This window comes from Equus caballus, chromosome X, assembly GCF_041296265.1.
Source record: "Equus caballus isolate H_3958 breed thoroughbred chromosome X, TB-T2T, whole genome shotgun sequence".
Lineage (NCBI taxonomy): Eukaryota > Metazoa > Chordata > Mammalia > Perissodactyla > Equidae > Equus > Equus caballus.
In genome coordinates, this window is record NC_091715.1 from 112,963,507 (window position 1) to 113,251,864 (window position 288,358).

The following is a 288,358-nucleotide window of genomic DNA, read 5'->3' on the forward strand; positions in this document are numbered from 1 at the left end:
TCCTGGTTCATGGAGGGCTGTCTTGCTGCAACCTCACATCGTAGAAAGGGCAAGGGAGCTCTCTGGGGTCTCTTTAATAAGGCCACAAATCCCATTCATGAGGGCTCTACCCTCATGACCTAATCACCTCCCAAAGGCCTCACCTCCAAATACCATCACATGGGAAATTAGGTTTCAACATACAAATTCTGGGGGAGACACAAACATTTGGTCTATAGTACCCATGTGATGGATTAATTTTCTCAACTTAAAAACAACTTTTATGGGACCAGACTTGTATCCAAGTGGTTAACGCACTCTGCTTTGGCAGCCTGGTTCATGGGTTCAGATCCTGGGTATGGACCTACTCCACTCATCATCCATGCTGTGGAGGGATCCCACATACAAAAAAATGGAGGAAGATTGACACAGATGTTAGCTCACGGTGAATCTTCCTCACCAAAAAGAAACACAAAACAACTTTTATGGATAAATGAAAGACAAGTCTTCTGCAACCATATCCCAGGATAACTGATAAGGACAATCACATCTTATGACCTGTCTTCCTCTTTGTATTTTCTATGAATCCCCACATTTGTTTTCTTCCAAGTACAAAGGTCCTTCTCTATAAGTAACTATGGCCCTAATGCATTGAAATGCCTTTGAAGCAATATAGAAAAGGTTTATTCCATCCTGCCTTTTCTTCAAAAAAGGAGCTGATTTCTTGGGTGGTTCACTGTACAAGGCCCGTAGTCCGTAAGAATGCACCTTTGGATAGTTAAGTGCTCAAATAAAGCAGTGAGGCTTGAACACACCGTTTCTTCCTTCCTCTAAATAATGGGCAAAATCACTAATATATTAAGAGTTCTAGCAAATCTATAAAAGACAATGTTCCATTAGAAAAATGGGCAAAGGAGATGAATATCCAATTCAAAAAAATTTAATTAACCAATGATTTATAAAGAGAGAATGCTGAATCTCAGAAGTAATGAGGGTTCTGCAATTCAACTCAACCAAGAACTGCCTTTTTCAGCAGACTTTATTTTTAGAGCCGTTTTAGGTTCACAGCAAAATTGAGTGAAAGGTACAGAGATTTCCCATATATTCCCTGCCCCCACACCTGCACAACCTCCCTCACTATCAATATCTTGCACCAGAGTGGCACACTTGTTACAATTGGTGAACCTACATTGACACATCATCATCACCCAAAGTCCATAGTTTACATTACCATTCACTCTTGGTGGTGTACATTCTATGGGTTTGGACAAATATATAACGACATGTATCCACCATTACTGTCTCATACAGAGTAGCGTCACTGCCCTAAATATCCTCTGTGCTCCACCTGTTCATCCCACCTTATCCCCTAACCCCTAGAAACCACTGATCTTTTTACTGTCTCCATAGTTTTGCCCTTTCCAGACATTATATAGTTGGAATCATACAGTATGTAGCATTTTCAGATTGGCCTCTTTCACTTAGTAACGTGCATTTAAGAGAACTGCCTTTCACTGATTAAAAAAAAAGTGATTGATAAGTTATCTGATGCTGATGAAAGTATTAGTATACAGACACTTTCTAAGACCACAGATGGAAGAGTGAACGGTTTACTGACAATTTGTTAAAGGCAATTTGGTAATTATAGTCAAACTAAAAATTGGCATATCCTTCAGCTTTGCAGCCAGCGTGTATAGCAGTGTGCCATGATACACCTTGTATTGTAATAAATGATTGGTGAAGTAAGTTGTGGTCCTTCTATACAATGGAATATTTATGTAGTTAAAAAGACAACTGTAGCTCTACGTATACAAAAAAGGAAAGACATCCTGTGTTATCCCATTTTTAAAAAATAAATGGTAGTATACACATAAATAAAAATCCAGAGGAAGCTACATAAATACATTTGTGAGGCGGAGTGGGATAACCAGGGTTTTTTACTTTTTATGTTATGTATTTCTATAATGTCAGGAAAATTTAAAAGGCAAGTTAAAATTAAAATATAATTTTAGGGGCTGGCCCCGTGGCCGAGTGGTTAAGTTCACGTGCTCTGCTGCAGGCGGCCCAGTGTTTCGTTGGTTCGAATCCTGGGCGCGGACATGGCACTGCTCATCAAACCACGCTGAGGCGGCGTCCCACATACCACAACTAGAAGGACCCACAATGAAGAATATACAACTATGTACCGGGGTGCTTTGGGGAGAAAAAAGGAAAAAAAATAAAATCTTTAAAATATAATTTTACCATAATCAGGCAAATAGAAAATTTTTTAACCCTCAGAGAAGTTAAAAGACTATTACAGTGAACATCTCTATATTCTTCACCAATTGTTAACATTGTGACATATTTGTTTTATATCAGCGTTGAACAATTTGAAAGTAAGTTGCAGACATCGTGACATTTCATTCTAAATACTTCAGCTTAAATCTCCTGAGAACAAGGACATTCTCCCACATAACTACAATAACATTGTCATACCTCCAAAATTTAACATGGACATCATATCTAATACACAATCTAAATTCAAATTATTCCAAAAGTATCGTTAAAGATTTTTTAAAATCCAAGATATAATAAAAAATTACACATCGAATTTGATTTTCAAGTCCCCATTCTCTCCTTTAACATTTAAGATACTGGAACAATCCATTCCTTTTTTCATCTTTGGTGCCATTGATATTTGTTGAGAGTTCAGACTAGTTTTGTTGCAGACTATCCCACAATCTGGATTCGTCTGATTGTAAAAAGAAAAAAAATTCTTTGCAATTTAGGCAAAATAATATTTACAAAGCCTGGTATAAATGAGTTCATGATATGAGTTTGTAGGGTTTGCTGGGCGGGTACAGTTAAAAAGGTGACATGGCTTTCTTGGGGAGGTGAGTTATTTCATATTTTTATTTCGATTACAGGTTAACAGGAGCGTCAGAAAAAATGAACAAAAGGTCCCATGCAGCCTTCATTCAGTTTTACCCAGTAATTACATCTTATATAGTTATAGTAAAATATCAAAATCCAGGTGGACAAAATGGGTGACAGGGGTCAAAAAGTCACAAACCTTTTGTTTGTGACAAAACTGGAACAAACTTCCAGTTATAAATAAGTCCATGTTGACATAACATACAGCATGGTGACTATAGTTAATAATACTGTATCGCATATTTGAAAGTTGCTAAGAGAGTAAATCTTAAAAGTTCTCATCACAGGAAAAAATATTTTGTAATTATATATGGTGACAGATATCTAGACTTATTGTGGTGATTATTTCACAATATATACAAATGTTGAATCATTATGTTGTACGCCTGAAACTAACATAATGCTGTATGTCAATTATATCTCAATTAAAAATAAACAGGAACTGGAAAAGAGTAAACAGTGAAAAAAAACCCTACCTAGTACATTGACATTGGTACAATCCACAGAGCTTATTCATATTTCAGTTTTAAATGCACTCATTTGTATGTGTGTGTGTGTGTATATATATATAGTTCTGTGCAATTGTATCATGTGTAGGTTCATAGGACAACCACCATAATCAATGCTCCCTAGTGCTACTCCTTTATGGCCACAACTACCACCCTTCACCCTTAACCCCTTGGTCTGTTTGTGGGTTCCCTATTATATTTCATTGATCTACGTGTCTATCCCTCTGCCAATACCACACTGTCTTTATTACTGTAGCTACATAATAAACCTTAACTCAGATTGAGTGATTTCTCCCACTTTATTTTTCTTTTTCAAAATTGTTTTAGCTATCCTAGGTCCTTTGCTTTTCCCTATACATTTTAGAGAAGCTTTTCTATGTCTACAGAAAAATTTTTGCTGGAATTTTGATAGGAATTATGTGAAATGTATAGATCAATTTCGGGAGAATTGACATCGTAATATGTTAATTCTTCCAATCCAAGAACATGGTATATCTCTCCATTTATTTAGGTCTTCCTTGATTTATTTAATCAACATTTTAATATTTTCAGTATCCAGAATCTGTACATTTTTTAAAAGTTTATACCTAAGTATGTCATTTTATTCGGAGTTTTTTTTTTTATGTCCCTTGGGATTTTCTACATAGACAATCATGTCATCTGCAAATAGGGAAAGTTTTATTTCTTCCCTTCCAATCTAAAACTTTGCTAAGGCTGTAGCTCTCATGTTAAATGTTCTTCTCACAATAAAATAATTTCTTTTAAGATGAGAAAAGCCATAACTGCTTATTTAATTGGAAATGGTCCTATGTCCCTTATATATCTTCCTGGGAACACTTCGTGGGAAGGTAAATTTAGAGGACAAACAAGATGGAGATGACAACCACTTACTGGGAAACAAATACTATTTGTGAAATATTTTTATATAAAACCATTAAACACCGGGTATAAGAACTTGCAGTGATTCGTGAAGGATTTATCGGATTTTGTTCACTTTGTGAAAAGTCCCTAAGTGGAGAATTTAGGACTGTAGTCTTCCTCTTTCATCATTTTTTATTAACATACTTCCTGTGGATGGAGAAGTTTTCAAAATTACATTTTCCATTCAGTCTTCTGTTAAAATTTTTTATTAAAAATTAATTAGTTAATCAATTAAACAATATTGAGTACCTGCTTTGTCCTAGGCTTTTGTCTAAGGCCTGAATAAGATGAATGAGACACATTCTTTTCCTTGAGCTCTGTAGTGTATCTGAAACATTAAACACTTACCATAAAGTGTAACAATGGAAGTTTGTACCAGGTAGAGGCACAAAGTCAGAAAGGGGGAATTTTAACAGTGGTAGACAGAATGTGTATGGGTTAGGGGTGGTGGTGGTCAGCAAAATCCCCAGCGTGAACTGATGCTTCAGGTGGTAGTTTCTTACAAGTTTGACTGGAGATAAAAGCGCCCAGATAGGTTTTTAAAAGTCCTGCAGGGGATGTGAGGGTGATATGGCTGTGACATCTGTCACTCATTGATCACCAGGGTTCATTGGGCTGATCCGGCTGGCTAGGCGGGTTTCCCCTTCCTCCCCCACTGTTCCATGTGTGTCCCTCTTGAAGCGGTGTGCTAGGTCAAAGAAGACAACCTTCCCCAACAGAGGAGGACCGTTCTTGGGTCAAGGTTATACGAGTAGCTGCGCTGCCCTGCTAGAACCTCCAAACAAGCTCTCAAGGTCCATTTGTAGGAAAACATAGGGTAGTCAAGCTTCCAAGACTCCAGGCACATCCAAATGAGGCACTGCATGTGGCAGCCTGCCTTTCTTTGGAAAAAAACAAATGGAAGAAAAAAATAAAAATTTTGCAGACTTCTTCTTGAGGTCCAAATTTGACCCATATTTACTCCCTGGTTCCAAAATCCTATTTCAAAACTGTGCTACACTCATTAGATTTCAGGGAAGCAGCTCCTTGTAAGGCTTGACAGCTTAGACTTAAAATATATGTAAGACAGATTTAAACAGCATCACCAATTTCTCCTCTCACGGTCCAATATCACTGAGGAGAAAGAGGAAAATAGCCCCTGACATACGGCAGCTGACATGGCACTCACAGCTAGGCCTTGTTGTTCTCCTGTGGTCATAAACAAATTCACAGAACGCCAACATCTGACAAGGCTCTGTGACGGTGATGAAGTGAGACACAAACAAGCCCACTGCATTATCATGCCTGAACACAGACAAAACGTGATCGTCCAAGTCTCAGAATTGACCAAACATCCCCCTCTCCTGGCTAACATGAGACACTGCTGCTGGGTTTTTTTTTTTTTTTTTTTTCCAATACAGCTTTAGCCTTGGTATAATCTAGCATGGTTTTGCAGTGTTGATTGTAAACTTTTCTTGTCTTTAGACACTTATGACATACCTTGTCTCCTCTACAAACTATTCTTGATTTTTCCTTTCCCAAATCCAGGCTCCAAATTCACAATAATAAAGTTATGAAAATATCTTTTATGCCTAAACTATCTTTGGGTTTCCCGAAACAGCCACTAGGGAATACAAAGATTTGCTCTTCAATCCTATAAAAGAGAAAAATAAGAATAAATTTTTCTAACTTCCAACTAAGTCAAAGGTTTTATGAGAGCTTTTGTCTGCCAAATGTAATAACAATAATAATTGAGGCCGACCCCGGCAGCCGAGTGGTTAAGCTCACGCGCTCGGCTTCGGCGGCCCAGGGTTTTGCTGGTTCGGATCCTGGGTGCGGACAGGGCACCACTCATCAAGCCATGCTGAGGCGGCGTCCCACATGCCACAACTAGAAGGACACACAACTAAAGATATGCAACTGTGTACCGGGGGGCTTTGGGGAGAAAAAGGAAAAACAAAATCTTTAAATAATAACAATAATAATGATGATGATAATGATAAACTTGACAGATTAAAAGAGTCGAACTTCTTATGTTAGTTAAGCATAAACAAAATATAGTAGTTACATATCTTTTAATGATTTAATACATTTAAAGTTAAAACAAACATACTCACGTTTAAACACTGTTGGTGGGAATGCAAACTGGTGCCGCCACTATGGAAAACAGTATGGAGATTCCTCAAAAAATTAAAAATAGAACTACCGTATGACCCAGCTATCCCACTACTGGGTATCTATCCAAAGAGCTTGAAGTCAGCAATTCCAAAAGACCTATGCACCCCAATGTTTATTGCAGCATTATTTACAATAGCCAAGACGTGGAAGAAACCTAAGTGCCCAGCAACAGATGAATGGATAAAGAAGATGTGGTATATATATACAATGGAATACTACTCAGCTGTAAAACAACAAAATCATTCCATTTGCAATAACATGGATGGACCTTGAGGGAATTATGTTAAGTGAAATAAGCCAGATAGAGAAGGATAATCTCTGTATGACTCCACTCATATGAGGAATTAAAAAATGTGGACAAAGAGAACAGATTAGTCGCTACCAGGGGAAAGGGGAGGTGGGGGGTGGGCACAAAGGGAGAAGTGGTGCACCTGCAACATGACTGACAGACAATAATGTACAACTGAAATTTCACAAGATTGTAACCTATCATTAACTCAGTAAAAATTAAAAACAAACAAAGAAACAAACATACTCACATTTAAGCATAAAGACTGATGCAATAATTAGCTGCCAAAAATTTTTCCAGGATTCTGGATTCACAAACGATTTTCCCTTTTTGTTCAAACTATTTGTGGATAGGCATTGGGGGTACTGACTCAGTTACTTAGGACTCTTGAGGGGCCTATTGCTTAGATCCAGTAACTAAGACATATCCACTTCGTGAGCTATAAGAGCAATAGCAAAACACGTAAAAACCTCAGTAAGCTTAGCTCTAAGGTCTTCACTGAGCGTAATGCTTCTCCATGCTGTATAAACTCTTCTACGGAACAAAAGCGCTCACCACTTTTCAGCTAGTCACCTAACTGCCTAAGAAATATTATTGCTTTCTACTTCATACAACACTATCCACTCCTGCAATACTCCAAACCCAGTCATTCTTCTTTCTTTACCTGAAACAGAGAAGCCCCATGGTCGCTTATCTCTTTCAGGGATTATCTATGCTCTAGGCAGATTTTCTAGAGATTCTCTTAAATAACTATGATTTAGTTGTATTAGTTAATGGTTCAAACATAAAAAGTACAACCAAAAATTGCTAAACAGGATACACTATCACAGACTTAAATTTCCCTGTAAGATATAAGCTTCTCAGAGCCGGCCCCGTGGCCTAGTGGTTAAGTTTGGTGACTCTGCTTCTGTGGCCCTGCTTCGGTTCCTGGGTGCAGACCTACACCTCTTGTTGGTGACCGTGCTATGGTGGCAACCCACGTACAAAGTAGAGGAAGATTGGTATAGATGATAGGTGTTAGCTCAAGGTGAATCCTCCTCAGCAAAAAAAAAAGGAAGATTGACAACAGATATTAGCTTAGGGCGAATCTTCCTCAGCCAAAACAAAAAAAGCTTCTCATAGAAATAAAGTCAGTTCAGATGGCTAAATTAATTTCCCTTGCCCAGACTTACCAGCTGACAAAATATAAAAGAGGATAGTTTACACTGATAGTAAATATGTGATTTTAGGTCAGTCCATGACATCAACATGCTCTAAAAACAAAGAGATTTCCTGACCTCTCCTGGAACCCCTATGAAATAAATGGTGAATTAAAAGACCTTGAGATGCTTTGCCATTATTTAAGAAGATAACCATAATAAAAATAGATTTTAGCAAAATGCTTCATGATATCACCCTCAGTAGCAGAAATAGTTTGGCCACAACACTGAACCAACTATAGTGGGGGAATGGGAGAATGTTACAAGGTACTGCTGAGGATGTTTCCAGTGCATGTCCGACCTGCAATTGTGCAATCCTGAAAGACAGTAAAGGTAGGACATGGACAGGAACCAAAGACTTGAGGCCCCTTTAGACATCTCCAAATGGGCTATGAGAGTGTTCTGGAAATTGCTGTCTATTCTTAGGGTGGATTGAGGCCTCTCCTTGTTGGAGAACTGAGTGAAATGATTTCCCACTCCTGATGGGGGAATCCCAAGGTGTTTCTCTAGGAACAGCGACACACATTTTGCTGGTATTGTCAGTTAAAAAGCCTTTAGGAGGACATCAGCAACATGGTGGAGTGAGCTGCTCGCTTCGTCTCTCCCCCTTTTGAACTGCAACTAAATGGACATTCACTGACCAACAGAGGGATCCCACACAGCACAACAGGACACCTGAGAGACACACGTAGGTATACATCTGAGGGTGGATGGATTGGCCCCCCAGGGAAGTGGCACAGATAGGTGAGCATGCCTTGCTCTCTCTCAGTAGCCCTAAGCATGCACAGGAACACTTGCCGACCTGGTGCAAGGGCATGGAAAGTGGGAACACGTACCACGGTGACCGTTAAGAGGAGGCGGCAGTAACCCTCAGCCGGCACTCATGGTCACTCTCCCAGTGGGCAGGGGGAACCCATCGTGCCCCTATACCAGCCAGGCAGCCATAGCTGGGTCCCAGTGAGGAAGCCCCATCCACCAAGCACAGGTGCCCCACTGACTGCAAATTGTAAACAGAGACCTCAGCAGATCTCTGTGCTGGGGCAAATGCTTCCCAGGTGTGTGGACCAGCACTCACGGTGCTGCTGAGCCCTCAAACTGGGAACAGGACCCGGGCAGCTGCGGGAATAGGTGCGGTAGCTTTGAGCCCACTGGTGATCACTTTCTGGTGGGGAGGGGGAGCTCAGAGTACCCCTGAGGTGCCAAAGAGTGGCCCTAGCCCAGCAAGGAAGCCCCTCCCAACAAGGACAGTCCACACAAGTGTCTGAACGCATCCAGGCTGGGGCAAGCACCCATAATAACCCCACAGCTTCCAGCAGATGGGGTGGGGCCCAAAACACTGCTCCTGCAACTCACTAGCAGTAAGGGGGAATCTGCATCCTAAGAATACCACAAATGCCCCAACAAAAGATTAGTTCATCAAACACCATGAGAAACTGCAGCAACAATTCAGAACAGAAGGAAAATGACAATTCTCCAGAAACCAACACAGAAGACACAGAAATACACAACCTAAATGACAGAGAATTCAAAATAGCCATCATAAGGAAACTCAACAACTTACAAGAAAACACAGAAAGACAATTCAAGGAGCTCAGCAATAAAATGAATCTCTTCACCAAAGAGATTGAAACAATAAAAAAAATCAGGCAGAAATTCTGGATGTGAAAAACACAATTAATGAAATAAAAAATAATGTAGAATCATTAAGAAATAGAGCCGATCTTATGAAGGAAAGAATTAGTCTTCTTGAGGATAAAAATGTAGAAATCCTATAGGTGGAGGAGGATACAGAACTAAGATTTTTAAAAAATGAAGGAATTCTTTGAGAAATATCTGACTCAATTAGGAAAAGCAACATAAGGATTATAGGTATTCCAGAGGGAGAAGAGAAGGAGAGAGGAGCAGAGAGCTTCTTCATAGAAATAATTGCCAAGAACTTCCCAACCCTGGGGATGGTTTCAGATTTACAGACAAATGAAGCTAATCAAACGTCCAACTTCATCAATGCTGAGACCTTCTGCAAAGCATATAATAGCCAAAATGGCAAAAGTTTGTCATTAAAGAAAAATATTAGGAGCATCAAGGCAGAAGAAAATAACATACAAAAGAAACCCTATCAGGCTTTCAATGGATTTCTCAACAGAAACTCTAAAGTCTAGGAGAGAATGAAATGATATACTCAAAACACTGAAAGACAAATCTTTCAGCCAAGAATACTCTATCCAGTGAAACTTTCCTTCAGATACGATGGAGAAATAAAAGCTTTCCCAGATAAACAAAAGCGGAGACAGTTCATCACCACTAGACCTCCTCTACAAGAAATAATGAAAGATGCCCTCACACTGGCAACAAAAAGGCAAAGGTCTACAAAGCTCAGAGCAAGGAGATAGATAAATAGACAGGCATGGTCAGAAAGCTTCAGCTCCCTACCAGAACAGAGAGGCAAAGACTCAATTACAACTTAAAAGGGAAAGGGAAAGAAAGTATCAAAAGTAATGATGAACAACTTCAACTTAGCCACAAACTCACAAAATTAAAAACAAAATAATTTGTAAGAGCAATTACTCAGAACGGGAGAGGAAAGGGAAGGAACCTGCTTAGGTTAATGGAGATAAGAGGCTATAAGAAAATGGACTATCTCATCTCCAATATCTTTCATACAATCCTCAGGGTAACCACGAAACAAAAAATCAGAGCAGAGCCACAATTCACAAAAAGAGAGAAAACTGAGAAATCCCTCTCAGAAAACCAACAAAATGAAATGGCAGTCAGAAATAGAAAGGAAGAGAAACTGGAAACATAAAACAACCAGAAAACAAGAGATAAAATGGCAGCATTAAGCCTTCATATGACAATAATCACTCTAAATGTCAACGGATTGAACTCTCGAATCAAAAGACACAGATTAGCTGGATGGATTAAAAAACAAGACCCAACAGTATGCTGCCTCCAGGAAATGTACCTCAGCTACAAAGACAAACATAGGCTTACAGTGAAGGGATGGAAGACAATACTCCAAGCTAATGGCCAACAAAAGAAAGCAGATGTTGCCATACTTTTATCAGACAAAGCAGACTTCAAGTTAAAAAAGACAATGAGAGAAAAAGAGAGGTAGTATTTAATGATAGAAAGGACATTCCACCAAGAGAACATAACACATTAATATATATGCACCTAACACAGGGACACCAAAGTACATAAAGCAATTATTAACAGACTGAAAGGGAGAAATTAACAGCAACACAATAATAGTAGGGAACCACAACACCCCACTTACTTCAATGGAAAGATCATCTGGACAAAAAGTCAACAAGGAAATAGTAGATTTAAATGAAACACTTGACCAGATGGACTTAATAGACAGCTATAGAGCATTCCTCCCAGAAACAGCAGAATACACATTTTTCTCAAGTGCCCATGGAACATTCTCAAGGGTAACAACAGAAGCCCCAATAAATTCAAGAAGATTGAAATCATCCCAATCATCTTTTCTGACCACAATGCTATGAAGCTAGAAACCAACCATAAGAACAAAACTGGGAATGTCAGAAATATGTGGAGACGAAACAACATGCTACTGAACAACCATTGGATCATTGAAGAAATCAAAGGGGAAATTAAAAAATACCTAGAGACAAATGAAAATGAAAATACAACATACAAACTCTTATAGAATGCAGCAAAAGTTGTCATAAGAGAGAAATTCAGAACAATACAGGCCCACCTCAACAAGCAAGAAAAATCTCTAATAAGTGATCTTAAAATGCACCTAATGGACCTAGAAAAAGAAGAACAGACAAAGCCCAGAGTCAGCAGAAGGAGGGAAATAATAGAAATCAGAGCAGAAATAAATGAAATAGAAACTTAAAAAAACAATAGAAAAAAATCGATGTAACTAAAAACTGGTTATTTGAGAAGATAAACAAAATTGACAAACCCTTAGCTAGACTCACTAAGAAAAAAAATACAAGATTCAAATAAATAAAATCAGAAATGAAAGAGAAGAAATTACAACAGATACTGCAGAAATACAAAGGATTATAAGAAAATACTATGAAAAACCACGTCCACAAATTCAATAACCTAGAAGAAATAGATGAATTCCTAGACTCATACAACCTCCCAAAACTGAATCAAGAAGAAATAGAGAATCTGAATAGACCAATCACAAGTACAGAGATTGAAACAGTAATCAAAAACCTCCCAAAAAACAAAAGTCCAGAATCAGATGGCTTCTCTGGAGAATTCCACCAAACATTCAAAGAAGATTTAGTACCTATCCTTCTCAAACTATTCCAGAAAATTGAAGAAGATGGAACACTTCCTAACACATTCTATGAGACCAACATCACCCTGATACCAAAATCAGACAAGGACAACACAAAGAAGGAAAACCAATATCACTGATAAACTTAGATGCAAACATCCTCAACAAAATATTGGCAAACCGAATACAGCAATATACTAAAAGAATCAAACACCACAATCAAGTGGGATTCATTACAGGGGTATGGGGATGGTTCAACATCCACAAATCAATCAACGTGATACACCACATTAACAAAATGAGGAATAAAAACCACATGATCATCTCAATAGATGCTGAGAAAGCATTTAAGACGATCCAACAGCCATTTATGATAAAAAATCTCAATAAAATGGGTATAGAAGGACAGTACCTTGACACAATAAAAGTAATATATGACAAACCCACAGCCAACATGACACGTAATGGCAAAACACTGAAAGCCATCCCTCTGAGAACAGGCACAAGACAAGGGTGCCAACTCTCACCGCTCCTATTCAACATAGTACTGGAGGTATTGGCCAGAGCAATTAGGCAAGAAAAAGAAATAAAAGGAATCCAAATTGGAAAGGAAGAAGTGAAACATTCGCCATTTGCAGATGATATGATTCTATATATAGAAAATCCTAAAGAATCCACCAGAAAAGTATTAGAAATAATCAACAAGTACAGCAAAGTTGCAGGGTACAAAATCAACATATAAAAATCAGTTGCATTCCTATACAATAACAATGAACTAGCAGAAAAAGAAATGAAGAATACAATCCCATTTATAATCGCAACAAAAAGAATAAAATACCTAGGAATAAACTTAACCAGGGCTGGCCTGGTGGTGCAGCAGTTAAGTTCACACGATCCACTTCAGCAGCCTGGGGTTGGCCGGTTCGGATCCCGGGTGCAGACATGGCACTGCTTGGCAAGCCATGCTGTGGTAGGCGTCCCACATATAAAGTAGAGGAAGATGGGCATGGATGTTAGCTCAGGGCAAGTCTTCCTCAGCAAAAAGAGGAGGATTGGCAGCAGTTAGCTCAGGGCTAATCTTCCTCAAAAAAAAAAAAAAGGTTAACCAAAGAGGTCAAAGACCTGTACAGTGAAAACTATAAGATATTGAAAGAAATTGAAGAAGACATAAAGAAATGGAAAGATATTCCATGTTCATAGGTCAGAAGAATAAACATAGTCAAAATGTCCATACTACCTAACACAATCTACCAATTCAGTGCAATCCCAATCAAAATCCCAATGACATTCTTCACAGAAATAGGAAAAAATTCCAAAAATTTATGTGAAACAAAAGACCCCGAATAGCCAAAGCAATCCTGAGAAAAAAGAACAAAGCTGGAAACATCATAATCCCTGACTTCAAAACATACTATAAAGCTATAGTAATCAAAACAGAATGGTACTGACACAAAAACAGACAAACAGATCAATGGATCAGAATTGAAAGCCCAGAAATAAAACCACACATCTATGGACAGTTAATCTTTGACAAAGGAGCCAAGAACATGCAATAGGGAAAGGAAAGTGTCCCCAATAAATGGTGCTCGGAAAACTGGACAGCCACATGCAAAAGAATGAAAGTAGACCAATATCTTGTCCCATACACAAAAATTAACTCTAAATAGATTAAAGATTTGAGTGTAAGAACTGAAACCATAAAAATCCTAGAAGAAAATATAGGCAGTACACTCTTTGACATTGGTCTTAGCCACATCAAATACCATGTCTACTCAGGTAAGGTAAACAAAAGAAAAAGCTAACAAATGGGACTACATCAGACTAAAAAGCTCCTGCAAAGCAAAGGAAACCATCAAGAAAATGGAAAGACAACCCAACAACTGGGAGAAAATATTTGCAAATCATTTATCAGACAAGGGGTTGATATCCAATTATATAAAGAACTCACACAACTCAACAAAAAACCCCCTCAAACAACCTGATCAAAAAATGGGCAGAAGATATGAACAGATTCCTTTTGCAAAGGAAGATATACAGATGGCCAACAGACACATGAAAAGATGCTCAACATCACTAATAATTAGGGAAATGCAAATCAAAAGTACAATGAGATATCACCTTACACCAGTCAGAATGGCTATCATCACCAAGACAAAAAACAACAAATGTTGGAGAGGTTGTGGAGAAAAGGGAACGCTCATACACTGTTGGTGGGAATGCAAAGTGGTACAGCCACTATGGAAAACAGTATGGAGACCCTCGAAGACTGAAAATAGAACTACCATATGACCCAGCAATCCCACTACTGGGTATCTACCCAAACAACTTGAAATCAACAATCCAAAGTAACATAGGCACCCCTATTTTCGTTGCAGCATTATTCACAACAGCCAAGTAATGGAAACAATCCAAGTGCCCATCGACTGATGATTGGATAAAGAAGATGTGGTATATATACCCAATGGAATACTACTCAGCCATAAAAAAGACAAAATCATCTCATTTGCAACAACATGGATGGACCCAGAGGGTATTATGTTAAGCAAAATAAGCCAGACAGAGAAAGACAAACACCATATGATTTCACTCATGTGGAATATAAACAAATACACAGACAAAGAGAACAGTTCAGGGGTTACCAGGGGAAGGGGGTTGGGGAGTGGGCTCACGGGGTGAAGGGAAGCACTTACGCGGTAACAGTCAAGAAATAACGTACAACTGAAATTTCACAATGATGTAAACTATTATGAATCTCTATTTTTAAAAAGTAAATAAATAATTTTTTAAAAGCCTTTATAGTATCAGCTTTCACTCAGAAATTCCTTGCTTACAATAGTCAAATTCAGAAAATATGAAGAAAATTAATAGAATTCTAAAATTATAATTATCAAAGCTCTCAAAAACCGTCAGTCTTCCCGAGCCCAAAGTACTGCCATTAGTCCTGATGAAAATAAGATCAAACCTTTCAAGGAGCCATAAGTTATCTCCTTATCAGTTAATAAAAAGCCACCTCATGCATCTGTAAATTTCACTTTCAATCCCAAATTGTACTCTATTACAGGCTAATGTGACTGAATATTCCAAGAGACTCATAAAATATCTCCAGCTTTATGACCATTGGATTCAAGGTACATTTTTTTTAAAAGATTTTATTTTTTTCCTTTTTCTCCCCAAAGCCCCCTGGTACATAGTTGTGTATTTTTAGTTGTGGGTCCTTCCAGTTGTGGCATGTGGGATGCCTCCTCAGCACGGCCTGATGAGCGGTGCCATGTCGGCGCCCAGGATTCAAACTGGCAAAACCCTGGGCCACCAAGTGGAGTGCACAAACTTAACCACACAGCCACTGGGCCGGCCCCCTCAAGGTTCATTTTTGAAATACACACCTAAACATCCTCTGCATGATCTGCCACCCGGAGATTTGGTCTTCTGAAACAGGCAACAGAAATAAAACTTAAGACTTGATAAAAAAATATCCTGTTACTTGATACTGTTAACAAATGACATAGTAAAACTCCAAAGTATTGCTACTTAGATCTTTTTTAAGTATATAAAACTTTTAACTTAAAAGATATACATTACTTCCTCCCACATTACTGGACATCCATTTCATCAGAAGACTTTAAACTGAAGATTCTTAGGAATCCTCCAAAAGCTGCTGATAGCACAAGTGGACGGCTCTCACCCAAGACAACAAAACAAGCAGCTGACTTCAGAGGTGGGTAAGTTCTGTCCAAGATGACACAACAAGATTAATTTTCTTATTTTTCAACATTCTTTTCCTGTCCCTTTGCCATTCTATTAATATTACCTATAATTAGACTTTTATACCCTCTGGAACACTAATATGATCTCCCTTATCTTCGTCCTATTATTTTTGAGCCCCTATGGTCCTCTTTTGCCACTTAAGAAAAAACAAAATTCTCCTCTATGCTTTTCCAAGGCCATAGCTACTGCTCTGAGTTTAACTGATTGCTGAATCTAACATCCTCCACCAGACCCTGCTGACAGTAATTTAATATCAATTCCTTGAAACATCTCAGAAGGCAGTTCCCCTTTATAGGCTCCTTCTGGTACTTAAACTTCCCTCATATCATTAATCCCGACCTTCAGCCTTGTAAAAATGGCCCTTGACCTCACATTATCAGAATGCTTCTCCTAAGGTTATTATAATACTGTCAGCCAGACCTTGCCAATCAGGAGTAGACAATAAAATTCAGGCTTTCCTGACCACTACAATCAGTTCCTTCTCTTCAGAAAACATGTCATCCTACTTTGCTGAACTATTTAGCTCCATTCAAAAAAAAATTTGCCTTCCTCGATGGACACCAAGCAGGCTTACTCCTATTGTGATAAGTGATGCTTATACTTCCATACAGTTTACCCCCAACTGGAGTACTACATTTTATATGGATAGACTTACACCTGTCTGCTACACACTAATTTATCCTGTGTATTCAGGATAACTGTGAAACACTTTTAAATATTTAAAAGTACCATCTCTTAAAACAGCCCACTAATTGGGAAAAAATATTTACAAGTTATTTATCAGACAAAGGGTTAATCTCCATAATATATAAAGAACTCACACAGCTCAACAACAAAAAATCAAACAACCCAATCACAAAATGAGCAGGGGACATGAATAGACATTTCTCCAAAGAAGATATACGGATGGCCAATAGACACATGAAAAGATGCTCATCATAACTAATCATCAGGGAAATGCAAGTCAAAACTAGACTAAAATATCACCTTATACCTGTTAGAATGGCAAAAATATCCAAAACCAAGAGTGACAAATGTTGGAGAGGCTGTGGAGAAAAAGGAACCCTCATACACTGTTGGTGGGAATGCAAACTGGTGCAGCCACTATGGAAAACAGTATGGAGATTTCTCAAAAAGTTAAAAATAGAAATACCCTATGACCCAGCCATCCCACTACTGGGTATCTAGCCTAAGAACCTGAAATCAGCAATTCCAAGAGTCCCATGCACCCCTATGTTCATTGCAGCATTATTCACAATAGCCAAGTCATGGAACCAACCTAAGTGCCCAGAAACTGATGATTGGATAAAGAAGATATGGTATATATATACAATGGAATACTACTCAGCCATAAAAAAGGACAAAGTCGTCCCATTCACAACAACATGGATAGACCTTGAGGGTATTATGTTGAGTGAAATAAGCCAGTCAGAGAAAGATGAACTCTGTATGACTCCACTCATAGGTGGTAGTTAACCTATAGACAAAGAGAACTGATCGGTGGTCACCAGATGAAAGGGGGGGGTGGGGGAGGGCACTAAGGGTGAAGTGGTGTACCTACAACATGACTAATAATGATGTACAACTGTAATTTCACAAGGTTTTTAACTATCATAATCTTAATTTAAAAAAAAGTACCATCCCTCCAGTGGATCGTGTTTCTCTAGAAAAAAATACGATGCAGAAGCCTCCAAAATGCAGTATATGCAAGCTTATTTTTTAAAAAATCACAAAACTCCCAGAAGGCATAACTGACTCAGTTTTCATGCATACTATGTAAGCTGCAATTCCTCCATTCGAGATACTATCACTGGCAAACATAGCCCCAAACTTGCCTTAGACCCTAACAAAAATCATAAATAACTTCAACTCAAAACTAGTCTAAACTCATTAATTAGGATTGTTATTGACAATCACATAGTCCTTGATTGCCTCTTAACTAGCCAAAGGGGAATTTATCCTATGGCAAACACTCCTTACTGTACCTATTGATAAAGTTGATTCGTATATCGGGACCCACAAAATGGAGCCTGCTCCCATGGCCCGGCCCACATCACAAATCTAAATCTAAGTCAGCCTGCACTTACTTACGGGAAACACCTGTACCTAACATACTCCAATCACAATCCTCGAATTCAGCTTTAGCTAATTACCCTAGAAAACAGGACCTGCTATCCTCATAAGAAAATCTCTGACCTCCTAACCAATCATGCCCTGTTTCCACACTGCCCCTTATAACGTTCTATGAACCTCACTCTTACCCAAAATCCCTCGGGAAGAGTGCTGCACTGTTTGTGAGGCACTGCATTCCCCCAATCCATGGATGGTTTTCCCTTGAGTAAAGGACATTGAACTCGTTACAAAATTGTTTTAGTTTTGTCATTTGACAGTTTAGGCAATGAGACGGGACCTGAAGACAGCTGCTAAAGATTCCCGAAACGACCCCTAGACGGAGGTGAAGGTACCCACAGAGCCCTTTTGTTTCGCTGCCGCTTCACTTGCTCTCCAGGATCCCTGCTGAGCTTCTCTTGGATCGAGCTCTGCTTATTTTGTGCTAGAGCTCTTTGTGTTTGTCTGTCCTGATCCTTCTGGGTGGAAAATTGGGGTGTGAGAGACTCGAGATTTTTCGTGTTGAGACTTAATGGGCCACAACATTTGGGTTTGTGGCTAAACTCATCTACAAGGTAATTGCCTTTGAGAAGTCCTGACGGGTCTCAGGGATTGTGCACAGGCAGAGAGAAACAGTAAGTTTGGTTGAATTAGGGAGGATTATTTCAACAAGGAAAAATAACGGGTACCCCCTCAACCTAACAAAGGGAGATGGCAGCCGTTAAGGGGTTCACAAAGCCTCAAGGTAAGTCCGCAGCATAAACCACTGGGGGACTTGAGGAAATAAATTAAGACAAGAAATTTGGACTGTTTTGACCAACTGCACATCAAAATCTAAGTAGGCACAAGTCGGACTATTAAATGCCATTAGGATCTCTGCCCTTATGAAGAAATCTTCTGGTGAAAAGAATAATAGATCTATTGCTAATGGGAATCTCAGAAGCCAAAGCTGAAAAATTAGTGGGCCCCAGGTTGAGCACTTAAAAGTTGCTAGAGAGCTCACCACCTAAATCTAAGACTCCCATGCTAGGATAAATTGGTGACAGAATGGGTTAGATTGATACTAGGTCACTTGCCAACCTTAGGAAAATTTCAGTGCAATGAAGTACACTCTAAAACACCGCAAAATTCCCAACCCAGCAGCACATTCTTCTTAGGTATTAATTCAGCTCTGAGAGACCTAAGGCTTAGCTAAAGAAATGGGATCCTCAAGTTTCAAGGAATTGAGTGCTCCACCTTCTGGCACAATTACTTATTTTATGTCTTAGAACTGTGGTCTCAGAAGCTGTAGGTACCTACAAAAATGGCAAAACCTTACCAAGACAATCTATAATTACAATGGCCATTATGGGGAACATTCTAATTAGACAAGATCATTCATTTAAGGAGTGCACTTGAAAGTAAGGGTTCCCATATCAAACAGAATGGGATACCTACTTTAACTGGCATACAAAAGCCTCCGAAAGGCTTCAAAATTCGAAGATAGCTTCATTGCAAAAGGCTAAAGAAAAGTTGAAGACACAAGTCTATAAGACTGATGTACCTCCTACTGCTCCCCTCCAGCCTCCTTTCCCTGAGTACTCACAGTCTACTAATCCTCTCTCTCAACCGCCTTTCCACTCTGGAGAGACCACAAGACCATAAAGAAAAGTTATCTCAAAGTCGCTGGGCATACGGATGCCCCCTTATTTCCCTTCGAAGGAGGGCCCTCAGGTGTGCCTCTCCCAGGGTTGGCAGCACTGAGGGATTCTTTGGTAAACTGCTGCAAGTTATTCCCTTAACCAGCTGAGGGGGAACGGAATATACCACCTCAAAATGTGCCACTTGGGGGGGCCGGCCCAGTGGCGCAGCGGTTAAGTTCGCACGTTCCGCTTCTCGGCGGCCCAGGGTTCGCTGGTTCGGATCCCAGGTGTGGACATGGCACTGCTTGGCAGCCATGCTGTGGTAGGCGTCCCACATATAAACTAGAGGAAGATGGGCATGGATGTTGGCTCAGAGCCAGGCTTCCTCAGCAAAAAGAGGAGGACTGGCAGTAGTTAGCTGAGGGCTAATCTTCCTCCAAAAAAAACCAAAAAAACAAAAAACAAAACCAAAAATGTGCCACTTGGGCATGTGGATTACTTTGAACTGAAAGCAATTAAGACCCAGCAGACTCAGGAAAAGCTTTTGCCTCTCCCTTCCCTGCCTAAAGAAATTTAGATAAGGGGCCTGTACCAGGAAGAGAGCTATTACCAGAGACAACGTTTTATATCAGGAAGACTAATCTGCATAGCATGGCAAACATTTGCTCTTCCCATCTTTCTGTGAATTGTCTCCCTCCTCTTTGAAGCTCTAGACCCCTACCCACTTCTCCTTAGCTCAAGATGACAAATAAGCCTCAATTGCCTGACTGCCTTTGAATCTTTCTGGGCTCCTGTATGTGTGAAATTAAATTTGTTTTTCTCTCATTAATCTGTCTTATGTCAATTTGACTATTAGCCAAGCCAACCTAGAAGGGAAAAAGGGAAAATTTTTCTTGCCCTACACTGCCAAGGAGGTGAGAAATTAAAATTAATGGAAAACCTTGTCAAAATACTGATAGATACCAGAGCTACATTCTCTAAACCCCTCTTGCTCCTGAGCCTACAGATGGGATCATGGGAAAGCTGGCAGAAACTGGTGAAGGGTGAGAATTCGTACAAGAGTCAGCTGTCCCAGACCTCTATCTGTAGTGCTCAGTTGAGAGTAAGGAATGTAAAATTTCATGTTATCATTTCCTTTCCAAATCCAGACCCATTGGTTATTGATCCTTTCTCTCCTAAGGACAGCTATTACCTTCTTGTTTGTCTTATTTTGTGTCCTAGGAACTTGGCTTGGCAGTCATCAGGTTGGGGGCCCCCAAAATATGGCCAGGCAGAAATGTGTGTTGCACTACATTTGTGAGTAGGATCCTACCATTTGCCAACTCTCAGGGGAATTGTCTAAGTTTCTTTTGGCTATCTTGGGAGTGGCTCTGGGTCTTGGGAGGGTAGTATCTTTTGTGCTCTCTTCGGGGACAACTCTTGGGTCCGTGAGATTGTTCAACAGCCAGGAATATTTACTATTTGTCCCAGCTGATACCTAACAAAATATTTTAATGGATTTTTTTAAAGTAAATCTATGGTCAGAAGTTGGCCTAATTGAAAGCTGATATTCAGAGCCTGATGGAAACATTTTTTTAGGACTTCTCCTCTAAGTTAAATGAAACTACATACCCAGAGGGAAAGAACATTCCAAAGGCAAAAAGCCCTAAATCTAGAAAATAGAAATATTTTGATTTCCTTCTTAGTTGAAGATCTTCTCCCTGATAAAAGAAGCAAGTTGAAGATGATGTAGTTGGATGGGTAGGTCAGCCCTTTCATGTCATTCAAGACATGTAAAAACGAAAGGCTATTTGAAAACTAAGCCTAAGAAAAATCTTAAAAGTCTTCTTCACAAATATCAGTAAAAAAATTTATGCCATCTGAGCAGGTAGCCTTGACTTATTCCATCTTCCAGAAACACAATTTGGATCCAACTGTTCTTTTATAAACCAGTGAGTTTTGCATTATCATATCTATCTCATGGTTAAAATGTTTAAAACAAAAGCTATAATGTCTCTGTGTGCATTTGTCTGTATGTTTGTGTATGTCTATGTATGTATGTTATAAATGTGTGATTTTTTTTCTACCTTCAGATGGTATTGCCAAAATTAATTTATATAGAGTTCTATTTGATTGGCTTAAAGAAAATTAAACAATCATATAAATAAAGTATACTCTCACAAATATAGAAGCTAACCAAATGTTTTTCAAGTTCACATGATATAGGATAATCTTCAATAAATAAAAGCTAGTTTAAGATTATTGGTTTAAATAGGCATCTCTTTAGAGTTATTAGCATTAAATACAATGTGAACATACAACTTTTATTCTACCAAGGTTTACTAAACATCCAATAAATTCACATTATCTCTGTTACAAAATTTATCAGCAAAAAAGATAACTTAAGATGATGGTTGGCTGTTTAATGTCTCAGGAAACTTTCATGAGCAATCTAAACATAATTGTCAAGAATAAGTAAATTAAAGAGATGTAAGATAAAAAGTTCATGAGTGAACTATTTATCAGTAATGATGCTTTAGGTTATGTCTACTTAAAAATAGTTTACAAAATCTTTTTGGCAACTTGAATCTTAAAATTATACTGAGATAAGTTAAATGATGGCTATTCATTGACTATCTAGATTATTTCCTAATAAGATAAAATACTGAAACATTAATTACTCAACATAGGTTTATCCACCTTTGGCTTCCTTTTAAGAGGAACTAAAGATATTTGGGCCTATTAGTAAAAACGTTTTGTGCCACATTGAAAAATTTACTATGAGGAAGAGTATACTTCCAGAAATTATGGAATGTATTTATAAATTTGCCACTCCACAGAATGCCAGTGTAACAGCCCACAATTGCTTATTTCTTAATAAAGAGATTTATTATGAAGAATTAGCTCATGTGATTATAGAGGCTGAGAAGTCCCACAATCTGCTCTTCAAGCTGGAGACCCAGGAAAGCTGGTGATGTTGTTCCAGTAGTCTGAGTCTAAAAGCTTGAGAACCAGAGCACCAGTGGTATAAGTCCCAGTCCCAGGGCAGGAGAAGACTGATACCCCAGCTCAGACTGAAAGAGAGAATTATCCCTTCCTCTGCCTTCTTGTTCTTTTCAGACATTCAACAGATTGGATAAGCCCACTCACCTTGTGGGGGTGGTAATCTGCTTTACTATGTCTATTGATTCAAATGTTAAATCTCTTCAGGAAAAACCCTCAAAGACACACCTAGAAATAATGTTTAACCAGACAGACGTCTGGGCGTCCTATGGCCCAGTCAAGTTGACACATAACATTAACCATGATAATGAGTAACTACCATGTTTTTTTTTAAACAAATTACAGCTTCAGCCTCACTCTATATTCTTGTCTCCTCCTGGATAGACTTAGTAAGATTCTCAGTCATAGGTAATGTGGGCATCATGGTGGAATAAGAGGTTCCCGTTGTATCTCCCTTCTAAGTTACAACCAAACAGATATCCATTGGCAAACAGAGGATTCCCTACACTGCACAACAGGACCTGAGAGATCCTGGAAGTTATACATCTGATGGTGAATGGACTGGACCCCTGGAAAGCAATGGAACTAGAGGAGAAGCCCTCTGTCCTACTCCCAGTGGCAGTGATCCAGGACATGGATCCTCATACAGCAGTCCATGAGACTGTCAGTGGAGGCAAGGGTGGCCCAGCCCGGTGCACTGGAAGCAGCAGTGGCCCTGCCCATGTGCAAACGCCCCTGGGGAGGCAGCCATAGCCATCAGTGGCCAGCAGCGGCCCTATGTACATGCAAATGCATGAGGAACAGCAGCAACGGCCAGCTGTGGCCCTGTGTGCATGTAAATGCCCCCAGGGAGGTGGCAGAGTCCAGCACAGCCTCGTACACACAAGTGCACATGTGAACACCCAAGGGACAGTGGTAGAAGTGCAGCAGAAGCCCTGCCCTGTGACAATTGGTGCAACAGTGGCAGAGGCAGTGTCTTGACCCACACAAATACAAGCAGACAGGGCAGAAGCACCCAGTCCCCAGTAGAGGCACCCCTGACACAAACTCCGTCAGCAAGGGAGCTCCATACAAGTCCCCAGGTCCCTGAAACCCCCTCAGTGACAGTGACACCCACAAACCCAGCACCCACAGACAACAGGGTAACAGCAACACAGGTGGTGCATGGGACAACAGGATCTAAGCCTGCAGAGTGCCAGTGGGGGAAAATGAGACACAGGTGACCAGAGCCAAAGTAACCAAAGCCATACTCAAATAAGAGAAGGTGATTACTAGCACAAATGTGCAGGCAGAGGATCAATTCATCAAATACCATGAAGAACTATAGTAACACTGCAAAACAGAAGGAAAATGACAAGTCCCCAGAAACCAAATCTGAACTCACAGAAATTTACAATCTAACTAACAGAGAATTCAAAATAGCAGTCATAATGAAACTTGATAAGTTACAAGAAAACTCAGAAAGACAGTTCAATAAGCTTAGGAATAAAATTAATGAACAGAAGGAATACTTCACAAAATAGATTGAAGCTCTAAAAAAAAGCCAAACAAAAGTTCTGGAGAGGAAGAACACAATCAATGAGATAAACACATAATGTAGAAAGCATTAAAAATAGAGGACATCAATGGAGGAGAGACATAGAGACCTAGAAGATAAAAATATAGAAATGATTAAGGTGGAGAAGGAGAAAGAAATAAGATTTTTTGTTTTTTTGCTGAGGGAGGTTTTCCCTGGGCTAATATCCACTGCCAATCTCTGTCTTTATATACATGAGCCACCACCACAGCATTGCCACTGACACACAACTGGTGTGGTCCATGCCAAGGAACTGAAGCCAGGACAATGAAGTGGAGCACACTGAACTTTAGCAATAGGCCACTGAGATTGGCCTGAGAACTAAGATTTTTAAAAAATGAAAAAATTCTGTGAAAAATGTTCAACTCAATTAGGAAAAGTAATATAAGAATTGTAGGTATCACAGAGGGAGAAGAGAGAGAAAAAGCAGTAGAGAATTTGTTCAAATAAATAATAGCTGAAAACTTCCCAAAACTGGGGAAAAAATTAGACATGCCAGTTCAAGAAGCTAATAAAACTCCTAATTACATCAATGCAAAAAAGACCTTCTCTGAGGAATATAATATTAAAACTCTCAAAAGCCAATGACAAAGAAAAAATATTAAGGACAACAGGACAAAAGAAACTAACCTACAAAGGAACCCCCATCAGGCTTTCAGCAGAATTCTTACCAAACACATTACAGACTAGGAGAGAGTGGAATGATATGTTCAAAATACTGAAAGAAAAAACAATCAGCTAAGAATACTATATCCAGTGAAATTATCCTTCAGATACAACAGATAAATAAAAGCTTTCCAAGACAAACAAAAGCTGAGGGAGTTCATTACCACTAGACCTGCCTTACAAGAAATGATGAAGGGAGCCCTCTTACCTGAAACAAAAAAGCAAAGGTTTACAAAGCTTTGAGCAAGGAGATAAATAGACAAAACCAGAAAATTTCAGCTCTCTATCAGAATAGGTTAGCAAACACTTAATTATAACATAAAGGATAAAGGGAAAGAAAGCATCAAAAATAACTACAAACACTTCAATTTACTCACAAAGTCACAACACAGAAAAGAATAATTTGTGACAACAAAAACATAGAAGGGGAAGGTGAAAGGGATGGTAGTGCTTAGGCTAATAGAGATAAGAGGCTATCAGACAATGCACTATCTCATCTGTGAGATCTTTTTACAAACCTCATGGTAACCACAATACAAAAAATCAGAGCAGAGTCACAAATCGTAAGTAATGAGAAAACAATCAGAGAAAACCACAACTGATATGGCACTCAGAAATACAAGGGAAAAGAAACAATGTAAATATAGAACAAACAGAACACAGAGATAAAATGGCAGTATTAAGCCCTGATATATCAACAATCACTTTAAATGTAAATGGATTGAATTCACCAATCAAAAGACACAGAGTGGCTGGATGGATTAAAAACCAAGACCCAACAATATGCTGCCTCCAGAAAACACATCTCAGTTCTAAAGACAAACAGGCTAAGAGTGAAGTGCTGGAAGAAGATACTCCAAGCAAATGACAAGCAAAAGACAGCAGGTGTTGCCATAGTTATATCAGAAAAAACAGACTTCAAGACAAAAGGATAAACAGACAATAATGGACATTTTATATAATGAAAAAGGGACATTTCACCAAGAAGACATAACACTTATTAATATATATGCACCAAACATAGGAGCACAAAAGTATGTAAAGCAACAACTAACAAATCTAAAGGGAGAAATTGACACCAAAACAAGAGTAGGGGGCCTGAACACCCCACTTACATCAATAGATAGATCATCCAGACAGAAAGACAGTAAGGAAATGGTAACCTAAAATGAAACACTAGACCAGATGGACTTAATAGATATATATAGAGAGAGAACAATACATCCAAAAACAGCAGAATACACATTCTTATCAAGAGCACATGGAACATTCTCAAAGATGGACCATATGTTGGGAAGTAAGGCAAGCCTCAATAAATTTAAGAATTCAATAAATCATATTAAGCATCTTTTCCAAAAACAATGGTATGAAACTAGAAATAAACTAGTTCAGTGGAGACTAAACAACCTTCAGTGAACAACCATTTGATCAATGAAGAAATCAAAAGAGAAATCAAAAAATACATGGGGACAAATGAAAAGGAAAACACAATGCACCAACCTTTATGGGATGCAGTAAAAGCAGTATTAAGAGCGAAATTTAGATCAATACAGACCTACCTCAACAAAAAAGAAAAATCTCAAATGAGTAATCTTAAACTACACCTAAAAGAACTAGATAAAGAAGAAAAAAACAAAGACCAAAGTCAGTAGAAGGAGGAAAATAATAAAAATGAGAGCAGAAATAAATGAAATAGAGATTTTAAAAATGGAAAACATTCAATGTAACTAAAATCTGGCTATTTCAGAAGATAAACAAAGTTGACAAACCCTTAGCCAGACTCACTAAGAAAAAAAAAAGAGAAGACTCAAATAAATAAAATCAGAAATGAAAGAGGATAAATTACAACACATACCATAGAAATACAAAGGATTGTAAGATAATACTATGAAAAGCTATATGCCAAACAACTGGATAACCTAGAAGAAATAGGTAAATTTTTAGAATCTTACAACTTCCCAAAACTGGATCGAGAAGAAAAAGAGAATATGAATAGACCAATCACAAATAAAGAGATTGAAACAGTAATCAAAAACTTCCCAAAAAAGACAAGTCCAGGACCAAACAGCTTCTCTGGTGAATTCAAACCAAACATTCAAAGATTTAATACCCATCCTTCTTAAATTATTCTGAAATACTGAAGAGGACAGGACACTTCCTAACTCATTCTACGAGACCAACATCACTCTGATACCAAAACCAGACAAGGACAACACAAAGATACAGGCCTATATCACTGATGAACATAGATGCAAAAATCCTCAACAAAATATTAGCAAATGTAATACAACAAAACATTAAAAAGATCATAAACCATGATGAAGTGGGATTGATTCCAAGTGTGCAGAAATGGTTCAATATCTGCAGATCAATCAATGTGCTATATCACATTAACAAAATGAGGAATGAAAATCACATGATCATGTCAATAGATGCAGAGAAAGCATTGGACAAGATCCAACAACCATTTATGATAAAAACTCTCAATAAAATGGGTATAGAAGGAAAGTACCTCAATCTTTTAAAGACCATATATGACAAAACCACAGCCAACAGCATACTATTTTTTTCAGGTGTACATCATAATACATTTCAAATTCATTGTAGATTACATCATGTTCACCACCCAAAGACTAGTTATCATCTATCACCACACGCATGTGCCTAATCATCCCTTTCACCCTTCTCCCTCTCCCCTTCCCCTGGGGTAACCACTAATCCAATCTCTGTTCCCAGAGTATTTGTTTGTCATTGTTTTTATCTTCTACTTATGAGTGAGATCATATGGTATTTGACTTTCTCCCTATGACTTATTTCACTTAGCATAATACCCTCAAGGTCCATCCATGTTGCCACAAATGGCCAGATTTCATAATTTCTTATGGCTGAGTAGTATTCCATTGAGTATATGTACCACATCTTCTTTATTCATTCGTCCCTTGATGGGCACCTAGGTTGGTTCCAAATCTTGGCTATTATGAATAAGGCTGCAATGAACATAAGGATGCATGTATGTTTATGCATTTGTGTTTTCAAGTGCTTTGGATAAATACCCAGCGGTGGAATAGCTGGATTGCATGGTAGATCTATTCTTAATTTTCTCAGGAAACTCCATACTGTTTTCCATAGTGGCTGCACCAGTTTGCACTCCCACCAGCAGTGTACAAGGGTTCCCTTCTCTCCAAATCCTTTCCAACACTTATTGTTCCTGTGTTGTTAATTACAGCCATTCTGATGGGAGTGAGGTAATATTTCATTGTAGTTTTGATTTGCATTTCCCTGATAGTTAATGATGTTGAACATCCTTTTCTGTGCCTGTTGGCCATCTGTATATCTTCTATGGAGAAATCTCTTTTCAGATCTTTTACCTATTTTTTAATTGAGTTGTTAGTTTTTTTGTTGTTGAGCTGTATGAGTTATTTATATATTTTGGATATTAACCCCTTATCTGATATATGGTTTGCAAATATCTTCTCACAATTGTTAGGTTGTCTTTTCATTTTGTTGATGGTTCCCTTTGCTGAGCAAAATATTTTTAGTTTGATGTAGTCCCATTTGTTTATTTTTTCTATTGTTTCCCTTACCGGGTCAGACATGCTGTTTTAAAAAATGCTGCTAAGACCAATGTCAAAGAGTGTGCTGCCTATGTTTTCTTCTAGAAGTTTCTTGGTTCAGGTCTTACATTCAAGTCTGTAATCCATTTTGAGTTCATTTCTGTGCATGGTGTAAGATAGTGGTCTACTTTCATTCTTTTCCTTGTGGTTGTTCAGTTTTCCCAACACCATTTATTCAAGAGACTCTCCTGTCTCCATTGTATGTTCTTGGATCCCTTGTCAAAAATTAGATGTCCGTATATGTGTGGGTTTACTTCTGGGCTGTTGATTCTGTTCCCTTGACCTGTGTGTCTCTTTTTGTGCAAGTACCATGGTGTTTTGGTTACTATAGCTTTGTAGTATATTTTAAAAATATGTAATGTGATAGCTCCAGCTTTGTTCTTTTTCCTCAGGATTCCTTTGGCTATTCAGGGTCTTTCATTGTTCCATATAAATTTTAGAATTCTTTGTTCTATTTCTGTGCAAAATGCTGTGGGAACTTTGATGGGGATTGCGTTGAGTCTGTAGAGAGCTTTGGGAAGTATGGACATTTTAACTATGTTAATTCTTCCAATCCAAGAGCATGGGATATCTTTCCATTTCTTTTGGTCTTCTTCAATTTCTTTCAACAATGTTTTATAGTTTTCACAACACAGATCACTCACCTCTTTGGTTAAGTTTATTCCTAGGGATTTCACTCATTTTTTTGCAATTATAAATGGTATTGTATTATTAATTTCTGTTTCTCCTACTTCATTGTTGGTGTTTAGACATGCAACTGATTTTTGTATGTTGATTTTGTATCCTGCAACTTGACTGTATTCATCTATTATTTCTAAAAGTTTTTTAGTGGATTCTTTAGAGTTTTCAATATATAAAATCATGTCATCTGAAAATAGTGATCATTTCATTTCTTTTCTAATTTGCATCACTTTTATTTCCTTTTCCTTGCCTGATTGCTCTGGCTAGGACTTCTAATACTATGTTAAATAACAGTGAGGAAAGTGGGCATCCTTCTCTGGTTCCTATTCTTAAAGGGAAAGCTTTCAGTTTTTCTCCATTGAGAATGATATTAGCTGTTGGTTTGTCATATATACCCTTTATTATGTTGAGGTATTTTCCTTCTATATGCATTTTATTAGAGTTTTTATCACAAATGGATGCTGTATCTTATCAAATGCATTCTCTGCATCAATTGAGATGATCATGTGAGTTTTATTCTTCATTTTGTTAATGTAGTGTATCACGTTGATTGATCTGTGGGTGTTGAACCATCCCTGCATGCCTGGAATAAATCCCACTTGATCATGGTATATGATCTTTTCAATCTATTATTGTATTCAATTTCCTAGTATTTTGTGAAGGATATTTGCATCAATGTTCATAAGTGATATTGGTCTATAATTTTCTTTTTTTGTGTTGTCCTTGTCTGGTTTTGGTATCAGGATAATGTTGGCTTCGTAGAATGAGTTAGGAAGCTTCCTCTCCTCTTCAACTTTTTGTGAGAGTTTGAGAAGGATAGGCATTAAGTCTTCTTTGAATGTTTGGTAGAATTCACCAGGGAAGCTGTCTGGTCCTGGACTTTTATTTTTTTGTGAGGTTTTTGATTACTGTTTTGATCTCCTTACTGGTGATTAGTCTATTCAAATTGTCTACTTCTTCTTGATTCAGTTTTGGAAGGTTGTATGATTCTAAGAATTTATCCATTTCTTCTATATTATCCAATTTGTTGGCATATAGCTTTTTGTAGTATTCTCTTATAATCTTTTGTGTTTCTGAGGTTTCCATTGTAATTTCTCATCTTTCATTTCTGATTTTATTTATTTGAGCCTTCTCTCTTTGTTTCTTGGGGAGACTAGCTAAGGGTTTGTCAATTTTGTTTATCTTTTCAAAGAACCAGCTCTTGGTTTCATTGATTTTTTTTCTATTGTTTTTTAAGTCGCTATTTCATTTATTTCTGCTCTGATTTTTATTATTCCTTTCCTTCTGCGGATTGGGCTTTATTTGTTCTTCTTTTTCCAGTTCCTGTAGCTGCACTGTTAGATTGTTTATTTGGAATTTTTCTTATTTGTTGAGGTAGGCCTGAATTCCTATAAACTTCCATCTTAGAACCACTTTTGCTGTATCCCATAGATTTTGGTATGTTGTATTTTCATTTTCATTTGTCCCCAGGTAATTATTGATTTCTCCTTTGATTTCATCATTGACCAAATCGTTGTTCAGTAGCATTTTGTTTAATCTCCACATTTTGCTGGCTTTTCGGATTTTCTTCCTCTAGTTGATTTCTAGTTTTGTACCTTTGTGGTCAGAAAAGATGTGTGGTATTATTTCAACCTTCTTCAATTGTTTGAGATTTGTTTTGTGGACTAATATGTGATTAATCTTGGAGAATATTCCATGTGCATTTCAAAAGAATGTGTATTCTGTGGTTTTTGTATGGAATGTTCTATATATATCTACTAAGTCCATTTGGTCTAATGTGTTGTTTAAAGCCAGTTTTCCTTATTGAGCTTCTCTTTCGATGACATATCCATTAGTGTAAGTGGAGTGTTAAAGTCCCCTACTATTATCATGTTACCGCCTATTTCTCCTTTTATGTCTGCTAATAATTGCTTTATATATTTAGGGGCTCCTGTGTTGGGTGCATAGATACTTACAAGTGTTATATCCTCTTGTTGGATTGTTCCCTTTATCATTATGTAGTGCCTTTCTTTATCTCTTGTTACAGTTTTTGTTTTAAAGTCTATTTTGTCTGATATAAGTATTGCTACCCCAGCTTCCATTTCTTTGCCATTTGCATGGAGTATCTTTTCTCATCCTTTCACTTTCACTTTCAGGTCTGAAGTGTGTATCTTGTATACAGATTATATATGGGTCTTGTTTTTTTTTAATCCAATCAGCCACCTTATGCCTTTTGATTGGAGCACTTAGTCCATTGACATTTAAACTACCTGTTGATAAATATGTATTTATTGCCATTTTGTTACTTTTTTCTGGGTGTTTTACTAGTTCTTCTCTGTTCCTTTCTTCTTCTTTTCCTCTTCCCTTGTGGTTTGATGGCTTTCTTTAGTAATATTTCTCTTACTTATTTGTGTATTTATTATAGGTTTCTGGTTTGTGATTACTGTGAGTTCATATATAATATTCTATGTATATAGCAATCTATATTGAGTTGATACTCTCTTTAGTCTGACCTCTTTCTAAAAGCTCTACTCATTTACTCCCTTCCTCCCACAATTAATGTTTTTTAAATCATATCTAACCTCTTACTTTGTATGTGTCTATCCATTACCCTTTTATCATTGAAATAAGTAATTTTAGTACTTTTGTCTTTTAACCTTCATATTATCTTCATGGGTGGGTGTTCTGATACCTTTACTGTATTTTTGCCTTTACCAGTGATTTTTATTGCCTGATTTACTTAAAAAATAATTTTCTTATTCCTGTTTGTGGTCTTCTCTTTCTCACTTCAATAAGTCCCTTCAGCATTTCTTGTAGAACTGGTTTCTTGGTGATAAACTCCTTTAGTTTTTGCTTATCTCAGAAATTATTTATCTCTCCTCCCATTCTACATGATAACCATGCTGGGTAGAGTATTCTTGGCTAGAGGTTTGCTTCCTTTCAGCACTTTAAATATGTCATGCCACTTTCTTCTAATCTTTAGGGTTTCAGCTGAGAAGTCAGCTGATAGCCTTATGGGGTTTACTTTGCATGTCATTTGTTGCCTTCCTCTTGCAGCTTTTAGGATTCTCCCTTTATCTTTAACTTTGGACATTTAATTATAATGTGTCTTGGTGTGGGCCTCTTTGGGTTTATTTTGTTTGGTGCTCTCTGTGCTTCCTATACTTGGATGTTTGTTTCCTTCCTTAGGTTAGGAAAGTTTTCAGCTATTATTTCTTCAAATAGATTCTCCGCCCCTTTGCCTCTTTCTTTTCTTTTTGGACACCTGTAATATGAATGTTAGTGCAGTTGATATTGTCCCAGAGTTCCCTTAGACTATTCTCATTCTTTTATTTTTTCTTTTATCTGTTCAGCTTGGGTGATTTCCTCTAACCTTTCATCTAGCTCGCTGATCTGTTCTTCTGTATCATCTCCTCTGCTACTGTATCATCTATTGTCTTCCCTCTAGTGAATTTTTCATTTCCAGTGTTGTATTCTTCATTTCTGATTCATTCTTTTTTCTATTTTCCAGTTCTCTGTGGACTTTCTCTCTGTGTTCATCCAGTCTTCACTCAACACCAGTGAGCATCCTTATGAGTTTCTGTTTGAATTCTTTGTCAGGTAGATTGCTTATTTCTGTTTCATTTAGTTCTTTTTCTGGGTTTTTGTCCTGTTCCCTTGCTTGGAAATTGTTTCTTTTCCTCTTAATTTTGCCTCTTCCTCTGTGCTTATATGTATGTATTAGGTAAGTCAGCTGTGTCCCCTGATCTTGGAGAAATGGCCTTACGTAAAGATGTCTTTTGAGGCCCAGCAATGTGCTTCCCTCTTGTCAAAAATCCAAATGTTCCAAGAGTGACCCTTATGTGGGCTATGTGTGTCATTCTGTTGTGGCAGGGTTGCTCTTGCTGATGGTACCCAGGGAGTCTAGGCTTCCCGCCCCCAAGCTGGCTGTTTGTCACTTGGGTTCAGGAAGGCCCAGCACAGTTGATGGCAAGCTTTAATAGCACATTCCTGTTGCAGTTTTTTGTTAAGTGAGTGGGTACCCAATGTGGCTGATTGCTAGGCTCAGGGACTTACAATTGCTGTATGCCTCAGGCCTGCAAGGCTGTTGTCAGCTCTCTCAGGATTGCAGCTGAGTGGGGCTGTCCCAAAGGACATTTCTGGCTTTGGCAGGTGGGACCAATCCCCTTTGTGGCTATTTGTGGATCACAGGTCTTCTGCCACTGATAAGCCCCACCCCCCCACACAGGTCCACACACATTGTCAACACATTTCTGGACTGTGCACATGACCCGACCCCCTGAATTTTACCCAGTCACCCTACTGCACAGGCTGCCCCACTCTCCACCAACGCCCCCCCACACTCCACCTGCTCCTCACACAGGTGCTGCCCAAAAGAGGTGGATGCACTCCCCTGTCTGCAGAGGATTGAGGCACCCAGTCTCTGCAGGCCAACAATTAGCCTGAGGGCTTTCTGTTGGGTGGGGCCCATCCCTAGGGTGGGCTTCTGCCCTGGATGAGCTGGATTAAACTGGTGCTCTAGTGAGTGTGTCAGACCCCTGGGCTTATGGGCCAGGGGAAGAACTTCAATGGTGTCAGCCAGCATCTGTGTCAGCACGCCTGTACCATATCACAACAATGTCTGCCACCAATGTCTCAGTCCCTGAAGAGGTCTCACCTCTCACCAACATGCACCCAGAGCCTACTAGGTGAGTCTCGTTTCACCAAAGGAAAGTGTACCTTTCTTTCTGGTGATTTTAGGTTGCTTTCTGAGATGGATGAATTTGTGCATGGGCCCTTTAAGAGCTAGGTCTTTCTGCTTATGTTGGTAGCTTTCCTGGTGGTATTCTCCACTGCAGTTAATAGCCAGTGAAACCAGATATTATGAGACTTGTCTCAGTTGTCCTGAATCTGAAGGAGGCTTATAGTGGTTACATGCCTCTGATAAGGTCTCCACTTCTCCAGGGAAGGCTGTGTACCTTAGAGTGGGTCCCACCCAGCTGTCTGTGAAGCTCTGCCACTCACAGAAGTGGCTTTTTTCTCTCCAGAAGAAATTTCTGCTTCTTCCGCCTCAGTCAGGACTGTCCCTTGTTGTGGGGGTTCTATTTATCTAGTTTCCAGTTCTCTCTCCAGGGTAATTTTTCCAAGAATAGTTGTAACCTGGTTGTGTTCATGGGAGGAGGTGAGTTCAGAGTCTGCCTACATCACCATCTTGACAAGATCTCATTCCAACATCATACTTAATGGTGAAATACTGAAAGCCATCCTTCTGAGAACAGAAACAAGACAAGAGTGCCTACTCTCACCACTCTTATTGAACATAGTACTGGAGGTTTTACCCAGAGAAATTTAGGCAAGAAAAAGAAATAAATGTGATCCAAATTGGAAAGGAAGAAGTAAAAGTCTCACTGTTTATGGATGACATGATTCTATATATAGAAAACCATAAAGAATCTGCCAAAAAATTATTAGAAATTATCAACTACAGCAAAGTTGCAAAATCAACATACAAAAATCAGTTGCATTTCTATACACTAATAGTAAACTAGCAGAAAGAGAAGTCAAGAATACAATTCCATTGACAATCACAACAAAAAGAATAAAATATCTAGGAATAAAGTTAGCCAAGGAAGTAAAAGACCTGTATACTGAAAACTCTAAGACATTATTGAAAGAAATCAAAGAAATAAATAAATAGAAAGATATTCTATGCTCATGGATTGGAAGAATAAACATAGTTAAAATGTCCATATTGCCTAAAGCAATCTACACATTCACCACAACCCCAATCAGAATCTCAATGACATTCTTAACGTAAGTACAACAAAGAATGCTAAAATTTATATGGAAGAACAAAAGACCCCAAATACCAACGCAATACTGAGAAAAAAAGAACAAAGCTGGTGGTATATTTTGACTTCAAAATATATTACAAAGCTATAGTAATGAAAACAGCATGGTTCTGATACAAAAACAGACACATACATCAATGGAACAGAATTGAAAGCCCAGAAATAAAACCACACATCTATGGACAGCTAATTTTTGACAAAGTAGCCAAGAACATACAATGGAGGGAGGAAAATCTCTTCAATAAGTGGTATTGGGAAAACTGGACAACCATGTGCAAAAAAATGAAAGTAGACCATTATCTTACACCATACACATAAATGAACTCAAAATGGATTAAAGACTTGAATGTAAGACTTGAAACCATAAAACTCCTAGAAGAGAACATAGGCAGTACACCCTATGACATCGGTCTTAGCAGTATCTTTTTGAATACCATGTCTACTCAGGCAAGGGAAACAAAAGAAAAAATAAACAAATGGGACTACATCAGACTAAAAACCTTCTGCAAGGCAAAGGAAACCATCAACAAAACAAAAAAAGAACCCAATAACTGGGAGAAAATATTTGCAAATCATATATCTGACAAGGGGTTAATTTCCAAAATACATAAAGAACTCATACGACTCAACAATAACAACAAAGCCCAATCAAAAAATGAGCAGAGAATATTAATAGGTAGTTTTCCAAAGATGATACACCGAGGGCCAACAGGCACATGAAACGATGTTCAACATCACTAATCATCAGTGAACTGTAAGTCAAGAGTACAATGAGATATCATCATACACCCATTAGAATGGCTATTATCAAAAAGATGAGGAAAAATAAGTGTTGGAGAGGATTTGTAGGAAAACAGAATCCTCATACACTGCTGGTGGGCATGCAAACTGGTGCAGCCACTATGGAAAACAGTTTGGAGATTTCTCAAAAAATTAAAAACAGAAATACTCTATGATCCAGCTATCTCACTACTGGGTATTTATCTGAAGAACAGGAAATCAGCAATTCAAAGAGATTTATGCATCCTTATGTTCATCACAGCCTTATTCACAATAGCCAAGATGTGGAAGCAACCCAAGTGCCCATCAACAGATGAATGGACAAAGAAGATGTGGTATATATATACAACGGAATACTACTCAGCCACAAAAAAAGACAAAATTGTGCCATTTGTGACGACATGGGTAGACCTTGAGGGTATTATTCTAAGGAAAATTAGCCAGATAGAGAAAGACAAATACCATATGATTTCACTCATATGTGGAACAAAAACAAACAAAGGGATAAGGAGAACAGACTAGTGGCTACCAGAGGGGAAGGGGGTGCAGGGAGGGCAAAAGGGGTAAAGTGGCATATATGTATGGTGATGGATAAAATCTAGACTACTGATGGTGAACAGGACGCAGTTTATACAGAAAATGATATATAGTGATGTAGACCTGAAATTTACACAATGTTATAAAGTAATATGAGCTCAATACAATATTTTTTTTAAAAAAGATTCCCAATCATAGAATTAATCCCACTTCCTGATAGCATCTTCTGTGCTATTTTCACTCACAACACTTCTGACATTTAATGTATGGGGATTTTCCATAGCAAGCAATTCTCCAATTTTCTGTGACAACCAAGTGCGTGCCCAACAATTCAACTCCCTTCTGATAGTAATTACCCAGAGTTAGCAAAGACCCCACATGTTAAGGGCTCAGACCCATAAGAATTCCCCTAATTCAGACACCAGTCACAAGTCCAAGGTAGTCACCTGTACATCTGACCACTTGGCTATAAATTGGAGGTTCTCACAACCCCCTCCTCAAGTTTGATAACTTAATATAACAGCTCGCAGAACTTGGGAAAATACTACATTTACCATTTTATTCTAAAGGATACAATTCAGGAACATCCAAATGGAAGAGATGCCTGGTGGGGAGGTGCAGAGCTTCCATGCCCTCTCCAGGGATGCCACCCTCCCAGCACCTCGATGTGTTCACCAACCCAGAAGCCCTCTGAACCCCATTGTTTAGGGGTTTTTATGAAGATTTGTTATGTAGGTATGATTGATTAAATCATAAGCCATTGGTGATTGTATTAGGGTTCTTCAGAGAAACAGAACCAATGGGATAAATATAGATATATATAAGAGAAGGTTTATCATAAGAATTGGCTCATATGGTTATGGAGACCAAGTCCACTAATTACCATCTGGAAGCTGGAGACCCAGTGGTATAATTCAGTCCAAACCAAAGTTCTAAGAACGAGGGGAGCCAATGGTGTAACTCCCACTCTTCCGAGGCCAAAGGCAGGAGAACCAGGGTAAGACTGGGGGTGGGGGGTCAGGGAACACTGGTGTAAGTCCTGGGGTCTGAAGGCCCAAGAACCAGGGGCTCTGATGTCTGAGAGCAGGATTAGATGGACGTCCCAGCTCAAGACAAGAGAGAGAGAATTTGCTATTCCTCTTCCTCTGCCTTTTTGTTATATTTGGGCCCCCAACAGATTGGATGATGCCAGCTCACGTTGGTGAGAGTGATTGAACTCAATCTCCAGTCTCTTTCCGCTTGCTGGAGGTCAGAGGTTGAGGCTGAAATTTTCAATCCTCTAATCATGCCTTGGTCTTTCTGAGACCAGCCCCCACCCCCACCTCCTGAAGCTATCTAGAGGCCCCCAGACACCAGTCATCTCATTAGCATGCGAAAAACCTCACCTGGGAGACTTCAGTGGTTTTGGGAGTGATGTACCAGCAACCAGGGACAAGGACCAAACACTTGTTTTTTATTATATTACAGTATCCCATTGAAACTGGCAAACAGCCATTGATGATTAAGTATCTAGGTACTAAAGTTTTTTCCATTTTGCAATTACTGATTATACCTTTTAGCTGTTTGACCCACCCATTGTTAACTGTGCTGCTTAGGCAATATGCTAGCTGACTCCCACTAGGTTCCTATAGGTAACATCTTCCTAGAGCCTGGATCACCATGGTAATGGGTATGTGAGCTCTTTTTCAGGAATTAGAACTCCTTGTCCACTTCAGGCTGGTTGAGACCACCAACTGGTGGGCCCACGCAGATGTCCGATAGGCAACCTTTTGACGTCAAGAGGCTAAAAACTCCACTCTCAGATCATGCTAATGCTGCCATTTTGTGAACCTGGGTCCTATGAAGAGGCGTGGAGTCTGACTGCGCTTGCGCAGATCATCAATTACCTCACCTCTCCTCATCTCCAGTCACCTTCCTCCACATTTCAGACCAGCTTGCCCCCTACCCCATAAATATCCTTGAGTCCCTATTTTGGGGGAAGCAAATTTGAGGCTCGTGCTCTCACTTCCTCATGTGGCTGCCTTGTGATTAAACTCTCTCTCTGCTGCGATGTTGTCATCTAGGTGTTTGGCTTTCTGGGTGGTGGGCAAAAACGAACCTGGTTCTGTAACACAATCCAGAGCAAAGCGCTAATTCTTTAAACCCTCTCTAAAACCATCTAATACAAACCCAAATTCTAAATTAAGTCCTTTCTAACACCCTCTTATGGAGTCAATCCATGGTTCCTTCAATAGGCAATAAATCCCACTTGTTTCACCACACGGATGGATGGTTCCTGGTGTTCTTTGACACTAGAGACAACTGCCTCCACCTCCTGGTTGTTTGTAAGAAGAGTGATGAGAAAGTGCACTCGAGTTTCACCCCCACTGGCATGCCCAGAACTGGTCTACTTGTCTCCAGTTTTCCCTCTGCCCACTCCTTCACCTCCTCTGGCTTTATCTTCTAAAAAGAGAAACACAATCTTGCAACACATCCTCTTCACTCTTGGAAAAAGTTCAAAGTACTTAGCATGAAACTAATTATTTTAAAGATCTAACTGAAGAATTGCTCCAAATGAAATTCGGATCAGTTCTTCTCTGTGTTTGAAATGACTCATTTTCAGGAAGCATGCTGAGAATTCCTAGAGACTTCCTTTGAAATACATTTATCCACAAAAGTGGAGCCTCCGTGTTTGCCTGAATTTCCATAAACAGTCTCAGATTTTCTTTCCTGATTAAAGTCGTTTTCCTTAGAAGAGTTCTTAAATGTGGAGAGAGGATGTAAAGAGGACAAACTTATCAATGTGGAAACAAACTAGATGATCAGAATTGCACTTGCTAATATCATAATCAAGATATGAATAAACTTGCGAAGAGCTCCTTTCATCAAAACTTGGTAAATTCCTCTTGCTTTGTCTGGGGCTTGCCAGAGTGACCACTTGTGGTTGTTCTGAGCCAGTTTCAAGTTATACTCACGTTGAAGGGGTCCTGCCATCTAGTGGCCAAATTGCATAGTGCTGCTTGCTTATTTAAAATTGAACTGAAGGTTTACAGAGTTCAAGGAGTCCACCACACTCCTGGTACTTGGATAATATAATACTAAAGCTTCATCTATTTTAAGATGCAAGGAGCACTTTAAATTTTGGGGAAATGGTCTGCCTTTGGTGGGAAAACACAAGTCTTCAACCTGGGAAGGATTTTGATTTGACCTTGAAGCTGAGGTTCCCTTTGACCCTAATCATATGTGATTGGGGGCGGGGGGGTCGTCTGTCCTGAAATCATGATGGAAAACATTCAGGCAGCAGGATTCTGAGAGTACGACAGATGAGCATGTGGATTTCAGGAACAGTCTTTGCCAGCCTAGGCCTCTCCTAACCCCAAGAAGGGTGCGGCCAAGCCTGAAGGGCCCAGGATTTGTGTCCTAGAAGGCCAGAGAGAATTGTGGAGTTCCAGAAGATTCAGGCACCAGAGAAGTCAGCTTGATGCACTGAGCGTTGAGCTTGAAAATCAAAATCTGTTCAGAGGCAGGAGCTGGGACCTTGAGGGGAACTAATCTTCAAGAACCTAAGCAGAGACAAAACTTGAGGGAACAGGAACAAATCAGAAACCAGGTCAGGATGGTCCTGATCTCCAGCTGAGAAAGAAGTTGGAGTATACTGAGCTCAGTTTTATTGGCACTGAAATTGGACAGGCCCAGAGAAGGGGAGTTGGAGCTGGAGCTGAGGTAGGGAGTCTAGAAGCATCAACTGTTGGGAAGTTTGCAGGTCAAGGTGGTCTCCACCCTAAGGCAAAATCAAAAAGTCCGTTTACAGTATGGAGAGAGCAAAAGATTTGCAGCATGAGACTCCCTGTGTGTGTGAATTCATCCTGTGCCACTCTAGTTCAAGATGGCAGAGCCATTAGCCTCTTTCCACTTTGGTTTCCTGACTCAATGAGTAGTTATTGAATCTGTGTCTGTTGTTAAAGAACAAAAATTCAACTGAGTAAATGTGAAAATCTGATCGGCTGTATTCAGCAATTCATGAATTGGGCAGCATCCTATCCAGCAAATAGATAGGAGCTCCAAGGAGCTGTATAAAATGGAGGGTTTTTATAGGCAGAAAGATGGTGGGGCAAAGAGGTTAAAAGAGTGGATTATTTCCGGCAAGATCACCTTCCCTTAGAGGAAGGCAGGGGCTCTTATCAGGCAGACCACTAAGATTCATGTAGGTAAATCTGTCTAATGGGGTACATACAGTTATAATCGACACAGGCTGTTCTGGCCGTAAAAGTTGAACTTTTATCTTTCCAGGCCAATTCCAGAGTAAAGGAAAGAAAAGAAGAGAGGACTTCTTGTTTAGTTAAAGCATGAAGTTTTGATCTGGCATGTTGGGGAGGAAGCCGTCTGCCTCAATGTCAGCTACTTCTCTTCCTCATTGATTTGATTTGGAGGTCTCCGGTGTCTGTACTGTACCAGATGTCAGGTGGAGCCTCCTTTAGCTGTGAGATGTATATCCAAGGTTCAAGTCCTGAATTTTGGCTGCCATCTGGGTAAGGAAGAGGACCTGGTATAGTTCCTTCCAAGGAGATTCAAGGGTGGTCTTTTGTTCACTAGTGTTGATCAGGAAATTCCAGACTAATTGCTTTAAAATTCCACTCCTGGGAAAGGCTGAAACTGCAATTAGGTTAGGTAATAAGTCTTGGTGGGGCTTAGTATAAGTGACTCCATTTTGGACCTGTTTTTAAAACTGTATAGGGAACAGGGAGTGAAAAAGGGCTTTGACTTGGATCTTCGTGTGAGGAAATGGCCACTACTCCCTAAAGTGAAGGAAAAGAAACACAGGGAGGATCCAGAGAGGCTGAGATGCAGGGCCCAGGGGGCGGTCAGGTAATTCCACCTGGGGAGGAGGTGGGCGCTCTCTCACTTTACACCCTCTCTTAAGGTGGGGAAGTTGTGGCCTAGCACGCACCCCTCCCTTCACCCCCAGCAGTTGAGGACGGCTGGGCTTTGAGAGATTTCCTGTGTGGACCTGAAATGCCATCAAGGTAATTCTGGCCCCAAGCTGACCAATTCCTTACTGCCAAAATACAACAACAACACAGCACGTCTTGCATCAAAATTGGAAGGAAAATGATTCTCAGTGGCTAAGTCATTTAAGAGCCACATGAGTAACAGGCACAGCATAGTCCCTCTCATTGCCACTTGCATCCCCAAGATCTCCACCAGGCTCCCCCCTCACTTCCTTCAGGTCTCTATGTCACTTTCTCAGTGAGGACTTGGCTGCAGAACCTTCAGGAAGGTGCAGATCCCCACACCCTCTGCACACCCCATTCCCCTTCCCTGCTTTAGGAAGCTGTGTAGCACACACCACCACCTGTCATGGTATATACGTGTCATACTGATCCGATTTTTTCATTCTCCCCCACTCAAATGTGACCCCTGTGAGCAGGGACCTTTTTGTCTCTTTCATGGCTGTATTTCAGCATGAAGAACAGTGTCTGGCACACAGCAGGTGTGCAGCCAATAATGAAAGTCACCTTTGGCCACCAGTCCCAATGTTCACGCCATTTCCCAAGGTGACTCTCTTAACTGTATAGGACGCATCTTTCAGAATTTCCTCCCACATATTTACGTTCTCATACAAGGGCCCATTAAAAACAGATACCTTCACCTCAGTTAAGTCCTTGAATATTTCTACAATACATTAAACAATAATAACCTGTCTCTAGTTTCAACCGGAGACACAACCAATTACAGCTCTGTAAATGTAACCATAATCAATTCTTTTACTTTGGTATTTTCCCCTATGTATTTCATTAACATACTAAAAATATGATTAGTTTATCAGTTTTGATTGGCATAATTCTTTCTGTGGATCTTTATGGCTCTATAAAATGAATCATTTCAAACAAAGCAAATAAACCAATATAAAAAATTCTACATAACAACCAAACACCTTGAACAATAAGTAACATTTTGCCAATTGTTTATTTATTTATTGCTGGCATATTTCCAAGTATATGCTAGATATCATATGACTTTACACAGAAATCCAAAGAGGTTATTTCCTCCACACTTTCTGCTATAAACTCTAACAATTAGGTCTTCAAGAAAAATATAACCAGTGATGTCAGCATCATGGCAGAGTGAGTTCCTCCCTTTGTCTCTCCCCTCTATGTCACAACTAAACGACATCCATTAACCAACACAGGATTCCCTACACAGCACAGTAGGACAACTGAGATATCCATGCAGCTATACATCTGGAGATGGGTGGACTGGATCCTCTGGGAAACAGTGGCTAGGAGAGTGGCCCCCTTCCCCACCCTGGTGGCAACAATCCAGGATGAGGCTCCTTACACAGCGGTCAGTGTGACTGTGAGTGCAAGCAGGGGCAGACTGGTCCATGTGAATGCTTGCAGAGTGGTGGTAGCCTGGCCCATGGAAGCACCCACTGAGCTGTGTTAGCCCCACTCACATGAACACTCGCCACTGAGCAGCTGTTGACGGGCCCATGCAAATGCACACCACTGAGCAGTGGTGGCCTGCCCGGCATGAATGCAGAACAGCCCAATCAGCACAACTACTAGCAGATGGGGCATGAACAGAAAAAAAACCCTGCCCCATGCCAGCAGTGGCAGGTGGAATGTGTGACCAGAAGCAGCAGGACCCACAGCATCACCAGTAACCCAGCCCCCAGTGGTGGCAACCCCAACACCAGCTCCACCAGCAGTGGGGGCTGCATACAAGTCCCCTGGTCTCTAGGCCACCTCCAATGACAGTGACACCCATGAACTCACCACCCCTGGTAGTGGTGTGACCAGCACCCCAAGACAACCCAGGAACAGCAGCATAGGTGGTACATGGGACAGCAGCTTCTGAGCCCACAGAGAGCTAGTCGAGGAACAGGAGACCCAGGTGACCTGAACGAAAGTAACCAAAGCTACCCAAATAAGAAAAGGTGACTACGACCACAAATGCACCAGCAGAGGATCAATTCATTAATCACCATGAAGAACTACAGTAACAAGGCAGAAAAGAAGGAAAATGACAACTCCCCAGAAACCAAACCTGAAGTCACAGATTACAATCTAACTGACAGAATGCAAAATAGCTGTCATAAAGAAACTCAATGAGTTACAAGAAAACTCAGACAGACAGTTTAATGAGCCCAGGAGTAAAATTAATGAACAGAAGGAGTACTTCATCAAAGAGATTGAAACTCTAAAAGAAACGAGCAAAAATTCTGGATATGAAGAACACAAAGAGATAAGAAATGATATAGAGAGCATAAGATAGAGTAGACTTTTGGAGCAGAGAATTAGTGACCTCAATGGCAGAAACCTTGAAAGGCTTCAGATGGAGTAAGAGAGAACTAAGACTTTAAAACAATGAAGCAATTCTTTGAGAAATATGATACTCAGTTAGGAAAGGTAACATAAGGATTATAGGTATCCCAGAGGGAGAAGAGAGAGAGAAAGGAGCACAGAGCTTGTTCAAAGAAACAATAGAACTTCCCAAATCTGGGAAAGCAACTGGACTTGCAAGTATACGAAGTCACTAGAATTCATAATTACATCAATGCAAAAAGACCTTCTCCAAGGCATATAATAGTAAAACTGGAAAAAGTCAATGAAAAAGAAAATATATTAAGGGCACCAAGGCAAAAGAAAATAACCTAGAAAGGAACCCCTATCAGGCTTTCAGCAGATTGTCAGGAGTAACCTTACAGGCTTGGAGAGAATGGCATGATATACTGAAAATACTGAAATACAAAAACTATCCACCAAGAATACTCTATCCAGTGAAATTATCCTTCAGATATGGCAGGGAAATAAAAGCTTTCCAAGATAAACAAAAGCTGAGGGAGTTCATCACCCAGACCTGCCTTACAAGAAATGATGAAGGGAGCCCTCCCATCTGAAACAAAAAGGCAAAGCTTTACAAAGTTTTGCACAAGGAGATAAATAGACAGACAAAATCATAAAATTGCAGATCTCTATCAGAATAGGTTAGCAAACACTTAATTATAACATAAAAGATAAAGGGAAAGAATGCATCAAAGATAATGTTAAACACTTCAATTTAGTCACAAACTCACAATGCAAAAGACGAACAATTTGTGACAACAAAAACATAGAAAGGGAAGATGAAAGGGATGGAACATGCTTAGGGAAATGGAGATAAGAGGCTATCATAAAATGGGCTATCTCATCTATGAGATCTTTTATACAAACCTCATGGTAACCACTAAACAAATAATCAGAGCAGAGTCACAAATCATAAAAAGAAAACTCAGAAACCTTTACAGAAAACCACCAAACTGAAATGGCAGTCAGAAAACTTCAAGGGAAATGAAAAAATGGAAATATAGAACAAAGAGAAAACAAGATAAAATGGCCATATAAAGCCCTCATGTATCAATAATCACTCTAAATGTAAATGGATTGAATTCTCCAATCAAAAGACACAGAGTGGCTGGATGGATTAAAAAACAAGACCCAACAATGCTGCCTCGAGGAAACACATCTCAGTCCTAAAGACAAACATAACTTCAGAGTGAAGGGATGGAAGGTGATACCCTGAGCAAATGACAAACAAAAGAAAGCAGGTGTTGCCATACTTATATCAGACAAAGCAGACATCAAGATAAAAAAGACAATGAGAGACAAAGAGGGGCTGTATATAATGATAAAATGGACATTTCACCAAGAAGACATAACAATTATGAATATACATACACCTAACACAGGAGCACCAAAGTATAAAAAGCAAATATTAACAGACCTAAAGGGAGAAATTGACAGCAACACAATTATACTAGGGGACCTTAACACCTCACATATGTCAATAGATATATCATTCGGACAGAAAGTCAACAAAGAAAGAATGCCTTAAATGAACCACTAGACCAGATGGACTTGACATATATAGAACATTCCATCCACAAACAGCAGAACACACATTCTTCTCAAGTGCACATGGAACATTCCAAAAGAACATTCCCAACCATATGTTGCAAAACAAGGCAAGCCTCAATAAATTTAAGAACATTGAAATCATATCAAGCATCTTTTCCATCCACAGTGCTATGAAACTAGAAATCAACTACCAGAGAAAAGCTGGGAAAGTGACACATGTGGAGACTAAACAACATGTTACTGAGCAAACATTGGATCAATGAAGAAATCAAAGGAGGAATCAAAAAGTATCTGGAGACAAGTGAAAATGAAAACACAACATACCAACCCTTATGGGATGCAGCAAAAGCAGTACTAAAAGTGAAATTTATACCAATACAGGCCTACTTCAAAAAGCAAGAAAAATCTCAAATAAACAAGCTTACCCTATGCATAAAAGAACCAGAAAAAGAAGAAAAAACACAGCCCAAAGTCAGTATAAGAAAAGAAATGATAAAAATCAGGGCAGAAACCAATGAAATACTGACTAAAAACACCGTAGAAAACACAATGAAACTAAGAGTTGGTTCTCTGAGAAGATGAACAAAATTGACAAATCCTTAGCCAGACTCACTAAGAAAAAAAGAGAGAAGATCCAAATAAACAAAATCAGAAATGCAAGAGGAGAAATGAAAATGGACACCACAGAAATACAACAGATTCTAAAAGAACACTATGAAAAGCTATATGCCAACAAACTGGATAACCTAGAAGAAATGTGCAAATTCTTAGACTCACACAACCTGCCAAAACTGAATCAAGAAGAAATAGAGACTCTGAATAGACCAATCACAAGCAAAGAGATAGAAACAGTAATCAAAAACCACCAAACAAACAAAAGCCCAGGAGCAGACGTCTTCTGTGGTGAATTCTACCAAACATTCAAAGAAGATTTAACACCTCTCCTTCTCAAACTCTTCCAAAAAACTGAAGAGGAGGAGAAGCTTCCTAACTCATTCTATGAGACCAACATCACTCTGATACCAAAACCAGACAAGGACAACACAAAAAGGAGAATTACAGGCCAATGTTGCTGATGAACATAGATGCAGACATCCTCAACAAAATATTAGCAAATCGAATACAACAATATATTAAAAGGATCATACACTATGATCAAGTGGGAATTATTCCAGGGACACAGGGATGGTTCAACATCTGTAAATCAATCAACATGATACACCATATTAACAAAGTGAAGAAGAAACCACATGCCCATCTCAATAGATGCAGAGAAAGCATTTGACAAGATCCAACATCCATTTAGGATAAAAACTCTCAATAACATGGGTATAGAAGGAAAATGCCTCAACACAATAAAAGCCATTTATGACAAACCCACAGCCAACATCATACTCAACAGAGAAAATCTGAAAGCCATTCTTCTGAGAACAGGAACAAGACAATGATGCCCACTGTCACTGCTCTTATTCAACGTAGTACTGGAAGTTTTAGCCAGAGCAATTAGGCAAGAAAAAGAAATAAAAGGGATCCAAATTGGAAAGGATGAAGTGAAATTCTGCCTGTTTGCATATGATGTGCTTCTCTATATAGAAACACATAACGAATCCACCAAAATTTACAAGAAATAATCAATATATACAGTAAAGTTACAGGATACAAAATCAACATACAAAAATCAGTTGTATTACTGTACACTAATGACGAACAGTAAGAGAAGTCAAGAATACAATGCCATTTATGATCAAAACAAAAATAATAAAATACCTAGGAATAAATATAACCACGGAGGTGGAAGACCTATACACTGTAAACTATGACGTTATTGAAAGAAATCGAAGAAGACATAAAGAAACAGAAAGATATTCCATGCTCATGGATTGAAAAAAATAAACATAGTTAAAATGTCCATATTACCTAAAGCAATCTACAGATTCAATGCAATCCCAATCAGAGTCCCAATGACATTCTTCAGGGAAATAGAACAAAGAACCCTAGTATTTATATGGAACAACAAAAGACCCCAAATAGCCAAAACAATCCCGAGAAAAAAGAACAAAGTTGGAGGTATCACAATCCCTGAATTCAGATTATGCTACAAAACTATAGTAATCTAAACAGCATGGTACTGGGACAAAAACAGACACACAGATCAATGGAACAGAACTGAAAGCCCAGAAATAAAGCCATACGTCTATGGACAGCTAATTTTTGACAAAAGAGCCAAAAACATACAATGGAGAAAGGAAAGTCTCTTCAATAAGCGATGTTGGGAAAACTGGACAGTCACATGCAAAAGAATGAAAATAGACCATTGTTTTAGACCAGACACAAAAACGAACCCAGAATGGATTAAAGACTTGCATGTAAGACCTGAACCCATGAAAGTCTTAGAAGAAAATATAAGCAGTACACTCTTTGAAATCAGGCTTAGCAGCATCTTTTCGAATACCATGTCTTCTCAGGCAAGGGAAACAAAAGAGAAAATAAACAAGTAGGACTAGATCAGATTAAAAAGCTTCTACACAGCACCGGAAACCATCAACAAAACAAAATGACAACACATCATTTGAGAGAAAATATTTGCAAATCACATATGCAGAAGGGGTTAACTTCCAAAACATATCAAGAACTCATACAACTCAACAGCAAAAAAACTGAACAACCTGATCAAAAAAATGGGCAGAATATATGAACAGATATTTTTCCAAAGAAGATATACAGATGGCCAACAGACACATGAAAAGATGTTCAACATCACTAATTATTAGGGAAATGCAAATCAAAACCACAATGAGCTATCACCTCACACCCATCAGAAGGCTATAATTAACAAGACAAAAAACAATAAATGTTGGAGAGGGTGTGGAGAAAATGGAACCCTCATACACTGCTGGTGGGAATGAAAACTGGTGCAGCCACTATGGAAAACAGTAGAGAGATTTCTCCAAAAATTAAAATTAGAAATACCGTATGATTCAGTTATCCCACTGCTTGGTATTCTTCCAAAGTATATGAAATCAACAATTCAAAGAGATTTATGCACCCCTTATGTTCATCACAGCCTTATTCACAATAGCCAAGACGTGGAAGCAACCCAAGTGCCCATCAACAGATGAGTGGATAAAGAAGATGTGGTATATTAATACAATGGAATACCACTCAGCCACAAAAAAAGACATAAAAAAATCTTTCCATCAATCTTTTACCTAAATTTTATTAAATTGATGCACTGGTTTAGATTTTTATTATTGATATGCCATTCACATACCATATAATTCACCATATTAAACTGTGCAAGTCACTATTTTTTAGTATGTTCAGAAAATTGCAGACATGTGACCACAATAAATTTTAGGACATTTTCATCACCCAAAAAGGAAAGTCCATACTTATATCAGTCATTCCCCATTCTCCTGATGGGACTGATAATCCACCTGAATGGTATAAAGATTACTTCAAAGTGAAAACATCTGAGCTACAACAGAGGCAGAAACAAGGCTTTTCTGAACTCCCCTTATCTGACTAAACCAGAGCTTTACAAAACACAGCTGCCACAACCCTCCCTCCCCCAGTTCAGGGGGTCTCTAATAATGGAGGCCTGATCTTGGCTATTAGAACATTCAAAAAGATTGTGTAAACAAGCCTCACCAGAACCTGCCAAACTTGGAAGTCCTGATCCACCTCCCCTCCTTATGAAGTTGGTGTATAAGCCCCCATCTCTAGCTGTTTAGGGAACCTCTTCATCTGACAGTTCCCACATAGTAAATAAACTTTTCTCCTGTTAATATACTGTTAATTAATTTTCAGGTCCCTAGCTACTTGAACCTAAGATGGTAGAGGAAAACTTTTCCTCCCAACATCCTTTCTTCACTAGCCCCTGGCAACCACTAATTGACTTCCTATCTCTGTAGATTTGCCTGTTCTGGACATTTCATGTGAATGACATCTTACAGTGTGTGTTCTTTGGTGTCTAGCTTTTTTCGTGTATCATAATTTCAACGTTAATCCATTTTGTATCATGTATCCATACTTCCTTTCATATTATGGCTAAATAAAAACCCAAGGTATGGATATAGCACATTTTATTTAAACATTCATCAGTTGATGGACATTTGGGTTCTTCCTTTTTGGCTGTATGAATAATTCTGCCATAAAGATTCATGTACAAGTTCTTGTTTGAATATCTGTCTTCAGTTCCCCAGGATATATGCCTAGGAGCGGAATTGCTGGTCACGTGGTCACTCCATGTTCAACTTTTGGTGGAAAGGCCAAACCGCTTTCCACAGCGTCCTTACCATTTCATATTCTCACCAGCAGTGTATGAGGGTTCCAGTTTCTTCGCATGCTTATTACCCTTGTTGTTTTCCATCTTTTTATCATGGCTGTCCTAATAGGTGTAGAGTGGTATCTCCTGTGATTTTGATTTCCCTAATGACTAATGATGTCGGGCCTTTTTTGTGTGCTTATTGGCTATTTGCAAGGAGAGAGCAATGGCTTTGCAGCATGGGAGCCCCAAGTGTGTGAGTCCGTGCTGTGCAACCCTGGTTGACAATGGCAAAGCCATTTAGACCTCGGTTTCCTGGCACAATGAATAGTTATTGAATCTGCGTCTGTCCAGGGGACGGGGACAGAAAAAAGTCTTTGACTTGGATCTCCACGTGAGGAAATGGCCACTACTCCCTAAAGTGAAGGAAAAGAAACACAGGGAGGAGCCAGAGGGGCTCAGATGCAGGGCCCAGGGAGCGGTCAGGTAATTCCACCTGGGGAGGAGGTGGACGCTCTCTCACTTTGCACCCTCTCCTAAGGTGGGGAAGTTGTGGCCCAACAGGCACCCTTCCCTTCACCCCCTAGCAGTTGAGGATGGCTGGGCTTTGAGAGATTTCCTGTGTTGACCTGAAATGCAAAAAGGCAGCTGCCTGGCCGGGACAAAGCACCTCAGGGTCCTCATTGTCCTCCTCCCTCCTGCCCTGGAAATCCCCCCACCCCTGCCCAAAGGTCAGAGAGAGAAAGGGGGTGAGAGAAAGGGGCTGTGAGTCAGAGCCCGAGCCCAAGGCTGGGAGTAGCCAGACAGCAGGTGGTCTCGGAGGGGCCTGAGCTTTCGCAGGTCCTCTGTGGGGGAGTGGAATGGTGGCGGGAAATTCTGAGGAGTTAGGGGCAGTCAGCAGTCAGCAGTCAGTTACGCTGCCCTGGGGCTGATGCAGAGCTCCTGGGTGTCTTTTAGAAGGGTTTCTTTTAAGGGTGGTTACACTGGGGAGTGGATGCGGGCAGGGGTAACTTCAGTTCTCCCTTGAAGCACTTCTGCATTCTGATGTTTTTTTCTTAAAAAATAAGCAAGTGTTACATTTGTCAAAGGAAACAATCAACAAAAATATCTTCAGAGTTAATTGTTTTACTCACCAAACAGCTTGCAGTTTACCCCTGGGCCTAGGGAACTCCTCAGACTACTGTTTTTAAAGGATCTTTATTTGCATGTCTCCCTTGCTCTCTCTTTGTCCTTAGGGAACAACCTCCTGGGATGATACACGCCCCAATGTAACACCCCTCATCTCTGCGCTGGGGGCATCACCTGTTATCTTCCTTTTCCTCTCTAGACTACACGTGTCTCCATTAGCAGAGCATTATTTTGCAAGAGAAGCGTGTTCCTTTTCTCAATAGGAAGGAAGAAATAAATGAAGGCACCAGCCAGGCCGGAGAAACTTGCAAGTCGCTGTGACTGCTTCGGATCCAGCACACCCCACCCACCTCGGGCTGTGGACGCCACCTGCAGCAGCCCGGGGAAGACGGAGGAAGAGGCGCTGGCTGCGGAGCAGGTCCTTGGCAAAGAGCGGAAGGTGACGGGGCGCAGGGAGCGCCTGCTCTTAGGATCCTGCCTCTCAGCTGAGGAGGGAGCAATTCAAGTTTTAATAATCTCAGGCATATGAATGATGCAAACTTGCAACAGCGTTTGAAAGTGCACTTATTTAAACTTCTTTTTCCTCTAAATAGCTTTGCGACTGTCGACCGGTAAATTTTCCTTTTTATTTCATCACATTCATCGTTTGCCCTCTTGCCAGCAGGGACCCCACAATGGCGACAAATGGGTTCTCCGGGGCAAATGGCAAAAGAGAGGAAGTTTCCCGTCGGACTTTCCCAAGCCCCCCTCTCCCCGCCCCTTCTTGCACCTGGACCTTCTGAGGCTGTCGCACCCCTCCCCTGGGCGGGGCCGGCACTAGGGATACTGGATTTCTCCTACTCTTCCCGCCCCTGGATTCTTTCAGCCCTCACCCCCTCCCAGGAAAGAGGAAGAGAAGCAGCGGTGACGAGGACAGGCGGTGGTTGCCTACCCAGGAATCCGAGGTGAGGCGGTGCCTGGGGTGCCCCACGGCTACATGACGTGGTGCGGGCGGGTTTTTCCCGCGGGTGCGCGGCCTCAGCCGGTAGGTGCCCCGCCTGCCTTCCCCTGACGCGGGGCGCGGGGCTGGGGGCTGGGCTGGGGTGGCCTTTCTGGCCTCTGGCCCCGGCCCTGTCCTCCACGTGTGGGCAGCCTGTGCCCCGCGTGCGACCGAGGCCAGTGGTGGCCGCGGCGGCGGCTCGGGGGGCGGGCGGGGCTGGCTGGGCGCGGGCGCGGGCTCCGTACCGCCGCCTAAGGTCTGTGCCCTGGCGCGGGATGGGCGGGCCCCCGAGGAGAGCCCCTCCGGCCTTGCCCCGTCGGTGGGCCCGGAAGCGTTTCCCTGTGGCCAGAGGGTGGCCTGGGTTCCTCCTCCGTCCTCCCAGCCCTCCCCGTGTACGTGGCCGCAGGTGGGTCAACCGGGTCGGTTTGGATGGAGGGCGCTGCCGTCAGGGCCTGGGCCCCCGGAATCTGTCCCTAGAGAAGCAACATTTAATGAATTTTTAACCTAAGAAAATTACAGCTCCATTTCTGCGTATGCGTTTAACCACATGGAAGAACAAGCCTCCAAATTTTCAGGGGCTCTCCCTAAGGGATGGAAATACTGGTGGTTTATATCTTCATCTATTTACACTTCTGTGAAATAGGAGGATCTGAAAGGAGGATGCCTCTTATTAATGAAAAAAATGGAGCTTTTTAAAGAAATGATTTTTGGGTATCAAAGATAAAAGTTATTGGTAATAATACAAAATATGAATAAGGTGAACAAATTGTATGTGGACAAAATGTCCAAAAGGAAAGAAAACCCAATTATGTTAGTTATTTTTTGATGACATTGTTAAGGGGGATGTGTGTGTGCTTGCGTGCATGCTCGTTTCTTGTTAGATAGTGAGGCAGAATATTGGTTTTATTTCCAAAATTTAAAAAACTCAACTTCTGCAAAGAAGATTTGATTGCATGAAAGGGCAATTGAGATATAAGGGGCAGGCATTTTCATATAGAAGACTATACTTGGTTTCCAGTGGGATTATAGCCGTTTCATGGGTTAAGGGAACTTGGGGCCACTTGAAACAAATCAGACTCATAAGAGGTCAGGAAATGGCAGGTAATACAGGCCCTCAGCTGGGCAGGTCTTGGTTGTGCATTCATAATATGTAAGAAATTATGCAATAGTGTAGTTTTTGTTTGTATTTCCCTTATATGAGTGGCTGGGGAATCTTTCTGTATATTTAAGAGCCTTTTGTGTTTCTTTTTCTGGGAACTGTTAATGTCTTTTTCTTTTGGGTTGCTACTCTTAAATGATATATAGAAGCCCACACTATATATATATATGTGTTGGGAAGACTAGTGATGTGAATTGAAAATACTTTTTCCCATTTATCACTGCTTTGCTAACTGTGTGGGTTTTTTGAACATGATGAATTTTATGTGTTCACATTTATCCATTTTTTTAAATGGGCTTTTGAGTCAAAGGTATGAAAGGCTTTTCCTGCTCTGAGGTTATAAAGGAATCTGCACATTATTTCTTCTAGTAGTTGTATGGTTCTGTTCATTGTACATTTAATTCTTGAATCCCTATAGAGTTTATCCTTGTTTATTGTGAGAGGTGTGAAACTAAGAGCCTATTGTAGATGGCTAGCCCTTTGTCCCAAGGCCATCCTTACTCTGCTGATGTGGAAGACTGCTTTGTTGTTTACTCAATTCTTTTTTTGTTTACTAAATTCTTTCGTGTGTGTCTGTGTGAGGAAGATTGGCCCTGAGCTAACATCTCTTGCCAGTCTTCCTCTACTTCATTAAGGATGCTGCCACAGAGTGGCTTGATGATTGGTGCTAGGTCTGTGCTTGTGATCCAAACCTGTGAACCCTGGGCCACCGAATCCTATTACAAGAACTTAACCACTACGCCAACGGGCTGGCCCCTGTTTGCTAAATTCTTGTATGTCTTCAGGTTTATTCTTGGACTTTCTGTTCTACTCTATATTTTCACATGTGTTAAGACTGGTTCTCTCACAACACTGCTGTTCATCGTCATAACTCTCTTAGGTATTCCTGGGTGTTTATTGTCCCTTATGAACAATGGAAAATAACAAAGCCTTCAAAAGCCTTTTGGATTTTCCTTGGGATTGCAATAGATTGACTAACTGATGAAGAATTGATATGTTCATGAGGTTAAGTATCTCTACTTGAGAATATAGTATATCTTTATTCTTAAGTCTGTTTTTCTGTCCTTCAGGACTTCTATAGATTCCCTCGTGTAGATTTCCTAGATTACTCCTAATCATGTAATCTTTCATTATTGATATTTTAAAATCCTGTTCATTTTATTTCTAACTGGATATTTATTCATAGAATTGGCTTGTAAAAAGTATTGGTAAACACTTTGATTGTCAAGAATCTCATTAACTTTCTCGGTATCACTGAATGGTAGATTTTCCATATTCTAAACAACTCTTCAAAAGGTCAAAAAAATTTGAAGCATACCCCTCTGCTTGTTGGATTTTTGAGCACTGAGTGGGTAAGATTGGAGGAAAAGAAGTGATAAATCAATGTCTCTGAAATTTTTTCCCTCTTACCTGCAGTGTTGCAAACAGAGATTAAATGTCACTACTTTTTTTAAACACCTCATTGGATGGGTGTGAAACCCTTGAACTTCCACACTTTTACACATTCTGAGATTCTAAGCATTGTGAAAGTTAGTAACTAGGAAAGATGCTGTCTGAGACCTTCTTATTTATTAAGTCAGCGGCTAGATCCTGATCCACACAAACTTGTGGGCCATACCCAAGGCTGTAAGCAAGGTGCTCACAGTGAGTCCTTTTGGCCAAAGCTCACACTGGACCATGATGAAAATAGACAAGCTAGACTACCTGCTTGAGGACCCAGGAGGCTTTCCAAACAAAAGGAACTTGAAATCAACTGGAAGTCAAGGAATTTAGGGGCTCAATCACTGTTTTAGACAAGAAATGTGGACAACAGACTTTGATCAGACGCCAGAAGATGATGAATATCTCAATTAATATATAATAAAAGGGTCACCCTTACTAAAACATAACAAGATGGGCTTAAGAAACTGCAGACTATGACCCAGACACTGTTAAAGAGCATCAAAAGAAAGCAAAATGTAATAGGCTTGTGTTACCCTTCATTTCCAAGGACTAGTAAGAGGGATAAACATTTCCACTGAGACGAAGGGTTACCAAATGCTGATCGTTTTCTTCTTGAAAGTCTTCCATTGATATTATTCATCCTTTGACATAACACAGACCCTTGACTGGTAAGTGAAATAAAATAATATACATAAAATATTTTTAAAGGAGAGACTAGTTCAAGCATTGCCTAGAGAATAAGGCTTTTTACACTGATTTGGAGCTATTTATATTTGATTTCTGGACTTGTGTTAAAAGTAATAAACAGTGACCCTCCTTCACTTGCTAATTCCCTTTGGTATCTCTGGTAGGGAACCCGGTTCCATTCCAACTGAGAGGTTGCACTGACCCGTGTGTAACACTCATGCTGCTCTCTGGGTGACTCCTGAGAATATGCCCCGCAGGCCCAGGCGTTAGGGCTGTGCTGGCCTACTCCGCGCAATGGTCAGGCAGATGCGCCTGGGTCCCTAGACTCCAGAGGACCATGTCCTTCTCGGGTTGCCGGTCCCGAGCGGGTACCGACACCCTCTGTGTCACAGGTCATGAGATAGGTGGTAGGGGATACTATGGGGCCTGACCCCGAGAGCCGTGTGGCGCGGGGGCCGCGACCCCAATCCCAACCCGCTGGAGATCTGGTGCGCCTGCGGCACCGTCCCTTGTCGAGGACACGCGCCGTTCTCCAGGCAGCTGACCCCTCCTCCAGGGGTCTCCCGTCGCTCCCGCTTGTACTCTGAGGGCTAGACGTGGTCCTTGGTGTTGCGGTCAGAACCGAACCCAGAGGGATGGCGGCAGACCTTGGAGAACGGAGACTCCTGGTATCGGCGGGCGGGAAGGCGCACTCTCTGTGAGCCTGCTTGCAAGTCCCGGCGGCTGAGAGTGTCCGGAATAAGCCTTTGGACCCGAGCAGGGCCAAGGCCTTCTCCGCTTCAGAAGGGAGCGCGAGGGCGGGCGCAGGCAACCCAGAAAGGGGCGGCGGACACTTGTGCCTTCATGGGGCCTGGCCCGCGCAGCTGCACCTCCCTTCCCGGAGGCGCCCGAGGCTCGCGGACTGGCGAGCCTGGACTGGGAGAATCGCACCAAGTCCCCCCTGGCCCGGGGCCGGGCTGTCTCCGGGAGGATGCGTCCCTTTGGGAACACTGGGCAGTACCCATGTGGCAGTCCCGAGACCCGGGCCCTTTTGATGCGTGTTCTTGCACCTACCCCCAGCAGTCAGGGAGCGACTGTCCCAGGTGAGCAGAGGAGAGTGTCCAGGGCGTTGTGAATTCAGCCAGAGTTCGAAGGACTGAAGAGTGGGGAGGGAACAGAAGGACCCTGCAGAGGTGGTAACCTGAGGGTGGGAAGCATTGTCTTCCCGAGGTGGGACGGGATATTCTGGATATTTGTTCCCTGCGCTAGGAGGAGCCAGGTGGTGGGGCTCTCGCGCCTGAGTCCTTGGGAGAAGCGGGTCCGCTTTGGAGGGAAAAAAGAGTAAATGTTCTCTAGGAGTTGAAGTGGGAGGATTGTAACACAATAGGAAACCAGGGAGATGGGTCCCTCTGGCTGAGGTGCACACATGTCTCTGCCCTGGGGCGCACAGACGGGGGTTCAAAAGGACGTCCACCTTCCGCCTACACAGGCTCTTGCTTGGGTTTGCTCTTCGGCGCCGACCTCCTGTGGATGAAAAGGATGACATCCAACTGTGACCTACCTTTTCCCCAGCCTGGGTGTGTCTGTACATGCATGGGGGTGCATGTGTGTATGCACGTGTCTGTGGCAAGGGTCCTGTGGGGCGAGAGTGAGCTCTCTCGAGGTTCACTTGATGCTTCTAGGCCAACACAAATGTGTTCTAGCGGCTTCCCGGGGCCTCCATGGGACTTGTGGGGCGACACGTTCACAGTTAGCCTGGCAGGGAAAAGAATGAAAAACCCAACTGACTCCATACCCCCCCCCCCCCCCCCCCCACTCACCAACAGGAAAGAAAGCACAGTTTTGCCGGTTCTCCCAAAAGGGCAGTTTTGGAGGTGGGCGTGGCACCAGTGCCCATGGAGGCAAGGGTGGCGGCCTGCCTACTCTTGTTGTCTGAATCACACCACATTAACTGGTCAGTCAGTGGGTTCTTGCCACGCATGTGGGGCTGTTGGGGCGGGGGGTGGATGCACTTCTTCTCCCTTGGAATTCGCCCTGAGCTTTGGGGGCATGTTCTCAGGGGGTCCTTGTTTTGACGGTAAGGTGCTCCTCATAGCAGGTGGGCAAGAAGACCACAGGCCCTGTGCGCTGGCCCTCCCCCGCTCTGCCACCAAGTGCACGTCTCCACCCGCAGAAGCCCACCGAGTCATTTCCCACCCTGAACCTTCCCGAGGCGGCCCAGCTGTCAGGAGATGGACCGTGGGCCGGGCGCAAGGACGCCTTGGACTCTCTGGGGCAGGCTGCCAGCTGCCCTCCCGACTGAGCCGCGAGTGCCACAGTCCATATCTAAACTCTGGGGTCCCGTGGGAGAAGAGCCAGGTCCCTCGGGGGCCGGCAGCAGATGCACCTCACTCGATGCGACCTGCCCGGGACCTGTTGGCCGCCGCCTTTTGTGTGCGGCTGCTCGAGCCCTCGAGGTAAGGCTGGCCCTGGGGGCCTCGTGAGAATGCTGTGGGGAGAGTGAGCCCCGACGGGGCAGCGGCTGGGGCTGGTGGGGACCCTGCACCTGCCCTCAGTTCATCTCTAGAGGTCTCCTGCGGGCCTGCAGGGCAAAGATGTGGCTAGGACGGAGAGGTGCGCCTCCACTGTTGGGTGCCTCGACCAGGAGCCCTTGCTTTCTGACCACAGAGGCAGGCGGAGAGGACCCACCGGGGACCAGTGCTCTGCCCTGCGAAGCGCGCGACGGGGAGGTGCTCCCGGAAAGCGGACAAGTTGGGGAGCCACCATGTTGGAGGCACAGGCCAGCTCCACATGGGTTGGCGTTTTTTCGCCAGCAAAGGGCGGAGGAAGAGGACTCCAAGTGAAGGCAGGCTGACATTTCTAGTGCAATACTGCCATCCAGAGGAAGGCGTTGGCGAATCCCGCGCGCCATGCTTGCTGGCTTCCCGCGAAGGAGCGGCTGAGGAGTAAAGGCTGGATCCAGGGCAGCTGGAGGGACAGGCCATGGCCTGGGTCTGGTCTCAGGCCCTGGCAGCTCGAGAGCCAGGCACTGGGAGGAGGCGCGCGGCTCGGGCGCCTGGTGGGACGGGTCCAGGAGGCCAAGGCTCGTGGACCTGGAGGCCGCCATGTCTGTTCTGGTCATGGCTGGCCTGGCGGAAGCTGCTCCGAAGGCGCTCAGTGTCGCGGAGTTGTGGCTTTTGGTTCGCATGATCCTTTCCCTCGGAGTAAGAGCAAGTTCCGCCTGGGGGCGCCCGGGGCCTTGAATACCCCTGGTTGGCCACAGGGCAGCCCAGCCAGACCGCAGCTGGCACTGTAGCTTGGCCGTCATTGGCGCAGGGGGGACCCGAGATGTCTCCTTGGCCGGCTCTGAGGATCGGGTGTTGTGAAGCCTGGCCGCCCAGCATCAAGGAGACTTGGAGTGGTTGCTGGGTGCGGGAGGCCGGTCTGGGGCGGCGTGGGATTGGGGGTTCCTGTGAGCAGGGTCCCAAAGGTACAGGCCCTCATGGGGTGAGCCGGTGCAGAAGCAGCAACAGGCCCCTCCTCCAAGGCCTGAGCTGAAGAAGCAGTAACTAAGAGAGACGAGGCGGCCGTGGTGCCCTAGCACGGGGTTTCGGAGACTCGGTTTCCTCAGTGCTCCCGAACTCCAGTCCAGGCGGACTGGTCCCCCACCGCGTGCTGCGCTGACAGCATTTGGCTTCCCGGGCCACCTTTTCCAAGGTCCCGTGAGAGTCTAGGGGCCACGGAAGGAATGGCCCTGGCTGCTGTGCCAGAGTCTCACGATCCCTTAAGACCTGGTCTCTCATGATCCCTTCAGACCTAGTCGTCGAGGTACCTGTGTGGAGAGAGCAACATCGAGGATCAGGCCAGTTGGACAAAGGCTGCTCGCTCCCCACGCCCCCTACCCGACCCTACACTTTCCATACATCCTCCAACCATGCAGCACTGACCCTGGGCCATGGGCTCCCAAAGAGGCTCCCATTCCTGGACTCATAGATCAGATGTGGAGACCCAGGCTGTCCCGATAGCCCCCTTGTGGAAGAAGCTCTGGGGCACATAGTGCCTTGCTCCCCACCCCCACGCACCAGCCTGCCCCAGTCCAGTGGGAGCTGCCTGGGGCAGTGCTTCCTGCTCCTGTGCTCACCTCCGCCCTGCCCCTGCGTCCTCCAATGCTGAGTCCTCATGAGGGCCCCTCAGGGATGGGCGTTCCATCCCCTTCTGTAGACCTCCTGGAAGGGTGCCAATTGCAGCCCCTGTCACTCTCCAGAGAGCCCTCCTGGGGGAAGAGGCTTTAGAAGGGGATGGAGTAGGGGAGCAGTGGGAGAAGAGGCTTTGGATGCCTGCCAGCCTCCTTTCGGATCCCCAGGGCATGGTGTCGACTCCTGGGTCTCCTGGTTCCCAGTGCCTATCCCGAGAGCCTGGCAGCCTCCCGCCTTTTGGGCCTTGGCACAAACAGCAGCCCCCACAGAAGGTGCACCCCTTAACACCTCCATAACCGTTGACCGCCCTGCTTGAAGTCCCAGGTGCCTTCCAGAAAGAGAGGACCTGGGTCACACTGCCCAGGAGGCCTGGGGTTAGGCCTGCGCTGGCCTACTCCTGGCAGGAGTCGGCGAGATGCACCTGGATCCCGTGACTCCAGAGGACCATGTCCTTCTTGGGTTGCTGGTGCCCAGCGGGGACCAACACCCTCCGTGTCATAGGTCACGAGATGGGCGGTAGGATATACCGTGGGGCCTGACCCCCGGAGCCATGTGGCGCAGGGGCCACAACCCCAAGCCCAACCCACTGTGGATCCGGTGCAACTCCTGCACCCTCCCTTGTTGCGGCCATGTATGGGCCAACGCAGGCCATTCTCTTGGGGCTAGGCTGTTCCCCAGGCGGCTCACCCCTCCTCTGGGGGTCTCCCGTCGCTCCTGCTTGTGCTCTGAGGGCTAGACGCGGGCCTTGGCGTTGCGGTCAGAACTGAACCCAGAGGGATGGTGGCAGACCTAGGAGAATGGAGACTCTGGGTTTCAGCCGGGCAGGAAGGCGCGCTGTCTGTGAGCCTGGCTTGAAGTCCCGGCGGCCGAGAGTGTCCGGAATGAGCCTTTGGACCCGAGCCGGGCCAAGGACTTCTGCGCCTCAGAAGGGACGGCGAGGGCGCAGGCAACCCAGAGAGGGGTGGCGGACACTCGTGCCTTCACGGGGCGTGATCGCTCACGGCTCCGCCTCCCTTCCCGTGGGCCCCCGAGGCACGCAGACGGCTGAGACTGCAGTGGGAAAATCAGACGAAGTTCCACGTGGCCCTGGGGTTGGGCGGTTTCTGGGAGGACGCGTCCATTTGGGAACGCTGGTAGTACCCATGTGGCAGTTCCGAGGCCAGGGCCCTTTCGGTGCGTGTTCTTGCACCTCCCCCTAGCACTCAGGGAGCAACTGTCCCAAGTGAGAAGAGGAGGGTGTCCAGGGCAGCGTGGTTCAGCCAGGGTTCGAGGACTGAAGAGTTGGAAGGGACCGGAATGACCCTGCAGAGGTGGCGACCTGAGGGTAAGACGCGTTGCTTTTCGGAGATAGGACGGGATATTCGCTCCCTGTGCTAGGAAGAACCAGGTGGTAGAACTCTCGGGCTTGAGTCCTTGGGAGAAGCGTGTCCACTTTGGAGGGAAAAATGCTGAAAGGTTCTCTAGGGATTGAAGTGGGAGTTGTGTAACACAATAGGAAACCAGGGAGGTGGGTCCCCGTAGCTGGCACACACACAGGTCTCTGCCCTGGGGCGCACAGACCGGGTTCAAAAGGGCGTCTACCTTCTGCGTACACAGGCGCTTGCTTGGGGATGTTCCTCTGCGGGGCAGACCTCCTGCGCACACAAAGGATGCCATCCAACTGTATACCTTTTCCCCAGCCTGTGTGCGTTTGTGTGTGCGCGTGCTTTCGTGTGTGTCTTTCTGTCTGTGGGAGGGGTCATGAGGTGCGGGCGGGACAGTGGGTACTCTTTCTCTCGAAGTTACCTGGACATTTCTCAGGCTACAGGAACGCGCTCTAAGCTGCCTCCCCGGTTTAGGGGCCTGATTGGTACTTGTGGCACGTTCTCGGGTAGCAGGCAGGGAAAAGAATGAACCCAACTGACTGTCACCCCCTCCCCATCAGAAGGAAAGAAAGCTGAGTTCTGCAAGTTCTCGCCAAAGGGGAGCATTTGGGGCATGGGGCTGAGCAGCGACATTGCGCACTGAGGCCAAGGTGGCGGCCTGTGTCCCCTTCTTGTCTTCAGACTACTTTACCCGGTCAACCAGTGGGTTTCTGCCACGCGTGGGGGCAGAGGTAGGTGACCTTCTCCTCCCTTGGGATTCGCCCGGAGTGGCAGAGGCGAGTTCTCAAGGGGCTGTTGATGTGACCTTGAGGTGTTCCGCGATGCACATGGGCTGATCGTGTGCAAGACCACAAGCCCTGTGCGCTCACCCTCTCTCGCTTCACCACCAAACACGCGTGTCTTCACCCGCGAAGCCCACTGCGGCTTTTCCTACCCCAAGCCTTCCCACGGTGGCTCAGCTATCAGGAGATGGACCCTGGGCCAGGCGCAAGGACTCTTTGGCATCTCTGAGGCAGGCACCCAGCTACCTTAACAGCTGAGGCATGTGTGCCAACATCCATGCCTAAACTCTGGGAGAAGAGCCAGGTCCCTTGGGGCCCGCCAGGACATGGACCTCACTCTTGACGCCCCTGCGGGGCCGTAGGCTGCCGTTCTTTGTGTGCGGAGGCTCGAGGCCTCGCGGTGTGGCTAGCCTCCAGGGCCCCCGAGAGAACACCCCGGGGAGTGTGCGCCAACGGGCACCGGCCAGGGCTGGTGGGGACCCTGCCCCCGTGCTCAGTGCGTTTCCTGAGGTCTCTTGCTGACCTGCAGGGCTAAAGATGTGGCGAGGACGGAGAGGTGCGGCTCCACTGCTGGGTGCCTTGATGAGGAGCCCTTGCTTTCTGACCGCGAAGGCAGGCCAGAAGCCCCACCGGGGACCACTGCTTTGCCCCAAGAGGCGATCAACGTGGCGGTGTTTCCCAAAGCTGGCCAAAGTTGGAGGCAGAGGGCGGCTCCACACGGCTTGGCGTTTTTTCGCGAGCAAAGGGCAGAGGGAGAGGAATCTGGGCAAGGGCAGGCTGGCATTTCTGGTGCAATACTGCCATCCAGAGGAAGGTGTTTATGGATCCCGTGCACCTTGCATGCTGGCTTCTGGGGAGGAATGGCCCAGGAGTGAAGGTAGCATCCTGTGTAAGACAAAGGACAGACCCCTGAGCCCAGGTCGGGGGTCGGATCTCGGGCCCTGGCATCTCCAGAGCCAGGCACCTGGAGGAGGGACGCGGCCCAGGCTCCTGGTGGGATGGGCCCAGGAGGCCAAGGTTCCAGGCCCCGGTGGCTGCCATGTCTGGTCTGGTCAGGGCTGGCCTGGCGGAAGGTGCTCAGGAGGAGCTTGGGGCTGGCGTTAGCCCATTGGGCCACGTGCCCCTTCCCCTCGGAGCTACAGCAGGTTCTGCTCGGGCGGCCCGGGACCTTGGACGCATCCCCTTGGCCACAGGGCAGCCCAGCGACAGATTGGCACAGGCACTTTTGAGAGTGGCCACTGTTGGCTGAGGCAGAACCCCTGATGTCCCCTTGTCCAGCTCTGGGGATCAGGTGTGGAGCCCGGCCATGCAGAGTCAGGGCAACTTGAGAGGGTTGCTGGGGGTGGGAGGCCAGTGGAGTCTAGGGTCGGGGGCAGGAATGGGGGTTTCCACGACCAGGGTCTGAAAGGGACAGGCCCTCAGTGGGTGAGCTGGTGTGGAAGCAGCGGCAGCTGGCTCCTCCGAGGCCAGGACTAAGAAGCAGTGCCTAACAGACATGTGATGGCCGCAGTGCCATCTCACAGGGTTTCGGCTCATCGATCTGTCCCGAGCGCTCCCGGACTCCATTCCAGGCAGAGCAGTCCCCTACACGTGTTGCGTTGACAGCCTGCGGCTTTCCGGGCCACCTTCTGCAAGTCCCATAAGAGTCTCAGGGACCAGGGGAAGGATAGCGCTGGCTGCTGTGCCCCAGTCTCATGCTCGCTTTACACCTGGTCCTCAAGGGATCGGTGTGGAGAGCCTGCCAAAAGGGCTCAGGTCTGTTGGACCGCGGCCGCTTGCCCCGCCCCCCCCCCCCCCCTTCCACAGATCCAAGGTCAATGGAGCCCGTTGGCCAATGCTCCAAGGAAGGCTCCCGGTCCGGGGCACAAGGATCCCATATGGAGATGCCTGCTGTCCTGATAGCCCACTTGTGGAAGCAGCTCTGGGATAAGTCGTGCCTTGCCCTACCCACCCACGCACTCAGCCCACCCCAGTCCAGTCGGAGCTGCCTGGGGCAATGCTGACTGCTTGGCTGCTCACTGCCACCCTGCCCCACGTCCTCTAACACTGAGTCCTCCTGTGTTCCATCCCCTTGTCTCGGACCTCCTGGAACGGTGCCGACTGTAGCCCGTGTCAGTTTCTGGAGAGGTCTCACGTGGGAAGAGGCATGGGATGGGGGTGGGGAGGCGAGGTGGGGGGGTTGGTGAGAGGCTTTGGTCGCCCACCTCCCTCATTGCCGAGCCCCAGGGTGCGGCATCAAACTGTAGGATCCCCTGGTTGCCCGTTCCTAGCCAGAGAGCCTGGCGGCCTCGTGGTGCCCTTTGGCCTCAGCACAAACAGGGGCCCCCACAGAAGGCACGCCCTCCCACCCTTTTCCACAAGCATAGACTACCCTGTTAGAAGTCCCAGGTGCCTTCACCAACAAGAGGACCTGGGTCACACTGCCCTGGAGGCCTAGGGGTTAGGACCGCACTTGCACATTACTCCCGCCTGTGCTCTGAATACTAGACACGGGCCTTGGCATTGTGGTCGGAACCCAACCAAGAGGGATGGTGCAGACGTGGGAGAACGGAGAGTCTGGGTTTCAGCCAGGCGGTAAGGTGTGCTCTCTGTGAACCTGCTTGGAAGTCCGGGGGGCTGAGAGTGTCTGGAATGAGCCTTTGGAGGGGAGCCGGGCCAAGGCCTTCTGCCCTTCAGAAGGGACTGTGAGGGTGCAGGCAATCCACAGATGGGTAGTGGACACTTGTTCCTTCACAAGAGGGAGTGAACGCACGCACGCAGCTCCACCTCCCTTCCCGTGGGTCCCGAAGGCACGCGGACAGGCGAGCTTGGACTGGGAGAATCAGACTAAGTCCCGCTTGGCCTGGGCCAGGCTGTCTTGGGAGGATGCATCCCTTTGGAGGATGGGGACTGCCACTGCTTGGCAGTACCCACGTGGCAGTTCCAAGGCCAGGGCTCTTTCTGTGCATTTTCTTGCACCTCCCTCCGCACTCACTGGGCGACTGTCTCAAGTGAGCTGAGCAGTGTGTCCAGGGCGATGTCCTTCAGCCAGTGTTCGAAGGCCTGAAGAGTGGAAAGGACCTGGAAGGACCCTGCAGAGCTGGCGACTGGAGAGTTGGACGCATGGGTTTTCGGAGGTGGGACGGGATATACGCTCCCTGCAATATTAAGAACGAGGTGGTGGAACTCTCAGGCCTGAGTCTTTGGGAAAAGCTGGTACACTTTGGAGGGAAAAAAGTGGAAAGGTTCTTGAAGGGTTGAAGTGGGAGGAGTGTAACACAATAGGAAACCAGGGCGATGGGTCAGCCTGGAGGACGTGCACACGTCCATGCCCTTGGGCACACCGACGGGGCTTCAAAAGGACTTCCACCTTCTGCTTACACAGGTGCTTGCTTGGGCTTGCTCCTCAGGGGCCAACCTCCTGAAGATGAACAGGATGACATCCAACTGTGACCTATCTTTTCCCCAGCGTGTGTGTTTGTGTGTGTGCGTGCACGCGAGTGCGTGCATGTGTGTGTCTGTCTGTGGCAGGGGTCGTGTGGTATGGGCGGGGCAGGGCGTGCCCTCTCTCGAAGTTCGCTTGATGCTTCTAGGCTGACAGGAACAGGTTCTAAAGTCCTTCCCAGGCCTCCCTGGTATTTGTGGAGCGATATGGTCATGGGAAGCACGGCAGGAAAAAGAATGAAAAACCCAAATGACCACCACCATCACCACCACCCCTGCAAAGAGGAAAGAAACCAGGGTTTTGCAGGTTATTGCCAAAGGGTTATATTTGGGGGTGCCACGGTGATGGTCAGCACGGAGGCCAGGGTGGTAGCCTGCAATCCCTTCTTGTTTTCAAACCACTTCACCTGGTCAGCAGCTGGGTTCCTGCTACAGGTGGGGGTGCTGAGGGAGATGGGTACGCTTCTTCTCCCTTGGGATTTGCCCTGAGCTTTGAGGGCAGGTTCTCAAGGGGCCATTGAGGTGACAGTGAGGTGTACCTCATAGCAGGTGGGCAAGAAGACGACAGACCCTGTGTGCTCACCCTCTCCCACTTACCACCAAACGCATGCATCTCCACCCGCAGAAGGTCACTGAGGCGTTTCTCACCCTGAGCCTTCCCACTGTGGCTCAGCTGTCAGGAGGTGGACCCTGGGCCAGGTGCCAGGACGCTATGACATCTCTGGGGCGGGCACCTGGCTGCCTTCCCGACTGAGGAGGGTGTGCCACTGTCCATGCCTAAACTCTGGGGGCCCTGTGGGAGAAGAGCCAGGTCTCTCAGGAGATGGACCTCACTCTTTGATGCCCCTGACTTGCCCGTGGGCCACCGACCTTTGTATGCGGCTGCTCAAGTCCTTGCGGTAAGGCTGGTCCCTGAGGCTCTGTGAGAACGCCCTAGGGAGATTGAGCCCCAATGGGCACTAGCCGGGGCTGGTGGGGACCCTGTGCCTGCGCTCAGTGCCAGTTCCCAAGCTCTCCTGCTGGCCTGCAGGGCAAAGATGCGGCTAGGACGGAGAGGTGCGGCTCCACTGCTGGGTGCCTTGATGAGGAGCCCTTGCTTTCTGATTGCAGAGGCAGGCAGAGGGGACCCACTCACCCAGGACGACTGCTCTGCCCCGCTGATACTCAACAAGAGGGTGCTCCCCAAAGCGGCCCAGACCGGAGCCGCCAGGTTGGAGACAAAGGCGGGCTCCACACTGGTTGGCGTTTTTTCGCCAGCAAAGGGCGGAGGGAGAGGACTCCTGGCAAGGGAGCTTGGCGTTCCTGGTGCAATGCTGCCATCCAGAGGATGGCGTTTGCGGATCCCGTGCGCCCTGCACGCTGGGTTCCCGTGCAGCAGCGGCCCGGGAGTGAAGGCTGGGTCCCCGGCAGGACACGGGACAGGCCACTGGACCCAGTCCGGGGGACGGGTCTCAGGCCTTGGCAGCTCCTGAGCCCGCTACCCGGAGGAAGTGGGCGGCCGGGTCTTCTGGTGGGAAGGGTCCAATAGGCCAAGGCTCAGGGCCCCAGTGGCCGCCATGTCTGATTTTGTCAGGGCTGGCCCGGTGGAAGCTGCTCAGAAGGAGCTTGGGGCCGGGGGCCGTGGACATTGGGCCGCGTGCCCCCTCCTCTCAGAGAAAGAGCCGGTTTGGCCTGGTCGGCCCAAGGCCTGGGACGTATCCCCTTGGCCACGGGGCAGCCCAGGAACAGACCTGAACAAGCACCGGAGGAGGGCTGTGGCTGGCGGAGGCAGGACCGGAGATCTCCCCTTGTCCGGTTCTGGGGATCGGGTGTTGCAGAGCTCGGCCACCCAGCATCAGGGGGGCTTGAGTGGGTTGCTGGGGCAGAAGGCCGGTGGAGTCTAGGGTGGGGGGGATTTGGGGTTTCCATGAACAGGGTCCGGAAGGGACAGGCCCTCACAGGGTGAGCTGGTGTGGAAGCAGCGGCAGCCCCCTCCTCCATGGCCCGGGACTATGAAGTAGTACATAACAGACACCTGGTGCCCGTGGTGCCATCTCACAGGGTTTCGGCTCCTCGGTCCGTCCCAAGCGCTCCCAAACTCCAGTCCAGGTAGAGCGGTCTGCCGCTGCGTGCTGCGTTAACAGCCATCGGCTTTCCGAAACACGTTCGGCAAGGTCCCATGAAAGTCTCCGGGACCAGGGGAAGGAATGGCGTGGGCTGCTGCGCCTCCGTTTTACACTTGCTTCAGACCAGGTCCTCAAGGGTCCAGTGTGGAGAGGACTCCGAAAGTGCTCAGGCCTGTTGCACATCTGCTGATCGCTCCCTAGTCCTCTCTCACCCCGCCCCCTTTCCGCAGATCCACCCACTGTGGAGCATGTTGGCCAAGGATCCAAAGGAAGCTCCCGGTCCAGGAAATACCGACCTGATGTGGTTACCCCGGCAGTCCCAACAGCCCACTTGTGGAAGAAGCTCTGGGTCAAGTCGTGCCTTCCCCTAGACGCACCCCCAACCCAGGCATCTAGCCCACCCCAGTCCAGTTCGAGCTGCCTGGGGCAGTGCTTCCTGCTGGGCTGCTCACCTCCGCCCTGCCCTGGGGCCTCTAACCCCTAGTCCTCATGAGGGCGCCTCAGGGATGTGCTTTCCATCCCCTTCTGTGGGACCTCTTGGAAGGGTGCGGATTGCAGCCAGTGTCACTTTCCGGAGAACTCTCCTGGGAGAAGAGGCTTTGGAAGGGCACGGGGTGGGGGAGAGGCTTTGGACGCCTGCCTCCCTCTTTGCTGATCCCCAGGGCACGGTCAACCTCCCGGATCCCCTGGTTCCCAGTGCCTAGCTCAAGAGCCTGGCGGCCTCCCGGCACCTTTTGGGCCTCAGCACAAACAGCGGCCCCCACAAAAGGCGTGCCCCCAACCCCCCTCTGCAACCATAGGCTGCCCTGCTTGAAGTCCCAGGTGTTTCCCAAGTGAGAGGACCTGGGTCACACTGCCCCGGGAGCCCAGGGTTTAGGGCTGCGCTGGCCTACTCCCAGCAGGAGTCCAGGAGATGCGCATGGATCCCGTGACTCAAGGACAATGTCCTTCTCGGGTTGCCTGTCCCTAGCACGTACCGACACCCTCCGTGTCACAGGTCACAGATGGGCGGTAGGGGATACCGTGGTACATGACCCTGGGAGCCTTGTGGCGGGATGCCTACGATCCCAAGCCCAACTCACTGGAGATCCGGTGCTGCTGCGTCGCCCTGACTTGTCACAGTCAGGTCCTGGCCGATGCGGGCCGTTCTCTTGGCGCTTGGCCATTTCCCAGCCGATTCACCCCTCCTCCTGGGGTCTGTAGTCACAACTGCTTGTGCTGTGAGGGTTAGACGTGGGCCTTGGCGTTGCGGTCAGAACCGAACCCAGAGGGATTTTGGCAGACGTTGGAGAACGGAGACTCTGGGTTTCAGCCAGGCGGGAAGGCGCGCTCTCTGTGAGCTTACTTGGAAGTCCAGCAGCTGAGTGTCTGGAAAGTCTTTGGGGCGGAGCCAGGCCAAGGCCTTCTGCGCATAAGAAGTGACATCGAGGGCGCAGGCAACCTAGAGAGGGGCGGTGGACACCGAGCTTGCCTGGCTTTACCTCCCTTCTCATGGGCCCCGAGGCTCGCAGACGGGTGAGCCTGGACTGGGAGAATCGCCCCAAGTCCCATTTGGTCCGAGCTGGGCTGTATCGGGGAGGACTCATCCCTTTGGAAACGCTTGGCAGCACCCATGCGGCAGTTCTGGGGCCAGGGACCTTTTTGGTGCCTGTTCTTGCGTCTCCCCCCAGCACTCGGGAGTGACCTTCCTAAGTGAACAGAGGAACCTGTCCAGGGCCGGGTCATTCAGCCAGGGTTCTAAGAACCGAAGAGTGGTAAGGGCACAGAAGGACCCTGCAGAGGTGGCGACCTGAGGGTAGGAAGCGTTTCCTTTCAGAGGTGGGGTAGGTTATATGCTCCCTTTGCTAGGAATAATGATGTGGTGGGCCTCTGGGGCCTGAGTCCTTGGGAGAAGTGGTCCGCTTTGGAGGGAAAAAGTGGAAATACTCTCGAAGGGTTGAAGTGGGAGGAGTGTAAAACAATAGGAAACCAGGGAGATGGGTCCGCCAGGATGACAGGCACACACATATGTGCCCTGGGGTGCACAGACGGGTGTTCAAAAGGACATCCACCTTCCGCCTACACAGGCTCTTGCTTGGGTTTGCTCCTCGGGGGGCCGACCTCCTGTGGAGAAAGAGGATGACATCCAATTGTGACCTACCTTTTCCCTAGCGTGTGTGTGTGTGTGTGTGTGGGTGTGTGTGTGTATCTGGCTGTCTGTGGCAAGGGTTGTGGGGGTGGCCGGGTTGTGGGGGCGCTTTCTGGAAGTTCACTTGATGCTTCTCCACTGACACAAACACGTGTTCTACCGGCCTCTCAGGGCCTTGGTGGTAGTTGTGGAGCAACACCATCATGGGTAGCCCCGGCAGAGAAAAGAATTAAAATCCCAACTGATCACCCATGCCCGAAACAGGACAGAAAGCAGGGTTTTACAGGTTCTCGCCTAAGGGGCCGCAGGGACGGTGCGTACTGAGGCCGGGTGGCAGCCGCGTCCCCTTCTTGTCTTAAAACCACTTTACATGGTCAGCCAGTGGGTTCCTGCCATGTGTGTGTGGTGGTGGTGGTAGGGTGTGGCGTGCTGGGTGGGCCCCTTGGGATTCGCCCCAAGCTGCAGAGGCAAGTTCTCACGGGGCCCTTCAAGTGTGAGTGACGTGCTCCTCATAGCAGGTGAGCCGATCCGTGCGTAAGAAGACCACAGGCGCTCTGCGCTTGCCTGCTCCGCCACCCAATGCGCGCATCTCCACCCGCAGAAGCCCACCTAGGTGTTTCCCACCCGGAGTCTTCCCGTGGCGGCGCAGCTGTCAGGTGATGGAGCCTGAGCTGGGCACGACGACGCTTTGGCGGCTCTGGGGCGGGCACCTGGCCGCCTTCCCGAGTGAGTCGCGTGTGCCACCGTCCATGCCTAAACTCTGGGTCCCCGTGGGAGTAGAGCCAGGTCCCTCGGTGCCCGTCGGGAGGCGGACCTCACTCTTGATGCCGCTGCTGGGGCCCGTGGGCCGCCGCAATTTGTATGCAGCTGCTCGAGGCCTCGCTGTCAGGCTGGCCTCCCGGGGCCCCATGACAACGCCCTGGTGAGACCGTGCCCCAACGTGCACCACCCGGGGCTGGTGGGGACCCTGCGCCCGCTGTCAGTGCGTTTTTCAAGATCTGCTACCGACCCCCACGGCTAAAGATGTGGCTAGAATGGAGAGGTGCGGCTCCACTGCTGGGTGCCTCGACGAGGACCCCTTGCTTTCTGACTGCGAAGGCAGGCCGAGAGGACCCACTGGGGACCAGTGCTCTGCCCCATGGGGCGCTCGGCGTGCCGGTGCTCCCCGAAAGCGGCCGAGTCCGGAGCCGCCATGTTGGAGGCAGAGGCCCGCTTCACATGGGTTGGCGTTTTTTCGCCAGCAAAGGGCGGAGGTAGAGGAATCTGGGCAAGGGCAGCCTGGCAATCCTGGCGCAATACTGCCATCCAGAGGAAGCCGTTTGCGGATCCCGTGCACTCTGCTCGCTGGCTTCCGGGGAGGAAGGGCCCGGGAGTGAAGGCAGGGTCCAGAGCGGCTCAAGGAACGAGGCACTGGGCCTTGGCCGTCGGTCGGTTCTCCGGCCTTGGCAGCTCCAGAGCCAGGCACCGAGAGGAGGCGTGCTACCCGGGCGCTCAACGGGACAGGCCCAGGAGGCCAAGGCTCGGGGACCCAGTAGCCGCCATGTCTGGTCTGGTCAGGGCTGGCCTGGCGGAAGCAGCTCCAAAGGAGCTCGGGGCTGGGTGCTGCGCGCATTGGGCCGTGTACCCCTTCCCCTCTTAGCAAGACCAGGCCGGGCCTGGATGGGCCTGGGGCCTTGGACGCATCTCACTGGACACGGGACAGCCCTGCCACAGACCGCCGTGGGCACAGGAGCATGTCTGGCATTGATGCAGGCGGGACCCGAGATGTCCCCGTGTCAGGTTCCGGGGATCGGGTGTTGTGAGGCCCGGCACCCAAACGTCCAAGAGGCTTGAGGCGGTCCTTGAGGACGCGAGGCGGGTGGAGTCTGGCGGGGCACTGTATCAGCAGTTCCCACCAGCGACGGGCCCTCATGGGGTCAGCTGGTATGGAAGCAGCGGCAGCCCCCTCCTCCGAAGCCTGGGTCTGAGAAGCAATGCCTAACAGAGTTGAGGTAGCTGCGGTGCCATCCCCTGGGGTTTCAGTTACTCGGTTGGTCCCGAGTGGCCTCCAGTCCCAGAGGAGCAGTCCCCCGCTGCGTGCTGCTGCGTTGATAGCCTTTGGCTTTCAGTGCCACCTTCTCCAAGGTCCCATCAGAGTCTCTGGGACCACGGGAAGGAATGGCCCTGGCTGCTGTGTCCCAGTCCCGTGCTTGCTTCAGACCAGGTTGTCAAGGGACCGGCGTGGAGAGTGCACCAAAAGGGGTCAGCCCTGTTGGACGGTGGACACTTGCTCCACACCCCCAACCCCACTCCACAGACCCAGTGCCAATTCAGTACTTTGTCCAAGGCTCCAAAGGAGCCTGGTTCCGGACACACGGACTCAACGTGGAGACCCTGGCTGTCCCCATAGCCCACTTGTGGAATAAGCTCTGGGTCGGGTCGGGTCCTCCCTTCTCCTACACACACCCTCACCCTCAGGCACCCAGCCCACCCCGCTCGGTGCTGCGTGGGGCAGTGCTCCCTGCTTGGATGTTCACCTCTGCCCTGCCCTGCCTCCTCTAACTCGAATCCTCATGATGGTGCCTCAGGGCTGAGCGTTCCATCCCCTTCTGTGGGACCTCCTGGAATGGTGCCCACTGCAGCCCGTGTCACTTTCCATAGAGCTCTCCTTGGGGAAGAGGCTTTGGACACAGGGTCTGGTGGGGGAGCCGGGGGAGGGGGGTGGCGGGAGAGGCTTTGGACGCTGCCTTAGTTGTTGCCGAGAAACAGGGCGCGCTGTCGACCTCCAGGGGTGGTCCGCAGCGCCTAGCTCAAGAGCCTGGGGGCCTCCCGGCACCCTTTGGGCCTCAGCACAAACAGTGGCCCCCAACCCCCTCCACAAGTGTAAAACGCCCTTCTTGAAGTCCCAGGTGCCTTCCCAAATGAAAGGACCTGGGTCACATTGCCCCGGGGGCCCAGGGGTTAGGGCTGCGCTGGCCTACTCCCAGCAGGAGTCGGGGAGATGCGCCTGGATTCCGTGGCTCCAGAGGACAATTCCTTTTCTGCTTGCCGGTCACGAGCGGTTACAGACACCCTCTGTGTCTACAGGTCATGAGATAGGAGGTAAGGGATACTGTGGGGCCCGACCCACAGAGCCATGTGGTGGGACTTATGCGACCCCAAGCCCAACCCGCTGGAGATCCGGTGCGCTTGCGTTGCCCTGCCTTGTCGTGGCCAGGTCCCAGCCAGCTCTAGAACATTCCTCAGGAGGCTCAGCCCTCCTCCGGGGATCTCCTGTCGCTCCCGCTTGTGCTCTGAGGACTAGATGCGGGCCTTGGCGTTTGGTCAGAACCGAACCCAGAGGGATGGTGGTAGACCTTGGAGAATGGAGACTCCTGGTATCGGCAGACGGGAAGCCGTGCTCTCTGTGAGCCTGCTTGGAAGTCCTGGTGGCTGAGAGTGTCCGGAATGAGCCTTTGGACCCGAGCTGGGCCAAGGACTTCTGCGCCTCAGAAGGGACCGCGATGGCGCAGGCAACCCAGAGAGGTGTGGTAGACACTCGTGCCTTCACGGGGGCGAGCCCGCGCAGCTGCACCTCCCTTCCCGGAGGCACCCGAGGCTCTCGGACTGGTGAGCCTGGACTGGGAGAATCGCACCCAGTCCCACTTGGTCCGGCCCGGGCTGTCTCCGGGAGGATGCGTCCCTTTGGGAACGCTGGGCAGTACCCATGTGGCAGTTCTGAGGCCCGGGCCCTTTTGGTGTCTGTTCTTGCACCTCCCCCCAGCACTCAGGGAACAACTGTCCCAAGTGAGCAGAGGAGCGTCTCCAGGATGGTGTCGTTCCCCGACGGTTCGAAGGACCAAAGGGTCATGAGGGATAAGAAGGACCCTGCAGAGGTGGTAACCTGAGGGTGGGAAGCGTTGCCTTTCGGAGGTGGGACGGGATATTCTGGATATTTGTTCCCTGCGCTAGGAGGAGCGAGGTGGTGGGCCCCTTGGGCCTGAGTCCTTGGGAGAAGCGGGTCCGCTTTGGAGGGAAAAAGGCGGAAATGTTCTCTAAGGGTTGAAGTGGGAGGAGTATAACACAATAGGAAACCAAGGAGGTGGGTCCCCCAGGCTGACGGGCACACACATCTATGCCCCCAGCACACAGACCGGAGTTCAATCCGATGTCCTTCTTTTGCCTACACAGACGGTTGCTCTAGGGAGGGCAGCCTCCTGTGGATGAAAAGGATGACATCCAACTGTGACCTACCTTTTCCTCAGCCTGTGTGTGTAGCCCCGTGTGTGGGTGTGTGTCTGTCTGAGGCAAGGGTTGTGAGATGCTGTCGGGTTGGGGGCGTGCTTTCTCGAAGTTCTCTTGATGCTTCTCAGGCATCGTGAACGTGTTCTAACAGCCTCCCGTGGCCTCGGTGGTACTTGTCGAGCGACACGGTCAGGGGTAGCCCGGCAGGAAAAAGAATTAAAAACCCAACTGACTAGGACCACCACCTCCGCAGCAAACGGGACAGAAAGCAGGGTTTTGCCAGTTCTCGCCAAAGGGGAGTATTTGGGGGGCCGTGGGGGTGGTGCGCATGGAGGCCAGGGTGGCGGCCTACGTTCCCCTCTTGTCTGTACCAGACCACTTTACCTGGTCAGCCAGTGGGTTCCTGCCACATGTGGGGGTAAGTGGGCTTCTTCTCCCTTGGGATTCTCCCTGAGCTTCAGAGCCAAGTTCTCAAGGGGTCCTTGATGTGACGGTGAGGTGTTCCTCGTAGCAGGTGGGCAAGACCACATGCCCTGTGCACTCCCCATCTCCCGCTCTGCCACCAAATGTGCATGTCTCCACCCTCAGAAGCCCACAGAGGCGTTTCCCACCCCGAGCCTTCCCACGGCGGCTCAGCTGTCAGGAGATGGACCCTGGGCCAGGCGCAAGGATGCTTTGGATTCTCTGGGGCAGGCTGCCAGCTGTCCTCCTGACTGAGCCGCGTGTGCCACCGTTCATGTGTAAACTCTGGGGCCCCGTGGGAGAAGAGCCAGGTCTCTCGGGGCCCGCCAGCAGATGGACCTCACTCTTGGCGCCCCTGCCCGGACTGTGGGCTGCCGCCCTTTGTGTGCGGCTGCTCGAGGCCTCACAGTCAGGCCGTACCCAGGGTCCCCGTGAGGACGCCCTGGGGAGAGTGTGCCCGCATGGGACCGGCCAGGGTTGGTGAGGACCCTGCGCGCGCGCTCAGTGCATTTCCCGAGGTCTGCTTCCGACATGCAGGGCAAAGATGTGACTAGGACGGAAAGGTGTGGCTCCACTGCTGGGTGCCTCGACGACGAGGAGCCCTTGCGTTCTGACTGCAGAGGCAGGCGGAGAGGACCCACTGGGGACCACTATTCTGCCCCACGTGGCACTCCACGTGAGGGTGCTCCCCAAAGCGGCCCAGACCGGGAGCCGCCATGTTGGAGGCAAAAACCCGCTCCACAGGGTTTGGCGTTTTTTCCGCAGCAAAGGGCGGAGGGAGAGGGCTCTGGGCAAGGGCAGCCTGGCATTTCTGGTGCAATGCTGCCGTCCAGAGGAAGCCGTTTGCGGATCCCGTGCACCCTGCACGCTGGCTTCCGGGGAGGAGTGGCCCTTGCGTGAAGGCAGGGTCCGGGGCAGGAGGAGGGATGGCCGCTGGGCCCAGGGCGGGGTTCGGGTCTTGGGCCCTGGTATCTCCAGAGGCAGGCACCCGGAGGAGTGGCGCGGCCCGGGCACCTGGCAGGACGGGCCCAGGAGGCCAAGGCTCGTGACCCCCGGTGGCCGCCATGTATGGTCTGGTCAGGTCAGGGATGGCCAGGCGGAAGCTGCCCGGAAGGAGCTCGAGACCTGGGAGCTGTGCGCATTTGGCTACGTGTCTCTGGAAGAAAAACAGGTTTTGCTTGCACAGGCAATTTCCCCAATAGCTTATCTATTTCATGGTGCAGAGCATCCTATGAGCGTTGCATGTAGTGCGGGTGGTTGTCTTTATTGGTAAAGGTGGAGGCGTAATGTGAGTTGTCCTTCTGTCCAGCTTAGCACATCCGACCAGGAGCCTTGGTATTTCATTTCCAAGTGGGCTTGAGGAGGAAGTTCCTATAAGTTCCACGTGACATGTGCATCATCTTGTAGAGGATCTGCGGTCTCAGTTTTTGCTTTTTATCCTTAAAATTGTTCTTTTCACAGTGTAAATAAGGCTCAGTTCATTTTGGGGAAATTCATGACATATCCCGATTGGTCAAACATGCCATCAAATCTTCACTGTAGAAATTCCATTTGGGGGCCGGCAGGTGGCATAGTGGTTAAGTTCATGCGCTCTGCTTTGGCAGCCCGGGGTCCCCCATTGGGCTCCGGTGTGGACCTTCGGACCACTTATCAAGCGCTGCTGTGGCGGCATCCCACATATAAAGTAGAGGAAGATGGGCACAGATGTTGGCACAGATATTAGCTCAGGGCCAGCCTTCCTCGGCATAGAAATGAGGATTGGCAGTGTATATTAGGTCAGGGCTAATCTTCAAAAAATAAATAAATAAAAATAAACAAAATTTTTTTTTAAATTTTCATTTGTAGTTTTAAATTTTAGGGAAAAAATCCAAAGTTCTCATTATTAGTAACTAGAAACAAAGCACATATAGAGCCCTCCTTCACACCCAGAGAACCTTAATCTTGTTGGTTAGTAAGAAATAAGTAACATTTCATTTTTTTTTCCTTTGTGGAATTTTTTCTCAGCATAATTAGTTTACCTTGTAGCAAGTTTTGAATTATTTCACCATGTTTTATTATGTTTTAAAATCTACATTAAAAATTTGTGTTGCTGTTGTTGAAAAAAATAAAATAAATTTTACTGTGTAACCAGTCTTTAGAGTACTGGTTAGCACTGTTAAGTATATTGTTATGGAATAGATCTCTAGAACTTTTCCATCTTGGAAAACTGAACTCTGTACCCTTTAAATGACAAATTCCTATTTTTCCTTCCCCCAGCCACTGGTATCCACCATTCTACTTTGTTTTTCTATGAATTTGACCACTTTACATACCACATATATGTGGAATCTTAAAGTATTTTTTTCTGTGACTGTCTTATTTCACTTGCATATCGTCTGCAAGCTTCATCCATTGTGGCATGTGACGGGACTTCCTTCCCTTCAAGGGCTGAATAGTATTCCCTTGTGTGTATATACCATATTTTGTTTATCCATTCATCTGAAGATCAATGTTTGGGGTGTTTCCACTTCTTCACTATTGTGAATAGTGCTGCTATGAACATGAGTTTTCAAATATCTCTAAGACTCTGCTTTCAGTTATTTTGGATTTGTTCCTAGAATTTCAAGCAGTAGGTCATATGGTAGTTCTATGTCAATTTTTTGAGGATCGGCCACACTGTTTTCCATAGTGGTTGCTCCATTTTATAATCCTAGCAACAGTGCACAAGGGTTTGAATTTCTCCAAATCCTCACCAACAGTTGTTACTTTCTGGATTTTTTTAAATAGTAGGTCTATGTTAATCTGCGTGAGGTGCTCTCATTTTGGTTTCCATTTGCATCTCTAAAGATTAGTGATGTTAAGAACCTTTTCATATTCTGGTTGTCCATTTGTATACCATCTTTAGAGAAATGTCAAGTCCTGAGCTCATTTGTTAATCAGGTCGTTTTTTAAGTTGTAGGAATTGTTTATATATTTTAGATATTAATACCTTATCATCTATGTCACTTGCAAGTATTTTCTCTTATTCTGTAGGTTATCTTTTCACCGTTGATTTGTCCTTTGACTCACAGCAGTTTTTAGATGGATGTAGTCTCATTTGTCTATTTTTGCTTTTGTTGCTTGTGCTTTCATGTCATATCCAAGAAATCACTGCCAAATCCAATGTCCAGAATTTTCACTTAGGTTTTCTTCTAGGATTTTTATAATTTTGCATCCTACATTTAGGTATTTGATATATTTTGAGTTAATTTTTGTATATGGTGTAACATACGGGTCCAACTTCTTTCTTGTATATGTGGATATCCAATTGGCCCAATGGGATTTGTTGAAGAGCCTGCCTTTCACCATTGAGAGCTATTGGCACCCCTGTCAAAAACCACTTGATCAGATATGCGATTGTGTATTTCGGGGCTCGCTGGTCTTCTCCGTTGGTCTATATGTCTGTTTTTATGCCATTACCATGCTGTTTTGATTAGTGTAGTAATTTTTTGTAATAAGTTTTGAAATCAGGAAGTGTGAGACCTCCACCTTTGTTCTTTTTCAAGATTGTTGTGAGTGTTTGAGGGCCCCTTAAAATTCCTTATGAATTGTAGGATGGATTTTTCTATTTCCACAAAAAATATTGTTGGAATTTTGATATGGATTGCACCGAGTCTGTAGATAGCTTTGGGTAGTCCTGACATTTTAACAATATTAAGTCCTTAAATCCATGAATACAGGATGTCTTTCCATATATTTGTGTCTTCTTTAATGGTTTTCATCAATGTTTTCTAGGGTTTTTTAAAAATGTTTTTTATTGCTTTTTCCTCCACAAATTCCCCCAGTACATAGTTGTATATTTTAGTTGTGGGTCCTCCTAGTTGTGTCATGTGGGATGCTGCCCCAGCATGGCTGGATGAGCGGTGCCATGTCCAAGCCCAGGACTCTAACCAGCGAAACCCCGGGCCGCGGAATCAGAGCACGTGAACTTAACCACTTGGCCACGGGCCGGCCCCTGTTTTCTAGTTTTTAGCGTACAAGTCTTTCACTTCCCTGGTTAGGTTTATTGCTCAGTATTTTATTCTTTTTGATGATATTGTAAATGGAATTCTTTTCTTTCATTTCTAGATTCTTCATTTAACCTAAATTTTTACTTGTTTAAAAAGCGTCATTGTTTCATTAATTTAAAAGGCATCCTCATTTTAGATCCTCCTATTTCATAGATCCGTAAAAAGATGAAAACATAAACCACTATTATTCCCATCACTTGCAGAAAGACCCTGAAAATTTGGAGTTTTGTTTTTTCATGTTATTACATGCACACATGGAAATGGAATTATAATTATCTTAGGTTGAAAATTCATTTCTACACTCTATGCTGTTAAGCAACCATCAATTCTTGCAGAAAATTCTTTCCACATTTAAAAATCACAATTCAAATTCCTGGTTTATTTAAAAGAAAAAATCCTAGCACAAGTATGATTGAAAGTGCCTCCAAATTCCGCTGCCCAGTAGTAAACATAATGAATAGCCTGGTCAATTAATCTGTTTTTGTTTTTCACCATGTATAAATGATGAACAGGACATGTGGGTTTGGATATATATGCAACAAACAAATGCATGTGTATATAGCGGACTTTTGTCTTTTGTTAATTTGTATAAATGTAATGACCTAACCTACGTTTTCTTCAGATTTCTCATAAATAACCAAAAATAAACAGAATGGATTTGTGAAGGGTGGCAGAATATACCACCCAAAAGTGTGCCACTTTGACATAAGACTTATTTTGAGCTGAAGGCACTTAAGCAGCAGCAGATGTGACAAAAGCTCCCTGACCTCCCCCTATTTGCCTAAAATAGATTGTAAAATTTCAAAGGTGTCCCTCTTCCTTTCTCTACCAGGAAGGAGAGAAGTTAATCCCTGGAGAAACCATTAGGCCCTTATCAGCCTAGAGATGGCATCAGAGAAATCTACATAGCAAGCTGTACTAACTAGCCCTTATCTACTATTAGTTTCCCATCTATTTACCTTCTCATAATTTTCTGCCCTAGACTCAAGGTACTTTTGCTTTGTCTTGTCATTTCTCTAAAAATTTGTTCCTTTGCTAAAATACTATGTGTGCTCAAGTTCTAACCAAACGTTTGAGTTACTCATCTCTGGGGACTCCCATGTGACATAGGCGTGATATGCATTAATAAACTTTGGTTTGTTTTCCTCCTGTTAATCTGTCTTTTTTTAATAGTGGTACCAGCTAAAAACTTTGAAAAGTAAAAGGAATATTATTTTCCTCTCTTACAGTGGGCAAATGATGTCTGCCATGAAACAGTAAAGTGACAAATTTACTGTTCACCATTCACAAAACTACTTAGAGATAAAAGAATTTTAAACAAGAACACTTTCAAAAGATGTTATAAGTTAGTATCATTCACAAGCCTGAGGTTAGGACAGCCTTTGCTGCCCCCTTCCCAGGTGAGAAGCGGGATCCCGAGGGCAGGCCCGTCACCTCCTGCTCTTTGCCAAGGACCTGCTCGGGAGCCAGCGCCTCTTCCTCCATCTTCCCGGGGCTGCTGCAGGTGGTGTCCACAGCCCGAGGTGGGTGGGGTGTGCTGGGCCACAGTGACTTGCAGGTTTTTCTGGCCTGACTGGTGCCTTTATTTATATTTTCCTTCATTTTGAAAAAAAGAACATGTTCTTTTTGCAAGGTAAGGTTCGCAGGATACCCTGTACCTTAGAGAGGAAAAGGAAGATAACAGGTGATGCCCCCAGCGCAGAGATGAGGGGTGTTACATTGGGGCTTGTATCATCCCAGGAGGTTGTTCCCTAAGGACAGAGAGAGAAAGGGAGAGATGCAAATAAAGATCCTTTAAAAACAATAGTCTAAGGAGCTCCCTAGGCCCATGGATAACCTGCAGGCTATTTGGTGAATGAAATAATTGACTTAAAAGAAACCCTTCTAAAAGAAACCCAGGGGCTCTGCATCAGCCCCAGGGCAGCGCAACTGACTGGTGACGGCCCCTAACTCCTCAGAATTTCCTGCCTCCATTCCACTCCCCCACAGAGGACCTGCGAAGGCTCAGGCCCCCCGGAGACCACCTGCTGTCTGGCTACTCCCAGCCTTGGCTCTGACTCATGGCCCCTTTCTCTCACCCCCTTTCTCTCTGCCCTTTGGGCAGGGATGAGGGGATTTCCAGGGCAGGAGGGAGGAGGACAATGAGGACCCTGAGGTGCTTTGTCCTGGCCAGGCAGCTGCCTTTTTGCAGTTCAGGTCAACACAGGAAATCACAAAACCCTAGCTACCTTCAACTGAGGGGGAGCATTTTGGGTGGAAATATTAATGCTCTGCCACAATCTCCTCACCTGTGAACAATGGAAAGTGAAAGGTCTTCCACCGCTTCCCCAGGTGGAATTATAGGACAAGACCTTCCACCATGAGCCTAAGCTGCCCCTCTCTGGATTCCTCCCAATTTTTCTTGTCCTTCTCTTTTGGGAGTAATGGCTATTCCCCCAGGCAGGGAACGAGGTCAACACTCTTTCTTTTCTGTCCCTGTTCCCTGGATAGACAGAGATTCAGTAAGTAATCATTGTGCTAAGAAACTGAGGTCCCCAGAGACTAAGTGGCTTTGCCAAGGTGAATCATGGTGGCACAGAATGGATTCACACATGTGGCTCCCAGGACTGCAAATCCATTAATCTTGTAGGGGAGGGAAAATATCTTTTTCTTCTACTCTTCTAAGTTCTCCACTGGGATCCCGGTAACAAAAGACAGATTAACTAGAGAAAAGCATACAAATTTATTTAATATAAATTTACATGACTTGGGAGCCTTCACAAGTAAATGAAGGCCCGAAGAAATGATTAAACCTGAGTGTTTTTATGCTAGGTTTGATGAAGACTGGAAAGTCATGGAAAGATTGTCAAGTTACAAAAACAGAAACCAGTTTAAAAGGCAAAGTGTTTATTTGGGATCAAAGAATTGCAATTCAGTGAGCACAGACTCAAACCCAAATAGTGTCCCACTAAGAAGTAAAAAGTCAGGGATTTTTAAAGGCAAAGAAGGGAGGTTGTATTGCAACGAATTTTAATTGGAGTTGGAGGCGGAGAGCAAGTCTTGACTGAACATTGATTGACTATTGATTGTAGCTTCAGAAAGTCCACAATCCTCAGTCTTTGTGATCAGGGTGCCCGTTCTCCTGCTGACTTCTCACACAACTGCTTGTAAAACAATTGCTGTTTTGGTCCAGTCAAAGCCGTGTGTCTGGGAAGGCGGCTCCTACTCCATTTTAAAATGGCTCCGCTATAGTTAGTTTTGAAATATGATAGGACAGAGTATGAGCTAAGTGTATTAAAATGGGGAAACTTACCGAGTCCTGTTCATTCAGATTCCTCTCTGTGTCCCTTCTAATCCAGAGATAAGAATGCTCCTTTCCTTCAGGTATAGGGAGGGCACCTCTCACACGAGGGTTTTATGCCCTGCTTCAGGAGAAGGTCAGAAAGTCCTTCCTAGTACATGCCATTTCTGAAATTTCTTCAGCTTAAAATAATCAATATGCCAAGGGTAGCATGTCCTGAACCTCATTACTATCTCCATGTAAATGACCAACAAGTACAAGAAAAGTACATTAAACATCATTAGTCATTAAAGAAGTAGAAATTAAGACCACAAGGAGATACCACTTCATACCTACTAAAAAGGGTATAATAAAATTAAATGGGACATGGTTGTTTTCATGTGGCATTAGGGAGTAACTGTAATTTTTATTAGGTGCAAGGATGGTATTGGTTTTTTTTTTGTTGTTGTTTGCTTTTTAAATTTTTTTTTCCTTTTTCTCCCCAAAGCCCCCCGGTACATAGCTGTATATTCTTCTCTGTGGGTCCTTCTAGTTGTGGCATGTGGGACGCTGCCTCAGCGTGGTCTGATGAGCAGTGCCATGTCCTCGCCCAGGATTCGAGCCAACGAAACACTGGGCCGCCTGCAGCGGAGTGCGCGAACTTAACCACTCGGCCACGGGGCCAGACCCCGGTATTTTGGTTTTTTAAAGACCTTATCTGTTAGAGTGAGTGTATGATATATTAGATCACATGGAATGTATCACTTATGATTTATGGGTGAAGTCAATATGCTTTGAAATACTGCAGCAAAAAAAAAAAGCCAAAACATAATTAGAAAAATGTTGATTATTGTTGAAGCCGTTGGTGGTGAAGGGCTTTAGAATGTGCACCCTGAAACATGCCTCTTTGGCATATGGATTATTTTGAGTTTAAAGGTGACCAAATCCAGCAAAGGTAAGAAAAACTCTTTACCTCTTCTAAAGGAAATTTACCTTTATAAAGGAAAATCACATTAGTAAAAGTATTTGTACCAAGAAGAGCACCACTCCCAGAGTGGTTTTCCCAGAGACAGCTTTTATGAAACTTCCCTTCCTATGTATGGAATTCAAACAGTCTTTTCCCTCCTGTTAATTTCTCTTATTTCAATTTAATTCTTAGGCCAGCCACAGAACTTAGAAAGACAGAAGGAAGTTTTTCTTCTCCTAGAGTGTAAATGGAATTTTTCTTATATTTTTCGATCTGTTTTGCTTAAAATTATCCGTAATTTTCCCCTAAGTGGAAGAATGATAAGAACAACTCTGCCAGGCAAAACTGATAAGGAAATCAGTTTGAATATGTTTTTGAAAATATGGGAGAAAATATCTAAAATAAGAGTTGATTATGGTTACATTTACAGAGCTGTAATTGGTTGTCTCCAGTTGAAACTAGAGACAGGTGAGTTTTGTTTAATGTATTGTAGAAATAGTCAAGGGCTTAATTGATGTTAAGGTATCTGTTTTTAATGGGCCCTTGTTTGAGAATGTAAATATGTGGAAGGAAATTCTGAAAGATGCACCCTATACAGTTAACGGGGTCACCTTGGGAAATGGCGTGAACATTGGGACTGGTGGCCAAAGGTGACTTTCATTATTGGCTGAGCACCTGCTGTGTGCTAGACCCTGTTCTTCCGGCTGAAATACAGCCATGAAAGAGACAAAAAGGTCCCCGCTCACAGGGGTGGAATTTGCCTGAAAGAGAATGAAAAAATGGGATCAATATGACACATATATACCACAACAGGTGGTGGTGGGTGCTACACAGCTCCCTAAAGCAGGGAAGTGGAAGGGGGTGTGCAGAGGGTGTGGGGATCTGCACCTTCCTGAAGGTTCTGCAGCCAAGTCCTCACTGAGAAAGTGACATAGAGACCTGAAGGAAGTGAGGGGGGAGCCTGGTGGAGATCTGGGGGATGCAAGTGGCAATGAGAGGGACTATCCCGGGCCTCATACTCACGTGACTCTTAAATGACTTAGCCACTGAGAAACTGTCATTTTCCCTCCAGTTTTGATGCAAGAGGTGCTGTGTTGTTGTATCTTGGCAGTAGGAGATTGGTGAGCTTGGGGCTAGAATTACCTTGATGGTTTACTTGATCGGGACATGGTTTAGGACCTTTGCCACTGAATAAACTGAGGCTCTAGCCATGCATACTAAGCGTGTGTGCTTGCATAAAGTGGATCTTTTGGGATACTTGTATAAATTGGTCCTTGCATAGCATCTTACTTAAGTGGCTCAGTCCCATTTTGTAAGCTGTTTATAGCTACTGGAGTGACAGTGCTGTACAAAACCCAAACTGTCGCATGCCACCTAGTGCCAGGATACTCATCCCTCATGGAATCAATAAGTTACAGATGGGAGAACATTTCCTTCTCCGTGGATGTAGGGCTCACAGGTTATTTATTTCATTAACCTCAGGGATAGTAGTTTAAGCAAGTAGAAAGGCAGATCGTTGTCCTTGACCACAGGCCTGGATCCCAACAAGTTACTTTGCAAAGTCACTAAGAGGTCGGAGGTGACTACATGACAGTGGGTTTGCAGTATAAAGTCCAGGCCATCTTTAGGCTCAAGCTGATTTCTCCCGAGGGTGTGTAGTGGCTGGAAGGGTTTCTCTTGCAAAGCTAGAAAAAGACTGGCTTGTTTGTTTCATGCTGAATCTTTCCTTAGGGAAATTGATTTGTGTCCATTGCAAAGGTATTAAACACTGGTCTTTTCCTTTCAGGTCACACTTTTGTAAGAGACTTGAAGAGCGTGGTCTACGGCTTGTGCTGCGCCGCAGGGGTGTAGACCCAGAGTGCAAGCACAGGCAAGGATCAGACACTCATTTCACACTTCTGATAGGTAGGTAATACAACTCTCAGTTGCAGCGTGATGATGTGTTACCCCCTGTTCTGTACAAGAGGCTTGCCTCTCAAGGTGGGTCTCTCACTGAACTCCCTCTGTTAGCATCTGGTTAGCACTGTGTCCATGCACCCAGTCGCCATAATTGTTCATTATGAGGATCATGAGAGGTCTGCCTGTGCGAGTGGAAATATTAACCTATTTGGTAAGTCCCAACACCCCTGAACTCAGTTTGAACTCAAAGCCTCCAAAAGGCCATTATATGACTGGAACTGATTTCACGTCCCTGGGAGGAATGGACTACAACTCTCAGTGTACTTTGAGTTTTACCAGCATGACTTTCTGAAGTGTTTTAATCCAGTTTATCCTGGTGCCATGGAGGTTTCGTAGAAGTCGTGAGTATATCAGGCTCCATTTAGTGTTATAGCTATGTTCTTGTGCTCAAGATGGAGGAAAGATAGCAGGACTATTTCGGCAACCTGGGACCTTTTACAGCTGTCAGAGTAGCCTGATATTGTCATAAACCCTAGAGCGAGGAAAGAATTTGAGGTGATCCTGTGTGTCCGCCTGGAGTGCTGAGGAAAGGTCCTTCTGTCATCCTACATTGGAATCTCTGAAGGATGATGTGAAACTTCTCTTGGGAAGTGTACTTTGCTACAGGGCCTTCTAGATAAGCAGTGGGGTTTTTTTTGTGTGTGTGCGTGTGAGGAAGACTGTCCCTGAGCTAACATGTATTGCCAATCTTCCTTTTTTTGCTTGAGGAAGATTGTCCCTGAGCTAACATGTGTGCCAGTCTTCCTCTATTTTGTATGTGGGACGCCACCACAGCATGGCTTGATGAGTGGTGTGTAGGTCCATGCTGGAGATCCGAACCTGCCAACCCTGGGCCGCTGAAGTGGAATGGGCAAACTTAACCACTTAAGCCACCAGGCCAGCCCTCAAACAGTTTTATTTATACCTAATTGAAATAGCTATTGGGAAGGATCAAGCATGAACCCATTTGTTGTTCTTTACAGGAAGAAAAATATAGCCATTGAAAACCAATTCTATATTATTCTTCTGGTATATAGCACAGGGCAGCCTCAGAGTAATACTGAAAGATCAATAGGTTATTATTACTTATGATGTATTTTTTTGTGATTTTAATACAAATACATATGTGTTATAAGTGAAGTTTGATGAGGGCGTCATAAGGGACAATTTTGTAGCAGTTGTACTGGCTCATCACCTCTTGTGGACCACATCGTTGGCACACTCTCCTGCTGACGTGGGTGAGCAGGTCAGGGTTCAGCAGACATCGGCTTCGTGCGCTGTGTGCCGGCCCCTTGTCACTGTGTTCTGTGCATCAGCACCTGGGGCAGGGAGAAATGAGGGGACCAGGGGAGAGAGGGTAGTCAGCAGCATAAACCCTTATGACCTCATCAACCTGCCACCTCTGATTTTGAACAAACCATTTTACTTCTCCAGGTTTCGATCTTCAACTAATATGTGAGTCAAATAAATAAGAGGCTCTTAAAAATTTATGGTCAAGGACCTTTTTGAGAAGCTAATGAATGTTTTGGAAATTAATTTTAAAAAACGCACATGTGCACGTACATACACAGATTAACAGATACTTCAGGAACTTTAAGGAAACCTATGGACCTCTTTCTTAAGGGCACCGGACTTAGAGAGCTTGTTGTCTCTCTCAGTTTCACACATCTACTGTCTGCCATCATTCAGATCATATCAGGCCCCTGCCTGAAAGTCTCCAACAATTTCCTATTGAAATTGGGCTGAAAATAATGCCCAAGCATGTCCAGCAATCACTTAACCACTTTCCTCCTTGGTTGCTTTGCCCCAGACACAGAGGTTTGTTTTTTGTTTATGGAGTTCATATTAGTTTACATCATTGTGAACTTTCAGTTGTACATTATTTCTTGTTCATCACCATATAAGTGCTCCCCTTCACCCCTCTTCCCCTGGTGGCCACTGAACTGTTCCCTTTGTCCATGTGTTTATCTTCCACATATGAGTGAAATCATATGGTGTGTGTCTTTCTCTGTCTGGCTTATTTCGCTTAACATAATACTCTCCAGGTCCTTCCATGTTGTTGCCAGTGGGATGAATTTGTCCTTTTTTATGGCTGAATAGTATTCCATTGTATAGATATACCACATCTTCTTTATCCAATCATTGGTCCATGGGCACTTGGGTTGCTTCCATGTCTTGGCTATTGTGAATAATGCTTCAATGAACATAGGGGTGCATAAGTCTCTTTGGATTGTTGACTTCAAGTTCTTTGGACAAATACCCAGTAGTAGGATAGCTGGGTCATATGATATTTCTATTTTTAGTTTTTTGAGGAATCTCCATAGTGTTTTCCATAGTGGCTGCACCAGTTTGCATTCCCATCAGCTGTGGATGAGGGTTCCCTTTTCTCCACACCCTCTCCAACATTAGTTATTTTTAGTCTTAGTTATGATAGCCATTTTAACAGGTGTAAGGTGGTATCTTAGTGTAGTTTTGATTTACATCTCCCTGATGATTAGTGATGTTGAACATCTTTTCATGTGCTTATTGGCCATCTGTATATCTTCTTTGGAAAAATGTCTGTTCATATCCTCTGCCCATTTTTTGATTGGGCTGTTTGTTTTTTTGTTGTTCAGTTGTTTGAGTTCTTTAAATATTATGGAGATTAACCCCTTGTCAGATATATGATTTGCAAATATTGTTTTTTAAGCTTTATTAATAGAAGTATAATCAACAGAAGATAAACTGCTCTATTTTAAGAGTACAGTTGGATAAATATTGACATGTTACTCCTGATAAATGATAATCACAATCAAAATAACAAACACATCCATTACACCCAAAGTTTCAGGTTCTCCTCCAGGACATATAGTAATGAGAACTAATGTTGCTCCAAAGAGGTTGTTTAGTTATTTATTTCATGCTTAACAAGGAAAAATTAATTGTTAGGGAAATTTCATATGTATTAAGAAACATGTACCTCAAGTGTCTGAATGTTCCTGAGAAGTTCCGTTCTTATGTACTTGATATTTCCTGCCCCAGATCAAACGTTACTTAAGTAAAATTTTTCACAGGAATCCTGAATTATTAGTGTTATTGTACATCCTCCTATTGCTGCTTTTGGTTGAAGCATCATTTTGAGTCTTAATCATTATTAACATAGAGTCTTTGGTACATTTCCACCCATAACAAATCATGAAAGAAATTTATAAGCCTTCTATAACAATAAAAGTTGAAAAATATTTGGAATCCTTTAGAAATGGTAAGAATGTGGTCAAAATATATTCATAGATGCTTGCTTATGGTCCTTGACAAGCCTATTGTTAGAAAAAAGTTTTCCTCAACCCTCTTAGGGTCTCTGGCTGGGTCTGAAAGTTAAACTGACAAAGACATTAACAGGAAAAAGGCACGCTAATGTAAGTTTCATGTGACACAGGAGCCTTCATAAGGAAATGAAGACCCAAAGAAATGGTTAGACCTGTGTAATTTTATGCTAGGTTTGGTGAAGAGTGGACAGTCATGAAGAAATATGGTAAGTTAAGGAGTATAAGGTAATTGTCGTAAACTAGGGTAATCTTAGCAAAGCCTGTTTGTTTGGACTCTTCTTGTCGTCCCTTCTAATCCAGAGGTAAGGATGCTTCTTTCCTCCCGGTACAGAGGAAGGGCACCTGTCACATAAGGGTTTTATGACTTGCTTAGGGAAGAAAGGCAGGGTGGGGAGGTCAAAGGGACCAACCTGTTTCTGCCATTTTATCAAACTCCTTCAGCTTAAAATATTCAATATGTCATGGTACCATATTTTGAGGTAGCATCAGTATACTTTACCACAATGAAATAAATGATACCCTGCATAGAATTATAGTATGGCAGCCACCTATTGGGTAAGATCTGATGTGATAATTTCTAATCACTGTTGTTTAATTTTAATGAATTTTTGTATGGACTAGGCAAAAACTGAAGAAAGTAACCAAAAATAGCAGTTAGAATTTCAAAACTGATAAGACTCATTAAATGTTAGAGATAGTAGTTTTAATTTAATCAGATATCCTCTACTTTCTGTTTTGCAAAACTTTTAAAATATTGTTTCAGTTATACAGTTCTTCATACTTCTAGACCTAAAACATAACCTCTGAATATTAGTTTTCCCTAATTAAAATAAGCTTACTATAATTTACCATTTCTTCCTCATCACTTTTAATACATATAGAAAAAAACAACCACTAGCCTTATTATACTAAAGTGATAAATGGGATGAAATCGAATTAGGTTGCTGAAAGGATGTGGTTGGGTGCGGTCAACCTCAGTCAGTCCCCAGGGCATCCTGCAGCTTTCCCCTCCCTACAACAGGGGGTCCCTTGGAGGACTGTGAGATGTCACCTAGTTCCATGTTCTGTGGTCTCTAGAGTCAGTCTCCCTGATAGCAACCAAACCAAACCGCGATACCCCCGCCCGTTCTGCTGGGAGTCAGCTCAGTTAGCTTCTTTGAAAAAATCTAATTCACTTTAAGAAAATGAGACTCCTAATTCATGGAGGTTTAGCGAAATATGAGGTTGCCTTTTCATACCATGTTAATGTCTTACATAAATGGCTTTGAGGACATGCCAGCCTTATGACTATCTTAATGCTATTTATATTTAGATCTTCTTTTGTTTGTTTCATAACTGCATAGCTGCAATTGTGAGGTTCTACCTAAAGTTTTATTCTTTTTCATTCTAGATTCTATGAAAACTTTAATATAGTTATTTCTCTCCTTTTGGTGGGAGGGAGAAGGACTGAAGTATGAACCAAAAACTCTCTAACTTTCAGGGTTTTGACAGGAAGATGAAGTACTTATATACATACAGGAAGATAAAATACTGTCTCCTCAAAATTGACTTTTCATTGAGATTAGATAATCACATTTCCTATATCACCCCAGACATTACAGAGCATCACAGAATTTACTTCAAGGATCCTAAAGAAATGTCTTAGCTCTTCCTGTTACTAGAATAGATTCTAAGAGCTTGAGCATAGCATGTTTATATGAAGCTATCAGTTTCACTGGTGAAAAAAGTAAATAATATTCAAAATTTCTTTTGAGAATCTTAGAATCCACTTAATTTTGGACTGGCACTTTCACCAGACACACAAAAGTAGATCAAATTGTGATTATCTATCTGATGCCAAAGCTTTCTGTAAATATATATTTTGGGAACAGCAGCACTAAAAATAATAAAGACGTTTCAATGTTCGATGCTTTACTTTCCTCACCAACATTTCTTTTTTATTGAGGTCACATTGGTTTATAAGATTATACAAATTTCAGGTGTACATCATTATATTTCGATTTCTGTGTAGACTACATCATGTTCACCACCCAAAGAGTAATTACCATCCATGAGCATACACGTGTCCTGTCACCCCTTTTGCCTCCCTCCCCACTTCCCCTCTGGTAACTACCAATCTAATCTCTAATCTATGTGTGATTTTCTTTTTTATCTTCCACATATGAGTGAAATCATATGGTATTTTGCTTTCTCCATCTGACTTATTTCTCTTAGCATAATACCCTCAAGTTCCATTTATGTTGTCACAAATGGCAAGATTTCACCTTTCTTATGGCTGAGTAGTATTCCATTGTATATATGTACCACATCTTTTTTATCCATTCATCTGTTGATGGGTATTTAGGTTGTTTTCAAGTCTTGGCAATTGTGAATAATGCTACAATGAACATAGGGGCACAAATACATTTTTGAATTAGTGTTTTCGTATTCTTTGGATAAATACCCAGAAGTGGAATAGCTGGATCACATGGTAGTTCTATTCTTAATTTTTTGAAGAATCTCCATACTGTTTTCCATAGCATATGCACCAGTTTACATTCCCACTAGCAGTGTATGAGAGTTCCCTTTTCTCCACATCCTCTACAACACTCGTTATTTCTTGTCTTTTTATTAATAGCCATTCTGACAGGCATGAGGTGATATCTCATCGTGGATTTTATTTGCATTTCCCTAATAATTAGTGATGTTGAGCACCTTTTCATGTGTCTATTGGCCATCTGTGTATAACTTCTTTGGAAAACTGTCTCTTCAGATCCTTTGCTCATTTTTCACTTGGGCTGTTTGTTCTTTTTGTTGTTCAGTTGTGTGAGTTCTTTATACATTTTGGATATTAACCCCTTATCAGATGTATGATTTGCAACTATCATCTTCCAATTATTAGGTTGTCTTTTCGTTTTGTTGATGGTTTCCTTTGCTGTGCAGAAGCTTTTTAGTTTGATGTAGTCCCATTTGTTTATTTTTTCTTTCGTTTTCCTTGCCTGGGGAGACATGGTATTTGAAAGATACTGCTAAGACGGATGTTGAAGAGTGTACTGCCTATGTTTTCTTCTAGAAGTTTTATAGTTTCAGGTCTTACATTCAAGTCTTTAATCCATTTTGAGTTAAGTTTTGTGTATGGTGTAAGATAATGGTCTACTTTCATTCTCTTGCATGTGGTTGTCCAGTTTTCCCAACACTGTTTATTTATTTATTTATTTATTTAATTTATTTTGACCAGTTAGTTCCCAGGCATAGGATCTTTTTTTTTCCCACAGGATTTACAAAGTATTTTTAAAATTATTTTATTGAGTTCATATTGGCTTACAACATTGTGTAAATTTCATGTGTACATTATTATATTTCAGTTTATAGACTGCATTGTGTTCACCATCAATAGTCTAGTTTTTATCTGTCACCATACACTATGTGCCCTTTTACCCCTTTTGCCCTCCCCCTACTCCCTTCCCTTCTGGTAACCACTAATCTGTTCTTCTTACCTATGCGTTTGTTTATCTTCCACATATGAGCCCAACACCATTTATTGAAGAGACTTTCCTTTTTCCATTGTATGTTCTTGGCTCCCTTGTCGACAATTAGCTGTCCATAGATGTGTGGGTTTATTTCTCTGCTCTCAGTTCTGTTCCACTGATCTGTGTGTCTGTTTTTGTGCCAGTACCATGCAGTTTTGATTACTAGAGCTTTGTAGTATATCTTGAAATCAGAGAGTGTGACATCTCTGGCTTTGTTCTGTTTTCTAAGGATTGCTTTGGCTACTCAGAGTCTTTTGTTGTTCCATATAAATTTTAGAATTCTTTTTTCTATTTACACGAAAAATGTCATTGAGACTTTGCAGGGATTGCATTGAATCTGTAGATTGCTTTAGGGAATATGGATATGTTAACTATGTTAATTCTTCCAATCCATAAGCATGGAATATCTTTCCATTTCTTTGTGTCCTCTTTCAACAATGTTTTATAGTTTTCAGTGTAGAGGTGTTCCACCTCTTTAGTTAAATTTATTCCTAGGTATTCTTTTTGTTGTGATTGTAAATGGTATTGTATTTTTTATTTCTTTCAGTTTTTTTGTTGTTAGTGTGTAAAAATGCAACTCATTTTTTTTTCTGGAGGAAGATTAGCCCTGAGCTAACATCTGCCACCAGTCCTCCTCTCTTGCTGAGGAAGACTGACCCTGAGCTAACATCCGTGCTCATCTTCCTCTACTTTATAGGTGGGACACCTGCCACAGCTTGGCTTGACAAGTGGTGCGTAGGTCCGCTCCTGGGATCCAAACCGGTGAACCCCAGGCTGCTGAAGTGGAACGTGCGATCTTACCCACTGCGCCACTGGGCCAGCCCCAGCAACTGATTTTTGAAGTTGATTTTGTACCCTGCAATTTTACTGTATTCATTTATTATTTATAATAGTTTTTTGGTGGATTCTTTAGGGTTCTCTTTATATAAAATCATGTCATCTGCAAATAGTGACAATTTTACTTCTTCCTTTCCAATTTGTATCCCTTTTATTTCTTTTTCTTGCCTAATTGCTCTGGCTAGGACTTCCAATACCATGTTAAGTAACAGTTCTCATCAACATTTAGAATGAAAGAATGTATGTTTTTCCAACGACTATTTCTATGCCTTCTCTTGTTCTGAGTCCTTTTAAGAGGCAATATAAAGTAAAAAAGAAGTCATAAAATGATAGGCATTTGTTGTAAGATCTGATTTCATCTTTGCCATCAATTGGCTCAGGTTTTTAAGTCACTTTTTCTCCTTGGATCTTAGCCTCATTATTAAAAGGAGAGAATAAGATGAGTGGACTTCTAAGAAGGCCTCTTCCTGCTCACATACTTCAGACTTGTGTGATCCTGATTCTTTGTGTGGTTAATTTTAAATTACAAGCAGAAAGATTGTGTGCTTCTCTGCAAACATGGCAACGAACCATTTACAGAAGGAAATTGTGGACAGTGTGCTTGTGTGGGCTCTATGCTCAAACCACATGAGGAGAAGCTGATTTTAAGAGAGGAGATGGGAGTGTGGATTCAGAGAAATCTTAACATGGATAGTAGTGAAGTCAAACAAGCTTCCATCTTCTCAGTGACCTAGGAAACCAGGTTATTGATTGTTCATGAAGGCTTTAGGGAGAGTTTGAAATTTAAAGAAACTAGAGAAGATTTGGATCAGCCACTGTGGGACAGTTTCCAGAGGCTCAGATATGAATAGATAAAACAGTTATTAAGTAGTATTTCAGGTTTGACCCCAACCATTATTATTATCATCCATATTGTTCACCTGCTCTTTCTTTAGAATTAGATCTATATAACTTTTTCCAATTTCCAAAGGCCAGATTACTCTGAGAATGAATATTTACTAAGAGTTAAAATGATTTTTATTCCACAGACTCTACAGATAATTCTAGTCAGGAAGATACATCACTTTTAGGAACAGAAATCACGTCATTGGGATGCATGTACAGCCTTCTAAAATGACTCAAGGTGATTATTTGCAACAAAGGGCAAAGAAGATGGATTAAGCTGTGTTCACTCTAAATATTCAGGCTTGTTTGAATCTATTTAGAGGCCCCATGAGGTAGGGCTGGGACAGGATGCACCAGATGAATGTGCATTGTAAGGAAGGAAAAAAATCCTGTCCTCTACCCATCTTAGGTTCTAAACCTGGAGCCCTGTAAATGAGTGTGGCAAAAGACAGATTACTAAGAGAAAAAACAAATAGAAGTTTACTAACATGTGTCACACAGGTACACATGGGAGCATCCAGCAATGAATAACCCAAAGAAGTGGTTAGAACTTGGGCTTATATAAAGCATTTTAGGCTAAACGAGGAAAAGAAGTTTTGGGCTTCTGGGCAGGGGAGGCAAGTTATGGGAAGATGACTAGGAAAAGTATGGTAAACAAGGGTTGGTTAGTAAGTTTTGTTATGCAGATTTAAGCCATGCCTTCTCCATTGATAAGAGTTGGTAAAAGACAACAGATAATAAGAAAAGAGAACCTTTGTACATTGTTGGTAGAAGTATAGATTAGTATAGCCACTATGGAGAACAGTATGGAGGTTCCTCAAAAAAATTAAAAATAAAACTACCATATGATCCAGCAATCCCACTTCTAGGTATTTATCTGAAGGAAATAAAATCACTATCTCAAAGAAATATTTGCATCTCCATGTTCATTGGAACATTATTCACAATAGTCAAGACAGAGAAACAACCTGAGTGTCCATCAATAGAGGAATGGATAAAGAAAATGTGGTGTGTGTGTGTATACACACACACACACACACACAATAAAATAGTATTTAGTCAAGAAGATGTGGTATATATACACAATGGAATACTACTCAGCCATAAAAAAAGACAAAATTGGCCCATTCACAGCAACGTGGATGGACCTCGAGGGTATTATGTTAAGCGAAATAAGCCAGTCAGAGAAAGACGAACTCTATATGACTCCACTCATAGGTGGAAGTTAGTATATTGATAAGGAGATCTGATCGGTGGTTACCAGGGAAAAGGGGGGGTGGGGGGAGGGCACAAAGGGGGAAGTGGTGTACCCACAACATGACTAACAAAAATGTACAACTGAAATCTCACAAGGTTGTAATCTATCATAACATTAATAAAAAAAAAATAGTATTTAGTCACAGAAAAGGAAATCCATGGGGCCAGCCCGGTGGCACAGTGGTTAAGTTTGCACATTCTGCTTTGGCGGCCCCGGGGTTTGCTGGTTCGGATCCCAGGTGAGGATTTATGCAGCACTTGTCAAGCCATGCTGTGGCAGATGTCCCACATATAAAGTAGAGGAAGATGGGCAAGGATGTTAGCTCAGGGCCACTCTTCCTCAGCAAAAAGAGGAGGATTGGCAGCAGATGTTAGCTCAGGGCTAATGTTCCTCAAAAAAAAAAGAAAAGGAAAGGAAATTCTGCCACTTGTAACAACATGGATGAACCTTGAGTGTATTATCTAAGTGAAATAAGTCAGACAGAAAAAGATAAGTACTATATATTCTCACTTCTATGTGGAATCTAAAACACTAAACTCATAGAAACAGAGTAGATTGGTGGTTGGCAGGGGTGGGGGAAATGAATGAAAGTGGTTCAAGGGTGCAAACTTTTAGTTATAAAATGACTTAAGTTCTGGGGATCTAATGTACGGCATGGTGACTATAGTTAACAATACTCTAAAAGTTGCTAGGAGAGTAGATCTTAAAAGTTCTCACCATGCCCAAGAAAAAGTAACTATGTGAGCTGGAGGATGTGTTAAATAACCTTATTGTGGTAATTATTTCACAAGATATATGTATATCAAATCACGTTGCACACCTTTAACTTACACAATGTTATGTCAATTATATCTCAAAAAAACTGGGGGAAAAAATAAAAGAGATAGTAAAAGCCTTCCTCCTCCTGGGAGAGAGAGAGACACTTTTTACAAATGGAAATTTCCTTTACAAAAGGAAGTCTTGTGCCCTGTTTTTGGAGCTTCTCCTACATTGGCTGGTTCTCAGTGGCCTTTAGCTCAGAATAATCCCTGTTGCAAAAAGGCCTGCTTTGGGATGGCGTATTCTGGTACCATTCACCCCCATTTAGACAGCCTCTTTGGCTTAACCGTATTTTACCCTCTCACCTTCACTCTCGTAACATTTTATTTAAAAGGTTTTGGTTATTCACCTCAAAAGGCATATATCATTCTACACTCAGATTTTGTGGAGCACCTCTTTTTGGATGCTAGACAATTAAGGTTGTAGTAGATTCTAATTTGTATTAATGTACACTCATTTGAGCATTCTTTTTTTTTCCCAAATACTACAGTTTTTTTTGTTAAAGATTGGCACGTGCGCTAACATCTATTGCCAATCTTTTTCTTCTTCTTCTTCTTCTTCTCCCCAAAGCCTCCCGGTACATAGTTGTGAGTGCCACTGCTTGTGCTATGTGGGAGGCTGCTTCAGCATGGCCTGATGAGCAGTGCCAGGTCCACGCCCAGGATTCGAACCTGAGAAACCCTGGGCCGCCGAAGCGGTGCACAAGAACTTAACCATTCAGCCATGGAGCCAGGCCCCTCATTTGAGCATTCTATCAGTGCAATCTCTTTTCAAGGTTATCCAGTTAACAATTGAACTGCTTGATAGGTTTTCTAAAAATTAATAAACTTTACTGAGTTGTTTTAGGTTTACAGAAAAATAAGTAGAAAGCACAGAGTTCCCATACAATCCCTTGCCTACATCCCCCTCCAGCTTCTCCTATTATTAACAATTTGCATTAGTGTGGTACATTCGTTACAACTGGTATTAAAATCCATAGTTTACATTAGGGGTCAATATTTGTGTTGGACTTCTATGGGTTTTGACAGATGCATAATGCTAAGTATCCACCATTACAGGATCACACAGAAGAGTTTTACTGCCCTAAAAAATCTGGGGGCCTGCCCGGTGGCATAGTGGTTAAGTTTAGCATGCGCAGCTTCATGGCCCAGGGTTCATAGGTTTGGATCCCAGGCACGGACCTACATCACTCATCAAAGTCATGCTGTGACGGTGACCCACATACAAAATAGAGGAAGACTGGCACAGATGTTAGCTCAGAGCTAATCTTCCTCACCAAAAAAGAAGAAGAAAAATCCTCTGTACTCCACCTATTCATCTCTCCATCCCTTGTGTGGAATTCCTGGGAACCACTGATCTCGTTACTGTCTCCATAGTTTTTGCCTTTTCCTGAATGTCCCAGAGTTGGAATCCTACAGAATGTGTTTTTTCGGGGTGGCTTCTCTCACTTATCAATATGCATTTAAGGTTCCTCCATGTCTTTCTGTAGCTTGATAGCTCATTTCTTTTATTTGATTTATATTCCATTTTCTAGATGTACCACAGTTTATTCATCCATTCACCTATTGAAGGACCTCTTGGTTGCTTCGAAGTTTTGGTAGTTATGAATAAAGCTGCTATGAACATTTGTGTGCAGGTTTCTGTGTAGATATATGTTTTCAATTCATTCAGGTAAATACAAACAAGCATGGACTACTGGATGTTATGGTAAGAGTATGATTACTTTTGTACAAAAGTGCCAAGCTGTCTTCTAGAGTAGCTAGAACATTTTGCATTTCCACTGGCAATGACTGAGAGCTCCTGTGGCTCTGCACCTTCACCGGCATTTCGTATTAATGGTTTATTCTTAGGGTTCACTTTCTCGTTGGTTTTACTTAACGTCTAAGACTTAATTTTCAACAGGAAAACAATAAATGTGTCCATCATATATGACGGGAAACTACTCGGTCCTCTCATTTGTTTGTTTTCCAGAAGTGGGAATGGGATTTTTACCTTAGGTCAGGGGCGTATTTCACCTACCACCAGCCCTGCCCCAACACTTCCACAGGGGCACTTAATCATCGTGAAAATAATCAAGAACTCTTCGAATTTCTGAGTGTCTGAGACTTCAACAGGCAAAAAACGCTCCATTTATGTAATAGAAAATATTATTTAAAGTTTTCCTGAAATTATATGTACATTTATAGTGGTGATCATTGCAGAAAAATGAAGAATTCAGAACCTGACTGTAAGCTCAAGACAAGATGCAACAAAAGGAATAAAAACTCAAAGATCTTGGAAAAGAATTCCAGCAACATCAAACCAAGGTAATCAAACTACAGACTCTTTTTGTCCCGTCACAGTGAGGTCAATGATAGAAAATTATCTTGTCCAAAGGAAGAAAATGTGACCAAAAGGAGACTTACTGGCAATTACACATTTTAGTTTAAATAACTATAGATATGATTTTCCAAAATAATGTATCATTTATTTTCAAGTGGGAGAAAAAACTCATTGGGTTTTTCTTTTTTTGACAATGGCCATTCTAATGGCTGTGGGATGATATCTCCTTGTAGATTTTTGTTTTTTGTTATTTTGAGGAAGATTAGCCCTGAGCTAACATTTGCCACCAATCTTCCTCTTTTTGCTGAGGAAGGCTGGCCCTGAGCCAACATCTGTGCCCAACTTCCTCTACTTTATATGTGGGACACCTGCCACAGCATGGCTTGATAAGCAGTGCGTAGCTCCATGCCCAGGATCCAAACTGGCAAACCCCAGGCCACCGAAGCAGAGTGGGCGAACTTTACCGCTACGCCAGGGGGCTGGCGCCCTCATTGGTTTTTTTAAATTGCCCTGAATGTTGTGACAGAATATGTAATAGAAGCAAAACTGTTGAGATTTTCATGATGATTAAAAAAATCAGGGCACAGCATTTCCTTTCAAAAAAATCCCCAGTAATTTTAATAATTCCAAAAGCTTTTTATATCTCTTTAAATTTCGACTACCATCATTTGAAAAAAGGAAACTTTACATACCCACTTACATTATCTATGACAAAAAGATCCCATTATACACTTGAAATATTCTAATAAATATTTTTATTTTAAACTTTAAAACTTGGGGCCGGCTCCATGGCCGAGTGGCTAAGTTCGCGCGCTCCGCTGCGGCGGCCCAGGGTTCGGATCCTGGGTGCAGACATGGCACTGCTCGTCAGGCCATGTTGAGGCGGCGTCCCACATCCCACAACTAGAAGGACATGCAACTAAGATATACAACTATGTACGGGGGGGGGGGGTTGGGGAGATAAAGCAGGAAAAAAAAACTTTAGAACTGATTAAGTATTCTTCTCAAAACATTTGTCTTGATGGAATATGAAGAAAGTAGCAATTACTTCTTTTGTATACCTCTGCAGTCTTGACTACCATCATTTCGAAACCCGTAAACTTTACATTCCCACCTACATTCTTTGACAAAAGCTCCCAAGGATACTTAAAAAAGCAGATGGTTTGATCCTTTACAACTGATTAAGTGCCCTCCTCAAGACAACTCATGTTTGGAAGGAATGTGCAGAATGTGCAGAGTGTATTTTAACATAGTAAATGCTCACTAAGTGTTTGTTTCTTAAATTGGTCTGTATCCACCATTCTACTAAAAAGTTATGTTAAAAGTCAATAGTGAGGGGCAGGCCCGGTGGCGTAGTGGTTGGGTTTGCTTGTTCTGCTTTGGCAGCCCAGGGTTCCTGGGTTCAGATCCTGGGTGCAGACCTACACATCACTCATCAAGCCATGCTGTGGCGGCATCCCACATATAAAATAGAGGAAGATTGGCACAGATGTTAGCTCAGTGACAATCTTCCTCAAGCAAAAAGAAGAAGATTGGCAACAGATGTTAGCTCAGGGCCAATCTTCCTCACCAAGAAAAAAAACCGTCAATAGTGAACTATAAGTGACCCAATCTGGTGGCCTATCCCTAGCTTCATTCTGCCTCACTATATCTGTAATATTGGATGATTTCCTTTCAATAATGCTTTCATTTTTTAAATCGTCCCATTTTCACATCTCAGAACTAAGCCAGGCTCTCTCCCCTTTGTTAGCCCCCAATGGAGCTTTCCCCACAGTTCTGTTGTCAGCTCATGATACATGGCATACATTTATGAGGAGTTAGTCTGCTACATCAGAAAGGGAACTGAATTAGGTGTGAGAAGAACTGCATTCAAATCCTAATCATGCTTCAAATGAACTAGGTGACATTTGATCAGTCACTTAAACTTTTGGAGTTTGTTTCTTCTTCTATAAGTAGTGAGATGAAACTACTTACCTACATTACAGGGTTATAAAGAGGATCAAAAATAAGGATAAAATTTTGATAAGCATTATTCCTATGCAAATGGATATTATTATTAATTATTGGTATCGGAAAACAGCTCCGTCAGTGCTGCTATAAGACAGACTCTTTGTCCCTTAGGGATCAAACCATGACATTGGACTATCCATATTTGATACTAGTCCACCAGGCCCAAGCCATATAGAGTAATTCTTCTTTGCATATGTTTATCATGAAATCTAAGTTTTGATTATTTTGGAGTAGTATTTCACAAGGCCTTTGATAAGGATGCCAACTCTCCTAGCATTAGAGGGTTAACAGAAGTAGTCATGGTGCAGTGTTTAAAATGCTCATCAAATATACAAGTTCTTTGCATGGATTGTTAAGTCCCTGAATGCTGATAAATCAATAAGCAGTGTATAATCTATAAGAAACTACAAACGCCTATTGCTATGTATTCTGGGCTGCATATTCTACTGCAAGCATTTAAACATTGGATTATTTATATTACAGGAGCACGGACTTGCAGGTTGCTCATAAATTCCAGGACCTCTACCGCATCCACAGGCAGGTGGAGGGCCGTCCCCATCACCAGCTCTACCAGTGGCACCTCTACCGGCAGGAATTGGTCCTTCTCCTCCTCCAACTCCTTTACCTCGACTAAGTGATATACCACATCCACCACTATCACCTTTGTTTGGGGACCTCCTACAAGGATTACTTCCTGCTCTAACTTAAGAAATAAATGTATAAACCTGAACTCCATGTATTGATTCTTGAACTGCATGACTTGATTCTCCATGAAGAGAATCAAATGGTCAAAGGCAAAATTTTGACTAGAGGTTTTTGGCACCTTCTAGCCCCCAATAGTCATTAATATGCAAATAACTGCATAGCTGTGCACAAGTATGGTATAATATTACAGAATACGACCGCTGACTCTTGCTTTCCTTTGTGAACTCACCATCTTATGTTTCTCTTTCAGTTCAGTATCTCAGTAATTGGAAACTCCATAGACAATATCAAATTTATGTAGACGGCAAAGGAGAATTAAAGTGGTGTAAAGATAATTGTGTTAGTTTCCTAAGGCTGCCATAACGATTCCCACAAGCTGGGTGGTTTATAAAAAACAGAAATTTCTCTCTCACAGTTGTGGAGGGCAGAAGTCCACAATAACAGTGTAGGTAGTGCCACACTCCCTGAAGGCTCTAGGGGACAATCTCTTTCTTGCCTTTTCCAGCTTCCAGCATTTTTGGCATTCCTTGGTTCATGGAATATCTCTGTTCTGTCTTCACACTGCCTTCTCCCAGTGTCTGTGTATAAACTTCCCTCTTCCAGGAGTGAATACATGTGGTTGCATTTATGACCCACCGAACTGACTATTACATGTTGATCTTTTACTCTGCACCATTATTACATTTGTTTATTAGTGCTAGTATCTTTTTGAGGATTCTTTGGCATACTAGATGTATTAGTATCATGTCATCTGCAAAAAGATTTTCCAATTTGAATGCCTTTTATTTCATGTTCTGGCCTATCTGCTATGGCTACAACTTCCAGTAAAATCTTGAACTGACGATAACTGACATCCTTGTCTTCTTCCTGATTTTAACGGGAAAGACTTCAGTCTTTCAGCACTGAGTATGACATTAGCTGTGGGTTTTTCACATGTGCCCTTTATTATGTTGAAGAAGTTCCTTTCTATTCCTTTTCTATTGAGCATTATCATAAAAGGGTACTGGATTTTGTCAAGTGGTTATTCTGCATCAATTAAGATGATCATGTGGTTTTTCACCTTCATTATATTTATAGGTATATTACATTGATTAATTTCCCTATGTTTATCCAGCCTTGCATTCCTGGAATAAATCTCACTTGTTCCTGGTCTATAATCTTTTAATATGCTGTTGGATTAGGTTTGCCAGTATATTGTTGAGGATTTTTATGTGTATATTCATACAAGATATTGATCTATAGTTTTCTTGTGTTATTGTTGCCCTGCTTTTGGTATCAGGGTAATGCTGGTCACAAAGAATGACACAGGATGCTGTATTACTTTTATGTGTCAACATGTCTAAGCCATACCACCTAGATATTTGGTCAAACACCAGTCTAAATGCTGAAGTGAAGGTATTGTTTAGATGAGATTAACATTTCAATAATTAAAGCAGGTTACTATTTATAATGTGGGTGGGCTTCATCCAATCAATTCAGGGCCTTAAAACAAAAAAGACAGAGGTCCTCCAAGGAAGGGGGAACTCGAACTCCACACTGACTGCAGTTGCAACGTGAACTTTTTCATGGGTCTCTAGCATGCCAGCCTAATAAGCAGATTTTGTACTTCTCAACCTCCAATATCACATGAGCCAATTCCATAAAATAAATCTCTCTCACTCTGTATATGGCTCCATTTCTCTGGAGAACCCTAACTAATACAGATGTATTCCCTGATCCTTTGTTTTCTGGAAGATTTGAGAAGGACTGATGTTAATTCCTCTTTAAATGATTGGTACAAGGAAAGAGATGTCGTCCAGGGTTTACACTTGTTGAAATGATTCTGATTGCATACTTAATTCCTTTACTTATTATAGTTCAGTTTAAATTTTCTATATTGCCTTGAGTTACCTTTGGTAATTTGTGTGTTTCTGGTAATTTCACCTAACTATATAATTTGTTGTGCATAATTATTCATAATATAATTGTATCACCCTTCTAATTTCTGTTGGATCATGAGTGACATCTCACTTGCATTACTAATTTTAGTTTATCACATTTTCTCTATTCAGTCTAGTTAAAGATATGACAATTTTATTACCTTTCCAAAGAACCAACGTTTAGTTTCCTTCATTCTTTTGTTCTCTATTTCATTTATCACAGCCTTAATCTTTATTATTTTCTTGTTTCTGCTACCTTTGGGTTTAGTTGGCTGATCTTTTTCTGATTTCTAAGTGGTTGTTGATTTAAGCAGTTTCTTCTTAAAACTCCATCTGAATATGGCATTCTCTGCAAAACATTCTGTAAAATTCACTTCTTTGAAGTGAAAACTTCAATGGTTTTTAGTATATTCACAGAGTTCTGCACCTATTAGCAATGTTAGCAATTTTAGAACATTTTCATCACAACAAAAAGATATCCCAGATGATTACCAATCATTCCCACATCCCACCAACCCAGTTTCATCGCAAGCAATATGGACTCCTCCTGCCCTGAACATTGGCTCATAATGACAAGGACCATTTTCTATTGGAATTATCTGGCAAGCTCCATTTGAGCCGAAGGCTTTTACTTCTAGGTACTACTCTAAAAGCTCATGTAGGAGCTGAACAGAGCAAAACAAAACCTGCTGCCACCACCACCAATGGTATCATCCTGACCCCAAGAATTCAGGATGGCAATCCACTAGGGTTCCACCAAACAGGAAAACTTCTGAAGACACATGGCCAAACAAGATCAATGCACTGTTGGCCACAAGAAGGGGTACGTAGTAAGAGATAAAAGCCCATGATCAGGCTACTCATCCATACTTCTGTAACTATGGTGAGATATAAACGACTATCTTGAAAAACCCATTACTTTCTTGGCAGAAAGGGAAACAGGTCATCAAAGGAGCAGCAGCTCCTTTGATTCTTGGGTAAGCAGAGACAGAATATCACTTCTCTGGCCAAACACAGATTACCCAACATGTAATTTCCTGAGATAAGGGTATTGGTGCTCCAATGTGGCAAAGTTAGGCATATGCCAAAAGGGGGAGAGGCCTATGGGTTACTTTCTGGTAAACACAAAAGCATGGTGGGGACACATGCCCCTGCTGTCATTAACTGGCCACACTCTGGCTGTTTGCTCTGACTAAGGCCGCGACTTGGGAAACTGGCCTTTCCAGCACAGATTGGCTGAAGCAACAGAGTCGCGATGCCAAGTGATCTCACGAGGCTGTAGAAATGTTGGGAGGAGATCGGACACGACAGAAGGGAAGAGAACATGACACGATTGCTTGTCTCCTTTGTCGTCGATTTCTCTGAGCATGCATTCCTCTCTTTCTCTAACACAGGAATTGTCCAACGAATACTGAGTATGCAAAGGTGAGGGCTTAGTACTGGGATCAGGAGAAATTTCCATCCAAAATGGCATATAGAAGGCAGTTCCAGGGAAGTTTACAGGGGAAGGGAAATAATAACTGTATACGAACATACATCTATACACGCCCACAAACAGATACATACATACACATGAATGTGTGTGTACACGGAAAACCATGTCTGTTTAACACTGAATGAAAAAAGAATGAAAGAATGACCAAAGGAAGGAAGAAATGGGTAGGGGCAGGGGAGACGAAGGGGCAGGGTACAGGACAGACAGGCTCCAGGACAGCTCAAACAGAAGGGGCTCCCGCACAAAGGGGGCCTCACCGGGGTCAGCTGCCTGTGGGATGTCCACCTGTCCCACGGACTCCTCTCCCCAGCTCCCCACCAGAAACCCCCTGGGGCGCTCAGGGACACAGAGTGACTGCCTGAGATGCTCTGCGGGGAGCACGGGCAGTCCGCCTGCCCGTCTTGCCACCTGCCGGGGTCCCTGTCGCTTCCACCTGCTGCCTCAGCGGCCTACTCCTTCTGGGGCCTGCTCCTGAGCCCCGAGGCCAGCTGAGGCAGCTGGAGGAGAGCGGGAGAAGCAAGGAGGCCAGGAGCAGAGAGAGGGGTAGTGCCGGGCCTCGGGCCACGAATCCAGTTTTCTGGGATTCTAGGATTTCTAGGCTTCTGCCCGAGAAGACCCTCGTGGAGGGATGTCCACGGGCAAGTGTGCAGGGGACGCGGGGTCCGCGTTGCCGCCAGGAGAGGCGGCCTTAAAGCTCCCAGAGAGATGGGGAGGTGGGTCCACAGCGGCATGGAGGCCTCTGGACGTCTTTCTCCGTACCATCCTCCTCCCGACAAGAAGCCCCGAAAGGAAAGAGAGGCGCCCCCTGCGCCCCCCCCCCGCCCCCCCGCAATCCCCCCAGGACGGCCAACCCCACTGGGAGGGCTGGGAGGGCTGGGAGGGCTGGGAGGGCTGGGAGGGCTTAGGGGCCTTCGCTGGCGTTTTTTGACGCGCAAAGGGCGGAGGGAGCGGCCGGGCGCCCAAGGGTGGCTGGCATCCGTGGAGCAACAGTGCCATCAAGCGGGAGCGTTTTGAGCACGGGCCTCAAGGCCCCGGCCGCGGCTCGCGTGGGCAAGGCCCGAGATGGGAGGAAGGGCGGGCTGGTTCGGGGCGCTCGGAGGACTCCGGGGCTGGATGCGGGTGTCATCCCGCTGGGGCCGGGCTCGCCCACCGACGAGCCCCGGGCCCAGGAAGCCAGGCCCGTGGGGGGCGGGGCCCGCGCGGGGGCTCCCCGGGCCGCGGGGGGCGTGGCCTCGGCGGCCGCCATGTTCACGTTCCAGCACGCGGGGCGGAAGCTCGCGCCCGGGGGGCGTCTGGCCCGCGGCTCGTCGCCCACTCCGCGGGCGCGAGCGACGTGGGCCCGCGGGGGGCCCGCGGGGCCAGGGACACGGGGAACGCGGGACCCCAGGCCACGTCGGAGGCCCCAGGCCCGGCCACCAAGAAAACCGGTGGGGGGTGGGGGGTGGGGGGTGGGGGTGGGGCGTGGGGAAAGGCAAGGCCGCAGCGGCCACCCGGTCAGGGGCAGCAGCTGGCAGACAGGAGGGCGAATGTCCCCGGGATGGGGTACGGGAGCCGGGCGAGGAAGAGGGACGCTGGGGCCTCGCCTCGCCGCAGGGCAGAGTCAGAGCTGGGGTTCGTTGTCCTTGGCTCCCGCCGAACAGAGTCTGGGTGCCAGGCCCCGCGGCATCCCGGCGGGCCCCTCTCGTGCCAAGGATCAGAGGGGCTCCATGCCCACTCGGCGTCGGTCCCTCGACAGGGCCATCCTCCTCCGGACAGAGGGGACCGAGGACTGTTTTCCGCCCTTCTCCCCGGGAACCTGGCGGCCCGGGGACGCCCTGTTCCTCGGCCTCCCTCCCCGCTGGACGGGTCCTCCTGTGTGCAGAGACAGGCCCCGGGGCCTTCCCGCACGGGGTCCCTGGGCTGCGGGCCACAGGGCTCCACCGAGACCACCTGGGGCTGGGGACCGCTCAGACCTTGTAGGTCGGGACCTGGCCCCAAGGTTGGGCCAACAAGGGCGGCCCCGAAAGGCTCGGCCCACACGAGGCAGACCCCCTGGCAACATTGCCGGCGACTCCCCAAGTGGGAAATTCGAAAGGGGCAGGGAGTGGGATTCGGCACCCTTCCGGGAGTGGGGAAAGCAAGGGCTGTGTGCGCAGCAGGGACGGGTTGAGCCTGGACACTTGCTCCCAGGTCCCCGACACTCCACACCCCCGCCCCAACATCCCACCCCCGCGGCAAGTAGGAGCCTGGCCAGAGGCACGAAGGAGCCAACCCGGAGGCTCTTCTTCCAGAAGCGAGCTATGGGGACAGTCAGGGTCTAGCAGGAAGGGCCGGCCTGGTGCCCAGGATCAGGCACCTGCTCCCTGGCCTGAGCACCAAGCCCCGTGGGGGTTGCGTTGGCCGGGCGGCCTCTCTCAACCAGACAGTGGTGAGCTTTAGGCAGAGCCTTCAGAGCCGGTGGCCCGGCCCCAGCTGCCGAGAGGCAAGCATGGGGTCGAGACCTAGACAGCCAGGGGGGAACGGGCGCCAGGGCCACTCATTCGCATGGCCCGGGGGAGGCTCAGGGCCTCTTGGGGCAGGTGGCCAAGAGGGCCAGGGTCGGCAAAGGCCCGGCCTGGGCATCCGCTGGGCTGGGGCTCTGCTCGCTCCGCTCCTCCTCTGTCCTCCTCGCCACTCAGGGAGGGAGATGGGTGCCGGAGCCCTCGGGACAGGCCTGTGCCAGAAGCCTGGACGCCCCCGGGGAGGGCACGGCAACGGCCAACTGCCGACTAGCTTCCCCTGCCGCCCTGGCTCCCCCGTGCCGGGGAGGGCCGTCCCCTTCGGAACTGCGGCTGCGGGCCCTGGCTGGGCCCCGGGCCCCAGGCCCCCTGGGCACCGCACCGGGTAGCCAGGCTGCCACGCCGCCACCTCTGAGCTGCATGCACAGAAGAACCGCCCTGGGCCCGCCTCTAAGGCCGCCCGTGGCAACGCGACTCCAGCGCCCGCCGTGGTCGTCGGCAGGGCTGCCCCGTGGCCCAGAGGGCCTTCGGGGGCCCTGGGCCCGCCCAGGCCGAACCCGATCTTGCTCCGAGGGGAAGGGGCCCACTGCCCAAGGCCCACGGGCCCCGGGCTCCTCGCAGCGCCTTCCGCTAGTCCCGCCCAGACATGGCGGCCACCAGGGCGCCGAGCCTGGGCTTCCTGTGCCTGGCCCGCCAGGCGCCCGGGCCCGGTGCCTCGTCCCGCTGCCCCTCTCTGCAGGTGCCAGGGCCCGAGACCCTCCCCGCCGTGCCTGGCGCGGCTTGGAATCCCTAGGGGTCCCCCGGCCCCGGTCCCCGACTTCACTCCCTGGCTCAGTCCTCCCCAGGAGGCGACCGTGCAGGGTCCGCGGGACCGCGAAAGCCTTTCCTCTTGATGGCAGCATTGCACCAGAAATGCCAACCCGGCACCCGCCAGGGCCTCTCCCTCCGCCCTTTGCCGAAGAAAAAAAACAGCGAGCCGTGTCCAACCTGGCTAAGGCAAGGCGGCTGGCCCTCCTGGCCACTTTGGGGCTGCGGGCGCCCGCCTCGAAGGCTGGCGCTCCATCCTGCAGGGCCCCGGACTCTGTCGGGTCCTCTTAGCCTGCCTTCGCGACCACAAGGCCACCACACCCCAACGCAGCGCCCTGGCGGCCGGACCCCAACGGGTCCCTAGCCGCGTATCCTCGGCTCTCCAGGTCTGCCCGAGACCTTGGCAGACTCGCCGAGTGTTGGCACGGGACCCAGGCCATCCCCCCCACACCACGGCAGGGCACGTTCTCCCAAGTCACCGAGGGGCCAGCTTGACCGCGAGGCCAAAGGGCCGCGGCCCACAGGCACCGTTGGGTCAGGGACAGTGTTGGCCGGGTAGTGGTGGTGGTGGGGGGGGGGGGGTGGGGGATGGGTGGGGGGGTGGGTGGCGGAGGCGGGGGGGTGGGGAGTCAAGAGAGGGGACCTGGCTCTTCTCTCCCACGGCCCCCCACCCCCACCCCCGGGGTTCAGGCGCGGACGCTCGGCCTCACGGGTCACTCGGGAGGGCAGCCGGCCGCCGCCCCAGAGGCCTCCCGCCTGGCTCAGGGTCCGTCTCCCGACAACTCCCACACGGGAAGGCCGGCCACGGGAAACACCCGGCTGTGCGGGGGCTCCCCAGGATTCGGGGGGATCAGCCCTCGGAGCGTCTGGCAGCCACTGGAGAGGCCTTCCGCTTTCCTTCTGGGACACCCGGGCGCGTGGCGGGGACACGTGCCGCTGCCACCAAGTGGCCTCTCGGCGCCGGTCAGCTCTGAGCAGAGCCGAAACCGGGCAGAGTCGCCCTCGCCGCTCACAGTGGCTGAAGGAACACACTCCCGATGCCCAGCGGTCCGGGCACGAGGCCGAGGAAAGAGATGAGACGAGACCAGAGGGCCGGGATGCTGTCCTCTTCCCTCCCCGCCCCGCGGGTTCTCTGAGCGCGAGCGCGCGCGCGGTCCTCTCTTTCTCTAGCTCTGAAACGGTGGCGCGGCCGGGCTCTGGCCACACTTTCCAGCTCACCGAGGGACAGAAAGGAAAGCCCCAAAGGGCCTCCGAGCGTGGAGCGGAGGTCGAGCGCACCCAGGCTCCAGGAGAGATGGGTGTGCGGGTCAGGGGCGATGCTCCTGTGCCCACCGCCCCCCGGGCACGCTCAGGCACGCAGCTGGACACGTTTCCACACGGACCGGACGTTTCCACGCAGATTCCTGCGGCACGGGGCTCCGGGAACCTCGACTCTCGACAGACCACCTCCTTTTGGTCACCGGCCACGGGCCATCCGACGGGACTGGAGCCACGAATCAGACCGGAGGGTGCCATCGCCTCCTTTTCCTCGCGGCACAGAGAGGGAGAGAGAGAGGATCCCCGTCCCTGTCCCTGGCTGGTTGTCCAGGAAAGCCATGCCCCGCGGGGAGGGAGTTGGGGGGTTGCGAGTCACGGCCGGCCGAAGGCTCCTTTGTGGGGGCGGGGGGGGGGGGGTAACGCGAGCCGGCGGGGCGGCCACCTAGAGCCTAGAACGAGGACTCGACTCAATGCCCAGCCTTCCCCCGGATTTGACCGCGAGGGCCTCTTGGGATTGCCCAACAAAGTTCCTCTTGAAGGCAGAGTTGCCGCAGGAAAGCCACCCTGGCTGCCCTTGCTGCGGGGACCCTGCGTCCGCCCTTCGCTGACCAAGAAACGCCCACCAGCGTGTGCCCTCCCCAGTCCACGGCGCCGCACGGCCGCCAGCCCGCCTGGAGACGCCTTCAGTGGTGCTGAGCCAGGACGGGAGGCGTCCTTCCTCATGGCAAGATCGTTTCAAGAAGACACGGGAGGAAGAAGAAAGGAAGACAGGAAGAGAGAAAACACCTGCGGCTTCGGGTCACACACACGTGCGTGCGACGTTCGCACACGGAAGAAGGGAAGTACCCGTCTTGGAGACTCCACCCTTTCACGTTCCTCGGCTGGTCAAGAGACAGACTTGGGGAGCACGGAGATCCACGGCGGGCTGCCCCGAGGCTCAACCCCCCCCCCACGTCACCCCAAGCCCCCCCACCCCCCGACCCCCAGCTCGCGCACCTGCCCCGCATTCCAGCAAGAGCGGGTTCCCAAGTCCTCCCTGGGCTGGTGGCGGGCGGGTCTCGCAGCAGCGAGCTGGGCCCAAGAGCAATCAGGGGGTGACGGCAGGAAGAGCTCGGGAGGGGCTCCACTCAAAGCCAAGGAGGCAAAAGGCCTTACAGGCCGGGTTCGCCCCAAAGGGTCTCCAAGGACCTTTCTCCACGTGCAGCTGGGACTGCTGCTTCTCGGGGGGGAGTGGAATGGGCAAATCACCGGCAGTGGGCTTGCCAGGGCCTAGGGCCCAGCAGGCGCGGGTCCGGGCGCTAGGCCCCGGCTAGGCCCAAGTCCAGGCCCTCATGCAGATGCAGGTGCAGGTGCAGGCCCAGGCGCAGGTCCGGGTGTAGGGCCCGGGCCCGGGCCCAGGGCCAGGTGTAGGTGCAGCTCATGCTCCAGGCCCGAGCCCAATCCCTCTGCACTCTCTCTGGTCCCGGAGGACAGCGCCCTCACGTTCCACGGACCGATCCATCGCCTTAAGCAATAGACACACACGATCTACGCGCTGGCCCGCGCCAACGTTTTCTGCCGCTTCCACAACCAGGACCTCGCTCGACGCCCTTTTCTAGTGCGGCCGAAAAGTGCGCAAGGGCACGCCAGTGTCCCCGTGCCACCGGCCTACCTTGGGAGCCTTTCCTCCTCGAGGCTTGCTGAGATACCAGAATGACGGCCTTTTGGCTAGGACGGAATAACCGGTCCGGGAAAGGGCCAAGGAAGAGAACAAAGAGCACGCACTCACCCAGAACAGCAGCGCCCGCGGGTGACCGGCGTCTCCGTCGTCCTTGCCCTTGCCCTTGCCCTTCCTTTCCTTCCGGTCGGCCTCCTCTGCAACGAGAGAGCGAGCGCCCTTCACTCGGTGTGGGACCACCCACCACGGTGCCGCTTAAGAGGGGGCCGCCAACACCCGGCCCCGGCAACCTCCAGCGTCTTGTCCGTCACCCCTCACCCCAGCTCTCGGGTCGACCAAAGCTCCGGAGAGAAGCGTTAGCGTGGACACAACCAGCCTCCGCTCGTCTTTGGGAGATGGCGCGGATCTCACTCAGAAAGCAGCAGCCCTCGCAGAGCCCAGAACCGTGCCGGGGGCACCCCGAGGATGCCTTCCCCCGCCATCTGTCTTGCGCGGGAACCACGGCCTTGGCGCCTTGGCGCCTTGGCGCCTTGGCGCTCGTGCTCGCAGAGCCTTCCTCCTCGGCTCCGGACCCGTGTGGGACTCCGGCGGGCTGTCGACGGACATCCTGGCAAGCCCACGTCGTCGTCCACCGCAAACGGAAACACAGAGCCTGACCACGAGCTCGTCTGACTCGCGGGCACACGGGCCCTAGCTGTCTCCTCTCTGGTCCCACACAGATCCAGCGCACGGGCCCGACTTCCCATGCACCCCACCGCTTTCCTCCTCGGGGTGGACACGGATGCTGGCAAACGTACCCCGGTCACGCACGCTCGCACTTTTGGGGAGCCACGACGCCGCAGGCCGCCTCACAGCCAGTTCGGTCCAAGAGAGGAGAGCAGAGGAGAGGAGGAAAGAAAAGAGCTACCTGGCGTCCAAAGAGAGGGGACACGGGAGATGACCCAGGCCCCTGCCCCCAGGCAGACACACGGGCACCCCACCCACCCCGGGGAGCTGTCAGAGGAGAAACGGAGAGGCTGGAGCGGAACAGGGCGTCTACTCCCCAGGCAGGGGCCGAGCCCCGGGGACACACGAGCTGTGAGAGCAGCCAAATGCCACAGAGGGTCTGTGACTACGCCCTTGGGAGCCTCGGGGGTCCGAGGGGCCCTCCGTGTCTGTCCGCTTTCATCTGCATTCAGTCCCGGAAGCACACGCAAGCCCAGAGGACACGGGGTTCCCACGGCGGCCAGGGAGCGAGAAGGCAGAGGGGCACCCTGGGAGCGGTCAGCGCGCTAAGCTGAGGGCTTCGGCTTGGACTGGGAGGGATTTCCATCCACAGTGGCATCCCCGAGGCGGCTCCGGGGAAAAGGGCAGGGGAAGGGAAATTATACACATGCGTGTTACGGACCCACACAGGCGCGCGTGCACACCCGCACGTGCATACGGACACACGTATGCGTGTACACCCACCCACCCACCCACACACACACACACACACACACACCCCTCCCCATGCACAGACACACCCCTCCCTGTGTGTACGCGTTTAAGAACCAATGAACGAACGAAGGAACGAGGGGCGGTGGGCGGGGAGGGTAGAGGAGGCACACAGGCTCCCGGAGAGCTTCCCAGAAGGGGCTGCCGCACAAAGGGGGCCTCACCGGGGTCAGCTGCCTGTGGGATGTCCACCTGTCCCACGGACTCCTCTCCCCAGCTCCCCACCAGAAACCCCCTGGGGCGCTCAGGGACACAGAGTGACTGCCTGAGATGCTCTGCGGGGAGCACGGGCAGTCCGCCTGCCCGTCTTGCCACCTGCCGGGGTCCCTGTCGCTTCCACCTGCTGCCTCAGCGGCCTACTCCTTCTGGGGCCTGCTCCTGAGCCCCGAGGCCAGCTGAGGCAGCTGGAGGAGAGCGGGAGAAGCAAGGAGGCCAGGAGCAGAGAGAGGGGTAGTGCCGGGCCTCGGGCCACGAATCCAGTTTTCTGGGATTCTAGGATTTCTAGGCTTCTGCCCGAGAAGACCCTCGTGGAGGGATGTCCACGGGCAAGTGTGCAGGGGACGCGGGGTCCGCGTTGCCGCCAGGAGAGGCGGCCTTAAAGCTCCCAGAGAGATGGGGAGGTGGGTCCACAGCGGCATGGAGGCCTCTGGACGTCTTTCTCCGTACCATCCTCCTCCCGACAAGAAGCCCCGAAAGGAAAGAGAGGCGCCCCCTGCGCCCCCCCCCCCCGCCCCCCCGCAATCCCCCCAGGACGGCCAACCCCACTGGGAGGGCTGGGAGGGCTGGGAGGGCTTAGGGGCCTTCGCTGGCGTTTTTTGACGCGCAAAGGGCGGAGGGAGCGGCCGGGCGCCCAAGGGTGGCTGGCATCCGTGGAGCAACAGTGCCATCAAGCGGGAGCGTTTTGAGCACGGGCCTCAAGGCCCCGGCCGCGGCTCGCGTGGGCAAGGCCCGAGATGGGAGGAAGGGCGGGCTGGTTCGGGGCGCTCGGAGGACTCCGGGGCTGGATGCGGGTGTCATCCCGCTGGGGCCGGGCTCGCCCACCGACGAGCCCCCGGCCCAGGAAGCCAGGCCCGTGGGGGGCGGGGCCCGCGCGGGGGCTCCCCGGGCCGCGGGGGGCGTGGCCTCGGCGGCCGCCATGTTCACGTTCCAGCACGCGGGGCGGAAGCTCGCGCCCGGGGGGCGTCTGGCCCGCGGCTCGTCGCCCACTCCGCGGGCGCGAGCGACGTGGGCCCGCGGGGGGCCCGCGGGGCCAGGGACACGGGGAACGCGGGACCCCAGGCCACGTCGGAGGCCCCAGGCCCGGCCACCAAGAAAACCGGTGGGGGGTGGGGGGTGGGGGGTGGGGGTGGGGCGTGGGGAAAGGCAAGGCCGCAGCGGCCACCCGGTCAGGGGCAGCAGCTGGCAGACAGGAGGGCGAATGTCCCCGGGATGGGGTACGGGAGCCGGGCGAGGAAGAGGGACGCTGGGGCCTCGCCTCGCCGCAGGGCAGAGTCAGAGCTGGGGTTCGTTGTCCTTGGCTCCCGCCGAACAGAGTCTGGGTGCCAGGCCCCGCGGCATCCCGGCGGGCCCCTCTCGTGCCAAGGATCAGAGGGGCTCCATGCCCACTCGGCGTCGGTCCCTCGACAGGGCCATCCTCCTCCGGACAGAGGGGACCGAGGCCTGTTTTCCGCCCTTCTCCCCGGGAACCTGGCGGCCCGGGGACGCCCTGTTCCTCGGCCTCCCTCCCCGCTGGACGGGTCCTCCTGTGTGCAGAGACAGGCCCCGGGGCCTTCCCGCACGGGGTCCCTGGGCTGCGGGCCACAGGGCTCCACCGAGACCACCTGGGGCTGGGGACCGCTCAGACCTTGTAGGTCGGGACCTGGCCCCAAGGTTGGGCCAACAAGGGCGGCCCCGAAAGGCTCGGCCCACACGAGGCAGACCCCCTGGCAACATTGCCGGCGACTCCCCAAGTGGGAAATTCGAAAGGGGCAGGGAGTGGGATTCGGCACCCTTCCGGGAGTGGGGAAAGCAAGGGCTGTGTGCGCAGCAGGGACGGGTTGAGCCTGGACACTTGCTCCCAGGTCCCCGACACTCCACACCCCCGCCCCAACATCCCACCCCCGCGGCAAGTAGGAGCCTGGCCAGAGGCACGAAGGAGCCAACCCGGAGGCTCTTCTTCCAGAAGCGAGCTATGGGGACAGTCAGGGTCTAGCAGGAAGGGCCGGCCTGGTGCCCAGGATCAGGCACCTGCTCCCTGGCCTGAGCACCAAGCCCCGTGGGGGTTGCGTTGGCCGGGCGGCCTCTCTCAACCAGACAGTGGTGAGCTTTAGGCAGAGCCTTCAGAGCCGGTGGCCCGGCCCCAGCTGCCGAGAGGCAAGCATGGGGTCGAGACCTAGACAGCCAGGGGGGAACGGGCGCCAGGGCCACTCATTCGCATGGCCCGGGGGAGGCTCAGGGCCTCTTGGGGCAGGTGGCCAAGAGGGCCAGGGTCGGCAAAGGCCCGGCCTGGGCATCCGCTGGGCTGGGGCTCTGCTCGCTCCGCTCCTCCTCTGTCCTCCTCGCCACTCAGGGAGGGAGATGGGTGCCGGAGCCCTCGGGACAGGCCTGTGCCAGAAGCCTGGACGCCCCCGGGGAGGGCACGGCAACGGCCAACTGCCGACTAGCTTCCCCTGCCGCCCTGGCTCCCCCGTGCCGGGGAGGGCCGTCCCCTTCGGAACTGCGGCTGCGGGCCCTGGCTGGGCCCCGGGCCCCAGGCCCCCTGGGCACCGCACCGGGTAGCCAGGCTGCCACGCCGCCACCTCTGAGCTGCATGCACAGAAGAACCGCCCTGGGCCCGCCTCTAAGGCCGCCCGTGGCAACGCGACTCCAGCGCCCGCCGTGGTCGTCGGCAGGGCTGCCCCGTGGCCCAGAGGGCCTTCGGGGGCCCTGGGCCCGCCCAGGCCGAACCCGATCTTGCTCCGAGGGGAAGGGGCCCACTGCCCAAGGCCCACGGGCCCCGGGCTCCTCGCAGCGCCTTCCGCTAGTCCCGCCCAGACATGGCGGCCACCAGGGCGCCGAGCCTGGGCTTCCTGTGCCTGGCCCGCCAGGCGCCCGGGCCCGGTGCCTCGTCCCGCTGCCCCTCTCTGCAGGTGCCAGGGCCCGAGACCCTCCCCGCCGTGCCTGGCGCGGCTTGGAATCCCTAGGGGTCCCCCGGCCCCGGTCCCCGACTTCACTCCCTGGCTCAGTCCTCCCCAGGAGGCGACCGTGCAGGGTCCGCGGGACCGCGAAAGCCTTTCCTCTTGATGGCAGCATTGCACCAGAAATGCCAACCCGGCACCCGCCAGGGCCTCTCCCTCCGCCCTTTGCCGAAGAAAAAAAACAGCGAGCCGTGTCCAACCTGGCTAAGGCAAGGCGGCTGGCCCTCCTGGCCACTTTGGGGCTGCGGGCGCCCGCCTCGAAGGCTGGCGCTCCATCCTGCAGGGCCCCGGACTCTGTCGGGTCCTCTTAGCCTGCCTTCGCGACCACAAGGCCACCACACCCCAACGCAGCGCCCTGGCGGCCGGACCCCAACGGGTCCCTAGCCGCGTATCCTCGGCTCTCCAGGTCTGCCCGAGACCTTGGCAGACTCGCCGAGTGTTGGCACGGGACCCAGGCCATCCCCCCCACACCACGGCAGGGCACGTTCTCCCAAGTCACCGAGGGGCCAGCTTGACCGCGAGGCCAAAGGGCCGCGGCCCACAGGCACCGTTGGGTCAGGGACAGTGTTGGCCGGGTAGTGGTGGTGGTGGTGGTGGGTGGGGGTGGGTGGGGGGGTGGGTGGGTGTGTGTGTGTGTGGTGGGTGGCGGAGGCGGGGGGGTGGGGAGTCAAGAGAGGGGACCTGGCTCTTCTCTCCCACGGCCCCCCACCCCCACCCCCGGGGTTCAGGCGCGGACGCTCGGCCACACGGGTCACTCGGGAGGGCAGCCGGCCGCCGCCCCAGAGGCCTCCCGCCTGGCTCAGGGTCCGTCTCCCGACAACTCCCACACGGGAAGGCCGGCCACGGGAAACACCCGGCTGTGCGGGGGCTCCCCAGGATTCGGGGGGATCAGCCCTCGGAGCGTCTGGCAGCCACTGGAGAGGCCTTCCGCTTTCCTTCTGGGACACCCGGGCGCGTGGCGGGGACACGTGCCGCTGCCACCAAGTGGCCTCTCGGCGCCGGTCAGCTCTGAGCAGAGCCGAAACCGGGCAGAGTCGCCCTCGCCGCTCACAGTGGCTGAAGGAACACACTCCCGATGCCCAGCGGTCCGGGCACGAGGCCGAGGAAAGAGATGAGACGAGACCAGAGGGCCGGGATGCTGTCCTCTTCCCTCCCCGCCCCGCGGGTTCTCTGAGCGCGAGCGCGCGCGCGGTCCTCTCTTTCTCTAGCTCTGAAACGGTGGCGCGGCCGGGCTCTGGCCACACTTTCCAGCTCACCGAGGGACAGAAAGGAAAGCCCCAAAGGGCCTCCGAGCGTGGAGCGGAGGTCGAGCGCACCCAGGCTCCAGGAGAGATGGGTGTGCGGGTCAGGGGCGATGCTCCTGTGCCCACCGCCCCCCGGGCACGCTCAGGCACGCAGCTGGACACGTTTCCACACGGACCGGACGTTTCCACGCAGATTCCTGCGGCACGGGGCTCCGGGAACCTCGACTCTCGACAGACCACCTCCTTTTGGTCACCGGCCACGGGCCATCCGACGGGACTGGAGCCACGAATCAGACCGGAGGGTGCCATCGCCTCCTTTTCCTCGCGGCACAGAGAGGGAGAGAGAGAGGATCCCCGTCCCTGTCCCTGGCTGGTTGTCCAGGAAAGCCATGCCCCGCGGGGAGGGAGTTGGGGGGTTGCGAGTCACGGCCGGCCGAAGGCTCCTTTGTGGGGGCGGGGGGGGGGGGGGTAACGCGAGCCGGCGGGGCGGCCACCTAGAGCCTAGAACGAGGACTCGACTCAATGCCCAGCCTTCCCCCGGATTTGACCGCGAGGGCCTCTTGGGATTGCCCAACAAAGTTCCTCTTGAAGGCAGAGTTGCCGCAGGAAAGCCACCCTGGCTGCCTTTGCTGCGGGGACCCTGCGTCCGCCCTTCGCTGACCAAGAAACGCCCACCAGCGTGTGCCCTCCCCAGTCCACGGCGCCGCACGGCCGCCAGCCCGCCTGGAGACGCCTTCAGTGGTGCTGAGCCAGGACGGGAGGCGTCCTTCCTCATGGCAAGATCGTTTCAAGAAGACACGGGAGGAAGAAGAAAGGAAGACAGGAAGAGAGAAAACACCTGCGGCTTCGGGTCACACACACGTGCGTGCGACGTTCGCACACGGAAGAAGGGAAGTACCCGTCTTGGAGACTCCACCCTTTCACGTTCCTCGGCTGGTCAAGAGACAGACTTGGGGAGCACGGAGATCCACGGCGGGCTGCCCCGAGGCTCAACCCCCCCCCCACGTCACCCCAAGCCCCCCCACCCCCCGACCCCCAGCTCGCGCACCTGCCCCGCATTCCAGCAAGAGCGGGTTCCCAAGTCCTCCCTGGGCTGGTGGCGGGCGGGTCTCGCAGCAGCGAGCTGGGCCCAAGAGCAATCAGGGGGTGACGGCAGGAAGAGCTCGGGAGGGGCTCCACTCAAAGCCAAGGAGGCAAAAGGCCTTACAGGCCGGGTTCGCCCCAAAGGGTCTCCAAGGACCTTTCTCCACGTGCAGCTGGGACTGCTGCTTCTCGGGGGGGAGTGGAATGGGCAAATCACCGGCAGTGGGCTTGCCAGGGCCTAGGGCCCAGCAGGCGCGGGTCCGGGCGCTAGGCCCAAGTCCAGGCCCTCATGCAGATGCAGGTGCAGGTGCAGGCCCAGGCGCAGGTCCGGGTGTAGGCCCCGGCCAGGGCCCGGGTCCGGGCCCGGGCCCGGGCCCAGGGCCAGGTGTAGGTGCAGCTCATGCTCCAGGCCCGAGCCCAATCCCTCTGCACTCTCTCTGGTCCCGGAGGACAGCGCCCTCACGTTCCACGGACCGATCCATCGCCTTAAGCAATAGACACACACGATCTACGCGCTGGCCCGCGCCAACGTTTTCTGCCGCTTCCACAACCAGGACCTCGCTCGACGCCCTTTTCTAGTGCGGCCGAAAAGTGCGCAAGGGCACGCCAGTGTCCCCGTGCCACCGGCCTACCTTGGGAGCCTTTCCTCCTCGAGGCTTGCTGAGATACCAGAATGACGGCCTTTTGGCTAGGACGGAATAACCGGTCCGGGAAAGGGCCAAGGAAGAGAACAAAGAGCACGCACTCACCCAGAACAGCAGCGCCCGCGGGTGACCGGCGTCTCCGTCGTCCTTGCCCTTGCCCTTGCCCTTCCTTTCCTTCCGGTCGGCCTCCTCTGCAACGAGAGAGCGAGCGCCCTTCACTCGGTGTGGGACCACCCACCACGGTGCCGCTTAAGAGGGGGCCGCCAACACCCGGCCCCGGCAACCTCCAGCGTCTTGTCCGTCACCCCTCACCCCAGCTCTCGGGTCGACCAAAGCTCCGGAGAGAAGCGTTAGCGTGGACACAACCAGCCTCCGCTCGTCTTTGGGAGATGGCGCGGATCTCACTCAGAAAGCAGCAGCCCTCGCAGAGCCCAGAACCGTGCCGGGGGCACCCCGAGGATGCCTTCCCCCGCCATCTGTCTTGCGCGGGAACCACGGCCTTGGCGCCTTGGCGCCTTGGCGCCTTGGCGCTCGTGCTCGCAGAGCCTTCCTCCTCGGCTCCGGACCCGTGTGGGACTCCGGCGGGCTGTCGACGGACATCCTGGCAAGCCCACGTCGTCGTCCACCGCAAACGGAAACACAGAGCCTGACCACGAGCTCGTCTGACTCGCGGGCACACGGGCCCTAGCTGTCTCCTCTCTGGTCCCACACAGATCCAGCGCACGGGCCCGACTTCCCATGCACCCCACCGCTTTCCTCCTCGGGGTGGACACGGATGCTGGCAAACGTACCCCGGTCACGCACGCTCGCACTTTTGGGGAGCCACGACGCCGCAGGCCGCCTCACAGCCAGTTCGGTCCAAGAGAGGAGAGCAGAGGAGAGGAGGAAAGAAAAGAGCTACCTGGCGTCCAAAGAGAGGGGACACGGGAGATGACCCAGGCCCCTGCCCCCAGGCAGACACACGGGCACCCCACCCACCCCGGGGAGCTGTCAGAGGAGAAACGGAGAGGCTGGAGCGGAACAGGGCGTCTACTCCCCAGGCAGGGGCCGAGCCCCGGGGACACACGAGCTGTGAGAGCAGCCAAATGCCACAGAGGGTCTGTGACTACGCCCTTGGGAGCCTCGGGGGTCCGAGGGGCCCTCCGTGTCTGTCCGCTTTCATCTGCATTCAGTCCCGGAAGCACACGCAAGCCCAGAGGACACGGGGTTCCCACGGCGGCCAGGGAGCGAGAAGGCAGAGGGGCACCCTGGGAGCGGTCAGCGCGCTAAGCTGAGGGCTTCGGCTTGGACTGGGAGGGATTTCCATCCACAGTGGCATCCCCGAGGCGGCTCCGGGGAAAAGGGCAGGGGAAGGGAAATTATACACATGCGTGTTACGGACCCACACAGGCGCGCGTGCACACCCGCACGTGCATACGGACACACGTATGCGTGTACACCCACCCACCCACCCACACACACACACACACACACACACCCCTCCCCATGCACAGACACACCCCTCCCTGTGTGTACGCGTTTAAGAACCAATGAACGAACGAAGGAACGAGGGGCGGTGGGCGGGGAGGGTAGAGGAGGCACACAGGCTCCCGGAGAGCTTCCCAGAAGGGGCTGCCGCACAAAGGGGGCCTCACCGGGGTCAGCTGCCTGTGGGATGTCCACCTGTCCCACGGACTCCTCTCCCCAGCTCCCCACCAGAAACCCCCTGGGGCGCTCAGGGACACAGAGTGACTGCCTGAGATGCTCTGCGGGGAGCACGGGCAGTCCGCCTGCCCGTCTTGCCACCTGCCGGGGTCCCTGTCGCTTCCACCTGCTGCCTCAGCGGCCTACTCCTTCTGGGGCCTGCTCCTGAGCCCCGAGGCCAGCTGAGGCAGCTGGAGGAGAGCGGGAGAAGCAAGGAGGCCAGGAGCAGAGAGAGGGGTAGTGCCGGGCCTCGGGCCACGAATCCAGTTTTCTGGGATTCTAGGATTTCTAGGCTTCTGCCCGAGAAGACCCTCGTGGAGGGATGTCCACGGGCAAGTGTGCAGGGGACGCGGGGTCCGCGTTGCCGCCAGGAGAGGCGGCCTTAAAGCTCCCAGAGAGATGGGGAGGTGGGTCCACAGCGGCATGGAGGCCTCTGGACGTCTTTCTCCGTACCATCCTCCTCCCGACAAGAAGCCCCGAAAGGAAAGAGAGGCGCCCCCTGCGCCCCCCCCCCCCGCCCCCCCGCAATCCCCCCAGGACGGCCAACCCCACTGGGAGGGCTGGGAGGGCTGGGAGGGCTGGGAGGGCTGGGAGGGCTTAGGGGCCTTCGCTGGCGTTTTTTGACGCGCAAAGGGCGGAGGGAGCGGCCGGGCGCCCAAGGGTGGCTGGCATCCGTGGAGCAACAGTGCCATCAAGCGGGAGCGTTTTGAGCACGGGCCTCAAGGCCCCGGCCGCGGCTCGCGTGGGCAAGGCCCGAGATGGGAGGAAGGGCGGGCTGGTTCGGGGCGCTCGGAGGACTCCGGGGCTGGATGCGGGTGTCATCCCGCTGGGGCCGGGCTCGCCCACCGACGAGCCCCCGGCCCAGGAAGCCAGGCCCGTGGGGGGCGGGGCCCGCGCGGGGGCTCCCCGGGCCGCGGGGGGCGTGGCCTCGGCGGCCGCCATGTTCACGTTCCAGCACGCGGGGCGGAAGCTCGCGCCCGGGGGGCGTCTGGCCCGCGGCTCGTCGCCCACTCCGCGGGCGCGAGCGACGTGGGCCCGCGGGGGGCCCGCGGGGCCAGGGACACGGGGAACGCGGGACCCCAGGCCACGTCGGAGGCCCCAGGCCCGGCCACCAAGAAAACCGGTGGGGGGTGGGGGGTGGGGGGTGGGGGTGGGGCGTGGGGAAAGGCAAGGCCGCAGCGGCCACCCGGTCAGGGGCAGCAGCTGGCAGACAGGAGGGCGAATGTCCCCGGGATGGGGTACGGGAGCCGGGCGAGGAAGAGGGACGCTGGGGCCTCGCCTCGCCGCAGGGCAGAGTCAGAGCTGGGGTTCGTTGTCCTTGGCTCCCGCCGAACAGAGTCTGGGTGCCAGGCCCCGCGGCATCCCGGCGGGCCCCTCTCGTGCCAAGGATCAGAGGGGCTCCATGCCCACTCGGCGTCGGTCCCTCGACAGGGCCATCCTCCTCCGGACAGAGGGGACCGAGGCCTGTTTTCCGCCCTTCTCCCCGGGAACCTGGCGGCCCGGGGACGCCCTGTTCCTCGGCCTCCCTCCCCGCTGGACGGGTCCTCCTGTGTGCAGAGACAGGCCCCGGGGCCTTCCCGCACGGGGTCCCTGGGCTGCGGGCCACAGGGCTCCACCGAGACCACCTGGGGCTGGGGACCGCTCAGACCTTGTAGGTCGGGACCTGGCCCCAAGGTTGGGCCAACAAGGGCGGCCCCGAAAGGCTCGGCCCACACGAGGCAGACCCCCTGGCAACATTGCCGGCGACTCCCCAAGTGGGAAATTCGAAAGGGGCAGGGAGTGGGATTCGGCACCCTTCCGGGAGTGGGGAAAGCAAGGGCTGTGTGCGCAGCAGGGACGGGTTGAGCCTGGACACTTGCTCCCAGGTCCCCGACACTCCACACCCCCGCCCCAACATCCCACCCCCGCGGCAAGTAGGAGCCTGGCCAGAGGCACGAAGGAGCCAACCCGGAGGCTCTTCTTCCAGAAGCGAGCTATGGGGACAGTCAGGGTCTAGCAGGAAGGGCCGGCCTGGTGCCCAGGATCAGGCACCTGCTCCCTGGCCTGAGCACCAAGCCCCGTGGGGGTTGCGTTGGCCGGGCGGCCTCTCTCAACCAGACAGTGGTGAGCTTTAGGCAGAGCCTTCAGAGCCGGTGGCCCGGCCCCAGCTGCCGAGAGGCAAGCATGGGGTCGAGACCTAGACAGCCAGGGGGGAACGGGCGCCAGGGCCACTCATTCGCATGGCCCGGGGGAGGCTCAGGGCCTCTTGGGGCAGGTGGCCAAGAGGGCCAGGGTCGGCAAAGGCCCGGCCTGGGCATCCGCTGGGCTGGGGCTCTGCTCGCTCCGCTCCTCCTCTGTCCTCCTCGCCACTCAGGGAGGGAGATGGGTGCCGGAGCCCTCGGGACAGGCCTGTGCCAGAAGCCTGGACGCCCCCGGGGAGGGCACGGCAACGGCCAACTGCCGACTAGCTTCCCCTGCCGCCCTGGCTCCCCCGTGCCGGGGAGGGCCGTCCCCTTCGGAACTGCGGCTGCGGGCCCTGGCTGGGCCCCGGGCCCCAGGCCCCCTGGGCACCGCACCGGGTAGCCAGGCTGCCACGCCGCCACCTCTGAGCTGCATGCACAGAAGAACCGCCCTGGGCCCGCCTCTAAGGCCGCCCGTGGCAACGCGACTCCAGCGCCCGCCGTGGTCGTCGGCAGGGCTGCCCCGTGGCCCAGAGGGCCTTCGGGGGCCCTGGGCCCGCCCAGGCCGAACCCGACCTTGCTCCGAGGGGAAGGGGCCCACTGCCCAAGGCCCACGGGCCCCGGGCTCCTCGCAGCGCCTTCCGCTAGTCCCGCCCAGACATGGCGGCCACCAGGGCGCCGAGCCTGGGCTTCCTGTGCCTGGCCCGCCAGGCGCCCGGGCCCGGTGCCTCGTCCCGCTGCCCCTCTCTGCAGGTGCCAGGGCCCGAGACCCTCCCCGCCGTGCCTGGCGCGGCTTGGAATCCCTAGGGGTCCCCCGGCCCCGGTCCCCGACTTCACTCCCTGGCTCAGTCCTCCCCAGGAGGCGACCGTGCAGGGTCCGCGGGACCGCGAAAGCCTTTCCTCTTGATGGCAGCATTGCACCAGAAATGCCAACCCGGCACCCGCCAGGGCCTCTCCCTCCGCCCTTTGCCGAAGAAAAAAAACAGCGAGCCGTGTCCAACCTGGCTAAGGCAAGGCGGCTGGCCCTCCTGGCCACTTTGGGGCTGCGGGCGCCCGCCTCGAAGGCTGGCGCTCCATCCTGCAGGGCCCCGGACTCTGTCGGGTCCTCTTAGCCTGCCTTCGCGACCACAAGGCCACCACACCCCAACGCAGCGCCCTGGCGGCCGGACCCCAACGGGTCCCTAGCCGCGTATCCTCGGCTCTCCAGGTCTGCCCGAGACCTTGGCAGACTCGCCGAGTGTTGGCACGGGACCCAGGCCATCCCCCCCACACCACGGCAGGGCACGTTCTCCCAAGTCACCGAGGGGCCAGCTTGACCGCGAGGCCAAAGGGCCGCGGCCCACAGGCACCGTTGGGTCAGGGACAGTGTTGGCCGGGTAGTGGTGGTGGTGGTGGGTGGGGGTGGGTGGGGGGGTGGGTGGGTGTGTGTGTGTGTGGTGGGTGGCGGAGGCGGGGGGGTGGGGAGTCAAGAGAGGGGACCTGGCTCTTCTCTCCCACGGCCCCCCACCCCCACCCCCGGGGTTCAGGCGCGGACGCTCGGCCACACGGGTCACTCGGGAGGGCAGCCGGCCGCCGCCCCAGAGGCCTCCCGCCTGGCTCAGGGTCCGTCTCCCGACAACTCCCACACGGGAAGGCCGGCCACGGGAAACACCCGGCTGTGCGGGGGCTCCCCAGGATTCGGGGGGATCAGCCCTCGGAGCGTCTGGCAGCCACTGGAGAGGCCTTCCGCTTTCCTTCTGGGACACCCGGGCGCGTGGCGGGGACACGTGCCGCTGCCACCAAGTGGCCTCTCGGCGCCGGTCAGCTCTGAGCAGAGCCGAAACCGGGCAGAGTCGCCCTCGCCGCTCACAGTGGCTGAAGGAACACACTCCCGATGCCCAGCGGTCCGGGCACGAGGCCGAGGAAAGAGATGAGACGAGACCAGAGGGCCGGGATGCTGTCCTCTTCCCTCCCCGCCCCGCGGGTTCTCTGAGCGCGAGCGCGCGCGCGGTCCTCTCTTTCTCTAGCTCTGAAACGGTGGCGCGGCCGGGCTCTGGCCACACTTTCCAGCTCACCGAGGGACAGAAAGGAAAGCCCCAAAGGGCCTCCGAGCGTGGAGCGGAGGTCGAGCGCACCCAGGCTCCAGGAGAGATGGGTGTGCGGGTCAGGGGCGATGCTCCTGTGCCCACCGCCCCCCGGGCACGCTCAGGCACGCAGCTGGACACGTTTCCACACGGACCGGACGTTTCCACGCAGATTCCTGCGGCACGGGGCTCCGGGAACCTCGACTCTCGACAGACCACCTCCTTTTGGTCACCGGCCACGGGCCATCCGACGGGACTGGAGCCACGAATCAGACCGGAGGGTGCCATCGCCTCCTTTTCCTCGCGGCACAGAGAGGGAGAGAGAGAGGATCCCCGTCCCTGTCCCTGGCTGGTTGTCCAGGAAAGCCATGCCCCGCGGGGAGGGAGTTGGGGGGTTGCGAGTCACGGCCGGCCGAAGGCTCCTTTGTGGGGGCGGGGGGGGGGGGTAACGCGAGCCGGCGGGGCGGCCACCTAGAGCCTAGAACGAGGACTCGACTCAATGCCCAGCCTTCCCCCGGATTTGACCGCGAGGGCCTCTTGGGATTGCCCAACAAAGTTCCTCTTGAAGGCAGAGTTGCCGCAGGAAAGCCACCCTGGCTGCCCTTGCTGCGGGGACCCTGCGTCCGCCCTTCGCTGACCAAGAAACGCCCACCAGCGTGTGCCCTCCCCAGTCCACGGCGCCGCACGGCCGCCAGCCCGCCTGGAGACGCCTTCAGTGGTGCTGAGCCAGGACGGGAGGCGTCCTTCCTCATGGCAAGATCGTTTCAAGAAGACACGGGAGGAAGAAGAAAGGAAGACAGGAAGAGAGAAAACACCTGCGGCTTCGGGTCACACACACGTGCGTGCGACGTTCGCACACGGAAGAAGGGAAGTACCCGTCTTGGAGACTCCACCCTTTCACGTTCCTCGGCTGGTCAAGAGACAGACTTGGGGAGCACGGAGATCCACGGCGGGCTGCCCCGAGGCTCAACCCCCCCCCCCACGTCACCCCAAGCCCCCCCACCCCCCGACCCCCAGCTCGCGCACCTGCCCCGCATTCCAGCAAGAGCGGGTTCCCAAGTCCTCCCTGGGCTGGTGGCGGGCGGGTCTCGCAGCAGCGAGCTGGGCCCAAGAGCAATCAGGGGGTGACGGCAGGAAGAGCTCGGGAGGGGCTCCACTCAAAGCCAAGGAGGCAAAAGGCCTTACAGGCCGGGTTCGCCCCAAAGGGTCTCCAAGGACCTTTCTCCACGTGCAGCTGGGACTGCTGCTTCTCGGGGGGGAGTGGAATGGGCAAATCACCGGCAGTGGGCTTGCCAGGGCCTAGGGCCCAGCAGGCGCGGGTCCGGGCGCTAGGCCCCGGCTAGGCCCAAGTCCAGGCCCTCATGCAGATGCAGGTGCAGGTGCAGGCCCAGGCGCAGGTCCGGGTGTAGGCCCCGGCCAGGGCCCGGGCCCAGGGCCAGGTGTAGGTGCAGCTCATGCTCCAGGCCCGAGCCCAATCCCTCTGCACTCTCTCTGGTCCCGGAGGACAGCGCCCTCACGTTCCACGGACCGATCCATCGCCTTAAGCAATAGACACACACGATCTACGCGCTGGCCCGCGCCAACGTTTTCTGCCGCTTCCACAACCAGGACCTCGCTCGACGCCCTTTTCTAGTGCGGCCGAAAAGTGCGCAAGGGCACGCCAGTGTCCCCGTGCCACCGGCCTACCTTGGGAGCCTTTCCTCCTCGAGGCTTGCTGAGATACCAGAATGACGGCCTTTTGGCTAGGACGGAATAACCGGTCCGGGAAAGGGCCAAGGAAGAGAACAAAGAGCACGCACTCACCCAGAACAGCAGCGCCCGCGGGTGACCGGCGTCTCCGTCGTCCTTGCCCTTGCCCTTGCCCTTCCTTTCCTTCCGGTCGGCCTCCTCTGCAACGAGAGAGCGAGCGCCCTTCACTCGGTGTGGGACCACCCACCACGGTGCCGCTTAAGAGGGGGCCGCCAACACCCGGCCCCGGCAACCTCCAGCGTCTTGTCCGTCACCCCTCACCCCAGCTCTCGGGTCGACCAAAGCTCCGGAGAGAAGCGTTAGCGTGGACACAACCAGCCTCCGCTCGTCTTTGGGAGATGGCGCGGATCTCACTCAGAAAGCAGCAGCCCTCGCAGAGCCCAGAACCGTGCCGGGGGCACCCCGAGGATGCCTTCCCCCGCCATCTGTCTTGCGCGGGAACCACGGCCTTGGCGCCTTGGCGCCTTGGCGCTCGTGCTCGCAGAGCCTTCCTCCTCGGCTCCGGACCCGTGTGGGACTCCGGCGGGCTGTCGACGGACATCCTGGCAAGCCCACGTCGTCGTCCACCGCAAACGGAAACACAGAGCCTGACCACGAGCTCGTCTGACTCGCGGGCACACGGGCCCTAGCTGTCTCCTCTCTGGTCCCACACAGATCCAGCGCACGGGCCCGACTTCCCATGCACCCCACCGCTTTCCTCCTCGGGGTGGACACGGATGCTGGCAAACGTACCCCGGTCACGCACGCTCGCACTTTTGGGGAGCCACGACGCCGCAGGCCGCCTCACAGCCAGTTCGGTCCAAGAGAGGAGAGCAGAGGAGAGGAGGAAAGAAAAGAGCTACCTGGCGTCCAAAGAGAGGGGACACGGGAGATGACCCAGGCCCCTGCCCCCAGGCAGACACACGGGCACCCCACCCACCCCGGGGAGCTGTCAGAGGAGAAACGGAGAGGCTGGAGCGGAACAGGGCGTCTACTCCCCAGGCAGGGGCCGAGCCCCGGGGACACACGAGCTGTGAGAGCAGCCAAATGCCACAGAGGGTCTGTGACTACGCCCTTGGGAGCCTCGGGGGTCCGAGGGGCCCTCCGTGTCTGTCCGCTTTCATCTGCATTCAGTCCCGGAAGCACACGCAAGCCCAGAGGACACGGGGTTCCCACGGCGGCCAGGGAGCGAGAAGGCAGAGGGGCACCCTGGGAGCGGTCAGCGCGCTAAGCTGAGGGCTTCGGCTTGGACTGGGAGGGATTTCCATCCACAGTGGCATCCCCGAGGCGGCTCCGGGGAAAAGGGCAGGGGAAGGGAAATTATACACATGCGTGTTACGGACCCACACAGGCGCGCGTGCACACCCGCACGTGCATACGGACACACGTATGCGTGTACACCCACCCACCCACCCACACACACACACACACACACACACCCCTCCCCATGCACAGACACACCCCTCCCTGTGTGTACGCGTTTAAGAACCAATGAACGAACGAAGGAACGAGGGGCGGTGGGCGGGGAGGGTAGAGGAGGCACACAGGCTCCCGGAGAGCTTCCCAGAAGGGGCTGCCGCACAAAGGGGGCCTCACCGGGGTCAGCTGCCTGTGGGATGTCCACCTGTCCCACGGACTCCTCTCCCCAGCTCCCCACCAGAAACCCCCTGGGGCGCTCAGGGACACAGAGTGACTGCCTGAGATGCTCTGCGGGGAGCACGGGCAGTCCGCCTGCCCGTCTTGCCACCTGCCGGGGTCCCTGTCGCTTCCACCTGCTGCCTCAGCGGCCTACTCCTTCTGGGGCCTGCTCCTGAGCCCCGAGGCCAGCTGAGGCAGCTGGAGGAGAGCGGGAGAAGCAAGGAGGCCAGGAGCAGAGAGAGGGGTAGTGCCGGGCCTCGGGCCACGAATCCAGTTTTCTGGGATTCTAGGATTTCTAGGCTTCTGCCCGAGAAGACCCTCGTGGAGGGATGTCCACGGGCAAGTGTGCAGGGGACGCGGGGTCCGCGTTGCCGCCAGGAGAGGCGGCCTTAAAGCTCCCAGAGAGATGGGGAGGTGGGTCCACAGCGGCATGGAGGCCTCTGGACGTCTTTCTCCGTACCATCCTCCTCCCGACAAGAAGCCCCGAAAGGAAAGAGAGGCGCCCCCTGCGCCCCCCCCCCCCCCGCCCCCCCGCAATCCCCCCAGGACGGCCAACCCCACTGGGAGGGCTGGGAGGGCTGGGAGGGCTGGGAGGGCTGGGAGGGCTTAGGGGCCTTCGCTGGCGTTTTTTGACGCGCAAAGGGCGGAGGGAGCGGCCGGGCGCCCAAGGGTGGCTGGCATCCGTGGAGCAACAGTGCCATCAAGCGGGAGCGTTTTGAGCACGGGCCTCAAGGCCCCGGCCGCGGCTCGCGTGGGCAAGGCCCGAGATGGGAGGAAGGGCGGGCTGGTTCGGGGCGCTCGGAGGACTCCGGGGCTGGATGCGGGTGTCATCCCGCTGGGGCCGGGCTCGCCCACCGACGAGCCCCCGGCCCAGGAAGCCAGGCCCGTGGGGGGCGGGGCCCGCGCGGGGGCTCCCCGGGCCGCGGGGGGCGTGGCCTCGGCGGCCGCCATGTTCACGTTCCAGCACGCGGGGCGGAAGCTCGCGCCCGGGGGGCGTCTGGCCCGCGGCTCGTCGCCCACTCCGCGGGCGCGAGCGACGTGGGCCCGCGGGGGGCCCGCGGGGCCAGGGACACGGGGAACGCGGGACCCCAGGCCACGTCGGAGGCCCCAGGCCCGGCCACCAAGAAAACCGGTGGGGGGTGGGGGGTGGGGGGTGGGGGTGGGGCGTGGGGAAAGGCAAGGCCGCAGCGGCCACCCGGTCAGGGGCAGCAGCTGGCAGACAGGAGGGCGAATGTCCCCGGGATGGGGTACGGGAGCCGGGCGAGGAAGAGGGACGCTGGGGCCTCGCCTCGCCGCAGGGCAGAGTCAGAGCTGGGGTTCGTTGTCCTTGGCTCCCGCCGAACAGAGTCTGGGTGCCAGGCCCCGCGGCATCCCGGCGGGCCCCTCTCGTGCCAAGGATCAGAGGGGCTCCATGCCCACTCGGCGTCGGTCCCTCGACAGGGCCATCCTCCTCCGGACAGAGGGGACCGAGGCCTGTTTTCCGCCCTTCTCCCCGGGAACCTGGCGGCCCGGGGACGCCCTGTTCCTCGGCCTCCCTCCCCGCTGGACGGGTCCTCCTGTGTGCAGAGACAGGCCCCGGGGCCTTCCCGCACGGGGTCCCTGGGCTGCGGGCCACAGGGCTCCACCGAGACCACCTGGGGCTGGGGACCGCTCAGACCTTGTAGGTCGGGACCTGGCCCCAAGGTTGGGCCAACAAGGGCGGCCCCGAAAGGCTCGGCCCACACGAGGCAGACCCCCTGGCAACATTGCCGGCGACTCCCCAAGTGGGAAATTCGAAAGGGGCAGGGAGTGGGATTCGGCACCCTTCCGGGAGTGGGGAAAGCAAGGGCTGTGTGCGCAGCAGGGACGGGTTGAGCCTGGACACTTGCTCCCAGGTCCCCGACACTCCACACCCCCGCCCCAACATCCCACCCCCGCGGCAAGTAGGAGCCTGGCCAGAGGCACGAAGGAGCCAACCCGGAGGCTCTTCTTCCAGAAGCGAGCTATGGGGACAGTCAGGGTCTAGCAGGAAGGGCCGGCCTGGTGCCCAGGATCAGGCACCTGCTCCCTGGCCTGAGCACCAAGCCCCGTGGGGGTTGCGTTGGCCGGGCGGCCTCTCTCAACCAGACAGTGGTGAGCTTTAGGCAGAGCCTTCAGAGCCGGTGGCCCGGCCCCAGCTGCCGAGAGGCAAGCATGGGGTCGAGACCTAGACAGCCAGGGGGGAACGGGCGCCAGGGCCACTCATTCGCATGGCCCGGGGGAGGCTCAGGGCCTCTTGGGGCAGGTGGCCAAGAGGGCCAGGGTCGGCAAAGGCCCGGCCTGGGCATCCGCTGGGCTGGGGCTCTGCTCGCTCCGCTCCTCCTCTGTCCTCCTCGCCACTCAGGGAGGGAGATGGGTGCCGGAGCCCTCGGGACAGGCCTGTGCCAGAAGCCTGGACGCCCCCGGGGAGGGCACGGCAACGGCCAACTGCCGACTAGCTTCCCCTGCCGCCCTGGCTCCCCCGTGCCGGGGAGGGCCGTCCCCTTCGGAACTGCGGCTGCGGGCCCTGGCTGGGCCCCGGGCCCCAGGCCCCCTGGGCACCGCACCGGGTAGCCAGGCTGCCACGCCGCCACCTCTGAGCTGCATGCACAGAAGAACCGCCCTGGGCCCGCCTCTAAGGCCGCCCGTGGCAACGCGACTCCAGCGCCCGCCGTGGTCGTCGGCAGGGCTGCCCCGTGGCCCAGAGGGCCTTCGGGGGCCCTGGGCCCGCCCAGGCCGAACCCGACCTTGCTCCGAGGGGAAGGGGCCCACTGCCCAAGGCCCACGGGCCCCGGGCTCCTCGCAGCGCCTTCCGCTAGTCCCGCCCAGACATGGCGGCCACCAGGGCGCCGAGCCTGGGCTTCCTGTGCCTGGCCCGCCAGGCGCCCGGGCCCGGTGCCTCGTCCCGCTGCCCCTCTCTGCAGGTGCCAAGGCCCGAGACCCTCCCCGCCGTGCCTGGCGCGGCTTGGAATCCCTAGGGGTCCCCCGGCCCCGGTCCCCGACTTCACTCCCTGGCTCAGTCCTCCCCAGGAGGCGACCGTGCAGGGTCCGCGGGACCGCGAAAGCCTTTCCTCTTGATGGCAGCATTGCACCAGAAATGCCAACCCGGCACCCGCCAGGGCCTCTCCCTCCGCCCTTTGCCGAAGAAAAAAAACAGCGAGCCGTGTCCAACCTGGCTAAGGCAAGGCGGCTGGCCCTCCTGGCCACTTTGGGGCTGCGGGCGCCCGCCTCGAAGGCTGGCGCTCCATCCTGCAGGGCCCCGGACTCTGTCGGGTCCTCTTAGCCTGCCTTCGCGACCACAAGGCCACCACACCCCAACGCAGCGCCCTGGCGGCCGGACCCCAACGGGTCCCTAGCCGCGTATCCTCGGCTCTCCAGGTCTGCCCGAGACCTTGGCAGACTCGCCGAGTGTTGGCACGGGACCCAGGCCATCCCCCCCACACCACGGCAGGGCACGTTCTCCCAAGTCACCGAGGGGCCAGCTTGACCGCGAGGCCAAAGGGCCGCGGCCCACAGGCACCGTTGGGTCAGGGACAGTGTTGGCCGGGTAGTGGTGGTGGTGGTGGGTGGGGGTGGGTGGGGGGGTGGGTGGGTGTGTGTGTGTGTGGTGGGTGGCGGAGGCGGGGGGGTGGGGAGTCAAGAGAGGGGACCTGGCTCTTCTCTCCCACGGCCCCCCACCCCCACCCCCGGGGTTCAGGCGCGGACGCTCGGCCACACGGGTCACTCGGGAGGGCAGCCGGCCGCCGCCCCAGAGGCCTCCCGCCTGGCTCAGGGTCCGTCTCCCGACAACTCCCACACGGGAAGGCCGGCCACGGGAAACACCCGGCTGTGCGGGGGCTCCCCAGGATTCGGGGGGATCAGCCCTCGGAGCGTCTGGCAGCCACTGGAGAGGCCTTCCGCTTTCCTTCTGGGACACCCGGGCGCGTGGCGGGGACACGTGCCGCTGCCACCAAGTGGCCTCTCGGCGCCGGTCAGCTCTGAGCAGAGCCGAAACCGGGCAGAGTCGCCCTCGCCGCTCACAGTGGCTGAAGGAACACACTCCCGATGCCCAGCGGTCCGGGCACGAGGCCGAGGAAAGAGATGAGACGAGACCAGAGGGCCGGGATGCTGTCCTCTTCCCTCCCCGCCCCGCGGGTTCTCTGAGCGCGAGCGCGCGCGCGGTCCTCTCTTTCTCTAGCTCTGAAACGGTGGCGCGGCCGGGCTCTGGCCACACTTTCCAGCTCACCGAGGGACAGAAAGGAAAGCCCCAAAGGGCCTCCGAGCGTGGAGCGGAGGTCGAGCGCACCCAGGCTCCAGGAGAGATGGGTGTGCGGGTCAGGGGCGATGCTCCTGTGCCCACCGCCCCCCGGGCACGCTCAGGCACGCAGCTGGACACGTTTCCACACGGACCGGACGTTTCCACGCAGATTCCTGCGGCACGGGGCTCCGGGAACCTCGACTCTCGACAGACCACCTCCTTTTGGTCACCGGCCACGGGCCATCCGACGGGACTGGAGCCACGAATCAGACCGGAGGGTGCCATCGCCTCCTTTTCCTCGCGGCACAGAGAGGGAGAGAGAGAGGATCCCCGTCCCTGTCCCTGGCTGGTTGTCCAGGAAAGCCATGCCCCGCGGGGAGGGAGTTGGGGGGTTGCGAGTCACGGCCGGCCGAAGGCTCCTTTGTGGGGGCGGGGGGGGGGGGGTAACGCGAGCCGGCGGGGCGGCCACCTAGAGCCTAGAACGAGGACTCGACTCAATGCCCAGCCTTCCCCCGGATTTGACCGCGAGGGCCTCTTGGGATTGCCCAACAAAGTTCCTCTTGAAGGCAGAGTTGCCGCAGGAAAGCCACCCTGGCTGCCCTTGCTGCGGGGACCCTGCGTCCGCCCTTCGCTGACCAAGAAACGCCCACCAGCGTGTGCCCTCCCCAGTCCACGGCGCCGCACGGCCGCCAGCCCGCCTGGAGACGCCTTCAGTGGTGCTGAGCCAGGACGGGAGGCGTCCTTCCTCATGGCAAGATCGTTTCAAGAAGACACGGGAGGAAGAAGAAAGGAAGACAGGAAGAGAGAAAACACCTGCGGCTTCGGGTCACACACACGTGCGTGCGACGTTCGCACACGGAAGAAGGGAAGTACCCGTCTTGGAGACTCCACCCTTTCACGTTCCTCGGCTGGTCAAGAGACAGACTTGGGGAGCACGGAGATCCACGGCGGGCTGCCCCGAGGCTCAACCCCCCCCCCCCACGTCACCCCAAGCCCCCCCACCCCCCGACCCCCAGCTCGCGCACCTGCCCCGCATTCCAGCAAGAGCGGGTTCCCAAGTCCTCCCTGGGCTGGTGGCGGGCGGGTCTCGCAGCAGCGAGCTGGGCCCAAGAGCAATCAGGGGGTGACGGCAGGAAGAGCTCGGGAGGGGCTCCACTCAAAGCCAAGGAGGCAAAAGGCCTTACAGGCCGGGTTCGCCCCAAAGGGTCTCCAAGGACCTTTCTCCACGTGCAGCTGGGACTGCTGCTTCTCGGGGGGGAGTGGAATGGGCAAATCACCGGCAGTGGGCTTGCCAGGGCCTAGGGCCCAGCAGGCGCGGGTCCGGGCGCTAGGCCCCGGCTAGGCCCAAGTCCAGGCCCTCATGCAGATGCAGGTGCAGGTGCAGGCCCAGGCGCAGGTCCGGGTGTAGGCCCCGGCCAGGGCCCGGGCCCAGGGCCAGGTGTAGGTGCAGCTCATGCTCCAGGCCCGAGCCCAATCCCTCTGCACTCTCTCTGGTCCCGGAGGACAGCGCCCTCACGTTCCACGGACCGATCCATCGCCTTAAGCAATAGACACACACGATCTACGCGCTGGCCCGCGCCAACGTTTTCTGCCGCTTCCACAACCAGGACCTCGCTCGACGCCCTTTTCTAGTGCGGCCGAAAAGTGCGCAAGGGCACGCCAGTGTCCCCGTGCCACCGGCCTACCTTGGGAGCCTTTCCTCCTCGAGGCTTGCTGAGATACCAGAATGACGGCCTTTTGGCTAGGACGGAATAACCGGTCCGGGAAAGGGCCAAGGAAGAGAACAAAGAGCACGCACTCACCCAGAACAGCAGCGCCCGCGGGTGACCGGCGTCTCCGTCGTCCTTGCCCTTGCCCTTGCCCTTCCTTTCCTTCCGGTCGGCCTCCTCTGCAACGAGAGAGCGAGCGCCCTTCACTCGGTGTGGGACCACCCACCACGGTGCCGCTTAAGAGGGGGCCGCCAACACCCGGCCCCGGCAACCTCCAGCGTCTTGTCCGTCACCCCTCACCCCAGCTCTCGGGTCGACCAAAGCTCCGGAGAGAAGCGTTAGCGTGGACACAACCAGCCTCCGCTCGTCTTTGGGAGATGGCGCGGATCTCACTCAGAAAGCAGCAGCCCTCGCAGAGCCCAGAACCGTGCCGGGGGCACCCCGAGGATGCCTTCCCCCGCCATCTGTCTTGCGCGGGAACCACGGCCTTGGCGCCTTGGCGCCTTGGCGCCTTGGCGCTCGTGCTCGCAGAGCCTTCCTCCTCGGCTCCGGACCCGTGTGGGACTCCGGCGGGCTGTCGACGGACATCCTGGCAAGCCCACGTCGTCGTCCACCGCAAACGGAAACACAGAGCCTGACCACGAGCTCGTCTGACTCGCGGGCACACGGGCCCTAGCTGTCTCCTCTCTGGTCCCACACAGATCCAGCGCACGGGCCCGACTTCCCATGCACCCCACCGCTTTCCTCCTCGGGGTGGACACGGATGCTGGCAAACGTACCCCGGTCACGCACGCTCGCACTTTTGGGGAGCCACGACGCCGCAGGCCGCCTCACAGCCAGTTCGGTCCAAGAGAGGAGAGCAGAGGAGAGGAGGAAAGAAAAGAGCTACCTGGCGTCCAAAGAGAGGGGACACGGGAGATGACCCAGGCCCCTGCCCCCAGGCAGACACACGGGCACCCCACCCACCCCGGGGAGCTGTCAGAGGAGAAACGGAGAGGCTGGAGCGGAACAGGGCGTCTACTCCCCAGGCAGGGGCCGAGCCCCGGGGACACACGAGCTGTGAGAGCAGCCAAATGCCACAGAGGGTCTGTGACTACGCCCTTGGGAGCCTCGGGGGTCCGAGGGGCCCTCCGTGTCTGTCCGCTTTCATCTGCATTCAGTCCCGGAAGCACACGCAAGCCCAGAGGACACGGGGTTCCCACGGCGGCCAGGGAGCGAGAAGGCAGAGGGGCACCCTGGGAGCGGTCAGCGCGCTAAGCTGAGGGCTTCGGCTTGGACTGGGAGGGATTTCCATCCACAGTGGCATCCCCGAGGCGGCTCCGGGGAAAAGGGCAGGGGAAGGGAAATTATACACATGCGTGTTACGGACCCACACAGGCGCGCGTGCACACCCGCACGTGCATACGGACACACGTATGCGTGTACACCCACCCACCCACCCACACACACACACACACACACACACCCCTCCCCATGCACAGACACACCCCTCCCTGTGTGTACGCGTTTAAGAACCAATGAACGAACGAAGGAACGAGGGGCGGTGGGCGGGGAGGGTAGAGGAGGCACACAGGCTCCCGGAGAGCTTCCCAGAAGGGGCTGCCGCACAAAGGGGGCCTCACCGGGGTCAGCTGCCTGTGGGATGTCCACCTGTCCCACGGACTCCTCTCCCCAGCTCCCCACCAGAAACCCCCTGGGGCGCTCAGGGACACAGAGTGACTGCCTGAGATGCTCTGCGGGGAGCACGGGCAGTCCGCCTGCCCGTCTTGCCACCTGCCGGGGTCCCTGTCGCTTCCACCTGCTGCCTCAGCGGCCTACTCCTTCTGGGGCCTGCTCCTGAGCCCCGAGGCCAGCTGAGGCAGCTGGAGGAGAGCGGGAGAAGCAAGGAGGCCAGGAGCAGAGAGAGGGGTAGTGCCGGGCCTCGGGCCACGAATCCAGTTTTCTGGGATTCTAGGATTTCTAGGCTTCTGCCCGAGAAGACCCTCGTGGAGGGATGTCCACGGGCAAGTGTGCAGGGGACGCGGGGTCCGCGTTGCCGCCAGGAGAGGCGGCCTTAAAGCTCCCAGAGAGATGGGGAGGTGGGTCCACAGCGGCATGGAGGCCTCTGGACGTCTTTCTCCGTACCATCCTCCTCCCGACAAGAAGCCCCGAAAGGAAAGAGAGGCGCCCCCTGCGCCCCCCCCCCCCCGCCCCCCCGCAATCCCCCCAGGACGGCCAACCCCACTGGGAGGGCTGGGAGGGCTGGGAGGGCTGGGAGGGCTTAGGGGCCTTCGCTGGCGTTTTTTGACGCGCAAAGGGCGGAGGGAGCGGCCGGGCGCCCAAGGGTGGCTGGCATCCGTGGAGCAACAGTGCCATCAAGCGGGAGCGTTTTGAGCACGGGCCTCAAGGCCCCGGCCGCGGCTCGCGTGGGCAAGGCCCGAGATGGGAGGAAGGGCGGGCTGGTTCGGGGCGCTCGGAGGACTCCGGGGCTGGATGCGGGTGTCATCCCGCTGGGGCCGGGCTCGCCCACCGACGAGCCCCCGGCCCAGGAAGCCAGGCCCGTGGGGGGCGGGGCCCGCGCGGGGGCTCCCCGGGCCGCGGGGGGCGTGGCCTCGGCGGCCGCCATGTTCACGTTCCAGCACGCGGGGCGGAAGCTCGCGCCCGGGGGGCGTCTGGCCCGCGGCTCGTCGCCCACTCCGCGGGCGCGAGCGACGTGGGCCCGCGGGGGGCCCGCGGGGCCAGGGACACGGGGAACGCGGGACCCCAGGCCACGTCGGAGGCCCCAGGCCCGGCCACCAAGAAAACCGGTGGGGGGTGGGGGGTGGGGGGTGGGGGTGGGGCGTGGGGAAAGGCAAGGCCGCAGCGGCCACCCGGTCAGGGGCAGCAGCTGGCAGACAGGAGGGCGAATGTCCCCGGGATGGGGTACGGGAGCCGGGCGAGGAAGAGGGACGCTGGGGCCTCGCCTCGCCGCAGGGCAGAGTCAGAGCTGGGGTTCGTTGTCCTTGGCTCCCGCCGAACAGAGTCTGGGTGCCAGGCCCCGCGGCATCCCGGCGGGCCCCTCTCGTGCCAAGGATCAGAGGGGCTCCATGCCCACTCGGCGTCGGTCCCTCGACAGGGCCATCCTCCTCCGGACAGAGGGGACCGAGGCCTGTTTTCCGCCCTTCTCCCCGGGAACCTGGCGGCCCGGGGACGCCCTGTTCCTCGGCCTCCCTCCCCGCTGGACGGGTCCTCCTGTGTGCAGAGACAGGCCCCGGGGCCTTCCCGCACGGGGTCCCTGGGCTGCGGGCCACAGGGCTCCACCGAGACCACCTGGGGCTGGGGACCGCTCAGACCTTGTAGGTCGGGACCTGGCCCCAAGGTTGGGCCAACAAGGGCGGCCCCGAAAGGCTCGGCCCACACGAGGCAGACCCCCTGGCAACATTGCCGGCGACTCCCCAAGTGGGAAATTCGAAAGGGGCAGGGAGTGGGATTCGGCACCCTTCCGGGAGTGGGGAAAGCAAGGGCTGTGTGCGCAGCAGGGACGGGTTGAGCCTGGACACTTGCTCCCAGGTCCCCGACACTCCACACCCCCGCCCCAACATCCCACCCCCGCGGCAAGTAGGAGCCTGGCCAGAGGCACGAAGGAGCCAACCCGGAGGCTCTTCTTCCAGAAGCGAGCTATGGGGACAGTCAGGGTCTAGCAGGAAGGGCCGGCCTGGTGCCCAGGATCAGGCACCTGCTCCCTGGCCTGAGCACCAAGCCCCGTGGGGGTTGCGTTGGCCGGGCGGCCTCTCTCAACCAGACAGTGGTGAGCTTTAGGCAGAGCCTTCAGAGCCGGTGGCCCGGCCCCAGCTGCCGAGAGGCAAGCATGGGGTCGAGACCTAGACAGCCAGGGGGGAACGGGCGCCAGGGCCACTCATTCGCATGGCCCGGGGGAGGCTCAGGGCCTCTTGGGGCAGGTGGCCAAGAGGGCCAGGGTCGGCAAAGGCCCGGCCTGGGCATCCGCTGGGCTGGGGCTCTGCTCGCTCCGCTCCTCCTCTGTCCTCCTCGCCACTCAGGGAGGGAGATGGGTGCCGGAGCCCTCGGGACAGGCCTGTGCCAGAAGCCTGGACGCCCCCGGGGAGGGCACGGCAACGGCCAACTGCCGACTAGCTTCCCCTGCCGCCCTGGCTCCCCCGTGCCGGGGAGGGCCGTCCCCTTCGGAACTGCGGCTGCGGGCCCTGGCTGGGCCCCGGGCCCCAGGCCCCCTGGGCACCGCACCGGGTAGCCAGGCTGCCACGCCGCCACCTCTGAGCTGCATGCACAGAAGAACCGCCCTGGGCCCGCCTCTAAGGCCGCCCGTGGCAACGCGACTCCAGCGCCCGCCGTGGTCGTCGGCAGGGCTGCCCCGTGGCCCAGAGGGCCTTCGGGGGCCCTGGGCCCGCCCAGGCCGAACCCGATCTTGCTCCGAGGGGAAGGGGCCCACTGCCCAAGGCCCACGGGCCCCGGGCTCCTCGCAGCGCCTTCCGCTAGTCCCGCCCAGACATGGCGGCCACCAGGGCGCCGAGCCTGGGCTTCCTGTGCCTGGCCCGCCAGGCGCCCGGGCCCGGTGCCTCGTCCCGCTGCCCCTCTCTGCAGGTGCCAGGGCCCGAGACCCTCCCCGCCGTGCCTGGCGCGGCTTGGAATCCCTAGGGGTCCCCCGGCCCCGGTCCCCGACTTCACTCCCTGGCTCAGTCCTCCCCAGGAGGCGACCGTGCAGGGTCCGCGGGACCGCGAAAGCCTTTCCTCTTGATGGCAGCATTGCACCAGAAATGCCAACCCGGCACCCGCCAGGGCCTCTCCCTCCGCCCTTTGCCGAAGAAAAAAAACAGCGAGCCGTGTCCAACCTGGCTAAGGCAAGGCGGCTGGCCCTCCTGGCCACTTTGGGGCTGCGGGCGCCCGCCTCGAAGGCTGGCGCTCCATCCTGCAGGGCCCCGGACTCTGTCGGGTCCTCTTAGCCTGCCTTCGCGACCACAAGGCCACCACACCCCAACGCAGCGCCCTGGCGGCCGGACCCCAACGGGTCCCTAGCCGCGTATCCTCGGCTCTCCAGGTCTGCCCGAGACCTTGGCAGACTCGCCGAGTGTTGGCACGGGACCCAGGCCATCCCCCCCACACCACGGCAGGGCACGTTCTCCCAAGTCACCGAGGGGCCAGCTTGACCGCGAGGCCAAAGGGCCGCGGCCCACAGGCACCGTTGGGTCAGGGACAGTGTTGGCCGGGTAGTGGTGGTGGTGGTGGGTGGGGGTGGGTGGGGGGGTGGGTGGGTGTGTGTGTGTGTGGTGGGTGGCGGAGGCGGGGGGGTGGGGAGTCAAGAGAGGGGACCTGGCTCTTCTCTCCCACGGCCCCCCACCCCCACCCCCGGGGTTCAGGCGCGGACGCTCGGCCACACGGGTCACTCGGGAGGGCAGCCGGCCGCCGCCCCAGAGGCCTCCCGCCTGGCTCAGGGTCCGTCTCCCGACAACTCCCACACGGGAAGGCCGGCCACGGGAAACACCCGGCTGTGCGGGGGCTCCCCAGGATTCGGGGGGATCAGCCCTCGGAGCGTCTGGCAGCCACTGGAGAGGCCTTCCGCTTTCCTTCTGGGACACCCGGGCGCGTGGCGGGGACACGTGCCGCTGCCACCAAGTGGCCTCTCGGCGCCGGTCAGCTCTGAGCAGAGCCGAAACCGGGCAGAGTCGCCCTCGCCGCTCACAGTGGCTGAAGGAACACACTCCCGATGCCCAGCGGTCCGGGCACGAGGCCGAGGAAAGAGATGAGACGAGACCAGAGGGCCGGGATGCTGTCCTCTTCCCTCCCCGCCCCGCGGGTTCTCTGAGCGCGAGCGCGCGCGCGGTCCTCTCTTTCTCTAGCTCTGAAACGGTGGCGCGGCCGGGCTCTGGCCACACTTTCCAGCTCACCGAGGGACAGAAAGGAAAGCCCCAAAGGGCCTCCGAGCGTGGAGCGGAGGTCGAGCGCACCCAGGCTCCAGGAGAGATGGGTGTGCGGGTCAGGGGCGATGCTCCTGTGCCCACCGCCCCCCGGGCACGCTCAGGCACGCAGCTGGACACGTTTCCACACGGACCGGACGTTTCCACGCAGATTCCTGCGGCACGGGGCTCCGGGAACCTCGACTCTCGACAGACCACCTCCTTTTGGTCACCGGCCACGGGCCATCCGACGGGACTGGAGCCACGAATCAGACCGGAGGGTGCCATCGCCTCCTTTTCCTCGCGGCACAGAGAGGGAGAGAGAGAGGATCCCCGTCCCTGTCCCTGGCTGGTTGTCCAGGAAAGCCATGCCCCGCGGGGAGGGAGTTGGGGGGTTGCGAGTCACGGCCGGCCGAAGGCTCCTTTGTGGGGGCGGGGGGGGGGGGGTAACGCGAGCCGGCGGGGCGGCCACCTAGAGCCTAGAACGAGGACTCGACTCAATGCCCAGCCTTCCCCCGGATTTGACCGCGAGGGCCTCTTGGGATTGCCCAACAAAGTTCCTCTTGAAGGCAGAGTTGCCGCAGGAAAGCCACCCTGGCTGCCCTTGCTGCGGGGACCCTGCGTCCGCCCTTCGCTGACCAAGAAACGCCCACCAGCGTGTGCCCTCCCCAGTCCACGGCGCCGCACGGCCGCCAGCCCGCCTGGAGACGCCTTCAGTGGTGCTGAGCCAGGACGGGAGGCGTCCTTCCTCATGGCAAGATCGTTTCAAGAAGACACGGGAGGAAGAAGAAAGGAAGACAGGAAGAGAGAAAACACCTGCGGCTTCGGGTCACACACACGTGCGTGCGACGTTCGCACACGGAAGAAGGGAAGTACCCGTCTTGGAGACTCCACCCTTTCACGTTCCTCGGCTGGTCAAGAGACAGACTTGGGGAGCACGGAGATCCACGGCGGGCTGCCCCGAGGCTCAACCCCCCCCCCACGTCACCCCAAGCCCCCCCACCCCCCGACCCCCAGCTCGCGCACCTGCCCCGCATTCCAGCAAGAGCGGGTTCCCAAGTCCTCCCTGGGCTGGTGGCGGGCGGGTCTCGCAGCAGCGAGCTGGGCCCAAGAGCAATCAGGGGGTGACGGCAGGAAGAGCTCGGGAGGGGCTCCACTCAAAGCCAAGGAGGCAAAAGGCCTTACAGGCCGGGTTCGCCCCAAAGGGTCTCCAAGGACCTTTCTCCACGTGCAGCTGGGACTGCTGCTTCTCGGGGGGGAGTGGAATGGGCAAATCACCGGCAGTGGGCTTGCCAGGGCCTAGGGCCCAGCAGGCGCGGGTCCGGGCGCTAGGCCCAAGTCCAGGCCCTCATGCAGATGCAGGTGCAGGTGCAGGCCCAGGCGCAGGTCCGGGTGTAGGCCCCGGCCAGGGCCCGGGTCCGGGCCCGGGCCCGGGCCCAGGGCCAGGTGTAGGTGCAGCTCATGCTCCAGGCCCGAGCCCAATCCCTCTGCACTCTCTCTGGTCCCGGAGGACAGCGCCCTCACGTTCCACGGACCGATCCATCGCCTTAAGCAATAGACACACACGATCTACGCGCTGGCCCGCGCCAACGTTTTCTGCCGCTTCCACAACCAGGACCTCGCTCGACGCCCTTTTCTAGTGCGGCCGAAAAGTGCGCAAGGGCACGCCAGTGTCCCCGTGCCACCGGCCTACCTTGGGAGCCTTTCCTCCTCGAGGCTTGCTGAGATACCAGAATGACGGCCTTTTGGCTAGGACGGAATAACCGGTCCGGGAAAGGGCCAAGGAAGAGAACAAAGAGCACGCACTCACCCAGAACAGCAGCGCCCGCGGGTGACCGGCGTCTCCGTCGTCCTTGCCCTTGCCCTTGCCCTTCCTTTCCTTCCGGTCGGCCTCCTCTGCAACGAGAGAGCGAGCGCCCTTCACTCGGTGTGGGACCACCCACCACGGTGCCGCTTAAGAGGGGGCCGCCAACACCCGGCCCCGGCAACCTCCAGCGTCTTGTCCGTCACCCCTCACCCCAGCTCTCGGGTCGACCAAAGCTCCGGAGAGAAGCGTTAGCGTGGACACAACCAGCCTCCGCTCGTCTTTGGGAGATGGCGCGGATCTCACTCAGAAAGCAGCAGCCCTCGCAGAGCCCAGAACCGTGCCGGGGGCACCCCGAGGATGCCTTCCCCCGCCATCTGTCTTGCGCGGGAACCACGGCCTTGGCGCCTTGGCGCCTTGGCGCCTTGGCGCTCGTGCTCGCAGAGCCTTCCTCCTCGGCTCCGGACCCGTGTGGGACTCCGGCGGGCTGTCGACGGACATCCTGGCAAGCCCACGTCGTCGTCCACCGCAAACGGAAACACAGAGCCTGACCACGAGCTCGTCTGACTCGCGGGCACACGGGCCCTAGCTGTCTCCTCTCTGGTCCCACACAGATCCAGCGCACGGGCCCGACTTCCCATGCACCCCACCGCTTTCCTCCTCGGGGTGGACACGGATGCTGGCAAACGTACCCCGGTCACGCACGCTCGCACTTTTGGGGAGCCACGACGCCGCAGGCCGCCTCACAGCCAGTTCGGTCCAAGAGAGGAGAGCAGAGGAGAGGAGGAAAGAAAAGAGCTACCTGGCGTCCAAAGAGAGGGGACACGGGAGATGACCCAGGCCCCTGCCCCCAGGCAGACACACGGGCACCCCACCCACCCCGGGGAGCTGTCAGAGGAGAAACGGAGAGGCTGGAGCGGAACAGGGCGTCTACTCCCCAGGCAGGGGCCGAGCCCCGGGGACACACGAGCTGTGAGAGCAGCCAAATGCCACAGAGGGTCTGTGACTACGCCCTTGGGAGCCTCGGGGGTCCGAGGGGCCCTCCGTGTCTGTCCGCTTTCATCTGCATTCAGTCCCGGAAGCACACGCAAGCCCAGAGGACACGGGGTTCCCACGGCGGCCAGGGAGCGAGAAGGCAGAGGGGCACCCTGGGAGCGGTCAGCGCGCTAAGCTGAGGGCTTCGGCTTGGACTGGGAGGGATTTCCATCCACAGTGGCATCCCCGAGGCGGCTCCGGGGAAAAGGGCAGGGGAAGGGAAATTATACACATGCGTGTTACGGACCCACACAGGCGCGCGTGCACACCCGCACGTGCATACGGACACACGTATGCGTGTACACCCACCCACCCACCCACCCACACACACACACACACCCCTCCCCATGCACAGACACACCCCTCCCTGTGTGTACGCGTTTAAGAACCAATGAACGAACGAAGGAACGAGGGGCGGTGGGCGGGGAGGGTAGAGGAGGCACACAGGCTCCCGGAGAGCTTCCCAGAAGGGGCTGCCGCACAAAGGGGGCCTCACCGGGGTCAGCTGCCTGTGGGATGTCCACCTGTCCCACGGACTCCTCTCCCCAGCTCCCCACCAGAAACCCCCTGGGGCGCTCAGGGACACAGAGTGACTGCCTGAGATGCTCTGCGGGGAGCACGGGCAGTCCGCCTGCCCGTCTTGCCACCTGCCGGGGTCCCTGTCGCTTCCACCTGCTGCCTCAGCGGCCTACTCCTTCTGGGGCCTGCTCCTGAGCCCCGAGGCCAGCTGAGGCAGCTGGAGGAGAGCGGGAGAAGCAAGGAGGCCAGGAGCAGAGAGAGGGGTAGTGCCGGGCCTCGGGCCACGAATCCAGTTTTCTGGGATTCTAGGATTTCTAGGCTTCTGCCCGAGAAGACCCTCGTGGAGGGATGTCCACGGGCAAGTGTGCAGGGGACGCGGGGTCCGCGTTGCCGCCAGGAGAGGCGGCCTTAAAGCTCCCAGAGAGATGGGGAGGTGGGTCCACAGCGGCATGGAGGCCTCTGGACGTCTTTCTCCGTACCATCCTCCTCCCGACAAGAAGCCCCGAAAGGAAAGAGAGGCGCCCCCTGCGCCCCCCCCCCCCCGCCCCCCCGCAATCCCCCCAGGACGGCCAACCCCACTGGGAGGGCTGGGAGGGCTGGGAGGGCTGGGAGGGCTTAGGGGCCTTCGCTGGCGTTTTTTGACGCGCAAAGGGCGGAGGGAGCGGCCGGGCGCCCAAGGGTGGCTGGCATCCGTGGAGCAACAGTGCCATCAAGCGGGAGCGTTTTGAGCACGGGCCTCAAGGCCCCGGCCGCGGCTCGCGTGGGCAAGGCCCGAGATGGGAGGAAGGGCGGGCTGGTTCGGGGCGCTCGGAGGACTCCGGGGCTGGATGCGGGTGTCATCCCGCTGGGGCCGGGCTCGCCCACCGACGAGCCCCCGGCCCAGGAAGCCAGGCCCGTGGGGGGCGGGGCCCGCGCGGGGGCTCCCCGGGCCGCGGGGGGCGTGGCCTCGGCGGCCGCCATGTTCACGTTCCAGCACGCGGGGCGGAAGCTCGCGCCCGGGGGGCGTCTGGCCCGCGGCTCGTCGCCCACTCCGCGGGCGCGAGCGACGTGGGCCCGCGGGGGGCCCGCGGGGCCAGGGACACGGGGAACGCGGGACCCCAGGCCACGTCGGAGGCCCCAGGCCCGGCCACCAAGAAAACCGGTGGGGGGTGGGGGGTGGGGGGTGGGGGTGGGGCGTGGGGAAAGGCAAGGCCGCAGCGGCCACCCGGTCAGGGGCAGCAGCTGGCAGACAGGAGGGCGAATGTCCCCGGGATGGGGTACGGGAGCCGGGCGAGGAAGAGGGACGCTGGGGCCTCGCCTCGCCGCAGGGCAGAGTCAGAGCTGGGGTTCGTTGTCCTTGGCTCCCGCCGAACAGAGTCTGGGTGCCAGGCCCCGCGGCATCCCGGCGGGCCCCTCTCGTGCCAAGGATCAGAGGGGCTCCATGCCCACTCGGCGTCGGTCCCTCGACAGGGCCATCCTCCTCCGGACAGAGGGGACCGAGGCCTGTTTTCCGCCCTTCTCCCCGGGAACCTGGCGGCCCGGGGACGCCCTGTTCCTCGGCCTCCCTCCCCGCTGGACGGGTCCTCCTGTGTGCAGAGACAGGCCCCGGGGCCTTCCCGCACGGGGTCCCTGGGCTGCGGGCCACAGGGCTCCACCGAGACCACCTGGGGCTGGGGACCGCTCAGACCTTGTAGGTCGGGACCTGGCCCCAAGGTTGGGCCAACAAGGGCGGCCCCGAAAGGCTCGGCCCACACGAGGCAGACCCCCTGGCAACATTGCCGGCGACTCCCCAAGTGGGAAATTCGAAAGGGGCAGGGAGTGGGATTCGGCACCCTTCCGGGAGTGGGGAAAGCAAGGGCTGTGTGCGCAGCAGGGACGGGTTGAGCCTGGACACTTGCTCCCAGGTCCCCGACACTCCACACCCCCGCCCCAACATCCCACCCCCGCGGCAAGTAGGAGCCTGGCCAGAGGCACGAAGGAGCCAACCCGGAGGCTCTTCTTCCAGAAGCGAGCTATGGGGACAGTCAGGGTCTAGCAGGAAGGGCCGGCCTGGTGCCCAGGATCAGGCACCTGCTCCCTGGCCTGAGCACCAAGCCCCGTGGGGGTTGCGTTGGCCGGGCGGCCTCTCTCAACCAGACAGTGGTGAGCTTTAGGCAGAGCCTTCAGAGCCGGTGGCCCGGCCCCAGCTGCCGAGAGGCAAGCATGGGGTCGAGACCTAGACAGCCAGGGGGGAACGGGCGCCAGGGCCACTCATTCGCATGGCCCGGGGGAGGCTCAGGGCCTCTTGGGGCAGGTGGCCAAGAGGGCCAGGGTCGGCAAAGGCCCGGCCTGGGCATCCGCTGGGCTGGGGCTCTGCTCGCTCCGCTCCTCCTCTGTCCTCCTCGCCACTCAGGGAGGGAGATGGGTGCCGGAGCCCTCGGGACAGGCCTGTGCCAGAAGCCTGGACGCCCCCGGGGAGGGCACGGCAACGGCCAACTGCCGACTAGCTTCCCCTGCCGCCCTGGCTCCCCCGTGCCGGGGAGGGCCGTCCCCTTCGGAACTGCGGCTGCGGGCCCTGGCTGGGCCCCGGGCCCCAGGCCCCCTGGGCACCGCACCGGGTAGCCAGGCTGCCACGCCGCCACCTCTGAGCTGCATGCACAGAAGAACCGCCCTGGGCCCGCCTCTAAGGCCGCCCGTGGCAACGCGACTCCAGCGCCCGCCGTGGTCGTCGGCAGGGCTGCCCCGTGGCCCAGAGGGCCTTCGGGGGCCCTGGGCCCGCCCAGGCCGAACCCGACCTTGCTCCGAGGGGAAGGGGCCCACTGCCCAAGGCCCACGGGCCCCGGGCTCCTCGCAGCGCCTTCCGCTAGTCCCGCCCAGACATGGCGGCCACCAGGGCGCCGAGCCTGGGCTTCCTGTGCCTGGCCCGCCAGGCGCCCGGGCCCGGTGCCTCGTCCCGCTGCCCCTCTCTGCAGGTGCCAGGGCCCGAGACCCTCCCCGCCGTGCCTGGCGCGGCTTGGAATCCCTAGGGGTCCCCCGGCCCCGGTCCCCGACTTCACTCCCTGGCTCAGTCCTCCCCAGGAGGCGACCGTGCAGGGTCCGCGGGACCGCGAAAGCCTTTCCTCTTGATGGCAGCATTGCACCAGAAATGCCAACCCGGCACCCGCCAGGGCCTCTCCCTCCGCCCTTTGCCGAAGAAAAAAAACAGCGAGCCGTGTCCAACCTGGCTAAGGCAAGGCGGCTGGCCCTCCTGGCCACTTTGGGGCTGCGGGCGCCCGCCTCGAAGGCTGGCGCTCCATCCTGCAGGGCCCCGGACTCTGTCGGGTCCTCTTAGCCTGCCTTCGCGACCACAAGGCCACCACACCCCAACGCAGCGCCCTGGCGGCCGGACCCCAACGGGTCCCTAGCCGCGTATCCTCGGCTCTCCAGGTCTGCCCGAGACCTTGGCAGACTCGCCGAGTGTTGGCACGGGACCCAGGCCATCCCCCCCACACCACGGCAGGGCACGTTCTCCCAAGTCACCGAGGGGCCAGCTTGACCGCGAGGCCAAAGGGCCGCGGCCCACAGGCACCGTTGGGTCAAGGACAGTGTTGGCCGGGTAGTGGTGGTGGTGGTGGGGGGGGGGGTGGGGGATGGGTGGGGGGGGTGGGTGGCGGAGGCGGGGGGGTGGGGAGTCAAGAGAGGGGACCTGGCTCTTCTCTCCCACGGCCCCCCACCCCCACCCCCGGGGTTCAGGCGCGGACGCTCGGCCTCACGGGTCACTCGGGAGGGCAGCCGGCCGCCGCCCCAGAGGCCTCCCGCCTGGCTCAGGGTCCGTCTCCCGACAACTCCCACACGGGAAGGCCGGCCACGGGAAACACCCGGCTGTGCGGGGGCTCCCCAGGATTCGGGGGGATCAGCCCTCGGAGCGTCTGGCAGCCACTGGAGAGGCCTTCCGCTTTCCTTCTGGGACACCCGGGCGCGTGGCGGGGACACGTGCCGCTGCCACCAAGTGGCCTCTCGGCGCCGGTCAGCTCTGAGCAGAGCCGAAACCGGGCAGAGTCGCCCTCGCCGCTCACAGTGGCTGAAGGAACACACTCCCGATGCCCAGCGGTCCGGGCACGAGGCCGAGGAAAGAGATGAGACGAGACCAGAGGGCCGGGATGCTGTCCTCTTCCCTCCCCGCCCCGCGGGTTCTCTGAGCGCGAGCGCGCGCGCGGTCCTCTCTTTCTCTAGCTCTGAAACGGTGGCGCGGCCGGGCTCTGGCCACACTTTCCAGCTCACCGAGGGACAGAAAGGAAAGCCCCAAAGGGCCTCCGAGCGTGGAGCGGAGGTCGAGCGCACCCAGGCTCCAGGAGAGATGGGTGTGCGGGTCAGGGGCGATGCTCCTGTGCCCACCGCCCCCCGGGCACGCTCAGGCACGCAGCTGGACACGTTTCCACACGGACCGGACGTTTCCACGCAGATTCCTGCGGCACGGGGCTCCGGGAACCTCGACTCTCGACAGACCACCTCCTTTTGGTCACCGGCCACGGGCCATCCGACGGGACTGGAGCCACGAATCAGACCGGAGGGTGCCATCGCCTCCTTTTCCTCGCGGCACAGAGAGGGAGAGAGAGAGGATCCCCGTCCCTGTCCCTGGCTGGTTGTCCAGGAAAGCCATGCCCCGCGGGGAGGGAGTTGGGGGGTTGCGAGTCACGGCCGGCCGAAGGCTCCTTTGTGGGGGCGGGGGGGGGGGGGTAACGCGAGCCGGCGGGGCGGCCACCTAGAGCCTAGAACGAGGACTCGACTCAATGCCCAGCCTTCCCCGGATTTGACCGCGAGGGCCTCTTGGGATTGCCCAACAAAGTTCCTCTTGAAGGCAGAGTTGCCGCAGGAAAGCCACCCTGGCTGCCCTTGCTGCGGGGACCCTGCGTCCGCCCTTCGCTGACCAAGAAACGCCCACCAGCGTGTGCCCTCCCCAGTCCACGGCGCCGCACGGCCGCCAGCCCGCCTGGAGACGCCTTCAGTGGTGCTGAGCCAGGACGGGAGGCGTCCTTCCTCATGGCAAGATCGTTTCAAGAAGACACGGGAGGAAGAAGAAAGGAAGACAGGAAGAGAGAAAACACCTGCGGCTTCGGGTCACACACACGTGCGTGCGACGTTCGCACACGGAAGAAGGGAAGTACCCGTCTTGGAGACTCCACCCTTTCACGTTCCTCGGCTGGTCAAGAGACAGACTTGGGGAGCACGGAGATCCACGGCGGGCTGCCCCGAGGCTCAACCCCCCCCCCACGTCACCCCAAGCCCCCCCACCCCCCGACCCCCAGCTCGCGCACCTGCCCCGCATTCCAGCAAGAGCGGGTTCCCAAGTCCTCCCTGGGCTGGTGGCGGGCGGGTCTCGCAGCAGCGAGCTGGGCCCAAGAGCAATCAGGGGGTGACGGCAGGAAGAGCTCGGGAGGGGCTCCACTCAAAGCCAAGGAGGCAAAAGGCCTTACAGGCCGGGTTCGCCCCAAAGGGTCTCCAAGGACCTTTCTCCACGTGCAGCTGGGACTGCTGCTTCTCGGGGGGGAGTGGAATGGGCAAATCACCGGCAGTGGGCTTGCCAGGGCCTAGGGCCCAGCAGGCGCGGGTCCGGGCGCTAGGCCCCGGCTAGGCCCAAGTCCAGGCCCTCATGCAGATGCAGGTGCAGGTGCAGGCCCAGGCGCAGGTCCGGGTGTAGGGCCCGGGCCCGGGCCCAGGGCCAGGTGTAGGTGCAGCTCATGCTCCAGGCCCGAGCCCAATCCCTCTGCACTCTCTCTGGTCCCGGAGGACAGCGCCCTCACGTTCCACGGACCGATCCATCGCCTTAAGCAATAGACACACACGATCTACGCGCTGGCCCGCGCCAACGTTTTCTGCCGCTTCCACAACCAGGACCTCGCTCGACGCCCTTTTCTAGTGCGGCCGAAAAGTGCGCAAGGGCACGCCAGTGTCCCCGTGCCACCGGCCTACCTTGGGAGCCTTTCCTCCTCGAGGCTTGCTGAGATACCAGAATGACGGCCTTTTGGCTAGGACGGAATAACCGGTCCGGGAAAGGGCCAAGGAAGAGAACAAAGAGCACGCACTCACCCAGAACAGCAGCGCCCGCGGGTGACCGGCGTCTCCGTCGTCCTTGCCCTTGCCCTTGCCCTTCCTTTCCTTCCGGTCGGCCTCCTCTGCAACGAGAGAGCGAGCGCCCTTCACTCGGTGTGGGACCACCCACCACGGTGCCGCTTAAGAGGGGGCCGCCAACACCCGGCCCCGGCAACCTCCAGCGTCTTGTCCGTCACCCCTCACCCCAGCTCTCGGGTCGACCAAAGCTCCGGAGAGAAGCGTTAGCGTGGACACAACCAGCCTCCGCTCGTCTTTGGGAGATGGCGCGGATCTCACTCAGAAAGCAGCAGCCCTCGCAGAGCCCAGAACCGTGCCGGGGGCACCCCGAGGATGCCTTCCCCCGCCATCTGTCTTGCGCGGGAACCACGGCCTTGGCGCCTTGGCGCCTTGGCGCTCGTGCTCGCAGAGCCTTCCTCCTCGGCTCCGGACCCGTGTGGGACTCCGGCGGGCTGTCGACGGACATCCTGGCAAGCCCACGTCGTCGTCCACCGCAAACGGAAACACAGAGCCTGACCACGAGCTCGTCTGACTCGCGGGCACACGGGCCCTAGCTGTCTCCTCTCTGGTCCCACACAGATCCAGCGCACGGGCCCGACTTCCCATGCACCCCACCGCTTTCCTCCTCGGGGTGGACACGGATGCTGGCAAACGTACCCCGGTCACGCACGCTCGCACTTTTGGGGAGCCACGACGCCGCAGGCCGCCTCACAGCCAGTTCGGTCCAAGAGAGGAGAGCAGAGGAGAGGAGGAAAGAAAAGAGCTACCTGGCGTCCAAAGAGAGGGGACACGGGAGATGACCCAGGCCCCTGCCCCCAGGCAGACACACGGGCACCCCACCCACCCCGGGGAGCTGTCAGAGGAGAAACGGAGAGGCTGGAGCGGAACAGGGCGTCTACTCCCCAGGCAGGGGCCGAGCCCCGGGGACACACGAGCTGTGAGAGCAGCCAAATGCCACAGAGGGTCTGTGACTACGCCCTTGGGAGCCTCGGGGGTCCGAGGGGCCCTCCGTGTCTGTCCGCTTTCATCTGCATTCAGTCCCGGAAGCACACGCAAGCCCAGAGGACACGGGGTTCCCACGGCGGCCAGGGAGCGAGAAGGCAGAGGGGCACCCTGGGAGCGGTCAGCGCGCTAAGCTGAGGGCTTCGGCTTGGACTGGGAGGGATTTCCATCCACAGTGGCATCCCCGAGGCGGCTCCGGGGAAAAGGGCAGGGGAAGGGAAATTATACACATGCGTGTTACGGACCCACACAGGCGCGCGTGCACACCCGCACGTGCATACGGACACACGTATGCGTGTACACCCACCCACCCACCCACCCACACACACACACACACCCCTCCCCATGCACAGACACACCCCTCCCTGTGTGTACGCGTTTAAGAACCAATGAACGAACGAAGGAACGAGGGGCGGTGGGCGGGGAGGGTAGAGGAGGCACACAGGCTCCCGGAGAGCTTCCCAGAAGGGGCTGCCGCACAAAGGGGGCCTCACCGGGGTCAGCTGCCTGTGGGATGTCCACCTGTCCCACGGACTCCTCTCCCCAGCTCCCCACCAGAAACCCCCTGGGGCGCTCAGGGACACAGAGTGACTGCCTGAGATGCTCTGCGGGGAGCACGGGCAGTCCGCCTGCCCGTCTTGCCACCTGCCGGGGTCCCTGTCGCTTCCACCTGCTGCCTCAGCGGCCTACTCCTTCTGGGGCCTGCTCCTGAGCCCCGAGGCCAGCTGAGGCAGCTGGAGGAGAGCGGGAGAAGCAAGGAGGCCAGGAGCAGAGAGAGGGGTAGTGCCGGGCCTCGGGCCACGAATCCAGTTTTCTGGGATTCTAGGATTTCTAGGCTTCTGCCCGAGAAGACCCTCGTGGAGGGATGTCCACGGGCAAGTGTGCAGGGGACGCGGGGTCCGCGTTGCCGCCAGGAGAGGCGGCCTTAAAGCTCCCAGAGAGATGGGGAGGTGGGTCCACAGCGGCATGGAGGCCTCTGGACGTCTTTCTCCGTACCATCCTCCTCCCGACAAGAAGCCCCGAAAGGAAAGAGAGGCGCCCCCTGCGCCCCCCCCCCCCGCCCCCCCGCAATCCCCCCAGGACGGCCAACCCCACTGGGAGGGCTGGGAGGGCTGGGAGGGCTGGGAGGGCTTAGGGGCCTTCGCTGGCGTTTTTTGACGCGCAAAGGGCGGAGGGAGCGGCCGGGCGCCCAAGGGTGGCTGGCATCCGTGGAGCAACAGTGCCATCAAGCGGGAGCGTTTTGAGCACGGGCCTCAAGGCCCCGGCCGCGGCTCGCGTGGGCAAGGCCCGAGATGGGAGGAAGGGCGGGCTGGTTCGGGGCGCTCGGAGGACTCCGGGGCTGGATGCGGGTGTCATCCCGCTGGGGCCGGGCTCGCCCACCGACGAGCCCCCGGCCCAGGAAGCCAGGCCCGTGGGGGGCGGGGCCCGCGCGGGGGCTCCCCGGGCCGCGGGGGGCGTGGCCTCGGCGGCCGCCATGTTCACGTTCCAGCACGCGGGGCGGAAGCTCGCGCCCGGGGGGCGTCTGGCCCGCGGCTCGTCGCCCACTCCGCGGGCGCGAGCGACGTGGGCCCGCGGGGGGCCCGCGGGGCCAGGGACACGGGGAACGCGGGACCCCAGGCCACGTCGGAGGCCCCAGGCCCGGCCACCAAGAAAACCGGTGGGGGGTGGGGGGTGGGGGGTGGGGGTGGGGCGTGGGGAAAGGCAAGGCCGCAGCGGCCACCCGGTCAGGGGCAGCAGCTGGCAGACAGGAGGGCGAATGTCCCCGGGATGGGGTACGGGAGCCGGGCGAGGAAGAGGGACGCTGGGGCCTCGCCTCGCCGCAGGGCAGAGTCAGAGCTGGGGTTCGTTGTCCTTGGCTCCCGCCGAACAGAGTCTGGGTGCCAGGCCCCGCGGCATCCCGGCGGGCCCCTCTCGTGCCAAGGATCAGAGGGGCTCCATGCCCACTCGGCGTCGGTCCCTCGACAGGGCCATCCTCCTCCGGACAGAGGGGACCGAGGCCTGTTTTCCGCCCTTCTCCCCGGGAACCTGGCGGCCCGGGGACGCCCTGTTCCTCGGCCTCCCTCCCCGCTGGACGGGTCCTCCTGTGTGCAGAGACAGGCCCCGGGGCCTTCCCGCACGGGGTCCCTGGGCTGCGGGCCACAGGGCTCCACCGAGACCACCTGGGGCTGGGGACCGCTCAGACCTTGTAGGTCGGGACCTGGCCCCAAGGTTGGGCCAACAAGGGCGGCCCCGAAAGGCTCGGCCCACACGAGGCAGACCCCCTGGCAACATTGCCGGCGACTCCCCAAGTGGGAAATTCGAAAGGGGCAGGGAGTGGGATTCGGCACCCTTCCGGGAGTGGGGAAAGCAAGGGCTGTGTGCGCAGCAGGGACGGGTTGAGCCTGGACACTTGCTCCCAGGTCCCCGACACTCCACACCCCCGCCCCAACATCCCACCCCCGCGGCAAGTAGGAGCCTGGCCAGAGGCACGAAGGAGCCAACCCGGAGGCTCTTCTTCCAGAAGCGAGCTATGGGGACAGTCAGGGTCTAGCAGGAAGGGCCGGCCTGGTGCCCAGGATCAGGCACCTGCTCCCTGGCCTGAGCACCAAGCCCCGTGGGGGTTGCGTTGGCCGGGCGGCCTCTCTCAACCAGACAGTGGTGAGCTTTAGGCAGAGCCTTCAGAGCCGGTGGCCCGGCCCCAGCTGCCGAGAGGCAAGCATGGGGTCGAGACCTAGACAGCCAGGGGGGAACGGGCGCCAGGGCCACTCATTCGCATGGCCCGGGGGAGGCTCAGGGCCTCTTGGGGCAGGTGGCCAAGAGGGCCAGGGTCGGCAAAGGCCCGGCCTGGGCATCCGCTGGGCTGGGGCTCTGCTCGCTCCGCTCCTCCTCTGTCCTCCTCGCCACTCAGGGAGGGAGATGGGTGCCGGAGCCCTCGGGACAGGCCTGTGCCAGAAGCCTGGACGCCCCCGGGGAGGGCACGGCAACGGCCAACTGCCGACTAGCTTCCCCTGCCGCCCTGGCTCCCCCGTGCCGGGGAGGGCCGTCCCCTTCGGAACTGCGGCTGCGGGCCCTGGCTGGGCCCCGGGCCCCAGGCCCCCTGGGCACCGCACCGGGTAGCCAGGCTGCCACGCCGCCACCTCTGAGCTGCATGCACAGAAGAACCGCCCTGGGCCCGCCTCTAAGGCCGCCCGTGGCAACGCGACTCCAGCGCCCGCCGTGGTCGTCGGCAGGGCTGCCCCGTGGCCCAGAGGGCCTTCGGGGGCCCTGGGCCCGCCCAGGCCGAACCCGACCTTGCTCCGAGGGGAAGGGGCCCACTGCCCAAGGCCCACGGGCCCCGGGCTCCTCGCAGCGCCTTCCGCTAGTCCCGCCCAGACATGGCGGCCACCAGGGCGCCGAGCCTGGGCTTCCTGTGCCTGGCCCGCCAGGCGCCCGGGCCCGGTGCCTCGTCCCGCTGCCCCTCTCTGCAGGTGCCAGGGCCCGAGACCCTCCCCGCCGTGCCTGGCGCGGCTTGGAATCCCTAGGGGTCCCCCGGCCCCGGTCCCCGACTTCACTCCCTGGCTCAGTCCTCCCCAGGAGGCGACCGTGCAGGGTCCGCGGGACCGCGAAAGCCTTTCCTCTTGATGGCAGCATTGCACCAGAAATGCCAACCCGGCACCCGCCAGGGCCTCTCCCTCCGCCCTTTGCCGAAGAAAAAAAACAGCGAGCCGTGTCCAACCTGGCTAAGGCAAGGCGGCTGGCCCTCCTGGCCACTTTGGGGCTGCGGGCGCCCGCCTCGAAGGCTGGCGCTCCATCCTGCAGGGCCCCGGACTCTGTCGGGTCCTCTTAGCCTGCCTTCGCGACCACAAGGCCACCACACCCCAACGCAGCGCCCTGGCGGCCGGACCCCAACGGGTCCCTAGCCGCGTATCCTCGGCTCTCCAGGTCTGCCCGAGACCTTGGCAGACTCGCCGAGTGTTGGCACGGGACCCAGGCCATCCCCCCCACACCACGGCAGGGCACGTTCTCCCAAGTCACCGAGGGGCCAGCTTGACCGCGAGGCCAAAGGGCCGCGGCCCACAGGCACCGTTGGGTCAGGGACAGTGTTGGCCGGGTAGTGGTGGTGGTGGTGGGGGGGGGGGTGGGGGATGGGTGGGGGGGTGGGTGGCGGAGGCGGGGGGGTGGGGAGTCAAGAGAGGGGACCTGGCTCTTCTCTCCCACGGCCCCCCACCCCCACCCCCGGGGTTCAGGCGCGGACGCTCGGCCTCACGGGTCACTCGGGAGGGCAGCCGGCCGCCGCCCCAGAGGCCTCCCGCCTGGCTCAGGGTCCGTCTCCCGACAACTCCCACACGGGAAGGCCGGCCACGGGAAACACCCGGCTGTGCGGGGGCTCCCCAGGATTCGGGGGGATCAGCCCTCGGAGCGTCTGGCAGCCACTGGAGAGGCCTTCCGCTTTCCTTCTGGGACACCCGGGCGCGTGGCGGGGACACGTGCCGCTGCCACCAAGTGGCCTCTCGGCGCCGGTCAGCTCTGAGCAGAGCCGAAACCGGGCAGAGTCGCCCTCGCCGCTCACAGTGGCTGAAGGAACACACTCCCGATGCCCAGCGGTCCGGGCACGAGGCCGAGGAAAGAGATGAGACGAGACCAGAGGGCCGGGATGCTGTCCTCTTCCCTCCCCGCCCCGCGGGTTCTCTGAGCGCGAGCGCGCGCGCGGTCCTCTCTTTCTCTAGCTCTGAAACGGTGGCGCGGCCGGGCTCTGGCCACACTTTCCAGCTCACCGAGGGACAGAAAGGAAAGCCCCAAAGGGCCTCCGAGCGTGGAGCGGAGGTCGAGCGCACCCAGGCTCCAGGAGAGATGGGTGTGCGGGTCAGGGGCGATGCTCCTGTGCCCACCGCCCCCCGGGCACGCTCAGGCACGCAGCTGGACACGTTTCCACACGGACCGGACGTTTCCACGCAGATTCCTGCGGCACGGGGCTCCGGGAACCTCGACTCTCGACAGACCACCTCCTTTTGGTCACCGGCCACGGGCCATCCGACGGGACTGGAGCCACGAATCAGACCGGAGGGTGCCATCGCCTCCTTTTCCTCGCGGCACAGAGAGGGAGAGAGAGAGGATCCCCGTCCCTGTCCCTGGCTGGTTGTCCAGGAAAGCCATGCCCCGCGGGGAGGGAGTTGGGGGGTTGCGAGTCACGGCCGGCCGAAGGCTCCTTTGTGGGGGCGGGGGGGGGGGGGTAACGCGAGCCGGCGGGGCGGCCACCTAGAGCCTAGAACGAGGACTCGACTCAATGCCCAGCCTTCCCCCGGATTTGACCGCGAGGGCCTCTTGGGATTGCCCAACAAAGTTCCTCTTGAAGGCAGAGTTGCCGCAGGAAAGCCACCCTGGCTGCCCTTGCTGCGGGGACCCTGCGTCCGCCCTTCGCTGACCAAGAAACGCCCACCAGCGTGTGCCCTCCCCAGTCCACGGCGCCGCACGGCCGCCAGCCCGCCTGGAGACGCCTTCAGTGGTGCTGAGCCAGGACGGGAGGCGTCCTTCCTCATGGCAAGATCGTTTCAAGAAGACACGGGAGGAAGAAGAAAGGAAGACAGGAAGAGAGAAAACACCTGCGGCTTCGGGTCACACACACGTGCGTGCGACGTTCGCACACGGAAGAAGGGAAGTACCCGTCTTGGAGACTCCACCCTTTCACGTTCCTCGGCTGGTCAAGAGACAGACTTGGGGAGCACGGAGATCCACGGCGGGCTGCCCCGAGGCTCAACCCCCCCCCCCACGTCACCCCAAGCCCCCCCACCCCCCGACCCCCAGCTCGCGCACCTGCCCCGCATTCCAGCAAGAGCGGGTTCCCAAGTCCTCCCTGGGCTGGTGGCGGGCGGGTCTCGCAGCAGCGAGCTGGGCCCAAGAGCAATCAGGGGGTGACGGCAGGAAGAGCTCGGGAGGGGCTCCACTCAAAGCCAAGGAGGCAAAAGGCCTTACAGGCCGGGTTCGCCCCAAAGGGTCTCCAAGGACCTTTCTCCACGTGCAGCTGGGACTGCTGCTTCTCGGGGGGGAGTGGAATGGGCAAATCACCGGCAGTGGGCTTGCCAGGGCCTAGGGCCCAGCAGGCGCGGGTCCGGGCGCTAGGCCCAAGTCCAGGCCCTCATGCAGATGCAGGTGCAGGTGCAGGCCCAGGCGCAGGTCCGGGTGTAGGCCCCGGCCAGGGCCCGGGTCCGGGCCCGGGCCCGGGCCCAGGGCCAGGTGTAGGTGCAGCTCATGCTCCAGGCCCGAGCCCAATCCCTCTGCACTCTCTCTGGTCCCGGAGGACAGCGCCCTCACGTTCCACGGACCGATCCATCGCCTTAAGCAATAGACACACACGATCTACGCGCTGGCCCGCGCCAACGTTTTCTGCCGCTTCCACAACCAGGACCTCGCTCGACGCCCTTTTCTAGTGCGGCCGAAAAGTGCGCAAGGGCACGCCAGTGTCCCCGTGCCACCGGCCTACCTTGGGAGCCTTTCCTCCTCGAGGCTTGCTGAGATACCAGAATGACGGCCTTTTGGCTAGGACGGAATAACCGGTCCGGGAAAGGGCCAAGGAAGAGAACAAAGAGCACGCACTCACCCAGAACAGCAGCGCCCGCGGGTGACCGGCGTCTCCGTCGTCCTTGCCCTTGCCCTTGCCCTTCCTTTCCTTCCGGTCGGCCTCCTCTGCAACGAGAGAGCGAGCGCCCTTCACTCGGTGTGGGACCACCCACCACGGTGCCGCTTAAGAGGGGGCCGCCAACACCCGGCCCCGGCAACCTCCAGCGTCTTGTCCGTCACCCCTCACCCCAGCTCTCGGGTCGACCAAAGCTCCGGAGAGAAGCGTTAGCGTGGACACAACCAGCCTCCGCTCGTCTTTGGGAGATGGCGCGGATCTCACTCAGAAAGCAGCAGCCCTCGCAGAGCCCAGAACCGTGCCGGGGGCACCCCGAGGATGCCTTCCCCCGCCATCTGTCTTGCGCGGGAACCACGGCCTTGGCGCCTTGGCGCCTTGGCGCCTTGGCGCTCGTGCTCGCAGAGCCTTCCTCCTCGGCTCCGGACCCGTGTGGGACTCCGGCGGGCTGTCGACGGACATCCTGGCAAGCCCACGTCGTCGTCCACCGCAAACGGAAACACAGAGCCTGACCACGAGCTCGTCTGACTCGCGGGCACACGGGCCCTAGCTGTCTCCTCTCTGGTCCCACACAGATCCAGCGCACGGGCCCGACTTCCCATGCACCCCACCGCTTTCCTCCTCGGGGTGGACACGGATGCTGGCAAACGTACCCCGGTCACGCACGCTCGCACTTTTGGGGAGCCACGACGCCGCAGGCCGCCTCACAGCCAGTTCGGTCCAAGAGAGGAGAGCAGAGGAGAGGAGGAAAGAAAAGAGCTACCTGGCGTCCAAAGAGAGGGGACACGGGAGATGACCCAGGCCCCTGCCCCCAGGCAGACACACGGGCACCCCACCCACCCCGGGGAGCTGTCAGAGGAGAAACGGAGAGGCTGGAGCGGAACAGGGCGTCTACTCCCCAGGCAGGGGCCGAGCCCCGGGGACACACGAGCTGTGAGAGCAGCCAAATGCCACAGAGGGTCTGTGACTACGCCCTTGGGAGCCTCGGGGGTCCGAGGGGCCCTCCGTGTCTGTCCGCTTTCATCTGCATTCAGTCCCGGAAGCACACGCAAGCCCAGAGGACACGGGGTTCCCACGGCGGCCAGGGAGCGAGAAGGCAGAGGGGCACCCTGGGAGCGGTCAGCGCGCTAAGCTGAGGGCTTCGGCTTGGACTGGGAGGGATTTCCATCCACAGTGGCATCCCCGAGGCGGCTCCGGGGAAAAGGGCAGGGGAAGGGAAATTATACACATGCGTGTTACGGACCCACACAGGCGCGCGTGCACACCCGCACGTGCATACGGACACACGTATGCGTGTACACCCACCCACCCACCCACCCACACACACACACACACCCCTCCCCATGCACAGACACACCCCTCCCTGTGTGTACGCGTTTAAGAACCAATGAACGAACGAAGGAACGAGGGGCGGTGGGCGGGGAGGGTAGAGGAGGCACACAGGCTCCCGGAGAGCTTCCCAGAAGGGGCTGCCGCACAAAGGGGGCCTCACCGGGGTCAGCTGCCTGTGGGATGTCCACCTGTCCCACGGACTCCTCTCCCCAGCTCCCCACCAGAAACCCCCTGGGGCGCTCAGGGACACAGAGTGACTGCCTGAGATGCTCTGCGGGGAGCACGGGCAGTCCGCCTGCCCGTCTTGCCACCTGCCGGGGTCCCTGTCGCTTCCACCTGCTGCCTCAGCGGCCTACTCCTTCTGGGGCCTGCTCCTGAGCCCCGAGGCCAGCTGAGGCAGCTGGAGGAGAGCGGGAGAAGCAAGGAGGCCAGGAGCAGAGAGAGGGGTAGTGCCGGGCCTCGGGCCACGAATCCAGTTTTCTGGGATTCTAGGATTTCTAGGCTTCTGCCCGAGAAGACCCTCGTGGAGGGATGTCCACGGGCAAGTGTGCAGGGGACGCGGGGTCCGCGTTGCCGCCAGGAGAGGCGGCCTTAAAGCTCCCAGAGAGATGGGGAGGTGGGTCCACAGCGGCATGGAGGCCTCTGGACGTCTTTCTCCGTACCATCCTCCTCCCGACAAGAAGCCCCGAAAGGAAAGAGAGGCGCCCCCTGCGCCCCCCCCCCCGCCCCCCCGCAATCCCCCCAGGACGGCCAACCCCACTGGGAGGGCTGGGAGGGCTGGGAGGGCTTAGGGGCCTTCGCTGGCGTTTTTTGACGCGCAAAGGGCGGAGGGAGCGGCCGGGCGCCCAAGGGTGGCTGGCATCCGTGGAGCAACAGTGCCATCAAGCGGGAGCGTTTTGAGCACGGGCCTCAAGGCCCCGGCCGCGGCTCGCGTGGGCAAGGCCCGAGATGGGAGGAAGGGCGGGCTGGTTCGGGGCGCTCGGAGGACTCCGGGGCTGGATGCGGGTGTCATCCCGCTGGGGCCGGGCTCGCCCACCGACGAGCCCCCGGCCCAGGAAGCCAGGCCCGTGGGGGGCGGGGCCCGCGCGGGGGCTCCCCGGGCCGCGGGGGGCGTGGCCTCGGCGGCCGCCATGTTCACGTTCCAGCACGCGGGGCGGAAGCTCGCGCCCGGGGGGCGTCTGGCCCGCGGCTCGTCGCCCACTCCGCGGGCGCGAGCGACGTGGGCCCGCGGGGGGCCCGCGGGGCCAGGGACACGGGGAACGCGGGACCCCAGGCCACGTCGGAGGCCCCAGGCCCGGCCACCAAGAAAACCGGTGGGGGGTGGGGGGTGGGGGGTGGGGGGTGGGGGTGGGGCGTGGGGAAAGGCAAGGCCGCAGCGGCCACCCGGTCAGGGGCAGCAGCTGGCAGACAGGAGGGCGAATGTCCCCGGGATGGGGTACGGGAGCCGGGCGAGGAAGAGGGACGCTGGGGCCTCGCCTCGCCGCAGGGCAGAGTCAGAGCTGGGGTTCGTTGTCCTTGGCTCCCGCCGAACAGAGTCTGGGTGCCAGGCCCCGCGGCATCCCGGCGGGCCCCTCTCGTGCCAAGGATCAGAGGGGCTCCATGCCCACTCGGCGTCGGTCCCTCGACAGGGCCATCCTCCTCCGGACAGAGGGGACCGAGGCCTGTTTTCCGCCCTTCTCCCCGGGAACCTGGCGGCCCGGGGACGCCCTGTTCCTCGGCCTCCCTCCCCGCTGGACGGGTCCTCCTGTGTGCAGAGACAGGCCCCGGGGCCTTCCCGCACGGGGTCCCTGGGCTGCGGGCCACAGGGCTCCACCGAGACCACCTGGGGCTGGGGACCGCTCAGACCTTGTAGGTCGGGACCTGGCCCCAAGGTTGGGCCAACAAGGGCGGCCCCGAAAGGCTCGGCCCACACGAGGCAGACCCCCTGGCAACATTGCCGGCGACTCCCCAAGTGGGAAATTCGAAAGGGGCAGGGAGTGGGATTCGGCACCCTTCCGGGAGTGGGGAAAGCAAGGGCTGTGTGCGCAGCAGGGACGGGTTGAGCCTGGACACTTGCTCCCAGGTCCCCGACACTCCACACCCCCGCCCCAACATCCCACCCCCGCGGCAAGTAGGAGCCTGGCCAGAGGCACGAAGGAGCCAACCCGGAGGCTCTTCTTCCAGAAGCGAGCTATGGGGACAGTCAGGGTCTAGCAGGAAGGGCCGGCCTGGTGCCCAGGATCAGGCACCTGCTCCCTGGCCTGAGCACCAAGCCCCGTGGGGGTTGCGTTGGCCGGGCGGCCTCTCTCAACCAGACAGTGGTGAGCTTTAGGCAGAGCCTTCAGAGCCGGTGGCCCGGCCCCAGCTGCCGAGAGGCAAGCATGGGGTCGAGACCTAGACAGCCAGGGGGGAACGGGCGCCAGGGCCACTCATTCGCATGGCCCGGGGGAGGCTCAGGGCCTCTTGGGGCAGGTGGCCAAGAGGGCCAGGGTCGGCAAAGGCCCGGCCTGGGCATCCGCTGGGCTGGGGCTCTGCTCGCTCCGCTCCTCCTCTGTCCTCCTCGCCACTCAGGGAGGGAGATGGGTGCCGGAGCCCTCGGGACAGGCCTGTGCCAGAAGCCTGGACGCCCCCGGGGAGGGCACGGCAACGGCCAACTGCCGACTAGCTTCCCCTGCCGCCCTGGCTCCCCCGTGCCGGGGAGGGCCGTCCCCTTCGGAACTGCGGCTGCGGGCCCTGGCTGGGCCCCGGGCCCCAGGCCCCCTGGGCACCGCACCGGGTAGCCAGGCTGCCACGCCGCCACCTCTGAGCTGCATGCACAGAAGAACCGCCCTGGGCCCGCCTCTAAGGCCGCCCGTGGCAACGCGACTCCAGCGCCCGCCGTGGTCGTCGGCAGGGCTGCCCCGTGGCCCAGAGGGCCTTCGGGGGCCCTGGGCCCGCCCAGGCCGAACCCGATCTTGCTCCGAGGGGAAGGGGCCCACTGCCCAAGGCCCACGGGCCCCGGGCTCCTCGCAGCGCCTTCCGCTAGTCCCGCCCAGACATGGCGGCCACCAGGGCGCCGAGCCTGGGCTTCCTGTGCCTGGCCCGCCAGGCGCCCGGGCCCGGTGCCTCGTCCCGCTGCCCCTCTCTGCAGGTGCCAGGGCCCGAGACCCTCCCCGCCGTGCCTGGCGCGGCTTGGAATCCCTAGGGGTCCCCCGGCCCCGGTCCCCGACTTCACTCCCTGGCTCAGTCCTCCCCAGGAGGCGACCGTGCAGGGTCCGCGGGACCGCGAAAGCCTTTCCTCTTGATGGCAGCATTGCACCAGAAATGCCAACCCGGCACCCGCCAGGGCCTCTCCCTCCGCCCTTTGCCGAAGAAAAAAAACAGCGAGCCGTGTCCAACCTGGCTAAGGCAAGGCGGCTGGCCCTCCTGGCCACTTTGGGGCTGCGGGCGCCCGCCTCGAAGGCTGGCGCTCCATCCTGCAGGGCCCCGGACTCTGTCGGGTCCTCTTAGCCTGCCTTCGCGACCACAAGGCCACCACACCCCAACGCAGCGCCCTGGCGGCCGGACCCCAACGGGTCCCTAGCCGCGTATCCTCGGCTCTCCAGGTCTGCCCGAGACCTTGGCAGACTCGCCGAGTGTTGGCACGGGACCCAGGCCATCCCCCCCACACCACGGCAGGGCACGTTCTCCCAAGTCACCGAGGGGCCAGCTTGACCGCGAGGCCAAAGGGCCGCGGCCCACAGGCACCGTTGGGTCAGGGACAGTGTTGGCCGGGTAGTGGTGGTGGTGGTGGTGGGTGGGGGTGGGTGGGGGGGTGGGTGGGTGTGTGTGTGTGTGGTGGGTGGCGGAGGCGGGGGGGTGGGGAGTCAAGAGAGGGGACCTGGCTCTTCTCTCCCACGGCCCCCCACCCCCACCCCCGGGGTTCAGGCGCGGACGCTCGGCCACACGGGTCACTCGGGAGGGCAGCCGGCCGCCGCCCCAGAGGCCTCCCGCCTGGCTCAGGGTCCGTCTCCCGACAACTCCCACACGGGAAGGCCGGCCACGGGAAACACCCGGCTGTGCGGGGGCTCCCCAGGATTCGGGGGGATCAGCCCTCGGAGCGTCTGGCAGCCACTGGAGAGGCCTTCCGCTTTCCTTCTGGGACACCCGGGCGCGTGGCGGGGACACGTGCCGCTGCCACCAAGTGGCCTCTCGGCGCCGGTCAGCTCTGAGCAGAGCCGAAACCGGGCAGAGTCGCCCTCGCCGCTCACAGTGGCTGAAGGAACACACTCCCGATGCCCAGCGGTCCGGGCACGAGGCCGAGGAAAGAGATGAGACGAGACCAGAGGGCCGGGATGCTGTCCTCTTCCCTCCCCGCCCCGCGGGTTCTCTGAGCGCGAGCGCGCGCGCGGTCCTCTCTTTCTCTAGCTCTGAAACGGTGGCGCGGCCGGGCTCTGGCCACACTTTCCAGCTCACCGAGGGACAGAAAGGAAAGCCCCAAAGGGCCTCCGAGCGTGGAGCGGAGGTCGAGCGCACCCAGGCTCCAGGAGAGATGGGTGTGCGGGTCAGGGGCGATGCTCCTGTGCCCACCGCCCCCCGGGCACGCTCAGGCACGCAGCTGGACACGTTTCCACACGGACCGGACGTTTCCACGCAGATTCCTGCGGCACGGGGCTCCGGGAACCTCGACTCTCGACAGACCACCTCCTTTTGGTCACCGGCCACGGGCCATCCGACGGGACTGGAGCCACGAATCAGACCGGAGGGTGCCATCGCCTCCTTTTCCTCGCGGCACAGAGAGGGAGAGAGAGAGGATCCCCGTCCCTGTCCCTGGCTGGTTGTCCAGGAAAGCCATGCCCCGCGGGGAGGGAGTTGGGGGGTTGCGAGTCACGGCCGGCCGAAGGCTCCTTTGTGGGGGCGGGGGGGGGGGGTAACGCGAGCCGGCGGGGCGGCCACCTAGAGCCTAGAACGAGGACTCGACTCAATGCCCAGCCTTCCCCCGGATTTGACCGCGAGGGCCTCTTGGGATTGCCCAACAAAGTTCCTCTTGAAGGCAGAGTTGCCGCAGGAAAGCCACCCTGGCTGCCCTTGCTGCGGGGACCCTGCGTCCGCCCTTCGCTGACCAAGAAACGCCCACCAGCGTGTGCCCTCCCCAGTCCACGGCGCCGCACGGCCGCCAGCCCGCCTGGAGACGCCTTCAGTGGTGCTGAGCCAGGACGGGAGGCGTCCTTCCTCATGGCAAGATCGTTTCAAGAAGACACGGGAGGAAGAAGAAAGGAAGACAGGAAGAGAGAAAACACCTGCGGCTTCGGGTCACACACACGTGCGTGCGACGTTCGCACACGGAAGAAGGGAAGTACCCGTCTTGGAGACTCCACCCTTTCACGTTCCTCGGCTGGTCAAGAGACAGACTTGGGGAGCACGGAGATCCACGGCGGGCTGCCCCGAGGCTCAACCCCCCCCCCACGTCACCCCAAGCCCCCCCACCCCCCGACCCCCAGCTCGCGCACCTGCCCCGCATTCCAGCAAGAGCGGGTTCCCAAGTCCTCCCTGGGCTGGTGGCGGGCGGGTCTCGCAGCAGCGAGCTGGGCCCAAGAGCAATCAGGGGGTGACGGCAGGAAGAGCTCGGGAGGGGCTCCACTCAAAGCCAAGGAGGCAAAAGGCCTTACAGGCCGGGTTCGCCCCAAAGGGTCTCCAAGGACCTTTCTCCACGTGCAGCTGGGACTGCTGCTTCTCGGGGGGGAGTGGAATGGGCAAATCACCGGCAGTGGGCTTGCCAGGGCCTAGGGCCCAGCAGGCGCGGGTCCGGGCGCTAGGCCCCGGCTAGGCCCAAGTCCAGGCCCTCATGCAGATGCAGGTGCAGGTGCAGGCCCAGGCGCAGGTCCGGGTGTAGGGCCCGGGCCCGGGCCCAGGGCCAGGTGTAGGTGCAGCTCATGCTCCAGGCCCGAGCCCAATCCCTCTGCACTCTCTCTGGTCCCGGAGGACAGCGCCCTCACGTTCCACGGACCGATCCATCGCCTTAAGCAATAGACACACACGATCTACGCGCTGGCCCGCGCCAACGTTTTCTGCCGCTTCCACAACCAGGACCTCGCTCGACGCCCTTTTCTAGTGCGGCCGAAAAGTGCGCAAGGGCACGCCAGTGTCCCCGTGCCACCGGCCTACCTTGGGAGCCTTTCCTCCTCGAGGCTTGCTGAGATACCAGAATGACGGCCTTTTGGCTAGGACGGAATAACCGGTCCGGGAAAGGGCCAAGGAAGAGAACAAAGAGCACGCACTCACCCAGAACAGCAGCGCCCGCGGGTGACCGGCGTCTCCGTCGTCCTTGCCCTTGCCCTTGCCCTTCCTTTCCTTCCGGTCGGCCTCCTCTGCAACGAGAGAGCGAGCGCCCTTCACTCGGTGTGGGACCACCCACCACGGTGCCGCTTAAGAGGGGGCCGCCAACACCCGGCCCCGGCAACCTCCAGCGTCTTGTCCGTCACCCCTCACCCCAGCTCTCGGGTCGACCAAAGCTCCGGAGAGAAGCGTTAGCGTGGACACAACCAGCCTCCGCTCGTCTTTGGGAGATGGCGCGGATCTCACTCAGAAAGCAGCAGCCCTCGCAGAGCCCAGAACCGTGCCGGGGGCACCCCGAGGATGCCTTCCCCCGCCATCTGTCTTGCGCGGGAACCACGGCCTTGGCGCCTTGGCGCCTTGGCGCCTTGGCGCTCGTGCTCGCAGAGCCTTCCTCCTCGGCTCCGGACCCGTGTGGGACTCCGGCGGGCTGTCGACGGACATCCTGGCAAGCCCACGTCGTCGTCCACCGCAAACGGAAACACAGAGCCTGACCACGAGCTCGTCTGACTCGCGGGCACACGGGCCCTAGCTGTCTCCTCTCTGGTCCCACACAGATCCAGCGCACGGGCCCGACTTCCCATGCACCCCACCGCTTTCCTCCTCGGGGTGGACACGGATGCTGGCAAACGTACCCCGGTCACGCACGCTCGCACTTTTGGGGAGCCACGACGCCGCAGGCCGCCTCACAGCCAGTTCGGTCCAAGAGAGGAGAGCAGAGGAGAGGAGGAAAGAAAAGAGCTACCTGGCGTCCAAAGAGAGGGGACACGGGAGATGACCCAGGCCCCTGCCCCCAGGCAGACACACGGGCACCCCACCCACCCCGGGGAGCTGTCAGAGGAGAAACGGAGAGGCTGGAGCGGAACAGGGCGTCTACTCCCCAGGCAGGGGCCGAGCCCCGGGGACACACGAGCTGTGAGAGCAGCCAAATGCCACAGAGGGTCTGTGACTACGCCCTTGGGAGCCTCGGGGGTCCGAGGGGCCCTCCGTGTCTGTCCGCTTTCATCTGCATTCAGTCCCGGAAGCACACGCAAGCCCAGAGGACACGGGGTTCCCACGGCGGCCAGGGAGCGAGAAGGCAGAGGGGCACCCTGGGAGCGGTCAGCGCGCTAAGCTGAGGGCTTCGGCTTGGACTGGGAGGGATTTCCATCCACAGTGGCATCCCCGAGGCGGCTCCGGGGAAAAGGGCAGGGGAAGGGAAATTATACACATGCGTGTTACGGACCCACACAGGCGCGCGTGCACACCCGCACGTGCATACGGACACACGTATGCGTGTACACCCACCCACCCACCCACCCACACACACACACACACCCCTCCCCATGCACAGACACACCCCTCCCTGTGTGTACGCGTTTAAGAACCAATGAACGAACGAAGGAACGAGGGGCGGTGGGCGGGGAGGGTAGAGGAGGCACACAGGCTCCCGGAGAGCTTCCCAGAAGGGGCTGCCGCACAAAGGGGGCCTCACCGGGGTCAGCTGCCTGTGGGATGTCCACCTGTCCCACGGACTCCTCTCCCCAGCTCCCCACCAGAAACCCCCTGGGGCGCTCAGGGACACAGAGTGACTGCCTGAGATGCTCTGCGGGGAGCACGGGCAGTCCGCCTGCCCGTCTTGCCACCTGCCGGGGTCCCTGTCGCTTCCACCTGCTGCCTCAGCGGCCTACTCCTTCTGGGGCCTGCTCCTGAGCCCCGAGGCCAGCTGAGGCAGCTGGAGGAGAGCGGGAGAAGCAAGGAGGCCAGGAGCAGAGAGAGGGGTAGTGCCGGGCCTCGGGCCACGAATCCAGTTTTCTGGGATTCTAGGATTTCTAGGCTTCTGCCCGAGAAGACCCTCGTGGAGGGATGTCCACGGGCAAGTGTGCAGGGGACGCGGGGTCCGCGTTGCCGCCAGGAGAGGCGGCCTTAAAGCTCCCAGAGAGATGGGGAGGTGGGTCCACAGCGGCATGGAGGCCTCTGGACGTCTTTCTCCGTACCATCCTCCTCCCGACAAGAAGCCCCGAAAGGAAAGAGAGGCGCCCCCTGCGCCCCCCCCCCGCCCCCCCGCAATCCCCCCAGGACGGCCAACCCCACTGGGAGGGCTGGGAGGGCTGGGAGGGCTTAGGGGCCTTCGCTGGCGTTTTTTGACGCGCAAAGGGCGGAGGGAGCGGCCGGGCGCCCAAGGGTGGCTGGCATCCGTGGAGCAACAGTGCCATCAAGCGGGAGCGTTTTGAGCACGGGCCTCAAGGCCCCGGCCGCGGCTCGCGTGGGCAAGGCCCGAGATGGGAGGAAGGGCGGGCTGGTTCGGGGCGCTCGGAGGACTCCGGGGCTGGATGCGGGTGTCATCCCGCTGGGGCCGGGCTCGCCCACCGACGAGCCCCCGGCCCAGGAAGCCAGGCCCGTGGGGGGCGGGGCCCGCGCGGGGGCTCCCCGGGCCGCGGGGGGCGTGGCCTCGGCGGCCGCCATGTTCACGTTCCAGCACGCGGGGCGGAAGCTCGCGCCCGGGGGGCGTCTGGCCCGCGGCTCGTCGCCCACTCCGCGGGCGCGAGCGACGTGGGCCCGCGGGGGGCCCGCGGGGCCAGGGACACGGGGAACGCGGGACCCCAGGCCACGTCGGAGGCCCCAGGCCCGGCCACCAAGAAAACCGGTGGGGGGTGGGGGGTGGGGGGTGGGGGTGGGGCGTGGGGAAAGGCAAGGCCGCAGCGGCCACCCGGTCAGGGGCAGCAGCTGGCAGACAGGAGGGCGAATGTCCCCGGGATGGGGTACGGGAGCCGGGCGAGGAAGAGGGACGCTGGGGCCTCGCCTCGCCGCAGGGCAGAGTCAGAGCTGGGGTTCGTTGTCCTTGGCTCCCGCCGAACAGAGTCTGGGTGCCAGGCCCCGCGGCATCCCGGCGGGCCCCTCTCGTGCCAAGGATCAGAGGGGCTCCATGCCCACTCGGCGTCGGTCCCTCGACAGGGCCATCCTCCTCCGGACAGAGGGGACCGAGGCCTGTTTTCCGCCCTTCTCCCCGGGAACCTGGCGGCCCGGGGACGCCCTGTTCCTCGGCCTCCCTCCCCGCTGGACGGGTCCTCCTGTGTGCAGAGACAGGCCCCGGGGCCTTCCCGCACGGGGTCCCTGGGCTGCGGGCCACAGGGCTCCACCGAGACCACCTGGGGCTGGGGACCGCTCAGACCTTGTAGGTCGGGACCTGGCCCCAAGGTTGGGCCAACAAGGGCGGCCCCGAAAGGCTCGGCCCACACGAGGCAGACCCCCTGGCAACATTGCCGGCGACTCCCCAAGTGGGAAATTCGAAAGGGGCAGGGAGTGGGATTCGGCACCCTTCCGGGAGTGGGGAAAGCAAGGGCTGTGTGCGCAGCAGGGACGGGTTGAGCCTGGACACTTGCTCCCAGGTCCCCGACACTCCACACCCCCGCCCCAACATCCCACCCCCGCGGCAAGTAGGAGCCTGGCCAGAGGCACGAAGGAGCCAACCCGGAGGCTCTTCTTCCAGAAGCGAGCTATGGGGACAGTCAGGGTCTAGCAGGAAGGGCCGGCCTGGTGCCCAGGATCAGGCACCTGCTCCCTGGCCTGAGCACCAAGCCCCGTGGGGGTTGCGTTGGCCGGGCGGCCTCTCTCAACCAGACAGTGGTGAGCTTTAGGCAGAGCCTTCAGAGCCGGTGGCCCGGCCCCAGCTGCCGAGAGGCAAGCATGGGGTCGAGACCTAGACAGCCAGGGGGGAACGGGCGCCAGGGCCACTCATTCGCATGGCCCGGGGGAGGCTCAGGGCCTCTTGGGGCAGGTGGCCAAGAGGGCCAGGGTCGGCAAAGGCCCGGCCTGGGCATCCGCTGGGCTGGGGCTCTGCTCGCTCCGCTCCTCCTCTGTCCTCCTCGCCACTCAGGGAGGGAGATGGGTGCCGGAGCCCTCGGGACAGGCCTGTGCCAGAAGCCTGGACGCCCCCGGGGAGGGCACGGCAACGGCCAACTGCCGACTAGCTTCCCCTGCCGCCCTGGCTCCCCCGTGCCGGGGAGGGCCGTCCCCTTCGGAACTGCGGCTGCGGGCCCTGGCTGGGCCCCGGGCCCCAGGCCCCCTGGGCACCGCACCGGGTAGCCAGGCTGCCACGCCGCCACCTCTGAGCTGCATGCACAGAAGAACCGCCCTGGGCCCGCCTCTAAGGCCGCCCGTGGCAACGCGACTCCAGCGCCCGCCGTGGTCGTCGGCAGGGCTGCCCCGTGGCCCAGAGGGCCTTCGGGGGCCCTGGGCCCGCCCAGGCCGAACCCGATCTTGCTCCGAGGGGAAGGGGCCCACTGCCCAAGGCCCACGGGCCCCGGGCTCCTCGCAGCGCCTTCCGCTAGTCCCGCCCAGACATGGCGGCCACCAGGGCGCCGAGCCTGGGCTTCCTGTGCCTGGCCCGCCAGGCGCCCGGGCCCGGTGCCTCGTCCCGCTGCCCCTCTCTGCAGGTGCCAGGGCCCGAGACCCTCCCCGCCGTGCCTGGCGCGGCTTGGAATCCCTAGGGGTCCCCCGGCCCCGGTCCCCGACTTCACTCCCTGGCTCAGTCCTCCCCAGGAGGCGACCGTGCAGGGTCCGCGGGACCGCGAAAGCCTTTCCTCTTGATGGCAGCATTGCACCAGAAATGCCAACCCGGCACCCGCCAGGGCCTCTCCCTCCGCCCTTTGCCGAAGAAAAAAAACAGCGAGCCGTGTCCAACCTGGCTAAGGCAAGGCGGCTGGCCCTCCTGGCCACTTTGGGGCTGCGGGCGCCCGCCTCGAAGGCTGGCGCTCCATCCTGCAGGGCCCCGGACTCTGTCGGGTCCTCTTAGCCTGCCTTCGCGACCACAAGGCCACCACACCCCAACGCAGCGCCCTGGCGGCCGGACCCCAACGGGTCCCTAGCCGCGTATCCTCGGCTCTCCAGGTCTGCCCGAGACCTTGGCAGACTCGCCGAGTGTTGGCACGGGACCCAGGCCATCCCCCCCACACCACGGCAGGGCACGTTCTCCCAAGTCACCGAGGGGCCAGCTTGACCGCGAGGCCAAAGGGCCGCGGCCCACAGGCACCGTTGGGTCAGGGACAGTGTTGGCCGGGTAGTGGTGGTGGTGGTGGGGGGGGGGGTGGGGGATGGGTGGGGGGGTGGGTGGCGGAGGCGGGGGGGTGGGGAGTCAAGAGAGGGGACCTGGCTCTTCTCTCCCACGGCCCCCCACCCCCACCCCCGGGGTTCAGGCGCGGACGCTCGGCCTCACGGGTCACTCGGGAGGGCAGCCGGCCGCCGCCCCAGAGGCCTCCCGCCTGGCTCAGGGTCCGTCTCCCGACAACTCCCACACGGGAAGGCCGGCCACGGGAAACACCCGGCTGTGCGGGGGCTCCCCAGGATTCGGGGGGATCAGCCCTCGGAGCGTCTGGCAGCCACTGGAGAGGCCTTCCGCTTTCCTTCTGGGACACCCGGGCGCGTGGCGGGGACACGTGCCGCTGCCACCAAGTGGCCTCTCGGCGCCGGTCAGCTCTGAGCAGAGCCGAAACCGGGCAGAGTCGCCCTCGCCGCTCACAGTGGCTGAAGGAACACACTCCCGATGCCCAGCGGTCCGGGCACGAGGCCGAGGAAAGAGATGAGACGAGACCAGAGGGCCGGGATGCTGTCCTCTTCCCTCCCCGCCCCGCGGGTTCTCTGAGCGCGAGCGCGCGCGCGGTCCTCTCTTTCTCTAGCTCTGAAACGGTGGCGCGGCCGGGCTCTGGCCACACTTTCCAGCTCACCGAGGGACAGAAAGGAAAGCCCCAAAGGGCCTCCGAGCGTGGAGCGGAGGTCGAGCGCACCCAGGCTCCAGGAGAGATGGGTGTGCGGGTCAGGGGCGATGCTCCTGTGCCCACCGCCCCCCGGGCACGCTCAGGCACGCAGCTGGACACGTTTCCACACGGACCGGACGTTTCCACGCAGATTCCTGCGGCACGGGGCTCCGGGAACCTCGACTCTCGACAGACCACCTCCTTTTGGTCACCGGCCACGGGCCATCCGACGGGACTGGAGCCACGAATCAGACCGGAGGGTGCCATCGCCTCCTTTTCCTCGCGGCACAGAGAGGGAGAGAGAGAGGATCCCCGTCCCTGTCCCTGGCTGGTTGTCCAGGAAAGCCATGCCCCGCGGGGAGGGAGTTGGGGGGTTGCGAGTCACGGCCGGCCGAAGGCTCCTTTGTGGGGGCGGGGGGGGGGGGTAACGCGAGCCGGCGGGGCGGCCACCTAGAGCCTAGAACGAGGACTCGACTCAATGCCCAGCCTTCCCCCGGATTTGACCGCGAGGGCCTCTTGGGATTGCCCAACAAAGTTCCTCTTGAAGGCAGAGTTGCCGCAGGAAAGCCACCCTGGCTGCCCTTGCTGCGGGGACCCTGCGTCCGCCCTTCGCTGACCAAGAAACGCCCACCAGCGTGTGCCCTCCCCAGTCCACGGCGCCGCACGGCCGCCAGCCCGCCTGGAGACGCCTTCAGTGGTGCTGAGCCAGGACGGGAGGCGTCCTTCCTCATGGCAAGATCGTTTCAAGAAGACACGGGAGGAAGAAGAAAGGAAGACAGGAAGAGAGAAAACACCTGCGGCTTCGGGTCACACACACGTGCGTGCGACGTTCGCACACGGAAGAAGGGAAGTACCCGTCTTGGAGACTCCACCCTTTCACGTTCCTCGGCTGGTCAAGAGACAGACTTGGGGAGCACGGAGATCCACGGCGGGCTGCCCCGAGGCTCAACCCCCCCCCCACGTCACCCCAAGCCCCCCCACCCCCCGACCCCCAGCTCGCGCACCTGCCCCGCATTCCAGCAAGAGCGGGTTCCCAAGTCCTCCCTGGGCTGGTGGCGGGCGGGTCTCGCAGCAGCGAGCTGGGCCCAAGAGCAATCAGGGGGTGACGGCAGGAAGAGCTCGGGAGGGGCTCCACTCAAAGCCAAGGAGGCAAAAGGCCTTACAGGCCGGGTTCGCCCCAAAGGGTCTCCAAGGACCTTTCTCCACGTGCAGCTGGGACTGCTGCTTCTCGGGGGGGAGTGGAATGGGCAAATCACCGGCAGTGGGCTTGCCAGGGCCTAGGGCCCAGCAGGCGCGGGTCCGGGCGCTAGGCCCCGGCTAGGCCCAAGTCCAGGCCCTCATGCAGATGCAGGTGCAGGTGCAGGCCCAGGCGCAGGTCCGGGTGTAGGGCCCGGGCCCGGGCCCAGGGCCAGGTGTAGGTGCAGCTCATGCTCCAGGCCCGAGCCCAATCCCTCTGCACTCTCTCTGGTCCCGGAGGACAGCGCCCTCACGTTCCACGGACCGATCCATCGCCTTAAGCAATAGACACACACGATCTACGCGCTGGCCCGCGCCAACGTTTTCTGCCGCTTCCACAACCAGGACCTCGCTCGACGCCCTTTTCTAGTGCGGCCGAAAAGTGCGCAAGGGCACGCCAGTGTCCCCGTGCCACCGGCCTACCTTGGGAGCCTTTCCTCCTCGAGGCTTGCTGAGATACCAGAATGACGGCCTTTTGGCTAGGACGGAATAACCGGTCCGGGAAAGGGCCAAGGAAGAGAACAAAGAGCACGCACTCACCCAGAACAGCAGCGCCCGCGGGTGACCGGCGTCTCCGTCGTCCTTGCCCTTGCCCTTGCCCTTCCTTTCCTTCCGGTCGGCCTCCTCTGCAACGAGAGAGCGAGCGCCCTTCACTCGGTGTGGGACCACCCACCACGGTGCCGCTTAAGAGGGGGCCGCCAACACCCGGCCCCGGCAACCTCCAGCGTCTTGTCCGTCACCCCTCACCCCAGCTCTCGGGTCGACCAAAGCTCCGGAGAGAAGCGTTAGCGTGGACACAACCAGCCTCCGCTCGTCTTTGGGAGATGGCGCGGATCTCACTCAGAAAGCAGCAGCCCTCGCAGAGCCCAGAACCGTGCCGGGGGCACCCCGAGGATGCCTTCCCCCGCCATCTGTCTTGCGCGGGAACCACGGCCTTGGCGCCTTGGCGCCTTGGCGCCTTGGCGCTCGTGCTCGCAGAGCCTTCCTCCTCGGCTCCGGACCCGTGTGGGACTCCGGCGGGCTGTCGACGGACATCCTGGCAAGCCCACGTCGTCGTCCACCGCAAACGGAAACACAGAGCCTGACCACGAGCTCGTCTGACTCGCGGGCACACGGGCCCTAGCTGTCTCCTCTCTGGTCCCACACAGATCCAGCGCACGGGCCCGACTTCCCATGCACCCCACCGCTTTCCTCCTCGGGGTGGACACGGATGCTGGCAAACGTACCCCGGTCACGCACGCTCGCACTTTTGGGGAGCCACGACGCCGCAGGCCGCCTCACAGCCAGTTCGGTCCAAGAGAGGAGAGCAGAGGAGAGGAGGAAAGAAAAGAGCTACCTGGCGTCCAAAGAGAGGGGACACGGGAGATGACCCAGGCCCCTGCCCCCAGGCAGACACACGGGCACCCCACCCACCCCGGGGAGCTGTCAGAGGAGAAACGGAGAGGCTGGAGCGGAACAGGGCGTCTACTCCCCAGGCAGGGGCCGAGCCCCGGGGACACACGAGCTGTGAGAGCAGCCAAATGCCACAGAGGGTCTGTGACTACGCCCTTGGGAGCCTCGGGGGTCCGAGGGGCCCTCCGTGTCTGTCCGCTTTCATCTGCATTCAGTCCCGGAAGCACACGCAAGCCCAGAGGACACGGGGTTCCCACGGCGGCCAGGGAGCGAGAAGGCAGAGGGGCACCCTGGGAGCGGTCAGCGCGCTAAGCTGAGGGCTTCGGCTTGGACTGGGAGGGATTTCCATCCACAGTGGCATCCCCGAGGCGGCTCCGGGGAAAAGGGCAGGGGAAGGGAAATTATACACATGCGTGTTACGGACCCACACAGGCGCGCGTGCACACCCGCACGTGCATACGGACACACGTATGCGTGTACACCCACCCACCCACCCACCCACACACACACACACACCCCTCCCCATGCACAGACACACCCCTCCCTGTGTGTACGCGTTTAAGAACCAATGAACGAACGAAGGAACGAGGGGCGGTGGGCGGGGAGGGTAGAGGAGGCACACAGGCTCCCGGAGAGCTTCCCAGAAGGGGCTGCCGCACAAAGGGGGCCTCACCGGGGTCAGCTGCCTGTGGGATGTCCACCTGTCCCACGGACTCCTCTCCCCAGCTCCCCACCAGAAACCCCCTGGGGCGCTCAGGGACACAGAGTGACTGCCTGAGATGCTCTGCGGGGAGCACGGGCAGTCCGCCTGCCCGTCTTGCCACCTGCCGGGGTCCCTGTCGCTTCCACCTGCTGCCTCAGCGGCCTACTCCTTCTGGGGCCTGCTCCTGAGCCCCGAGGCCAGCTGAGGCAGCTGGAGGAGAGCGGGAGAAGCAAGGAGGCCAGGAGCAGAGAGAGGGGTAGTGCCGGGCCTCGGGCCACGAATCCAGTTTTCTGGGATTCTAGGATTTCTAGGCTTCTGCCCGAGAAGACCCTCGTGGAGGGATGTCCACGGGCAAGTGTGCAGGGGACGCGGGGTCCGCGTTGCCGCCAGGAGAGGCGGCCTTAAAGCTCCCAGAGAGATGGGGAGGTGGGTCCACAGCGGCATGGAGGCCTCTGGACGTCTTTCTCCGTACCATCCTCCTCCCGACAAGAAGCCCCGAAAGGAAAGAGAGGCGCCCCCTGCGCCCCCCCCCCGCCCCCCCGCAATCCCCCCAGGACGGCCAACCCCACTGGGAGGGCTGGGAGGGCTGGGAGGGCTTAGGGGCCTTCGCTGGCGTTTTTTGACGCGCAAAGGGCGGAGGGAGCGGCCGGGCGCCCAAGGGTGGCTGGCATCCGTGGAGCAACAGTGCCATCAAGCGGGAGCGTTTTGAGCACGGGCCTCAAGGCCCCGGCCGCGGCTCGCGTGGGCAAGGCCCGAGATGGGAGGAAGGGCGGGCTGGTTCGGGGCGCTCGGAGGACTCCGGGGCTGGATGCGGGTGTCATCCCGCTGGGGCCGGGCTCGCCCACCGACGAGCCCCCGGCCCAGGAAGCCAGGCCCGTGGGGGGCGGGGCCCGCGCGGGGGCTCCCCGGGCCGCGGGGGGCGTGGCCTCGGCGGCCGCCATGTTCACGTTCCAGCACGCGGGGCGGAAGCTCGCGCCCGGGGGGCGTCTGGCCCGCGGCTCGTCGCCCACTCCGCGGGCGCGAGCGACGTGGGCCCGCGGGGGGCCCGCGGGGCCAGGGACACGGGGAACGCGGGACCCCAGGCCACGTCGGAGGCCCCAGGCCCGGCCACCAAGAAAACCGGTGGGGGGTGGGGGGTGGGGGGTGGGGGTGGGGCGTGGGGAAAGGCAAGGCCGCAGCGGCCACCCGGTCAGGGGCAGCAGCTGGCAGACAGGAGGGCGAATGTCCCCGGGATGGGGTACGGGAGCCGGGCGAGGAAGAGGGACGCTGGGGCCTCGCCTCGCCGCAGGGCAGAGTCAGAGCTGGGGTTCGTTGTCCTTGGCTCCCGCCGAACAGAGTCTGGGTGCCAGGCCCCGCGGCATCCCGGCGGGCCCCTCTCGTGCCAAGGATCAGAGGGGCTCCATGCCCACTCGGCGTCGGTCCCTCGACAGGGCCATCCTCCTCCGGACAGAGGGGACCGAGGCCTGTTTTCCGCCCTTCTCCCCGGGAACCTGGCGGCCCGGGGACGCCCTGTTCCTCGGCCTCCCTCCCCGCTGGACGGGTCCTCCTGTGTGCAGAGACAGGCCCCGGGGCCTTCCCGCACGGGGTCCCTGGGCTGCGGGCCACAGGGCTCCACCGAGACCACCTGGGGCTGGGGACCGCTCAGACCTTGTAGGTCGGGACCTGGCCCCAAGGTTGGGCCAACAAGGGCGGCCCCGAAAGGCTCGGCCCACACGAGGCAGACCCCCTGGCAACATTGCCGGCGACTCCCCAAGTGGGAAATTCGAAAGGGGCAGGGAGTGGGATTCGGCACCCTTCCGGGAGTGGGGAAAGCAAGGGCTGTGTGCGCAGCAGGGACGGGTTGAGCCTGGACACTTGCTCCCAGGTCCCCGACACTCCACACCCCCGCCCCAACATCCCACCCCCGCGGCAAGTAGGAGCCTGGCCAGAGGCACGAAGGAGCCAACCCGGAGGCTCTTCTTCCAGAAGCGAGCTATGGGGACAGTCAGGGTCTAGCAGGAAGGGCCGGCCTGGTGCCCAGGATCAGGCACCTGCTCCCTGGCCTGAGCACCAAGCCCCGTGGGGGTTGCGTTGGCCGGGCGGCCTCTCTCAACCAGACAGTGGTGAGCTTTAGGCAGAGCCTTCAGAGCCGGTGGCCCGGCCCCAGCTGCCGAGAGGCAAGCATGGGGTCGAGACCTAGACAGCCAGGGGGGAACGGGCGCCAGGGCCACTCATTCGCATGGCCCGGGGGAGGCTCAGGGCCTCTTGGGGCAGGTGGCCAAGAGGGCCAGGGTCGGCAAAGGCCCGGCCTGGGCATCCGCTGGGCTGGGGCTCTGCTCGCTCCGCTCCTCCTCTGTCCTCCTCGCCACTCAGGGAGGGAGATGGGTGCCGGAGCCCTCGGGACAGGCCTGTGCCAGAAGCCTGGACGCCCCCGGGGAGGGCACGGCAACGGCCAACTGCCGACTAGCTTCCCCTGCCGCCCTGGCTCCCCCGTGCCGGGGAGGGCCGTCCCCTTCGGAACTGCGGCTGCGGGCCCTGGCTGGGCCCCGGGCCCCAGGCCCCCTGGGCACCGCACCGGGTAGCCAGGCTGCCACGCCGCCACCTCTGAGCTGCATGCACAGAAGAACCGCCCTGGGCCCGCCTCTAAGGCCGCCCGTGGCAACGCGACTCCAGCGCCCGCCGTGGTCGTCGGCAGGGCTGCCCCGTGGCCCAGAGGGCCTTCGGGGGCCCTGGGCCCGCCCAGGCCGAACCCGATCTTGCTCCGAGGGGAAGGGGCCCACTGCCCAAGGCCCACGGGCCCCGGGCTCCTCGCAGCGCCTTCCGCTAGTCCCGCCCAGACATGGCGGCCACCAGGGCGCCGAGCCTGGGCTTCCTGTGCCTGGCCCGCCAGGCGCCCGGGCCCGGTGCCTCGTCCCGCTGCCCCTCTCTGCAGGTGCCAGGGCCCGAGACCCTCCCCGCCGTGCCTGGCGCGGCTTGGAATCCCTAGGGGTCCCCCGGCCCCGGTCCCCGACTTCACTCCCTGGCTCAGTCCTCCCCAGGAGGCGACCGTGCAGGGTCCGCGGGACCGCGAAAGCCTTTCCTCTTGATGGCAGCATTGCACCAGAAATGCCAACCCGGCACCCGCCAGGGCCTCTCCCTCCGCCCTTTGCCGAAGAAAAAAAACAGCGAGCCGTGTCCAACCTGGCTAAGGCAAGGCGGCTGGCCCTCCTGGCCACTTTGGGGCTGCGGGCGCCCGCCTCGAAGGCTGGCGCTCCATCCTGCAGGGCCCCGGACTCTGTCGGGTCCTCTTAGCCTGCCTTCGCGACCACAAGGCCACCACACCCCAACGCAGCGCCCTGGCGGCCGGACCCCAACGGGTCCCTAGCCGCGTATCCTCGGCTCTCCAGGTCTGCCCGAGACCTTGGCAGACTCGCCGAGTGTTGGCACGGGACCCAGGCCATCCCCCCCACACCACGGCAGGGCACGTTCTCCCAAGTCACCGAGGGGCCAGCTTGACCGCGAGGCCAAAGGGCCGCGGCCCACAGGCACCGTTGGGTCAGGGACAGTGTTGGCCGGGTAGTGGTGGTGGTGGTGGGTGGGGGTGGGTGGGGGGGTGGGTGGGTGTGTGTGTGTGTGGTGGGTGGCGGAGGCGGGGGGGTGGGGAGTCAAGAGAGGGGACCTGGCTCTTCTCTCCCACGGCCCCCCACCCCCACCCCCGGGGTTCAGGCGCGGACGCTCGGCCACACGGGTCACTCGGGAGGGCAGCCGGCCGCCGCCCCAGAGGCCTCCCGCCTGGCTCAGGGTCCGTCTCCCGACAACTCCCACACGGGAAGGCCGGCCACGGGAAACACCCGGCTGTGCGGGGGCTCCCCAGGATTCGGGGGGATCAGCCCTCGGAGCGTCTGGCAGCCACTGGAGAGGCCTTCCGCTTTCCTTCTGGGACACCCGGGCGCGTGGCGGGGACACGTGCCGCTGCCACCAAGTGGCCTCTCGGCGCCGGTCAGCTCTGAGCAGAGCCGAAACCGGGCAGAGTCGCCCTCGCCGCTCACAGTGGCTGAAGGAACACACTCCCGATGCCCAGCGGTCCGGGCACGAGGCCGAGGAAAGAGATGAGACGAGACCAGAGGGCCGGGATGCTGTCCTCTTCCCTCCCCGCCCCGCGGGTTCTCTGAGCGCGAGCGCGCGCGCGGTCCTCTCTTTCTCTAGCTCTGAAACGGTGGCGCGGCCGGGCTCTGGCCACACTTTCCAGCTCACCGAGGGACAGAAAGGAAAGCCCCAAAGGGCCTCCGAGCGTGGAGCGGAGGTCGAGCGCACCCAGGCTCCAGGAGAGATGGGTGTGCGGGTCAGGGGCGATGCTCCTGTGCCCACCGCCCCCCGGGCACGCTCAGGCACGCAGCTGGACACGTTTCCACACGGACCGGACGTTTCCACGCAGATTCCTGCGGCACGGGGCTCCGGGAACCTCGACTCTCGACAGACCACCTCCTTTTGGTCACCGGCCACGGGCCATCCGACGGGACTGGAGCCACGAATCAGACCGGAGGGTGCCATCGCCTCCTTTTCCTCGCGGCACAGAGAGGGAGAGAGAGAGGATCCCCGTCCCTGTCCCTGGCTGGTTGTCCAGGAAAGCCATGCCCCGCGGGGAGGGAGTTGGGGGGTTGCGAGTCACGGCCGGCCGAAGGCTCCTTTGTGGGGGCGGGGGGGGGGGGTAACGCGAGCCGGCGGGGCGGCCACCTAGAGCCTAGAACGAGGACTCGACTCAATGCCCAGCCTTCCCCCGGATTTGACCGCGAGGGCCTCTTGGGATTGCCCAACAAAGTTCCTCTTGAAGGCAGAGTTGCCGCAGGAAAGCCACCCTGGCTGCCCTTGCTGCGGGGACCCTGCGTCCGCCCTTCGCTGACCAAGAAACGCCCACCAGCGTGTGCCCTCCCCAGTCCACGGCGCCGCACGGCCGCCAGCCCGCCTGGAGACGCCTTCAGTGGTGCTGAGCCAGGACGGGAGGCGTCCTTCCTCATGGCAAGATCGTTTCAAGAAGACACGGGAGGAAGAAGAAAGGAAGACAGGAAGAGAGAAAACACCTGCGGCTTCGGGTCACACACACGTGCGTGCGACGTTCGCACACGGAAGAAGGGAAGTACCCGTCTTGGAGACTCCACCCTTTCACGTTCCTCGGCTGGTCAAGAGACAGACTTGGGGAGCACGGAGATCCACGGCGGGCTGCCCCGAGGCTCAACCCCCCCCCCACGTCACCCCAAGCCCCCCCACCCCCCGACCCCCAGCTCGCGCACCTGCCCCGCATTCCAGCAAGAGCGGGTTCCCAAGTCCTCCCTGGGCTGGTGGCGGGCGGGTCTCGCAGCAGCGAGCTGGGCCCAAGAGCAATCAGGGGGTGACGGCAGGAAGAGCTCGGGAGGGGCTCCACTCAAAGCCAAGGAGGCAAAAGGCCTTACAGGCCGGGTTCGCCCCAAAGGGTCTCCAAGGACCTTTCTCCACGTGCAGCTGGGACTGCTGCTTCTCGGGGGGGAGTGGAATGGGCAAATCACCGGCAGTGGGCTTGCCAGGGCCTAGGGCCCAGCAGGCGCGGGTCCGGGCGCTAGGCCCCGGCTAGGCCCAAGTCCAGGCCCTCATGCAGATGCAGGTGCAGGTGCAGGCCCAGGCGCAGGTCCGGGTGTAGGCCCCGGCCAGGGCCCGGGTCCGGGCCCGGGCCCGGGCCCAGGGCCAGGTGTAGGTGCAGCTCATGCTCCAGGCCCGAGCCCAATCCCTCTGCACTCTCTCTGGTCCCGGAGGACAGCGCCCTCACGTTCCACGGACCGATCCATCGCCTTAAGCAATAGACACACACGATCTACGCGCTGGCCCGCGCCAACGTTTTCTGCCGCTTCCACAACCAGGACCTCGCTCGACGCCCTTTTCTAGTGCGGCCGAAAAGTGCGCAAGGGCACGCCAGTGTCCCCGTGCCACCGGCCTACCTTGGGAGCCTTTCCTCCTCGAGGCTTGCTGAGATACCAGAATGACGGCCTTTTGGCTAGGACGGAATAACCGGTCCGGGAAAGGGCCAAGGAAGAGAACAAAGAGCACGCACTCACCCAGAACAGCAGCGCCCGCGGGTGACCGGCGTCTCCGTCGTCCTTGCCCTTGCCCTTGCCCTTCCTTTCCTTCCGGTCGGCCTCCTCTGCAACGAGAGAGCGAGCGCCCTTCACTCGGTGTGGGACCACCCACCACGGTGCCGCTTAAGAGGGGGCCGCCAACACCCGGCCCCGGCAACCTCCAGCGTCTTGTCCGTCACCCCTCACCCCAGCTCTCGGGTCGACCAAAGCTCCGGAGAGAAGCGTTAGCGTGGACACAACCAGCCTCCGCTCGTCTTTGGGAGATGGCGCGGATCTCACTCAGAAAGCAGCAGCCCTCGCAGAGCCCAGAACCGTGCCGGGGGCACCCCGAGGATGCCTTCCCCCGCCATCTGTCTTGCGCGGGAACCACGGCCTTGGCGCCTTGGCGCCTTGGCGCCTTGGCGCTCGTGCTCGCAGAGCCTTCCTCCTCGGCTCCGGACCCGTGTGGGACTCCGGCGGGCTGTCGACGGACATCCTGGCAAGCCCACGTCGTCGTCCACCGCAAACGGAAACACAGAGCCTGACCACGAGCTCGTCTGACTCGCGGGCACACGGGCCCTAGCTGTCTCCTCTCTGGTCCCACACAGATCCAGCGCACGGGCCCGACTTCCCATGCACCCCACCGCTTTCCTCCTCGGGGTGGACACGGATGCTGGCAAACGTACCCCGGTCACGCACGCTCGCACTTTTGGGGAGCCACGACGCCGCAGGCCGCCTCACAGCCAGTTCGGTCCAAGAGAGGAGAGCAGAGGAGAGGAGGAAAGAAAAGAGCTACCTGGCGTCCAAAGAGAGGGGACACGGGAGATGACCCAGGCCCCTGCCCCCAGGCAGACACACGGGCACCCCACCCACCCCGGGGAGCTGTCAGAGGAGAAACGGAGAGGCTGGAGCGGAACAGGGCGTCTACTCCCCAGGCAGGGGCCGAGCCCCGGGGACACACGAGCTGTGAGAGCAGCCAAATGCCACAGAGGGTCTGTGACTACGCCCTTGGGAGCCTCGGGGGTCCGAGGGGCCCTCCGTGTCTGTCCGCTTTCATCTGCATTCAGTCCCGGAAGCACACGCAAGCCCAGAGGACACGGGGTTCCCACGGCGGCCAGGGAGCGAGAAGGCAGAGGGGCACCCTGGGAGCGGTCAGCGCGCTAAGCTGAGGGCTTCGGCTTGGACTGGGAGGGATTTCCATCCACAGTGGCATCCCCGAGGCGGCTCCGGGGAAAAGGGCAGGGGAAGGGAAATTATACACATGCGTGTTACGGACCCACACAGGCGCGCGTGCACACCCGCACGTGCATACGGACACACGTATGCGTGTACACCCACCCACCCACCCACCCACACACACACACACACCCCTCCCCATGCACAGACACACCCCTCCCTGTGTGTACGCGTTTAAGAACCAATGAACGAACGAAGGAACGAGGGGCGGTGGGCGGGGAGGGTAGAGGAGGCACACAGGCTCCCGGAGAGCTTCCCAGAAGGGGCTGCCGCACAAAGGGGGCCTCACCGGGGTCAGCTGCCTGTGGGATGTCCACCTGTCCCACGGACTCCTCTCCCCAGCTCCCCACCAGAAACCCCCTGGGGCGCTCAGGGACACAGAGTGACTGCCTGAGATGCTCTGCGGGGAGCACGGGCAGTCCGCCTGCCCGTCTTGCCACCTGCCGGGGTCCCTGTCGCTTCCACCTGCTGCCTCAGCGGCCTACTCCTTCTGGGGCCTGCTCCTGAGCCCCGAGGCCAGCTGAGGCAGCTGGAGGAGAGCGGGAGAAGCAAGGAGGCCAGGAGCAGAGAGAGGGGTAGTGCCGGGCCTCGGGCCACGAATCCAGTTTTCTGGGATTCTAGGATTTCTAGGCTTCTGCCCGAGAAGACCCTCGTGGAGGGATGTCCACGGGCAAGTGTGCAGGGGACGCGGGGTCCGCGTTGCCGCCAGGAGAGGCGGCCTTAAAGCTCCCAGAGAGATGGGGAGGTGGGTCCACAGCGGCATGGAGGCCTCTGGACGTCTTTCTCCGTACCATCCTCCTCCCGACAAGAAGCCCCGAAAGGAAAGAGAGGCGCCCCCTGCGCCCCCCCCCCGCCCCCCCGCAATCCCCCCAGGACGGCCAACCCCACTGGGAGGGCTGGGAGGGCTGGGAGGGCTTAGGGGCCTTCGCTGGCGTTTTTTGACGCGCAAAGGGCGGAGGGAGCGGCCGGGCGCCCAAGGGTGGCTGGCATCCGTGGAGCAACAGTGCCATCAAGCGGGAGCGTTTTGAGCACGGGCCTCAAGGCCCCGGCCGCGGCTCGCGTGGGCAAGGCCCGAGATGGGAGGAAGGGCGGGCTGGTTCGGGGCGCTCGGAGGACTCCGGGGCTGGATGCGGGTGTCATCCCGCTGGGGCCGGGCTCGCCCACCGACGAGCCCCCGGCCCAGGAAGCCAGGCCCGTGGGGGGCGGGGCCCGCGCGGGGGCTCCCCGGGCCGCGGGGGGCGTGGCCTCGGCGGCCGCCATGTTCACGTTCCAGCACGCGGGGCGGAAGCTCGCGCCCGGGGGGCGTCTGGCCCGCGGCTCGTCGCCCACTCCGCGGGCGCGAGCGACGTGGGCCCGCGGGGGGCCCGCGGGGCCAGGGACACGGGGAACGCGGGACCCCAGGCCACGTCGGAGGCCCCAGGCCCGGCCACCAAGAAAACCGGTGGGGGGTGGGGGGTGGGGGGTGGGGGGTGGGGGTGGGGCGTGGGGAAAGGCAAGGCCGCAGCGGCCACCCGGTCAGGGGCAGCAGCTGGCAGACAGGAGGGCGAATGTCCCCGGGATGGGGTACGGGAGCCGGGCGAGGAAGAGGGACGCTGGGGCCTCGCCTCGCCGCAGGGCAGAGTCAGAGCTGGGGTTCGTTGTCCTTGGCTCCCGCCGAACAGAGTCTGGGTGCCAGGCCCCGCGGCATCCCGGCGGGCCCCTCTCGTGCCAAGGATCAGAGGGGCTCCATGCCCACTCGGCGTCGGTCCCTCGACAGGGCCATCCTCCTCCGGACAGAGGGGACCGAGGCCTGTTTTCCGCCCTTCTCCCCGGGAACCTGGCGGCCCGGGGACGCCCTGTTCCTCGGCCTCCCTCCCCGCTGGACGGGTCCTCCTGTGTGCAGAGACAGGCCCCGGGGCCTTCCCGCACGGGGTCCCTGGGCTGCGGGCCACAGGGCTCCACCGAGACCACCTGGGGCTGGGGACCGCTCAGACCTTGTAGGTCGGGACCTGGCCCCAAGGTTGGGCCAACAAGGGCGGCCCCGAAAGGCTCGGCCCACACGAGGCAGACCCCCTGGCAACATTGCCGGCGACTCCCCAAGTGGGAAATTCGAAAGGGGCAGGGAGTGGGATTCGGCACCCTTCCGGGAGTGGGGAAAGCAAGGGCTGTGTGCGCAGCAGGGACGGGTTGAGCCTGGACACTTGCTCCCAGGTCCCCGACACTCCACACCCCCGCCCCAACATCCCACCCCCGCGGCAAGTAGGAGCCTGGCCAGAGGCACGAAGGAGCCAACCCGGAGGCTCTTCTTCCAGAAGCGAGCTATGGGGACAGTCAGGGTCTAGCAGGAAGGGCCGGCCTGGTGCCCAGGATCAGGCACCTGCTCCCTGGCCTGAGCACCAAGCCCCGTGGGGGTTGCGTTGGCCGGGCGGCCTCTCTCAACCAGACAGTGGTGAGCTTTAGGCAGAGCCTTCAGAGCCGGTGGCCCGGCCCCAGCTGCCGAGAGGCAAGCATGGGGTCGAGACCTAGACAGCCAGGGGGGAACGGGCGCCAGGGCCACTCATTCGCATGGCCCGGGGGAGGCTCAGGGCCTCTTGGGGCAGGTGGCCAAGAGGGCCAGGGTCGGCAAAGGCCCGGCCTGGGCATCCGCTGGGCTGGGGCTCTGCTCGCTCCGCTCCTCCTCTGTCCTCCTCGCCACTCAGGGAGGGAGATGGGTGCCGGAGCCCTCGGGACAGGCCTGTGCCAGAAGCCTGGACGCCCCCGGGGAGGGCACGGCAACGGCCAACTGCCGACTAGCTTCCCCTGCCGCCCTGGCTCCCCCGTGCCGGGGAGGGCCGTCCCCTTCGGAACTGCGGCTGCGGGCCCTGGCTGGGCCCCGGGCCCCAGGCCCCCTGGGCACCGCACCGGGTAGCCAGGCTGCCACGCCGCCACCTCTGAGCTGCATGCACAGAAGAACCGCCCTGGGCCCGCCTCTAAGGCCGCCCGTGGCAACGCGACTCCAGCGCCCGCCGTGGTCGTCGGCAGGGCTGCCCCGTGGCCCAGAGGGCCTTCGGGGGCCCTGGGCCCGCCCAGGCCGAACCCGATCTTGCTCCGAGGGGAAGGGGCCCACTGCCCAAGGCCCACGGGCCCCGGGCTCCTCGCAGCGCCTTCCGCTAGTCCCGCCCAGACATGGCGGCCACCAGGGCGCCGAGCCTGGGCTTCCTGTGCCTGGCCCGCCAGGCGCCCGGGCCCGGTGCCTCGTCCCGCTGCCCCTCTCTGCAGGTGCCAGGGCCCGAGACCCTCCCCGCCGTGCCTGGCGCGGCTTGGAATCCCTAGGGGTCCCCCGGCCCCGGTCCCCGACTTCACTCCCTGGCTCAGTCCTCCCCAGGAGGCGACCGTGCAGGGTCCGCGGGACCGCGAAAGCCTTTCCTCTTGATGGCAGCATTGCACCAGAAATGCCAACCCGGCACCCGCCAGGGCCTCTCCCTCCGCCCTTTGCCGAAGAAAAAAAACAGCGAGCCGTGTCCAACCTGGCTAAGGCAAGGCGGCTGGCCCTCCTGGCCACTTTGGGGCTGCGGGCGCCCGCCTCGAAGGCTGGCGCTCCATCCTGCAGGGCCCCGGACTCTGTCGGGTCCTCTTAGCCTGCCTTCGCGACCACAAGGCCACCACACCCCAACGCAGCGCCCTGGCGGCCGGACCCCAACGGGTCCCTAGCCGCGTATCCTCGGCTCTCCAGGTCTGCCCGAGACCTTGGCAGACTCGCCGAGTGTTGGCACGGGACCCAGGCCATCCCCCCCACACCACGGCAGGGCACGTTCTCCCAAGTCACCGAGGGGCCAGCTTGACCGCGAGGCCAAAGGGCCGCGGCCCACAGGCACCGTTGGGTCAGGGACAGTGTTGGCCGGGTAGTGGTGGTGGTGGTGGGTGGGGGTGGGTGGGGGGGTGGGTGGGTGTGTGTGTGTGTGGTGGGTGGCGGAGGCGGGGGGGTGGGGAGTCAAGAGAGGGGACCTGGCTCTTCTCTCCCACGGCCCCCCACCCCCACCCCCGGGGTTCAGGCGCGGACGCTCGGCCACACGGGTCACTCGGGAGGGCAGCCGGCCGCCGCCCCAGAGGCCTCCCGCCTGGCTCAGGGTCCGTCTCCCGACAACTCCCACACGGGAAGGCCGGCCACGGGAAACACCCGGCTGTGCGGGGGCTCCCCAGGATTCGGGGGGATCAGCCCTCGGAGCGTCTGGCAGCCACTGGAGAGGCCTTCCGCTTTCCTTCTGGGACACCCGGGCGCGTGGCGGGGACACGTGCCGCTGCCACCAAGTGGCCTCTCGGCGCCGGTCAGCTCTGAGCAGAGCCGAAACCGGGCAGAGTCGCCCTCGCCGCTCACAGTGGCTGAAGGAACACACTCCCGATGCCCAGCGGTCCGGGCACGAGGCCGAGGAAAGAGATGAGACGAGACCAGAGGGCCGGGATGCTGTCCTCTTCCCTCCCCGCCCCGCGGGTTCTCTGAGCGCGAGCGCGCGCGCGGTCCTCTCTTTCTCTAGCTCTGAAACGGTGGCGCGGCCGGGCTCTGGCCACACTTTCCAGCTCACCGAGGGACAGAAAGGAAAGCCCCAAAGGGCCTCCGAGCGTGGAGCGGAGGTCGAGCGCACCCAGGCTCCAGGAGAGATGGGTGTGCGGGTCAGGGGCGATGCTCCTGTGCCCACCGCCCCCCGGGCACGCTCAGGCACGCAGCTGGACACGTTTCCACACGGACCGGACGTTTCCACGCAGATTCCTGCGGCACGGGGCTCCGGGAACCTCGACTCTCGACAGACCACCTCCTTTTGGTCACCGGCCACGGGCCATCCGACGGGACTGGAGCCACGAATCAGACCGGAGGGTGCCATCGCCTCCTTTTCCTCGCGGCACAGAGAGGGAGAGAGAGAGGATCCCCGTCCCTGTCCCTGGCTGGTTGTCCAGGAAAGCCATGCCCCGCGGGGAGGGAGTTGGGGGGTTGCGAGTCACGGCCGGCCGAAGGCTCCTTTGTGGGGGCGGGGGGGGGGGGTAACGCGAGCCGGCGGGGCGGCCACCTAGAGCCTAGAACGAGGACTCGACTCAATGCCCAGCCTTCCCCCGGATTTGACCGCGAGGGCCTCTTGGGATTGCCCAACAAAGTTCCTCTTGAAGGCAGAGTTGCCGCAGGAAAGCCACCCTGGCTGCCCTTGCTGCGGGGACCCTGCGTCCGCCCTTCGCTGACCAAGAAACGCCCACCAGCGTGTGCCCTCCCCAGTCCACGGCGCCGCACGGCCGCCAGCCCGCCTGGAGACGCCTTCAGTGGTGCTGAGCCAGGACGGGAGGCGTCCTTCCTCATGGCAAGATCGTTTCAAGAAGACACGGGAGGAAGAAGAAAGGAAGACAGGAAGAGAGAAAACACCTGCGGCTTCGGGTCACACACACGTGCGTGCGACGTTCGCACACGGAAGAAGGGAAGTACCCGTCTTGGAGACTCCACCCTTTCACGTTCCTCGGCTGGTCAAGAGACAGACTTGGGGAGCACGGAGATCCACGGCGGGCTGCCCCGAGGCTCAACCCCCCCCCCACGTCACCCCAAGCCCCCCCACCCCCCGACCCCCAGCTCGCGCACCTGCCCCGCATTCCAGCAAGAGCGGGTTCCCAAGTCCTCCCTGGGCTGGTGGCGGGCGGGTCTCGCAGCAGCGAGCTGGGCCCAAGAGCAATCAGGGGGTGACGGCAGGAAGAGCTCGGGAGGGGCTCCACTCAAAGCCAAGGAGGCAAAAGGCCTTACAGGCCGGGTTCGCCCCAAAGGGTCTCCAAGGACCTTTCTCCACGTGCAGCTGGGACTGCTGCTTCTCGGGGGGGAGTGGAATGGGCAAATCACCGGCAGTGGGCTTGCCAGGGCCTAGGGCCCAGCAGGCGCGGGTCCGGGCGCTAGGCCCCGGCTAGGCCCAAGTCCAGGCCCTCATGCAGATGCAGGTGCAGGTGCAGGCCCAGGCGCAGGTCCGGGTGTAGGGCCCGGGCCCGGGCCCAGGGCCAGGTGTAGGTGCAGCTCATGCTCCAGGCCCGAGCCCAATCCCTCTGCACTCTCTCTGGTCCCGGAGGACAGCGCCCTCACGTTCCACGGACCGATCCATCGCCTTAAGCAATAGACACACACGATCTACGCGCTGGCCCGCGCCAACGTTTTCTGCCGCTTCCACAACCAGGACCTCGCTCGACGCCCTTTTCTAGTGCGGCCGAAAAGTGCGCAAGGGCACGCCAGTGTCCCCGTGCCACCGGCCTACCTTGGGAGCCTTTCCTCCTCGAGGCTTGCTGAGATACCAGAATGACGGCCTTTTGGCTAGGACGGAATAACCGGTCCGGGAAAGGGCCAAGGAAGAGAACAAAGAGCACGCACTCACCCAGAACAGCAGCGCCCGCGGGTGACCGGCGTCTCCGTCGTCCTTGCCCTTGCCCTTGCCCTTCCTTTCCTTCCGGTCGGCCTCCTCTGCAACGAGAGAGCGAGCGCCCTTCACTCGGTGTGGGACCACCCACCACGGTGCCGCTTAAGAGGGGGCCGCCAACACCCGGCCCCGGCAACCTCCAGCGTCTTGTCCGTCACCCCTCACCCCAGCTCTCGGGTCGACCAAAGCTCCGGAGAGAAGCGTTAGCGTGGACACAACCAGCCTCCGCTCGTCTTTGGGAGATGGCGCGGATCTCACTCAGAAAGCAGCAGCCCTCGCAGAGCCCAGAACCGTGCCGGGGGCACCCCGAGGATGCCTTCCCCCGCCATCTGTCTTGCGCGGGAACCACGGCCTTGGCGCCTTGGCGCCTTGGCGCCTTGGCGCTCGTGCTCGCAGAGCCTTCCTCCTCGGCTCCGGACCCGTGTGGGACTCCGGCGGGCTGTCGACGGACATCCTGGCAAGCCCACGTCGTCGTCCACCGCAAACGGAAACACAGAGCCTGACCACGAGCTCGTCTGACTCGCGGGCACACGGGCCCTAGCTGTCTCCTCTCTGGTCCCACACAGATCCAGCGCACGGGCCCGACTTCCCATGCACCCCACCGCTTTCCTCCTCGGGGTGGACACGGATGCTGGCAAACGTACCCCGGTCACGCACGCTCGCACTTTTGGGGAGCCACGACGCCGCAGGCCGCCTCACAGCCAGTTCGGTCCAAGAGAGGAGAGCAGAGGAGAGGAGGAAAGAAAAGAGCTACCTGGCGTCCAAAGAGAGGGGACACGGGAGATGACCCAGGCCCCTGCCCCCAGGCAGACACACGGGCACCCCACCCACCCCGGGGAGCTGTCAGAGGAGAAACGGAGAGGCTGGAGCGGAACAGGGCGTCTACTCCCCAGGCAGGGGCCGAGCCCCGGGGACACACGAGCTGTGAGAGCAGCCAAATGCCACAGAGGGTCTGTGACTACGCCCTTGGGAGCCTCGGGGGTCCGAGGGGCCCTCCGTGTCTGTCCGCTTTCATCTGCATTCAGTCCCGGAAGCACACGCAAGCCCAGAGGACACGGGGTTCCCACGGCGGCCAGGGAGCGAGAAGGCAGAGGGGCACCCTGGGAGCGGTCAGCGCGCTAAGCTGAGGGCTTCGGCTTGGACTGGGAGGGATTTCCATCCACAGTGGCATCCCCGAGGCGGCTCCGGGGAAAAGGGCAGGGGAAGGGAAATTATACACATGCGTGTTACGGACCCACACAGGCGCGCGTGCACACCCGCACGTGCATACGGACACACGTATGCGTGTACACCCACCCACCCACCCACCCACACACACACACACACCCCTCCCCATGCACAGACACACCCCTCCCTGTGTGTACGCGTTTAAGAACCAATGAACGAACGAAGGAACGAGGGGCGGTGGGCGGGGAGGGTAGAGGAGGCACACAGGCTCCCGGAGAGCTTCCCAGAAGGGGCTGCCGCACAAAGGGGGCCTCACCGGGGTCAGCTGCCTGTGGGATGTCCACCTGTCCCACGGACTCCTCTCCCCAGCTCCCCACCAGAAACCCCCTGGGGCGCTCAGGGACACAGAGTGACTGCCTGAGATGCTCTGCGGGGAGCACGGGCAGTCCGCCTGCCCGTCTTGCCACCTGCCGGGGTCCCTGTCGCTTCCACCTGCTGCCTCAGCGGCCTACTCCTTCTGGGGCCTGCTCCTGAGCCCCGAGGCCAGCTGAGGCAGCTGGAGGAGAGCGGGAGAAGCAAGGAGGCCAGGAGCAGAGAGAGGGGTAGTGCCGGGCCTCGGGCCACGAATCCAGTTTTCTGGGATTCTAGGATTTCTAGGCTTCTGCCCGAGAAGACCCTCGTGGAGGGATGTCCACGGGCAAGTGTGCAGGGGACGCGGGGTCCGCGTTGCCGCCAGGAGAGGCGGCCTTAAAGCTCCCAGAGAGATGGGGAGGTGGGTCCACAGCGGCATGGAGGCCTCTGGACGTCTTTCTCCGTACCATCCTCCTCCCGACAAGAAGCCCCGAAAGGAAAGAGAGGCGCCCCCTGCGCCCCCCCCCCGCCCCCCCGCAATCCCCCCAGGACGGCCAACCCCACTGGGAGGGCTGGGAGGGCTGGGAGGGCTTAGGGGCCTTCGCTGGCGTTTTTTGACGCGCAAAGGGCGGAGGGAGCGGCCGGGCGCCCAAGGGTGGCTGGCATCCGTGGAGCAACAGTGCCATCAAGCGGGAGCGTTTTGAGCACGGGCCTCAAGGCCCCGGCCGCGGCTCGCGTGGGCAAGGCCCGAGATGGGAGGAAGGGCGGGCTGGTTCGGGGCGCTCGGAGGACTCCGGGGCTGGATGCGGGTGTCATCCCGCTGGGGCCGGGCTCGCCCACCGACGAGCCCCCGGCCCAGGAAGCCAGGCCCGTGGGGGGCGGGGCCCGCGCGGGGGCTCCCCGGGCCGCGGGGGGCGTGGCCTCGGCGGCCGCCATGTTCACGTTCCAGCACGCGGGGCGGAAGCTCGCGCCCGGGGGGCGTCTGGCCCGCGGCTCGTCGCCCACTCCGCGGGCGCGAGCGACGTGGGCCCGCGGGGGGCCCGCGGGGCCAGGGACACGGGGAACGCGGGACCCCAGGCCACGTCGGAGGCCCCAGGCCCGGCCACCAAGAAAACCGGTGGGGGGTGGGGGGTGGGGGGTGGGGGGTGGGGGGTGGGGGTGGGGCGTGGGGAAAGGCAAGGCCGCAGCGGCCACCCGGTCAGGGGCAGCAGCTGGCAGACAGGAGGGCGAATGTCCCCGGGATGGGGTACGGGAGCCGGGCGAGGAAGAGGGACGCTGGGGCCTCGCCTCGCCGCAGGGCAGAGTCAGAGCTGGGGTTCGTTGTCCTTGGCTCCCGCCGAACAGAGTCTGGGTGCCAGGCCCCGCGGCATCCCGGCGGGCCCCTCTCGTGCCAAGGATCAGAGGGGCTCCATGCCCACTCGGCGTCGGTCCCTCGACAGGGCCATCCTCCTCCGGACAGAGGGGACCGAGGCCTGTTTTCCGCCCTTCTCCCCGGGAACCTGGCGGCCCGGGGACGCCCTGTTCCTCGGCCTCCCTCCCCGCTGGACGGGTCCTCCTGTGTGCAGAGACAGGCCCCGGGGCCTTCCCGCACGGGGTCCCTGGGCTGCGGGCCACAGGGCTCCACCGAGACCACCTGGGGCTGGGGACCGCTCAGACCTTGTAGGTCGGGACCTGGCCCCAAGGTTGGGCCAACAAGGGCGGCCCCGAAAGGCTCGGCCCACACGAGGCAGACCCCCTGGCAACATTGCCGGCGACTCCCCAAGTGGGAAATTCGAAAGGGGCAGGGAGTGGGATTCGGCACCCTTCCGGGAGTGGGGAAAGCAAGGGCTGTGTGCGCAGCAGGGACGGGTTGAGCCTGGACACTTGCTCCCAGGTCCCCGACACTCCACACCCCCGCCCCAACATCCCACCCCCGCGGCAAGTAGGAGCCTGGCCAGAGGCACGAAGGAGCCAACCCGGAGGCTCTTCTTCCAGAAGCGAGCTATGGGGACAGTCAGGGTCTAGCAGGAAGGGCCGGCCTGGTGCCCAGGATCAGGCACCTGCTCCCTGGCCTGAGCACCAAGCCCCGTGGGGGTTGCGTTGGCCGGGCGGCCTCTCTCAACCAGACAGTGGTGAGCTTTAGGCAGAGCCTTCAGAGCCGGTGGCCCGGCCCCAGCTGCCGAGAGGCAAGCATGGGGTCGAGACCTAGACAGCCAGGGGGGAACGGGCGCCAGGGCCACTCATTCGCATGGCCCGGGGGAGGCTCAGGGCCTCTTGGGGCAGGTGGCCAAGAGGGCCAGGGTCGGCAAAGGCCCGGCCTGGGCATCCGCTGGGCTGGGGCTCTGCTCGCTCCGCTCCTCCTCTGTCCTCCTCGCCACTCAGGGAGGGAGATGGGTGCCGGAGCCCTCGGGACAGGCCTGTGCCAGAAGCCTGGACGCCCCCGGGGAGGGCACGGCAACGGCCAACTGCCGACTAGCTTCCCCTGCCGCCCTGGCTCCCCCGTGCCGGGGAGGGCCGTCCCCTTCGGAACTGCGGCTGCGGGCCCTGGCTGGGCCCCGGGCCCCAGGCCCCCTGGGCACCGCACCGGGTAGCCAGGCTGCCACGCCGCCACCTCTGAGCTGCATGCACAGAAGAACCGCCCTGGGCCCGCCTCTAAGGCCGCCCGTGGCAACGCGACTCCAGCGCCCGCCGTGGTCGTCGGCAGGGCTGCCCCGTGGCCCAGAGGGCCTTCGGGGGCCCTGGGCCCGCCCAGGCCGAACCCGATCTTGCTCCGAGGGGAAGGGGCCCACTGCCCAAGGCCCACGGGCCCCGGGCTCCTCGCAGCGCCTTCCGCTAGTCCCGCCCAGACATGGCGGCCACCAGGGCGCCGAGCCTGGGCTTCCTGTGCCTGGCCCGCCAGGCGCCCGGGCCCGGTGCCTCGTCCCGCTGCCCCTCTCTGCAGGTGCCAGGGCCCGAGACCTTCCCCGCCGTGCCGTGCCTGGCGAGGCTTGAATCCGTAGGGGGCCCTGGCCCTGGTCCTCAGGAGGCGACCGTGCAGGGTCCTCTGGACCGCGAAAGCCTTTCCTGTTGATGGCAGCATTGCATCAGAAATGCCAACGCGACACCCGCCAGGGCCTCTCCCTCCGCCCTTTGCCGAAGAAAAAAGACAGCGAGCCGTGGGCAACCTGGGTGAGGCCAGGCGGCTCGCCCTCCTGGCGACTTTAGGGTGCGGGGGCGCCCCCCAAAGGCTGGCGCTCCATCCTGCAGGTCCCCGGACTCTGTTGAGTCCTCTTAGCCTGCCTTTAGGACCACAAGGCCCAGACGCCCTGTCCTGGCGCCCTGTTGGTGAACTCGAATGTATTCCTACTTGTGTATTTGGCGCTTGAGGTGCTGTCTCCTCATAAACCCATAATCTGACTGTGAATCCTCATGTAATCTTCGATACAAAGAGAGTTGGTTCACAGTCACTGACATGGTGAAGATTCAGGTAACCCTCCAGTTCTAATATAACGATCCTGTGAACCGAGTTTATGTTAGATGGCTGCTCGTATTATTCTGACATCAATTATTATACTCATAAATTAGGAATCAAAGTACATATCACACAAAAGACACCTGTCTTCGTATCTGGTCTATTTCCAATCTCTTCAGTTATTTCCATCATAAGGCTTGTAATGAAAAACACATGTAATTTCTGTATGTTTGTGAGAATTCATGCTGTCATTTTGGAGCATTCCATATGGAAGCCACAAGCCTTTCGTCTTTTTTCCAAGCAATCAGCACATGGTATATGATGCAGACTTTACTATGATGTCCAGTACACTTTTAGAATCCACTTTTTATGATTGTGGCAGATGGAAAGGAGGAATAATTTCCATCATGTACTGAAGGAACACACTGGGGTAAAGGTGTCTGAAGACAATATCAGCAGAAAGCCATTCTGTTGGTGCCTCCGTGTTTCATTTCCCTAGCAGCCCCCACAGTATTTTGTTCCGGAATATCCTGCCAAATCATGCTTTCTTTTGCCTATTGGGTTTTTTTTCTGTTGGTCCACACATTAATGTTGAGCTCCAAACACAGGCTTGATGTAATTGAAGGCAATTAGAAAATGTTTAAATGTATTGCGATGTATCAAGCAAAATTCCGAAGAACCTCTACCCCATGCTACTGACCCCCAAAGAAAGGGAAGTCACAATTTTATGTTAGGCTTTTCCTCCTTAAAGACTTTCCCACACACAACATCAAAGAAACTTTTAGGTGGAAGGTGAATGTCTGTCTACCTCAGGCTGCCTGTGCACTGGCATAGAGGTGTATCTCTATCCAAGCAGATGTTTCTTTCTTGCTTCATATTATATGAGACTCATCCAACATCAACTCTTCAGGAACCTTTCTGCTTTTTTCCCTCAAAAGAGGACACACTTCTCCCAAGGTTTCAGGCCCAAGAGGGCTACCGTCTCATCCTTATAATGGCAGACACTGTATATTCCCTCTCACCAATGAATAACAATACAGCCCACTATTCACCTCTAGAGGGTCCTTTTGGTCCCTTCCTACTTCTTAATTCTACAAACCTTGGCTGAATGACGCCCTCTTGGATGCACTCCTCTGTTCACTTGTGAATACAAGTCTCTTCTGTGTTTTCAGAGAAGCAATAGAATGAACCAAAATTCTCATATATTTTCAATTTGGGGATCAATTTTGTCAAATGGTGTTCCAAGAGACACACACCTAAATGCATCCTGCCTGCCCAGTATGAGATGTCCCAACTCTAATAGACCTGGCTAGTCTTTTTCATTGTAGTCAACATAAAAGGTAAAAAAGCTATACCGTGATGAATGTGCAAATGTCTGCCTCCCTTCTGTGTGTTATTTTGCCTGTCTCCTCACCTAAAGTAGGTTTACGTTGAGATGGAGTCCAACTGATCAGTCTAGAGCTTCGTGGATGCTTGGATTCTAATCAAGCAAAGAAGCCCCCTTTCATGCCATGCTTTGAACTAAATTCTCCAATTTTCAAACATTTTAACAATATATTTTAGTTTAATTCTCATCAGCAAATAAGGGCCTGTGTACCATCAAAGCACAAATAGGAAGAAAAGAACACCCTGAAGAATAAAATTACTAGCATTGCGTATCTCCTAGTTTGAAGCAAGTCACAGGTTATCATTTTTTACTAGGCCTTGAAAAGAAAGGGCAATACAAGTGCATTATATTTAGAGTTTTATTTTATTTTGATCCTCAAATAAATTCTGGTTCACAGGCTCCACAGTACTCTTTAGCCCATCTTGTTAGGTACAACTACGGATGTCTATGCCCTTTTTTAATTAATCAATTGAGATCTACATCATCTTCTGGAGTCACCAGGTCAAGGTCTCTCGTCCACACTTCTTGTCTACAGTAGTCAAGCCAGCCCATGCTCCTTGGCTTCCAGTCAGATTATCAAGATGCTCTTGTTTGGAAAGACATCTGGGACCTCAAGCAGGAGATCTACTCTATCTTTATCACGTCACAGTGTGAACTCTGGTCAAAACCGCACAGTGAGACCACCATGCTCACAGCACTGGGGTAGAGACCACGTGGGATTGTGTGGGTCAGCACTTTGGCCTGTGCTCAGCAAATAAGGTCTCAGTCAGCATCTTTCCCACATAACATTAACTTTCAAATCTTTGGAATCTCAGCAAGTGTGTAAAGAAGGGGAAATGCAAGGATTTCAGCACCTTCCAGTGAAGTGTAAGAAAAAACAAGTGGTGATATTTGAATTCTGTTTGCAACACTGCACAAAAGAGAGACAACAAAACATTTCAGGGAAACAAATTTGTAACATTTTACCTAACTCTTTCCCACCCAGTGCTTAGAAATCCAACACTCAGAGGCATATGCTTCAAAATTTTTTCACCTTTCCTATGGTTGATAAGAGCCAATATGGAAAATATTTATACCATTCACTGACCCCTAGGAAGTTAAAATTCTTAACAATCAAGGGCTCTATCAGTATTTCTTCAGCCCTATTCCATGGACAAATATCCTGTTCCTAAATAGAATGGAGGGATTTATGGTACCAACAATGAACGACTAAATGCCTAGGAACAATGTAACAAAAACATTAAAAACTTACATGAGGAAAACTATACAGTGTCCTGAAAGATAAAAAGGTAGACTTAAACAAGGGTAAAACTGTACTATATTCTTAAATACTCAATCTCTTGAATATGTTAATTAATCAATCTGTTCAATCCCAAGGAAAATACAAAAGGCTTTTGAGGGCTTTGTAGTTGTTTTCCATTTTTCTTAAGGGACAATAAAATAAACAGGAATATCCAGGAGAGTTCTGACAATGAATACCATTGTGGTGGGATGACTAGCTCCACCATACACATGGTAGAACACAAAGTCCAAGAATAGACCCAAAGACATACAATAATTTAGTATACGACAAGGCTGCCTCCCAAATCAGTGGGGGTAGAGACAGATTTGGGACAAAGAGGTACCCATCTAGAAAAGATTCTTAGTTCCACTTAACACCATACATAAACCAAGATAAACTCTACATGGATCCAAGAATTAACTGTACAAAAAACACAGAATCAGACAACAACTAAAAGAAAACATGGGCTGATTCCTTTATAACCTTGGAGCAGGGAAAGCCTTTCCACCTTTGACTCAAAACCCATCAAAGAAAACATGGATAAATATGAACAGATGAAATTCACCATATTAAAAAAACACCTCACAATCAAAGTCAGAAAAGCACTGACAAACAGGAAAAAATATTTTCAACTCACATCACTAGTCTTCCTAATACATAAAAAGCAAGTTCTAGAAATTGTTTTGGATTAACAACCACCCAATAGAAAAAGACATTAACAGTCCACAGAGAAAGAAACACAAAAGGACCCTAAATATACATTTTCACCTACATAATAAGGAAAATCTAAACAAAAATTGCACTGTTGTACAATTTCTTACATATCATGGGTTTCCAAGAATGACCTGCCCCTTTATTACCTGGTATTTCTTGCCCTGTCTTGGATCTGGCTCATCTTAAGTGGTCCCAAGTCATCACCTGCTATTTTCTTGCAAGCATTTTGGCCTACACACGCAGAGAGGCAAATGACATGGCGGGGCAGATCTTTTTACACAAGCTGTGGGGCCAATCACTTTGACCTGTTAAAATGGGAATAATCACCCTGTAAACAGAGTGTGGTCCTTTCTGTGAAAATCCCTGACCCTTACATCTCAGTTGCTCTCTCATGCCATCAAATCTCTGCAGAACTTGTTATATGAGCTTTTAAATTCTGGAAATGAGAGCAAACTTCTGCCTCAGTATCAGTAACAAGAAACACAGCGTGCTCACACACACATAAACACACACCCTTAACACTTGTCTAGAAATATCTAGCATAAATGTTTTCTTTCCTTCTTGACTTCTTTGTCTACATCTAATTGGTTCACCTCATACATATTTTTGTATTATTGCCACTATATTTTATCTTTGGTAACCTGAAATTACTTCTTTAAAAAGCCTTATTGTTCACTTTATTAATAATCATCCTCCCTGCAGATTCTCCTATTGCACAGAACTGAAAAAGATGAAAACATAAACCACCAGTATTCCCATCACTTGGGGAAAGCGCTTGAAAATTTGAGAGCTTAGTTAAACGCATATGTGGAAACGGACTCATAATTTTTTTGGGCCAAAAATTCATTTCTAAGCTCTGGGCTGTTTGGTAACCATCATTTCTTAAAAAAAAATTATGTTTAGAAATCATAATTGAAATTCCTGTTTTGTCTAAAATAAGTTTTAAGCACAGAGATGTGGTTAAAAAAATATTATGAAAGAGCCTCTTCCAAATTCCACTCTCTAGTAGTAAACACAATCAACAGCATGTTGTTTTATCTGCTTTTTAAAATAAATGACCAACAGGACATACATGTCTGGATATACATCCAGCAAACAAATGCATGTGTATAAAGCAAACTTTTGTCCTTTGTTCATTTCCATAAAGATAATTATATAACCTACATTTTTTTTTTCAGATTTCTCTAGGGACCGAACACGATTTGTCATAAACAACCAGACTGGACAGAATGGATTTGTGCCAGTTCTGGCTGCTACAGAGTAAGCAGCCTTCAATGAGTGAAATACAATCGGTCGGAGGGCTAACAGCAAGTCCTTAGAAGTTTTAAATACACAGGAATATGACAGGCTAGATTTCTTCATTTAGGTCATTTTACCTCTTCAAATTTAGCCCTCTGCTAAGTTTCAAATCACGAGGAGCACAAACGACTTGTGAAAATTAACCATGGTCTCAGAAATCCCAGCACTCCGTTTAAAATAATGCGGACGGTGTCTCATATTCTCCTGCAACCCATTACGTGAATCTGCTGATTTCACTGCAACCAACAATTTACAGAACGAAAGAGTTTCCTAGACCAGTCATTGGCACTGGGTTTCTTGTAAGATTTTCAAGAGAGTTTGTCAGAAATAAGTATAGGAATTGAGCCCAACACCAGTCAAGAAGGACACCTCTTCTTCCCTCAGTCCCTGGAAGCGGCATATTTCTTTAAAGGAAATGTTGCTTCTCTAGGGAGATTCCGGGGGCCCAGTCCCTGACGGCAGCGCCCTCCATCCAAACCGACCCGGTTGACCCACCTGCGGCCACGTACGCGGGGAGGGCAGGGAGGACCGAGGAGGAACCCGGGCCACCCTCTGGCCACAGGGAAACGCTTCCGGGCCCACCGACGGGGCAAGGCCGGAGGGCCTCTCCTCGAGGGCCCGCCCTTCCCGCGCCAGGCACAGACCTTAGGCGGCGGTACGGAGCCCGCGCCCGCGCCCGTCCCCCGAGCCGCCGCCGCGGCCACCACTGGCCTGGGTCGCACGCGGGACACAGGCTTCCCACACGTGGAGGACAGGGCAGGGGCCAGGGGCCAGAAAGGCCGCCCCAGCCCAGCCCCCAGCCCCGCGCCCCGCGTCAAGGGAAGGCAGGCGGGGCACCTACCGTATGAGGCCGCGCACCCGCGGGAAGGACTCGGTCGGCTCGGCTCCTAGCACGGGGCGGGCTGGATGCGACTGAACCCCCGTCCCCGCCGGCCGTAAAGCGGCGGCCGCCTGGCCCCCGACTCGGCCGCTACCCCTCCCCCCATCGTCGGCGCCTCCTCCCTTTTCCCGGAGCGGGTGGGGGCTGGAGGTACAGCGGGAAAGGGGAGGGGGTGGGAAGCCGGGGTCCCGCAGTGCCGGCTCCGCCCAGGGGAGGGGTGCGACAACCCCGGATGGTCCAGGTGCAAGAAGGGGCGGGGAGAGGGAGGCTTGGGAAAGTCGGACGGGAAACTTCCTTTCCTTGCCATTTGCCCGGGAGAACCAATTTGTCTCCATTGTGGGGGCCCTGCTAGCAAGAGGGCAAACGATTAATGTGATGGAACAATAAAACGTAAAATTTACCGCTCGACAGTCGCAAAGCTATTTAGAGGAAGAAGTTTAAATAAGTGCACTTTCAAACGCTGTTGCAAGTTTGCATCATGCATATGCCTGAGATTATTAAAACTTGAATTGCTCCCTCCTCAGCTGAGAGGCAGGATCCTGAGAGCAGGCGCTCCCTGCGCCCCGTCACCTTCCGCTCCTTGCCAAGGACCTGCTCCGCATCCAGCGCCTCTTCCTCCGTCTTCCCCGGGCTGCTGCAGGTGGCGTCCACAGCCCGAGGTGGCTGGGATGTGCTGGATCCGAAGCAGTCACAGCGACTCGCAGGTTTCTCCGGCCTGGCTGGTGCCTTGATTTATTTCTTCCTTCCTGTTGAGAAAAGGAACACTCTCCTCTTGCAAAATAGTGTTCGGCTAATGGAGACACGTGTAGTCTAGAGAGGAAAAGGAAGATAACAGGTGATGCCCCCAGCGCAGAGATGAGGGGTGTTACATTGGGGCGTGTATCACCCTAGGAGTTTGTTCCCTAAGGACAAAGAGAGAGCAAGGGAGACATGCAAATAAAGATCCTTTAAAGACAATAGTCTAAGGAGCTCCCTAGGCCCAGGGGTAAACTGCAGGCTGTTTGGTGAATAAAACAATTGACTCTGAAGATATTTTTGTTGATTATTTCCTTTGACAAATGTAACACTTGCTTATTTTTTCCCCTTTTATTAAGATTATGATAGTTTACAACCTCGTGAAATTTCAGTTGTACATTATTGTTAGTCATGTTGTAGGTGCACCACTTCACCCTTTGTGCCCTCCCCCCCCTTCCCCTGGTAACCACCAATCTTTGTCTATATGTTAACTTCAACCTGTGAGTGGAGTCATACAGAGTTCGTCTTTCTCTATCTGGCTTATTTTTTAAGAAAAAACATCAGAATGCAGAAGTGTTTCAAGAGAGAACTGAAGTTACCCCTGCCCGCATCCACTCCCCAGTGTAACCACCCTTAAAAGAAACCCTTCTCAAAGACACCCAGGGGCTCTGCATCAGCGCCAGGGCAGCGCAACTGGCTGCTGACTGCCCCTAACTCCTCAGAATTTCCTGCCTCCATTCCACTCCTGCACAGAGGACCTGCTCAGGCTCAGGCGCCCCGAAACCACCTGCTGTCTGGCTACTCCCAGCCTTGGGCTCGGGCTCTGACTCACAGCCCCTTTCTCTCTCTGCCCTTTGGACAGGGGTGGGGGGATTTCTAGGGCAGGAGGGAGGAGGACAATGAGGCCCCTGAGGTGCTTTGTCCCGGCCAGGCAGCTGCCTTTTTGCATTTCAGGTCAACACAGGAAATCTCTCAAAGCCCAGCCATCCTCAACTGCTAGGGGGTGAAGGGAGGGGTGGCGCTCGGCCACAACTTCCCCACCTTAGGAGAGGGTGCAAAGTGAGAGAGGGTCCACCTCCTCCCCAGGTGGAATTACCTGACCGCTCCCTGGGCCCTGCATCTGAGCCCCTCTGGCTCCTCCCTGTGTTTCTTTTCCTTCACTTTAGGGAGTAGTGGCCATTTCCTCACGTGGAGATCCAAGTCAAAGCCTTTTTTCTGTCCCTGTCCCCTGGACAGACGCAGATTCAATAACTACTCATTGTGCCAGGAAACCGAGGTCTAAATGGCTTTGCCATTGTCAACCAGGGTTGCACAGCACGGACTCACACACTTGGGGCTCCCATGCTGCAAACCCTTTGCTCTCTCCTTGCAAATAGCCAATAAGCACACAAAAAGGCCCGACATCATTAGTCATTAGGGAAATCAAAATCACAGGAGATACCACTCTACACCTATTAGGACAGCTATGATAAAAAGATGGAAAACAACAAGGGTAATAAGCATGCGAAGAAATTGGAACCCTCATACACTGCTGGTGAGAATATGAAATGGTGAGGACGCTGTGGAAAGTGGTTTGGCCTTTCCACCAAAAGTTGAACATAGAGTGACCATGTGACCAGCAATTCCGCTCCTAGGCATATATCCTGGGGAACTCAGGACAGATAATCAAACAAGAACTTGTACATGAATCTTTATGGCAGCATTATTCATACAGCCAAAAAAGGAAGAAAGAACCTAAATGTCCATCAACTGATGAATGTTTCAACAAAATGCCCTATATCCATACCTTGGGTTTTTGTTTAGCCATAACACAGAAGGAAGTATGGATACATGGTACAAAATGTAACCTTGAAAACATAACACTTCTAAGACTCCAGACACAAAAGAACACATATTGCATGATCCTATTCACATAAAATGTCCAGAATAGGTAAAGCCATAGGGATACAAAGTGGATTAGGAGTTGTCAGGGGCTGGGGGAAGGAGGATGGGGAATGACTTGTAATGGATATGGGCTTTCTTTTGGGGATGATGAAAATGTTCTAAAATTGATTGTGGTCATAATGGGTGCACAATTTTGTGAATATTCTAAAAGACAGTGACTTGTACACTTTAAAATTGTAAATTATATAGTATATGAATTGCATATCAATAATGAAAAAGTAAGCTAGCACATGAATTTAATAAAATTTAAGTAAAAGATTGACGGGAAATTTTATAATGTGGGTGAATCAAGGTGAGAATACTACAACCCACTGAACAGTCTCTACATCAGAAGCGTAGGGAACAGTGTGTGAAACAGACATCATGTGTGTTCTGCTATGATGTAATAGGAATACAAAGGACCAAGTATAAAATGTTCTTGCTAAAATAATTGACCCTGAATCTAACCAAGTCCATAGATCTCACTACAAGATATTCTGTTTCTAATGGAACATGTTCAGGACAAGGAGGCATACAGGGAAATCCAGAATGTGAGTAACTCTACCGGACAGAGTCCAGTCTTTTCATCAAAGGAATGGCAAAGAAAAAAGCAGAGGGGCTGTTATAGATTAAAAGGGGATTAAGTAATATTTCAGCTAATGCCTACATGTGTTGCTTGTTTAGATCCTAATAAGAGCAAATCTAATTTAAGAGACATAATTAGGTCAAGTAGGGAAATTGAACACAGATATTTTCATGTGGCATTAGGGAATAATTGTAATTTCTTGGATGCAATGATGGTATTCGGGTTCTTTTAAAAGCCCTTATCTGTTAGAGTGTATGTTATAGTAGAGCGTATGGGTTGTACAGCTTGTTAGGATCTATGTGTAAAGTCATATATCTGCAATATGCTTTGAAATACTCCTGCAAAAAAGAAATAGCAAAAAAAAAAAAAACATAACTGGCAAAATGTTGAGTAGTGTTCATGTTGATTATTGTTGCAACTTGTTGGTGGGCACATGGGGTTTTTGATATATTGTCCTATCTGCATTGTTTGAAATCACCCATGATAAAGAGTAAACAAGAACAACAGTATCATAGTTTGAGTATATTATTGAGAAATATGAGTGAAAATACCAAGACATGGGGCCAGCCTAGTGGTTAATTTTGCTCCCTCTGCTTGGGCGGCCTAGGGTTTGTGGGTTCAGATCCTGAGTTCGAACATACACACCACTTATCAAGCCATGCTGTGGCAACACCCCATATATAAAATAGAGGAAGATTGGCACAGATGTTAGGTCAGCACCAAGTTTCCTCACCAAAAGAAGAAGAAAATGCCAAGACTTAAATAGTTGATTATGATTACATTTACAGAGCTGTAATTGGTTGTGTCTTCAGTTAGGACTAGAGACAGGTGAGTTTTGTTTAATGTATTGTAGAAATAGTCAAGGGCTTAATCGATGTGAAGGTATCTATTTTTAATGGGCCCTTGTATGAGAATGTAAATATGTGGAAGGAAATTCTGAAAGATGCACCCTATACAGTTAACGGGGTCACCTTGGGAAATGGCGTGAACATTGGGACTGGTGGCCAAAGGTGACTTTCATTATTGGCTGAGCACCTGCTGTGTGCTAGACCCTGTTCTTCCGGCTGAAATACAGCCATGAAAGAGACAAAAAGGTCCCTGCTCACAGGGGTCACATTTCAGTGGGGGAGAATGAAAAAATCGGATCAGTATGACACGTATATACCACAACAGGTGGTGGTGGGTGCTACACAGCTCCCTAAAGCAGGGAAGCGGAAGGGGGTGTGCAGGGGGTGTGGGGATCTGCACCTTCCTGAAGGTTCTGCAGCCAAGTCCTCACTGAGAAAGTGACATAGAGACCTGAAGGAAGTGAGGGGGGAGCCTGGTGGAGATCTGGGGGATGCAAGTGGCAATGAGAGGGACTATCCCGGGCCTCATACTCACGTGACTCTTAAATGACTTAGCCACTGAGAAACTGTCATTTTCCCTCCAGTTTTGATGCAAGAGGTGCTGTGTTGTTGTATCTTGGCAGTAGGAGATTGGTGAGCTTGGGGCTAGAATTACCTTGATGGTTTACTTGATCGGGACATGGTTTAGGACCTTTGCCACTGAATAAACTGAGGCTCTAGCCATGCATACTAAGCGTGTGTGCTTGCATAAAGTGGATCTTTTGGGATACTTGTATAAATTGGTCCTTGCATAGCATCTTACTTAAGTGGCTCAGTCCCATTTTGTAAGCTGTTTATAGCTACTGGAGTGACAGTGCTGTACAAAACCCAAACTGTCGCATGCCACCTAGTGCCAGGATACTCATCCCTCATGGAATCAATAAGTTACAGATGGGAGAACATTTCCTTCTCCGTGGATGTAGGGCTCACAGGTTATTTATTTCATTAACCTCAGGGATAGTAGTTTAAGCAAGTAGAAAGGCAGATCGTTGTCCTTGACCACAGGCCTGGATCCCAACAAGTTACTTTGCAAAGTCACTAAGAGGTCAGAGGTGACTACATGACAGTGGGTTTGCAGTATAAAGTCCAGGCCATCTTTAGGCTCAGGCTGATTTCTCCCGAGGGTGTGTAGTGGCTGGAAGGGTTTCTCTTGCAAAGCTAGAAAAAGACTGGCTTGTTTGTTTCATGCTGAATCTTTCCTTAGGGAAATTGATTTGTATCCATTGCAAAGGTATTAAACACTGGTCTTTTCCTTTCAGGTCACACTTTTGTAAGAGACTTGAAGAGCGTGGTCTACGGCTTGTGCTGCGCCGCAGGGGTGTAGACCCAGAGTGCAAGCACAGGCAAGGATCAGACACTCATTTCACACTTCTGATAGGTAGGTAATACAACTCTCAGTTGCAGCGTGATGATGTGTTACCCCCTGTTCTGTACAAGAGGCTTGCCTCTCAAGGTGGGTCTCTCACTGAACTCCCTCTGTTAGCATCTGGTTAGCACTGTGTCCATGCACCCAGTCGCCATAATTGTTCATTATGAGGATCATGAGAGGTCTGCCTGTGCGAGTGGAAATATTAACCTATTTGGTAAGTCCCAACACCCCTGAACTCAGTTTGAACTCAAAGCCTCCAAAAGGCCATTATATGACTGGAACTGATTTCACGTCCCTGGGAGGAATGGACTACAACTCTCAGTGTACTTTGTGTCTTACCCCTTGAGTTTTACCAGCATGACTTTCTGAAGTGTTTTAATCCAGTTTATCCTGGTGCCATGGAGGTTTCGTAGAAGTCGTGAGTATATCAGGCTCCATTTAGTGTTATAGCTATGTTCTTGTGCTCAAGATGGAGGAAAGATAGCAGGACTATTTCGGCAACCTGGGACCTTTTATAGCTGTCAGAGTAGCCTGATATTGTCATAAACCCTAGAGCGAGGAAAGAATTTGAGGTGATCCTGTGTGTCCGCCTGGAGTGCTGAGGAAAGGTCCTTCTGTCATCCTACATTGGAATCTCTGAAGGATGATGTGAAACTTCTCTTGGGAAGTGTACTTTGCTACAGGGCCTTCTAGATAAGCAGTGGGGTTTTTTTTGTGTGTGTGCGTGTGAGGAAGACTGTCCCTGAGCTAACATGTATTGCCAATCTTCCTTTTTTTGCTTGAGGAAGATTGTCCCTGAGCTAACATGTGTGCCAGTCTTCCTCTATTTTGTATGTGGGACGCCACCACAGCATGGCTTGATGAGTGGTGTGTAGGTCCATGCTGGAGATCCGAACCTGCCAACCCTGGGCCGCTGAAGTGGAATGGGCAAACTTAACCACTTAAGCCACCAGGCCAGCCCTCAAACAGTTTTATTTATACCTAATTGAAATAGCTATTGGGAAGGATCAAGCATGAACCCATTTGTTGTTCTTTACAGGAAGAAAAATATAGCCATTGAAAACCAATTCTATATTATTCTTCTGGTATATAGCACAGGGCAGCCTCAGAGTAATACTGAAAGATCAATAGGTTATTATTACTTATGATGTATTTTTTTGTGATTTTAATACAAATACATATGTGTTATAAGTGAAGTTTGATGAGGGCGTCATAAGGGACAATTTTGTAGCAGTTGTAGTGGCTCATCACCTCTTGTGGACCACATCGTTGGCACACTCTCCTGCTGACGTGGGTGAGCAGGTCAGGGTTCAGCAGACATCGGCTTCGCGCGCTGTGTGCCGGCCCCTTGTCACTGTGTTCTGTGCATCAGCACCTGGGGCAGGGAGAAATGAGGGGACCAGGGGAGAGAGGGTAGTCAGCAGCATAAACCCTTATGACCTCATCAACCTGCCACCTCTGATTTTGAACAAACCATTTTACTTCTCCAGGTTTCGCTCTTCAACTAATATGTGAGTCAAATAAATAAGAGGCTCTTAAAAATTTATGGTCAAGGACCTTTTTGAGAAGCTAATGAATGTTTTGGAAATTAATTTTAAAAAACGCACATGTGCACGTACATACACAGATTAACAGATACTTCAGGAACTTTAAGGAAACCTATGGACCTCTTTCTTAAGAGCACCTGGACTTAGAGAGCTTGTTGTCTCTCTCAGTTTCACACATCTACTGTCTGCCATCATTCAGATCATATCAGGCCCCTGCCTGAAAGTCTCCAACAATTTCCTATTGAAATTGGGCTGAAAATAATGCCCAAGCATGTCCAGCAATGAACAAGATCTGGCCACTCTTTGTCCTGATCACTTAACCACTTTCCTCCTTGGTCGCTTTGTCCCAGAGACACAGGTTTTTTAGTTTTATTTTTTCTTAAGCTTTATCAAAGGAGCTATAGTTGAAGGTAATCTGCTTTATTTTAAGTATACAATGGGATAAATATTGACATATGTTACACCTGATAAATGATCGCCACTATCAAAATAACAAACCCATTGATCACAGGCAAAAGTTTCCGATTCTCCTTCGGTACACATAGTAATAAGAACTATATTGTGGATGCAAAGAGGTTCTTTAGTTATTTACTTCATGCTTAACTAGGAATAATTATTAAGGAAATTTCATATGTATTAAGAAACATGTACCTGGAGTGTTTGAATGTTCCTGAGAAGTTCCTTTATTTATGTACTTGATATTTTCTGCTCCAGATCAGAGTTACTTAAGTAAAATCTTTCACAAGAATCCTGAATTAGTTAGTGTTATTGTATATCCTCATATTGCTGCCTTTTTTTTAAAAAAATCATTTTGAGCCTTACTCATTATAAAGAGAGTCTTTGGCACATTTCCACCCATTATGAATCATGAAAGAAATTTAGAAGAATTCTAAAATCATAAATTTGAAAAATATTTAAATTCCTTTAAAAATGATGATAATCAGATATGTTTATGAATGCTTGGTCATGAGCCTTGAGAAGCTAAGTGTTGTATTCAATAAGTGTGCTAAGGAAAGAATACATAGTAGCTTATGTTTTATGTGTGGTATAGGTCAACTTCTCTGCAATTGCAACTGACACAAAAATGAAAGTCTAATACAACTCAACAACAAAAAAACCAAACAAAAAATGGGCAGAGGTAATGAACGGACATTTTTCCAAAGAAGATATACAAATGGCCTACAGGCATGTGAAAAGATGTTCAACATCACTAATCATTAGGGAAATGCAAATCAAAACTACAGTGAGATATCACCTGACACCTGTTAGAATGGCTATAATTACCAAGAAAAGAAATAACAAATGTTGGAGAGGATGTGGAAAAAGGGGAATCCTTATACATTGCTGATGGGAATGCAAACTGGTGCAGCCTGGAAAAAAGTATGGAGATTTCTCGAAAAATTAAAAATAGAGAGGGCCGGCCCCATGGCCTAGTGGTTAAGTTCAGTGCATTCCACTTTAGCGGCCTGGGTTTGGTTCCTGGGTGCAGACCTATACCACCTGTCAGCGGCCATCCTGTGGCCACCAACCGCATACAAAACAGAGCAAGATTGGCACAGATGTTAGCTCAGGGAAAACCTTCCTCACCAAAAAAAAAAATTAAGAATATGAATACCATCAATCCAGCCACCCCAACACTGGGTATTTATCCAAAGAACTTGAAATCAACAATCCAAAGAGACTTATGCACCCCTCTATTCACTGCAGCATTGTTCACAATAGCCAAGATGTGGAAGCAACCCAAGTGCCCATCAACTGACGAATGGATAAGGAAGATGTGGTATATATATACATAATGGAATACTAGTCGGCCATTAAAAAATACAAAATTGTCCCATTTGCAACAACATGGATGGACCTTAAGGGTATTATGTTAAGCAAAATAAGCCAGATGGAGAAAGGCAAACACCATATGATTTCACTCATATGTGAAAGATAAACTAATACATGGACAAAAAGACACATTAGTGGTTACCAGACAGGAAGGGTGTTATGGGATGGGCAAAAGGGTTAAAGAGGTATGTATATATGTTGATGGATAAAAATTAGACTATTGGTGGTGAGTACAATGCATTTTATACAGAAACTGATAAATAATAATATACACCTAAAATTTCAAAATGTTACAAACCATTATGACCTCAATAAAGTAATTAAAAAAAGAAAGTCTGCAAAATGGTATACTTTACATTATTTATATTTTACTAAGATAAAAAATTATAGTCTATGTAGTAGAATTTTAGGCTGGGAGCCACCCTATGCCTGAGAGATGTGTTCATTTCTATTCATTTTTGGTTAATATTAATAGATTCTTATGTGGACTAGGCAAAAGTTGAGAAAAGTAAACCAAAAAAGCAGTGGAAATTTCAAAAAAAGCAAGGCTTATTAAATATTAGATACAATAGTTTTACTTAATAATTTAATCATATTACATATGCTTTACTTTCTTTTTTGGAAAACCTTTTAAATAATGTGCCAGTTATACAGTACTTTATATTCTGGACCCAAAACATAACCACCAAGTATTGATTTGTTTGTCCTTATAAAATAAGCTTAGTATAATCTACCATTTCTTCCTCATCACTTTTAATACATATAGAAAAAAACAACCACTAGCCTTATTATACTAAAGTGATAAATGGGATGAAATCAAATTAGGTTGCTGAAAGGGTGTGGTTGGGTGCGGTCAACCTCAGTCAGTCCCCAGGGCATCCTGCAGCTTTCCCCTCCCTACAACAGGGGGTCCCTTGGAGGACTGTGAGATGTCACCTAGTTCCATGTTCTGTGGTCTCTAGAGTCAGTCTCCCTGATAGCAACCAAACCAAACCGCGATACCCCCGCCCGCTCTGCTGGGAGTCAGCTCAGTTAGCTTCTTTGAAAAATCTAATTCAGTTTAAGAAAATGAGACTCCTAAATCATGGAGGTTTGTTGAAATTTGAGGTTGCCTTTTCATACCATGTTAATGTCTTACATAAGTGCCTTCGAGGACATGCCGGCTTTATGAATTCCTAGGTTGTCTTTTGCTTGTTTCATGAAAGCATAGCTACGGTTGTATTAGGTTCTACCCAAAGTTTCATTCCTTTTTGTTCTACTTCCTATGCAACTTTAGTATAGTGTTTCTCTCCTGCTGGTAGAAGGGAGAAGGGTTGAAGCAGAAGCCCAAAACTCTAGTTTTCAGCTGTCTGACAAGAAACTAAAGTGCTTTCATATTGCTCTCTCTTCAATCTTGACCTTTCTTAGAGATTAAATAATCACTTTATCTATATGACTCCAGACAGTAACAAGCATCACAGAAGTTAGTTCAGGGCTTCAACATTTTATACGTGTTTTTGTTAGCTATCTCAAGGAGAATGCCTTTATGGCATATGTCATTCTACTGTCTGATTTTGTGCAGCACGCCTTTTAGAATGCTAGACAAGGGTTCAATAGAAAGATTGTAATTTGTACTAATGTGTATCAATTTGAATGTTCTAGAAGTGCAATCTCTTTTCAAGGTTAAATATACTTAAGAAGTTTAACTATCTCACAGCATATTTTTAGACTTCATTTCCTAATTTATTAAATTTAAACATATGGTATGTAACGTTAAAAAGACAATGTAAATTATTAATCTCTAATTTTCAACTGCAAAACAATAAAAATGAGGGCTGGCCCCCTGACCCAGTGGTTAAGTTAGTGCACTCCACTTTGGTAGCCCAGGGGTTCACCGGTTCGGATCCTGGGTGCAGACCTGGCACTGCTCATCAAGCCATGCTGAGGCGGCATCCCACATAGAATAACTAAAAGAACCTACAACTAAGATATACAACTATGTACTGGGGGGCTTTGGGGAGAAACAAAAAGAGGAAGATTGGCAACAAATGTTAGCTCAGGGCCAATCTTCTTCACCAAAAAAACAAAATAAAACCCCAAAATGTCCATAACATACGAAGAAAAATGTGGCCCACCCATTTAAAAATTGTTTATAGTTTTTCTTTTCCAAGAGTAAAAATGGTTTTGTTTGCCCTGTGTTGAGGGCATATTTCTTTATTAATACCACCACCACCAACGGCTCTAGGCCCACCCCCACAGAGGGATATTTACTTGTCACGAAAATAATCATGAGTGAAGACCTGGGAATTAAAGAAGCAAAGAATGTTCTATTTATTTCATACATAATATTGTTTAAAGCTTTCTGGAAACTATATTATTAAGTTTGCACTTGTAGTGATGATCATTGTAGATAAATGAAGAATTTAGAGCCTAAACCTAAGCTCCAAACAAGGTGCCAAAAAAGGAAGAAAAGATCAAAGAGCCTGGAACAGAATTCCAGCAAAGTTGAACCCAGATAATGAAATTAGATATATATTATATCACGTCAGGTGAATTCTATGGTAGAAAATTACGTGGTTTTTAAATAGAAGGATAATGTGACCAGAAATAGACTTTCTGGCAAATTTAACATTTTAGTTTCGAGACAAATCATGTTCATGTGTGGAAAAGACTCAAGCACTAGTTTCTAAAACTTCCCTAAATATTTTGTGACAGAATATATTATACAAGCAAAACTGTTTTTGAGAAAATTGTCATTATTATTTGAAAACTTGGGTCCACTTTTGTATGACTCTAGGTTCTCCAGAGAAACAGAACCAATAGGATATTAATATACATATATATGGAATTGGCTCGCGTGATTCTGGTGGCAGGCAAGACTCAAGATCTAGAGGGTGAGTTAGCAAACTGCAGACCCAGGAGAGTCGTTGGTTTAGTTCCAGTCTGAGTCCAAAGGCCTGAGAACCGTGAAAACCAATGGTATAATTCTCATTGGAAGGCCGGCACGCTTGAGACCCAGGAAGAACCAATGTTTCAGTTTGAGTCTGTTGCAGGAGAGCATAGCAACATTATTGCAAGGCTTTAAGCTTAGCAAGAACAAATTACAAAATGGGTGACTGAGAAATATGCAACTTGCTGATTCTCATAAATTACTGTGTTAGATTGTTTGTGCTTTGGAATCAAAGGCCGGAAGGTAGTATTTTATCAAACATGAAGGCAAGGGGCTTAAGAACGCTGGGCCCTTGCAGGAACTGAACGCCATCTGCATAACTTGCCAGATTGTTTGTTCCTAGGATACTCCCTCAGAGAATGGCCTTGTGTAGGGCCGGGGTACATTGAAGGGGGGAAGACTAGAACTGCTGAGCTTTGACTTGCATATTCCTGCTGGCATGAATTCCTGCTATGCTTGTACTTCTTGGCCTGCAAATAAATACGTGGCGATCAGAGGGATGCCACCTCAGTCCTAGAGGCTGATGGTCCCCTGTCCCATTAAATAATATAGAGTGTGTTGTGTCTATTATATAGACGTGTTCTGTATATTCATTCTGTCTGCCCCTTCAGCTGCTGCCTAGCTGGTCTCGGCAGCATGAGTCCTAATACAGGAAAAAAGTTCGTGACCCAGTTCAAAGGCAGCTGGGCAGGAAGAATTCTCTCTTACTAGTTGGAGGATCAGCAATTTTGTTCTATTCAGGCCTTCAACAGATTGGATTAGACCTATCCACATTAGGGAGAGCAATGTGCTTTACTCAGTCTACCAAATTAAATGTTAATCTCATCTAATAACACCCTCACAGAAACACCCAGAATCATGTTGGACCAAATATCTGGGCACCCTGTTGCCCAGTCATGTTGACACATAAAGTTAACCATCAGAACTACATTTCCTTTCATGAAGAACATCTATTATTTTAGTGATCCCCAAAGCTTTCACAGACCCCTGTAGTCTTGACTACCATCATTTCAAAACTTGTCAACTTTGTACTCTTGCCTACATTCTCTTTGAGGAAAGCTCTCATGTGTGCTTAAAATTTTTATTAGATAGTCTATAGTTTATAACTGGTTAAGTATTCTTCTCAAGACAGCTTATGTTTGGAAGGAATGTTCCGAGTTTCAAGATTGCCTCTTAACATGGTGGATCTTCAATAGGTGTATGTTGTTTGAATTGGTCTGTTTCTACCATTCTACTGAAAAGTTATGTAAAAACTCAACGGTGAACTCCAAATGACCCAATCTGGTGGCCTTTTCCTAGCATTACTCTACTTTACTATATCTGTAATTTTTGATCATTTGTTTTCAATAAAGCTTTCTTTTTTTTCTCTGCTTCTACTTTGCTTTTCACATCTCTAAGAAGTCAGTTGCTGTCCCTTTTTTCACTCCCCAATTAGGGCATTCACCTAGGCTCTGTCCTCAGCTCATGCCAAATGATGTGCATTCATGAGGAGGCAGTCTGCTATAGCAGAAAAGGAACTGATGGGGCGGGCCCCGTGGCCGAGTGGTTAAAGTTCGCGCACTCCGCTTCAGCGGCCCAGGGTTTCGCCGGTTTGGATCCTGGGTGCGGACATGACACCGCTCATCAGGCCATGTTGAGGTGGCGTCCAACATGCCACAACTAGAAGGACCCACAACTAAAAATACACAACTATGTACTGGGGGGATTTGGGGGGAAAAAGCAAAAAAAAAAAAAAATGATTGGTAATAGTTAACTCAGGTGCCAATCTTACAAAAAAAATGGAACTAAATTAGGTGTGTGAAGAACTGCATTCAAGTTCTAATCACGTCTCACACTGAATTTGTGACCTTTAACTAGTCACTTAAACTCTCGGAGTCTCAGTTTTCTCATCTGTAAGCAGTGAGATGAAACTACTTGCCCTACCTATATTACAGGGTTATAATAAGGATCAAAAGGGATAATAGATGTAAAAACTTCGATAAGCACATATTACTATGCAAATGGATGTTACTTATGTTATTAGAAGATGGCTAGCTCATTGGCGCTGTGAGACAGACTCTTTGTGTAAAGCTAATCAGGTCCCAAGGGGATCAAACCATGCCCTTGTACTAATTATCCATATTTGAACCAACTAGTCTAACAGTCCCAGGCCAGATGGAGTACTTCTCCTTTGCATGTTTATTGTAAAATCTAATTTTTCATTATTTTAGAGTAGTATTTCAGAAAGCTTTTGCTGAGGATGCCAACTCTCCTGGCATTAAAGTGTTAGTAGAGTTTAAAATGCTTATCAAATATCTGTACAAGTTTTTGCATATGCTAAGTCCTAGAATATTGGTAAATTAATAAGTAGTATATAATCTCTAGAAAACCCACAAATGTCTACTGCATATTACCGCATATTTTATTGCAAGCATTTGGACATCGAATTATTTGTATTACAGGAGCATGGGCCCTCAGGTTACTCATAAATTTCAGGACTTCTTCCACCACGTCCATAGGCAGATGGAGGGCCATCCCCACCACGAGCTCTACCAGTGCCATCCCCACCCAGAGGAGTCGTCCCTTCTCTTCCAATTCCTTTACCTGGAATAAGTGGTAAACCATCACCACCATCATCTTTGTTCAAGGACCCCCTCCTCCATCACTACCTTTGTTGGGGGACCTCCTGCTCCAGGATTATCACTTGCTTTAACTTAAAGAACCAAGTAGAAATAAATGTATAAACCTGAACTCCATGGGTTGATTCTTGAACCCCATGACTTGATTCTCCTTTAAGAAAATCAAATGGTCAAAGGAAAAACTTTGAGTAGAGTTTATGGTATCTTCTAGCCACTAGTAGTCATTAATATGTGAATAACTGCATAGCTGTGTACAAGTATGGTATAATGTTAGAGAATATGACTGCTGATTCTTTTGCTTTCCTTTGTGAACTCTTTCACAAAGAGTTCCTTTCGCCTTATGTTCCTCTTTCAGTTCAGTATCTCAATAACTGGAAACTCCATAGGGAATATGAAATTCATGCAGAAGGCAAAGAGGAAACAATAAAGTGATGTAAGGATAATTGTATTAATTTCCTAGCAAATTACCATAAACTGATGTCTTAAAACAACAAAAACTTATTTTCACAGTTCTGCAACACATCAGTCCAAAATCACGGTGTCAGGAGTGCCATACTTCCTCTGGAGGCTCTGGGAGACAATCTCTTCCTTACCTCTTCCAGCTTCTGATGCTTGTTGGCATTCCTTGGCTTGTGGCAGCATCTCTCTCTGTTCCGTTTTCACATTGCCTTCCCCTTTTTGTGTCTGTTTGCAAACTCCCTCTACCTCTCTTTTATAAGGTGATTGCATTCAGGGCTCACCCAGATAATCCGGAATAAGCACCTCCTCCCAAGATCCTTAATTTAATGACATCTTTTGCCATATAAGGTAATCACAGATTCTGGGGGTTAGGACGTGGGCATATCTTTTGGGGGGCCACCATCCATCCCACTATAATACTATGGGACACACATCTTTAACTGAGAAGCACTTTTGAGTCTTTTTTTCTTTTAAAGGATTTTTAAAAGATTTTATTTTTTTCCTTTTTCTCCCCAAAGCCCCCAGGCACATAGTTGTGTATTCTTAGTTGTGGGTCCCTCTAGTTGTGGCACATGGGACGCCGCCTCAGCGAGGTTCCATGAGCAGTGACATGTCCGCGCCCAGGATTCAAACTGACGAAACCCTGGGCCGCCTGCAGCAGAGCGCGTGAACTTAACCACTCAGCCACAGGGCCAGCCCCTACTTTTGAGTCTTTTACCATCTTTCAGTAATAGAACTCTCTTAAATATAAAGATAAGTGCTTTTTTTATTGACCCTTGTTATCTTAGTTATTTTTGTTCTTAAAATAATGATGTTTTCCATTTTCATAGTGTAGAATAGGTGACAACATTCCGTGATAAAAATAACCTAATTTTTCTGGCATATGCTGTATGAAAGTGCCTTTTACTTAAATATCATTTTACCTAATCATCATTAAACAATGTGTTCTTTAAAAAGCTTATCACAAAAGTATGCATTAACTAGGAACTAATTTTCTAATGAAAATGCAGTTACGCAGGCCACCGTATGGGGAAATGACTCATCTATGAAATCATAGAGGCAATTTCATGATTTTATAAAAATTTAGATGTTTATTGAGTATTTACTCTTGGCAAAAAGGAGCTCTTGTGAATGAGTGTTGCGTATGCTGACGGCTCAGTTTAACTTTGTTGTATAATCTGTGCTAGGAACCGTTTCCTTTTCCTCGCCATTGTACTTCATTGCTCTGTTCTAATAAAGCACAGTTCTCAGGATACTCTCTTTGCTTTTGATCCATTTAGAGACAAAGTTCTGCCCTCCTGCCCATATATCACTCAATAAATCGATCTTAGCTGAATTTCTTGGTGTTTTTTTGCTAAGATGCTGAACATCTGTGTATTTTTTTTCCTGCTGGAGAAGATAGAGAGTGAATGATTTTCAATTTTGAATTCCTTGATACTTTAAAATTACTAATATATCTTGCTCTGGTTGGTGGTTGGGAAGCAGCATTCCCCTTTCCCTAGTGGGGTGATATCTAGAAGGCGGAGTTGGGCAAACCTGATGAGGTGGTATTTCTCCCTCTCCCAACTGGAGAGTCGAGGAGGGATTTCGGAGAGGAAAGAGCTGGAGGAAGGAATTTTTTAAAAATTTTTTTTATTGAGTTATTGATAGGTTACAATCTTGTGAAATTTCAATTGTACATTAATGTTTGTCAGTCATGTTGTAGGTGCACCACTTCACCCTTTGTGCCCACCCCCCACCCCACCTTTCCCCTGGTATCCACTAAACTGTTCTTGGTCCATAGTTTTAAATTCCTCATATGAGTGGAGTCATACACAGATTATCTTTCTCTTGCTGGCTTATTTCACTTAACATAATTCTCTCAAGGTCCATCCATGTTATTGCAAATGGAATGATTTTGTTCTGTTTTGCAGCTGAGTAGTATTCCATTGTATATATGTACCACATCTTCTTTATCCATTTGTCTGTTGCTGGGCACTTAGGTTGCTTCCACGTCTTGGCTATTGTAAACAGTGCTGCAATAAACATTGGGGTGCAGAGGACTTCTGGGATTGCTGACTTCAAGCTCTTTGGATAAATACCCAGTAGTGGGATGGCTGGATCGTATGGTAGTTCTATTTTTAATTTTTTGAGGAATCTCCATACTGTTTTCCATAGTGGCTGCACCAGTTTGCATTCCCACCAACAGTGTATGAGGGTTCCCTTTTCTCCGCAACCTCTCCAACATTTGTTGCTATTAGTTTTAGATATTTTTGTCATTCTAACGGGTGTAAGGTGATATCTTAGTGTAGTTTTGATTTGCATTTCCCTGATGATCAGCGATGATGAGCATCTTTTCATGTGCCTATTGGCCGTCAGTATATCTTCTTTGGAGAAATGTCTGTTCATGTCTCCAGCCCATTTTTTGATTGGGTTGTTTGATGTTTTGTTGTTGAGTTGTGAGAGTTCTTTATATATTATGGATATTAAGCCTTTGTCAGATATATGACTTGCAAATATTTTTTCCCAGTTAGTGGGTTGTTTTTTTGTTTCAATCCTGTTTTCATTTGCCTTGAAGAAGCTCTTTAATCTGATGAAGTCCCATTTGTTTATTCTTTCTATTGTTTCCCTTCTCTGAGAAGGCATGGTGTCTGAAAAGATCCTTTTAATACTGATGTCAAAGAGTGTACTGCCTACGTTTTCTTCCAGAAGCCTTATGGTTTCAGGTCTCCCATTTAGGTCTTTGATCCATTTTGAGTTTATTTTGGTGAATGGTGAAAAAGAATGGTCAATTTTCATTCTTTTACATGTGGCTTTCCAGTTTTCCCAGCACCATTTGTTGAAAAGACTTCCTTTTCTCCATTGTATGCCCTCAGCTCCTTTGTCAAAGATAAGCTGTCCATAGATGTGTGGTTTTATTTCTGGGCTTTCAATTCTGTTCCATTGATCTGTGCACCTGTTTTTGTACCAGTACCATGCTGTTTTGATTACTGTAGCTTTGTAGTATGTTTTGAAGTCAGGGATTGTGATGCCTCCCGTTTTGTTCTTTTTTCTCAGGATTGCTTTAGAAATTCGGGGTCTTTTGTTGCCCCATATGAATTTTAGGATTCTTTGTTCTAATTCTGTAAAGAACGTCATTGGGATTCTGATTGGGATGGCGTTGAATCTGTAGATTGCTTTAGGTAGAACGGACATTTTAACTATGTTTATTCTTCCAATCCATGTACATGGAATGTCTTTCCATCTCCTTATGTCGTCATCCAATTCTCTCAGAAAGGCCTTGTAATTTTCATTAGATAGGTCCTTCACTTCCTTAGTTAAATTTACCCCAAGGTATTTTATTCTTTTTGTTGCGATTGTGAATGGTATTGTGTTCTTGAGTTCTTTTTCTGTTGGTTCATTACTGGAGTATAGAAATGCTGCTAATTTATGCAAATTGATTTTATACCCTGCAACGTTGCTGTAGTTGTTGATTACTTCTAAGAGTTTTCCAATGGATTCTTTGGGGTTTTCTATATATAAGATCATGTCGTCTGCAAACAGCGAGAGTTTCACTTCTTCCCTCCCTATTTGGATTCCTTTTATTCCTTTTTCTTGCCTGATTGCTCTGGCCAGGACCTCCAGTACTATGTTAAATAAGAGTGGTGATAGAGGGCATCCTTGTCTCATTCCTGTTTTCAGGGGGATGGTGTTCTGTTTTTTCCCATTGAGTATGATGTTGGCTATGGGTTTGTCATATATGGCCTTTATTATGTTGAGGTAGTTTCCTTCTATGCCCATTTTGTTCAGAGTTTTATCATAAATGGCTGTTGGATCTTGTCAAATGCCTTCTCTGCATCTATTGAGATGATCATGTGGTTTTTATTCCTCAGTTTGTTGATGTGGTGTATCACGTTGATTGATTTGCGGATGTTGAACCATCCCTGTGTCCCTGGTATGAATCCCATCTGATCATGATGTATGATCCTTTTGATGAATTGCTGAATTCTGGTTGCCAAAATTTTGTTTAGAATTTTTGCATCTATGTTCATCAGTGATATTGGCCTGTAGTTCTCTTTTTTCGTGGTGTCCTTGTCAGGTTTTGGTATCAGCGTGGTGTTGGCCTCATAGAATGTGTTAGGAAGTGTTCCATCTTCCCTAATTTTTTGGAATAGCTTGAAAAGGATAGGTATTAAATCCTCTCTGAAAGTTTGGTAGAATTCCCCAGGAAAGCCATCTGGTCCTGGGGTTTTATTCTTTGGGATGTTTTTGATTGCTGTTTCAATCTCTTTCCTTGTGATTGGTCTGTTCAAATTGTCTGCCTCTTCTTGAGTGAGCTTTGGGAGATTGTAGGAGTCCAAGAATTTATCCATTTCCTCTAGGTTATCCATTCTGTTGGCATATAGTTTTTTGTAGTATTCTCTTATAATCTGTTGTATTTCTGCAGAGTCTGTTGTTATTTCTCCTTGCTCATTTCTGATTTTGTTTATTTGAGCTTTCTCCCTTTTTTTCTTTGTAAGTCTGGCTAGTGGTTTGTCAATTTTATTTATCTTCTCAAAAAACCAGCTCTTTGTCTCATTGATCCTTTCTGCTGCCTTTTTCGTTTCAATAGTATTTATTTCTGCTCTGATTTTTATTATTTCTCTCCTTCTGCTGACTTTGGGCTTCATTTGTTCTTTTTTCTCCAGTTCAGTTAGGTGTGCTTTAAGGTTGCTTATTTGGGATTTTTCTTGTTTGTTAAGATGTGCCTGTATTGCGATGAATTTTCCTCTTAATACAGCTTTTGCTGTATCCCATATGAGTTGGTATGGCATGCTATCATTTTCATTTGTTTCCAGGTATTTTTTTAATTTCTTCTTTAATTTCTTCAATGATCCATTGCTTGTTCAGTAGTGTGTTGTTTAGTCTCCACATCTTTGTGCCTTTCTCAGCTTTTTTCTTGTAATTAATTTCTAGCCTTATAGCACTATGATCAGAGAAGATGCTTGTTATTATTTCAATTTTTTTAAATTTGTAGAGGCTTGCCTTGTTTCCCAACGTATGGTCTATCTTAGAGAATGTTCCATGTGCACTTGAGGAGAATGTGTATTCAGCTCTTTCAGGGTGAAGTGATCTATATATGTCTATTAAGTCCAATTGTTTTAGTTTTTCATTTAGCTCCGCTATTTCCTTGTTGATTTTCTGTCTAGATGATCTGTCCATTGATGTGAGTGGGGTGTTGAGGTCTCCTACTATTATTGTGTTGTTTTTAACATCTTCCTTTAGGTCTGTTAATAGTTGCTTTATGAATCTTGGTGCTCCTGTGTTGGGTGCGTAGATATTTATAAGCGTTATTTCTTCTTGATGAAGTGTCCCTTTGATCAGTATATATTGTCCCTCTGTGTCTCTCTTTACCTGTCTTATTTTGAAATCCACTTGGTCTGATATGAGAATTGCAACACCTGCCGTTTTTTCCTTGCTATTTGCTTGAAGTATTGTCCTCCACCCCTTCACCCTGAGTCTGTGTTTGTCCTTGGGGCTGAGGTGTGTTTCCTGGAGGCAACAAATTGTTGGATCGTGTTCTTTAATCCATTTTGCCACTCTGTGTCTTTTTATTGGAGAGTTCAATCCGTTCACATTGAGAGTGATTATTGATGCATGTGGACTTAATGCTGTTAATCTGTCGTTCGTTATCTTGTTTTCCTGCATTTCTTTTCCTGTGTCCTTTAGACTACCCATTTAATACTGCAATTTCTTATGCTGGGTTTCTTAGATTTTTCCTTATTTATGATTTGTGACTCTGTTGTGTACTTTATTTTAGTGTCTACCTTGAAGTTTGTATTTAGAATCTCGTGTATAATATAGTCTATTCTCTGGTGGTCTCTTACTTACTTGACCAATACTGATTTAGACCCTTTGCTCTTCCCCTCCTAAATAATTATTTTCATTTTTTATTCCAACTCCTCTTATTAATTGGTAGTTAGAGTGCTAAGATCATCTTTGTTTTGGTAGTTTCCTTACCTTTACCCTAATGCTATAATTGAATATTTGCTATCCTGTTCTGGTTCTATCCATCGGTCTCCCTAGTCTGTGGATTGTGTCGCCTTTCTCCCTCTTTTCTTTTTTCAGGTATGAGAGCCTTCTTGAGGATTTCTTGTAATGGAGGGCTTTTAGTTACAAATTCCCTTAACTTTTGTTTGTCTGGAAAAGATTTAATTTCTCCCTCATATCTGAAGGAAATTCTTGCTGGATGGAGTATTCTTGGCTGAAGATTTTTATCCTTTAAAGCTTTGAATATATCACTCCATTCTCTCCTAGCTTGTAGGGTTTCTGTAGAGAAATCCGCTGACAGTCTGATAGGGGCTCCTTCATAGGTTATTGTCTTTTTTTTTCTTACTTCCCTGAGTATTCTTTCCTTATCTTTCCTTTTTGCCAACTTTACTACTATGTGCCTTGCAGTAGGTCTTTTTACATTGACAAATCTAGGAGATCTGAAACCCTCCTCTACACACATTTCTCCGTTGATCCCTAGATTTGGGAAGTTCTCTTCAATAATTTCGTTAAGCACACTTTCTGCTCCATTTTCCTTTTCCATATTCTCGGGAATTCCTATGATCCTTATGTTCTTACTCCTCATTGAATCCATTATCTCTCAGAGATTTTCCTCAGTTTTTTAAATTCTTAGTTCTCTTTCTTCCTCTGTCTGGCGCCATTCAGCCTGTCTGTCCTCGATTATGCTAATTTTCTCCTCTATGTTGTGTACATGGGCATTCAGGGAATCCGTATTCTGTTTTATCTGGTCCATTGTGTTTTTCATCTCAAGTAATTCTGTTTGATTCTTCTTTATGATTTCAATCTCTTTTGTGAAGTAACTCCAGAACTTGGCTTGTTTCTCTATCTTTCTCTCTACCTCATTGAATTTTTTGATTATAGCTGCTCTGAGCTCATTATCACTTAGTTTACCTAATTCCAAGTCCTCAGGACTTAATTCTGTGTTTTTATTGTTTTCCTTCTGGTCTGGGGCTTTTATAAATTGCTGCATGGTAGAGGAGCGGTTTTTTCACATGGTGGTAGAATTCAGTTGCAGTTACAGCCTGTCGCCACTAGATGGGGGTCAAGAGCCGCGTGTTATGAGCTCTCCGCCTTCAAGCAAGATGGCTGCGCCTACTGGCTTTGCCGGGGGGGAGGGGCGCCATCTGGGTTCAGATCAATCCTGTTCTCTGGTCTCCCAAGGCCCTTGATTTATGGGGTCCCCGCGGACGGAAGCTTTCCCCCTGTCAGCGGGTCTCCACTGAATCAGCGGCAGGAGTCCTGGATGATCCCCCGGTCGCGTGGCCCCTCCTCCACTCCTTCCCGACCCGTGCTGCAGCAATCGCAGACTCTAGGGGAGGGAGCGATGTTCTCTCCTACCATTCCAGCGCCTCCGAGGGTGTAAGCAAGGTTTATGATCTCCGCCTTCTTGGTATTGTAGGTCTCTAACGAGCTGGCATTATGTTTATTCTCTGAAATTCAGTTCTTCCAATCTTTTGTTGTATTTTGGAGGGGAGAGAATCCCGGGTCAGCTCACCCCGCCATTTTGCTCCTATTATTTCCTTCTTTCTGCTAATTTTGCATTCAGATTTTTTTCTTTTTCCAGTTCCTTCAGGTGTAAAGTTAGGCTTTTTATTTGAGATCTTTCTTCTTTTTTAATGTACAAAAACACTATAAACTTCCCTGTTAGTACTGCTTTTGCTGGATCCCATAAGTTTTGGTATATTTTATTTTTGCTTTTGTTTGTCTTGAGATATCCAAAATTTCCTTTTTGATTTCTTCTTTGATCCATTGGTTGTCCAGAATTATGTAGTTTAATATCCATGTATTTTTGAATTTTCCCATTTTCTTTCTTTTATTGATTTCCAGTTTCATTCCATTACTAGTGGAAGAAATAATTTGATGATTTCAAGCTTCTTAAATGTGTTAGGACTTGTTTTGTGACCTAGCATGTGATCTAGCCTGGAGATTGTTTCATGTGCACTTGAGAAGAATGAGTATTCTGCTGCTGTTGGGTGAAATGTTCTGTATATGTTGTTAGTTCCATTTGGTCTCTAGTGTTGTTTAGTGCTGCTGTTTTCTTATTTATATTCTGTCTGGATAATGTATCCATTATAGAGTGTGCAGTATTGAAGTGTCCTACTGTTTTTATATTGCTGTCTGTTTCTCCCTTCAGGTCTTTAAAGTTTGCTTTACATATCTGGGAGCTTTCATGTTGAGTGCATCTGTGTTTATAATTTTTATACATTCCTGTTGAATTGATCCTTTTATCATTATATGATAGCCTTCCTTTTCTCTTGTTATAGTTTTTAACTTAGTTTATTTTGTCTGATGAGGTATGGCTACACCTGTTCTCTTTTGGTTACTATTTGCATAGGCTATCTTTCTCTACCCCTTCACTTTCCCTTCTGTGTGTCCTTAAATCTAAAGTAAGTCTGTTGTAGACAGCACATAGTTGGGTCTTCTTATTTTTTTAATCCACTCAGGCATTCTATGTCTTTTGATTGGGGAGTTTAGTACATTCACATTTAAAGTAATTCTGATAGGTAAAGACTTACCCTTGACATTTTGTTAATTGTTTTATGTCTGTTTTGTAGTTCACTTGTTCCTTATTCTCTGTTATGTTTCTTTGTGGTTTAGTGATTTTTCTAGTGTTATGCTTTGATTATTTTCTCTGTATCTTTTGTGTATCTACTGTATATTTTAGTTTTGGTGGTTACCAGAGGGCTTACATCAACCATTTTTAGTTGTGATTGTTTGTTTTAAGCTGATAACAACTTAATTCAATTGCATACAGAAACCGTACCCTTTATTTCCTCCTCACAGTTTATGTAATTGATTGACATCTGAAAGTTTGCTTCTTTCTATATTGTGTGTTTATTAACAAATTTCTGTGGTTATAGTTATTCTTGGTACATTTGTCTTTTAATTTATATGCTAGTGTATATAAAGATTTTATATATATATGATTTATGCACCATTATTACAATGTTACAATATTCTGATTTTGTCTTTATATTTACCATCAGCAGTGGGATTTATACTTTCATTTGGTTTGTGTTTAACATCTTTTCATTTCAACTTGAAGAACTCTCTTTAGCTCTTCTTGTAACACAGGTCTAGTGGTGACAAGTTACCCCAGTTTTTGTTTATCTTGGAAAGTCTTTACATCTCCTTCATTCTTAAGGGACAGTTTTTCCAGGTAAAGTATTGTTGGTTGCCAGGTTTTTTCTTTCAGTAATTTGAACAGATTATCCCCCTATCTTCTGTCTTGCAAGGTTCCTTCTGAGAAATTCACTGTTAGTCTCACGGGAGTTCCTTAGTATGTGATAAGTCGCTTTTCTCTTGCTGCTTTAAAAATTCTCTCATTGTCTTTGATTTTTTACAATTTGTGTCAATGTGTCTCAATGTAGACCTCTTGAGGTTATACCTATGTCAGGACCTTTGGGCTTCCTGAAACTGGATATTCATTTCCCTCTCTATATTTGGGAAGTTTTCTGCTATTATTTCTTTAAATAAGCTTTCTGTCTCTTTCTCTCTATTCTCCTTCTGATATTCCTATAATGTGTATATGTTATTAAGATCATTGCAATCATCATCATATTCATTACCATCATCAATGTCTTCTTCATAAATATCAACATTACCAATTATAGCATTGCAATGGTTAATTGTATGTGTCAATATCATTGGGATGAGAGGTACTCAGATGTTTGGTCAACATTTTTCTGGCTGTTTCTGTGAGGGTGTTTTGGGATGAGTTTTAACATTTAAATCTATAAACTGAAAATCAGCAATGCAACACTTCTCTTGATTGTGTCCCATAAGTTCCATATTCTTTCTTCTCTCTTTTTCATTCTTTTCTCATTTTGTTCCTCTATCTGGCTAATTTCAAATGACCTGTCTTTGATTTCATGTATTGTTTCTTCTGTTTGATTGAGTCTGCTGTTGAAGCTCTCTATTAAAATTTTCGGTTCAATCATTGTATTCTTCAGTTCTAGGATTTCCTTTTAGCTTTTTTTATGGTTTCTATTTCTTTATTAAATTTCACATTTTGTTCTTGTATTGTTTCCCTAATTTTATTTAGTTGTATACCTGTGTTCTCTTGTAGCTTGCTGAGATTCCTTAAAACAATTATTTTAATTTCTCCTTAGGCAATTCATAGATCTCCATTTTTCTGGAGCCAGTTACTGGAAAATTATTGTGTTCCTTTGATGGTGTCATGTTTCCTTGATTTTTTTGTGTTCCTTGAAGTGTTGCATTGCTGATTTTCAGTTTATAGATTTAAATGTTAAAACTCATCCCAAAACACCCTCACAGAAACAGCCAGAAAAATGTTGACCAAACATCTGAGTACCTCTCATCCCAATGATATTGACACATACAATTAACCATTGCAATGCTATAATTGGTAATGTTGATATTTATGAAGAAGACATTGATGATGGTAATGAATATGATGATGATTGCAATGATCTTAATAAAAATGGATTTGGTGATAATTGTTATAATATTGAACATAATGATGATGAAGATGATGATGTTGAGAGTGGAGATGTTTAAAATGGTGATGATAATAAGGGAGATGATGATAGTGTTGATAATGATAATGATGTTGGTGTTGATTATGTTGATGATTAAGATATTAAAGATGTTTATGAAGATGATCGAATAAAGTTGTTAACAATGGTGATAGTGATGATGATAAAAATGAGATGGAGGAGGAAGGAATCATGAGGGAGATGATCGTGTTGATGATAGTTATAAGGATGTTGATGATTATGGTTATGATGAAAGTGATAAGGATTTTTAGGATGATGTAAAAGAAAATAGAAATTAAATATAAGAAGTTTCATTCTCTCTGTTGAAAATCAGGGAAGAGACTTCTCCTCTGTCCCTTTTGCTTCAGAATTTCTTTCTTTGTTGTTTTCAAAAGGATGTAAATCTTTTTAATGCTTAAATAAGCTGCCTGTCAGTCTCCTAACTCAGGAATGTTTCATCAAGGACATGAGAATCATCCCTTAAATGTAATCATCAGGGAAGTTAGCACCCAATCCCCCAGTGTCCTGGGAGGAGATGGGCCTAAGTTATTGACTTCAAATAGCAAAACCTACCTGATGTAAGGGGTTGTATTCACTTAGCTATATAGGAAAGTGAGATTTCTTTCTGTCTTTGTAATCTCTTTAGAGCGTTGTTTATCATGGTCATCACTTTCTGGTTTAATGCTTATTCTCACCTACCTTTTTGGAGAGGTTTTACTGGGTTGAAAGGAGATTTTGTTCAAAATTATATTTACCCAACAATTTTGTCAATGAGGTTGGTATTGTCTTGCAGTTCCTCAGTTGAGCAGGTCAGCTGAATGTCAGTCACCACACAACAGTCAGATAAGAGAACCAGAATTATAGCTCTCTTTTCTTTTGGAATACTAACCAGATAAGCAACCTTTTCCAAATTCAAGATTTTACTGTTGACTAAGCATGGGTAACATGAGCTCTAAAATCCAGTCAGGAGCGCTATATAATTGGAAAATATTGGAAGACAGAAATGTTGCCTGCAGGTCTTTCTCTTAAAGGGATAATATCTCTCTATCATCTTTTAGATGAGTATGTAAGAATCTTGTATTGCAGTTGCTTGAGGATACTTCTTTTGATTTGAATAAATTAACATGTTTACTGGAGTTCTTAGGCCTCATCCCATGCAAATGAATTACCAGTATTTATGGGATGAATAGCAGTCTAAGAAAAAACTTTAAAAATATTTTGGATTTCCAGAAATAAGATTGAGAAATATAGAAACTGAATTGTGTGAATTAAAGGCACTTTCCCGGGGCCGGCCCCCTGGCCAAGTGGTTAAGTTTGCGCGCTCCACTTCAGTGGCCCAGGGTTTCACTGGTTCAGATCCTGGGCATGGACATGGCACCGCTCATCAGGTTATGGTGAGGTGGCATCCCACATGTGACAACTGGAAGAACCCACAGCTAAAAATACACAATTATGTACTGGGGGGCCTTGGGGAGAAAAAGGAAAAATTTAAAAATCTTAAAAAAAAAAGGCTCTTTCCCTTTCATGAATACCTCCTCTTCTTTGTTCTTCTCATTCTCTCTGCTCCCCTTGCATCTCTTTATTCCTCCCTCCCTCAAACTTACTCCAGGGAAAGAGAAGGTGATGACCTTTTAGACAAGTGGTTTCCTTCGTTAGTACAATTCCTTGCAAAGAAGGATGAGGGCTTAACTTCTTTAGCCAGTAATGAATCACCTGCTCTATTTGAAGAAAAATGTTTGTGCACCTAGAGGCTTAGCCCAGAGTCCATTTTATGTCTTATTCCATATTACACCTCCAAGAGTCACTTATCCACACACTATGTAGTTAGGAAAGCAAACATGATAAAGAGACATGAGCTGAGAATAATTGAGAACTTGAATAAATAACTTTGCACCTATATGAAGGCAACAGGATGAAAAGTAGCTTCTCTGGTTACTTGGAAAAAGGCAAATAAAGAAAGTGTTAAGGTGATGAACGTTAATATAGGAAAGCAGACAAAATTGCCATATAATTTACATTTTTCTTGTCAATGTGAGGAAAACCAGCCCTTCCTATTTGGATCAGCAACAAAACTGATGCCATTAAAAAGCTACCCAAACACCCAGGTTATTCACATTCCATTCTTGTCAGCTGATAGTACTCATTTCAAGTCTTTCCCCTGGGATCCAGAAGTTTATAGAAGTACTCCACCGTGTGCCTTCAGTTTATAGTCCCATGCATGGTGTTGTGCACTGGCTACTGCCTGGAATTCCCAAACTGGTAGCTATATGGAATTCTGCTACCGGACGACTGTTCGCTTGATGGAGTAAACACTGCAAAGGCTGGAAGAACACATAAAGTGTTATGGCGGCCAAGGGAAGATGGCCGTCTACTGTCTCCTGACGAGTATGCAAGAACTAAGGACTTTGGAGACCTGTCAAGAGGGGTGATAATGGCTGCATGTGAAGCCTTTCTATTAAAGGTGAGCTAGCAGAAGTTGCAGTGGTGTACCCAGAAGATGGTTGAGTCCCCATTGATTTCATCAGTGATTTGTTGATGTTTTCTCTATATTTGTTGGCCTGGATCTAGGGGCAGATCAACTCACCTTCTGACCCTAACCACCTTTGTCTTGGCTCTTTTGCTGATTCTTGAAACTCACATTAGGGAAAACGTAGTGTGGCAAAGACAGACTATTACTCAAATCTCAGCAGCAGCTACTCAGTTTTGGTATACTCCAGAGAAAGATAAAGAAAAAATGAATAAATTTTAAAAACTACTGTGTTAGTTGCTCAGTTAGAACTGCTTAAAGGGAATAATGCCTACTCTGGACAACCTATGGAAGGGATAAAGGAAGAAGGAAAACTGTATATGAATATTGCCAGAAGTCAGGATATTAGAAGGAAGATTATAGAAAGAGTCTCTAGAAGATGCAAGAATTGCATAAACAGGGAATCAGGAAAGTCCAGAAAACTAGGGAATAATTGGAAAATGCTCTAAAATGGACAGATTTATGGAATCACAGAGAGGGGAATTGGTGGTGATATTGGTGCTATTATTCTGCAAATTCCTCATGAGTTTCTCACGTTCCATTTGGTGATAGATTAATATAGGATGTTGGTATCTTGGATCAGCATCTTTACTTTTTTCTGTTCCTACTTTTTCCTTTTCTTCCATGGTCCTATATTGACAGGTCTCTGACTGAGGAACACGTTTTCTTATTTTCTCCTGATTCTTCTGTACACCTATTGGGGGGTGTCCAGCTGTGCAACTTAAAGGCTACCATATTCTGTACTCTGAGTGGAGTGTCTGTGGAACTCCTCTCAAGGAGGGATCAGAATTGGTTGCTCTGTGTCTATTGAAAGAAAGGAGGTGTGGTAGAGAGTGGCAGTTTCATAACACAGTAGAAAAGTACCCTGAGTTGAAACAAATCAATGCATTGTTTTGGGCCCTAGGGAATAATGATACTTGTTACATCCAAGATATAGAACTAATAAAGATATTTTATAAAAGGGATAAGCCATGGCCATGTGTGAAACAATATCTTTTTTCAAGAGCTCAATTAGAAGTAATAAATTTAGTTATAAAAGACTTACAATGAAACAAGGGATAATTTTAAAAAGGTACTCACCGTGTAAGACTCACATACTTCCAATAAAGAAGGAAGTTAAATTTGGTAAAGATGATTGACCACTATATAGATTTGTACAGGATCTTAGAGAACTAAAAATAATTGTTCTTCTATTAGCCCATGCAGCTATTCTGATTCTGGTACCTTTGTCTGCCAAGTTTTTCTCTGTAATTGATCTATCTTTTGCATATCTGCTAATGATGGAGATTATAGTGAGGAATATGAAGTGATTATGATGCGGTATGCTGGTAATAGTAGTGATGTGATGAATAATAACGAAAATGATGATGATGACAAGGATGGTGAGGATAATGTGGGTGATAATAATGGTGACTATGAAGGTGATAATATTAATGAATATGATGATGATGGTGATAATCACAATGATAGCGTTGACAATGATAATGATTGTGATAAAGAAGATGATGATGGTGGCAATGATGATACTGAAGATGCTAATGATGACAGTGATGATATAGATGGGGATGATGGATATGATGGTGATGATAATAGTAAAGAAAAGGGTGATGATGGTAATGGTAATTATAATGAAGATGATGAAAATGATGACGGAGAGGATAATGATGAAGATGGACAATGGTGATGATGATGGTGTAGAGAATGTTAAGAATGATATGATGGTGAAGATGATGATGGTGATGATGTTAAGGATGAAGATAGTGAGATAGTGATGATGATGGTGATAATGAGTGCAAAGCTGAGGAAGATATGGCAATGATGAAAGTGATGAAGATGATTATGAGAATGGTGATCATGCTGTGAAGAAGATGATGGTGATGGCAATGTTGATGAAAATATTGTAGATGATAATTGAAATGAAAATTCTTTTGATTATGAAGATGATGTTGATAATTATGATGGTGATGGTAATAATGACGATGAAGATGATGTTTATGGTGATGACGATGATGGTGAGAATGATGACATTGATAATCATGGTGATAGTGATGATGATGGCAATGGGGAGAGGGCGGGAGGGATAAATAGGTGGCATACAGGGGATTTTTAGGGCAGTGAAACTATTCTCTATGGTACTGTAAAGGTGGATAATATTATTATACATTTGTCAAAACTCACAGAATGTACAACACAAGAGTGAACCCTAATATAAACTATGAACTTTAGTTAATAACAATGTATCAATATTGCCTCATCATCAATTATAACAATTGTACCACAGTATTGTAAGATGTTCATAATAGGGGAACCTGTGTGTGTGGGGGACGGTGTTGGGATATATGAGAGCTCTGTACATCCTGCTCAATTTTTAGATTAACCTAAAACTGCCATAAAAAGTAAAGTGCATTAATTTTAAAAAGTCAACTAGCTTAAAAATGAGCCAGAAAGGAAGAATAGATCAACAATAATGGAATCAAGGTTAGATTGATGCTTGACTTGCCAACAGTGTTCTGAATGCAAGAAAGCAATGGACCAATTATTTTTTAAATATTGAGGAAAATAACTTTGAGCCTAGACTTTTTATCTAGCCAAATTGTTATTCAAATGTGAGGGAATAATAAAAATATTCTTTGGAATACTAGGCCTTAGGAGGTTTGCTACACAAGAACTCACATTCAAGACTTGATCATAAGTATTCAAATGAGAATGGAAACAAATCCAAATTTCTAGAAATATGGCAAGTTAAGATGCTCAAACTTCTTTCCTAAGTTTAATGATGCCTTAAAAATAAAATAAAAATAATTTCAGGACTAAAGCAAAGAAAAAGTGAATGTATATTTATCAAAAGCCATAACTAAAATTATAGAATATATTAATAGGAATAAGAGGCTACCAAATTAATTTTAAAGCATGACAAACTTCTTGTTTTATTAGGGAGAAGTTATAGATATTAATATCTTTAAGAAATTAAGAAAAGTAAATAAACATGACTACCATTCTTAAGGGAAAACACCACAGCACATTAAAAAAATCATAACTTTTAGGGGCTGGCCCCGTGGCCGAGTGGTTAAGTTCACGCGCTCCGCTGCAGGCGGTCCAGTGTTTCGTTGGTTCGAATCCTGGGCGCGGACATGGTACTGCTCATCAGACCACGCTGAGGCAGCGTCCCACATGCCACAGCTAGAAGAACCCACAACGAAGAATACACAACTATGTACCGGGGGGCTTTGGGGAGAAAAAGGAAAAAATAAAATCTTAAAAAAAAAAATCATAACTTTTAAAACAATAGAGAGAAGAAAACACTGTCCAAAAGAAAGTACTTAGTGGATACAGGAGAAACAAGAAGGAGAGCTGTAGTATAATCTGACTCTAGGCATTTCATAAAAGCTTATCCATCAATGTAAATTCATTTAGTCCACTCACAAGAAAGTCAGGTTTCTTCTTTCAGACATCAGTTTATCAAACATGGAGTTGTCCAGTCTCCAAGATTTTAACATTGTATGAGACTGCCTATGCTTAGCAATAAAACAATTAGTACATACGTAGCTGCTATCCGAATTATGGCGTCCATATGGCGTCTTCTGATCTTGCTCCAAGCACAGTCTTATGGTCTGATCATAGAGAAACACAGAGAGACACATAGATATGCCATGTATATATGTGTGTGTGAGTGTTTAGTTGCTAAGGATAAGTATTAAAATTTTTACACTTAAAAACTCAGCCTGTTGAAAAAAACAAACTCGACAGTCTGATGGCTACTCTCCTTTTGGTCACTAGAGGGAGATCATGACTCAGTTTTATTCTATTGAAAATATTTACAACTTTTTAGAGAAGTGGATCTGTTTTTTCCATCTGTCCTTCTCTGAGCCAATATTTTCTTTCCAGGGAATCATTGTCCTTCTACTTAGTCCAGAGGCTCTGGAAGTCTAGATATGTTTGAGAAGATTAATCTGTGCCGGAGGACATAATGGAAGCTAACAAAGTTTATGTTCCTTCGTATGTTGATTAGTCACCAGAGATGCTAAATCACTGTGCTGTAGCTAGAGTCCTGCTAAGCTGGCAGCAATGGAAGTGCTATCTGGCTACCTGAGCTACAGAGGCAGCTTTCCCCTCACAGACACAGACAAACACAGACACACACACATACACGTACTATTATTGCTGTGGGTGGTTGAGCCTGGATTTAGCAAAGCAGACAGTGGTGAAGGAAAGTTTGGTTTTTCCAATTACTGCCCAAAAAATGTTGTTTCAGTTCAATGTCTGTCAGAGTTTAATAGTCTTTTAAATGCAATGGGGAAGCAAAAACTGATTCTTTTTTTAAATAAGAATTTTACTATTGTAAAAGGATTTTGTCTCTATTAGAGGCTATTATTTGATTGTCTAAATGTAGCCATCCCTAGAAAATAAAGAACATAGGAAGGCCCAAAAGAAACATTCATAACCTTCAAATTAAGAATACAAATTCGAATTGAGTAAGGAGCCAGCATTTTGCATGCCAACTGGTCTAAGGCTCAAGAAGTTCAGGGAGCCTTTGATCCTTTTGCCAATAAGACACCTTGGGATGCAAAAAAGTTTGCACTTAGGTGAAGCTAGAACCTCAGATATCTGGAATGGGGAAGACGCTGGAGGAAAAACTCAGCTTCTCTTGATAAAAATAAGCTTAGCTAGGAAGGCAGAGGTGCAGAGGCCTGCCTTGTTTCTAGCATCAGAGGGAGAGTGCCAAAGGGGGGTTTTGTATGGGAGTGGGTATGGTATCGGCTGGTAGGAGAGTACGTAGGTGTTTTATTTTATAAAGACAATACTCTCTGACTACCTTCTCTGTATCACAAGACTTAAAAACAATCATGTCAGTAGGGCATCTTAAAAATATTGTTGAAAAAGCATCACTTTTTGGAGAATGCTTTTCTCTTGTTCTTCATTTAGCTAAGCTTCTAGGAGGGTGGTATTCAGACTAGGCAGTGACAGATAGATACAGTCAAGGCAGGCTGTTGACGTGGAAAGCTTGGGTTCGGCAAAAGATGTCCCAAAGGGTGGACAGAGAAAAAGGAGTCAGAGCACCTGTTAATAACTGAGGCTCAGAGTCAGAGTTAGAATTTGTAGTTAGGATGACTTGATATTTTTCTATTGATGAAATCACCTAGAGCTCTTTATATTCTTCTTGAGAGAATTAGTTCCAAAACCTGGGGGAGAGGCTGCTGGTTAGAGATCGTGGTCGTGACCATGAAAGATGGCAGGTAGAGAGACAGGACCTTGTCAACACAAATACGCAGATTAGCAATACTGCTTGCTCTGCCCACTGTGAACTGCATGATAGAGTGCTGTTGTTCGCAACCCTGGATATTAGATATCACCTCTGGTGCTTTTAAAATATAACCATTCTGGAAAACTCTTTGGCAGTATATATAAAGTTGAACGTACATATACACTGCAAGTTTACTCTTGGATATAAAGCAGTGTTTCTCAAGCTTTTTTTCATTATCACCCCCCAGGAGCCTTTGTAGACATTTTGTTCTTTATCATGCCCACCTCTCCATGAAATGTTAATACTCCAGATGCAGTGTACATCTGTTTATATATTGGGGCCTTTTGGAGGACCACAAGCCACTGTAATAACTAAGATCCTTTTTACCTCCCGAAGAAGCAATTTTTATTCTCTTGAAGGCACTATTGCTCTGCTGGATAATGCATGGTTTAAAGCTGAGAAATAAGGGCCTATGTTCATCAAAAGGCATGTACAAGAATGTTCTTAGTGGGGCTGGCCCCATGGTGTAGTGGTTAAGTTCGTGCACTCCACTTTGGAGGCCCCAGATTTGTGGCTTTGGATCCTGGGTGTGGACCTACACCACTCATCAAGCCATGGTGTGGTGGCATCCCACATACAAAAAATAGAGGAAGACTGGCACAGATGTTAGCTCGGGGACAATCTTCCTCAAGCAAAGAGAGGAAGATGGGCAACAGATGTTAGCTCAGGGACCATCTTTCTCACCAAAAAGAAAAAAGAAAAGGTTCCTAGCAATTTTATTTATATTTACTCTAAACTGTGCATCAACTAGTGTAGGCTAAAAGTATTGTGGTATATCCACTCAGTTAAAATACTATGCAGCAAAAAAAAAGGGAATAGACCACTAATTCACACAACTATATATTTGTTTTGTGCATTTTTCTCTATGTATGTTATAAAAAATATATTGATGTCCCCCCGCCCCAACCAGGAAATTGAATCAGAATCTCTTGGAGTGGGATCTGGGCAGTGGTAATTTTTAAAAGCTCCTCAGATACTTTTAATGTGCATATTAGAGACACTGAGGTGGTGACAGAAACATGGATTTGAGAATCGGAGTCCTGGGTTTAAATCCTGCCATTTACAAATTGTTGTGTCTCTGAGATAGTTTTTTCGTGTGTTAGAAGGGCATGAGAATACTATCTATCTCACAGGGCTGTTTTGAGGATTAAATGGCACGTCAAAGTAGAAGTTCCAGAATATACAAAGTGTTCCATATGTGCTAGTTTCCAACCTCTTTCCTCCTTTCCACTACTATGGGCACTAGGAAGAGTATAATAACTGTGACAACCACCATGTCCCCCAGGAATCTTGCCTTGAGTTAGAAATGTTCTTATACACACAGAATTGCCTGGATTATTAAATTTGGGCATTGTGCTACAACTCCTCCCCCAACGGATACTGTCTATGGAATACCTTGAATAGTGATTCACTCTGTGGGCCGGTGTGATTCCTCCCTGCTCCCATTCCTACTCATTCTTTATTTCATTGCCATTCTGTTTTCTAACCTCTGTCCCATAATGAAAGCAGGAGAGGACTAATCTCAAGCACTTAGACTTATCAGCTATAAGTCAGAAGTACTCACCCACAGCTTTTCTTCTCTTGCTGATTCAAGTTAGACCAAGCAATCTCTTCCCTCTAGACTCCCTCTCTCCATGGACTCTCAGTACAGTTTTGTTTCTTAGAACATTTGACATTATTTGAGTTTTCATTTGAACATTTTTTTTAAAACATCACCTCCACGATCTGATATGTTGGAACACATTTTAGTATTATTTCTACTTCTGGAAATGGGAATTCTCTGTTTTCCCAGAGCTAGAGATAATATAATCTCAGCCTTGAAATTTTCCTGAAGATTACCTAGTCTAACTTCCCTATGTGGTATTTGAAATCCCACCACAACATTCCTGCTAAGTAGTTACTGAGTTTCTGCTGGAATACCTTCAGTGATAGGCTGTTTACTACCTCCCAAAGGTGGTCCACACCACTTTTTCTCTGGCTATGACTGTTGGAAGTGATTTGATAGTCTCTAGGGGGCCATCCAGCTCTAGTATTCTATGATTATGATGGCTTTATTATTCTCTGAGGCAGTGCTACTTAAAGCATGGCCTGTGGACCCCCTGCATCTGGATCATCTGCGAGTGCTTGTGACAGATGTGGATTCCTAAGCCTCCCCCGAGATCTGTGAGGCTGCTAGTCATTAGTGCCCCTCTCTATATTTTTATAGAGTACAGATGGTGCTATCATCTTTCCCTTGGCCTTGATGTTTAACTGGTCAATCTAACCTGGATGTACATGGGAAGGGGAAAATGCACGGGGAGGAGAGTATGATTTTCTCCCAACTCAGAGCCTCTAAGATCACTGTGCCCTTTCCTTTTCATGAGAGTATTATATCCTGCCCTATGTTTGGTGGTGTAGGGGAGCAAAATTTGCCACCCTAGAATATGTCTGTTTGGCACGAGGATTATTTTAGGCCGATTATTTTTGAGAAACAGAAAGACTCCGGAAGTTTTGCTTTTACCTCTCACTTAATTGCCTAAAAGAATTTAGGTAGAGGCCCTAGTCCAGGAAGAGCACTATCACCAGAGGTATCAACAAAGAATCTGGGTTAGGTGTGGTGGGGAAAGCTTGGCAGGGCCTAGAGATCAAAGTCCTCTCTGTGTCCCGTTGTCTGCATGGAGTGGCAAACATTTGTTTACCAAACATTAGCTCTTCTCATCTTCCTGTGAATTGTCTTACCCTGCTTTGTAGCCCCAGACCCCTATTCCCTTCTCCTTAGCTCCAGATGGTATATAAACCTCAATTGCCTGACTGTCAGGGAACCTCATATCTTTGGGGTTCTCGTATGTATGTAATTAAATTGGATTTTCTTCTGTTAATCTGTTTCATGTTAATTTAATTCTTAGACCAGCCAGAAGAACTTAGAAAAGGAGGAGGAAAAATTTCTTCCTCCCCAGTAGTGGGTATGTTCAGGGCCCAGCCCCACTTTTCTTTGTTTTAGCTCCACTTTATTCAGAGTGGTTCTAGCCCTCCTTCCTGGGATAATATGAAGGCAGCATATGCTCTCACGCCTCTCTGGAAGTTTTTGTTTTAATAATTGACTAGAGAAAAATGCCTCTGTTGACTAATGATTTATGCAATTATCCAAGCCCTGGTGTTTAGCAACACAAAAATGAACCCAGGGTTAAATGATATACCATTCACTTTGGGTCCATTCAAGTGTGTGCTGTTCCAGATGTGTATGCTGTCTGATAAAACTGAGTCTTGGGAGCCAACATTTAAAAAGAGTTACTAAATTACTCAATGATAATTTTCAAATAGTTTGTCGACAAAAATAATCCATAACCAATCTATAAATGAAAATTTGGATGAGTTTACTCTGAGCTTAAATCTGAGGATTATAACCCAGGAGAGTCTTTCCACAAAGGAACAGAGCACTCCAAAGAAGTGGGGGTATACAGGTTGGTTATATACCCTCAAAGAGTATGTTTCACATATGATTGAAATGTCCCTTTTACAATAGTCACAAGGCTGCTCTGTCAGCACAATGACTGATGGAAATAGCAGATAGGCCTGCTGTCTCAGTGAACGCTGCAGGGTGGCAGGTCTGTTGCCTCGAGCTGGGCGGTCACATATGAGCGCTGCAATCAGTTCCCAGCCTAAAGAAAGATGCTTAATCTTTAAGGAGATGCCAAAGTTGGGAGGGGGAGGGAAGTTGCACCTTTATCTCAAAATGTCTAAGCAGATATACAATGCATGCTCAATGGCCACAGTCAGGCCCTTTTGGAAAAAAAAAGTCAGGCTGAATTTGGTTTATACCAAATGGCTTCCTCATATACTCCAATATATCCTATTGCTTGCCATTTTTATTTGTTAAGTTTAAATTTCCTTACTCAACAAAGTATCTTATTATCAAAATAAAATGACAGGTGGGTGTTTTATTTTCCCAGTTATTCTTGAAAGAAATATAGAATTCATAAAATATTTGTCACACTCAACTGAAGTTGGTCATCCACACTCAGGAAATAGCTTGTCAGGTCTCAACCCTAATGCCAAACATGCCAGGTGAAGGCAGTAATAAATAATCTGTCAGCAGCAGCAGGTAGAACAGAAACCGTGGCTGTGTTGATGGCCTCCTATTTATGTTAATTTGCTAGTCGGAAACGGAGCAAGGTGCTGATAAAGTGCTGAGCCGGACCCAGTGGTTGGCGTGAAACAGCTCAGGACAATCCCTCTCCTGTGCCTTCCCCTCACTGACACAGCGCAGGCAATGTACAGACACAGTTCCAGGAACTGGAGTTCTGAAAAGCACGTTATCTCTGCTTAGGTAAACTTGGAGGTCAGATGACTTGGGCAGCCACTTCAGTCAGTTCTGTCTGAAGAGGAGACATGTGATTTTTATCAGCTGGGAAACCATAAAATGCAGGATTTTCAGAACTCATTTTTCTGTTCAGATGTAAATTTCTCACATCAATCAAATCATTAGAAAGGGAACAAATACTGACACTTAGTTAGTTTTAAGATTTGAACTCTCCAGCTTGATCAAACTACAGAAAATCTAATTAGCAAGCTTGGTGATTTGGTCGTGGCTTAAATTTAACATAAAAAGCATTGGACTTTAATAAGCTGCGTATTTCAGCTTGAATTATCTAGATCTAAATATATTTGGGAACATTTGAGGGAATATTTACAGATAGTTGTAAAAAAAAGTTTGCCTATGGCTTTGTGAAGAGACTGGTGATATTTGAGAATTTTGAAGACCCATGAGGATGTATAATATCTGAGTAGAGATTAATTCAAAAGTTTTGGAAAAGAGATTTGAAAATGCAAAAAGAAAGATTTCATGGTTACTAGAGTGATGAATTTGATTTGTTTAAAAAGATCTATTTAAGGTATTAATATGAACATGTGTCAACAGGGACTTCTTGCTCAGATGCAACTCTTGAAATCTTGAGAGTCTTAAATAATCCGGAGTGAAAGGACATCAACACAGTGTGGTCTAACCAAAGATTGTGAAGGAGAGTCAAGTGGAAGAATGTACTGGCTTTAAAAAGTACTGGCAAAAGTGTTCATGTGATTTATGGAAATAACAGATATGACTATTTTGGCAACAGAATGCTTAACTTTTTTTTTTAACAGAGAGCAACATCTTCTGAAAATACTTGTGTTACAGTTAGGAGCACATAAGTGTAGGAAGACACCGCACCCAAGGTAATGTAAAAATGACAAACTAGGATATTTTGAAGTGCTGAGTCACTAGAATGGATTATTGTCAGTGTGTGACATGTAGCTTGTGCCTACTGTGGACCAATGAGGCTCACCTGTGTTGCAAGGGATAGCTCAGAGGGACAGTCCAGGGCCCCTTTATTGTAGTTCTTACTGGCTGCATAATCGTGGTAAACTCCCCTCCCTAGACAGACACCACATTCTCGTCCTAGGGAAGGCCTATGGTCTAGTTGGACAGGGCATGCCAGCCTAGGAACAGGCAGGAAGGGAGCAGAGTGTACCTCTTGACCCTTTCATTGAACAGGAAATAGAGGTCTGAATTAGGCTATTCATTGGCAAGAAGGTGTTGATTTTGGAGGTGGGGTATGGGGGGAGCTTGTAGTAAAAGCAGGAGAAGTACAACTATTTAAATTTGTTCTAGGCACAAAAGGAGGCTTTAAGTGGGTTAAAAGAAAGTTTGATCTGCAAAGCTGTGATTTAACAATTATTTTGCTCTTCTGGGAAACATTTCTCACCTTGCCTGGGGGACCTGATTGGCTCATTCTATTAAAGTTGCAGTTGTAAATGGCAGCAAGTATGAGAAAGCTGAGGCAAGGCAGGCGGAGCTGCAGCAGAAGAGTCCCGCAGGAACAGTTGTCAGGGCACGGTTTGCGTAGACATTCTTTGTAAGACAGTAGAGGTTTGGTGACATAATGTAGCCTACTTACCCTAATAGGACCCACTAGCATGTAGTCAGGAAGCACTTCAATTATGCAACGTACAGTTTAACTTACTCACGATGAAGTAACACAAAGGTGCCCAGAGGTATGAAGTGTCATAAATCTTCAATTACCTCCCATAGGTACGTAACTGAAACAAAAATCCCTAATCAAAATATAAGTTTGAAGTTAGTATAAAAAAGAAATCATAGCAACATGGAGTTTTAGTCTTTTCTATTCCCTAATTAACTTTCCGTTCATTTATTCCCTCATTTTTTTATTTAGAAAATATTAATTAAGCATCTACTATGTGCTAAATAATGTACTAGGCACTAGAGATATGGAAATAAATAATCAATTAATCCCTACTTTTGGGACTTCACCGCCTAATAGAAGAATCATACAAGTAAATCAATATTCATAAGTCAGTGTGATAAGGTATTATGATAAAGATACGCATAGGGTACTGGGGGTGCAGAAAAGGAGAGTATAGGGGAGGAAAAATAATTTTCCGTTTATCCTTCTAAGGTTCTTGGCTGAGACCTCCCAGTAATAAAAAGACAAATTAGGAGAAAAACAAACAGAAGTTAATAACATGTATACCTCCTGTCTACATGGAAAAGACCCCGGAAAACTGAGTAACTCCACGAAATGGCCCAAGTCATAACCTTAAATATCATCTCTAGCTAAAGATAACAGATGATGGTGAGGGGTGGGTAGTCAGTTTGAGAGGCTATCAGGAAAAGCGCAGTAAACAAGGGTATGGTTGTTACTGAAGATTTAGTCGTTGACTTCTCCATTGATAGTTTCTAGAGATTTAGTCACCCTTCTCTTTCTGGTACAGAGTGGGAGACACCCCTACAAATGGAGATTTCCCTTATAAATCTAAATGTCTCTTACATAAAGCAACTTCTACTCAGTTTTCAGAGCTCTTGCTGTGTCTACTGTTTCTTAAAAATAATCAACCTAAAATAATCCTCATGCCAAAGAATCATATTTTGGAGTGGCAAATTCTGCTCCCCTTTAGGAGTCAGGGAAAGCTTCCTGGAGGAGCTTATCTTTGAGTTAAGTCTTTAAGAAAAGGTTAGGAGTTAGGCAAGCAGACAAGGGAAAAAAATAGAAATGTGGACTAATTTTAGGCAGAGGGAACAGCATAAGTGAAAGAAGTACAAGCAGTTCAGTATGGCTAATGCATAGAGGACACGTGGAGGATAGGCAGGAAATGAAGCTAACAAGATTGGTAAGGCCTGGTTCAGGAATGGCCTGTGCTCTCAATTAGTGTTTTACTCTTATTCTAAAATCTATGGGGAGTCATTGAGAGGAAGCGGTATGTTCAGATTTGCATTGCAGAAATTTCAAGTAGGAGCTCTACGAGAGAATGGATTCCCCAGGGCCAAACTATGGTCAGGTCTCACAGGATGATCTTGTTTCTCCTATTGCCAAGGTGTTGTCCTCACTGTTTCTCCTTTGCACTGCTAACAATTACGATCTGGAATTACAGGACTTGGGTGAAGAAGAGGGGGATGGACTTCAGAATGACTCGCAAATCTCTGGCTTGAGCGTCTGGGTAGATATTGATGTCATTAATGGAGAGGAAAATTAGTTTTGGAGCGAGGAGTTCGGTTTGAGACACGTGGAATTCATAGTACCTTTAGATTATCCAAACAGAGATATCCAGTACACACTCGGATATGGGGCTTCTGAGCTTGAGAGTGTAAAAACTGACAGAAGTGGAGTCATTTTAAAATAGAGCTGAAGCAGCCATTCCAGGGGAACTGCCTTGCTGATCTTGTTTCTTAAACTTTGCACTGGGCCAAACCTTTGAACTGGGCCAAAATAGCAATTGTTTTACAAGAAATTGTTTGAGAAGTCAGCAAGAAAATGGACATCCTGATCACAAAGACTGATGATTGTGGACTTTCTAAAGATAGAATCAATAGTCAATCAATGTATAATCAAGAGTAGCTTAGTTTCCTGACACCAATAGTAACATATATTTTTTCTTTCCTCTTTCAACTCTTATAAGTATCCCCTTCTTCTTCTCATAAAACCCTCTTGCTTTCACCCTACAATCAGGACATTATTTAGGTTTCTACCTGAATCTGTGCCCCCTGATTTGAAATTCTTTGATCCCAATTAATGCTTTGCCTCTTACACTGGTTTCTGGATTTGAAGGTTGACATATGGTGTCATAAGCGATACCTGAAGTGATCTCACTTTCGTGGGCTGGCATCCCCTGGAACCTGGTACAGTACCTAAATGAGCCTCTTGCACTCACCACTTCCATGGACTGCTGTTTCCTCTGACCATGAGTTCTCTCATGCTCCAGCCCCCTTCATTTTGGTTGAAGTCATTGCCTTTCTTTGGGATTTGGGGGTGATCGCCTAGTAAGAGACAATTTTCTCAAAGGTGGCTCATGGCTGTTGCCATTCAAAAGTTTCCCTATTGGGACCAGCTCACAGCTATTACTAGCTGGAAGGCTTTCCCTGTTTGGTGAGTACTCTGACTAAATTAAAGGGGCTCCCCCGATAGGGATGCCCCTATTGTTATCTATGTTGCACGCTTTTTGTTAATATGAGACTTTCAATTTTTCAGAATCTCAGAGAAATGCCTCCCTCGGGAAGTCCAGTTGATTTTATGCTTAAAAATTATGGTTCCTTCTCTTGTATGTTTCTATCTCAATGGACCAGAATTACTAAGAATGATTTAAAATTACAGTGGCCACTTTGGTGCTCTTTTGAGCTTTAAATTTTTATCTGTCACCATACATATATACCACTTTACCCCTTTTGCCCACCCTCCCCAGCCCCTTCCCCTCTGGTAACCACTAATCTGTTCTCCTTATCCAAGTGTTTATCTTCCACATATGAGTGAAATCATATGGTGTTTGTCATTCTCTGTCTGGCTAATTTTGCTTAACATCATACCCTCAAGGTCCATCCATATTGTTGCAAATGGGATGAGTTTGTGTTTTTTATGTCTGAATAGTATTCTATTGTATATATATATATATATATATATATATATATATATATATACCACTTCTTTATCCATTCATCAGGTGAAGGGCACTTGGATTGCTTCTATGTCTTTGCTATTGTGAACAATGCTGCAATCAACATAGGGGTGCATAAATCTCTTTGGATTGTTGATTTGAAGTTCTTTGGATAAATATCCAGTAGTGGAATAGCTGGATCATATGGTATTTCTGTTCTTAATTTTTTGAGGAAGCTCCATACTGTTTTGCATAGTGGCTGCACCAGTTTGCATTCCCACCAGCAGTATATGAGGGTTCCCTTTTCTCCACATCCTCTCCAATATTTGTTATTTTTTGTCTAGTTAATAATAGCCATTCTGACAGGTGTAAGGTGATATCTCATTGTAGTTTTAATTTGCATTTCCCTATTAATTAGTCATGTGGAACATCTTTTCATGTGCCTGTTTGCTATCTGTATATCTTCTTTGGAAAAATGTCTATTCATATCTGCCCATGTTTTGATTAGTGTTTTTTGTTGAGTTGTATGAGTTCTTTATGTATTTTGGAAACTAACCACCTGTCAAGTATATGATTTGGAAATATTATGTCCAAGTTGGTGGGTTGTCTTTTATTTATTTATTTTTTTTGAGGCAGATTAGCCCTGAGCTAACATTCGCCACCAATCCTCCTCTTTTTGCTGAGGAAGACTGGCCCTGAGCTAACATCTGTGCCCATCTCCTTCTGCTTTATATGTTGAATGCCTGCCACACCATGGCTTGACAAGCAGTGTGTAGGTCTGCATCCAGGATCTGAACTAGCGAACCGCAGGCCACCGAAGCGGAGCATGTGAACTTAACTGCTATGTCACTGGGCTGGACCCTTGTCTTTCATTTTGTTCATGGTTTCCTTTGCCTTGCAGAAGCTTTTTAGTCTGATATAGTCTCATTTGTTTATTTTTTCTTTTGTTTCCCTTGCCTGAGTAGACATGGTATTTGAAAAGATGCTGCTACGACCAATGTCAAAGAGTGTACTGTCTCTATTTTCTTCTAGGAATTTTATGGTTTCACATCTTGTCTTCAAGTCTTTAATCCATTTTGAGTTAATTTTTGTGTATGGTGAAAGATAATGGTCTACTTTCGTTCTGTTGCATGTGGCTGTCCAGTTTTCCCAACACCATTTATTGAAGAGATTTTCCTTTCTTTATTGTATATTCTTAGCTCCTCTGTCTAAGGTTAGCTGTCCATAGACCTGTGGTTTTAATTCTGGGCTTTCAGTTCTGTTCCATTGATCTATCTGTCTGTTTTTGTGCCAGTCCCATGCTGTTTTGATTCCTATAGCTTTGTAGTATATTTTGAAGTCAGGGGATTGTGATACCTCTAGCTTTGTTCTTTTTTCTCAGCATTCCTTTGGCTATTCGGGGTCTTTTGTTATCCATATAAATTTTAGGATTCTTTGTCCTATTTCCATGAAAAATGTCATTGGGATTCTAATTAGGATTGCACTGAATCTGTAGGTTGCTTTAGGTAATATGGACATTTTAACTGTTTATTCTTCCAATCCAGGAACATGGAATATCTTTCCATTTCTTTATGTCTTCTTTGATTTCTTTCAATAATGTCTTATAGTTTTGATTGTATAGGTCTTTCACCTCCTTGGTTAAGTTTATTTCTAGATATTTTATTCTTTTTGTTGTGATTGTAAATGTGATTGTATTCTTGTCTTCTCTTTCTGCTAGTTTGTTATTAGTGTTGAGAAATGAGACAGATTTTTTAAGTTGATTTTCTACCCTGCCACTTTGCTGTAGTTGTTAATTATTTCTAATAGCTTTCTGGTGGATTCTTTAGGGTTTCCTATATGTAGAATCAGGTAGTATGCAAACTGCAAGAGTTTTACTTCTTCCTTTCCAATTTGGATCCCTTTTATTTCTTTTTCATGTCTAAGTGCTCTGGCCAAAACCTCCAGTACGATGTTGAATAGGAGTGGTGAGAGTGGGTGCCCTTTTCTTGATCGTGTTCTTAGAGGGATTTCTCTTAGTTTTCCACCAATACGTATGATGTTGGCTGTGGGTTTGTCATATATGGCCTTTATTATGTTGAGGTACTTTCCTTCTATACTGATTTTATTGAGAGTTTTTTTATAATAAATGGATGTTGGATCTTGTCAAATGCTTTCTCTGCATCTGTTGAGATGATCCTGTGATTTTTATTCCTCATTTTGTTAATGTGGTGTATCACATTGATTAATTTGAGGATGTTGAACAATCCCTCTGTCCCTGGAATGAATCCCACTTGATTGTGGTGTATGATTCTTTTAATGTATTTCTGTATTCGATTTGCTAATATTTTGTTGAAGATTTTTGCGTCAGTGTTTATTAGTGATATTGGCCTGCAATTTTCCTTCTTTGTGTTGTCTTTGTCTGGCTTTGGGATCAGGGTAATGTTGGCCTCATAGAATGAGTTAGGAAGCATTCCATCTTCTTAAATTTCTTGGAATAGTTTGAGAAGGATAGGTATTAAATCTTCTTTGAATGTTTGGTAGAATTCTCCAGAAAAGCCATCTGGTCCTGAACTTTTGTTTTTTGGGAGCTGTTTGATAGCTGTTTCAATCTTTTTACTTGTGATTGATTTATTCTGATCCTCTATTTCATCTTGATTCACTTTTGGGAGGTTGTATGAGTCTAAGAATTTTTCCGTTTCTTCTACGTTATCCCATTTGTTGACATACAGGTTTTCATAGTATTCTCTTCTAATCCTTTGTCTGTCTGTGGTATCCATTGTAATTTCTCCTCTTTAATTTTACATTTTATTTATTTGAGGCTTCTTTCTTTTTTTCTTGGTGAGTCTTGCTATGGGTTTTTCAATGTTGTTTATCTTCTCAAAGAACTAGCTCTTAATTCCATTGATCCTTTCTACTGTTTTTTTTTTTGTTGTTTCTATTTCATTTACTTCTGCTCTAATTTTTATTATTTCCTTCCTTCTGCTGATTTTGGGCTTTGTTTTTTCTCCTTTTTCCAGTTCTGCTGGCGTAGTTTAAGATTACTTCTTTGAGATTTTTCTTGCTTGTTGAGGTAGGCCTGTATTGCTATAAATTTCCCTGTTAGTACTGCTTTTGCTGTATCCCATAAGAATTTGTATGTTGTGTTTTCATTTTCATTTATTTCCAGATATTTTTTGATTTCTCCTTTGATCCAATGGCTGTTCAGTAGCATGTTTTTTGGTCTTCACATATTTGTGCCTTCCTAGCTTTTTTTCTTGTAGTTGATTTCTAGTTTCATGGTCAGAAAAGATGCTTGATATGATATCAATCTTCTTAAATTCATTCAGGCTTCCCTTGTTTCCAAACATATGGTCTATCTTTGAGAATGTTCCATGCATACTTGAGAAGAATGTGTATTCTGTTGTTTTGGGATAGCGTGTTCTATATATGTCTATTAAGTCCAACTGGTTAGTTTTTCATTTAATTCCAATGTTTCCTTGTTGACATTCTGCCTGGACGATCTATCCATTGATGTAAGTGGAGTGTTGAGGTCCCCTACTATTATTGTGTTGCTGCCAATTTCTCCCTTTAGATCTGTTAATAGTTGCTTTGTATAATTTGGTGCTCTTGTGTTAGGTGCATATATATCAATAAATGTTATGTCCTCTTGGTGGAGTGTCCCTTATATCATTATATACCACCCATTCTTGTCTCTCATTGTCTTTTTTATCTTGAAGTCTGCTTTGTCTGATATAGGTATGGCAATACCTGCTTTCTTTTGCTTGTCAGTTGCTAGGAGTATCGTCTTCCTTCACTTCACTCTGAACCTATGTTTGTCTTTAGAGCTGAGATGTGTTTCCTGGAGGCAGCATGTTGTTGGGTCTTGTTTTTTAATCCATCTAGCCACTCTGTGTCTTTTTATTGGAGAATTCAATCCATTTTAATTTGGAGTGATTATTTATATATGAAGGCTTAATATTGCCATTTTCTCTCTTATTTTCTGGTTGTTATATATTTCTATTTTTTCTTTCCCCTTGTATTTCTGACTGCCATTTCAGTTTGGTGGTTTTCTGTGATGGTTTTCTCAGTTTTCTCTTTATTTATGATTTGTGGCTCTGCTCTTATTTTTTTGTTTAGTGGTTACCATGAGGTTTGCATAAAAAAGACCTCATAGATGAAATAGTCCATTTTCTGCTAGCCTCTTATTTCCGTTAGCCTAGGCAGATTCCATCCCTTTCCTCTTCCCCTTCTCAGTTATTGTTGTCACAAATTAACCTTTTTTGAGTTGTGAGTTTGTGACTAAGTTGAAGTGTTTACAGTTACTTTTGATGCTTTCTTTCCCTTTATCTCTTTGGTTATACTTAAGTATTTGCTAACTTGTTCTGATAGAGAGCTGCAATTTTCTGATCTTGTCTACCTATTTATATCCCAGCTGCGTAATCCTTTGCCTTTTTGTTTTAGGTAGGAGGGCTGTCTTCATCATTTCTTGTAAGGGAGGTCTAGTGGTGATGAACTCCCTCAGCTTTTGTTTATCTTGGAAAGCTTTTATTTCCCTGCCATATCTGAAGGATAATTTCACTGGATAGAGTATTCTTGGTGGATAGTTTTTGTATTTCAGTATTTTGATTATATCATTCCATTCTCTCCTAGTCTGTACGGTTTGTGGAGAAATCTGCTGAAAGCCTGATAGGGCTTCCTTTGTAGGTTATTTTCTTCTGCCTTGCTGCCCTTAATATTTATCCTTGTCTTGACTTTTGCCAGTTTTAATATTATATGCCTTGGAGAAGGTCTTTTTGCATTGATTTAATTAAGAGTTCTGTTGGCTTCTTGTACTTTTATGACCAGATTCTTATCCAGGTTTGGGAAGTTATCAGCTATTATTTCTTTGAACAAGCTCTCTGCTCCTTTCTCCCTTTCTTCTCCCTCTTATTCAACTTATAATCCTTATGTTGCTTTTCCTGATTGAGTCAGATCATTCTTGAAGAACTTCTTCATTTTTTAAAAATCTTAGTTCTCTCTCCTCCTCTACCTGAAGCATTTCTAGATTCTTGTCCTCTGATTCACTAATTCTGTCATTGATAATGTCAGCTCTATTTTTTATGGTTTCTAAATTATTTTTTATCTCATCAATTGTGTTCTTCAAGTCCAGAATTTCTGTTGCTTTTTTTAGAGCTTCTTTCTCTGTGGTGAAGTATTCTTTCTGCTCATTAATTTTATTTCTGAGCCCACTGAACTGTCTTTCTGAGTTTTCTTGTAACTTGTTGAGTTCATTTACAATAACTTTTTGAATTTTGCCATTTGGATTATAAACTTCTGTGACTTCAAGATTGATTTCTGGAGACCTGTCATTTTCCTTCTCCTCTGAAATGTTAATATAGTTCTTCATGACATTTGATGAACTGAACCTTTACCAGCACATTTTTGGTAGTATCAGGTTGCAGATTCCACCTGCCACTGCTGGGCGTAGGGGCAGGAGGTGTGTTTTTTGATCCTGCCCAGTCTGCTCAAGTTATGCCAGTAGGATCACTTTGCGTTTGCTCAGGCTGGCCACAGCTGCTTAGTACTTTGCACTCATGTGGGTAGGGCCTTTGTGCTTGGCAGGCAGGTCACTCTTGTGTGGACAGGACCACTACATTCATCAGGGGACCAGCTGAGCTGCTCCTCTAGTTTGGAGGGCTGCTTTTTTTTGTGCAGGCCAGTGCTGCACTTGTGCTCCTGGGCGGTTCAGCTGAGCTGCAGTGCTAGGTGAGAGGGGTGCTTATGTGAGGGCTGAGCCATTGCCATTCTGTGCTGAGTATTCCCATGGCAGGGGTGCTGCAGCACAGTGTGAGTTCCTGCAGGCCCAGCTACCACTCTGAAAGTGTTCATGCACGGGCCAGGCTGCGCCTGCCTCCACTTACAGTCACATCAAGCTGCTGTGTGAGGATCTGAGACCTGGATCACTGCTGCTGGGGAGATGAATGGGTACACTCACCTAGTTCCACTGCTTCCAAGGGATCCAGTCCACCCACCTTCAGATGTATGGTTGTATGGATCTCTCAGGCATCATGTTGTGCTGTGTAGTGAATTCTCTATTGTTTAATGAATGCCTGTTTAGTTGTAACTTAGAGAGGAGAGAAAAAGGGAACAACTCACTCTGCCATTATGCTAATGTCACTCCACCAAAACTTGTTTTTTTGCACAAAAGACTTGAGAGCTGCATATTTAAGACTTTAAATAAGATCTTTAATTTCTGAAGAGTGAAGCACACCACTTTCTGGCACACTTACTTAAGAACTTTGACCCTAGGAGCTGTCAATGTTTACAAAAATGACAAAGTCTTATTTATTTATTTTTTATTGCAGTAACATTGGATTGTAACATTATATAACTTTCAGATGTACATTGTAATATATTTCGAATTCTGTGTGGATTACATCATATTCACCACCCCAAAATTACTTATAGTCCATCACCACACGTGTGAGCCTAATCACCCCTTTTGCCCTCCCTCCCACCCGCTTCCCCTATGGTAACCACCAATCCAATCTTTGTTGCTATGTGTTTGTCATTGTTTTTATCTTCTACTTATGAGTGAGATCATACGGTATTTGACTTTCTCCCTCTGACTTGTTTCACTTAGCATAATACCCTCAAGGTCCATCCATGTTGTCACAAATGGCCAGATTTCAACATTTCTTATGGCTGAGTAGTATTCCGTTATGTATATATACCGCATCTTCTTTATCCATTCATCTCTTGATGGACACCTAGGTTGCTTCCAAGTCTTGGCTATTGTGTATAATGCTGCAATGAACATAGGGGTGCATGTAACTTTATGCATTTGTGTTTTCAAGTTCTTTGGATAAATACCCAGCAGAGGAATAACTGGATCATATGGTAGATCTATTCTTAATTTTCTGAGGATACTCCATACTGCTTTCTATAGTGGCTGCACCAGTTTGCACTCCCACCAGCAGTGTATGAGGGTTCCCTTCTCTCCCCATCCTCTCCAACACTTGCTGTTTCTTGTCTTGTTAATTATAGCCATTCTGACCAGAGTAAGGCAAAAATGGCAAAGTCTTAATAAGCTTGTTTTGTGTCCATGAGTGCTTGGCTTGGTAACCATCAGGTTGGGGGCCCAAAATATGGTCAAACAGAAATATGAGTTGCACCTCATTTGTGGCCAGAGATAGCTGGACAGAAATGGGGATTGAACTCAACTTGCAGGTAAGGGCCTACCAAACTGTTACCAGCCTTCAGGGGAATTACAACTTAGAATCATAATGACCATTATGAGGAATGTTCAAATTAAATAAGATCATTTAAGAAGTATATTTAAAAGTAAAGCCTTCAAAATTCCAAAATAGCTTCATTGAAAATCTCATTGCAAAACAGCTACTGAAAAAAATTAAAGATATAAAATGTACCTAAAAGAAAAGGCTACAACTGTAAACAAAAGTCCTTCTTGGAAGAATATGTATTCTTTCTGTGGGCCTTTGAGACTTAAAAGTTTACCAGGTCTACACCCAGGAACTCTTATCTAGACCATCTCTGATTCCTAAGACTGAAGGAAAAAAGTGGGAAAGAGGACTTTTTAAAATGCAAACTGCTCTAAAGTTTCCCTTGCTATAGCCTCCATAATATTACTTGTTAAGGGCAAATACAAATCTTAAAAGTCTTCTCCATAAATGTTAGTAAAAGGCTATAGCCATGTGAGCAGATAAACTTAACCTCTATCAACTGCCAAAACAAAATTTGGATCTAACTATTCTTTCATAACTAACTGGTTTTGTATTGCTGTACATGATTCATTGCAGTAATTTTAAAACAATAGCTGTGGGATCTCTATCTATTTTTCTACCTCTGGATGGTATTGCTAAATCTCATTTGTAAAGGGTTTATTTAGCTGGTTTAAAGGTCAAATGCTTGTAAGGATTGGGTATTCTAAAACTCTCAAGAATAAAGAAAGTAACTCAAATATTTTTCAGATTCACATGATCTAGGATTAGTCCTTTGTAAATAAAAGCTAGTTTAAGTTAGTTGATCTAATTAAAACAGACATGTTTTTAGAGTTATCAACATTGAATATGATGCAGATAAACGTCTTTTATTTACCTGGGTTTGCTTGTCACGTTCGTGTTATCTGTCGGAAAATTTGTCAGCAAACAATAATTTAAAATGATGACTGATTTTGCCATGAAGTTGTCATGGATAATCTAAACATAATTGTTGGGAACAAATGATTTAGATAGATGTAAGTAAGATAAAAGTTTTTAGGTGAACTCTTTAGCAATAGTTGTATGATATGTGTACTTAAAAATAGTTTTTCAAATGTCTTGGATAACTTGAAACTTTAGAGTTTTCCTAAGTTAAAATAAATGATGGGAAGTTCATTGAATATCTAAATCATTTCCAAGGAAGAAAAAATAGTGGAACATTAATTACTAAACATAGGTTCATCTACTTTGGCTTCCTATTGCAGAGAAACTAAAGCTATTTGGACCTGTTAGTAAACATGTTTTGTGCCGTGCTGGGAAATTTTCTATGAAAAAGCACATATTTCTAGAAATTATAAAAAGTATTTGTATATCTGCCAATCTGCAGAATGCTAATACAAAAGACAGTTCATGATTGTTTACTTCTTTATCTTTCACTAGAAATTAAAGTTTTTAAATGTTAAAAATTCTAATATAAAGATGCATTTTTGTTAAGGGAAATAAGAGTAATTTTGTTTTAGAGTGGAAAGGAGAAAAATGAAGGACAAACTAAATGTATATAGAAAGTTGAGAAGAGAGAAAGAGAGAATTTTACTTTGTGTAGTCAAGTTGGTTAAAAATTGAATTGTTGGGGCCAGCCCAGTGGCGCAGTGGTTAAGTTTGCTTGTTCCGCTTTGGTGGCCCAGGGTTTGCCAGTTCAGATCCCAGGTGTGGACGTATGCACCACCTGTAAAGCCATGCTGTGGCAGGCATCCCACATAAAATAGAGGAAGATGAGCATGGATGTTAGTTCAGGGCCAGTGTTCCTCAGCAAAAAGAGGAGGATTGGCAGCGGATGTTAGCTCAGGGCTAATCTTCCTCAAAAACAACAATAACAACAACAATGACAACAAAAAATTGAACTGTTACAAAGGGTTTCGGAAATATCCTTTAATATCAATAAGTATTCTTATGTAAAAGTAAACCTTAATTTTCTTTCATCTGACAGAAGGACAAAATTTTCTTGGACTATTAGGTCCACTCCCAATAAAAGATTATAAAAGGAAAACAAAGATTTTATGTTTTATTAAAATAATTTTCTCTGCTTTTTCAGGTCTTTGATTACTTTGGCAAAACTGAATCTTCTTAATATTAAAGAACTAAGTTTTGCTAATAGATAATTAAATACTAAGTTTCATAATGATCTGTGGTCCTATTTAGGCACGTGTTTTAAAACTTTAAAAATATTTTTGTCAAATTCTCAAAGTCAGATTCTAAATAAAGTTGTTTTGATCTAGAAGAAACTTTAGGTTTTTCCAGAGGGTTCCTAGAATATTCCCAAAGATTAGGTAAACCAATTAGGCTTGCTTGGCATGTTAAATTACATGGAAAGCATTGTCAAATAAAAAGTAATGCTAAGCCTTCTTTATGTTGTACTTGTATGGGTATATAAATATTCTAGAAATTGTGTGAAATTCCTAGAAATGTGATATGTCTTAATATAAAATGTTGTTTGTCATTAAAATTGAGGCTCACATTAAAAAGACTGAATCTGAGCATCAGGTAATGCCCTAGCTGACTTTTATGCAAAGGTAGCAACAACAGAATGTATAAAGATTGTAGCAGATGTGGATAAAGTCTGTTCTGCCTCTATAAGCAATAGCCCTTCATTCCCAGACTTTTGCTATCCTGATATCCTTGTAACACGGCAACAGTCTGCTCCTGAATCAGAGAAATTAAGATGGGCAAACAATGGCTGTAAACAAACAGTGGGGCCTATAGGAAACCAAGAGAGCCACTTGGTTTGTCCTGGCAAACCTGATATTTTGGTTTTTGCATTTCTTCACTCACCGTAGGAAAAGCTATTTTTCTTCCCGGAGGCCCTAGACCTACTCATTCTGGATCCTGCAGCTGGACTTTATTCAACTGCCACTTAGTATGGGTTATCAATATATTCTTGTTGTTGTGTGTATGTGTTCTGAATGGGCCAAAGCCTTCCCTTGCTGCAAGGCTGACGTCCTCATAAAGACAAAAATATCATTAGAGAGTGTGTTTCCCACTTGGCATATACTTTCCACAATGTCCAGTAATAGAGGCACCAACTTCACTGGGCAAATCATACGAGCCTGAATGAAAACCTTACAAATTTTTTGGAATTATCACTGTCCCTGTCACCCTCAATTATCAGGAAAGTTCAAGAGAAATAATGGAAAAACTGGATTCAAACAGAACAAGAATTAATAATATAGGACTGAATGAACTAATGAGGATGATTATAATTTTTATGACTGTTTAAAATATTGCTGGTTCTTTAATGTTTTTCCAAATTTAAAGAAATCTTTACTCTTAAACTGTCAACAATGTGGTAAGATACACTTTTGTGAACAAAGATGAAATACTTTTCTCCTTACCTTATTCCTCCAGAATTCAGAAACTCTCAGTGAGTATTATTTTCATGACAATATAGTTATTTACATAAGTTTAATAAGAATGCCTTCCTTATAACGGGACACAATTGGCAATATTGGTTATATTACCAAGGCTTTGACTGGAATGTCGTATTTGAGAGGGATAGAGATAGATTCAGAAATGAACAGACAGCTTTAAGGAACTAATATTGACTTTACAGACCCAATAAATTCCTTTGGAAAAATTGACCAGGTACCTTGCTTACAGATATTGGCCTGTAATTCTCCTTCTTTTTGTTGTCCTTGTTTGATTTTGGCATTAGGGTGATGTTGGCCTGATAAAATGTGTTAGGAAGTGTTTTGTCTTCTTCACTTTTTTGGAATAGTTTGAGAAGGAGAGGTATTAAATTTTCTTTGAATGTTTGGTAGAATTCTGCAGAGAAGCCATCTGGTCCTGGAGTTTTACTTTTTGGGAGGTTTTAGATTACTGTTTCAATCTCTTTACTTGTGATGGGTCTATTCAGATTCTCTGTTTCTTCTTGGTCCAGTTTTGGGAGGTTGTATGAGTCTAAGAATTTATCCATTTCTTCTAGATTGTCCAATTTGTTGGCATGTTCTTTTTATTGTATTTTGTTATAATCTTTTGTCTCTCTGTGGTATCCATTGTAATGTGTCCTCTTTCATTTTTAACTTCGTTTATTTGAGACTTCTTTCTTTTTTGCTTAGTGTATCTAACTAAGGGTTTCTCAATTCTGTTTATCTTCTCAAAGAACCAGATCTTAGATTCATTAATCCTTTCTACTGTTTTTTTTTTTTTTGGTTTCTTTTTCATTTATTTCTGTTCTGATTTTTATTATTTTCCTCCTTCTGCTGACTTTGGGCTTTGTTTGTTCTTTTTCTAATTCTGTTATGTGAAGTTTAAGATTGCTTATTTGAGATTTTTCTTGTTTGTTAAAGTGGCTCTGTATTGCTATGAATTTCCTTGTTAGGACCATTTTTGCTGCATCCCATATGAGTTGGTATGGTGTATTTTCATTTTCATTTCCTCCAGGTATTTTTTGATTTCTCCTTTAATTTCTTCAATGATCCATTGGTTGTTTAGTAGCATGTTGTTTAGTCTCCACATCTTTGTACTTTTCCCAGCTTTTTTCTTGTAGTTGATTTCTAGTTTCATAGCATTATGGTGGAAATGATGCTTGATGTGATTTCAATCTTCTTAAATTTATTGAAGCTTGCCTTGTTTCCCAACATATGTTCTATCCTTACGAATGTTTTTTGTGCAGTTGAGAAGCATGTGTATTCTGCTGTTTTTGGATGGAGTGCTCCATATATACCTATTAAGTCCATCTGGTTTAGTTTTTTATTTAAATCCACTATTTCTTTATTGACTTTCTGTCTGGATGATCTATCCATTGAAGTAAGTGGGGTGTTAAGATCGCCTACTATTATTGTGTTGTTGTTAATATCTCCTTTTAGATTTATTCATAGTTGCTTTATGTAGTTTGGTGCTCCTTTGTTGGGTGCATATATGTTTACCAGTGTTGTGTCTTCTTTGTGGAGTGTCCCTCTTATCATTATATACTGCCCCTCTTTTTCACTCTTTGCCTGTTTTATCTTGAAGTCTACTATGTCTGATATGAGTATGGCAACACCTGCTTTCTTTTGTTGGCTGTAAGCTTGGAGCATCATCTTCCATCCCTTCACTCTGAGCTTGTATTTATCTTTAGAGCTGAGATGTATTTCCTGGAGGCAGCATGTTGTTCTTGATTTTTAATCCATCCCACCACTCTGTGTCTTTTGATTGAAGAATTCAATCCATTTACATTTAGGGTGATTATTGATATATTAGGGCTTAATGCTGCCAATTTATTACTTGTTTTCTGGTTGTTCTGTATTTCCCTTGTCTTTTGTCCCATGTATTTTGGACTACCAATTCAGTTTGGTAGTACTCTATGATGGTTTTCTCAGTTTTCTTTTTATTTATCATTTGTGTCTCTGCTCTGATTATTTGTTTAGTGGTTACCATGAGGTTTGTATAAAAATCTTGTATGTGAGATAGTTCATTTTCTGATAGCCTCTTATTTCCTTAGACTAAGCTGATTCCATGTCTTTCCCCCTTCCCTTCTGAGTTGTTATTGTCACTACTTATTCCATCTTGTATTGTGAGTTTTTGGTTAAAATGATGAGATTATATTCAGTTTTGATGTTTTCTTTCCTTTTACCTTTAATATTATGATTCAGTGTTTGTTAACTGGTTTTGCTAGAGAGCTGCAATTGTCTGATTTTGTTTGCGTATTTATCTCCTTGCTCTCGGCTTTGTAGACCCTTTCTTTTTTTTTTTTTCAGGTATGAGGGCCTTCTTGATCATTTCTTGTAGGGGTGGTCCTGTGTCAATGAACTCCCTCAGCTTTAGTTTATCTGGGAAAGTTTTTATTTCTCAACCATATCTGAAGGACATTTTCACTGGATGGAATATTTTTGACTGAAAGCTTTTGTCTTTCAGAATTTTGAATATATCATTCCACTCTCTCCTAGCCTATAAGGTATCTTCTGAGAAATCTGCTGAAAGCCTGATAGGGATTCCTTTGTAAGTTATTTTCTTCTTCCTTGCTGCCCTTAATATTTTTTCTTTGTCATTTACTTTTGCCAGTTTTACTAATATATGTCTTGGAGAAGGTCTTTCTACATTGATGTAATTAGGAGTTCTATTAGCTTCTTTTACTTGTATTTCCAGCCCCTTCCCAAGGTTTAGGAAGTTCTCAGTTATTATTTCTTTGAACAAACTTTCTCTTCTATTCTGCCTCTCTTCTCCCGTTGGAATACTTATAATCCTTATGTTGCGTTTCCGAATTGGGTTGTATATTTCTTGGAAAATGTCTTCACTTCTTTTTAGTCTTAGCTCTCTCTCCTCCTCCATCTTAAGCATTTCTGTATTTCTGTCCTCCAGACTGCTAATTCTGTCCTCTATAATATTAGCTCTGTTATTCAGGGAGTCCAGATTTTTCTTTATCTAATCCATTGTGTTTTTCATCTCCAACATTTCGAATTGGTTTTTCTTTGTCGTTTCAATGTCTTTTGTGAAGAATTCCCTCTGTTTATTAATTTTCTTCCTGATGTCATTGAACTGTCTCTGCACTTTCTTGTAACTCGAGTTTTTCTTTATGATAGCTATTTTGAATTCTGTTATTTAGACTGTAAATTTCTGTGCCTTCAGGCTTGATTTCTGGATGCTTGTCATTTTCCTTCTGGTCTGGGTAATTAATATATTTCTTCATACTGTTTGATGGTGTGGATTTGTGCCTTCACACAGTGATAGTTTCTGGTCGCAGATTCTGCCTTCCACCGCTAGGTGGTTGGGTCAGGAGTTGTGTATTCTGAGCCTGCTGTGATCCCTGGTGTCTTTGCTTGTCCTTAGACTGTATGCTGACAGAGCTCTTCTTCTATTGCCAACTAGCTCTCTTGAAGCTTCTGCTTTTCTAATGTATGCACAGGTGCTCTGGTGGGGCTCCCTTTCTCTGGCCTACTGGCTGAGCTGGAGCACCTGGCCCAGGGAGGGGCACTTTCTTTTGTGCATGATCCTGGGGGTATTCTCTCTCTTCCCTCACTATCTGCTCTCTTGGGGTGCTGTCTTGATGAAGACACCCCCACAATAGCTTAGCAACACCTGTGTGGGGCTTTTCCACTAGATGTGAGGTAATTTGGACTGTGAAGGTGTCCCTGCAGAGTGCTGCCCCTACCCCCTCGGTCTCAGAGCAGAGTGTGGTCCTGCGCCCTGGGTTGCTGCCACTGGGGGAGGGAAAGGATGTCCCCTTACCTCCTTCCACTTCTTCCTGAGGGTCCAGCACCTCCACTTTCAGCCATATGGCTGCATGGGTGTCTCAGACATCCGTGTTGTGTGAATGTCCCCTATTGGTTTATGAGTGTCCTTTTCATTGTATATTACAGAGGAGGGTGTAAGGGAAGATCTTACTCTGCCGTGATGCTGATGTCATTCCCTGTTCATTGTTTTTAAGGTTTTGCTTTCTACCTGTAAACTGGACTGGATTCTGAATTCTTCCAGTTTCCTGAAATATCTGGCTACAAATCTTCAAACTAATATTTCCAATTTTCTTTCATCTTTTTGGCTTGGAACCATTGAGATTTAAAAGTGCCCTTCTTCTTGAGGCCCTGCAACCTGAAACTAGACAATTTGATATAAACTTTAAAGAAATTGCAACAATTGCCCATGTTAAGCAGTCTTCAATCCTGTTGCTGTATGAACCACTCAGAAAGTTTACCTGAACACCAATGACATCATCAGAGGCATTTCAAACTACAAAAGTTGCTTGGACACTGACATTTAGAAATATTCTTGAATGGCTACCCTTTGGACTTAGAAACTGGTTTTAATTTGCTCCAACCATTGACCTTTGTTTTTCTTTTGTTTCCATAGAAATACCTTTTATTAAATACACAATTTCTTGCTTACACAATATAAGCCTAAATTAGGGAGCCCGCCTGCATCACTACCACCTGAAATGAGTTTTAACTGAACTGACCTATTATCAGGACTAAGAGACTCATTCAATGAGATGGAACAATCTGACAACTCAACTTCTGGATTGTGAAACTTCTTGGGGAAGTTTCAAAGGCAGGACTATGGGGAAGAAAAATTTTGCCACCCCAAATGTGTCTCTTTAGAATGAGGATTATTTTTGGCTGATTATTTTAAGAAATAGAGGACTCAAAACTTTTGACCTATTTAATTGGCTACCCTCAGGTATAGCCTCGTGGTTTAAAACTATTCTACAGTTCAGGATTAGTGTCTTCCTTGTGACTCTAGGAATTGTTACTATCGTTAGACTCTGCTTTTCACAATGCTATAAAAATTCCACACAAATAATGGTAGCTCAGCATTTTAAATTGAATTCTAATACCTTTTTGTCCAATTAAAGGAACATTACTAGCTTTTTCTTATTTCATAAGACTTGATGACAATCCTTCTGCTGCTCTGGCACTCTTGTGATCAAATGTCGCCTAAAGGCTCCTAAGGAAACCACTTTCCCTCCTATGGTATGTTGGACATGACATACCAAGAATGAGCCTTCCTGGTGATGAGGGACAATGATGCTTTTCCATAGTTGGTCAGCAATTTTGTCCAATAGCTGATCAGCAATGCTTTTAAATGGCTGATCCGTGATGCTTTCAGAGAAAGATCTTGATCAAAAGGGAAAAATGTGAAAATTCACATAAGTGGAGCCATTTTAAAATAGAGCTGGACCAGCCATTCCAGGGGAACTGCCTTACTTGTCTTGTTTCTCAAAACTTGGGCTAGGCCAAACCTTTGGAGTGGGCCAAAATGGCAATTGTTTGACAAGCAATTGTTTGAGAACTCAGCAGAAGAACCTAGATCCTGGTCACAAAGACTGATGATTGTGGACTTTCTGAGGATAGAATCAACAGTCAATCAATGTATAATCAGGAGCAGCTTAGCTTGTTAACACCAATACAAATATTTTTTTTCTTTCCTCTTTCAACTCATATGGTTATACCCCTCATTTTCTCATAAAAACCACTTGCTTTCACTCTATATTGGGACACTATTTGAGTTTCTACCTGAACCTGTGCTCCCTGAATTGTAATTCTTTGATCCCAAATAAACACTTTGCCTTTTAAACTGATTTCTGTTTTTGAAGATTGACAAGAAAGAGGCCTGAGTTGGATGCCACAGCTTACAGGTAATAGTTGATGTTTCAAGTAAGTGTATGGCATCACAAGAGATAATGTATCATATATGGAGAGCATAGAGCTGAGATTGGAGTCCTGGGTAATGATAACATTTACTTGATGAGCAAATCAGTGCTTTCAAAGTGTTAAAGGACACAGCTATAAAGATAGGAGCAAAACCACAGATGCCAAGAAAAGAGAGTTTGGAGGCAGAGGGAACATTCACCACTGGGAAAATGCTATAGACATCAAACAAGATTAGGGCAAAAAAATGCTTATTGAATGGAACTGTGGAGGTTATTGTTGACCGTTAAAAAAAGTTTCAATGAAGAGGTAATGATATAAGCCAAAAATTAGTAGATGGAGGAGTAAATGGAAGACAAGGAAGTAGAGACTGTTCTTCAAGAAATTTGGTGATGAAAGAATGGCAGTAAATACAATTGCAGCCAAAAGGGTACTTCAGGTTGAGGGAGGAATGTTTTTAGAGGGAAGACAGTTGAGCATGTTCATATTTTTAGAGTAAAGAATAAGTAGATGGAGAGAATTATTGAAGATAAGAGAGAGGGGTTCAAGTGATGGAATAAAGTCAGGGCTCAGGAATAGGAGGATGGGCTAATGTCAAAGGGATGGGCACTCAGGTGGGAAGAATTAGTCTTGAATGGAGCAGGGACGTTTGTCCCAATGAGGCATGAGGTCAGAACGCATGGAAATTCAAGTCTGTAGGTGGTAGAGGAGCAAGCTGAGGGACCTCTCTCATCTGACTGCCTTGATTTTCTGAGAGAGTAGAAAGCAAAAGTTGCTTCTGAAAGTGAGGCAAGAGGAAGTAGACTATGCGGTTTAAGGAGAGTGGCAACTCTTTGCAGTAGCCATTGAGGGGAATAGGAGAGGGTGATATTTATGCACTTAAGGCTCATTGAGACTGGAGATCGTGAATTTGTAGTGTGATTTTATCCAGCAGTGTTCATTACTCTGGAGAATCTGAGTGGTTAGGTTGATCCAGGGGTGGGGTTTGGTGGGCTGGTGTGAGAAGGACAAAGGAACAAAAGCAATGAAAATAATTTCAAAGGAAGCAGGGACATGATGGGCCATGAGAACAAAGTAGACCATAAAGGGGCTGATAGATACGGAAAATATGGAAAAGATAAAGGGACGAAACATCTGGTTGAGAAGTGTTGAGGCGGGAGAAATTTCCCCCTTTCACCCTTCTTGTGTTCTTATGGCTGGACTAATAATAAAATTGACACAAGACCAGGTTAACAGGAGAAAAACTCAGTTTAATACATGTATATTGGAGATCGTAGAGAAATGATGCTCAGAGAGTGAACAAAGCAGGCAGTATATATGTCTTTTACACAAAGAAACAATAAATTTGTGAGGAATTGATAGGATGAAGAAACTTAGATTTGAAGTATCTAATTAGTGAGGCATTTAAGCAGAGTTGAGGCTTGAGGGAGTAAATTAGCAAGGTTTGTTTATTCAGGCTCCTCGGCCCTGACTTCCCCCAGCTCTGGTGATAAGGATGCAGGGAGAGCACCCTTCACATGAGAGATTTATTTCCTGCTTTCAGGGGGAACAGAGACAGCAGGGTCAGACTGTTCTTTTTGCTTCTCGAATAACTTTAATTCAAATAATATACTATTGTGGGATGTTTTGGGGTGGCCTACTCTGGGTCCCAACATAGGTAATGGTAGATATGTTGGAAATAAAGGCAGAAACATCTCTACTAATATGAGGTCATAATAAAATAAAACAAAACATAGAAACAAAAACTAGAATATTGGAATTGAAAATTTTTGAAGGTAGAACATTTCCGTTGCTGCAGAGTGGGTTGCCAGAGTGGAGGTGAGACTTACTGAAGCTGAGCAAGTCCGACAACTGTGAGGCCATAGAGATAAAGTCATTCTGGTTAATGACAGAACTGAAGTGGAAACAGTGAACTTCCAAGTCCTCATTGATGCTGAGGAGCTTGCTCAAGGAACAGTAGCACAGAAGAATAGAGCAGGGAGTCACCAACACGTGTCCCACACAGGCCCGACGGGAATGTAAATGAGTGAAAGCAAATTTAAGGGAGGACATCCTCTCTAAATGAGGCAGCCTCTACTCGGCTCCAGATGACTGTTGCCTTTGGGAAATATACGCTTAAAATTGCTAGAAATTTCCATTTTTAAAAGAAACTTCAAATCTTTTTTTAAAATGTAAAATCTCCCATTTTCAAATATTGGCAACTAATTTTTTAAAAATAATGTGAGGGCCAAAGCATATCTTCAGTGTGAACCCAGCCCAGAAGCTGCCAATTTGTACCTCTAGGATAGAAAATAGTATGCCCAGCTGATCTGAAACTCAAAGCAAGCCAGACTTTTAAACAATGGTGAATATCTACTCCCTCCTCCCTACTTTATGGCAGGCATTGCTAACATGATCAGGTACATGGGGCTTCAGGAAGCAACTACCCATCAGTTGGATTGGGCACGTAATATGCCCAATTTGCCATAACGTTTCTATCTTTTTCAAGAGAGTTTCTGAGTCTTTGTATTGCTTTGCTTTTTGTAAAAAGAACAGGCATGCTGTAATGTTCCAATCCAGTTTTGCCCTCACAGGATTTTCAGGTGGACTTTCTTGTTGAATGTGTGCTTTGTATGTTTTCAGAAACCTCTTCACGCCAGTAACTGTGTGTTTTAAAAATTTCCAGTAATGTGCTCAGAGGTCCTGAGTGGGAACTAGTGTAACGTTGAAGGGGAACAAATGAAACCTTTCATCTGTTCCCAGGTATGTCTGGCTTCTGGCAGCTTTGCCATTAATAGTTCAGAGCTTGTTTGCTGCCTGGAACACTGAAGGGTTGTTAAACAGCTCTCTGCCCTTTAAAAAGAGTGGGAGATGATCGGGAGGCTTCTAGACAGGCATGAATCGAAAATACCGTGCATGTTTAGCTATATGGTTTATTAACTTACCTTCTGAAGTGTGTGCTTGTGATCTGTTAAATCTTTTTAAGCTTAGGCACTCCTGCTATTGAGTGATTTTCTTTTGGGTATTTAAATACCCAAATACCTCATTCATATTCAAATACCTCCTTTAGCACATTTCTAATTTCCTTTATAAGCAAAACATACTCTTTCTTTGCAAGAACTGTTTTCAACTCTTCACCCCCACGCCCTTCACTTAGCCAGCTGTTTCCATTGCCTCCGCTGCAGGGCCCCAGGCCAGATTCACGTGGCAGGAGGTGAAGGAGAACAGCTGAAGCTGGAACAGTGAGCTGCCTTAGCTGCCAAAGTCCACTTGATTCTGACGCAATGCGACAGCATTCTCCATTTGTAATTTGTTCCGGTTCTGCTTGGTTTTCAGCATCTACCCCATCCCCTCACCTTCTAGCCTCCCTCCTCCCCCGCTTCCCTGCCTCCCACCCTTTTTCCTCAGGATCCTGAAGTAGACTACTTGCTTGACCCTGTAGTGCTTCTAATTTGCCTATTTTGCCATGACTCACTGCTTATCCTGATCATGCTCACACTTGCTCCTAAGAGGCCGCCTGATTTGCTCTGTGACCTGCCCTCCACCCACTCGTGTCTCTGGCTCTGGATACTGTTATCTATCTCTGGCTGTCTGCCTGACACATACTGCCTTACTGCCTTACTGCCTGGTGTGTCATGAATTTGCTGATTTTCTGTGGCACCTGAAACAATATAAGCGAAAAAAAATCCCCGACTTCTTTGTTTAACTGCTTTTCTCTAGTTTTCCTTGTTGGATGTTTACATGATCAAAAATCTCAAGCTAAACTTGCCATGTAACCAGCAACCTGTACTTTAATTAAATGCCAGAGTTAGGGTTAAGATTGGTGAAAGTTAGAATGCAGCAACGCTTGCCTAGAAGTAGTGGGCATTCTTGTTTATGATGATGCCCAGATGAGAAGCCATCTTCTAAGTTTGAGTGGGATGCATGTATGGATGTGTGTTGTTGTAGATGGTATCTTGCATCCTAGCCTTCTCATTAATCAGGCCTTTATAGTCCTTGGTGATGAGAAGATAGACCTTTAAGGAATTATGGTTCTTTAACACATCAATGAGCTTTAGATAAATATCCTTCTTAATTTTGACCTGCCCCTTTTTTGTTTTCTGAAATAGCACATATAGTTATTGTCTATTAACATATGAATTAAAATATTCTCATCCTCACCAGATTGTCTTGATTAGTTTGCATTTTGTGTTCCTTGAGGTTGAATTAATTTTCATTTTGTCTGAATTTTAGGATATGTCAACACCATGCCAAATATTATAGATATCTTGAAATGTCAAATTAATTTGCCATTTCCATTTTTATTGTACAATTTGGAAATTAGAATATTAGTAATAATGATAATAACAATATAATTGTTATATGTGTTCTTGCTGTGTCCTGGACACTGCATTATGGGCTTTATTTGCATTATCTAATCCTCTCTACCATCACTTAATGTGAGTTCTAGTGTTACCCACATTTTTTTTTAAAGATTGGCACCTGAGCTAACATCTGTTGCCAATCTTTTTTTTTTTTCTTCTTCTTCTCCCCAAAGCCCCCCACTACATAGTTGTATATTCTAGTTGTGGGTCCCTCTGGTGGTGCTATGTGGGACACTGCCTCAGCATGGCTTGATGAGCAGTGCCATGTCCGTGCCCAGGATCCAAACCAGCGAAACCCTGGGCTGCCAAAGTGGAGGGTGCAAACTTAACCACTCGGCCACAGGGCCGGCCCGTTACCCCCATTTTACAGTTGAGAATCCTGAAACACAGAGAGATTTGCTAATTTGCTCAAGGTGGCAAATTAGTACCAGAGCTGGCATTTGAACCCAGGTTTGTAAGGCTCCCAAAGTCTGAGCCCCTGAACATCATCGAATACCATTTCTCAGAAATAATTTTACATTTTAAATCTTTCCTTTGCGTCTACATTTTCCCCCTAATTTGAGTACCTCTTTTACCCTATTATGTGGTCATATTTAGATAGAGTATACCATCTCTTCTTACTAAAATAATGCATTCTTGCAAATGTACTATGCACTAGAGGGGGTTGTACTATAGGTTCAGAAATTAAGATCTGGAGCCAAAATGCATGGGATCATATGCCAGTTCCTCCACTTATTATCTGTGTGACATTGAGAAAATTACTTTGTCTCTTTGAGCCTCAGTTTCCTTAGCTATATAACTAGTACTAGCATATAGTTCATTTGGTGGTTGTGAGGATTAAATGAGATTATACATATAAAGTACTTGCAATAGTGCCTGCATATAGAAGTGCTCAAAAATAACTTGAGATATAAATCATAGATAATTAAAAAATTTCATGTTATTGCTATAGCCTAATTATCTTTCCTTTGCTTCCATTCATCTGTCCATCTATCTCTACATATATTTATTCATCCTTGTATTCAGTGATTCATTTTGCAAACCCATATTAAGCACTCTGAGCAAGGTTTTCCCATCTTCAGAGAGTCAAACTCTGTAAAATCTTCAGGAGTTCGCTTCTTTTGGTGGAACTCCTGCTTGGAGGAGGTTGCCATTAATTTGCTGTTTCCTTTTTTGTAGTACAGGGATGTTTTGATTAATTTCTGGAAGAAGATTGGGATTTTGCACAGGCCAAATGGCAATATAGGACGTTCAATTATCAAAGTGCACGTGGAACACCATTTTCCACTTGCCACCTTTCCAGATACTGTTATGTGTCGCTTAACGACAGGCATATGTTCTGCAAAATGCATTATTAGGCAGTTTCATCTGTAGGGGAGAAAGACATTTCCTCTACCTTCTCTAGCTTTGTCTGGCTGGAGAACGAATTAAATTCACATGCGACAGAATAGCAGGAGAAAATTAAACAAAGCTTTATAACATGTATACATGGGAGAGGCTCGGGCAAGCCGAGCAACTCGCCAAAATGGCTGAAGCCCTCACCTTAAAGCATATCCAGCTAAAGACAAAGGAGGATGTTGGGGATGGGGGTAGTCAGTTACAGGAGGTTACCAGAAACAGGAATAAGATTATTATGCATATTTAAGTCCTTGCCTTTGGCATTGATTATGAGTTTCTAGAGAGAAGGTCATCCCCTTTCTTCTTCCTGGTACAGAGAGGGAGGCACCTTCACAGATAGAGATTTCCTTTACAATGTAAATATCTCCTAACAAAGGGTAAGTAAATTCTACTTTTCAGTTGCTTTCCTGTCTGCAAAGTAAAGAGCCGCAAATAATCATCATGCCAAAGAGACATATCTTGGGGTGGCCAATTCCAGGGCCCCCACACATCATTGTGTGGACATCCTAGAGTGTACTTACACAATCCTAGATGGTATAGTCTACTACACACCTAGGCCATATGGTACTAATCTTATGGGACCACTGTCGTATATGCGGTCCATCCTCGACTAAAACATCATTATGTGGTGCATGACTGTACTGATAAGGTTATAGACACTTCAGACAGCTAATTTTATGAATACCACTACAAATGCTGTACAGGAGGTAAGAAATCACCTAAAATGCTATCACTTTCAAATGGTAGCTTCATTATAATCTAGATAACATTGGAAGGGGATGCCCTTCCCATAGTGTGGTATCTATATACTAGTGAAGGGCCTTGGCGCTGAAATTAGGCCGATGGGATAGGCTTGTTTGGCCAAAGTGTGGGCTCTGGCACCAGACTGATTCTGTGGTCATACATGCGATTTAGAGAAACTCTTCTACCTTCGTGTATGAGAATATATCACCAAGATCCCAGGAGCTCTGGCCTAAAGATGGCAGGAATGTTGGTGTCTGCAGGCAGATAATGTTTGCACTGGTAACACATTTCTGATATGAGCAGAGGATATGAGTTTTTCTGGGAGTAACTGTGAGCATCTGGCCAAAAGCTGCTGAGAACTAAGAAGAAATAGAGGCACTTTGCACTGGATAGCTTCAGCTTCTTTAAAGTACCACCAAGCTGAGCTCTATTGAGGCGTCCTCATGGAACTGGTTTCTGCTAATGTTGTTATTAGGTGTCTAATACCGCTAATTGGATTGGTTCAGGTGTGCTGGATTAGGGCTCATTTCACAAAGTTGCCAGATACCCCTGTGGCTATTATCATCTCAATTTGAAGGAACTATTAAGATATATAACACAATCACCTGTTGCCAAACGTTACTAGTAGAAGGCTACACTGGTGGAGTCACCCCAAACTTATTGTTGCACATACTGTTCCCTCTGCCTATAGGGCCCTCCCCCCACTGTCTTCTTGGTCAACTTCAACTCTTCTTTCAAATCTCAGCTCAAACATGTTTTCCTCAGACAAGTCGGCCCTGACACTTGTGGAAAGCTTACTTATGAACTATGCTAAACTATTTATATGCATTACCTAATTAGTTTACCTACATTAAAGAGGAGAAATTTGATGTTTAGAAGAATTAAATAACTTGCTAAAAGTGACATAGAAAATAAGTTGTAGTTTGGTCTCTAACATAGGTTTGTCCTATTCTACAGCCCACATTTTCTTTTTTTTACTGCAATGCTGTGCTGCACTTGAGTCAATTATGCTTATAGGTTTACTCTAGCTTGTGAATGGAATTCTTTAGGTCAGAAGGCTAGTGATAGGCATGAGCAAAAGTCACTGTGAAGTAGATGATAATAGAATTGTGGCTACAGATCTTGCCTTCTTCCTGATAAGCACAAACCTAAGAGGTTGATTTAGGCTAGGGTGCCGTGTTTAGAGTTTCTAGGCTGGGTCCGGTGAGGCAGCCCTTGTCCATAGGCAATTACAAAATGCATCCTGGAGAAATTAAAATTGAAAGCCAGGCAGATCAGCTAATGTGTGCATCATTGCGTAGAAGTGAGAGAGAGGGAGGATGCGGGTATTCGTTTCTTTCTTTACTGAGCAACTATTTATTGCACTGTTCTAGCTGCTGAGGATACAGAGGTATATAATACAGATGTATTACTTTCCTCAAGGAACTTACATCTTAGTGAGGCAGTGGGCCAGAAACTGGGGAAATCATTAAAAATTTGAAGTTTGAAAACTGCAGAGAAAAATCAAGGGATGAGAGAGGGTAGAGAAAATCCCTGAGCTACCACAGTATGCTTACAGGTAAGGCTTAGAGCTTCCTGCAGCTTTGACTATGTCCTGGGAAGGAAAACTGATAAGGGTTCTAACCCAGTTTTGACAATAAGAATCCTAATTGTTGAAAGGGAGCAGAATATGCCTCCCCAAAATATACCATTTTGGCAGGTTGATTATTTTGAATCAAAGTTACTTAAGAAACAGACAGTGTAAGAAAAACACTCTCACCCTCTTTTATCCCCCTTGAAAGCAGGAAGTAAATCTCCCATGTGAAAGGTGCCCTCCTTGTACAAGGAAGAGAGACATCCTTATCACCAGAGATAGGGAATTTAGGGCCAAGGAGCTGTATAAACAAACCTTGTCACTTCTTCACTAATTTACTACCCCAAGCCAAAACCCTTTTGTCTTGTCAAGTCTTCACAAATCTATTGCTTCTTTGTCTAAAAGCTATAAAATCTGCCTACTTTGGTCACTTCTTTGAGTCTCATATTTTTATGGGCTCCTGTAAGTGCAAAATTAAATTTGTTTTTCTCCTGTCAATCTGTCTCATGCCAACTTAATTATTAGACCAGCCAAAGAACCTAGAAGGGAAGAAGGGAGAATTTTTCTGCTCCTACATTACCATTTTTTTTTTAAAGATTTTATTTTTCTCCTTTTTCTCCCCAAAGCCCCCCGGTACATAGTTGTATATTTCGTTGTGGGTCCTTCTAGTTGTGGCATGTGGGACGCTGCCTCAGCGTGGTCTGATGAGCAGTGCCATGTCCGCGCCCAGGATTCGAACCAATGAAACACTGGGCCGCCTGCAGCAAAGCGCGCGAACTTAACCACTCGGCCACGGGGCCAGCCCCTCCTACATTACCATTTTTAAGATCTACTATTTAAGAGGCATTGCACTGGGCTCCTCACATATGTTATCTATCTGTGCGATCCACCCGAGAGACAGCGTGATCCCCATTTTACAGATAAATTGACTGTGGCTCCGACTGGTTGTATAGCGGGCCAAGATCAAACAACTACAAATGGCAGATCTGGGATTCAAACATGGATTTTTGATTAAAAAATCAGATCTTTCAGAGATGATGTGCTCACTCTCCAAGCATGTAAAGAAATAAATTCCAGTGCAAGTGAAAAGATGTTGAACGATGTTAGTCATCAAGGAAATGAAAATTAAAACCACAATAAGATAACCTTTTACACTCATTAGAATGTCAAAAATTAAAAATCTGACCTTGGGGCCGGCCGGGTGGTGCAGTGGTTAAGTTCACACATTGTGCTTTGGTGGCCTGGGGTTTGCCAGTTCAGATCCCAGGTCTGGACACGGCACCGATTGGCAAGCCATGCTGTGGTAGACATCCCACATATAAAGTAGAGGAAGATGGGCACGGATGTGAGCTCAGGGCCAATCTTCCTCAGCGAAAAGAGGAGGATTGGCAGCAGATGTTAGCTCAGGGCTACTCTTCCTCAAAAAAAAAAAAAAAAAATCTGACCATCCCAAGTCTTGTCTGGGATATAGAGGAATTGGAGCATTCATATTCTGCTGGTGGAAATGTGCAATGGAACAAACATTTTGTAAAATAACTTAGCAGTTTCTTATAAAATTAAACATATACCTATCACATGACCCAGAAATTCTATTCCTAGTTATTTACCCAAGAGAAAGGAAAACATATATCCACACCAAGATTTGTGTGCTAATGTTGAGAGCAGTTTTTTCATAATAGCCTCAAATTGGGAACAGTCCAAATTTCCATCAACAGGTAAATGGATAAACAAAGCATGGTATATCCATACAATGGAATACCCCAAAGCAATAAGAAGGAATGAGACATCAATCGTGAAACAATATGGATGTCTTAAAAACATCACATCAAGCAAAAGAAGCCAACCTCAAAAAAAGCACATACTGTGTGATTTCATTTATATGAAATTCTAGAATAAGAAAAACTGATTATGTTTATAGAAATAAAATTAATGTCTGCTTATGTGGGTGAGATTGACTGTAAAGGGGTATGAGCACAAGAGAATTTTGGGGAGGTGGAAATGCTATATACCCTGATTGAGATGGTAATTACACAGACATATACACTTTTCAAAACTCATCAAATTATATATTTCAAAAGTGTATTTTATTTTCTGTAAATAATACCTCAATAGGGTTGATTAAAAAATTCTAATGCAGAATGATCCATGCAATAGGAGCACAGGGGGATACAAAGTAGAGATATCTAACTCAAGGAGAGAGAGAGAAAAAGAGAGAGAGAGAGAGAAGGAGAGAGAGTTTCTAGGGAAAATGATTCCTTAACTAACTTTTAATGAAACAGTATGGATAAGTCAGTTGAAAATCCGGGGAAAAGCCTTCATCTTGTTGAGAAAATAATTTGTTCAAAGTTGGAGGCATGAGAAATAATATCACATTTATGGAGCTAATTAGCTTGATTTGGTAAGGACATAAATAAGATGCCAGCACAGTAGAGTCCAGGATGAGACTAAAGACGAAGATAAGGACTGGACGGATGGCTATATGAAGATGGACATTTTGTCATGCAAAAAAAATTATTGAAGTCGTTTAAGGATTGGAGATTGATCTCTTTGGAAAGGATAGATAAAGGAAATGTGAGGACCAAGGGCTAATTTCCATGTTTAATAATATAATACCGCATATAATATCTTTGCAGGGTTGACACTAAACTTTGTTAGCTAAAGATTAAAGTTATCCTTTTTTTGATACAAAAAAGTCCATCAGTCCAAATCTTAGCATTTGATGAGATGTAGTAAAATTAACAGCAGAAGTTGAAAGGGCATGATAAAAGGAATAAAGTAATCTCTGATGAGACTTTCAATATTTGTGATCCAGAATTTAAGAATGCAGATGAATTAACTCAATCAAAAAAAAAAAAGAATGCAGATGAAAGTTATAATTATTACAAGCACATTGATTTAAAGTAACATCTGCATTTATACAAAGCAACATCTGCTTTACCCCTAAAATATGTTTATAATTCCTGTGGATGGAAATATGGAGCTCTCTGACAGAGAAGCATCCAGTTGGCTTGAGAGAAAATAAATGACCGGGGGAGGAACGTACTCGGGATGATCCTCTCTTCCTTAGAAAGGAGACCTAGGACTCTGCAAAGGAAGACTTTCCAGCTTGCCAAAGTAAAATTGCAGGCAAAGGTTTGCTTACAAGATGGGATAGTTCAACCTTGTCAGGGCCTGACTTTTATTTGTTTGACCTTCGGTGAAAAATGACATTAAGTACACTTAAAAATATGAACAATTTCAAACATCTAAAAAAGATTGACAATTATATTCACTGTTTTGGACAGGCCTTTGGTTCAAAAAGATAGGAAAACCATGAAAACAGCACAAAACACATCTTTCTGACTTTAATATCTTGGGAGTTTACCATGATAGTAGATTTATGGGTACGATATCTTATTCTTTAGAGTTCTGAACTTTTATTTTATATTGCTAAATAGTTTTGCTGTCCTTATTTCAGCGGCCTAATTTTAGCCTAAATCCTGCTTAGCTTCTGTGGTTTTTACAGAGTTGACCACACTTTCCTTGAAATTCTCCTTCCTTGTCCTTTGTGACACTATTTTCTCTTATATGTCTTCATACTCAATCTCTTTTTCAAATGTTCCAAGATTCTACAGTTCCACCAGGTTTATTTATTTATTTATTTGGAGGAAGATTAGCCCTGAGCTAATATCTGCTGCCAATCCTCCTCTTGCTGAGGAAGACTGGCCCTGAGCTCACATCCGTGCCCATCTTCCTCTACTTTATATGTGGGACGCCTGCCACAGCATGGCTTGCCAAATGGTGTCATGTCCACACCCGGGATCTGAACTGGCGATTCCCGGGCCGGCTAAGCTGAACGTGCACACTTAACCACTGCGCCACCGGGCCGGCCCCTCCACCAGGTCTTAAATGAGGCCTCATATGTAGTAAGGTTGCCATTAAATTCACCATCTTGTGGAGCTGGCTGATCCTGCCTACCGTTTAACCGTGAGGAAAACCCAGAACTTTGCAACATTCCATTTGAATGATGTTCAAAGTTGACAATATACCAGACTCATTAGGTATTTGCCAGCCTTCATCTTGTTAAGACTTACAACTTAGAGTCAACCCCACCATTAGTTTTATCCTTATCATCCGCCATTGTTTGTAACGCAAACATCCAGCTCTTTTCACTATGCTGTGCTTTTTACCCTACACTCTACTTTCCATTGCTAACCTTACTCTAGTCTTTTCTAATTTGCCCTCTGAAATCCTTATTCCATGATAAATGAGCCTCTTAAGTGTTAAACTTCTTCTTCTTGCCCCCAACTCTTGGCCTTAAATCCTCTGAAAAAATAGACAAGAAACTTCCAATAATAATTATCTGTAAGGAGTAGCACATGAGAATGGAGGGAGAAGAATGGAAGAGAATATAATCTGACAGATATTATAGAGTCCTTATTTATGTACCAAGAAGTTCTGGAAGTAAGATCGAATTTCTCCTATATTGCCAATCCAATGTGGTTTCAGCTTGAAAACATTTCACGTTTATACGTACTTAGCTACCTAGCTTTATTAAATATGAATTATTTTTACAATAATGGTTTTGTTCTCTACGTGTTGTTCAAAACCTAACTTTTCACTTAATAACATGAGGGGAATTTTTTCAACGGCATTAAACATTTTCTACAACATGGCTTTTAAAGATTCCTTGGTGTTTCCCAAGAAGATAAACCATAATTAATTTAATTAATACTGTATTTTTAAACCTTAAGTTTCTAAATTTCCCTGTTATGAACCATGTAGTAACAATCAACCTTGTACATAAATCACTGTGATCTTCTCTGATTAGATAAACAGGCTCTGAATTCTGATTGGCACACATTCTTAGATGTTGAATGATTGGGTCAGTTGAGTCAAAGAGTAGGAACATTTTCAAGACGTTTGCTTTTGTTCTTCTTCTAGGTGACAATTTTTAGAACTAACGTGTTTGTTTTCATTGGAAAGTTAATACATGTTCATTATAGACAACTTGGGAAACAAAGAAGAGCAAACAGAAAAATAAAATTAATACGTTAATTCTAAAGATAATCAGGATTAATACTCTAGTTTCTTTCTTTCTCTCTCTCTTAAATAAAATTGGAATAATATACATACTATTTTGTAACCTAATTTTTCGCTGACTACATCATGAATATTTTTACATGTCATTAAAAATTCTTCAGAAATATTTTCTAATGTCTATATGTGGCTACATCATATGAACATATTGTAATTTAGTTAACTAACCCACAATTTTAGACATTTGGTGGTTTCTAAATTTTACTATTATAAATAATGCTCTCATAAATATCTAGGTAAATAAATTTTAGTATACCTTTATAATTTTTTTCTGAGGGTAATTCCAGAAATGGAATTGACGCATCAAATTGAGTGATTATTTTAATTGATTAATTAGAAGAGAAAGATTGTATCGATTTCTATTCCCCTAGCAAGGTGTTAAAGTATCTATACATCACTCACGCTTGCAAACATTGGGTATTATACGTTTAAAATGTTAATTTTGCAAGCAAAACTATTGGTATTAATTTGAATTAATTTGATTGTTTCAGTCTTTCATCTTTAAGTATGACATTAGCCGTGGTTTTTCATAGATACCCTTTATCAGGTTTATGAAGTTTCCCTCTATTTCTAGTTTTTTTTTTTTTTTTAAATTAGCACCTGACCTAACATCTGTTGCCAATCTTCTTCTTTTTATTTTTTTTCTTCTTCTCCCCAAAGCCCCCCAGTACACAATTGTATATTCTGGTTGTTGGTCCCTCTAGTTGTGCTACGTGGGTCCCCACCTCAGCATGGCTTGATGAGTGATGCCATGTCCACGCCCAGGATCCGAACTGGCAAAACCCGGGCTGCCAAAGTGGAGAGTGCGAACTTAACCACTTGGCCATGGGGCCAGCCCCCTCTATTTCTAGTTTTGTGAGTGTTTTTATCGTGAAAGGGGTTAGATTTTTGTCAAAAATTTAAAAAATATTTATTGATCAATGTATTAGTTTTTAACATTAAAAATTAATTTTTAATCATACAAGTAATGCAAAATTCAAACATTAAGGTAAGACTAAAGTGCCTTTGGCATCACCCTAAAATCTGACGCTTTTCTCCCTCCCTAGAGGGGACTACATTATCAATTTGGTGATTATCCTTCCAAATATTTATATATATCTCCCTAGAAAATCTGTAGTAGTACATGTTTTATATGTGTACACATAAAAGGTATCATATATATATAGAGAAATTACTCTTTTTCTCTCAAATAGTGCTTTATATATGTTTTTATGTTAGTACATATAGATCTACCTTATTCTTCTTAAGCCCTATGGCGTATTTACATGCTGTAGTTTATTTAGCTTGTCAGTACGGGGAAGCTGTGGTTTATTTAAGCAGCCAATATGAATATGACATATTCAGTCATTTCCCCTACTCTTGGCACTTAGGTTGTTTCCAGCATTTTGCTATTATAAGCAAATGCTTCAGTAACCATATTTGTACACATCTTGTAAGCCTATATGGCTTTGACTACTAACTAGATACTGATGACCAACAATCTATATTTATTTCCTCAGCCATCCAGCCCAGATTCACATTGAAGATAGTGACATAAAGATGTTATGAGTAATATACTATATTATAATTCATGTTATATTATGCAGTGCATAATAATTTATAGTAATGTGCTATAAAACAATGTGGTATAATAATATTCTACATGGACTAAAACTAATATTTTTCTTTTTTGCTGAGAAAGATTGGCTCTGAGCTAACATCCATTGCCAGTCTTCCTCTATTTTTTATGTGGGTCACTGCCGCAGCATGGCCACTGATGAGTGGTACAGGTCTGTGCCTGGGAACTGAACCCAGACCACTAAAGTGGAGCATGCCAAACTTAACCACTATGCCACTGGCATGGCCCCTAAATCTAATGTGTAAATGTCCATTGGACATTTACAATATCAGATGATACAGTAGGTTTCAAATAAAACCTCTGCGTACTCTAAGAAAACACATTTGATATACCCCACATTCTCCATTCAACATACAATAAATTATATAACCCATAACTTCCTTTTTACTCTTCCACTAGCCAGGAAATTAGAAGTAAAAACTGTCCATTTATGTATAACTCTCAAGTTAAGGAGAAAATCATAACTGCAATTAGAAAATATCAGAGAGCTCAGCATACCAAAACTTATGGGAAACACAATATCCAAACTCATAAACAACTTTATAGTTGTAAATGATTCAGTCAGAAGAAAGAAAATAAGTGAATAAGCCACTCAACTCATGGAGTTGGAAGAACAAAAAACAAATGTATGGAATGTAGGAGAAAGGATGTTAAAAAGATAAACTTGGAAATTATAAATTAGAAAACAGAAGTGTTGTAGGATTGCTTAAAAAAATCCAAAAGCCATCTGCGTGGAAACACATGCACACACACTCATACAGACAAAGTTTAAGCAGATCAAATCAAGGAAGAAACAGACAAACCACTAACAGTAGGAATTACCATTGAGATATAAATACAGGTAAGGATTTTAAAAATGATTTTAAAATCTGAAAATCCTGGTGAAATTAAAAGTTTTGTAAGACGATCAAAATAATCAGTACTGTCTCAATAACACTGGAACGCATGAAAAGGCCAATAATACCAAGTTCTGATGTTTATAAAAGACTTAGACAAGTTTATGGCTTTCCCTCACCCCTCACAAACTCTTATGAAACAAACGATTCTTGTCCTAAGTAAGCGATTTCAGGGTTAAGAACAAGATTCAAAGCTTCCTAATTTATGCTTATAAAGTTAGCATAACTCTGTTAGAGAAATCTGACAAAGATAGCAGAACGAAACAAAGAACATACCAATCTTATTTGTGAGTATATGTGGAAAAAACCCAAATGATTTATCAGCAAATGGTTTCCTGTGTTAGTTTAAGAGCATAATGCACTGTCACTGAGGAGATTATATTTATGAAGGGCATTGGTGTTTCAGAGTTAGGAAATCTATTAATAAAACTCATCACAATTATGTAAAAATGTATCAAAAAGATAGCCAATTAAAATTTGTATCTGTTCTTAAATTTAAAGAAGCAAAATTCTATAAACTCTTCGCTAGGAATGCAAATATTATTTACATAATAAGATAAAGTTTTCTCTAGTCAATCGCTAACTTTATATCTGATGGTGAAAAATTAAAGACATTTCCGTTAAAATCTGTTACACTACCATCATTTCATTTTTCCCTCATTACTCTGGAAGTTCTACCTAATGTGACAAAAGGAGAAAAAAACATAAATATCAGAAAGAAGAACACAAAGTCATCACTATTTACAACTGTAAAATTGCTCCCTAGTAAAACCAAGAGAAGCGTCTGAAAAATCATTAGGAAAAAATCAGAGAATTCGGTAACATTTCCACTTGCAAACTGGAACTACATACTTACCATAATAAATTAGCACATACAATGGGAAAAAAATCCTATTCACAAGAGCAATAAATATAGCAAGAAATGTGCAGGGAGCTTTACGAAGACAGCGATTAGACTTTCTGGATATGCATGAAAGAAATGTGAGTATATGGAGATTCTACGCTTCTGGATGGGAAGACAATATCGCACTCATGCCTATTCTCCCCCCCAAAGATATAGACGTGTATATTTAATACAATTCCAATCAAAATTTCTGAAGTTACAATGATGTGTGTGGTGCTGGTGCTAGAATAAACAGCCGTAAAAATGATACAGAAGAGAAACCCTCCACATACCCCAAACATTTAGTATTTAGTGTGTGATACAGGTTTCATTTAGCTTGTTTGTATTTTCCTGGTTTACCTTCATGCATGTATGTTTGTAGGTAGATATAGATTTAGATATAGATGTAGATATAGATACAGTTTTATCCTGATTTATTTTATGTGTATCTCTTTTACAAATCCTTTCATCGTGTTTTTGGTTTTGATCCATCTGCGTTTCTTCGACTGTAATAAGGGAGTTTAAATAATTGCTTTTATTTTAATAATTATTTTATTTGTCTTGCTTCTAAAATTTTATTTTGTTTAACGTTTCTTTTTCCTCTTTTTAAAGATCTTGGTTCTCTACTACATGCTTAATTTTTTTTGTTTCCTTTATATCAGTACTTATAATAGTGCTCATTTTATTTAAAACAATAACACCATATTTGTATCTTTAATTCTTAGATGTCAGTATTAAGAATAAAAAATTTCTTATTATATTCTTCTATATAAGATGAAAATATTAGCATATTTTAATTTACTCTACCAAAGTGCTTCCCGCCTCTCACTTTTCTTTTGCTGTTTGAAATTTTATTTAATTTTGAATAGGTAATACATTCTTACAGTTCCAAGTTCAAAAGGCACTAAAGTCTTTATGGTGAAAATTTCTCTATAACCTCTCTCCCACAACTGGCTTCCGAATCGCCCTTGCTGCGGGCAGGCAACCGAAGTTATCAGTTTGCCAAGCTGTTATTACACAATAATAATTTGCTTTTCCTCTCTCTCTGTTGGAAGATTTTCTCTCTTCCTTATGGAGCAAAAAGCCTTATGTTGGTTTTTCAGCTATTACCCACCAGCTCAAGCAAAATGCGGATGTAGTTGCTGGTTCTCTTCTTATTTTTAAAACTTGCTCAGTCCGCTTATCTTTTAATCAGGAACTATTTCTATCCTGATCCATGTTTTCAACACATTAACATATATTTAAAAAGTTGAACATAAATTAAAAAAATCTTTTTATTATGGAACAATTCAAACAGATATAAGAGTAGAGGGGCTGTTATAACAAATACCCATGTATTCCTCCTCAGTTTCAATAACAGTCAATTTGTAATCAATCTTGTTACATTTGAACCCCAACCACACACCACATCTTTGTTATTTTGAAGCAAATCTCCAATATAATACTCAATCTGTATATATTTCAGGATTTCTAAAAGAAAAAAGCTAAAAAACCCTAACTACAATCCCATAATCATACTTTAAAAAATAGCACTGGTTCCTTAATATCATGCAATATCCAGTGAATATTCAAATTTCTCTGATTGCTCATAATTTTTGTGTAGTTTGTTTAAATCAGGATCCAAAAACACGTTGATTTTTTGCAGTTGATTGTTATGATCCCTGTCTCTTTTTTAAAAATTTATTTTTTAAGTCATATAAAGTTTGCTGTGTTTTGTGTAAAGTTCTGTGAGTACTGAACGCCAGAGTTATGTTACTACCACCACAATCAAGCTAAAGAACGGTTCCATAACCCACCCACAAGGTTCCCTTGTGGAACTCGTTCACAGTCAAAACTTTTCCCCCACACTGACCGCTCTGTCCCTATTGGACAGTGTGGTGGGCTTTCATCCTTGTTGTTGAAGGTGTCAGTATTTTGCTGCTCTTCACTCCTGAGTAGTATTCCTTTGTGTGGATGTATCGCGGTTTGTTAGTGCATTCACGCTCGAAGGACGTTTGGATTGTTTCCAATTTTGGTGAATATGAGTAAGGCTCTTATAAATAGTCATGAAAATGTTTTTGTGGAGATGTTTTCTTGTCTCTTGAATAAATATCTAGGAGTGGAATGGCTGGATCATATGAATGTTTACCTGTTTAAGAAACTACTAAACTACCCTATAGAGAGATTATACTATTTTATGTTCCCACTAGCAATGTATGAGACTTTCCTTTGCTCTGCATCCTCACCAGCACTTGTTATTGTCTTTTCCTCTTATTTATAGCCATTCTAGCGGGTGTGAAGTGGTATCTTATTGTGCTTTTAATTTGTATTTCACAAGTGAGTAAGGATATTAAGTATGTTTTCAGGTGCTTTCCGGCCATTTCTGTATTGTCTTTGTAGAACTGTCTATTAGATCCTTTTGCCCAATTTTTCTTTTGATTTATTTAATTGAGGTCATATTGGTTTATAACATTGTGTGATTTCAGGTGCACGTTATTATGTATCAGTTTCTGTATAGACTGCATGTGTTCACCACTAATAGTCTAGTTTTTATTCATCACCATACATATGTGCCCCTTTACCCCTTTTTGTTGCTGTTAAGCTGTATACATATATTTTACATATATATATATATACAGAAATAAATGAAGAAATATTTCTTTATAGTTCTTTTTATATTTTGGAGATTAACCTTTTGTTGGATATATGACTTATAAACATTTTCTCCCAGCTTGTGGGTTGTCTTTTCATTTTCTTCATGGTTTCCTTTGCCTTCCAGAAGCTTTTTAGTCTGATACTCCCATTTGTTTATTTTTTCTTTTGTTTCCCTTGCCTGAGTAGACATTATGTATGAAAACGTGCTGCTAAGACAGATGTCAGTCGAAGAGTGTACACCTTATATATTCTTCTAGGAGTTTTATGGTTTCAGGTCTTACATTCAAGTCTTTAATCCATTTTGAATTAATTTTTGTGTATGGTGTAAGATAATGGTCTACTTTTGTTCTTTTGCATGTGACTGTCCAGTTTTCCCAGCACTATTTATTGAAGACACTTTTCTTTCTCCATTGTATATTGTTGGCTCCTTTGTAGAAGATTAGCTGTCCATAGATGTGTGGGTTTATTTCTGGGCTTCCAATTCTGTTCTGTTGATCCCTGTATCTGTTTTTGTACCAGTACCATGCTGTTTTGATTACTATAACTTTGTAGTATATTTTGAAGTCAGGGATTGTGATGCTTCCAGCTTTTTTCTCAGCATTGCTTTAGCTATTTTGGGTCTTTTGTTGTTCCATATAAATTTTAGGATTCTTTGTTCTATTTCTGTGAGGAACATCATTGGGATTCTGATTGGGATTGCATTGAATTTGTAGATTGCTTTAGGTAATATGGACATTTTAACTATGTTTATCTCTCCAATTCAGGATCATACAATATCTTTCCATTTCTTTATGTCCTCCTCGATTTCTTCCCATAATGTCTTATAGTTTTCAGTGTATAGGTCTTTCTCCTCCTAGGTTAAATTTATTCCTAGATATTTTTTTCTTCTTTTTTTTTTTACTTTTTATTGAGATTATGATAGTTTACAACCTTGTGAAATTTCAGTTGTACATTATTGTTAGTCATGTTGTAGGTGCACCACTTCGCCCGTTGTGCCCACTCCCACCCCCCCCCCCCCTTTACCCTGGTAACCACCAATCAGTTCTCTTTGTCTACATGTTTAACTTCCACCTATGAGTGGAGTCATGCAGAGTTCGTCTTTCTCTATCTGGCTTATTTCACTTAACATAATACCCTCAAGGTCCATCCATGTTGTTGTGAATGGGATGATTTTATTCTTTTTTATGGCTGAGTAGTATTCCATTGTATATATATGCCATATCTTCTTTATCCAATCATCAGCTGATGGGCACTTAGGTTGCTTCCATGTCTTGGCTATTGCAAATAATGCTGCAATGAACATAGGAGTGCATGGGACTTTTGGAATTGCTGATTTCAAGTTCTTTGGATAGATACCCAGTAGTGGGATGGCTGGGTCATATGGTATTTCTATTTTTAATTTTTTGAGAAATCTCCATACTGTTTTCCACAGTGGCTGCACCAGTTTGCATTCCCACCAACAGTGTATGAGGGTTCCTTTTTCTCCACAACATCTCCAACATTTGTCACTTCTTGTTTTGGTTATTTTTGCCATTCTAACAGGTGTAAGGTGATATCTTGGTATAGTTTTGATTTGCATTTCCCTGATGATTAGTGATGATGAGCATCTTTTCATGTGTCTATTGGCCATCCATATATCTCCTTTGGAGAAATGTCTGTTCATGTCCCCTGCCCATTTTGTGATTGGGTTGTTTGATTTTTTTGTTGTTGAGCTGTGTGAATTCTTTCTATATTATGGAGATTAACCCTTTGTCAGATATATAACTTGTAAATAGTGGGTTGTTTTTTTGTTTCAATTCTGTCTTCCCTTGCCTTGAAGAAGCTCTTCAGTCTGATGAAGTCCCATTTGTTTATTCTTTCTATTGTTTCCCTTGTCTGAGAAGACATGGGGTCCAAAAAGATCCCTTTGATACTGATGTCAAAGAGTGTACTGCCTATATTTTCTTCTAGAAGCCTTAGGGTTTCGGGTCTAATCTTTAGGTCTTTGGTCCGTTTTGAGTTTATTTTTATGAATGGTGACAAAGAATGGTCAATTTTCATTCTTTTACATGTGGCTATCCAGTTTTTCCGGCACCATTTGTTGAATTATTCTTCTTGTTTTGATTGTAAATGCTATTGTATTCTTGACTTCTCTTTCTGCTAGTTTATTATTAGTGTATAGAAGTGCAACTGATTCTTGTAGGTTGATTGTGTACCCCTACAACTTTTCTGTAGTTGTTGATTATTTTTAGTAGCTTTCTGGTGGATTCTGTAGGGTTTTCTATATATGGGATCATGTCATCCACAAACAGAAAGTTTTACTTATTCCTTTCCAATTTGGAAACCTTATATTTCTTTTTCTTTCCTAATTGCTCTGCCCAAAACCTCCCATACTATGTTGAATAGGAGTGGTGAGTGTGGGCACCCTTGTCTTGGTCCTCTTCTCAGAGGGATGGCTGTCAGTTTTTCACCATTACTATGATATTGGCTGTGGTTTGTCATATACGGCATTTATTATGTCGAGGTACTTTCCTTCTATACTCATTTTATTGAGAGTTTTTATTCTAAATGGCTGTTGTATTTCGTCAAATGCTTTCTCTGCATCTATTGAGATGATTGTGTGACATTTATTCCTGATTTTGTTATTGTGGTGCATCATGTTCATTGATTTGCAGATGTTGAACCACACCTACATCCCTGGTATAAATTTCACTTGGTCATGGTGTATGATCCTTTCAATGTATTGCTGTACTTGGCTTGTATAATTAAGTATTTACTAGCCTATTCTGATACAAAACTGCAATTTCTTGATTCTATCTGTGTATGTCTTTGCTCAACATTTTGTAAACTTTTGCCTTTTAGTTTTAGATGGGAGGGCTCCTTTCAGTGTTTCCTAGTGGTGATGAACTCCCTCAGCTTTTGTTTATCTGGGGAAGCTTTTAATTCTCCATCATTTCTGAATGAATATTTCACTTGTTTGAGTATTCTTGGCTGAAAGATTTTCTCTTTCAGTATTTTGAATATATCATTCCATTCTCTCCTAGCCTGTAAAGCTTCTCCTGAGAAATCTGCTGAAAGCATGATAGGGGTTCCTTTGTAGGTTATTTTCTTCTGTGTTGCTGCCCTTAATATTTTTTCTTTGTCACTGACTTTTGCCAGTTTTACTATTATATACCTTGGAGAAGGTCTTTTTTGCATTGACATAATTAAGAGTTCTATTGACTTCATGAACTTGTAAATCAAGATTCTTCCCCAGATTTGGGAAGTTTCAGCTATTATTTCTTTGAACAAGCTCTCTGGTCCTTTCTCCCTCTGGAATATCTATAATCCTTATGTCACTTTTCCAATTGAGTCAGATAGTTCTCAAAGAATTTCTTCATTTTTTAAATATCTCAGTTCTCTTTCCTCCTCCTCCTGAAGCATTTCTATATTTCTATCCTCTAAATCACTAATTCTGTCCTCCATAATATCAGCTCTATGTTTTATGGGTTCTGGATTATTTTTCATCTCATTAATTATGTTCTTCATATCCAGAATTTCCATTTGGCTTTCTTCTTTTAGAGTTTCAATCTCCTTGGTGAAGTACTCCTTCTGCTCATTAATTTTATTCCTGAGCTCTTTCAACTCTTTCTGAGTTTTCTTGTAACTCGTTGAGTTTCTTTATAACTATTTTGAATTCTGTCATTTAGATTGTAAATTTCTGTGAATTCAGCATGGGTTTCTGGAGACTTGTCATTTTCCTTCTGTTCTGAATTGTTTAGGTAGCTCTTCATGGTTCAATGAAATGATCCTTTGCTGGCACATTTGTGGTAGTATCAGTTCACAGATTCCACCTGGCACCACTGGAAGAGGGTGCAGAAGTTGTGTTTTCTGATCCTTCCCTATCTACTGGAAGTTATGCTGGTAGGACTTCTCTGTGTTTGTGCGCTGGCCACAGCTGCTTGGCAGATCAGGCAGTGCATCTGTTTTCCATTTCTTCAAAAAGGGACATTGGAATTTTGATAGGATTGCATTTTATCTGTAGACAAAATTGGGGAATATTGCCATCTCAACAATATTAAGTCTTCCAATCAATAAGCATGGGATATGTTTCCATTTATTTGGATCTTCTTTAAATTTTTTCAAAATATTTTGCAGTTTTCAGTGGAGAAGTCTTGCACTTCTTGGATTAAAATTATTCTTAACTGTTTTATTCTTTCTGATGCTATCGTAAATGGAATTATCTCCCTAGTTTCATTTTTGGAATGTTCTTTGCATTGTACAGAAGTATGACTGAATTTTGTGGGGTTCTTTTTTTGTGAAGAAGCGTGGCCCTGAGCTAGCATCTGTTGCCAATCTTCCTCTTTTTGCTTGAAGAAGATTGTCACTGAACTAACATCTGTGCTGATCTTCCTTTATTTTATGTGGGATGCTGCCACAGCATGGCTTGACAAGTGGTGCTAGGTCTGTGCCTGGAATCTGAACCTGTGAACCCTGGGCAACCAAAGCAGAGCATGTGAACTTAATCACTACGCCACCAGGCCGTCCCTGAATTTTGTGTTTTGATCTTGAATACTGCAATCTTACTGAACTCGTTTATTCACTCTAATAGTTTTTTGTCTATTCTTTAGACTTTTCTTTATATAAGATTATGCCATCTGCAACTACAGAAAGTTTTACTTCCTCCCTTCTTTCTAATCTCAATGCATTTTCTTTCCTTATTACCTTGGCTATAAATCCCAATACAAGGTTGAATAGAAGTGGTGAGAGTGGGTGTCTTTGTTTTAGTCTGCTTTTTGGGGGAAACTTTTCAGCTTTTCACCTTTAAGTATGATATTAGCTGTGGGGTTTTCAAAGAAGCGCTTTATCAGGTTTAGGAAAGTTTCTTTTATTTCTACTTTTCTGAGTGTTTTCATCATGAAAGGTGTTGGATTTTGTCAAGAACATTTTTCTATGTCTTCTGAGATTGATGTGCTTTTTTTTATCCTTTATTCTACTAAATGGTGTATTTCATTGATTAATTTTCATACATTGAGCCAACCTTGCATTCTTGGGATAAATCCCCCTTGGTCATGGTGTATAATCCTTTTTATATGCTGGTGGGCTTGGTTTGCGGTACTTTGTTAAGGATTTTTGCATCTATATCCATAAATGAAGAATATTGTTTAGTTCTTTTTTACCTGTGATTGTCTAGTTTTGGTATCGGGGTAATACTGTCCTCATAGAATGGGTTAGGAAGTATTTTCCTTTCTTATGTTTTTGGAAGAGGTTTTTATCTTCCTATGAATGGGCCATATTTTCTGTTTTCCTTACATGCTTCATATTTTTTTGTTGATAACTGGACTTTTAAAATATTACAATGTGGCTACTCTGGAAATCAGATTCTTTCTCCTACCTGGGGTTAGTTGATATAGCTTGTTTTGGATTGTGGCTGTTTATTTTGGAGTATTTTAAACTATTTTTTAGAATTTATTTTATTGAGTCTTATTGGTTTATGACATTATGTAAATTTCAGGTGTATGTCATTATATTTCAGCTTCTGTATGACTGCATTGTGTTCACCACCAAAAGTCTAGTTTCTATCTGTCACCATACATATGTTCTCCTTTATCCCTTTTGCCTTCCCCCACCACTTTCCCCTCTGGTAACCACTAATCTATTCTCTGTATCTACGTGTTTGTTTATCTTCCACATATGAGTGAAGTCATATGGTAATTATCTTTCTCTGACTTATTTCACCTAGCGTTATACCCTCAAGGTCCATCCATGTTGCCACAAATGCTGTGATTTCATCTTTTTTATGGCCTAGTAGTATTCCATTGTATATGTATACCACATCTTCTTTATCCATTTATCCATTGATGGGCACTTAGGTTGCTTCCAAGTCTTGGTGATTGTGAACATTGCTGCAATGAATATAGGGGTACATATATTTTATGAATTAGTGTTGAAATTATTTTTATAAAGTCTGTATTCTGTCTCATCTGTGGCAATTGAAGTCTGTGCTTTATTTTGTTAATGTACAGAGAGTGTTTTGAAAGATTTTCCTTAAATGCATGAGCCCAAAATTAAAAATAAAATAAAAATTCTCTCAGTCTTTGCAGATTGGCTGTGTGTTGGGACACTCCTTCAACACTTCAGCCAGGCTATTCACAACTCTGCCTTAGCCTTTATTCCCTGTTTCCATTTAGCCTGAATGTCAGCTAGAGGTGAAACTTTGGGGTCTTCTCAGGGAATTTCTATGTATACTTCCAGCCCTGGAAATGTGCATGCCCTTCTTGATTCCCTGGTATATATGGGGGCTTTTAATAGCCCTTATTCCTCACTTATGTCATTTTTCAGCCTCTTCCTTCCCAGAATTTTCAGTCTGTCTATTGCTTGTCTTGACTGTTGTCCCTTGCCACAGGTTGCTGTGGCCAAGACTTGTGCATTTTAAAGGTTTTCAGTAAACATTGCCCAGGAAGTTTCCCTAGCCATGGGAAAGCTCTGAGTTTGGTGAAATATAGGCAAGCCCTTGAGTCAATTTTTCAGGGAGGCACCAGACAGGTGAAAACACACAATCACAATTCTTTGCGAATAAGACCTTTATTGCTTCCTCTGTTGCCAGCAAACTTCACCATTCATACTGCTGCTGTTTTCATGGCTTCCACCAGACTGGGGAGTGAAGGATGGTAAATTGGTAAGTTAAAATCCCACAGTGCTCTCTTGCCAAAATTCAGCATCTTCTTTCTTCATTGTGTTCCCCTGGTTGTGGCAAATTTTGTTCTTTTTTTGTAAATTTTTTATTATGTTCCAGAGTTCTGAAAAAGTTGATCTTGGCAGTTATGCCAGCTTATTTATTGCTTTCATGGAGGCATAGAATTTTTGAGTTCCCTAAATCACCGTTTTTGGTGATATCCTCCCCAGTAGGCTTTAGAATAGAAGTGATGAGAGCACACATCCTTTCCTTGTTAATGATCTTAGGGGAAAGGCACAATGAAGTATGATGTTAGCTATAGGGTTTTCATCTGATTCCTTTTATCTACTTAAGAAGGGTCCCATTTGTTCTGAGAGTACTGTAAAATTTTATCATGAATAGATGATGAGTTTGGCATATATTATTTTTGTAACTATTAGGATGATTGTGTCATTTTTAAAGTGATTCTGATTATATGATGCAATAAATTGATTTAGTTTTGAATGTTGAACTTACCTTGCACTGCCTAATATTTTGATGAAGATTTTTGTCTTTATGTTCATGGGGGATTATTGGTTTCTAGTTTTCTTTTCTTGTGATGTCTTTGGTTATCATCATAGAATGATTTGGTAAGAGTTCCTTCCTCTTCTGTTCTATGGGAGAGTTTGTGTAGAATTGGTATGATTTCTTCCTTGAAAGTTTGCTGGAAGCTGCATTTGAAAACATCTTGGCCTGAGGTTTTGTTTGTTGGAATGTTTTAAACTATGAATTCAATTTTCTTAATATAAAAATGTTCAATTTCTGTATTTCTGAACGAGTTTTGGTAGTGTGTCTCTTTCAAATTGCCAGTTTCAACAATGATGTCCAATTTACAGTCTTAGTCTTGCTGATAATATTCTCTTATTATCCTTTTAATGTCTGTCAGACCTGGGGTGATATTCCCTCTATCATTCCGGTTATTGGTAATTTGTGTCTTGTCTCTTTTTGTCTTGGTCAGTCAGGCTAGACATTTGTCAATTTTATTGATCTTTTCAAAGAGACAGTTTTCACTTTCATTGACTTTCTATCTTGTTTTTCCATTTTTAACTTCATTGATTTCTGCTCTTATCTTTATAATTTCCTGACATCTGCCAGCTTTGGGTTAAATTTGCTTTTCTTTATCTATATTATTGATTTGAGACATTTTCTCTTTTCTAATATAAGCTAATGTAAGAATTTAACGCTATGCATTTTAATCTAATTACTGCTTTAGGTGAATTCCACAAATCTTGATACCTCAATTTTCTTGTCCATTCAGCTAAAAACAGTTTTCGTTTTTTTCTTGAGATATTTTTATTGATCCATGTTTTTTCAGAAGTGTGTTTTTAAATTTTCAAATGTTTGGAGTTTTCCCAGATATCTTTTAGTTGAGTTTATTAAAATTTAGTTACAGTCAAAGAACATACTATGTGTGATTTCAATTCCTTTAAATTTTTAAATCTTTTGATGGTCCAGACTATGGTCTACATTGGTGAAGGATCTATGTGTATTTGAAAATACTGCTTACTCTTGCATTTTTTGTTTGAGGGTTCTTTAAATGTCAGTTATGTCAGATTGGTTGATAGCATTTGTCAGATCTTCTATGTTCTTGCTGATTTTCCTTCCATGTGTTTTATAGATTAATGAGATAAGAGCAAGATATCTCCAAGTATATTTTTGTGTTTTTCTATTTTTCCTTTCAATTTATCAGTTTTTGCTTTATGTATTTTAAAACTCTTTCAGTTTTTTAGTTTCTAGGTATTTTACATATTTAAGATTGTTATGTATTCTTTGTAAGTTTTGTGTTTTTCTATTTTTCCTTTCAATTTATCAGTTTTTGCTTTATGTATTTTAAAACTCTTTCAGTTTTTTAGTTTCTAGGTATTTTACATATTTAAGATTGTTATGTATTCTTTGTAAGTCGACCCTTTATCATTATACAATGTCCCTCTTTATCCTTGCTTAATTTTCTTGTTCTGATGTCTAGTTTTACTAATATTAAAAAGCTTTACTTTGACTAGTTTTTGCAAGATATATATTTTCTTTCCTTTTACTTTTAAATTATCTGTATCATAATATTTAAAGTGAGTTTTGTAGATACTGTAGTGTCGTCTTTTTTTTTGTTGTTGTTAAAAATCCAGTTTGACAATCTTTGTCTTTTAATTGGTGTCTTTAAGTAATTTACATTTAATGTAATTATTGATATGTTTGGATTTAGGTCTATCATTTTACTATTTGTTTTCTGTTTATCTCTTTCTTTTTTTTTAAAGATTTTATTTTTTTCCTTTTTCTCCCCAAAGCCCCCCGGTACATAGTTGTATATTCTTCGTTGTGGGTCCTTCTAGTTGCGGCATGTGGGACGCTGCCTCAGCGTGGCTTGATGAGCAGTGCCATGTCCACACCCAGGATTCGAACCAACGAAACACTGGGCCGCCTGCAGTGGAGCGCGCGAACTTAACCACTCGGCCATGGGGCCAGCCCCCATGTTTATCTCTTTTGATTTTTGTTCCTTTGTTAAATTTCTCCAACTTTCTTTTGAATTATTAGAATATTTATTAGTTTTCCACATTAATTTGTTAACTGGAGTTTGGTTATATTTTTGCACTTTTTGAAAAGTCACTGCTCTTGGTATTACAATACAGCTTTTCATGGTGTACTTAAAATATTTTACTTCTTCATGTGAAATGTAGATAGAAATCTTACTATCTAGGTTTCTTCACCCACTCTCATTTATGTTATAATTTAAAAATATTATATTCAAATACGTTGAAAATCAAACTGGATGATGTTATAATTTTTGCTTTTAACTATCATACGTATTGTAAAGAACTTAAGAGGAAAAAATAGGTTACTATATTTAACAAGATATTTACCATTTTTCTTGCTCTTTCTTTATTCCTGAACTTACAAGTTTCCTTTTGGTATCATTTTCTGTCAGCCTTAAAATTCTTTCTGCCTTCCTTTTAGACTGTGTTTGCTGGTAATAAATTCTCTTAGTTTCCTTTTGTTTGAGAGTGCCTTTATTTTACTTTCACTTCTGAAGGGTGTTTTACTGGTTATAGAAATCTAGGTTGACATTTCTTTTTTCTCAGCACTTTGAAAGTGTTTTTCTGCTGTCTTCTGGTCCCTGTGGTTGCTGGTAAGAATTCTACAGTAATTTAAATCCTTATTTCCACATACGTAATGTTTAATTTTTCTCTGGATGCTTTCAATGATTCTTTAAAATTAATTTTTGGTTTCTAGCAATTTGATTATAATATGTAAGGAACTTCTTTCTTTGGAGTTTGTCCTTTTAGGGATTCACTGAGTTTCTCAAATCTGTAATTTCTATCTTAACCAAGTGTGGGATGTTTTCAGCCATGATTTCTTCAAATATTTATTCTTTACCATTCTCTTTCTCATTTACTTCTGGGAATCCAATGCCATGAATGTTGGACATTTTGATATTTTCCCATAGGTCTGAAGCTCTCTTCATTTTTTTTTCAATTGTCTTTCTCTACGTTCTTCAGATAGGGTAATATCATTGGTATATCTTCAAGTTCACCTACTTTTTCCTCTGTCATCCCCATTATGCTTTTGAACTCATGGAGTGAAATTTTATTTCAGATGCTGTAGTTTACTATTTTAAAATTTCAGTTTATTTTTGTGGTTTTTATTTGTCCACTGAGAAGTTCTATTTTTTTATTCATTTCAAGTATGTTCACATTTATATCATGGAGAAGGATTATAATAGTTTATTTGAAATCTTTGTTAAGTCCATCATGAGTAATCTCAGTGTTGGCTTCTTTACATAGTCTTTTTCCTTGAAATTGAGCACCTCCTCTACTCCCTTTTTGTTGTGTATCATGTAATTTTGGATTGCATTCTGGAAATTTTTAATGTTTTGAGGCTGTATTGACCTGTTAAAATCCATTGGAGAATATTGATTTTGTTTGTTTGTTTTAGCAGGTTAAGACCAAAAGTTCTGTCCTGCCCTCTATGGATGGTAGTTTCAATGTCAATTCAAAAATATTTTTTTTATTGAGATAAATTTCACAAAACATATAATTAATCTTTTAAAAGTATACAATTAAGTGGGATCTAGTTCCTTGAAAATGTGCAACCACCATCTTTATCAAGTTCCAAAATATTTTCATCACCCAAAAAGACAACTCTATACCAATTAAATGGTCATTCTCCGTTCTCCCATCCTCCCAGGCCCTGGCAACCACTAACCCACTTTCTACCTCTTTGGGATTATCCATTCTGTATATTTTGTATAAATGAAAGAATACAAAATGAGATCCTTTGTGTCTGGCTTCTTTAACTTCACATAATACATTCAAGGTTCATCTACACTGTAGCATGTATCAGTACATAATTTCTTTGTATCACCAAATAATATTACGTGGTATATATCTACCACATTTTGTTTATCCATGCATCCATTGATAGACATTTGGATTGTTTCCACCTTTTAGCTATTATGAACAGTGCTGCTGTGAACCTTTGCATATAACGATTTGTTTGAGTACCTATTTTTGATTGATTTGAGTATATATTTAGGAGTGGAATTGCTAGGTCATATGGTAATTCTATGTTGAATTTTTTGAGGAACTATCACACTGTTTTCCACAGTACTTTTACATTACTTTTGCATTGCTTTACATTCCCACCAGAGTTGTATGAGGGTCCCAATTTCTCTACATCCTTGTAAAAAAATTTCTATATTTTTGATTATAGCCATCCTAGAGGATGGAGCCATGGGAGCTATCTGGGGCCACTGGACCACTGCAGTTGCTAGAGCTGGCTAGTGCATGGTGCATTGGGTGCCTGAGTTGACAGGGGCCCTCTGAGAGCCTGGAGCCAAGAAAGCTACCTGGAGCTATAGGAACTGCTTGAGGCCGTTGGAGCTGGCAGGTGCTGGGGTGAGGCAGGGGCCTGTGTTCACATGTGTGTACCAGGTGCTTGGTACCATGCAAGCTGCCTAGGGCCATTGGAGCCAGTGGGTGCCAGGGTGAGCTGGGGTTCTGGGTTCACTGGAGTTGGCCGAGATCCCTGCCATGAAATCTGCCTGGGACCAAGTGGGCTGCCTGGGTTGCTGGAGTAGGCAGGCTCTGGAGTGAACTGGTGTTTTGCAGGAGCCTCCTGGGACTCTTGCAGTGGACGCCACCTGGGGCCATGGGAGATGCCAGGGGCTGCTGGAATAGGCAGATGCCAGGGTAAGCTGGGTCTGGGTTCATGGGAGCCCACCAGGTGGCTGGTGCCTAAGATACCACTTGGGGTTGCTGGAGGCTGATTGGTGACCTAGGTTCATGGGAGCCCATAGGGAGCAACCTAGGGCTACAGGAGTCAGCCTGGTGCTGGTTTGGGCTTGCTCTGAGATCTGTTGTGAAGTTGAGTGCTCACTTTACTCTCCTTTTCCCATAGGGAAGGTGTCTTTCTCCATGCTGGGCTGCCTGGGCTTGGGGAGGGGTAATGCAGGTAGTGTGAATGTATCTTTCCTACCCTCCTCAATATAACCCTTTTTATTTCTGTGCTTCACCCAAATGCTATAATCCCTCACCTGGAATCTTTTGCTCTTATAAATGTATTTTTGTGCATAGATCGTTGTTTGAATTGATATTTCTGGGGAGGGGGGGTGTATTGAGCAGTAGAAATTCTTGTGCCACTGTTTTGCTCATACAGTACATTTCTATACATTGTGTGTCCATTAACATTGATTTATAATGATTGTATTATTCATTTTTCTTTTGGATCATATAGGGTAAAAGAGAGAAGTTACAAACAGACAATAGTACTAGTTTTTGTATTTACATACTAGTTACTTTTACTGGTGTTCATTATTTTTCTACACGGCTTCACATTACTGGCTAGATTCCTTTTATTTCTGCCTGAAGGAATCTCTTTGGTATTTCTCATAGGGCAAGTGTAGTAGCAATGAGCTCCCTCAATTTTCATCTGGGAATGTCTTAATTTCTTCTTTATTTTTTGAAGGATAATTTTGCTAGTTATAGAATTCTTATTGGAAATTTTTTTGATCACTTTAGATATGTCATCCCACTGCCTTCTGGCTTCCATGGTTGTGGCTGAGAAATCTGCTTACGTTATTGAGAATCCCTTTTGTGTGATGAGTCACTCATCTCTTGCCACCTTTCAGGATTCTCTTTGTTTTCGGCTTTACAGTTTGCATATAATGTGTCTTAGTATGGATCTTTCTGTGCTTATCATTGGTGGAGTTCATTGAGCTTGTTGATTGTGTAGATTCATGTCTTTTATCAAATTTGGGAAGTTTTCAGCTGTTATTTCCTCAAATATTCTTTCTGCTCCTTCTCCTTATCCTCTTAATCTAAGACACCCATTCTGCCTATTTTTGTGTGCTGGATGGTTTCCCACAGCTCTCATAGACTCTGTTCATTTTTCTTCATTCTTTTCTCTTTTTTGCTTCTCAGACTGGATCATTTCAATTAACCTATTTTCAAGTTTACTGATTCTTTTTTCTACCTGTTCTAATATGCTGTTGCACACCTTTAGTTACTTTTTCATTTCTGTTATTGTATTTTTCAGCTCCAGAATTTCTATATGATTTAAAAAAATTATTTCTATTTCTTTGTTGATATTTTTTGTTTCTTGAGATATCATTCTCTTGGTTTAGTTTTTTAAAGAATATTTAAGACAATTGGTTTAAATTTTTTTTCTAGTAAGTAAAATGACTATTTCCTCAGGGATAGTTTTTGTTAATTTCTCCTGTGAATGGGCCATAATTTTTACTTCTTTACATGCTTTATAATTTTTTGCTGAAAACTGGACATTTTATTACAATTTAGTAACTATGGAAATCAGATTCTTCCCCCTCTTCAGGATGTTTTCGTTGTTTGTGTGTGTCATAGTTTGTCATGTGACTTTTCTAAACTAATTTTATAAAGACCAAATTCTTTGTTGTATGTGATTTCTAAATACTCTGTTCCTTTAGTTTGTGTTCAGCTAGTGTTTTAACTGAGATTTATTTGGAAGTCTGGAGTGAGAAAAAACATTCCTCTATTCTTTGCAGATTAGCTCTGTGTTGGGACACTCCTTCAGTGCTAACCAGACCATTTGCAACTCATTTTAGCCTTCATTTCCTGCTTAAACTGAACCTAAATATAATCCAGAGCTGAAAGCTTTAGATTTTCTTGGTTCTTTTCTGAGTTCGTGTCCTCCACTGGGTATGCACATGGCTTCCTAAATTTCCCAGTATATGTGAAAACTTATTAATACCTTATTTCTCCAAAGAATCTCTCTTCCTAGCTTTTCCTCCAAGGACTTCAGTGTATCTGTTGTTTGCCTCAGCTGTAATCATTTGCCTCAGCTAACATTGGTTTTTAATTTGCCTTTCTGTGTTTTCAAGGAATGCCCTCTTTTTACACATTTTTCTGCCCTGAGGGAGTTTTGAGGTAGGCTAAACAAAGGCACGTGCCTTGCATGAGATCTTATGTAATTTCCTTGTTTTCTGGAATGACAACATGTTCTATGCTTATACATTTCTTACACCAGACCCCAAAGCAGCCATTTATTCAGGAAGCCTCAATTCCCTTTTTGTTGTTGGTGGTATTTAGAGATCATAATCTGGATGCTAGTGGTGCTCATTGCTACTGGGTTGGTCATGGTTTCCAGGCCCTTGCAGTAGACGTAACCATGAAGTACCTTTTTAAGAGAACAGTACATCATGAATTTATAGCAATACCTTTAATTCAAATTCATGTCTGAATTCTGTTGATCATAATCTGCATCTTTTTATCCCATGCTAAAACATTCTAGTTTTCAGGACACCAACATAATTACTCATTTGCTTTATCCCACAATACCCACGTGGTAGTTTCAGAATAATAATTCTTACACTGTAACGAACATGATTACTGAAAACAGTTCAAAACATTATTTTGGTTAAAGACATTTTAGTCTTTGGAATATATCCTGCTAGAGCTGTACAATCAAAGGTCTGTGTTTTAAAGATACTTGAAACGAATTCTCTCTACATGACTTAGCCACCAACTTGACACAAAGTTAGGGGAATTTGTTTTATTTGATTTTCATTTGTAATGATTACTTTTTTCAAAATAGTTTTATAATTATATAAAATATTAACCAGGTTCTGAAGTAAAATCTATAAAATGTGTTATATTAGAAGTCTAATATATATCTCAGTCCCTCTATCCTGTTCTCTCCCTCCCCTTATAGATAACTTTATCTTATTGATGTGAATTTAATATAGCATCAAATTGACCATTTGAAAACATATAATTCAGTGGCATTTACTACTTTCACAAGGCTGTACAACCATCATATAGATAACTTTTAAAACTGTATGGTTTATTCTTCCATCTAAAAAAATATAAGCAACTATACTTATATATCTATATCCTCCTTCTTTAGGTAGCTTGCTGTCGCTCATTTCTCTACCTTGCTTTCTACAAGTAACATATCCTACTCCATACCAGTATATAGAGATGCTCCTCATTTCTTTTTTACTGCTTCAGAGTCTCCATTGTGTGAGTGTACCATAATTTATCTAGCCACTCTTCAAATGATATATATTTATGTTTCTAAGCTTTTGCTATTGCTAATAATAAAGGTCCCATATTTTGATTATTGTTGGTATT

At 49.5% G+C, this 288,358-nt stretch overlaps 1 protein-coding gene across 1 annotated transcript; it reads right to left on the reverse strand.

Moving 5' to 3' along the window:
* Nucleotides 1-84,632: 84,632 nt before the first annotated feature.
* LOC138921791 (serine/arginine repetitive matrix protein 3-like) lies at nt 84,633-195,861 on the reverse strand. Its single transcript, XM_070257148.1, has 13 exons — nt 195,488-195,861; nt 184,975-185,060; nt 177,395-177,480; nt 169,799-169,884; nt 162,240-162,325; nt 154,656-154,741; nt 147,080-147,165; nt 139,508-139,593; nt 131,906-131,991; nt 124,307-124,392; nt 116,704-116,789; nt 109,108-109,193; nt 84,633-85,053 (listed from the first exon to the last, which is right to left on the reverse strand). The coding sequence occupies exons 1-13, from the start codon at nt 195,859-195,861 to the stop codon at nt 85,030-85,032; spliced, it is 1,344 nt and encodes a 447-aa protein (XP_070113249.1). The 3' UTR covers nt 84,633-85,029.
* Nucleotides 195,862-288,358: the final 92,497 nt, after the last annotated feature.

Coding starts and splice junctions, on each gene's coding strand:
- LOC138921791 (XM_070257148.1), bottom strand. CDS start 195,861: ATGGAGACAAATTGGTTCTCCCGGGCAAATGGCAAGGAAAGGAAGTTT. Junction 169,885..177,394: donor CGCGGGCGCTGCTGTTCTGG/GTGAGTGCGTGC, acceptor CTCTCGTTGCAG/AGGAGGCCGACCGGAAGGAA. Junction 154,742..162,239: donor CGCGGGCGCTGCTGTTCTGG/GTGAGTGCGTGC, acceptor CTCTCGTTGCAG/AGGAGGCCGACCGGAAGGAA.